We start from the raw sequence: 288,358 nt of genomic DNA, 5'->3' as shown, positions 1-288,358 counted from the left end.
AGTGTGTCTCTCACCTCATATTCTTTCTTATAAATTTTCGTTTTTTATTATTTTATTTTATTTCTTTATAATATACCTATCTACCATCAGAGAGGAAAGCGATAGGATAGATTCATAAAAAACGATCACCACATGTATTCAAATATAAATTTACTGACTACTGTTACATGTTTCGATATCGTGTAAACAAAAAGAGAAGAAAAATAAATTGTTTACATAAATTAAAATGAAATCATTTATGGGTTAAATTTACGCGATCATCTAAACATCTTTTCCGATGTCATCAGTAATATCCAATAAAAATACTATAAAAGTATCTTCTTCTTTTGGTTCTGTCTTATGTAAGGCAACAAGTGCACACATTTTTATTGACATTCGGTTTAAACACGTCGATGGTTATCAGTTTTCATGTTATGGCAAGATTTCCGCTTTTAAGTATTCCTAGAATCGTTCTTATGTCATACTCATACCGCATTTTGTGTAAATACCTTTACAATGTATAGAAATATTGTTCAACTTTTAGTTTCTAATTATAAGTAAGTCGTAATGGCTCGGTGGCAGAATGGCTTAATACTTTTTTACCAAATTATCGGAATACTGATCCAATTATTTCATGGATCTTCGGCAGAAGAAATTTTCCTCTTGACCTTAATTCATATGTAGTGGAAACGCAGCTCACGACTTATGGTCAAAATAAGTCATAATTAGAAATTACACCATTGAAGTCAATCGATTCAATAAACTTTACTTTAGCACTTTTTTCAAAGTTTCTTAAAAGAATGACTGATTAAAATAGGTCAATATTAGCCTTCACGATGTAGTTACGATGCGTCTTATCTATAATACGTCGACGTAGGGGTGCTCTAGTGTACACATTGGTTAGTAGAATTTGGATATTTTCTGCTTAGAATTAAAATTAAACCTCGGAATGCTCTTGATGGTGAAATAATTAAAACACTTTATTGAAATAATCTTTTGTGATGGTTAGGTCAATATTCTGAAATCTTATATTTGAATTGCTAAGTTAAATATCTAATAAAATAATCGCAAAAAGCACAAATCGTTTAATTTATCAAAAATCAACCCAAGGGCTGGATTAGTCTGATTCGTACCCAATTTGATGTCGATCTGGTGTCAGATTTAGGATTGCTTGACCGATTTGACAATGCTTTGAAATTCACATTGATCAAATTTTTCTTTATCTGTATATTTAATCTAGGGCTGAGGGTAGCAATATTCTCTTGGATCCGATGCAAGTTTGTAAGAAAACACAAAAATTACCAAACAAAATACTTGAAATATGCAAACAAGATAGTCGAAATAAAACATCAATATTAAAAAAGATTTCAAATGGTATCACATTGGGTTTTCGGGAATGTGAGAACCAATTTCGACATCGTAAATGGAATTGTACTACACAAAGAAGAAGTATGAAGAAAATATTGTTAAAAGGTGAGTTATCATTATTGAAAAATCAAGATGAATTCTTAAAATTATAATAATTTTTACCGTCCATAATATTCTATTTAGATACCCGAGAAACTGCATTCGTAAATGCCATTACAGCTGCGGGTATTTCGTATACAATTGCGAAATCCTGTTCAATGGGAGAATTAGTTGAATGTTCGTGCGATAAAAATCTCGTACGGCATAATGTTTTATTAAATAATAATCAGATGACAGGCATTGATGATCTGAGCAACATAAATAACAATAATAAAAGCAATAACAACAATAATTATAGAAACCGTAATAAGAAGCCAAAAAAGAATGGCAATAAGCAATCAAGAAATCCTAATAATAAGAGAAGATCTCCATCGCCAACTGATGGATTACCAGGAATGGGAGAAAATTGGGAGTGGAGTGGTTGTGATGATAATGTTAATTTCGGCAACAGAAAATCAAAAGATTTTCTCGATGCACGTTATCGACGTCGTAGTGATATTAAAACGTTAGTCAGAATTCATAATAATGATGCTGGACGAATGGTAAGTTTATCATCCTTTAATCTTCCCCTTTTTGTATAATTTATAATGCAAGCTTATGATTGATTATATTTTCAATGTGAATTGAATATAAGTTTATATTTGCACACACATAGCAACACACGAATTATGAACAGAACCAGAAATTTTAAGTCTAAAATTGTTTATCTCTTCATCTATTTTTGAATACGTGTTCATATGCATTTTAATATTCTTTAATGCGTGATTCACATATCAAAATTTTTAAGACAATTATATTTTTTCTCTGTGCTTACAGGCTGTAAAGAAAAGTATGCGTCTTGATTGTAAAGTAAGTATATATCTAGTCCTGTCATTTCAAAATTCAAGACAATCACACAGAAACAATTTTAATGATTTCATTATTTATTTATTTAAATTAAATTTCATTTCTTCCACATCATTAATTTAATGAATTATTAAACTGTCATGCGCAATATTTGTAACATAATAATTCAATGATGTAAAATTAGTGTCATGGATTGAGTGGAAGTTGTACAATGAAGACGTGTTGGATGAAATTACCATCATTCTCAGAAGTTGCACATCGACTTCGTGACCGTTTCGATGGTGCATCAAAAGTGATTGCACGCAATGATGGCACAAGTTTCATGACAGAAGGCTTATCTATTAAACCACCAACTAAACAAGATCTCGTATATACAGAGGAATCTCCAGATTTTTGTAAACCGAATCCTAAAGTTGGATCTTTAGGTATATAATTGAATTCAATTAATCCTTGACTATTTCTAATTATGCTTACTTCTCAGGAATTCACAATAGAGAATGTAATATAACTTCAAAAGGTGAAGATAGTTGTGAGATTTTATGCTGCGATTTTGGCTTTCAACGAACTACATTATTTGTAAAATACAATTGTCAATGTAAGTTTATTTGGTGTTGTGATGTCGTCTGCAACACATGTATCGAAAAGCGTGAAATTTACACTTGCCGTTAGTGCAAAATCAGTTGTCAAGTTGTAAATATTCTCGTGGGAAAATAAAAAATTTGTGAAAAATTGTTAATGTTTAGTTCAATAAAAATTCATCATTGATTCCCTAACATACAATGAGTATACTTATCTAAATGAGCGTGCTCAAGAGTATACTCAATCTAGAGTTTGCTGTCGACTCGAATTTCATATGGAGTTGAGTCGACTTCGAGCTCTGACTCAATCAATATAACTGAGCATGCACAGTTTTGTGAGCATACTGCTTGTCTGTTTGGGATTTTAATATCTTATAGCACAGATATTAATTTTTCTGCACTTTGTCATTACCTAATGTTTTTTGTTTTAACTGTAAATTTAATCAGCATGTCAAACATGCTTGAAAAGTTTCCAAATTAATTAAAATGCATATTTTGAATTTTTTATATCAAGTTATTATTCCTTGTTTATTCGTGAGTCATGATAAATATAACTATTGTAATTAAATTAATTTTTTTAGTACCTAACACTTAAATAAGACTTAGTAATGATGTTCAACTCTTAATTTACTCTATCCATACGTTTCTTATCATTTATGACAAATTTGTTTAAATTTTATATAAAAAAAATGAAGATGAAAACGTAATTGTGAATAAAACTGTGTTTTTAAATTTTAAGCAACATCAAATAACGTTGTTTTAGTTTTATTAAAAAATTGTTCAAAACCTAAATTAAGTAATTTAAAGTGTAAAACGATTCCCTCCTCTTTCGGACCGCACAATATTGCAATGCATTCTTAAATAAAGGTAAGAAAACAGAGAACTAAATTGCATCTTTTAAAAACCTGATATTGATGATGTTTATGTCGAACTTAAAAGTCAAGAGGAAAAAAAAGAGGGAAAAAAAATCTTCAGGCAATTTTTCCACATTTTTATACAAAAATATATAATGAACGATATTGAGGCGTGAGGAACACACACGTTGGATAATTATAAACGAACAAACACCATCCATCCGTTTTGGGCATCATTTGATAATTCTGTAGTTTGTGTTCTTTGTTTAACAATTCTGGACGTATCCATACATTTGCTTAAGCATGACAAAACATTCTGATGGACCAAAGCTTGCAGAAAAAATAATGATTGGAAATATTTTCTTTTTTGGTTTCTTCTTTGCAATCAATTCGCATGAATAAAAATTCTTTCACTGTTGATGTCTCAAAAGAATTCTATAAAACGTTTGATTGCTCAATCAAATAATATTGATTAATGTGATTATTATTGCTATCACTCGTTGGACGGCTGAGAACCGATATTTTATCAAAAATGATTTCATCCAGCACGTGATTCTTTGAAATAATTTGATGAAATCAGAATTTTCTGACCATAGCAAACATTTTTTTTTTCAAATTTGAATTTTAAAATCTCCAAATTTTTAAGTAGGTACCATGGATCTTCCATTAAAACTAACAAATGCATCACGTAAGCAATTGCCTTTTGTTAAGAAAAATCTTCGGCAGAAGGTTCCATATCTAAGTGTTGATGAAATTAGGCGTTTCAAATTACCATTAGTTGAGGCCATGATAATTGAATTAGAAGAAGGAAGGCACAATAAAGCTTTGTCAATGTTTCAAGAAATCCTCAAAATCGATAAAAATCACAATAAATGTTTCACAGATGACAAGAATTTAAATTTATTAGAGGAAATTTACATGTCATTAAAGGCTTTTGAAGACAAAAGTGGAGAAGATGAGTTAATGATCATCATAGAATTGGTTAAGAAATTATCAAATGAAGACGAATCATTTGACTGGCTTATTGAATTGTTATTAATTAAGGGAAATCAATTAGGCGCCAACAGTCAGTTAGAGAAAACAAAATCATTTACAATTTTGACTTATATTCATGGTTTGTTTTTGAGTCATCGTTTACGTTGGTATCAAGCAGCTTTATTGCAATTTGAATTGGCATACAAAAATATATTAGCTAATGATCATTGGACATTTGACGATAAAAAATTGTGTATGAAGATCACACAAGAACTCTCTGATTGTTTGATTAAAGTATCAAAGATGATCCGCATTGGCCAGAATGATCCTGAAACAGCTTTTATGTATGCAAGTCGTGCAATAACAATATTGAGGAAAAGTCTCGCTGATGAAAATGTTAAATTAGAAATTGATGCAGAAACTGAGTATGGTGATTGCTTGTTAATTCAGGGTTTGTTTGATGAGGCTAAAGTACATTTTGAACATGCTTTGGCATTAAGTGAGAAATATGAATTTAAGGAGAATTTTTGTGAATCGCTCATCAAAATGATAATGTGCTATGAAGGGTAAGATCTTGATTCCTCAAAAAATAATTGTGTAATAACATCTTATAACAGTTTAGGTGATTTTGAAATGAGCGAAGAACTGCTGTACATAGCTTACGACTTTGCAACTGAGAAATCTCTGTCGGAACTTAAAGGAAAGATTTTGATAATGTTGATGGAATTTTATGTAAAACATCGAAATGATGTCAACAAAATTGCAACTATTCTTGATCAAGCTTTTGATTGTTTCGTAATGAAAAGCGATCATCTAAAACTACTTGAAATAGAAACATTATATGCTCATGCTGGAGGTAAGCTCAAATAAAATTAAAATTTAATTCTGTAATAAATTAACCTTAATTTTCTACAAGCTAAACTTCAATTTAACAAAATTGTCGATGAAATTTTGAAAGCTGATAAGGATAGAACTGGAGATAACTTGCACTTGAAAAATTTAATTGATTGGATTGATCGAAAAAAGCCACTTCCTGAAGATGAAGACTCAAATGACTTAAACCTTGACAGTTTCATGAGCAAGTACTACGATCCTGATGAAATATTAGCAATAAAGTCTAGCTAAAAGAATAATTTTCTTGTAGTCCAGGTCTCAATCCACGACTAGGTCTCGATCCCTACCTTGAAAATTAGTCAAATTGAGACTTCTGGAAAACCTACTAGTTATGATGTTTACTATCGAAAAAAATATCCAAAACCATAAATGAACGACCCCCTGATTTTTCCTACATTTCTTCATCTATTGATATTTTGTACTGTAAATAATTATATGATAAAAAAAATATTAAAAGAAGAAAAAAATTGATTCAATCTTATTAAAATGAAATGTATATATCCATCTATCTATTAAACGATTTATGAAAGAATGAAAATAGCTATCGAAGTATAAGAAATGCCAATAGCATTAGACATATATAATTATTTGATTGCTGACCATCTTCATCAGTATAAACTTACAAATAGTATATCTCTCTCAATTAACTAATTTTATTTTTCGTCTTAATATTTGATATGTGTCTACAGCTCATTGTTCGTTAGTAGAGATTTCGTTTCATCTCAATGAAAATTGTTCAATTCTTGATCTTCTTCGTAATATGTTTAATATTATTACTGTTGTATGTTATGAAGAATAAAATTGAATCGCGTGAAGGCCGTCGAATCATTCGTAAAATGTATATGGAATTCTGATTAACTTAATTTTTTTTTTTTCATCTTCATCTTCTTCTATTTCTGTTATTGGCCTGATTCATTTCAATAAAATTCACAATGACAAAGCAAAAAAATGTTTTAATTTTTTTTTACCTTAATGATTTGAATGGATGAGAATCAACAAGAGTGTGTGAAAGGTGCTTTGGCAAACACTCGGTTTTCCTTATGTCCATACAATTATTGTTAATTTATAAGAATCATGCTTCTTATTGCTTTCAGTATAATTTTTTTTAAAAAAGTGATAATTTTCATAAGCTGGTAATGGAAAACTGTTAATTTCTTATTTTGTTTTGAATCCATCCAATCCATCTATCTACCTATCCATTTCACATACGTGATCATCAATATTGAATATCATAAAAAAAAGTAAAGATTGAGATGATATGACGGAGACCTTTCAATATTGTGTCGATCAATTTGTTCAATTTTAATATGAAAAAAAAGCTTTTAAATGTTTAATTAATAATGTTTAATCATACACACAAATACACACGCACCAAGAATTCCATTAATTCTCATCTCTCACGATTCCATAGAATCCATTAGCCTCGTCACTTATTTTAGCACATTTTCCATAAAGATAATCGATTCTTTAGTTCACATTTTGAATGTCAGACTGCCCATTTGTGTATACATCATTAATAATCAGACTGAGCATCATGGAACAAAAGTGCGCTTATGTCTGTTATAAATAGTTCATTAATATAATTTTACCTCCTTTTAGCTTCCCAACAACTCGATATAATACACATATTTTGATGATTTGTAATTTTCATACTTTTTATTAAACTCAGTCAGCTTATGATGACAAGAATGATTCAAATGAAAAATTTGTTCACTTAATACGAGTAGGAATGCGGAACCAAGACAAGGAAAATGATTCATACAAGAAATTATGCTGCATTTATTGATGACGATATCGATTTCTGATGTAGGACATTATGATTCAAGTTTATGTTGAAGAGCTATGAATCTTCGTCATGGTCTGAAAATCTATAGATCAATAATTTCGAAAAGAAAATGACTTCATCAACTGCATAACCTGAACATTCTATACAGTGTGTGTGTGTGTGTGCACAAGAAACATGAAATTTTGCTTATATAAAGAAATAAAAGCATGCCCTTAAGATACCAAACAGACGATGTGTGAGAAAGGTGGCAATGATTATATACTTCAAAAAGCAACACGGTGGTATACCATCGAAAACATCGAATGTGGCAGAATAAACTGCTTTTATTTGCAAACGAAAAAAGAATAAAAAAAAAATTACTCTGGAGGTCTTAAAGAAAATAAAAAAAGAGAAGCAACAAAACACAATACATTAAGATGTTTCGTGACTATTAAATGTATCTAAATAAAGGGTTATTAGGCTCTTCCTTTCGCACCGACACGAAATATTCTTTATTTATGGATGTTTTGATTATTCAATTTGATTTAAGGTCAATTTTAGTTCACTAATGTTTGATGTTTAAGGATCAACTTTGATACCTTGGATAATTCTTCAACGTACAGCTCAAATCGTTTTATTGAAATTTGAACTTATATACCTACTGGAACCGTGCTCCGACTGGGAGCCTACGTTACTACAAAATGCTTTCTATTTGACTCTACACATCAAATGTTGCTTTTAGAGTACCAGGGCTCCTCTTTTCGTGTAGATTCCAACCAAGGGCGGTGATACAAGTTTGTGATTCCATCTCACTTACGACTCTTTCTCAACTGTTTTGCTTCTTAAGCGTGTGACCTATCCAGCCATACTTTTGCTTGAGTACTTCCCGATTAATGTCTTCCTGATCAGTTATTAACATTTTGACGTCACTTGTTAATGATTTGGTAATCAAAAAATTAAAATTCTGTCTTAAATCAACTAGGCATTTCATAATTTTGTCACAACAAAAGGCGCTTTTGCCATATACAAGCTTACTATCCTACTCATTTTTTTCAATCAAAATAATCACAAAAGCAAGCTTTAAAACATATTTGTATGTAATTCATTTTCTTTTGGCATTAATGAAGCTTTAAATTGAGACATTTATATCGCCCTTTATGTGTACATGTTTTGTACAAAATGATGATTGCAATCAGTATATTTTTTTTGTTCATTCGGTCCATCCGCATCTGCCCACCCCGAATTATATAATTGAAGTTCATGTTAAAGGATTTTTTTTTGTATCACACGCAAGCAAGCAAGAAAAAAATCATAAAGGTTTGTATGTTTTTTTTTTTTATCAGGAAAAGGTAACTAATGAAAATGAAATTGTTATGCTTTAAAGATGAAAAACATTGCAATACGTATCGGTATTTAAAATATTCAATGGAAGGTTATCAACATTGGATATAAATTACACTAAATTGTTTTTTATCGAAATGTCTCAACATGTGTGCCTTACTTTAATTTCTTTGCATATTCCTACAATACAATACACCACAAGAGTGAAATTGTTGGAACAAGAACGAGAAGATTAACATATCAGCATTTATTGAGATATAAATTGTTTACTCGTGAAACATTTATTTTATAAAATTTATATTTGATATTTCTTACATTTTTATATTCTTAACTTAACAATTTAACATACATTTGTATATGCATTTCATACCATTATATCATGCGATATAACAGATAGAGAGCGAGAAGAAGGAAGGCAACAAGAAAGAATTATTTATGACAGCAAAATGTTTTTTTAAAAGCATAATTTTTTACATTTAGCAACGGCATTTATGACATTATTATGAATATTCAGAATGGAAATAGTGGTCAATTAGCAACCTACGACTTATCTTTTACATCATCGTGATCCTTTTCTCCTTGTTTTTCTGTCTATATATTTATTTTTTGTTCTGCTTTAACGTGCTACATATATTCTTCAAGCTGGCGGTGATTTAACATATTTTTGTACCCCAAAACTAAGAATCTAGTGTTGAGAATCAATGAAAAGCTATGCTGTTGCAGAATTACTGATATTTGAGTCATTCAAAAATCCCGATAGATGCAAAGGAAAAAGGTTCCGCCACGGAGCTTCTAAGGTTCCGATAAAGCTATTTATTGACATCAAACCCGAGTAGACCAAAATATGTTATAAAGGCGAGTGAATATTTAGTTAATGACTAGATTCATCAACTCCATATAGGCATTAAATAGCAGTCACATGGTGAAGCCATGGATCATTATACCGCTCGGGAGTCAAGTAATTATTACATTCGCTATGAAAAATACTCCAGCATTTCAGCTTAAATCCGAACAATCAACTCACGTACGTAGACTTTCTGCATTATAAAATTTTTGACCATATACGCAGAAACGTTTAAAACTCAATGAACCATATAAAGTTTTTCAAACTATTTTTTTGTCTTTACTATATTTTTTTTTGTGCTAAGATTCTTCCTTGCCTTTATTCCATTCAAAAGATTTAAACAATAAAAAAAAATGTTTTTAGTCATATCACGTACAATAATATGATTGTATCGCTTCAAATGTATGTTTACACGTGTTTTCAGTGAATTTTACAAGTTCTCACTTTTATTGCCTTGCGACCTCTTGATTTTCATCTCTTTTTATACTTTTATTATTATTATTTATGAAAGATTTTCAAGGTCTTTATTTCTTTTTTAGTAAAAAAATTCTCATAATCATACAACATAATAGGTAAGTTGTGAATGAAATTTTACACCTCAGTGGAATTTTTTTCATCACTACCCACTTCATCATTTGGCTAACTTACTCATGCTTTATATCATGGGAATGAAATCAATAAAGTTACTAAAATTTATGAATGGACAAAATTTACCCAAAAAATAATGAAATTGTTTCTTACAAAAAGACTAGAAGTGTGAATTTGATCATTACCTTAGCATGAGCCGCCTCGCCACAAGAGTTATGTAATAAAACTGCTTCAAATATTTATGACAGCTGCCGATTCTGAACAATAATAAGAATAAGTTTTATATTGCTTTAGGTATTCAATATTTTCTTTTATTTGTGCAAGAATGCTAAAGAAAGAAAAATTAAAAATAAAAATCCGAGACTTCCTAATTAAATTATTTCACTGTGGGATGCGAGCTTAATATGTCAAGAAAAAAAAAGAATGAAACACGAATGAGCAGTGATTGTCGACAAATAAAATGCATCTTAACTTTTTATTTATGATTCTCAACTTGCATTTAACTTTGCGCCATATTCATAAAAAATCTTAATTCGACTGCAAAGATTCAAATGTTAATGAACGGAATGTTAATAACTTTTTTTTTGTTGCTGTGCAAAATGTTAGAAAGAGAACAATAAATGTTTAGTGTCGTGAGATGATAACTTCTTGTTTTATAAAACTTGATTTTATAATTGTGTGGCTGGTAAAGATTATTATGTAGCGAAAATTCTCCGAAATTTATTAAACGCATTCTTAATGGCACTAACCTAACTCAATGGAAGTTACCTATAGTTGCAAATTGATTACTTGCTGTTTTTAGTATTCAAAAAATTATAGTTTTACGAATTTAATTCCAGGATATTGTAATTAAGTTGTAATATAACCTAACAGGCGAAGAGCATGCTTTTATGGTACCTAAAAGCAGTCTCTTTGCCTGTTGGGGATATTCTCTTAAACTCAAAAACACCACTTTATTGTCACTAATCAGCAAATTATATTAAAAACCTTATTCTAAATTTCATAACCTCAAATTTATTAAACTTTATTTTTTCATTTCTTGGAAATCATATGAAGTTCCGTTCTTATATCGACAAAGTTAGTAGAAAATTAACTACTTAATAGAACTCAAAACAAATTACTTTTAAATGACTTACTTAAATTAGTGGCAATAAATATGCGCTGAGTTCATTAAATTTGATTTCACCTTATGAGTTTGATTGTTTTAAACACGTTTAATTTCTAACAATTGCGAGGAAGTCAACCAAAGCTAGCAATTCAAGATAATACACAATTGTTGTGATTCTGATAAAATAAAAGAAAAGAAAAATTTGCATTTAAAATTGTTGTATAAAATGCAATGAGTTCTACCTATTAGCAAGTTATTTGAAGTTAAGTTTTCAAACTAAATAGAAGCAAGTGGAAATAAAATGTTGAAAGTATTTTTAATATCTTTACTTTTGGTGCATGTAAAATGTGATTTTATGGGACTACTTGATTCCGAAAATGAAGCTGATAATTCAGGAAATGCAAGAATTGTCGGAGGTTCTGATGCAAAAGAAAGAATTCCATATCAAATATCTCTTCAAATGCAGAAATCGCAAAATGGTGGAAACCCTGGAATTTTTGGTGGATTGTTGCAAATTTTAAGTGGTAGTAACAATGGAAGAAACTTTTCACATTTCTGTGGAGGAAGTGTATTGAATGAAAATCATATTGTCACAGCTGCTCATTGGTAATCTATGATTTGTATTAATTTTTTTAATGATTTCTGATACATATTACTTTAATCAGCATAAAAGGTTTCAATACAAGTCGAATGGCAGTTTTTGCTGGAACAAACGATTTACGTGAGGAAGATAAAGGACAACGAATAATGGTTGACAGTTGTCAAATTCATCCTGATTACGTTGAATTAAATACCAGTGATATTGCTGTTTGTCGTTTAAAGGAATCGTTCAGTTTAGGTGAAAATGTTTCACCTATTGAAATGGGAACAGAATATATTGATGGCGGAGAGGAATGTTTACTGTAATTATAAAGAACATTGAAGATCGTTCTTTAGAATGTAATTCTCATATTTTTCATTAGTACTGGTTGGGGATACACTTCAAGAGTGGTAATAGGAAGGAGAATCCCAGATAAACTTCAGCAATCTAAATTTTATAGCATCACAAATGAAGAATGCGATCAAATTTACAGCACAACTCGTACTGAACTATGTACAAAATCGAGGGGATTAGAAGGTAAGGAATTATAGATTAAACAAATTGATTCTGAACTCTGAAAAATTGATTGAATTTTATTAATCAGGAGCATGTAATGGCGATAGCGGTGGACCATTGGTTTGCAGAAATAAACTTGCTGGTGTGGTTAGTTATGGATTAATGATATGCGGTACTAATCAGCCTGATGTTTACACAAGTAAGTAAATTAATTTTTATTTAATTAGACTTCATTAAATTTTATATTCTTATTTATTTCCAGGAGTGTCGGAACTCACAGATTGGATTCAAGAAATGTCATCAATTTAAAATTTGCAAGCTCTCTATTGTGTTCAACTGAAATATTCTTCCCCCACCTAATTATTACCCCATACCTAACTATTGGCCATGCACATGGATATTTTAAAATTTAGTGAATAAAATGTTTTAAATTCATAAAAATTCAATTAAAAAATCTTCTAAACAAATTTTCTCAAAATTCTTTAATTCTTCGAAATATCGTTTGGAAGAGATGCATCCTATACATTTTGGCAGAAGTTAAAATCGTAAAAATTATTACGATTTTTTTAATTTTAAATTGGCACGAAATTAATTTATTGCATCTTTCAAAAAATAATCATTAGCAACGTTGGAACAACTATAAAATTAGCCGAATGAATGAAGGAATTAATTAGTTGAATAAACATTTTTAATTGATAAATTAATAAAGGCCCTCAATTTAAGAAGTTGAAAGAGATTCAATAAGTGAAAGAGTTTTATAAAAATGATATTAAAGCTTCATTGATTCCGTCTCATGTTATTTGTTTTGACCCTTAGTCTGTCATTACGATTAACGATTCACTCATCACTATTTATTTTACTTAATTTGTCACTTTGTCTTCGCTTAAACATTTCATTCGGCTTTTCATCATTTCTGATCAATAAAAATGCTTTTTGACATCAAATGGACATGTTCAGTCAACAGAAGCTCATTTAATATTCTGGTAGATTAATTATTTGATTTTTATAAAATTATTAATTCAATATATTTTCGAATCTTATATTCATTAGCTTTGAATGAGCTTCGGTTAAAATTAATATTCTTATTATTGATGACCTCAACTGATTTTAATCGTATCTCTCAATGTCAAATTTAAAAATTTGCAATGACATAAACATCTTCGGTGATTGATCAAATCTGATTTTTTGTCGTTTCTCTCTAAAAAATGACATATGATTTTGATCCAATAAGTGAAAGGATTCCATTGCTTAACCATCCATCATCAAAAAATGTGCATTGGCTTCAATCTTTCTTCTGTGTGGCTTTACTTCTTATGTCATTTACAAAAATTATTTTCTTATGGGATAATAAAATGACTCACCTCTTTTACCATAGCCATATCCACTACAGGCACACAATGAGAAATACAGACTTCGTATTGTCTACATGAAACATATAGTTTTATTTTAATTTCTTAATACTAAAGTCAGACTTGATTACATTATTAGCTAATCTCTATGGGAAGCCTCTCTTTCTTTTATTTTGTCTTTTTCATGTAAATAGTTCTCATCGTGTGGTCTTGTAAATGATAACATTTGTTTTCTTCTTCTTATGAAGCATACGAGGTCATTCGCGTATCAAAAACTTAAATTTCGGCAGACCTGCAGACAAAAAGTAACTAAACATCACAAAAACTGTCGGGTATACGTCTAGAAATTAAATTTGTTCTTAGTCAACAGTAAGTCTAGTTGTCTACTCGGGTATCCTAACACACCTAGTTGTCGACTCTGCTCTAAAGCTATTCTCAATCCTCAAGCTTAATTAATTTTTCCCTTCTTATTAATAAACGTTAAAAAATCAACAAATAAATAAATATTAAGTTTTATTTTCTCTCTTTTCAATTCAAATCATGATTAAAACATACTAATGAGTGGATGGAATGTTAAGCAAAAAAAAAAATAAGACGTTAAAATATGTTAATGAGAACTTTATGACGCTTTTATTAACAAATTTGATGAAGCGAAGCCGAGATATTAACTGTGAATTCTCCACATTTAGATTAATTTGTGTTGATTTGGAGGAAGGAGAGCAAAAGAAAATTAAAGAGGAGGAATATCAACACTTAATCAATACCTACATTTAAATTCTTATATTTTTTTCATTTTTATTGCTATGTTAAATATAATTGGTAATTTGATTTATTCGATTTATGTCTCAATCATATTGACTTAATGGACTTTATAGTCACCATGATCGAAAATACACTTGTGTACTTGAAAAAATAATTACAAATTCCCTTATAATTTTAAAATTGTTTGTTACTTAACGCATTAAAGACGATTGCGCATTTCATGCATGCATTTTTAGTTATATGAGTAGAGCGTGCAATGCAAGCACAAATATTGTAAAAGAAAGGTAAAGTTAAGTTAATTCTGTTCACTGTACTGTGAAAATTATTTGCGCATTTCTTTCTTGAACTGCATGCGCTTCTCATCAAAGCAAAAAGACAAGAAAGAAGGAAAGACGATAGGGAAAGAAAGAAAAAAAAAATGATCAAAGGCGACAGCAGTAATAACAATCAGATTTAATCAGTGTTGAAGCGTTATATAGACTTCTTCTCATGCTCGATATGGTGATTTATAAATATTTACACGCTTATTGCCTTTACTCATGCGATGAATGTGCTTACACAATTTTAAATTAAGCGCATTTGACATCGATAAATATCTAGATATGTGTATATGAGAATTGATGAGATGGAATGTCGATGGACATCGATTGAGAGAAAGTGGAATGATAGATGCTGAAATGTCACTACATGTAATGGAATTAATAGACTGTTTTTCATTATATATTTTTTGTTAACTTTTTATTTGCTTTTTTTTTTTTGATTTTTAATTTCACATTGGATTTAGTTTGTTTTTCAATTTTTGTGGCCTTTTTAAAATTTATTTTCTTAAGTACGTTTACACGATTTCATTTGTCATTTGCCACGAATCTTCTTCGATTTCAATTATGATGTTAGCATTTTTTTTTATTTATAAAAAGTATTATCGTTATTATTATTTCAAATAATAAAATATTTTCTATGTACAATATTAATTACAATTGTCATTAAATAAAGCGTTAATAAATTACAACATTTTTTTTATTATTATTATATTCCTCATACACTAATGATTGTCATAAGCTTTTACAAATTCATATAACTTTTAGTGCATTACTGTACTTGATTGTGATTTATGGCTCACTAATTACTTCAATTTTTTTTACAATTTTGATTTTAATATTCCTATTAAATATTATTATTAATTTTAATTTTTTACTGGGAAAATTTGTCACTCCAGCTTTTGAGTCAAAAGCTTCCATAGTTAATTTATATTTTCAAAGTCTACAGAATTTCTTTTTCATTCTTGTTTAAAACTTAAACTTTCAAATGATTTTCATTTTTTTATAAATTTTGTTTAATATTAATTATATAATATCAGTCTTTAGTTGACAATAAAGTTATTTTTTTTCTATCCTTCATATTGATTAAAGGTTGATGAAAAAACTTATTGATTGAGATAGATAGATAATTATATTTAGTGTCAATTAGGAATATTTCTATTGAATTGATGAAATTTTGATCAATTTTAAACTTTTTTCGAGAATTTTTACAAATTAGGAATTTAAAATACAGAGTTGTTCACTTATTACATTACGCAAAACTATGAATTTTTTGGCCCTCTCCCCCCAACCCCCTCGTTACAAAAATGATAAAAATCTTAGACTCCCTCCCGTCATCTTTAAATAACGAATGTAATAAGTGAACGACTCTTAAATTGTTAAAAATAAATTATCAAAGATGAAATTAAAATCCATCAATATTTCATCGTTTGAAAACTGTTCCTAACATCCTTATACGTATAATATTACAAATCGTTTGATATCGTCTGATATGTACAATATTTTTTCATGATATATTATTTCAAGTAAACTGGACCTTAGTTTGTCTGCTTAATACTGTAATTAATTTACTATTTATTACATTATTTTAAGATTAAACATGAGATAGATAAAAGAATTTAAGTAGATGTAAAGTAGTTCTAATATTAAGGCAATAAATTTAGCGACTCGATTTTTTGGCTTCCTTACAATTTAATCTAAACATTTTCTTTCTTTGAATTTTTCATTCTTTCATTCTAAAATTTTAAAATTCTTTCTACAAGCTCAATATATTTACATTATTTTAAAATTTCAACATTTCTGCCAAGAATTTAATTTTTTTCATTTTTGTTGTGTCACAAAAATTAATAAACATACTAGTAATAAAAATTAATTTACAGTAAAAATACAAGCGTTATTTGTTTATATTCTTAAAGATTATAAAAACTCTTTTTTTTTCAATGTTTTACTTTAAAATTGTCTTCTTTAAGAAAGACATTATAAAGTCGCCTAGAGACATGTATGAATGGTTTTCTTTGTTATACATTTCTTACACTTTACCTCGCAACACCAATGGAATGTACACGCGCATCGCTCGATTACTGTAACTTCTTGCGTTCTATAACCTCGACCGCAGCACAAAATGTCACAGCCATCTACGCCTATTGATGTATCATTACATTGTCGTCCGTGCGTTCCTAATATTCCCAATCGAAGATTTTTTTCACAAAATCCGGGAGATTGTTCAAAGTACACAAGATCTTTTGTTGTTGGAGGTTTATGGTCTGTGTTGAATGGCTTTAGTGAGAATCTATATCTAATTAAGGAAAGAGAATAAAAAATCATTTGTAAATATTATGGATATTTTAATAAAATTATATTATTATTTACCTATTTTGTTTTCTTTGATTGTGTCCACGTCCATGCACCGAGTTTGTCTCACGTGCACTATTTGAGTTAATATTTTTGTTACCCCTTCTGTTATTTCTCATAATTTGATTTTCATTGTTATTATTCCTAAGATTATTATTGGCTTGAATTTTTGTCGCTGCATCAAAACGATCCTTCAAGGAATCTCCAATGACACGGAAATTTGGTAAGCGCATCCAACATGTTTTTACCTGAGAGAAAATATTTATGATTAGTATTGAAATATAAATAAATAGAATTTATTTAGAATGAACTAATCAATTTGTCTACTTACAGAACAAGATCCAGACATGCCATGACATTTACATTCTTCACGCATTTCAGACTGCACGTGCTGTAAATCAAATAAAAAATAATAAATTGATTACTATTATTAAGATTTATTGTTAAAGGTGTTTCAAAAAAAAAGAGAAAATTCTTTGTGCTGATTAAAACCTTAAATTAGTAATTTTTTGGCAGTTTCAAAGAACTCAGCCGTTAAGTGCACAAAATTCTCGAGAAGATCTAATGATGTAATAAAAATTACAAATTTTATAATTCCTTAAAAAATTCGATTAAATTATTGCCAATTATCGAGACTTTTATAACAAACTTAATTGCTTTTTCAATACTTGTCGGATTGGCACGATAATAGCGGCATATCAATTCACTTCAGAATTTCTCTGCATTTCTTTAAACGCAGTGAGAACTTCAAAGAAATCGAAGAAGAGAAAAGTAGCAGGAAAAAATGTGGATATGGTAGAATTGAGTGTCAATTCATTTAAAAACTCTTTTTTATGTCAACAAATATTTTTTGAGAAAAAAGTCTCATGCTGTGATATGAAGTTTCCCAATATATTTTCCTTTAAATTTATTATAGTATTAAGCTTGGCATTAATTTAACTTTCAATTGAAAGTTTTTTTTTTTTCATTTACTCTCGTTCCTTTTTTTGCTTTACACCGATCAACAACGAGGCATCTTGTGTGGCACGGCGCACACGAAAACAGTTAACTTCAATTTCATTGCATTGCATTTCAATATTTCCTTTCTTCTTCATTTAAATTAAATACTTGTTTACCAATATATTTATACATCTACAGTGCCATTAATGCTCATCCATGAAACATTATACGAAATACATTTATTTCGCTGATTTTGCAGAAATAGTCTCGTAATTATTAATTTTTCAATCGAAATTGACATAAACTTATTAAAACTGTTTTCATTCTCCTCGCTTAATTACGTCGTGCTTTATTAATGATATCGTTGTGCGCTAATTAAATAATTTAAGGTTTTATTAATTTGCAATATTTATATGCAAATAAACGAGAGAGGAATTTTCAATAAAAAAGAAGGAAAAAATCGCCTTAAGATTAAATATTTTTTTTCTGTTCCTTCTTCTTTACTTTATTCGCGATTTGTTCTTATATTCAGTTTTTTTTTACTTACCGCACGACCAGCTTCATTATTGTGTAAGTTCATTTTCTCACGCAATGAGCGTCCTCGTTCGCCTGTGTCGACAAATTCTCGTGCAAGTTTGTAGCCAAATACAATGTTGTCAGAACATCCACCCCATTCCTGTTAACAAAATATCATAGATTAATAATTTGAAGATTTTTGGACAATTTTATTCAAACTTACCCATTGCCTAACATCAGAAACTGATTCAGATTTACTAGCTTGTGGAGGTTCATTCTGATGTGACCAATCGCAAGTACATGATTCAATAGATCCTTCACTGCATGCTCGTGCGATGGAATGTGTGACTGCAGCACTTGTTATAGCATATATAAATGCAGTCTCTCGACAACCTGTGCATTAAAAAAATAAAATAAACAATACTCATTAGTTTAAAAAGACATAAATTTTGCAACAAATTTCGAATCACGCTCATAAAAGAATTGAAAAAGAAGACTAAGAAAAAAAGATTTAAATTTACATCATCCCTTAATCCCTTTCATATTTTGATGCTCTGTAAAACAGGTACAATGCTTTAAATGCAAAGTAAATGAAGAAGAGAAATCATCACAAAAATAAATAATTGAGATAGAATGCTTTCAGAAAAGGAGGAAAAAATTAATCCGAGAGATTCATTAAATTAATAATGCCTAATACTTCTTATTACATTCTTTTCTTTTTGCTCCACGTATACATATATTTTTTTTTTCTTTTCCTTTTTCGATAATAAGTTTTTTTTGCTGTGAATGCCAATAAGTAAGCAAATGTAAAAAAAAAGAACTGAATCAACAGCAGGAGCAAGAAAAGCCAGTGGAAGTTCATAAATTACCCCAATATTCTTTAAAATTTTTATTTTTTTTGATATTTATTTTCATATAATCTAAAGAGCAAATATACTGATTCTTTTTTTTTTGTGTGTTCGAGCCAATCTCTACTGTCAACTTGAAAATCACTTGAGAGTTTCGTTAACAAGTCTCTGCTGAATGGTATAAATATAATAATAAAAATTGAAATGAAGATGAAGAAAAAGAAAGGAAAGAATATCTTAAAATAACAATGAATGTATATTGATGGGGCTTAAAACAAAATTTAAACCTTGTGTGTGCAGGTTGTTGAAGCACTTGAGAAAAATAGGAGGCATTTAAATAGACAGGTAAAAGTTTCTAATGCATTCATAAAATATACTGATGCAGGAGCGATTAAGAAGATTTTATTCTTACTCAAATAGAGAAGTAAGATTCACAAAGTTCAACTCTGTGCGCCTAAACACTAAGCCTATAAATTTCCATAAATGTTTCTCCCTTTTGTTGAGCTTATTTATCATTTTAGAATGATACTCTTTTATTCACAATATCTCTCATTCACTCCTTTTATCTTTATCCCTTTTCTCATTTCAGTTCCTTCTCAAATTGTCCATTTCATTCAACTTTTTTTGCCTCAATGTCTGCTGCAGCACACTACATGCTGAATACATTTTTTTTTGTAGATGCTTCCTTTTCATTCTTTTTCTCATTGCTCACTTAATTTTTATGTGCAAAACGAAATAAAGAATTTCTTAAAATGCACGTATTAAGATGTCAAGATATATGTAGATATATATTTTTATATTCATAAATTTCTTTTCATTTATTTCTCATGGTAAACTTTAAGCAAAAAGGTCAAGTTAAAATTATTGTAATGAATAAATAAACAGAAAATATGTGAATAAAATTACAACATATTTTTTACGGTATACTTAATTGATTGTCTTATCCCCAAGACACAAATCGGTCATCCAGACATAAAGAGACTCAATTTTTGACGCTAGTATTATGAGATAGGCCTCACAGCGTCATCAATGACTATATCCATTAGTTTATGAAATTTAAAAATGTTTACATCAATTGATGAAATATCTTCAATTAAGTTAAATATTTATTATGCAAATATTTAAATCAAACCTAATAAAGTATCATCTACAAAAGCTATAAAGAGTTAATATAGCTGTTGAATGAAAAGTATTTCATATTAATTAAATATATTTTTTAAATATTATTTGAAAGTATATTTATAAAAAGAATATGCATGCGATAAGATTATAACGATGATGAATTTATTATTCATTTTCTTTTAAATGCCTTAGTCACGAAATTATTTTTTTTGAGTCTTATAAACTTCTTTTTTGTTTCTTTCAATTCTCTACATCTTGATGGCTCTTGTTTTAATAAAACTTATTTTTAAAAAGTCGAAATTGGAGCAACAAATATGGTCATTATTATTGATGAATTGGTTTGAGAATTATTTATTCAATTACTTGTCAACTCACATTATGTAATATCATTATCATTATGATCGGAACTTTAAAAAAATTATCCATATATCTATAATACCTTTCACTGACAGTATCACATATTTATCAACAGTTTTCATCGACATCATCCAGTATAATGCTCACTGATTCGCATTAAATTTCATAAGCTCCATATTTTTTTTTAAAAGTATTAAAGATCGACTAAAGCATATCATATCATATCAAATATGAGTAGTCTCTTTCATTTCTCTTATTTCTGTTTACGGATAATGTTAAATTTATAAATCAAAAAAGATTTAAATCAATTCAAATTAATTTGAGTACAAAACAAATCAATCAAAGAATGAAACCACAAAGATGAGAAATAAAATCTGAAATAAAGACTGGAACTGAGCGCAATTCTTTTCACTAAATTGTGTAATTTGTTTTGTATCTGTCTGAAGGTTTATATTTTTTGTTGGTTGACGATCAATGAAGAATGAGGAATAAAGGTAAGAAAAGGAGAGATGTATTTAAAATGAGTGACAAATGACAGTAATCTGTATGAGAGATCAAGAGAATATTTTAGCATATATGGAAATAAATTATATTTTCGCCTAAGTTGCTTAATGTTATTTTATATGATTTTGAATCTGTTCTAGAGACTACTTTTGACGAAACCTAGTCAAAAATACCATTATGACTAATTACTATTAACATGTTAAGAAATTCTTTTTCAACAACGAATAATCTTGCTGATAAAAATTAAATCAATATTTTAAATGAACATAAAGGTGTGCTGGGAGATAATTTAAAAAAGAATGTTTAACAAAAATGTAAAGAAAAAAAATAATACAATTTGAAGTTCCTTTCATATGACTCACAAAGCCACAGCCAAGTGATTCATCAATTGATATCAATCCAGTTTCTAGAATGTGAATAATAAAAATGTAAATTAATATTCTTCCCCTTTTAAATTTTAGTTCCCTGGCCTGATAAATTCCTTTCAAAGGATTTTTATACGTTCGATGATGAATGAAAATAAATAAAAAAATAGACAAGAAAAAAACATCAAAAACAGCTATAATTACTACTTATAAAACAGAATAAAGAGAAGAAATTTCGTAAAAAAAAAATAAGTCGAATGTCTTCCATCAAATGCCACATTACGTACGAATTCAAATTCAACAGAAAGAATTTATTAGAGGAAATCCGGCCGTATCATAGAAAATAAAAAGTTTAATGTTTATTAGCATTATTATTAATTTTTTTTTCTTTTTCATTCTTTTCATCTGAATTTATTTGGATTAAATTGTATCGCAATGCTATACGCGAGGGAGAGCCAATTTTTTTTTTTGTGTATGCTGAAAAATAAAACCCAAACATTCATTTTTTGAGTTCTTTTCATCAATTTCCTAATTTTTTTTTTTGGAAATGGGCGTAACAAAAATACTCAAACAAATGAAAATAAAGCAAGTGGTATTAATTTACTACAGAACTACATGTGAATAGAATATCCGATGAAAACTGTTAATAGGTCAGAAATGATGAAATTTTTAAGAGATTTTTAATAATCTGATTGGATTTTATTTTGATAATATTTTGATTTTGTTTTATTGAATGGGATGAAAGAATTGATATAAACACTTAAATGCCGGCTCTTAAAAATTACTTCATTAATGTCTTAAAAGCACTTGAATTATGTTAAAAAAATCATCACAAATTTATAAAAACCATAAAATTTCATGTATATAAAATGAAGGCATTATTCATTTAGACACAACAGCTACTACACATAAAAAATCATCATCATCATTATTATCATCACATTTCTAGAGTGGCGAAGCAAAGAAGCATCTTTAAAGCTGTTAAGATAGTTTTCAATTCTTATATCTTTTTTAATATACTAGGTATTTATCTTTCACAATATGTAGAAATGAAGATGATGAAGAAAGGAATGAAAAAGAAATCGCGCCCAAAATAAAATTAAGTGGACTGGACATTAAGAAGAGCACCTGAGAATCGTTATGAGAAATTTTTTCTTCTTCTGTATCCATAAGGGACTCATCCGTCAATGATGTTCAACTTTTAGTTCTAAAGGGTCCGGAAATGAATGAAATTCAATCCAGAATATGAAAATAATTAATTACAGAATGGATCCCATATTATGTGGGACGTAATTGATGAATGAACCATTAAGGCCTTGACCACTTCTATTAAGTCTTCTTCTTAATTGTTTAATTGAAATCTAAAGATATCTTTATATTTTTTATTATTTTTCTCATAAAAGAAGAAACCATATGTTAGTAACTACTTGGTATTATTCTGAAATTAGACATGGAAGTATTATTTTCAATTGAATTCTCAGTCTCCTTCATTATCATTCATTTTATTTTCATTTTCATTTACCTTTCACTTTAATCATTTCTTACTTACAAATACTATTGAAATAATATTCATATTTCTTTCATTCACTTAATTTCTGACACTAAGAGGATGAGAACTAATATAGAGATTCTTAAAAGGTTGCAGAAAATTCATTTTGAGATGAATATGATAGATGCTTTCAAAACTCAATTGTTAAAGATTTGCTAAAAAATGCAAAAATTTTAGGAATCTACAGATAAATACCTAGTAATGTATACTGTATCATTCATTGAGAAAACTTCAAGAAGCAAGCTCACGCCATGCATTACAAAAAAGACGAACTCATCCATCATAAAAAACAAAGTTGCTTCAAATTCCCAAAAGATTCACATGATGAACAAAAATGCCTTAATAATATTCAATCAAATCAATAAGAAATTATAGATATAGAAGATGAAAATGAAGAATGAAAAATTTAAAATTATTACCTTTTGCTGTGTTTTGCATACAAAAAAAAAAATGATATTGATGATTTATATGTTACAAGTTTATGTGGGTGGCGTGTAAGCATGAATGTATTGAATATTATAAGCGTGCATTGCATTTCATTGCATTAATTCAATAATAATTTTTTGATTAATTATGTTGTAATTAAAAAAGAATCGCGTTCATGAATAAATTATGATATCATAAAATAAAAGATGTTAATTTAAGCAACACACAGTGGGATTTACATAAAAAAGTTGTTGCAGCAATGCATGCAATAATGATGATAATTATGACGACCAGAACAGAGTTGAAAACAAAAGGCAATAACCAACCACAAGCTCATAATTTTCGATCAGTTCTGGTTCTGGATTTACATGAAAAAATTAATACTATGAAGGCACGTTCACTTTCCATCATCATTGCAGAAGATACGTTTATCAATTAAAATGTATATCGTAAAATATTTTTAACCATAGCTTTAAACACAAAAAGTGTTTTGTGTTGAAATATTCTTTTGTAAAAGCTATAAAACAGGATGAAAATGCGTCATAAATCCCATCCAAGTTTTTTTATTGATTCACTTTGCTTACTTTAAAACTAAAATTAAGAATTTTGTTTATTTTTAACTGAATTTGTCTTCATTATGATATAAAAACTTTTATGATTTTATGATGTGTTCTCAGACTTCCAAACTGGATATTATCTCTTGAAAATAAATTTGTTTAATTTTCTTAATTAAGGATTTTATTTTTATATTTTAAATTCTAGTGCAAAATGCACTATTTATTTTCTATAGCAGAGAACATGATACTCATATATTGTGAAATAAATTAGGGTCTTCTAATAAAAATTAAATAAATTTGAAAAAACAGAACTCCATAAAAATTTGAAGAACACAGATGTGGTTGGAAGTAAATAATTATTATGCTCGATAATTCTCAGATAATGTAATTAATGAGTGCCGTGTAATTTATTGAATGCCTAATAGACTAGAATTACCCTCAAAAATTCGTTAAATTTATAAGCCAAAAATTCACATTTCTAATAGACTTTCAACTACAATCACGCAGGTATCATATGCTGTATGTGCGTACAAGTCAATCACAGTTATAAACAAATATTTTATTAACACTCATACAATCAGATGATGAATGATTGTTAATTGTTTTCCATTAGTAGCAATTATTGTAACATCATAATTAATTCATGAACGTCAATCATCATCGCCATGCTTCAACAAAAAATAAAAGCATTAAATAATGAAAATAAGAAATAAAAAGAATGAAGTTTTACATGCATAAAATTGATGATTAATACATTTATAATGAGGCATTTAGTGTATCTTATGAGCATTTTACAGACACTTTTCGTTACCTGTTTCGTTAAAAACTCTATAGAGAGTCTGACACATGCATGTACATATATATATATATATATGTGATATATACTATGAGGAGGCATCCTACTGCGTGAAACAACATAAAATCTGTCGACAAGTTCTAGAGTAGATGGATTATTGTGGAGTATCATAGTTAAGTAAGTGAGAAGACACCCCATCAAGCAATACTAAAATGCACATTGTATTTACATTTGTATTTGTTCAAGCAAGTAAATGTGTTAAAAAGTATAATTCATGCGCAAATTTATTTCTTATACTGTTTTTTATGACACATATAGACTTTTTTTCGGGAATGCAATTGCTAACGCTTTCCTTTTTTTGACCTGTACACGCTTTAACATGGTTTTATTATAGTGCAATATACATCATGATGTTTACAACTGTTTTTTCATCAGATGATCATGGGTGATGATGTGCATATATTTTATGCTTAAATTCTATAATTCGTCAATGTTCCTTCCTGGTAGATACCGTATGGCCAAAAAAGTTTTGTTATATTTTTAAAGGAAGAAGAAGTTTTGCTACTCTCAACATTAACACTCTGCATTTTTCATAAAATTTCATTACCCTTGAACAAATGTAAATTGCACACACAACCGCAAAGGAATATGTATTTTTTAAATTGACCATGTAAACTCATTGCTCGGGCAATATAATCATTTTTTATGTTGCTCGCTTGCATGAGATATATCTTCCTCCTCTCTGTGTTTTTTTGTGTATTTGTTGTTTTGTCTGTTATTGTCATTATTGGTGTTATGGGTTATGGGTTTTGTCATAAATTGCAATAATAATCATAAAAACACTTAAAATGTACAATTCTCATTAAATAAACCGAGAAACCGCTTTGAATTTTGTTGGTTTTTGTGAGGAATGAGAAAAAAATGTAATTAATGTCCTTTTATACATTTTGCTGATATTTTTTCATACAAAACTATATCACTTGTGTAGATTAAAAGCAACTTTGTTCACCCAAAATCCTTTTTTTTTTCAGACAGAAAAATTCTGGAAGATACAGTTATAACAGTGCTTTACAAACTGTATGCCGCGATACATTTGTGTCCCACAAGAAGTTTCGAGTATGACATAAGATTTCTCAAATAAAAGATAAACCTTCATGACCGGCTTTTCACACCTGTCATGAAAAACTATCATGAACATGGAGAATCCACTAATTTGTACTTTAAGGTGTGCTCGCGATAAAAGTTTTGCTAATACTGAGTTGGTAGAAACAACTTCAAAATCATATGAAGTAACAAGAATTAAAGAACAACACACAAACTGATCATCATGTTCTAATCGCAACAAGAACAATAACATCGGGAGGAGAGATATAAAGGAAAAAAAGTCGATAATTTGATGAAAGAAAAGAATTTTTTTGTATTTCATTTCATTCTTTTTCAACTTTTTTTTTCTCTCTTTTTCCCATGTTGAGGAATGAAAGAAAGGAGGAAAAAAGAGTCAACTTAGAATTGATACAATTTTTTTTTATATTTCATTTCAATTCGAAGTTATTTCCAGAAGACGTCGAAATATAAATCCAGCACACAAAAAGGGCAGCAGAAAAGATTTTTGTATATTTCTTATTGAACATTTGAATGGACTCATTGTTTCTCATTTCAATCTTCTCTCATATATCCGATGTGTGTGCCTAGCTCTGTTATATTATTATTACATTTTTCTTGTTTCATCTCTTGACTTTTAACTGCTTTTAACAAAGATATGCTACAATTTCAGTCACAAGATTATTCTTTCTATCCTCCTTTCCATCTAGCTATTTAGGTACATGCATCTCTTTCTTCTGCTTGATTCCATCGAGCGGTATAAAATAAATGTAAGCAAAAAGCATATAAATAAATAAATCGACATACAGCAAAAAAGTAAATCGTATAAAGAGTTTAATAAAATATAATAAAAAATTCCCTTGTTTTGTTTTTCATTCGCGCAACAAATGAGACATTCCTTGACGTATAAAAAGATTTTTATTCACTGATTGCAGAACGATGTTGATGATGCCTGCTTGTTTACTGCATACTTTCAATCTTGGCATTTTGTACTTAAAATATAGGCAAAAATTTACTTACGAACATTGCTCATGAGAAAGGGTAGGAATTTATATTTATTATACATCATTTTGCAATAACATCAGTAGCTTAAGATCCCGATTGATATAAGTATGTGCACACAAAGGAATTTCTTATCTTTTGCGTACCATTGAGTGTGAGTGTGTGTGACTGAATGCACATTTTTAATTCCAAAAAGTACAAGAAAAATATGTCTCAAAGTCAAGCAATACAAGACGAAAAGAGAATGAATGCGATTTTGTGAAAAACGTATTGTGACAGCAGCTAGTGATATTTATTTTTGTAAACATCCACATAATTCGATGTGCCTTTTCGTTAAGTCTCTCTCTTTTTCTCCTTATGTCTTTTGCGCTTGCTTTTTGGTTCTCACACACGAAAATTATTTTGCGGTCATATAAGATTGACTTTTTGTGGCTTTTTGCAATCATTTTTATTAACTACTTGAAAGCTGACAAAAAATTAAAATAAATTTAAAATGATACCTTCATATAACTGTTGCACATTTCACTTGACTATGTTAGTGAATAAGAATTGAGAGAAAGTCTTTTGTACATCTTAAAAATGAAATGTTTTTAACATACAACATTCATTAATCTTGGATTGATGTTTGATCGTGTATTTGTAGAATATTATTTTTTTACGATGATATATTACGGTAAATTTGAATAAAATGATTGAAAATGAAAGACAGATTTGTGAAGGCATAAAATAAAATAAATGTCATCATGACTAAATATTGTAAAATGATATTCATTTGAGGGGGTTTGCAACTTTTGATTTTTCCCAGTCACATGTCACTCTTTAAAATTAGTCAAAAATCTATCAGTTTACTTGATGGCATCAAGCATCAAATTCTTTTATATCATTTCCCCTTTTCACAATTCGTTACAAAAAAAGAGAATATTGTAATTAGATATAGGGTAAGAGAGTGAAAGAGGCTTATTAGGTAGATATTGACACAGTTACAAAAAAACATCATTCTATTACATAATGTACATGAATATCGATAATCGCTTGAACCCTCAGTATACAATTGCATAGAGGAAAGATAATCAAAAAGAAGTAATGTTAATCATGAGAAATTTTAAAATGATGCACGCGTATACATTTGTGGACAACAATAACAATAACTGTAACAATTCTTTTCGGCACTGCCAAACATCTGCCAAACTGAGCCACAAAAAACAGATGTCACCAATTTGTTATAAAAAAATGTAATAGGAGATTTAAAATGATGTTCCTGTCTTGTTTTTATGCAAATTATGGCACTCATTGACGTCACAACAAATCACTGAAAGTGAATTTGAAAAATGACACAATGCATTAATACGAATGTCTTAATAATACAACAAGAAGTTAGTTTAATGAAAAAATACAAAGCTTCTTCATTATTATTGTACACATTTCATTAATCAAATAACGTACATCTCTTCATACTTTTGTAATTTATTTCATTCATTCACTGATGATCTCTTAGCGATGATAAATCGTTGAGTGTCATGTTCAACGACAAAAATATTATTTTATTATTATATTGTAAGAGTTGAAAATTGTGTAGGCGTATTACTGAATTTTTTTATATTTAATTTAAAGCTTTTATAATTCGGTGGGCAGGTTGGAGAGAAGTAGCAAGTAAAACACATGCTTTGAATAATTTAATGAATCTCTTTTGTCTTCTTAATCAGTAGCGTGCGGAATCGTAAGCACAATTCATCGTTCAATGATGACAAGTGCATGCTGTTATTTATATTAAATGAGATTAAGTACTCACCACGATCGACAATTTTGCCAAAGAGATTTTTGCCACGCTGTAGGAAATTTCGCGTTGTGCAATTCCATCGACGGTTACGGAATTGATGTTGACATTCTGATATTGCCATATTTGCACCCTTTGCAATTGCCGCCAGTACTCCTGGATTTTCTCGTGCCAATCGTCGCTGTTTTCGTCTTAATGTTGCATGAATTGCAGGATCCATATAAATATGTGTAGGTGTTACTGGAGAAATATTATTTGGTTCACCGGCTTTTGCTATTCCCCTGTTAAAATACACAAGAATTAAAAAAAATTAAAATTAGACTTTTTTATATATTTTTTGGTTGTCGGGAAGAGCATTATGATGAAAAGCTAAACAAAGACTTCCTTTTATAAATTTTGAAATCATTCGTCAATAATAAAAAAAAAAGACCCATCTTACATACATATATGTACAATGCATAAAGGTTTATTAAGGTGAGCAAATAGAAAGAATATTTCTGTTTTCTGAATCTGGACATTCCTACAGATATTCATATAGGTATATCTGATATTTATTTGTTTAAATATTAAGAAATGGAAGAAAACAAAACAAGAAGAAAAGCTGGGAGAAAATTTAAATGCTAATACATTGTGCAAACATAAATGTGTTTCATGTGCTCATACAGAAGAGACGCTTTGATGATGAATGAAAGAAGGTGACTTAAGAGAAAGAATATAAACAAACATGTAAACAATATATTACAGAAAGACACAAAAAGAGCATAAAACTAAATAAAATATGGGCAATGGAATTGAGAATTTATGCATTTTTTATACTCTCAAGTGTGTGTACAGAAAGAAATGCATCTTAAGAGGCACCAAAATTGAAGATAAAATATAAATAACTTCACAAAGTATCAGCATAAATCATTTGATTTTTATTTTCTTCTTCTTATCCACTTCTCATTTTCAGGAAGTTTGAGTGCTGCAAAAAATTTATTATTTTTTAAAGAAAAAAATGCAGTTCTCATCCATCCTGATACCCTAACTTCCAGCCACTTCAACATATTTTATTATTATTTTCCTTCCTTTACTAAAGGAAGTTAAAAGGTGGTCACTATGTCAAAATATTTTCTTTTTAGGCTTTCTAAAATGTTACATCAGGTTTACAATATTTTCTACTAAGGAAGTAATTTATGTTAACGCCATCGTTGAAGTCATGCATTAGAAATATTTTAAACATTCTTAAAATGAGGTCTTTCATAAGTAATATCCCCTAACAGGCAATGAGCATGCTCAAACTCGCTCAATGTAATTGAGTATGCTCAGTTCTGTGGGCATATTCATGAGCATGATTCCTGTCTATACAATATCTAGCTCATAATAGAGTATAATTGAAGTCTAGAACTGCGTGACGATACATTTTTTATGAACGGAATATGAAAAACCTTACACATTTAACAACATTAATTTCACCATAGTAATTTCTTATTTATTTTTAATAACAGCTTTAAAAGTGATAAAAGAAACAAACTAAAAAATATTTTTTAAACTAAAAAGATAAGATTAACAAAAAAGGAATTAAAAATTTCATCCATGAAAATATTTTTTTAATGAAAAAAGGGAAAAGACACAGGAAGAAGGCAAATGCCTAAAGTATACACAGCGAGTTCGTCACTTAACGCATTAACAAGTCTTTTGTTTTTACTTTAAAATATTATATTTTCGGTATTATCTTTATTTTTATAAACACGTTTAATAATTTATTTAAGTCTATTAAAGAGATCCAATAAAAAAGAAACATATCTTGTCCATATTTAAAGATGATATAAAAAGCAAAAGATTCATTCACAAATAAATAGTAATAAAGCAATAAATAATAATTTGCAAATGACATTCGTTGACAGCACTAATATATATGTCGATTTTGTGAATTATCATAAGTTAATTTCAAATTTCCATATTTTTCTGGCGCTTACAAAACTATGTAGCTATAAATACATAGGAAAGCGAAAAATCTGTCATCTTTAACACTGTCATTTATCAATCAAACAATATACATGCCAAGGTTCGATACAAAATTAGCATCTCAATTGACCATATATGAGCACATGTAGCATTTTTCTTATTTGATTTATTGAATGGTATTCCTCTACATCACGCATATGGACAATTTGCCATCATCAACATCATGATGATGATAAACTATTTAACATCTCTATTAAATCATCAAATATTTTCTCTTAAGGGTGGGACACTCATATTGTATGCTCAAGAATATTTTTGAGTATATTTAAAAATTAATAATTTAAATCAATTAATTTCATCAAAAAATGTCAAATCAATTAATGATGAGTTTCCGACCCTCAAAATAAATTTTAGAAATTATTCATCATGGCGCTCGTAATGTAACATAATAATGTTAATTGGTAAATTTAACAAATAGATTTGCTCATTTGGTAGCAAACTTCAAAGCAAAGCAAATTGAAACTAAAAGTTAATTTCCAAAAAAATATATACTCTCGGCTGTTTGGCAAAACGTCAAATATTTATTGACTAAAAATTAAAATCTGTCGCCAAACACAAATATTAGAAGCGCACATATTCATTTGTTGATGAAATAAATTTACAGGTTTTTTTTTGTGTGTTTGTATGACTGAACATGGTTAAATGTTAGTGGCATATTTGATCTTCACAGAATATTCTTTTATTGAGATGATTTCTTTACTGAATCAGTATATCATATTTTAATACTTAAATAAGATTGAAAGTGAGTCTCACAGTCTCCAAGTATGTTAGTTTTAAAATTGATCTCTTAAATAATTATTAAATATGTAAATGTAGATCATTCACATTGGAAGCTAATTCATCAATGTCGCATTTAATCGTATTAGGAATCGCTACGTGTATTTCAAACGGTTCGGTTCTCTTTCTCTTACTCACTCACTGTGTTGCTGTTATTTTATATTTCTCATCATCGTCAAATACAATTTAATGTGAAATTTAAAACAACTATACGATGAATGGAAGATAGTTGTTGTGGAAAGAATGGATGTATCAAGATAGAAAATTTTCACGCACGAACAGATATGGACTCTAGCTTAATAATAATCTCAAGTCCCAACTAGTTTTATTACATGTTCTTTTTTTTGCAGTTCATATATATGTAAATTCCCATAAACTTATTAAAATTTTATAGCGCGTCAATATGATTGTATATTGTCCAATCGCATCTCTTGTTATGGAAAGTCATATCACATAACTCATTATTCATCATTGTATGTTGATTTATCATCTCTCGATGAGCAAAATAAACAGAAGCCAAAATGTTAATTTATAATTAATTAACAGTTAGCTTACTGCTACAGTACATACAAATACATACTTGATTTCAAATGAGACGTGATGCTCAATGAGCTATGCGACAGAAGGATTGTTACGTATTACCCCGAATCATTCTTTCATGGTTTTTTCATTTGTTGTCTTCCATTATTGATGTTACATATGATCAAGAAAAAAAAAATCGCGTAAAGTCACTGTGGACATATATTACGACGCAAAAAGCATTAAAATCAAATTAATAATGCATGAGCAAAGAGTAAATAAGTCTCAGAGCTGAAGCAGCAAAGGTACAAAAAAAAATGAAAGAAATTACAGCTTTGCTAGACTATCGGTCGAGTTGAAACGGACATGGATATGGACGAATAAAAAATTAAATAAATATAATATTAAATTAGCAATCTACCGCATTCGAAAAAGCGCAATGACACAAAGTTGTTATGACCATTTAAAAGCTCAAACCACAGTGCGCCGTCGTCATAACACACAATGTGTCTTGTTCATTTGAACCTACTGCTGATTGTTGATTGTTTTGTGCACAATTGCAATTTTCATTCCATCTCTCTTGTGGTCAAGACTCTTCTTCGTTTGTATTACTTATCTTTGTAATTCTACCTTATATTTTTTTTTGCTTTAACATAAAAAAATAAATCGAGTGTGAATACAAGTTTTATTTTACATTTAGGCTATGTGTGTGTTTGCTGGGGCAAAAGGCTTTTTTTTTATAAAACACGAATATGTAATGCAGAAAAAAAAGTTAATAAATAATGCACAGCAAGTCGTTTTTAACAGCAACAAAAAATGTTTATAAGAAAGAAACTATATTGAATGTAATTTTACTCTGTTTTTATACCAATAAAAATGAAATGATGGCGCTATCCAGAAAAAGTTTGTAGTATGTGAGCATGATATGAGATGAGATGGTTTATGATTATTATGCCAAACATATTTATTTCATTTTTTATGATTCTATTTATGAAATAGATTTTTGCTATTGATTCTGGCTTTTATAAAGGACATACCGATACTTAGGTATCTAAAAAAATTGTTGAGCACAAAAGTTCGAGAATTAAATTCAATGATTTCATCATTATGAAATAAAATTAAGACACGCGAAGCACATAGCGAGGAAAATTCCAATCAACAGCTCACTACTTCATTGTTGCAATAAATAAATAAAATAATATATAAACTGAAGACCAAAAAAAAATATTTTATTCATTCTCGAATTGCATGGCAGCTGAACACAGCAGAAAAAATTCTCCAGAGGCCATCACATCATAAATATTTTGCGCATTGATACATTGATTGTTAATTAAGGACACACACAAGTATGTGAAATTGTTGTTGTTCTGTAGACACTGCTGGCTAATAGAGTTCAATAATCGACAACCCGCTGAGAATATCGATTGAATTTTTTAAAAGAATTTATCAATGAACCTGGCGATGGATGTAACAAATTCTAATCATTTTCTCTCTCCTTGTTGTATTTTTGTTTGCTTATTTACGGAATGAAAAATTCCTTTCATGAGAACAATTAGTGCATTGTGTGCGAATATATTGAAGAAGGAGAAACGTGATTTGATTTTTATAAGCACAATCGGTGATATTGTGCAATTTAATATCTGCGAAGCATACCACATTATGTGCAATATTTCATTGCATTCTTAAAAATCTCAAATGACAAAAAAATTAGAAAATGAAATAAAATCTTTTTAATTGATAAGAAATCAACAAGAGTTTGCAGTTTGACGTGCACAGAATACAAAAGAGGCTTAAATGAAAAATGAAGAAAAAATGAACACATTTGGCACACAAAACAGTAAATTATCATGTTTTTCACGCATTTTAAGGAAATTCTCTTTTTGTCAATTGTGACATAATAATATATTTTTGAGAAGGGAAGGAAGGGAAGACAGATAGATTAAGTCTATTAGCACATAAGAAATGACACATGAAGAAGCTCAGACAATAGCAAAATACAATTGTTATAATACTGTGTGGTCCGTTTAGTGAAAGAGCCCACCGAGAATTTCTTCAGCTCCTTTCTGATTTTTATATTTTCCATTGTACTTCAAATTAGTTTCGCTTCTAAAATCCTCCCTTTTTCCTTTTACTTCTTTATTTGCTCTTTTAATTTGAAATAATCGCAATTTTTCAAAAATTTCCAGAATATTTTTCAATAAGTCATAAATAAAAATAATTTTTCATCGGAACAAAACAGACATGAATTAACCGATGTAGATGCTACATATTCATATGAAATCTTAATTTTCATCGACCTTGGGGTTAAGAAAATACTTAAAGCTTTAATCGAATATTGCATGAAATATACCTTTTTGGGGTAATTCTAGTCTGGCATTTTTAATTTACTGCACATGTAAATTAATGAAATATTTCAGAAGAATATTGAGAATCTAGTCCAACGGTAGCATCAATAATTAAAACATAAAATGTCTGTTAAATTAAAATTGAATTGAATGTAATGCAATAAATGTTTTAAATCCAATTACTGCACACGATCATGAACTATTTTTACAAGAATCTGTTTGATTATTATTTTTCATCAGTCGCGAATCACTTAATTCATTAAAATTCACTTCAATAGCTTCAATTATGGGAACAGCGAAACTTAACAGATAAACATCAAAACCGATCGATATTATTTTTTTATGCGAGCGCAAAAAAAAAATTCAACAGTTAAATGCTATGTATTTAGCATTCAAGTTATCACCGCACATGCTTTTTCAATTACCGAATGAGTAATACTAATTAAAGCTTATTCAATTTTTTAATACTTTTCTTTCATGAAAATTACCTAATATTATTTTTATTGTTATTTTATTTAAAAAGTTCTGTTGTTTTAACCAGCAGCGCCTTTATTTGATCGCAAAAAAATAATAGTATAACAGCATTATGCCATATATTTGTAAATAGCTTTAAATTCACGGTTTATTTGCTAAGCAATAAATGGATTTGACATATTTAATACATCATAAAAATGTTAATGGTTATTAATAATGTTATTAATTCATAGAGACAGAAGTGAATGAAACAAGAAACTGGATGTATTAAGGATTTTTATAAGATCATTAAACAAGAGGTAAATGAATGATCATAGCGAGCATGAATAAGTGCAATTAACAATTTAATTATTGTCTCTTTTTCTCTTTCCTTTTTGCTCAACATACATGTAAACATGATTATTATTTAATAAATAATCATTAACATTCATTAACATGTGAACAAGTCAGTTAAATCCGAAGACTAATTGATTTTCAGTTCGGCGTAACGAAGTAATGATGTGAGGAATATATTAACATATAAGTCAACTAATGAAATTTAATATCTTTCACTTTTTATTATTTGCAATAAAGTCCTAACTTTTAAACTTTATTTCTATGTCGACGGACAAGTCTTAAACCTTTCTGTACTTATTGTATTGATGGCGCAATTTTATATGAATTATTTTTCATCATTTAAATACAAAACTGTGAATGATTTTAATCTAACTTTTCTCAAATTACAAAATTTCAACACATTTTTGATAAATTAATGTGTTTTACTTACCACCATATTGATCCACGTCCACGATTTTGTTTTGACTGCTTTTCGGCATCAGCATGGACATATAGTACCATGATGCAAAGATAAAGTAACTTAAGCATATCCATTTCAATAGAAAATAATTTCACTTTTATGTCAAAAAACAAATATTTGAAGTTCTTTCCTTTTTCCGCAAGATTAAAATCTTACAAAAGCACAAAATCAGTTGCGTGAGTGTAGAAAATTTCAATTTTCACTCTATTTCACTAATCATAAATGATTGTAATTAATTAATTTTTGCATAAGTAATGACACAATTGATTAATTGCATACAAAAACGAACAATTTACATTCAGTCGATCAATCTGACTCATTTTATATTTAATTTCACTGACAAAATGTGTACGATTTCACTCTCATTTCTTTTTCAATTTAATTTAATTTATTATTGAAATTATTTTTATTCACTTTAAGTTCCTCTAGAAAATTATATTGACACTTAATAATTAACTTTTTTTAATTTTCTTTCTTTTACATATTTTTTTCTATTTTTCTTTTTGCATTAATCAACTTTTACTTTTTTGCATATTTTCTAGACAAACCGAATTTAACACACAAACGATATATATAATATATTTTTTAAAATAAAAAATAATCTATTGGCAACTTAAAAAAATCTGTTTGTTATCCGTTTCGATGTTAATGCTTAACTGAGAAATGTTGCTATTAAACAACAAATAAGCTCTTCAGACCCCGAATAGGAAGAAGAAGAAGAATGAAGAAAAAAATAAAATTGAAAAAGAGAGCCCGTCATAAAGAAATATATTACAACTACATTGTCCGATCATTTGTATTACTGTGTGATTCCTTTATGTATACATGAGTATAGTTATTGCTTGCTATTACTTCTGCTTACACAATAACCAACAGAATTTTACTTTTTCTTCCTTTTAAAGAAAGAAAGAAAAATTCTTGAGTTATTGAGCTTCATGAAATAGATCACATTGTTGAATATAATTTTAACCATAAGACATTCTCTCTCTCACTCATACCACTGCAAATTTTAAAATTTTCGCTTCTCTTTATTATGCTCGAGGTGGAGCTTATTGCCGCTAATACATAACACTCATACAACTAACTCATGTCTTCTTTACTTTTTAACTTTTTTTTTACTCTCTTATATTTATTTATTTATTTACTCATTCGCTTATTGATTGACAATAGTGTGGTACTGCAATTGTGTTCAAGAAGGCATTATATTGGTGAACAAGAGGGAGGAGAATATAGTTTTTTTTTTGTATATAAAGCATCAATAAATTAAATTAAAAAAGTTTCTTCATTGTATATCGTGTGTAAATTCAACAACAACAACAACAAGAAATTTTTGTTCATGCATTGCTTAAAGAATGTGAGCCAATTTACCTGTTACGTTCTCAATCTGTTTCCATTCACGCCCCTCATTTGGTGTGTTATTAAAAATCAAACAATTTCATGTATTTTAAGTAAAAATTTTTTTTTGTGCACTGTGCCTTTATTTAATCATTGAATTTAAAAGAAAAAAAAATTTTGTCGTTGTTGTGTCTTTTTAAACAGCGAAACAGCAAAAAACAGCACATTGAAATAAAAAAAAAATGAGATAAGACAGCACAAGAATGAGCGCACAAAAAAATTTGTTCGGAACCGTGAGAATGGGACTGAAATGCTTGCAGCACGGCAAAATGCACACATTTTTTTCTGTATGTTGTTATTTTTCATTTCAAATTCCTTTAAAGCATTTTTCTCCAAATCAATTTATTCCAAAGAATTTTTTTCATCTCCTTGGCTTTTTTTTTCAACTCTTTTTCGTTTTTCGATGGACGTCGACAGTTGAAATTTTTTTTTCTCCTTTACTTTGTGACTGTGGACTTTGAGCAGATAGAGAGATTCTTTATTACAAACAGCAGCAACAATCATGATGATGATGATGATGATAGGGACAAAAAAGTTGAATATTATGAAGAAATAAAATTTATTTGATTTAATTGCCTCGCTAAATTCCACAGAAAAAGGCACAACACATAACAACCGCAACAAATTACCAAAAAAATTTCACGTCTTGCTTATACCGAGATGACGCAATCTCGAACAAATTTTTAAAAGATGTGTATTAATTTGATACCTGCTAAGTATTTTGAAAATTAGTCATTTATGGATATCCATGTCATTAACATAAATTAAAATATGCGAAAACATCACACGAAGAAATTTTTTTCTTCTCTCCTTCCTTTTGAGCTTTTTTTAAGCTTTATATTTTGGAAATTCCTCTTTATAATTCTATATATTTTATTAAGGTTGTTCTTATTTTTTTGCAAATCAACAGTTAAACTAGTTCTTCACTGTCGTGTGGAGAGCTATTAAAAGATACCACACACAATTAATCTGATGAAAAATTTTTATATGTATTAATTTTCTCTCATTTTTTATTTGTTTTAAATTTGGCATTAGTCATCTCAATCTAAATAATTAATTAAGATTAAAGCAGTATTTTTTTAATAATATTTTACCCTCAATTTAAACTTATTTCTTTATATTCTTTGTGGTGCTGTTTTCATCTCATTTCTCTAATTGACAATAGTCATCAATTATTGTACATACCATAAACAGGCACTAGAGATTGAACTGTTGTGACATGTTGATATTCTTCTTGACATTGTACATGAGAGAATAAGGAAATGTAGACATTTGAAATTGTAATGGAAATCAGGAAGAAATTTTTTAAAAGACTTTCCACTTGAATTTTTCCTTCAGAGAAATTTTGTGTACAGTTCCAAGAGTCTGTTATGATAAAGTGGTTGCATGAAAGTTCAATATATAGAGAGAAAATGTCATAAATTGTTTAAATTTGTCAAGATATGTTTTTTCGGCATCTGGCGATAAATTTCACATTGCTGACAGTTACATGTGTCTTAATACGGTACTACTACATAGATTAAAAATGAAAGAAGTCTATAAACACTTAAGACAGAAAATAGAAGGCAATATTTTAAAAGCCTCAATGCATTTAAAATTGTGGAGGTCAGATGTCATGAAACAAACCAACCGATGTAAAAGTGGGAATGTTATGAGTAATTAAAGATAGAAATTTTAATATTAGACATATCAATAATAAGAAAGAGAATGTTAATGGTGGGATAGAAAAACAAAACCGCCCTTGGTTTGAAACCGCAAGAGAAAAGACGTTTTGGAGCTTCACAGGCTACATGGCGCATAACAGTGATGAAAGAATGCGATCCAAATTTCAGTATAATTTTTACATTTTTGCAATTCACAGATGAGTGTCTGAACCTTGGTACGGACAGAAAATTTGTATAAAGTAGATGACAGGGCAAGTAATAAAGTCAGATGGAAAGCATTTTATTCTAACCTAAGTTCCACATAGGAGCATGGTTACAGAAATTATGTAAATATGTCAAAAGTAAAATAACAGTGTAGCAAATTTAAGGAAGTTGTCTAAGAGCTAGATCCATTGCACTGCTAAGAGCAAGGTGATTAAAATATTTTAAAGGAAATTTCAATTTTTGCGAAAATCCAATTTTTGCTATCTTAACATGCTTTCCGAAAAAATGACAAAGAATTGGTTTCATCCTAAATATGATTCAGAATACTATGTCTAGCTTTTTACTCAAAATCTAATAATATCACTTCTTCCAAGAATCACATTATTACGAGACGTAATTTTGGTCACGAAATACTCTACAATTTGTTGAAGTGTCAATAAATATTAAAAGGTAGTTCTGATTATTGGTGTGTTTTTAAAGTACAAACAACTATTCATCAAACAGAGCGTTCATTACTTGTGCAAATTAATTATATCTTAGTCTTTCTATGAGTATGACATAAACGCTTGTATAAACACTTAAAAGTCATTTTATGCCGACAATCAAAGAATCAATATATGACTTAAAAGAGAAGCAACAGCGATTGAGCAAAAGAAGTTAAAGAAATGTGGTTAAGTAGTTTAAAAATGCTGAGAAAAAGTAATCGATGAGTAAACAATTATGAATGAACAAAAACGACTGCATTTCAATGCACCGTATCAAATTGATTGAGCAGTTGAAAACTCAATTGATTGAAAAGAATTAAAATAACAAAAAAATAAGTTAGTTTTTCGAGGAAGTGATTTGCAACAAAACAAAAAGAAAAGATGGTACATGAAAAATTGTGTTGAAAACTTTTTCACGCCGAATTTAAATAAATTAGATTCACTCCAAGTATAGAAATAGGAGGCTAAAAAGAAGTAAAGATGAATATATCTATAGAAAAAAGAACTTACACACAGTATTATGAATGCTCAATGAATTGAGACATAATGAAAATTTATTAGAAATTTCTCTTAATTGAAAATGAAAAGACAAGAAATAAAAGAAGAAAAATTTCTCTATTTTATTTTATTTCAGGCATCTACCTATATTAAGTTGTTCACTGTTCTTTCATTGAAAAAAAAATGTTAATCATAATATCAAACAATCTCAATCTAAAAATGCGTAACTGTAGCAAATCGGAACCAATTTTTTCATCTTTTTTCATTGTCATCGCTTTCGATCCGATCGTAGACAAACGAAAAAAGAAATCTTCTGTTGTTGACAATTTTCATGCATGTGTCTCTTTATAACATCTTTAGGTGCAGTGTGCCAAGAATTTTAACAACTTGAAAGATGCAAAAACATAAATAAAAAATAAATACAAATAGAGGCGGCGTAGAGCCACTTAAATATACAAAAAAATATATATCTTCAAAATTCAATTTACCTTCAAATGGCATTCATCCAATTCAGCTTATTCGACTATGAAATGCATCTGTCTAATTTTCATTCTTTAAAAAAGATTTCTTCATTCTTGGTCTTTAGCATTTCTGTGTAACATTTGTTCATTTATTTACATTAATACTTAACATTAAGAAGATCGGAAGATGAGAATTTGAAGAAAGTGTATATTGAATAGACAGATAAGGATAAAGAATGTAGCACAGAAAAGTATATCAGCTTCAAAAAATAATAAAATAATATAGTACTTGAAAAGTATCCTTAATAACACAATTACAATGAAATTCCCAAAAATGATTCAAAATCTTTAATTTCTACAGAATTAGTAACAAAATAAAAATCAAAAAAATCAATTTCAGAAGAATATGAAGTAAAATCAGGGCTTGATACTATACTCATACTCAACACACATCGCTCGAGCTATTCGATAGTTTTAATATATGTACTTCACTTGATACTCAATTTCACTTAAGTTACCAAAAATGAATTCACATTATGTAATTTACTCATCCTTAGTATCTTAGTCCTTGTAGTATCCTCATTTTTAATACTCGAGTTACCAAAATTATCGAAATTTTACTCAATACTCGATTAATAAGAAAACGATCGAGTATCAATCCCTGAATAAAGCATTTAGTAGACAGGAAGAAAGGAGAGATGTCGGGATTAGGGTTGTCAATTGTATGGGTTTGTAATGTTTGTACAAATTTCAAATTCCGAAAAAGTGGAACCTCCAAATATTGTACAAATGTCAAATATGGCTCCCTAATGAAATTTCTTCAATAATCCTACTGAATGTCATAATATAACTAGCAGAACGTCTTATAGCAGACGAAGACTCGAGACTCCGTGTGACTTCCTAATGTCTCCTAAATGGAAACTTGTGTTGACTGGGTTCAGATGTTAAATGGATGAATAAAGATATTAAATCCAAACTTTATATATGTTTTCAAATTATAAATTAACTCCTCTAAAATGTACGTCTATTACACTGTCTCATCAAAAGCCCTAAAATATTTTATAGTTCGCGATCATATGAAACGTAGACAAAGAAGAATTCAAAGAATTTCCTATGAAGCTTTAGTTATTTGTCATATAAAAATTTAGAATCTGTCATCTGAAGACTGTAGCCTCATACAACTTAAAAATTGGTCTGAAATCTTGTGTAGACTTAATTACTCAACCTTGACATTGTATTTGTTACAAGTCTTGAGTCGTTCATCTTTGTAGAAGTTTAGGATGGATATTGAGGAAATTAGCACATTAAAAACGTTCGTTGTGTCAGACATAACGTTGCATGTGCTAAGACATATAAAAACATAATTATCAGAAGCACCAAAATATCAATTATATTTCCTGAGCTCGAGTTGAAATGAAACATGAAGAGATCAAAGCTGAATTCTACCTGAAGCATTTCCTTTTCTAATGGAATTAAAATAACTCTGCCACTCTTCGCTCTATAACGCGCGTTACTCGCACCATAAAATTTGTTTGTAATTAATTTACCTCCGCACTTCTTCCTTCTTCTTATACTCTTTTTTTCTGTTATTTAACTTTTTTGTTCTTTCTTGACCGAACAATAAAGAAATGAAAGAAACACCGAAGATTCGACAAAAGGTTGAATGCGATGAGTATAAGCGAAGAAGCAAGAAAAATATCCCTAATATAATTTAATAGATTCTCACCAAAAGATTAAGAAATAATAGTCGCTCTTTTCTTCTTCTGAATTTGTTCTGTGTATTCTCCTCTTGCGCTTTATATTCCCATCGATTCATATGATAGAAATGAAATGAAAACGCACACGGTAAAAGATACACACAAGAGACAAAACAATACATTAATAATGCAGAACAGAACAAAAAAAAAGAACAGAAAAGAGATAGAGAGAGAAAGAAACATGTTAATATAGAGAGAAGTAGTTCTGAACAACAAGGCGATATTAGGTTTATACCTCTTGAAAGGTATAAAAAAAGTAAAAAGAACACAAAAAGTAAAGTGAAGAAGATGAAAATATTAAAGGAACCGAATGTGGCACTCTATTTGTCGGTGCCTTTCATCTGCTATTGTAAGTAAGTGAAATAGAGCTATTAATGTGTAAGAGAGAGGCGCGCGATTCAGTTTTGAGGGTGGTCAATTCCCATCTTCGCATGTGAATGATAACAACAAAAAAAATGGAAAATATTTTCTATAACACCATATATCCATAAAATTCGTTTAGTTCTTACAAATTCTTTATGAACCCCCTTATATATTAATATTTTGTTTTTTCATGTCTATGATCATCAATGATGATGATATGCAGCACATTTTTTTATGAATGGAAGTGTTTTCTTTAGTGAAATAAAATAACTCATTAGCACCTTGCATCATCCGAAAACATCTTCTTTTGGTTTAAGAAGATTTTGTTTTTTATTCAATAAACACTGAACATGCTCTTGTGTGAGCATACAACAAAATATTATAAAGTAATTAATTATATTGTTTTGTAAGGTTCTATAAAGAACAAAGAAGCAAAACATAGAAAGAAGATCTTATGATGCCGAATTATTATTAAGACATTAGGAGCCTGCTTGTTCCTTTTTGTTCATTCTCATTGATCGAAAGCGAAGAAAAAGCGCAAAGGCAAAAGTATTTTTTTTTATAGATACAAAAAATATATACAGGTAAAAAAGGAAGGTGTCTTAATAGACGTGTTTTGGGAGCGAAATAAATGCATGGTAGTGGATGTAAGAGAAAACCGAAGACCACCGAAGTGTTGAATATTGCCTAAATGCTATATTAATTAAAGAATGAAGAACTTCTTCCACTGCTTTTGCTATTGCTATCTAACACATATTTTCAACATTTTTATGACTTAATTGAGGCATATCCATTCATAAAAAAAAGATTTAATAATACTTTATACAACAAAAAGTAAAAATAATATATAAATTTTATGATTTACATCCTCCTTCTGTTTCTTGGAAGTCTCTTAAAAAAATCTTTCCTCGCTCTTATCAATGCAATCATCATCGTCATCATCATCATCATAATAAACCCTTTTTTGTGCATCTAAACATTTACACAGGTTATAAATTTCAAGTTTATGTAATTTTTGCTTTTATTAATCTTTGAGCGCATTTTAATTTACTACTTACTAACTTGCTTCGCTGGTGATAGAGATCAATTATGATCTATGACCTCACTTAGACGTCCTCTAAAGTTGACTCTATCGATGGCTTCCGTCTGCCAATTTCCGATACTAAATGTCCTATTTTTTAAATATTCAAAGATTTTTTTTCCTTGACTTGAGTTGTTTTAATTCCAATTCTTATAAAGGATTGAAAAGGGAACAGTGATGTTTGAGATTTTGATACACCTCAAACAATAGATTGAAATCTTGTTATGAAAGAGATAAGAAGAGGGGGAGGGGTCAAAAAGATCGATTTTTTGCGTTACGTAATTGTTGAACTGCTCTTTATGTCTAAGAGGAATATGGTCTAGGTAAGACCCCTTAGGTCTAAGTAAGAAATAAGACAATATTCCAAAATAGCGTCTAAATTTAAGGACGAGGATCAGGAAAGCTCAATGCAAAATTTTAAGAAAACTGGGATAGAGGAGCATGGATCATCTCAAAGCACAACATCTTGATGACTTGATTTAAGAATGGCCTCTAAGGACATTCTGACTTATTAATTGACTCTTGCAGAGCAGTTTTCTCAAAACAAAATCAAAAAAGAAATCAAGAATATTAAAAAAGAAGAGATACAATTTTTATGATTTATTTGTAGACAAATATTAGTTAAATTAATATTATACCAATAATTAACACCGACTAGATTCTAAAATTTCCTAGAAGATTCATTTTATTAGTGCAAAAAAAATAAGTTTCTTGACTTTGCCTCACCCTTTTTTGTTCCTCAGTCAGCAATTTAGTCGAACGAAACAAGAAAAAGATTGTTTTATAATAAAAAAAATAAAAATTCCTTCACAGTTCTGCATGATAATAATTACAAATGATCTCATCCATTAAATCGGCCACCCGCTTTGGTGTCGAAAAGGCTACATAATGTATAACCAATGTATAATTAATTATTGTTCTCTCACACAAATCGTCTTTACATTTTTTGTCTGTTCTTTTTTTTGTTTCCTTTTCTTTCTCACCCAACTTGAAACGCCGATCAATGTATATGTAGGCAAGAAAAGCATATTGAAAGCACAAGAATACTAATAATGATAATAATAATAATAATAATGTTCAGTAAATTCTTAACACTTCTTTATTGTCTCTCCCTCTCCCTTTCAATGGTGCAAATCTAATATGTTTATTGTTTCTCATCTTTTTTTCAGCATATATGTTGAAATGTTGATAATAATAGATGCATTCATTTAGCTTCTGGAAGTACACTTAAGTTAGTGTCTGTACAGAGTAAAGGCATTGTAATGATAATAAATGAATGAAAGATCTTCATGGTTGAATATGAGAAGAAAAGAAGATTACAGTTCCGCAAAAGGTGCAAAAGTAAAATATATGAAGGACCACACAGACATCGTCGTCATCATCTTCATACCACACCCGGTAGATCATCATGAAACACGCAGGAATGCGATTTAATTAAATTATTTTAATATTTTTTTTTTTTCGGCAGTCAAAGAAAAGGCACTCTATACATATATGGTGTGTTGATGAAGTTATTTGTGTATATCATCGTGTCTTAATTTACTGTGGTTTTATTCTTCATTTCGTTATTCAAATTTATGATATTAAATATTGTTGGCAGCATCAACAGCAGCATACATGTGTGATTTTCATCTTTATATAAAAAAAGCAAAGCAAAAGCCAAGCAGAAGAGGAGAAATAATTCTTTCGGTGTGGCACTGCACCACAGGCTATCTTTATAGTGGAAACAGAATTGATGAAAATTAAAGTTGATATGATTATATGTAATAATAAAGATAAAATTTCCTCTTTGCTGTATTTGTGTGAACCTACAAGACCATCCATTGTCCATGTGTTGTTTCTTTGCCGTCTCATTTTCTTTGCATCTAAAAATCAATTTTTTCTGCTTAAATTCAGCCTATTGATTGCCATCATGAATGATGATTCTCAAATGAACATCCATGAAATTTAAGGGGCGCCGTTACCTAATTTATTGAGAAATTTTATTCGAGAAAAAATCGTTGATTTGTTCCTTAAGAAAATTTAGTTTTTTTTTTCTTCTTCTCATTCTTTTGTGCAACTAAAATGTTTCTTTGTCATCCTTCTAATCCTTCTTTGAAGCATGAAAGAATAAGAAGAATTTAATTTTTTGCCAATTGATAATTATCTTGAAAAAATAGATCTTACTTTCGTTTCTCTTATTTATCTCAGTACATTTTTGAAAGGATTGTATCTTGAATGAAACAGGTTGACGATTAAATGCATACATGCCAACCCATGCCTACCTGTATGAAGAGATTTATTTAATATTATACATACTTATCTTTGTTATTGTTTCTTATTATGTCGTTTATTCATTACTTAATTCTATAATCCTTTTTTGAATTGATGTTATTTGTGGTTAACTGTAGCTTGTAAGATTCATCTCAAGCTTAGTTCGGATTTGAAGGCATGTAGTTTTAAGTAAATAGTGAAGCTGTATCATTTATTAATGAAATAGCATTCAAAGTAAGGGTCCTTTACATATCATACAGAAATTTAACTGTATAACTTCAACTGAACATCATGCGACTGTTATTTAACAGACAAAGTGCATGCTCGCATGATACAGAAATGCTATCATGGTACCATGTAAGCATGCTCTTGGTATATTTCAAAATAGCAAAAGTCGATTAATCAATCAAAAAATTTGGTTTAAATCTGACATCATGCTAGAGTCTCGTGGACAAGGTTCCAGATTTTCGATCGATTAATCGGCTTGTGCTATTCGAGGGTGAGTGCTGATCTTTCTTTAAAATCTACACGTGATTTATTAATGATCCTTATATAGTTTGTATATGACTATACGTTTATAAAATTAAATACCTTGCTCAATTATGCGTTGATGCCTAAATCAACAAGACAAAAGTGTTTATGCATTAAATTTCGATTTTCTTTGCGTTGTCCCTCTCGAAAATTTTCATTCCTTTTAAAGATATATGAATACAATATATATAAGATATTATTAATATTTTCATAACGGTATAGACACTCACATATTGATTTAACATGCTGACTGATTGAATTGTCTTGTTTTTGTCTACAAATACAGAAAAAAAGGCTTCCTTTTATCGTACTAAAAATTCCTTCAGACAATAAAAAAGAATTGTCTCAGCAGAAAATTTTTATACTTGTAACAATTCATAAAGTAATCAATAAACATCCGATCCAATAGTAACATCGCAAAACAAAATCGAAAATTTTTGCAATAATCAGCAAATTTGTTACGGAAATTATACAAACAGATTGAAAATATTACAATCAAATGCTAGCAGATTGAAACAGGCATCATAAACGATATCATAAATTATAAATGAAGTTTTAATAGTAAAATACAGAGAAGAGAAAACGAAGGAATGAACACAAAAATGCCAAATAATAACAAACGATACGTGTTTCAGTATCATCAGTTTTATACTTATTTGCGAGACACATAAAAAGTAATTGCGGAGACGAAAAAATTTTCATGCATGAAAATGTAGTATGTGGATGTGTATTGTGGTACTATCGATTTCTGTAGTATGTCATATGACAATTGTTGTCAACATATTCACTTCTAACTGCTGTGCTTTCTACTCAAATCTCATTTTGAAATAACGATATTCCTCTATTGGTGCATATAAAAATTTCGTTTAACTATTATAAAAGTAAGATAAAATCTAATGAATATAGCTGCTCTCCTAATGCATCATGTCATTTGCTACAAAATTGCTATTGCTTTTTTAAATGCCGACATTTAGTTTTTTTTTTAAATTCTTTTATGAAAATATCATGTAATAGAATAATTGAATTATTTGCAATAATCTGCTCTTTTCATTTTCATGAACTCAATTTTCATGCATAATTTGATTCAGTTTAATTTTAATAATACACATTGAATTCTTTTTCAAAACTAATAATCTCTCTAATTTTGGCATTTTGTTGAGAGAAGAGCATCAGATCAGATAAATAACAAACAAATTTGAAGCAAAATAAATGTAAGCCAAATGTATTCCTATTCAAGTGCTTTGAGGAGTAAAAAATATGGAAGATGAAGAAGAGAAGGAAAAGGAAATTTAAATTTAAATTCAAATACAGCTTTGCGAATATTTTGAAAGAGATCATCTCAAAGATTCATTTAAATACTTTTCCTCTTTCTTTTAGAATTTTTCAACTGCACAACTTCAAACAGAAACTGAAACCCGGCTTATTACCGTGTGAAAGTATTGAAAAATTCATGGAAATTCAAAGTACTGATAAGAAAAGAACTCTTCAAAAATTAAATATTTGAAACTATAACATTTGAGAATGAAATTCCTTATTTTTTGTTGGAATTTTCATTATTATGAGTTATATAATAAGTAAATAAATTAAAACTAAAACGTCTTAACTTTTCAATCAATCCATAATGAAGTTATATAGATTAATCCAAACTAAGAATCACGTGGCAGCCACACAAATTTGCATCAATTTTTATGAGCAGAACAGTAATTGTAATTTTTTTCGAATAAAGACCACGTAGTTGCTATCTTCGTTGGCCATACAGATCAATTGGCTCTATCGCTGACTGTCCTTTGCCAGTTATCAATAACAAATGCTACACTGTCTCTATCAACCATCTCTTTCCAAGAGTTCTTCGGCCCACCTCGAGTTCTTTTGCCTTCGAAAAAGTCAGTTCTCTTAGCAATGTGTCCTGCCCATCGGAAGATCACGACATACTAAAATCGCTGCCTGATTATTGATGACCTTTTGTAAGACAACATTCGGTTAAAAATTTTAAATTTTGCGTGTTTAATCAGATTTTTTGCGACACATCTGAGATCATGTCGCGACATGCCACTGTGTCGCGAAGAACAATTTGAAAAGCATTGGACTAAAGAGACCTTAAATAAATTTTCATTTTATACCATAAATTCCATTTTTATATAGCACTTTAAATAATTTGCTAAGATAGAAGCAAAAAGATTTATTTAAAAATTCTAATTTTTATAAATGTTTATTTGAAGAGTTTTTATACAAAGTAGCTTCCAAAAACAGATTAATAAATATTTGCGGATTTAAAAGATTTTTAAATATTTATTTTAACAAAAAAAATTATTCAAATTCACGCACGATACTGTTACTTTTTCATGTGATTCATTCAAATTTCATTCATAAAACCAAGGTACCTTGCACACTTTTTTGTTTGACAAATTGACGTAAGAGAAAAAATAAATATGGAATATCCAATCATAAGAATACATGTAACTTTCTCAGTTTAAAAATGATGAAGATGTGTGAAATATCACAACTCAATTTCTAAGAATCAAAATAAACCTTTTCCTGTACATTTGTTCCAATGCATTTATATTTTTTTATACATTATAATTTTCATGAATCATCAGCTTTATGATGATCACAGAGGTCCATTATGATGAATTGATTCTTAAAAGTCATTAAAAGATAGCAATCAAAAATCAATTGTGGATGAAAATTTTCAATCTATTGTTGCTTCAAACTCAAAACAGAATGCTTTAAACCTTTTGTTTCTCCTTTTCTGTGAACAAAAGTGTCTATTACATTTTTATAATTCTTCTTATCTAGATCAAAGTTGAACAGAAAATGCAGAAAGAGAGAAAATTGTATGCTTTTAGGTGATGAAGGAGTTTTAGAAAGAAATTTCTCTAGAAATATTTTTTTATGGTAATTTTTAAAAAAATTCAAATAATAAATATTGTTTTTTGTAGGTATTTTTTATTGATAAGACTAATTTTTGTCCAAAAAGAATTAAATAAAATTTAAATAAATTTGTTAAGGTTAACCACACATAACACGAGAAAAGAAGAGGAAATTTCTACACGTTCTCGAGACAAAATATTATGATACGGTTAAAAGGCATGAGCTAACCATGAGCAATAAAATAAAATAAAGAATTCAGAAATCTTCTGGTTACTATAAAGCTGCTGTTGCCGTTGTACAATTCTCTTCTTGCATTTTAAATGGGTAGACCTAATGGACTTTAAGCGATAAGCAACCGATAAAAATGAAAAAAGGCAAAAAGGAAATTTCACCTGTCTTACTCTCGATTCCATTTCGTAATTGAAAACTATATGAAGACCAGAAAGGAAAAAGGTAGAAAAAAAAATTTGTTTCAGATTTGTCTCAATATATTTTATCTTAATTATTTAAATTGTTGATAAGCGCGAATTAATTGGTAAACGGAAGGGATCATCATGAGAATGTAATTATATTGCTGTGTGTTTATCAAAATAAGAATAAAACCTCTAACATGGGTGGCATTTCAATGAAGTTTTTTATGGTAACGTTTTGATGCATTTTTCATTTGATAAATAAATAACAACCCACGTTGGTTAATTAGAATTTTACCGAAAGATATGAACTTTTTTTGGAAGGAGCTATTTACAAATGACATCTATATTTTGAGGGGGAAAGAATATTGAGCTAGAAAAGACATCTTCTTTGAAAAAAATTACAGTAGAAGTTTGTTAAGATACAATTTGGCAACTTAAAAAAATTAAGATTCGGGTTTATGAGTGTAATACTCAATTCTTCAAACGCATTCAAAATTCTAAAAACTTTGGGACCTAACTAATCTAGAACAATTGTGGGCCACATGTCTTCCTCGGTACACTATTGTGCAGCCAAACAGTTTTGAAAATGACATGAACTGTATGTCGAAAGTAATTTCGATCGTGGCTTACTACCAAAATGATTCGTAAAAAATAAATGGTTGTCCATCACTGACCTAAAGATACATTGAATTATCACGGGTCAGGAATTGAGATTTGGGGTATTTGTATCGTAAGCTCTTTTGGAAGCTATTTTCTAAGGAAATTTAACACTTGTTTATGAATATGTGCATCGTCCAATTTTTTGGTAGATTAATAAAGTTTAAAATTATTTTTTTCAAATTAGAGTACGCTACATGAATCATGTTTGACACCCTCGCACGAAATGACTCCCAAAAACTACAGACTTTTCATGATAAAATCAAAAGTGAAACTACATTAAAAATTTAAAGTCCTTAAATATCTCAGAATTCACAAACATTCTTTTCTTTTAATCTTCCTTTCATCATCCCATCACGCACACCATCTACATCTCAACTCTATAATTTAGTCTATTGAAAGGAAAAAAAATAGTACTTCTTTTTATTCTTCTGTACCATTAGAATCTTGTAAGAGTGTCAACATTTACATTTAAAAGAATATGAAAATAAAATAAAAAATACAGCCGTGAGTTTTACATTCTCTTTCTGTTGGCTGTCTGTATGAACGCGATGCTGCAATAGAAAAAAAAAACTATTCTATATCCTATATGCCACCAACAGAGACGTGGAAACAAATTTACTCATTCTTTTTTTGATTGTGAAGAGAAGAAAAAAAAAATGAAGAAGCAGAAAATACAATACCAATAAATTTAGATTAAGCAAGCAGCATCTTAAGTCGTAAACATTTTAAAGCTCAATTTGTTGAAAGATGGAAGTGGCTTTATATTATTATAATCTGAAAATTTACAATCGATTCAATATAATTAATACATTTCAATATTTATAGTTTTGGATATTTGTCTAAGTTAATATACCATATGTAGAACATTATAAACATCTCTTTCCTGTTTTATATTATTTATCTGCAGATAACTATAGTTTAATTTTGCTAACAGACCATTTCTATTTGTGCAATGCTCCTAATTTAATGATGACCAAATTAGCTAATGAAATGGATAATGATTTCATCCTTATGCTGTATGTTCATTTAGTATAATGGCTCTTATTCTCATTGACATAATTACAAGGTAAGGAGCAACATTGAAATGAATATGATATAAAAAATATCCAGAGGGTTAAAATGCTATATTGAAAAACTCTGAATGAGCTAATTGTTGATTTTTTGAATGAACGAATTTTCCTATTGATAGAGTAAAATGAAAATGAACCTACAATGAAATTTTCTGCAAACTCAAGCATATATACATTGTGGATTCCCATAAGAAAGCATTTCCAGGTTTTCTCATTCTTTTGTTTAATGAAGGTAATGTTGATGATGATGACGACTATGGAATTATTTCAATACTTATTTTCCACATTGCTCCTTATTTCCTCTTTTTTTTCGAATTGCAATTTTTAATGAAACACAAATGTGAATGAAGTGAATAAGTAAATGGATTGTTTGTTTTTAAGTTGCATTAAACATAATGTTTATAATGGATTTAAAAACGACAACAAAAAATTAACCCAGACGTTCGAAAAATTATAGGGTATGAAATAGCTATTTCAATAATATTTGCAATGCAAATTTTCGACCATGAATGGTTTTGGCTGATTTATGATCTTATCAAATATTCCAAGAAGCTAATATTGAGATGGACTGATCATGTATATAGACGCCCACAGGATGCCCTAGTATTTATGGTTACCGTATCAGACTTTGCGGATAGTAAGAGATCTCGAGGAAGATCAAAAGATTTCTGAAGAAGTTTGATGATTTCAAAATTTAGATTTTTGATTGGATGACTCGTGTCTGTAATAACCCTTCAGACCATGTCTATGATAAATGATAATCTGCTAGTTATTGCATAATATTAATTTTATGTAATGACACTTTGCAGACTAATCAACTTTAATCACATCGCAGAACAATTTCCCTCGTCAGGAATTGTTATATCATATCCTGACTTTATGCAACACAAATTATTATTTGGTCTTGAAACCTCGGCAATTCTTTCACATTCTATTATTTTTATTTTAAACAAATAATTGCGAACATTGAATTGTTTCTTGTTTTTAGAGAAAAGAAGCATAATCCATAGAAAATTCTATTCAACTCGGTTTTCTTTTTTACATTAAAGCTTCATACAATTTAAAACTTGAAAAGGTTTTGTTTCAATTCCACATAAAATGCCTTTTAAATGAAAAATTTACTCAATATCACATTACGCAAGTAAAAAAATTTTAATATAAATAATTTAAGCATCATCATATTATATAACTCAAACATAATCTAACATTCTTGCGAATATTTCTCTCATTTTAATTCTTCATGCAAACATGCCACATAAAATAAATTAATTTTGTAACAATTTTCATATTTGCTTCATCTCATTTTCTCCCAAGCAGGAAGATAAAATGATGATAATGTGACGAAAAACAAGATAATCATAGTCGTAGTATTAATAACAATAATACAAGCATTGACAATGATGATGATAACATCAAGGGTTGAGTAAATATTTGTCATGTCATTAATATCTCTAGGATTAAAATCACGCCACGGTAGTCACAAAGGTTTGTTTCCAACAAAAGTTCAATTTTCACTTTTAATCCCCAGAAGATTATTGTCCGTATTTTTTTGTAATTTCGGTTAATTGACTGAGTGTTGTGAATTTTAAAACCCTCAATACTTTTTTTTTTGCTATTTTTGCGTTTCTTCTTTGCTGTATTATTCGATTCTGTCATATCAGGTGTATAAAAATTTACGGAATTGAAAGATTCACTGCTATAAAATAATAAGTCATTATTAAAACCATTTAAGCAAAATAATTGTTCAACCCATCCTGGTAATAAGGAAATAATGAGCTACATGTTGGGAATTTATATTAAAATCGTTTGAAAAATTATCACAAAAACTCATTTGAATTGAACCTTGAATAGAGACAGTATTGCAATTGGTATTGGGAATTGGCAGAAGAAAGCCAGCGATAGAACCTTAATGCTGATTCTAGCCATCTATCTTAGATCTGATCGATCTGCCACAAAATTAATTAAATTAATAATAACGTCAAAATCCACATTTATTAATGAAACAGAATCCAGCATCATTTATATCCATTATACACAATCTGTACAACAGATTCAGTATATTCCAGACATATAATGCTCAAAACAAAACGATCTATAACTTTTCAAGACCATTATGTCCATTCCCCAGGAACATGCAAAATCAGCATTTCTAATCCAATAGGATACTGCACAGAAAAGGATACTGCAAAGAGTGTTTTTGAAGACACAAAGGTCTTACAGCGTTCAATCAGTTTTATTCAAATTAGTATGTGAGACACCCATGTTGGAAAGCATAAAAATTAAATTTCTTAACAAACCATAATCATTAGTTTATAAAACGATTATACATATTTAATAATTGAATTAATGATAATGCAAATTGTAATATTCTTTATAAAAATTTGCACACCTCACATTAAAGTTTAGCAGCACATTATGTTCTAATATTTTTTTTGTACGTCGTCTGCTGTGCTTCTTTACACCGTAAAGGGAGCAAAAGATATAACATAGCCATTCTAATTAAACTGTCTTTATTGCTTACGAAAAATTCTTCCGCTTATGCTCTGCAAGAGTGTTATTGTCTTTATGTATGTTTTTTCATTTTAATGGACAAACGTACAATAAACAATTTAATTACTATAGTAAAAACGTTATGAGCCCAATGGATATTAAAATACTATAAAAACAGCATTTTCCTTACTTCATCTCGCAAATATTATCATTAGAATTGAATGGTTTTCCAAAAAATGTGAAAAAGACGTAAAGATTTCCGTATACATGAACATAATAGATTAAAAATATGTGCGCATGTCTTGTGTTATTGAAAAAAATATAAAATAAGTGAAATATTGTAAGCCAATAAAATAATGTGCTTATCATGAAGAAAAGAAGTTGAAACAGAATAAATCTCCAAATATAATAGAATATCATGAACTTCGATATTTGATACATTTTAAAATTCATGTATGGTTTGAATATCTTGCTATATGCAATTATAGTTCATTAAAATTTTCAGCAATTATATCGTACATACAGGAGTTTTCCTGGTTCTTCCAATGCTTCGCTAACAAATTCTTGCATGTGCATTGTAAAAATATACGTATAATGAGAAAATGTATTAAATTTCATTATCATAGGAATAGTTGTAGTAACATTGAATACTTAACGAGTTTTAAAAAATATCTAAGAATATTTTTAGATTTTTTTAGTTTTTAAGGATATACATACATTGTTTTCGGACGTGATTTACAGTGTTATATCAAATTTACATAAATTATCATTAGAAAACTATTAAAAGAGACAGTAATTCATATGACAAGTGGTAAACAGCGTTTGAGTAAGTTTGAAGTGCCATTTGAGGGATTTCATGGATCATAATTGATCTGTCCAGCCAGCGAAATAAGTGCGTAGACAGAAATTATTACAACTAGAACGAATCAGCATAAATAATTCATTTGATATGAAATGGACCAACAAAATTCATTTAAAATTTAATCAAAATTTTTTTATAAAAATTCAAATTTTTTTTTAAATACTTGCCCGAGCAGCACAATCCGGCGAACCGTAAAAATAGGTCGAAATTAGCAGTCAGGCAAATGATGACAGGACAACTTCACTTCTTTCCGTTAATATGACGACTTATCAAACACGCTGTGCTGTTCGGATTATATGGTCTAGAAATGTAATCTGCTAATGACGTAGACAGGATTATAACCGGAAAATTATTTTCATGATTTTTCCTGTCATGATTGATAAGGGATCATACTAGTACTCTCAAAATAATAAATTTCAGACTGTTACCGATAAAACTTCCTATATCTAACATGATATGTGTAGGCATTCCTTCTAAATAAAAATTTGAAATGTATTATTTTCACCCTCAATTTGTTATATTTAATGAAATCAACTGTTGCAAGCGTAATTTACTTTTATACCTGTTAACTTTTTATGTGTAGTTTGTTTAAGAAGGAGTAATGCTGAATAAAGTTTATTTTGCTAGGAAAATACCCTCGGAAAATTTACATTTCACTAACTAATCTTTTTCTTCATCATCATTTACAACCGCTTCTCGATGTATAGTAAGTTAAATGAATGAATGCAATGCATGCAGAGTAAAAAAATATTATTTTTTCCTTCCACACAATTTCGAATTAAGATTTTTGTTTTTTACAGGTTTGTGTCATAAATTATTAAATAAGCTTCAAAAAAATGTTTGTGTTTTGCAAGGATAATGCTAAATATTCGTTCCTCCCCTTCAACACTTTTTCATGCATGATAGAGAATATCGTTGGGAGCAGAAAAAGGTGAATCACAACTACAAAAACGTTCCATGATTTGGACAAGTCGACTGGATATTATTCGTCATTATGTATGGATCTAGACTAGTATCTTGATAAACACGAATGATAATACTGAATAGCTTCCTTCAAAATGAATTATTACTATAGCTTCTGTATCGTTCAGACTGTTTAACTAGCTCATAAGACACACGGTGTAGAAATAGCCGAAAATCCGGTTCCAGTGCAGCGTAACTCTGGACCGAGCAAGATTTGATAGATCCGGCATCGGGCCTGAATCACGTCAACCAAAATCAGAATAATGAGCAAATTATTTCAAAATGTCCGTACCTTGAAACACAAAATAATGTAAATAGGGAATAGGACATAAAGTCACCCCAAGTATTAATCGTTTGACCACGTTTCGACATGTGTAATAAACTGATAAACAGCAAAATGCACTGCCTGTATCCCTCTTTAAATTACGGAAAACGTTATTTTCGCTTACTTTACTTTTTTGTCTTCATTTATTTGTTCAACATTTATTTGACTATTAATAACGATTTTTCCTCATTCATTCATCTGTTCTTCTTTTTCCTCTCTCTTCAAAATTTTGGTTACGTTATGTGACGTTGTGTTTACTTTTCCGATTTAGACTGAAGTGTTGAAAAAAAATTAGTTCATTTCCTTCATACACATTACAAAATAAAAAAAATCATCTAAACTAAATTTCAGAGATATTAAAATTATTTTGAACGTAACCAACCAGGTGGAATTACATTTAAAAAAAGATACTTTCTGGCTTCTCGATTTCATCACGATGAATTTTTTATTTGATATTGTTTGTTTTCACAATTGCAATAAAAAATGGGCTTTTAAATTTTTACTCAAGTATGCAAGTCAAAAAAAGGGGTTAGAAAAATAAATAAAATATGCATTGCATATCATTTGATAAAAGAAATTACAAAAGTTCTCGTTCTTATCGAGTCACATCAGCGCATTTTTGTCTCTTACTTACTTAGTTCTTACATTCTTGGCTCAGATGCACTGAGGAAAATCTGGAGACAGCACTATTTTTCGATAACTTCTGCTAGAGGAACTCTAGCGTCCTCTATCAACACATTTAATCCAGGAACTTTTCGGTCTTCCCACATATTTGTCTCAGCGATCAGTAACTGATTTATAAGTGATTAAACCGAAGTTCAGTAAGCTCCAAGTCATTTTCCCGACCAAAAAAACGAGATCCAGTAGGGTCAAAGCTACTTTACGACCAACAAAACAAGATCCAGTAAGATCCAAATCACTTTTTTGACCTAGAAAACAACGATGTCTGGTAGAAGAGATTTCACGTCTAGTTGAACGAACGAACGAACAAAGTGATTTATTAAGCTACCTTTTAGAAACAAGTCTCAAAAATGTGCTAAAAATCGTCAAAAATTCGAACCCGACAAAAATGTTTGATTTTGTGTGCTATAAATTTCTTTTGAGACAAATCTATCTACAGTGCAATCACCTATGACCCTCCTATGTGATAAGTATATAAGAAATTGGGAATTTTTATGAGCTGAATTTTTTTTGAGGGGATCTGAGGTAGTAATAAAGTGTTCCACACGCATTTTCTGCATTGACACAGATAACACATTAAGCGTGATTTTACGAGTATTCGCATAAAGACGTTCATTTTTGTTTTTATGACCATTGCTGCTGCTCTTATTTATGTTTAGATATTGATGAATCATGATGAAATTTTCCAGAAGATTTTCTTATCTTCGAATGGATTTTCAAGTTACTTCCTTAATTGGAATTATTAATTATTGTTAGTTATGTACTTTAAAGATATAAATTTTCAAACTATTTGCACATAATTAAAAAATTATGGATAGTAATAAAGAAAAAGAGGTAAAACGTCATTAACGTAAACGAAGAGATAATAATCTCATATGTTAATGATATGTCGCATGTTTTCAATAAACGCCATTAAATTTTTTAAAAACATTTAAACTTCCTCACTCGATTAGCAAACAAAAAAATACCTCATACCTTTGAAATTAATACATAAATTATTTCTTTTTCTTCTTCCGACAATTGACAAAAGTGTTGAAAGATGTTAATGCGCGTTGCCCTCTCCATATCGTCTCGTATTGTTTTTTTTATATTCTTATATTTAAATTTCATTTCTTGCGTTTCGCTTATGATGCATTTAAATACCTACATCCATCTATCCATTATTGACTTTTAGCACACAAATTTATACCTTAATGCCTTTATGTGTCTTCCCTTCATATAATAATGTATATGTACATTCGGTTATACACATATCGATATGGCATGTGGAAATAAAAACAAAAGAAGAAGTAGAGGAAAAAAATTATTGAGTAAACGCTTTATGATTTCATTTATTTATTTTTTTCCGTCTTTCATGTTTATATCGTTATGGGAATGGGAATGGAAGAGCACCTCTTTACAATGTACACTTTTTTTTTGTGTTTTCGACGACGCACTCAAGTTATCAGTTGTGATTGAGAATTCAGAGTGGAAACATAGTAGCATTACTATATTATTGTGTGTTCATGTGACATAATCCTTTGCGTGACATTAGCTTATTATCATTTTGCGAATACAACAGTAGCAACGACAATAACCAAGTCGTATGTGATTTAAAGCAATACGAAGAAGAAAAAGCAACGAAGAAAATAACGTTGTGCAAGTGTACGAACAGCACAATTTCACATTTAATGTAAACACGATTTTCCCTCAATAAAACATCGCATTACATTTCGTGCAATGCCACATGTAACAGAGCAACAAAGAAGCAACACAGAAACAGAAAATATCACAGATGAGAAAAATACATGAGCAATTTTTCAAAGGAAAGTTATTCTGTGTTTGTAGATAGAAACGAGCAGACAGGATAAATGTTTCGTCTCGTAATCAACTACCTTATACGACGATCACATTAATGGAGTTTAATTCTACATTATGTTTTTTTCATTTCATCTTACAAATTAATCAATCAAAACAAACTAATTGATACTAAAAAGTGTGTTGATACTTTTTCCGTTCACTTCGCGTGGTGGATTAAGTGAAGTTTAAATTATTTACACTCGGTGTGATTTTTGTGAAAAAGAAAAAAAAAAATACTTAATAAAATCAATAATTAAGAAATAATTTATTGTGCTCAAATATATATCTTGAAAAAAATATATAATCATGTGAAGGAAAGAAAAAAATGTGAATACCGAAAAAAATTAGTGATAAATATATTTGAATAAATTTATATGCCATAGAATAGGATTATAAAAGCCAAAAAATCAAACGATTTATAATTTTAAAAAAATATACAAAACGATGAAAATGCAATTAAAAAAGCAATTATTTGGATTAAGTCTCATATTAAGTCTTCTAATATCAAACTGTAGGTGTAATGATATCATAAATGTTGGGTAGGTATCAATTTATAAATGTGTAGTCTTGTAAAAAAAGTCACTCCTTTCAAAAATCTACGTGTATTTCTTTTGTTGAACGATTACTCGTTGTTTGACTCTCAAATAAAAGATAATTAACTAAAACTTCAAAATTGATAATATCGTTAGTCAAAAATATACAGCGATTGTCGATGACTTAATTTTTTAAGTGGGCCTTATGAACGGAAAAATAAAATAAATTAAGCAACTGATATTTTAAAATGAAATAACGAGTTTGATTGGATGTCTGAAAATTAAACCCATGTGGACAAAAACACGTTGGAACTAGTCATCAACTGGTTATTAACTTGACATCCGCTACTTATTTAGTGCACTCGGGAAAAAGAATATAAAATGTAATTTTTGGGAAAATTCTTAATGTGAACCTGTTCTATCTTTGGCGGGATATTTTTCCTTTTTGTGATAAATCCTAGTTTAGTTTTTAAAACTTAAGTAGTGCTAAAATTGTCTAGAAAAATTAATTTGTGAATTTTTAAGAAATGGTTCTCAAAAATTTTGAATTACGACACACTTAACCAACGGATCTAATTCTTTGACACAGTACAAAAGTTCTTGATTCTTCTTTTGTGGCTATTTTGTGTTTCGGTTTGGCTCTTATCCATTTTATCTAGGATTGGGCCAAAATCTGGAAAATCCGGAATAAAGGGAATATTTCATACAAACTTGGAAATACTTGTGCATTTCGAGAATTCTAACATACAAAATGGGAATACTTGTTAGAATATTAGAAATACTTATTTTGGGAATATTTGCAAATATATATATTCCGGAGTTTTCAGGCCTACAGGCCTGCATTTTAGATGCATATGCAGTTTTGCACTTTTTTACTGTAGCTTATAATTCGTCCAAGTCTACTTGTATGGTTTTTGTCTGCAGGCCTGCAGTTTTGGACGAACCCTCATTTTATCTAAGCACTAATAAATTGAACAGCACTGTTTTAAATTAATTGAAAAGTTAATTAAAAGAAACGGGATACAGTTTTTCGTCAATCAAAGTCAGTACAAGTTCCACTTTCAAAAGAAAATTCTACAGTTCATATATAGGATTATCCAATTTAAATTTCATTTTGAAAAAATCAAATAATTTCTACATTTTTATCAATAAAATTCAAAATAAATCTCAATTACACATGTTATATGCACCAACATGAAAAATCCTTAAAAAAATGTTATCAAATAAATTTCAAGATTTTCACCCCCATCACAAAAAAAGTTTCCTTCACCCTGAATAATGCAGCCTAAACAATACTTTCACCTTTCTCTCTGCTTTTGCAATTGTTTCAAAATATGAGATATAACTATAAGAGTTGGCACCAAACAAGTAGCATAAGTCAGAATGCGTACAATTTTAATGCAACACTAAAAATGCGAGAGAATAAAATCTTATGATATATTGTCATAATTCCCCCCCACAAAAAATATTCGAGAGTTGTTTACACACACAAATCCTCTTTTTATGGTAATTTACAGCAAAAAAATAACAGTAGCTGTAGCTGCAGAAAAGGAGGGAACACAATAATTTGAAGGGAGAGGTTTGATGACATTGAACCCTTATTCATTACATTCAACAGGAATGCATGAATATATTAATCAAATCTGGAACATTTATATTCTTCAATCTCAATTTTTTTATCTCAATAAATGCCAATTATCAGGAAATAATTTATTCAATTAGTGTACACTTATTTTAATTCAGAAATGATTTATTGAAGATTCACATCTCTTGGGAAAAATTCACATGCTATTTTCTTACAATTCCTCTTTCTTAATAACTTGACCGAATTTATTTTTTTACTTTTGAGTGGGATCAATAGAATTTATTTAAAAATAATTCGATCAAAATTATTGAAAAGCAGCAAAGAAAAGTATTAATTTTGTAATCAGCTAGAGCTGAGTAGAATTATTATCAAGTTAAAAGCCGCGGCCTGGATGTCACCCTAGTACTTACTACAAGCTGTTTTTCCGCTTTGGTGAAAAATTATTAAGACTTTTAAACATAATTATAGGTATTTGCAAAAAAATTCAATTTTCATTTAGTTGTCATTACACATATTTATATTCGAATCATTACCATACTAATTTGAGGTCAGTGATTTATTCACACATAAGACGAAACTAAATACTGTCAAATTAACAATTTAAGTTATGACTGTGTGACAAATTATCTGTAGTTTTGCATGAAAATTTATGTAATTAGTGATAAATTGAATTTACAAGAACAGAAATTCCAAGTTTGTTCAAAAATTCAAATCTTTTAAGAACAAAATTTTTTATTGTCAAAAATAAGATTTTTTTGTAAAAATTAATTATTCTCTTTTTGTATCACTGAAGTTGATTACTGCATTTTTAAAATCTGATATTTCAATAAATTAAAATAAAATGAATCTCCCGTGAAAGTTCTATCTAGTTTTGATTTTTGCATATCCTCTAAATTCATTAATTATTTAGTGTTTCTGGTAAACTGACTTCAATTATTTTTATAATTGCCTATAATAGAGCCACACAATATTGCTGTAAAAAGTCTTATAGATTTCGAAATATTCTTACAAAACTGAAGTAGATAGTCCGAAAATAAAGATAAGTCACTTTAGTCACCTTAATGAAACAAATAGGATACAGCTAAGAATCGCAGGCCTGTTTTTCGTCTTTTAAATGCACAACTTGCTTATTTGATTTTCACATTATGTAGTTTGGCTTAGGCTGCGGAAATGCAATTTTGAACAACCCTAGGAACAAGCCATTGCAGTGACGTACGAGGTTTTAGGGTGCCTTGACAAAAGATTCCCTTTCTTGCAATATTTTATTTATATAGAAGCTTTAAAAAAATTCATTTATCTCAAGTTGTTTTCTAACTTTACATCTGGAACCCCAAATTGTGGAACTTCTGAAAAATACTCCATTTTTCCACCGTTATTATGCCATTGACCCATTGAAGTTTGACTAAAGTATATATTGTAGCATGCTGAAATGAAACATTTATCTTAAATTGATAATAATACAAAATTCAAAAATCAAATTTGAAATAATTAAAAGTGGACTTAAAATAAGGCACGTAAACAGAAAACAGTACAGAACAAATAATTGTAAGACTTGAATTCTGAAAGAATTGACCAACATTTTCTTCGGTCATAAAAATTAATTATAGCCTCAACCAACAAAAGCGAATAAGAAAGTATAAAATATAAAAGAATAATTTAAATGTTTGTTCTATTTTTACATAATATTAAATTTTATTCACGGTCGCTATCTCTGCATTAATCATAAGACGAAAAAGAATTTTTAAATAGAACTTTGAGTCACAAAATTATAATTTTTTTGCTTTGTGGTCTCATCTTTTCATAATACATAATCGTTGAGATAATTCATCGCCATTGTTTGCGTGTAATATTTCTTCTGTATTTGTGCTTGACTCGCTATAAAGAACATTTTTCAAGTTCATATGTGAATCTGTTTCAATGGTAATGAAAATTCCGTCTGTTTCTCCATCTTTCATATGTGTACATAAATATACATCTTCTTATTTTACAAAAATATTCGTAATTACATTTTAACAAAAAGCACACCTTTGTCCAAGAAGGCAATAAAAAGAAGCAACGAAAAAAAAAGTTAATTGCATTCATAATTGCTTGAAGGTAAAGAAATGAAATTAAATTGCATATAAAAGAGTCGGGCAAAAAAAAGAGTGGAAGATGGTATGAGACTTGTGAGACTCATACCTTATTGTAAGAAGTCAAAATGTGTAAACCAGAAAATTAAATAGTAATATGTTTTCTCTCATTTCGGCAACTCTTTATGTTGGCTTTTTTTTTCAATCGCACAAAACCGTAAAGTCATAAAAGGTATCAAAAAAAATTAATAAATAATGTTTATGTGCTTTGTATCAGATGTGCAACACCAATGTGTGGATGATAGGAGAAGGTAAATGTGTGAATCTTGTTAATGATTATTGAAATAGTTCAGGTATGAACAGAAGGTTTATGTTCTTTGAAGATGTTACCATCATCACGTGTTTGGTGTCGCACACAACGGAAATTTTAAAATGTTGAAATTCTACTACCGACTCTAGATTTTCTTATGAAAATATTTTAACCGTTAAAAAAATTAAGTCTCGTCACATTTTGAAATCTTGTATGAATGAAAAGAAGAATAAATTTTCCACGTAGGATTTATTATTCTAAATATTAGATTTGAGTCATATTTAATTAAAGTCAATTTCCAACTAAAAACCATCTAAGAAAGGATATAATTATTTATGTTAAAATTGGTCTTGTAATCTCTAATTTTAATTCAATTTCAAATTACAGTGAGAAGACAGAAAGTGTACCAACAACGTTACTTTTACCTACAATAGCAACAACAACATCAACGTTATCAACACAAATGGCATTAGAAAAAGATTCAACAGAGCAAATGAATTATAAAAATATTGTAATGTCACTTTATGTACCAATAACAAAATTAGGACCATGTCGTTATATCGATGGTACAAGAAAACAAAATCATCAGTGTAGAAGAGATCCTGGATTAGCGGATGCATTGAGGGATGCAAAGAATATTGCAATGGGCTATTGCAAGGAACAATTTAAATTTGATCGATGGAATTGCTCGATTGAGACAAAAGGAAAGCGAAATATTTTTAAGAAGGTAGGATCGATATTTTTTTCTCAACGATTCTTGCAAGATTCCAATAAATAAATTCCATAATGTAACAGGTTTACAAAGAAACTGCATTTGTTCATGCTCTAACAGCGGCAGCTCTCACTTATCAGATATCTCGAGCATGCGCTGAAGGCAAAATGTCACGATGCCAATGTGCAACTGAACGTCGTCCTGCAGTAAATGACCCAAAAAAATTTCAATGGGGTGGCTGCAGTGACAATGTGAAGCATGGAAAGCGTGTTGCACGTAACTTTTTAGAGTTACAAACAACAGACAATGATAATGATGAACAATCTTATATACTACGGCATGATGGTGAAGTTGGAATTGTAACATTAGCCAATCATATGGAAACTAAATGCAAATGTCATGGTATGAATGGAAATGATTTTTTTCTTTTTTTTCTAATTTGCCAATATTTAATTCTTGTTTTTAAACTTTTACAACTTCTTCAGGTGTTTCGGGGAGTTGCACAATGAAAACATGTTGGCGAAAGTTGAGTGATTTTAACGCAACAGCAGCTGCATTGCGAGTGAAGTATCATCAAGCACTCAGAAAAGTTACATATACTAAAGCGTCACGTCGTGCCGCGAAACGAGAACAACGAGAACGAGTTGTGACGATTGGAACAGGCTTCAATGGGAGAAATTTTGGTATATTGGAGACCACTGATCCTGATTACGAGACATTATTTTATCTTGAACAGTCACCAACATTTTGTGCACTCACTAAAGGGCGCCAATGCAGTAGTCCAGAAAATTGTGCAAATCTTTGCTGTGGACGTGGTTATACTACGCGCGTCATCAAACAAGTGGAAAAATGTAAATGTCGTTTTGCAAACAACCGTTGTTGTACAATCGTTTGTGATTATTGTGAGCGATATGAAGATCGATATTACTGTAAATAAATGTCGTAATAATATTTGATACTTACTACCTACGAAAGATAATTCCATTTTTTCTGTAATAAAAATTTGTCAGATGGAAAATTTGGGAAATCAAGAATGCTTAATTTGTTTCCACTTATGATTTACAAATGTTGTTGTAATTTAATAATTAAATTCACTTAACACATGGATCGATAATAGCAATATTCAATTTGGCTCTGATTTTTGAAAACAAGTCTTTCCCTCTTTTGTTATTCTAATTTCAAAATCAGCACTTATCAACTCAGAAAATGAAGTCGACTTGAATATTATATTGAGTCTAGTTGATTTGAATCGACTTTCCAATACAAAATCCGAGTTGACTTCGAGCTCTGCATCAACTAAAAACTAAATATCCCATACATTTAGTTTATTTGTTATAATTAATAATTGAAACAATTTTCAAATTTTGTGAATATATTCATATCCTTATAATCTTATTTTATACAAATTAATTAATTTAGTTGGGAAATCCTTCATTCAAATTAAAATAAAAAGAGGATTTTGTAAGGATTCCAACGACTACAATAAGAATCATTAAAAATTCTGAAAAAAGCTCAATAGTATGAAATTCAAATCTCGTATTTTTAATATTTAAAATTGAAAATTAAGCACGCCGAGTTTTTTAAAAGATACTGATTAAAAGATGATTAACTGCTAAGAAATTGCATATTGTTAAAAGGAAATAATATTCAAAATAATAAATGGTACTTAAGCTGCGTGTCGTATCAATATGATTTCAGACGTATTTCAATCATAGATTGAGATTTATCTTTTCATCTAAGTGCATCACAATAGCTTTTATGGCAATAAATCGTTCATCATTTTATACTAGCATCGCAAATCAAATGAAAAATCTCAAATTAAAGAAGAAGTTGCAACATTACAAAAATCTTTAAAATCAATCTAAATTTGAACATAAATCAAAGAAAATGTTGCAGAACAAGGATCAATATACACATTTACATATATTAATTACTATCATGATATCAAAATTTCAATCCATTAATTTAATCACAAATCATTTCTCTTGCCCTTATTGCACAATTTGTGTAATAATTTTCAAATGCTCAAACAACTTAATAATATAAAAATATTTAAAATACTATTAGATGTAGATTAATAGATTATAGATGAAACTTTTCATAATTTGTAGCCGTATCTAATCATTAAAAATTTAAAATCTTTTGTATTACATATGCATTAATGCTTCTCATAACTTTATAATAAAATGAATGCTTTTATTAATTTAATAAATAAAGTAAACAAATTCTTAGAATGTGAATGTAAGTAAGGAATGAAAAAAATGAAATAAAAGTTTATTAATAATTGAGACAAACTAATTTTTTTATTTTTCCGGAACAAAACTATTAAAATTCATTTCAGCACATAAATTGTATTGTATTCCCGAGCGACACAAATGAAGAAGAATCCGTTACGTAAATCTAAAGACTCTGTAAAGCTTCTTTTATTAACACCAAATGGAAGCCGCCTTTTTTGCCGTCCTGGCTGCATAGTTTAGACGACTTCCATTTAGTATTAATAAATGAAATTTATGATTAGCCTTTAAAATGTTGTTGCGGAGCCTTCTTTATTTGTGTCGCTTGGGATTGTATTTTGTCTGTATTTATTACATCATTACTGTCTACAAAATAGAAAAACAACACGTGACGGTACTGTTGTTTATGTTTGTTGATCATTTTGCCGGTTTTTGTATTACAATGTTTCAGAATTATACAGAATTGTGGAGAAATATCATTGATTGGGAAGGATGAATATGGGATCTATAAATTTATATCTGAGTTGCTGCAATTAATGATTTTGCATCTTTTTCACAAATCATAAATAAGAAAATTAAAGAAAATTCTGAAAAAAGTAGCCGTATCATTCGTATAAAGTTCAGATACATTTTCAAAAATATGTCGATAACATGTTTATTTAAAGCTTGTTTATAGCTATAATTCTATTTATACCTATTGTTTGTGATATCATTACATTTAAAGTAAGTGAGAAAAATTATAATTTTGATTGTATTCATAACATTAAAAAATCTCTCACTTATGACTGCCGAAATACTAAATAACATTCTATTTTTTTCGATTTTTGAGAGAATTCTCAGACAACGCATTTTAATCCCCACTTTTGAATCTTCTCTCTCGAAACGTGATCAAACGCATATTGTGCGCAAAATCATATAATTCTCCTCACATTCATCCATAAAAACCTTACACTTTTATGAAGTAAACTCTTGTGCCCTTTTCCTGATTTCGGCACTCGTCGTTGCTGTTCCATTCTGCTTTTTCGTTTCGGAGATTTAATCAATTTCTTCTCATTCTGTGCAAGCTTCTTAAAGTGTTTGCATCTGTTTTTTCATCTTTTCATAGGCTAAAGTGAATTAAAAGTTTTTATTTTAAGTTCTTTAAATGCAATTTTTTTGATATTTGTTAAGTTTAAACATAAATTTAGAACAATAACATAAATTTAGCAATTTTATTAGTCAAATTTTTTTAGTAAAATTAATAGCAAATGAAGGAAATAGGAAATTTTCATGTTGTCTATTGTTGGAAAAGTGAAAAGAAATAATCTATTTAAAATTAGCTCATGCATATAGAGTTTGGTGCGCGTATTAACTACAAGTGGAAAAAATGATATTTTAAAAATAGCAAAAGTGAATTTAAATGAAAAGTTGCTTTAAGAGTTGAAAAATAAGCACATCAAAAATTATTTATATAAGCTAGGGGAAGAGAAGAATTGGAGAAAACTTTATTGATTTTTCTTCTTGTTCTGTGAATATTACTGTGAAGAAACGTTTTCGGGTGTTCTAACGCATGAAAGTTTGAACTGTGAATTAATTGATTTAGTGCATTTAACTATGATTATATTTTGTGAAAATAGCTTGTTAAACAATATTAAGGCATAAAAAATTGAAATTTCTGATACAAGAAACAAACCCAAAAAATTGGTAAGTAAATAATTTATCATCTTTGTTTCTTTTTTCATGAGTTTCAATTTATTTTCGTTTCAAAATGTTTACAAACTTTGATTCTGTGGAAGTAAACAACGTTTTAATAACAATCGCTTTAGCTCAACCCGTCATGAAAATTGAACTTATTAACTAAAAGTGATTAAAATGAACCTTTACACACAATGTAAACAGTGAAATGCAAACAAATATTTATAATGAGGGATTAATGCATTTGGGAAATTTTGGAGTGAATAATTTTATTTTTATGACATAAATCATACGCAGTCATTTGGTATTGTGAATGCTGGGGTAGAGGAAGAATGGTAGTTGTGTACAGCAAAAGTTTTAACTACCTAATTAGTCTGCAGTAATTATTAAACTTTAGCTCGACAAAATGTTTTTGACACATTCCATTTGATGAACATAATTAAGTTTATAATTGGTAATTTACTCTCAATAATGTCCACAAATTTCTTTGATGCAACATAATCTCTTACAAAGGTGAACCGATATTCACAGAATTAGGGAGAGATACTTGGGGTCAAGATCCCTCACTCACTTTCACCTCCCTTTATACAACATCAAGAAAATTCCCCAATCACTATGATTTTTGTGGAAAAAATAATGTAAAATCCCACTAAAAAATAGAAAAACCCCAAACTCGATATATTTCTGTTTACGCTCCTACACAGTACTTTCAAGATATAAATAATAAATTTCATGTTTGGGAAGTTCTAGAAAGTTTATGTCAAGTTAAACCATCAAATTTTTATAATTAAATCGAAGGGTCACCCGAATTGTACAAGTCAATCAATCCATAATACGGCACCCGGCCGGCATGACTCATAAGTAGTATAAATCGAATCCGACAGCATCTCAGAGTCATGCCGGTCTGTGGTCGGATTTTAGATTGACAAAAGTACTTGGCTATTCGGGTCATTGATCATGCTTCTCTCACAGGATTCTAATAGACAAAGAGAATGCTTTCAGGTATCGTAGTGGGATTATTGTATCATGAAACAAAGCTCTTTGTCTGTCAGAGACATATCATGCTATATATTACTAGAATCGATTGCAAGACGACACTTTTTCGTTTAAAATATTCGCAATCTCTGTAAGGTTATAAATTGAATATAAATTAGGCTATGTAGACTGAAATCAATATAATTTGGGTATTTTTTATGTCCTTTTGAAACATAGAATTTTATACGCTTCCTTATTTGATGTAATGAGATATATTTTATACACTTGTCTTTATGTGAATCTGAAATTTGCGCATGCTATCACCACCTATACCTATGTTGTTGATTTTAGATTTTAGGTTGATAAATAATTTATGAATAATAATTCAATTATGTAGGTAGACAAAAATAAAATTTTTGTATCAAAAATTCATAGATAATATTCAGTATGCCAGACCTTCTTATCAAATAATCTCCATAAATTAATAAAATCTTTGAAATATTTGTTGAATAAATTTAAATAATTACAAATTTTCTTTTGACAATTTATTTACAACTATAATGTCTCGAAACTTGTCTGAGATGGAGAGCGTTGGAATTATTATTCCTGAAACCCCTTCTGTTTGTGTACATGACACTATTTTTATATCACATTTTCCTCTGAAATTCTGCTTCAAATTGAATTTTTACTTATTGTTAATTTTCAATAAGAAAACTGAAGAAAAGAATAGACATTTTCAATAAATATTGAAAATTCATATGAGACATTTGATAGACATGTTCATATTATTCATAATCGTCATTCAATTTCTATTGAATATTTCGATCAAATTTTTATTTATAAAAATAAGAATTCAATGTTAAACATCAAGATAGACTCAAAAGATTTATATAGGAATGTCCATTAGCTTGAAGTATTGACAAAGTATCATCACATAAACTCAATAAACCCATTAGACCGAGAATTCTTTCCTCAATCACACAGCATTATAAGTACTTGCATTTCCGATTGAATCTTCCAATACAAACGATAATTCGACATTGATTCCGATGAAATGAGATTGAGGTCTAGAGCTCAAAATAGCCTTCAATATCTTAATTGTAATGCTCGCTCATTGTCTTCTTGGTATTGAATTTTAGCACAAATTTATTTACTTACTTACTTATTTCTCAAGATATATATTTGTTTTGATTTTCAATTATTCGCATGAAGACTTCGCAATTTATTTATGGTATTTTTATATTTATAAAGAATTTCTTCTGTCATTTTAAAAATAAATTTGAAATCAAATGAATAGACTTTTAGAAATTAACAATACAGAATCCGTACTTGGTCTCTCTGTCAGCCTGTATTTATATACGCCCATACAATCCTTTCTTATCATTCTTAATAAGGAATCATGCTTGATAAGTATAATGAATAGAAATAAACAACTTCTATGTTGCTTTTATAGAAATTATTTCATGGAAAATCCTACACCTGAGCGACGCAAATGAAGATTGATCCACCATGAAGCTTTTAGGGCTCTTTGAAAGCTCTTCCATTTAATTTCCAAATAAATACGGCTTCGATTTGGGCGGATTCTTAAAAACCCCATGACGAGCCCCAGATTCTGAAAATTTTTAAGTCTTTCTAATGAAATTTATCACATTTTGATCTTGTTGTCTACATCCAGATGTAAAATGTCTGTTCTACATCTGTAAGGCAAAATCGCTCTAGATTCATGATATACACTTTAAAAATAACAGAAACTAGTATCATCCTAACAATTATTGCCCTTAATTTTTGATGAACAATATCCACAAGTATGAATATGAAGAATAAAAGAAAGATAAAAAGAAAAATATTGATGACCTTGAGGAGAGAAAAAAGAATGTTTTCCCCTCTAAAGCCGCACTTCAATTGTTGCCAGGTCATAGCAGATTTTATGTATACAACGTGCCTCGTAAAAGATTCTTAAATGAAAAGAAAATCATCTTCATACACATTCCATTCATAATCATTTCTTTCATTGACGCATCTTGAAAAGATTAATTTAGGTATAAAATTTTATTATATTACTTGTTGTCTGTAAATATCATTACAAAATTTTACCTTCAATTACTCCCAAGTTCAAAATATTCTATTGTACATTTAATATTTTTGACAATCAAAATAAGGCACAATTTATGATAGCTTGTTCCTTCCTAGAAAACTGTTTTGGGTGGATATTGTTATAATCTGAATTAAGGTTTCAAAGTATATCATTTTACATCTGGTTGTCAACAAACCCGGGCACGAAAATGTGGTAAACCGCATTTTCTCCTTAAAAATCAAGGGGTCATCAGGATAGATTTGCGTCTTACCGTTAATACTTCGATGTAACGGTGCCCTAACGAACAAGTTTTGCTGCATGCTTAACTATTTCTAGGTGAATAATAGGATATCAATCAAATGTAATAACTTAATCACCAACTAATCTCATAATGTTTGTATTCAATGAAAATAGAGCAAGTAATTGTGCATTTATTTACTTGTCTAAAGCTATTTAAGATAATTTTCTTCGAACTACTTGAAGTAATGATAATTAGAAGAGATCCTAAGGAAAATAATCAAATTTTCTTCATAGAGATCTGATTTATGCTAATGAATAAAGTTCATAACGATAGGAAAAGTCCTTGAATAAACACACATTCTTCATACACAAAAATAACTAGATAACCTTCAGATATCAAATATTAAGCATTAAATAATACACGAGAATGTTATTTACTTGATTATCAAGTAAAAGTAATGCACATAAATTGAATAAGAAGCAAATTTGTATATTTTATGTTCTCAAAAAATCGTATTTGTAACTTGAACGAATCGTAAATCACAAGCTGATTTTTTTAGGATTTCCCTATGATTTCTAAGTGCCTAAAACAGTTGTGAGCAAGCTGTGCGCCGCGGCACACCAGGATGCCGTCAAAAATGTCGGAAATGGTATATAACGTATGTAATGTGCGACTTCGGTTGAGGTTTCCCACCAAGATGTGCCGAAAAAGTATAAAAGGTTGGCCATCACTGATCTGAAATAAAAAGTAAATTAATTTTGCAGAAGGATTTCCTTTGATCATAAATGGAAATTTAGTTCAACCTTTTTCAATTGCTTACAAGGTACTTGTTACCTTCATAAGTATTCCTATGAACATTTTGTCTATGGTTACCATAAATCTTAAGCATCACACGTGCACCTTCGTCTTTTTTTCAAAATTTCTTTGTTATTTTACGAAAACTCTTTCTTCCGCTTGGAACTGTTCCAATCATTTTCACTATAAGTTGAACAAATGTGTATCTGTTCCTGAATGAAATTTACCAGGAGTACTTTACTGCACATACACAAATGCATGCAATGTCAATGAACGAAGAATTCCTTGTTCAACAATAATGCGAATCATGCTTTGGAATTTTCATACTCACTGTGCATGAATGAATATTTCGTTTGATCGATTTTTAAAATTCATTGAACCAATTCAAAAGAATCGTGTTAGAATCTGTCAACTTTTTAACTTCCGGTATAATTTTAGGTTTCAATTACAGACATCAATCAAAATGTTATCAAAAATTCTAATTAATTAATTAAAATCAATTAGCAAATCATTAACTAATCCGAATGTTTTAAAAACCTTTTTTTACAAATTTGTAAACTTTCCGCGAAATAATCAGCATGTTAATTAATCACATCCACAAACAACATAATTGTCTGAATTGAAAGAAAGAAGTTATAATAAACATCTCTCATCATTAAAAGTGAAGAGAAGTTTCTCACTTATGCAAACTGGAATTTTTTTTAAAGTTTAATAGACCACAGAGTATGAATTGCACACAAATACATCCTAACACCAGACGTTTACCAACACAATCAAATGACTGGAAACTCGACTCCTTTGCTTATTAATTCAACTCTCCAATGAGCAATTTTAGTTAACCACGCGACATAAGCAGCGCTAGACACGTTCTAATCTTTCGCGTATTATCAATAAAATTGTGGATATTAAATTAAATTGAATTAAATTAATAAATAATGTGCTATAGGATATTTAATAGAAAGTGATTAAAGTCTCATAAATAGAGACAAAGATTTCGATTCATTTGACATTTCCTGAAATGAATGCTGATTAGAGTAAAGTCAATGCGTCATCAACATAGATTAAAATAAAGTCTTGCACTCATTTTAAGTAAACAGATTTAATTGCATCCATTCAAATTCCACAAAAAATATTGTTTACAAAAAGAGAGCTACAGTAAAATTCACATTTTTAATTTTTTTTCACTCAAATTCCAAAGTTTAAAAATCAAAGAAAAGTAAAAGTTGATTTTAAATTTTACTCACCACAACTTACTTATTACAGAATAATTCAAACTATCATTTATAAAAGTTTTAAATGATGTTCCACAAATGAATTGAAAATATGATTCACTTTATATCATTCATTCACATCTGTTGCATACATAGTTCGTAAACTTTCATTCACAATTTATTTGTATCTTTTGTGGATATAAAATTAATTTAGCAAATCCTTTAATAAAGTAAGCAATAAAAATTAGTGAAATTAACTATCAAAGGAAATTAGGAAGCATTCTGTCACGCAATATGATTGCTATACGATAGAAATTTGCAATAAATTGGATAAAAGGTTAATGAACTTTACAATCCTTACAAAAGCATAAAGTAATTATTCAATCATATTAAATTTCAAGTGTAGTTGATAGTTTATAACAAACAATATGCAAATTTACAACTAATTAATGATCATTACAGAAATGTTGTTGAATTTAAATGAAACATTTTGGAATGCAATTGAAATGTGTTTTAATCGAGCAAGAATGCTAATAACTTGGGAGTTGATTCGATTAAATTGTCAATATTGTAATAGAAACAAAAGATTCAGGAAGTGTCTAGCAAGTTAGAGGGAAAATTAAAATTTTGAAAAAAAAATTGACTGTAAAATCATTTATTCTAAAATGATCAATGGAATTTCCTTTGTTTAAATCAGAAACCCCTCCTCATCTTCTTCCTGAACGTCATAACGTTACGTATAACAATTGAATTTTCAGAACTTTTCTTAAATAATTCTCTTTTGTTTATTAATCTGTTATAAAATTGTAAAAAACCTAAAAACTGCTAAAAACGAACGTAATAATTAAACAACATCTGAACAGATTCGCTTTGATTTCATAATTTGCTTTGCCGAATTTCATCAGATTTATAAAACATTCAAAAGATCATCAAAAAAATTTTAATAGCTATTTTTTTGTTCGTCACTATGCTCTCAAAAAAAATTGATAAAAAAGTATAAAAATACTTTCTTGTTACTGGTTTTTATAAAATCTACATTTACAATTGAATATTAGTTACATAAAATGTGATAAAATAATTTACACGATCAAAATTTTTTCTGTTGAATACAAGTTTTAGGCATATTATTAGAATCAATGCTAATATAATTTAATAATTGAGAGAAAAAAAGTTCTTTCGATTTTTTGACAAGATATTTATTTAAGGTTTTTATGGTTGTTAATTTATTCAAACAAAAACATTCCAACACAATTTGTGTAAATTGATACAGTAAATTAAATTCTTGTTACCAAATTTTCGCTTAGTTCCAATTCAAATAGAATTTATTAGCTAAATTAAAGATTTTATCAAACTTTCTGGTGAAACAATAATTATAACAAATTTAAAGCATGCATGCATCTACTTAAATGAAAAGAAAAATCCAATTTCCTTGAATGGTTTGATCTTGCCATCTAAACTTTAATGCATTTTATGAAATAAAAGAATCTTAGTCGAAAGATGTAGCAGATTCAGGATAATTTTATTAACAGTCAATTAGCAGTGTAATATGCAAACTTATTTTATTTTATTGCAAATTTTACAAAGCTTCTCGTGCACTATATGCGCTGAAATCTTAAATTAGTTTAAATTTAACATAGTTTCCATTTATTACAATATGCATGTGTCATTCACAGTAAGTCAGATATTTATGATCAACTCGTCTCCATTCTTTGTTTTTCTTTGTTTGAAGTGAAAGCTTTTTAGCTGGCAGCTAGAATGTTTATTGAAATCTTGTTGTAAGCAAACTGCATTGCATTTTTCTGTTAGTTCAAATATTAATTTTCAGTTATTGAACTTGTCTATAAGTGAAAAACCATAATATTACTGCGAAATAGTGCCAAAATCAGGAAGAATTTTAATTTATCAAAAGAAAATTTTCAAATAAATTACACAGAATTTCCATATTAACTTACAAAAAATTGATAGACAAACATTTCATGCACTTCAGTTGTGAAGGTTAAATTCCATTTCTTTTTGCAGGCACATGCATGGTTATGATCAAAGTAAATTAACTGGCGCCACCATATAAATTCATAATTTTACATGATTACAGAAATGCTTATTATTATAGTATACCAAATGATTACTGTAGTTCTATTGAGTTTTATGCGGTTTTTCCTTGATACTTTTTTATTATACTGTCGGCATTTCGATGGGCAAGTTTTAATAAAATTTCCAGACGTGAAAATATATCCATTTTGTAACTTTTAAAATACAAAGTTATCCCTAACGAATAATCAGTAAACTCACTTAAATGAGCATGCTCATGAGTATGCTCAATCATTATAATTGAGCATGTTCCTAGTCTATTCGGGAAACCAGAAAAAACTAGCTAAATTTTCAATTTATCGATAAATTGATGGGAAAGAGGAAGTCCGATTCCCTTTGAGCCCCTGGAAACAATATTTCAATTTTTAAGAGAAAAGCTATCATAACTTCCAAAATATGCTATAAAAATAAAAAATGTTAGTGCTCCAAAAAATATGACATCAATTTGTCATCAAGCAGATGATGAATTACATATTGGAAGTGTTTAAACACTCAAAATAAATGCACACAGAATTGAGAATTCGAGAGAAAGAGAACAACCCAATGTGTATATTGAAACTTTGTCTCTGCATATACTAGTATTTATATTTTCTCTGCTCGCTGCTGATTTCTGTTTCTGTAGGTTTTTGTCTGATTATAAAAACACACGCTTACATATGCTCACTCATTCCATTGCCCTCTACAGTCATATGAAAATTTATTCACAATATATTTTAGTAACGATTTCATAGTCGCCGCGTCAACAGTCATTCTGAAATCAGACGAATCGTAAACGAGAAACACAAAAATAATAAAGTCTTTTATTTTTTGTTGTTATGGCACATTGACTTCCTTGCACCTCATTCCATTCTTTTAGTGCAATTTAAAGTAAGAAAAGTGCAGTAACTCGTTTAGATATTTTAAAGTACCGGAATTGTTTACTGCACAAATCAATAAAATAAAGTTGGAATTAAACAGTTCTCAAAAAATTCAGGCTTAAAAGAATCTGTGTCAATTGATAAAATTTGCACAAAAGAGTTAATTGATTTATCAAATCTTCAATCAGTTTGTTAGATACTTTTTGGACTTAAAAATTGACATTTAATCAGTTCATATAAATTTTGTTACAGTAAAATTCCTTATCAGCATTGACGAAGTTTATGTAGTTCAAATATATGAATAATATGAATACAAACATCTGACAAAAAAATTCATCACTAAGCCATATTTTAACAGATGTAAAGGAAATTATTTGTGTATGAAAAATAAAAAAAATATAAAAAAAATGTGTACATAACTGACCTACGAAATTAACATTAACAAAGACACTAAAAATGACATTCAGTAAGTGATCGAAAAAAAAAATTCAATAACATAAAATTGAAACAAAAAAGGAAAAGTGACGCACGTTTCAGTTTACCAATCGAAATCGTGTGTGATAGTATAAATCTTGTGATAATCAACATCAACAATAAATTGTAAATAAATAGTATAAATAATCATGGATCATCATCACAAACGAAGCAGCAAGTAAGATTAAAAATTGATTTGATCTTGATAATGAAAAATAAAAAATTCAGCACACGACACACTTTGTTATTTGTATAAAATCAAGAAGCACAATTTGCAACTTCTTCTTATTATAAAAATATAAACAATAAGAAAAATATTTTGAAAATCAATCCAATTGTTTTCATTTTTATGCTTATTTTATCAATTGTTGATATCTATCTCACTGTAAATATAAAATTGTATCACTTTTTGATTATCACTGCGGGACACAAAATAATTTTAGTTGCTACTGTGAAATAGTTTGTTGTCAGTATCTGGGGGATATCCTTAGTTGAACTATAGAGATTTTATTCTCAGGACGCATTTATATTAGATTTCGCACTTGATTTTCTGGATAGTAAAATTGTTGCATTTCCGATATTTGAAACCAGCATAATGGACCGTTCACCATTTACTGATTACCAGAGCACGAAGCCGACTTGGAATTTTTATTGAAAAGTCGACTAGACTCCATACAAAATTCAAGTCGACATTCTGCTTTGCTTTATTGAAGCTATCATAAAATCGTAGACTCCCTCTCCCCTAAAAAGCGAACGTAATAAATGAACGATCTTTACAAGGCTTCGCATTTATCTGGAATTTCGAACTAAAGTTCTCCTTAAAGTAGGTCATCTGTTTATTTTTAAGAGGTCTGTCCTATTTTTTTAAATTTTGAAAATCCTTTTATTTTCTTATCTTGCTCAAAAAACTACTTCCTGAGATTGTTCAACATGAAAATATTCTATCCAGATCGGCACAAATTATTCGGGTCAGCCATAAAAATTGCCAATTGGGTACCATGTGGCGATCATCTGGCTACCATGAAAAACTTTTGTCGATATTTCTCTAAAAGATTTCTGGTCAACTTACCTAAAAGGAAGTAAAATCTTTTCTTATGTTATCAAATTTCAGTTCCTTTTATAATTAAATATTCCTTTTCGAAAATCTTTTTAATTAAGATAATGGAAACATATCTCCTGATAATGCAATTTAATACCTTTAATGTCCAGTTGAATTTGTTTTGAAATAATAAAGCAAACAATATAAAAATGCCATTTATCATGAATGCAGTAGTTCACACTTAATATAATCTACATATACAGCGATAAATTATTCAATATTGTACATTCTCATTTGCACCTGTTTGTTATTTTCTTTGTTACACAATTGTTCTTCTGATTATTCTCATTTTTGTTGCAATTCGCATTTGAATAATTGCTGTAAACTTTTAAAACATCACAAAAGCGTGTGAAATCTTATCCGATAAAAATATTTCCATTTTGTACATAAAATAATTTATTCAAGAATCAAGAATACTGTTGGAACTTGTCATCAATATTTAATGCTGACAGATATCAAACAATAAGATAAGAATCTCTTGTTAAAGGAGAATTTACGACAAATTAATTGACTCATTAAGATAAAAATGCACATTTTTTCCATGCTTTTAATTGATCTAAATTTTCTCAATATGCACTTGACATTACATTCCACAGTAAAGTCTTGAAACTAGATATCATCGATCTGCTTCAAGTCACGCCTTTTATGACTATCACAAAGTTATTTTTGGAATGATTTTTCACTTAAAATTAACTGTCATTCGATAAGTGAAGAAGGTCCCACGACGGAGTTCTGAGGTTTCGTCAAAGCTCTTTTATTAACATCGAATGGAAGTAAAACTTCATGACAGGAATGAATTTATGAACCTAAATCTTATTGTCAGAGAATAATTGAACCTTGAACCTTACAAAAATTCAAGAAAGTTTCGTACACAACAAAACTACTTTTACATAAAGTAAACTAAAAGTATATCGGAAATGTAAATTAGCAAACCTGACCTTCGATTAATGAACTTGAGTATTCTCCGGCTTTATCAAGTAAAGTAACTAATAAAATTCTCTTGATGTGCACTTTTATTATTTTTAGCACAAACAGGAAATTTAAAAGAATTTTTTTCTTCCTCTTTATTACAGCGCAATATTATCTTTTTATTGATTCGCATCAAATTGCCATGACATTCGACAGTTAGAAATTTCCTATCGATTGTCGAGCAAAAAAAAAATAATAATAAATTCTTAACGTTTTATCTCATCAATTATCGTGAATGCAAACTGATACGATAGAATCAAACAATTTTTTACGATATGCTGAATCACACATGTACATATAACCACGACTGTATAAATTAGCTTGCAATGGATATGACAATTACAGATTGTCAAAAGACCTATGTATTGTATTTCTTAAAAATAGTCAACTTTGTAAATAATAAAAATGTAAATTTTAAGGAGCTTCCTTATTGCCAGCACTAATTAATTAAAGCAACACCTTAATATTAATGAAGACCTTAATGTAAATATATTATAAGCAATAAAAGATTTGTGGTCAAAGCAATAATGTCTAGCAAGTTCATTGGTAAAATGCGTATCACATTTTCGTAAGTTATAATGTAACTATAGCAACTAAGCACCATGTAAATACATCAATATTTAATGTAAACATTTAATGGGTCAAAATCAATATCGTGTCAATTTAGTTATCACTTTTTTTATTAGCTTAAAATCACCTTTGCGGTAGAAAATTAATTGTTCGTTTAATTTTATTTACAGACATTACGAGAAGCTTCCTTGGACATTAATTCCAATGCATCCTGTAGTCGATGATAATGTCGCTGCTCCAGTCGACCCATGCATTCCTCAACGACCATTCACAGAACTCGATTTTGAAGGTAAATTTAAGAAATATTCACTTAATGAAACTGGATACCAATCTTTAAAGTTGTTAAATGACTAAATCAATTTGCGACTTAGTGCTAATAATACTTGACAGTTCTAAAAGACTCACTTTTCAAAAATTCAATTCACATATAAAGTCAAAGTGTCTATATTGATCCAATTTATTATCAGATGTAATATAATAATCGTGAGAATATTTTGAACCCATTTGGGTGTGTTATCACTAAAGTTCAGTTTTATAGTATATAATATCACTGTATATAATATCTAGAATTCAATATACACTTAGTTATCAAATATCAGGATATGTAAAAAATTAGAACAACATGTTGCAGCAATAACATGATAAGAAAGCTGTTGATTAGTCTATACAAAATACAATTTAAGGTTTAAGAATGAAAAGTCAATGTATTTAATTATTAATTCTTTAACAGGTCATCGTGCACATACGGTCTATGTTGGAGTCCACGTACCAGCACGACGCTCTCATAGGAGACGTAAACATATGCCACCAAAGGAGAATAGTGTTGACAAAGGATTGCAAGATTCTCAAGAAAGACCTGGTAAGTGAAGAACAAAGAATTTAATAAGAGATTCAAGGGCATTGCGCATTGTTGAATTTATATATTTTTCTGCTTTGTTAGTTCTTTTTCATGGAACTGAATTAAATAATTAATCGAGTGAAGTACTTTTAGACTTTGATTAAACCAAAATTAGAATTAAGATAGAGTATACAATAATTAACATCTCTGGTTGATTATAAAAGGTTATCAATTATTTGTAGAATAAGATAAATTAAGGCATCCAAAATGGTTGCATAACTTTTTTAACAAAAAGTATTTTTATACCACATATTGGGTTTTTTCCGTTGTTGATGATAAACAAATGTATGTAGTCATAAGATTAAAATTTGAATAATATTTGAATTAGCATGGACCGGATCAAACTGGATATGCTCATGTTTTCATTACACAAATCTATTGTTGTAACAAAAAAAAATGATTTTTGGACTTCTCCTCTCTTCTCGTTACAAAATGTCCATACAAATGTTTTTATTTTGTTTAAACCAGTTTAGGGGATCATTTTATTTTTTGCGGCATATCTTGGTGGTATGTCCGGCTTGTTATTTATGAATAGCAATACACCAGGCTGCCGATCACTTATTTAAACTGTTACAAAATCTTAGACTCCTTCTCCTTAAAAGTGAAGGTAATAAATGAACGACTCCTTATGGAGTATTTAAAGAATTTTGTATACTAATTAAGAGTTATAATGATATATGACATAGATGATAAAAATAGCTAATTTATTAATTACACTTGCATTCAATATAAATTTCATCGACACCTTATGCAATTACTTTAAGTGTAATATTGAAATTAGTAGTTTTTATTTCTTTACCATATATAACTTATTTAAATTTGTGATTTTAAATTGATCGTGTAAAATTAACAAAATTATAATTATTTAATTATTAGCAATGTGTAATTTCATTTAATTTTATAATTATTATTACCTTGAAATTGCAAATAAAATTATCAATTTATATTTCAAGCATAGTAAATTGATATTTTCTTTTTTTAATCAGTTACTCCTCCAGCGCAGCGTGTCCAATTTATTCTTGGTGAGGATGTGAATGGCGAAGATGGCATTGGAGTACCCCCACCACTTGAATCTCATCCATTATTTTCTGAAATGGAAGAACTTGTGAAAGATGGGGATGAGATTGAATGGAAAGAAACAGCTCGATGGGTGAAATTTGAGGAAGATGTGGAAGAAGGTGGAAATCGTTGGTCAAAACCGCACGTTGCTACACTCTCATTACATTCCCTTTTCGAATTGAGAAATCTTATATTAACTGGCTCAGTAATGCTTGATATGGAAGCAACAAGCTTAGAGCAAGTGGCTGATCTGGTTACAGAAAATATGACAAATAGTGGACTATTACCATTTGATTCAAAAATGAAAGTTAAAGAAGCATTGCTAAGACGACATCGCCATCAACATGAGAAAGAAATGAAGAAAGGAGGTCCATCAACTGTAAATATGAGTCGTCTTCCAATAATACGAAGCTTGGCTGATATCGGAAAAAATCACTCATCAGCAAAAAGTGAGCTAATAACATTTAAATTAATTAACTAGCTAGTATAAGTGAATTCAAGATTGACTAATGTAAATACATAGATTTTTGTGTGCGTGTATGTTTGTACTACGATATATCATTGCAGCTAACAAAAATGTAATATAATATTAAAACAATAATAAGCAGCAAAATTTCACAAAAATGGGTATCGCATGTTGCTTATGAACATTGATAATTTTATTATCCTAACTGAGAACATATGCCAAAGCCTTTTTCATAATTTTCATCATGCATAATTTGTCTGTATTATACGTCATCAATGGTTATTAACAGATAATGATTTTAAATTACGAGAAATGTGTAACTTGCTCCCTCATTCATCATTTTCTTAGATTTATACTTAAATATTCATATTTCGACATAATTTTTATATCTGAAATCATATTTTGGCTTGAAATTTGCAAACATAAAGACGTTTTATTAATGAAAATAAATTACCTAATATCCTGAAAATTTAGTAATGATTTGAAAAGAAAAATACCTCAGAAAAGTCTAAAGTGATGTTTTACGCATCGCAAAAAAATATAAAAATATTTCCCAACCTCAACTCCCACCCGGCAATTTGTTTGAATCATAACAAAAGTCTAATCTCATACCCCATAGCATTACGCAATATCTAAACAATGATACCTCCTACAAGAAAACATTTAATATTTAGGCATCTTATTTGCATCACTAATCGCACAATATAAAAATAGAATGGTTGTTGTTAACAGCTAGTGGACACATCAAAATTTCGTCAACATGCTATAAAAAAATATGTAGATTCATTAAGTGAAAACCGATAATTTCATCCAATTTAATGGTTCATTATCAAATTAATTTGTATTCAAAGTTTCATTAGAGCTTCAAGAGTTAATTGTTATGATGATGTTATTAATGAGAATACTTTTGATGCTTCATTAATTTTACTAAAGTTTATTTTACATCAAGCAATGATTGCATATAAATAAGAAATTATTCATTGACTGTTCCGCATAAATTAATTGAAATAGATCCTAAGTTTGGTAATTAAGGTACTTAACTAAAATTTCTTTTTTCTGAAATTATATTTCTCTTTCTGTCTATTCATCATATTAAATAATTACAATTATGTGATATTTCTTAATTGGTATTAAGTAAAAGATGACCACACACCATTAGGTGTCACAACAACAACATTTGTCCTACATGCTGGAGGAAGTACATCTCAAGAAAATCAACCAGCAAAAGGTTATTTTCAGGAATAATAAAAAGATTTTACTTTCAAATTATTTTATATTTGGTTCCTTTTTTGATGTTTCAAAAGTATATATTAATAACTAAAAAAACTGCCTTTTCATTAACGCTATCTATGACTATTTATTCAATGAGGCATCTCAGAATATTGTTGACATTAAAATGCCAAAATGAATTGCCTAATGCATAATAAATATGCTATAGATAGCAACATCATTGAGTTCTAAGATTTCCGTTGATGTTTTTCTTTTCACTTTCTTGTTTTCCTTTTATTAGATATGTTGAAAATAATATTAATCAAAAGTTTTATTTTCCATTCTCATCATAAACATAGACTTACTCTAAGCTTTCATCTTTACCAAAAAAAATACTTCTTTTAATTTTCCTGTCTATCTCTTCTCTTCTAGAAAATTTTTTTGTAATTAAATGTTCCATCATTTAATCATATGAGTTATGACACATTAAGTTTATTAGCTGAAATGTTCTTTGAATACACGATTTAATTCCTTGTGATATTTTTGACAGACATTGAATTTTTCTTTGAAATAACAAAACATTGAACTCAAGTCAGTAGCAAAGCATGAAAGTAATCTTTAAACCCACATAAAGAACACTCGTCGGTACTGTAGTATGCTTACATGTTCGCTCTGTAAGGAGGAAAATATACATATTAACAAACTTCACAGCACTTTACCGGTACTTAAAACCTTATGAACAACTCCTTATATTGCTTAAGGTTAATTCCAATGTTTTGTTATTGAAAAAGTTTAAATCTCTTTCGTAAATATCAACTCAATTCTCACCCGATCAACACAAATTATTCATGACAGTCAAGTGGTTGCCATATGGCGTCCAAGTGACATAAAAATTGGCACTTTGATTCCATGTGGTCATAATTTAGCTGCCATGAAAATCTTGTGCCGATCGGGCACAAATTTTTATTTTATTGAATATTTTGTTTGCTGAAGAACTCAAGCTTTTTATAAATATTGAAAAGAAAGGACCTGTGCACCTTTCTTTCATCACATCTTCTGTCTGTTCTATTTATGAATGCTATAAAACATACAAGAACCAAAATTACATATATGTTGACCTCATGATATTACATTCATTTTAAATATAAATCTCATCCCATTCCAGTAGTTACTAAATTTTCATTTATTTTGATCATTACATCTCGTCATGAAGATATACATAGATATCAATAATTCACATTGAGTGGCTGACTTACTTACGATAAAATATTAAATTAAGGCATTATTCGGGAATGCATTTCCAAACACCTTGAAGCTAATTTACCTTTTATGAAAATGTGCCATCAATTTTTATATTAATCTCATGCTTTAAAGATTGAAATTGATTCATTCATAGCTTAAGCATACAATTTTCAATGTTATATTTAAACTTATTCCTACACATATATTGCCGTATAGCATTTTTCTGGCAAAAATAAAGACAAAAAATTGATTTGTGCTTACAATTAAAAATAAATTCCATTTTCATAAAGCTTTTAATGCTATAAGTACAAAGCTCATTGCTGCATAATATCATAGGTTTCATTACATTTTATCTTCTATCTCATTCCCATCACATCACCCTAATTTTTTCATTAATTCATTTGTGATGTGAAATATTAAAAATACTTAAATTCCTGCAAAAATGTAGCTGAAAAAGATTCAATAAATTTTCATTATTTGTAATTATTATGTCTATGTAAATAATAGTGGATGAACATCACCAAAATTCTAACAGTCCACCCGGAAGCAATACTACGTGTGGTTTGAAGCATGGAAATAATGGTAGTGGCGCAAATTTTTTAACGGTGCCAGGAAAAAAGTCATTTGGTAAATCTATTTTGTTCAAAATCATTAAAAATTAGGATAATGATATGCAAAAAAAATGATGATAATAGTTTGAAAATAGGCATCATGTTGAGTTTTTATTGTATTTTTGGCATGCACTTTTGGTTTGAGTTTTATAAAATTAAGTAAACGTTTGACAAAGCTTGGAAATGTCTTAATTGAATTAAAACATTTCTAGGATTTAAAATTGCATCAAAATTTTAACATTATACTTTATTATCTTCACATTAAGCTTTTTACAATAACTAAGTTTAAAAAAGTCAGTTTCTAGGTTATAATTTTCTTCATTTATGCAACAATTGAATCATTGGATCAAAATATTATTAAAATCTACGAAATAACTCATGCATTTAATTCTGTTTCGGATTGGTGTAAAGTTATTTATCTGAATTGCGAATCAGTTTCCATTATTCTGAATTAATGAACATCGATCATAAAGTTTATTGAATTTCCTCCTGTAGAATAATCGACAAAAATAAAATTTTAATTTATTTTTCAACTTTTCCCAATTGACTGCAACCTTCATGATATTCTACAATCTCAATTCCATTCGCATATTTATTTTTAAAATATTGGATAACATTAACATACTAGCATATGAAAAAGGACATGCAATAAACAATAATTAGTAAAGTTATACCATACTGTGTTTCATGAAACTGAAAACATGGATGTTAAGCTTAAAGCTTTACTAAGTTGCAATAAATTATCATCTATCATGCAACATGTGATTCATAATAAGGATAAATATGGATATTTTTATATTCTCGAGAATGTGAATAGTCAATATTCAATTATCATTCATTCAAATCATTCATTTGAACATGACACAACACATACATACTTTTATCCTAAAATATATCTTCGAATATAGTTCAAATCATGTTTATTTTGCACGCTAAAAACTTATAATTTTTTGTGAAATTTCAAAAATTTTCGTGAATTTTCATTTTGCATGAGTTAACTTTTGTCGCAGAATTAGAATTGAAATCATCCAATTTTCTTTCAAAATCAAAGAGTTTTTCGAAATTTTAATTTGAAACTCAAATCTTCATTTTCTTTAAAAGTGAAATAATATGAAAAGTTTTGAGTAAATTTTAGCTTTTTAATAGCTAAAAACACAGACTTAACTATTGTTTTCACAAATAAGCAGCATAAAATCGCGAGATTTTTTTTCATAAAGTCCATCCTTTATTTGTTTCCAAGTTCAATAGAACGAAAATTTTAGTTGAATTTGTTCTTATTATTCTTTATTTGTACTTGTCCTTAGATTATTTTCCAATTAAAAAAGTTTTAATGAAATTATGAAGATTTTTCTAATTTAAATTCTTTTTTTTTTCGTCTTTAATTTTAATAAAAAAAATAATTGGTAACAACAGATCAAGTTCCAAATATCATTAGTCCAAGTAGTACTTCACAAATGCTTCGCAACGTTAGCTCAAGTGACTTTCAAGGACTTGATCATCACCGTATTAATTTTAATTTTATGAGAAAAATTCCACCAGGAGCAGAAGCATCGAATATTTTAGTAGGCGAAGTCGACTTTCTCAGTAAGACATTATCGGCATTTATCAGATTAAATCAAGCAACTGTAATGGGAGACTTGACAGAAGTTCCTGTACCCACAAGGTAATTTTGTTATCTAACATTCAATTTTCTTTGGAATTTTTAATAAACTTTTATTTTACTTCCTCTATAGATTTATTTTTGTTTTGCTTGGACCTCCAGGCAGTCAAACAACATTCCACGAAATTGGACGTTCAATGGCAACACTTATGTCAGATGAAGTATTCCACGAGGTTGCTTATCGAGCAAGAAAACGCGATCATTTGATTGCAGGTATTGATGAATTTTTGGATGCTGTAACTGTTCTTCCACCCGGAGAATGGGATCCATCTATTCGAATTGAACCACCAGCTGCCATTCCATCTCAAGAAGTTCGAAAACGTCCACCAGAAAAACAACCAAAGAAAGAAGAACCTGATGAGGAAGAAGAAGAACAAAGAATACGTGAAGAATCTGGTTTATCACGTTCCGGAAGATTATTCGGTGGATTAATTAACGATGTCAAACGTAAAACGCCTTGGTATTGGTCTGATTTTAAGGATGGTTGTAATTTGCAATCGGTGGCCTCATGGATTTTCCTTTATTTTGCTTGTCTCTCTCCTAGTAAGTTGAAAAGTTTTCAGTTCAGACTTTTTAAAAATTCATTTTAATTATTTTTACAGTTGTAACATTCGGCGGTCTATTATCAGAAGCAACAGGACAGCATATGGCTGCTATGGAATCACTCGTTTCCGGATTTGTTTGCGGCATTATTTATGGCTTCTTCTCTGGACAACCATTAACAATATTAGGCTCAACTGGTCCTGTATTAGTATTCGAAACAATTGTATATGAGTTTTGTGCACTTGTCGACTGGGACTATATGACATTCAGATTTTGGATCGGTACTTGGGTTGCAGTCATTTTGCTCATTCTTGTCGCTATAGATGCATCAGCATTTGTTTGCTACATAACTCGATTTACAGAAGAAAATTTCGCCACACTGATTGCATTTATATTTATTTACAAAGTAAGCTCAATTGCTATTTTGGACATAGCTATTGGCAAATAATACTACAACTTTTTATTAATTTCCCAACAGGCAATTGAAAATACATTTGCTATTGCTGGAAAAATTAACAAAGAGGGATGCTTCTGTGAACTTCCACCGGAATATGAAGGAGAGAGATTGCTACTTATAAACGATTCTTCTAAATTTAATATGACATCATGCAATGAGGTAATACAATTGTCATCTCATAAAATATTTATCAAATCAAAATTTTATATTTACAGATGAAAGGAAAAGTAATTGGAGATTGCTTCTCAACACCATATGCTTCGCCTATATTCCTTATGTCTTTTCTCTTATTTGCCTTTACGTTCATCATCTCAACAACATTAAAAGACTTTAAAAATCGTCTTTTCTTCCCCGCTAACGTCCGTCAATTCATCAGTGATTTTTCAGTTATTATTGCAATCTCATTAATGACACTAATAGACTATCTTACTAACATTCCAACGCCAAAACTTCAAGTTCCTCATGAATTTAAGCCAACATTAGCAGGAAGAGGTTGGATCGTCTCACCATATAATGACAAAAATCCATTTTATTCATGCTTTATAGCTATTATTCCTGCATTACTTGGTACAATTTTAATTTTCATGGATCAACAAATTACAGCAGTCATTATAAACCGAAAGGAAAATAAATTGAAGAAAGGATGTGGTTATCATCTTGACTTGTTCATTCTTGCAATTTTGATTCAAATATGTACAATATTAGGATGTCCATGGTTTGTTGCCGCTACAGTATTAAGTATCACCCATGTTAACTCATTGAAATTGGAGTCTGAAACTGCAGCACCCGGAGAAAAACCTCAATTTTTGGGTGTACGTGAACAGCGTGTAACACATATTATGATATTTTTGACTATCGGTTGCTCGGTTAAATTGACACCACTCTTATCTCACATTCCAATGCCTGGTAAATTTCACTCATTTGTTCTAATTTTAGTTGATTAATTATCTGTCATTTCTATAGTTCTCTTTGGTGTTTTCTTATACATGGGAGCGGCATCACTTAAAGGTTTACAGTTCTACGATCGTATGCTTATTGTTTTAATGCCACAAAAATATCAACCAGATTACATGTTTCTCCGTCAAGTAATTTAGTTATTGCTTGTAAAATAAAATAACTTGTTTAACTCTTTATTCTCTTTTCCAATCAGGTACCGATCAGTCGCGTCCATTTATTTACTATTATACAACTTGCATGTTTAGTATGCTTATGGGTCATCAAATCTTTCCAAGCAACTTCAATTCTCTTCCCACTTATGCTAGTCGTTATGATTGGTGTCCGTAAATCACTTGACTGCATCTTTACGAGACGTGAACTGAAAATCTTAGATGATATTATGCCAGAAATGGTGAGACATCCTGGAGACGATGACTTACATCAATTAGAAGATGGAAATGGCGGCAATGCCGAGGTGGGCATTTTCAAAAAATTTGTCGCTTGTTGCATTGGCGAAAAACCTGATAAATTAAAAAAACGCAATTCAAATATGCACAGCTAAGCATATATATTCTTTCATGGCATGCTTCACTTACATTGAACAAAAACAGATGAATTAATTATTATATATATTTACAAACATTCAATACATATACCAATATGATATGTTATTATTTTTAATACCCTATCCAAATTGTAATTATTTTATTTATGTGCATCATCACAAATTCATCAAAACAAATTTTTTCACACACAATTTTCCTATTGGACGTCCTTAAATTTTTTTTATTTCTCTTCTTTATTTACATACTTATATGTTTGTTGTTATGTTATGAGTTCAAATAAACCAATTATTACAAATCACCATAAACTTTTTCCAATTTCCGACTCCCTCTCTTTGTCTTTTTCTTATTACAAAAATAGCAAATATAAAAAAGTTTGTTTACTTTAGTGCCAATGAAATTGAAATGTATTGAAGATGAACTTTGCATGAATACGACAGGGAATTTTTAATTGAAAAGAAAAAGAAAATGTGTATTTCAAAAAGAAAATTTAAGATAATCAAAACATCAATCCAAATATACATCGTCTTTTATCAGATTATAATTTTTACAAATTGTTTCTCCATGAACTATAAGATGACTTAAAGTTTAAAATGAAAATTTGTATCGAAATGTGATACTTACCATCATCCAGAGCAGTGGTGGACAACCTGTGCAACCCAAAAATAAACGACTTTTTAAAAGTTCTCATACCTAAATTGAAAAAGCTCAAAATAATGGCTAACATTATAAACTCCGTGATACTTTTCAGAATTTTTGGGATCAGAAATGATCCCAAAGATGATCTTTTTGCTCAATCTTTATATTTTGAGATGTTTCGTGGCACAAAGAAGGTTTCCTACCATTGAGCTAGATTATAGTATTCAGAGTTATCCAAATACAATATCCAATGCAAAGGTACAAGGGATTCAGGTTCACTCTGTTTATGACAAAAGAGATAAAAATTCAAAAATAATGTGTAGAACTGAAGGACAGGTTTTAAAAATGAAGATGCGAGTATCACATTTAAATGCATCTCTAAAGTTTACATTGGTACTACAATATTTGACTTTTGAAAATTCTTGAATTTGCATGTTGATAGAGAATGATTGAGAAAAAGAGAGAAGTTCACTATGCTGCAGATGACTTTTTACATAAAATTAACTGAATGTTTAAAGTTCTTTTACAACTTACTCTTGTCTTTTTCGACATTTCTGAACTAGCTTTTCTTTTGAATTTAAATAAATTAAGTATTTATGAATTAAGCTCGTCAACTCGTATTTTAAATGGAATAGCATAAATCAATTAATCGATCAAAAATCCATCTCCAATCCGGCCAATGACTCTGACTTGATGCCGAATTTGCTTTAAATTCAGAAACACACTGACCGGGAATTTTGGACAGATTAACCTACTTGTGCTATTCGGGATTAGGATCAGTAATCGGTAGAAATTTCTGGCAATGAAATCTACAAATTCTAATATCATTTCTCGAACTTGTCTAGAACAAAATTATTTCTTTTTCTCAATCGTCTACCTATGTAACTGTTTTATAAAAATTAATGTAATTTTGAATTGGTTCAATGCAAAAAAATACGTGTGAGCAATGATAAAAATGATGAAAAAATTGAAAAAAAATTATTAAACTTGTAAATTATTTTCGCACAATGAATTTTTTCTCAACGTTTTAAGTTTCAATTCGTTTTTGTATGGTTTGATTGTTGACAGTAAAACAACCAGAAATAATAAAAGCAAAAAAAGATCAATAATAAGGACAAAAAAATAAAAACCTTATTTAAAATATAGCAAAATATAATTTTAATGAATTATATATAGAGTCAATTGTCGTTTACTCATTTTAATAATTTTTAATATAATCGTCTATAGTTTCAATCTTAACTAAATATTAGTGGAAATTTTATTAAAAATAGATTCTCTCAATAGGAAGTGTCTAGTTGCCAATACTTTAATGTAGGATGCTTACAATCCTGTGCCATGAATAAAAATTCATTAAAAGAATGAAAACTTAACTTAAAAGCGTTCTTTTTAATTAATGGGTAGCAATCAGTAAACGATAGCTGTAATTATTTATTAGTCAAATAAATTACTGAATGAATGTAGACTTAAATGGCACATGGATTCTTAAATTACAGTAGAATAATAATTTAAATTATGTCAAGAACTTTTTGACATAGAAACGACTCATCTTGACACTTGGCATGAAAAGTTAAAACTGGAAATGATGAAAAATTTATTTTGTAAATTTAGACGAAAAAATAAGAATAAAACAACTTATATAAATTATTTAAAAATATTTAATAGCATTTTTCCATTTTGCATGATGTGTATATATATTGCTTGTGTATGTATAGGGGTCGGAATCATAGATGACGTCCATCTTCAAATGGGATTTAAAAATTTATCCTTTCTCCTGACACAAAATTTTCATATATCCGAGTGGACAACTTGACATAGTGTCTAGTTAATAACTAGACCAACAGTCGACTAATGACATCCGGAGACAAAAACTTCCATGAAATTTGTCATTAGTCGACCGTTGGTCTAATTACTAACTAGGAATTATATCAAGTTGTTCACTTGTTTCTCTTCCTAAAAGTTGAACGTCATTTATGTGCATCCCCATATTTATGATTTTCACACATTTACTGTGCTATGCTGTTAGTTAATGTCAATTAGTTGATTCAGAACTGTATTAAGACAATATATTTTTACAGCAGAAAAATTCAAAGCAGCAAAAACCAACAGTTCAGCTAACGTTTTCAAATGGTTCACTTACAAATGTCAATATATCTGAAGAACTTGGCAAAACAAGCATTTGGCAACAATTGACGAAAAATGGCAAAGGAGAAAACGAATTTAATACTCAGTAAGAATCCACAAAAAGTTTTTCATTATGGACTTAAATTTAAAATTATTTTTTACTCAGATACTCTGATATAACAATTAAAACAGACAGCCCTCCTCATAGTGAAAAACGATTATCAATCATGCGAGAAGAAGATGAAATTATAACAGATGAAAAACGTTCTTCATCATTAAACATTTCACAGGTTTAAATACAACAACATCAATCGAATCGATTTATGCTTCATCCCGCCGATTAAAAAATTTAATTTGATGTAAATACAATAAAAATATTAGTATAAGTTTCTTTGACATTCTTTGTATGTTCTCCGGATGTTAATCGTAATTAGATTAATGTAAGCAATTTCCTGAATTCCTTTTTTTCAACCAATCATACAGTCTACTCATAATATTAGTAAAATATCACAATAGCAAAAAAATTTATTTTCCATTTACATTTTCAAGGAGACACTCATCAAATAATTGTGCAATGTCAATTAAAGTCTATTTAATCACATACCTAATTCAAATTTTTTAAAGATGACACAGTTTATACAACACTAGCTGATGTTTTTAAAAATGTTGTACAATCATATGAATTGACCTAAAAATTAGTTGTGCTTTGAATTTTTATTGTTTGGATATTACTTAACAGAGTTTAACAGATAAAAAGACATGGAATAGAGAGAAATTTGATTCAAAATTATTCACATTCAGCGTTAAGTAATATCCAAAAGCTTTAAAAAGCTTTCTCTCTCGAGCGATACAGATCAAGAACGGTCCACCACAGAGTTTTTAAGGCTCCGCTAAAAATCATTTATTAACACGAAATGTCATGCACCTACATGTAGTATCCATATAACTACCAAATTTAGGCGACTTCAAGTTAGTGTTAAGAAAGACCCTATATGTAGCCTTAAAAGCGCTGCTGCAGAGTATTCTTCATCTGCATCGCCTGGGATCAACATAAAAAAATTAGTTATAGTTTAACATTTCAAAATCAACAATCATGTTTCAATAGTAAAATTTTTAAAAGGAATTTTATGCTTTATGTCATTGCTCCTTAAAGAATTATCATAATAATTATTAATATCATATTGATATATTGTGGTATGCTAAAATATACACTAATTTGATTAAGGCATGGAAACTCTCAAAATGTCCCTTTAGATATCCCAATTGCAGTTAATGATTAGCTTAGGAAAGAGATTTCTACAAAATAGAGTTGACTAGAGTCAACTTTTCCAAAAATTAGGATTGAATTAGGGATTTCAAAAATCATGTAAGGACATGCTGGAATTTTTCAGGATATCTTTAGAGTTTCCACTCCTTGAATTTGATTTTAAAAATGTTACAAATCAATATTGCCTATTTATTATTACAATTATTACGCCAATCAAGTCATAGTCTATTATTAATGTCAAACACCAGTAACTTTTCAAACACACAATCATATTATAAATCAATCACTTCTTCAATAAACGTTATCATGGTAAAACTCATACCTACTCTTCATTACATAGATGCAATTAATGAGAATCAATTATTTGTAAAATCGTTAAATAAGTATTTAAAGAAATTCGATAGTCAAATTTTTAGCTTATGCCTAAGAATTAACCAGGATATTAATATATTTAGAATGGTTGTATTTCGTTGTTATTAATGATTGAAAGATAGTAAAGAATGAGGAACAAAAATTATGAGGCAGTATTTTCCAATCCCGAGCGACACAAATGTAGAAAGAGTCCCAACAAAATTCTAATGGCTCCGCTGAATCTCTTTTGGTACCACAAATTGGAAGCCACCTATTTTTGGCATCCAAATTTAGAATGTTTTCATTTGTTGCTAATAATAGAGGTTTAATTTAGCTTCAGAAGTTTCTATACGGATGCTTCTTCATTTATGTCGCTCTATGATTGAAGCTCGAATTAGCTAAATTATATTTTTATTCTTAGCGTCAATGAAAATTTTTATCATTTAAAATATAAACAGCAAATATTAAATGTTCTTTGTCCATCTCACATTACCCACTGCCCACACTCACACAGATTTAATAGAACTGGTCTTGTAGCATTTTTACTAACTTTATCCTAACTATATCTAAAATAAATTTTACAGACAAATTTTTATAAATGCATGGACTGATAAGAAATGAGAATGTGGTAGCCGTAAAGAAACGATTGTTTAAAATTTAAGGCAAATTAAAGGCTAAAGCAGAAAATAATGAAAAAAAGTTGTACTATTTTTTAGAAAATATTAATTCTTCAAATAAATAAAAAAACGAGTGAGAAAAAATAAAAAATTCCGACTTTTAATTCTTAGGTACTGCTTTATCGACATTTTTTATCATCCTTATGTGAAGTTCTCTTTAGGAAATTACTTTCCCTGTTTTTCATTTTCTTTTCTTCCTTAATAATTTTATAAAACTTGTAACTTGCTCGCAACCCGATTTAAATCAGTTTTAAAAGTTGATGATTTCAATAAATTCATTATGTTCCGGAATTCCTTATTTTTTGCAATAGCAAACATTTCTATGCAAACTTTCACAACTTTAAGAGTGAGTAAGTGAGTGATTTTCAATCACTTCATCGTGATTTGAACGGCACGTGTCAAAAATTAATGTCATACCCTTGAAAAATTCAATAAAAAGTCTATTTAAAGATTATCAATGTTTTATATTTGACTTATCAAAAGTTTACACGAAAGCTTTTGCTGACAAATTTAGAAAAATAATTTTCAAATATGACATAATGAGTGGAGTGCGACACAAATTCTTTTTTGTTTACTTCCTTGTGCTGATAAAGCAATGATGAATTTTTAAAAGAAATTTTTCTTTCAAAATGTGCTTTTTTAATTTATATTAAAAACTTTGCTTATTAATTTCTTTCTGATAAGTGACGCAATGGTAATCTTACGTGAGTACTTTAGTCACAATCTAAAGTATTTGTTACTGATTAAATTAATTATTTTGTTTGTTACCATGTAAATTAATTAAAATCTGTAAAGCTATAGATTCTTTTTATTTTTAGCTCTATAATGTATTCTCAGTAGAAATACCTGTGTCGATCTTTGTTTTTCTGGAACTTTGACTCATTCTTGGTAAGTGATAACTTAAGAATCTTTTTAAAATTTCCATATATGAAAGTACATATACATTTATTTAAAAAAATAAGTGATTAAATTATATTTATACTTGAAGTCTCTCCGATTCTATTTTAATTGTATACCAGAGTTTGTGTGCTACACATCGTCTTGAAAATTCCATTATTGTTTTTTAATTCATTACTTGGATTTTGTGAAGTTCAAAAGAAAATAGAGTTGAAATTATGGTGAGTTAGGTTCTTTAATCTTTCTTCAAGATTCATGAAAGTTCGCAAAGCTACCAAAATTCATATTTGTGCAGCTTTTGAAGTGTATTAGAGTCTACATCCTTGTTCTGTTCATGGTTTCGAATCTAACTGTTACTTACTATCTAAATGAATAATTTTAAATTAAAATGATTATAAATTTGAACTTAAATCTAAATGTTGGTTCTCAAAATTATTGAAAAATAAAGAGATTACCTATTTTGCAAGAGAATTGCAATTCTAGACCATAATCACAGCAAATATAAATTTTCGGTAAATAATCAACATTTTTGCAAAAATAGGAAACAATTAAATTCAATGTAAAACCAAACAGGCGCTAACTAGATGAAAAGTCAATGTGATTCGTGATCAACTTAAATATCTATCAAAGTCCAAGTAAACAAGTTCAATTACTCTTCGATGACTTTCGTTGTTCATCCTATTTTTGGATGATCTCATTTCAGACCTCTATGGTTGACTTAATTTTTCCAATTAATCAATCGAAAAATAAACAAATTTCATCTAAGTTTCGGAAAACTTTGAGTCTTTAATAAGAAACGTGATCAATGTGTGATTTTTCGTGATTAATATTGTTTTTGTTAATTTTTATATTAAACGTATGTGCTTATCAGAATTTTTGATTTTATTTGTTGTCTTTTATAGGAAGCATATTGAAAAATTAAAATTATATTAAAATATATATATTGCTTCACCATGTGGTAATGTTATCAAATGGAAGTAATTAATTTATAATTTTGTGCTATCATGTAGACACACTTCAGACACCCTGGCGTCTTTTTGAATAATTTTATTACTCATAAATATTTAAATCATTTATTAATAATTTTTCATTTCTCTGACAGAACTCAAATATTATGATCATCTTCCTCATTTGCACGGCGATTATTTTTAATCTCGTTTATGGAAAACCAGCTTTTGTTGAAAAAAATAATCAGAAAAGTAATTCAAATATGAAAAGACCAATTGTTCTAAGGAAGTCATCAAAACCATCTATTAATAGTCAAAATGAATTTATGCCAATGATATCAATGCAAATGATCAATAGAAATGCAATAATGCATAATAAATTCGAAAGCAAACAAAGAAGTGAACAAGCACGAACCACAAAAGCTCCACTAAAAACCACAGTCAGTCCACTTTGTGCAACGCAAATTATTCCTGTTGAAACAGTGCCTAAAGGTGTACGACCAAATACAATGTTTACATCATATAATTGGTCACCATCAAGGTGAAAATATTAAAAAATCAATTTTAATTTAATTTTAAACAATCAATAAAGGCTATAGTGATATTTTTAAGATAATAAATTTAAAAAAATAAGGGATGTTTAATTTTAGACTTTCAGATTGCATGCTTCTTAGACCCGTGACGAAACTCGGGCTAATAAAGCAAGGATGTTCCCCCACTTTTAATTAGTCCACTAAGTCAATGTCACCAAAATATAATTACATACGCAGTAGGTCACGCACGCAGCGTAAGTAAAAACACTTCACAATGTGTCCTGCCAAACCCAAAAAAGTAAATTTTAAAAGTTTACATATATTTTCCACACAGTTTAGTTTCGGACGTTAAGGGTAAAAGACACAAGTGGAAAACTGTAAAAGGATTCCGAAAAAATGGCAATTAGAGCTGCAAACTGTTTGAAAATTGAAACAGCTGGATTAGTTATAGGATGGATATACTTAATTGCATTTTCCATCAGTTTTGTTGCTGTTTTAGTTGCATCCATAGTTGGAATGAAAATTTATATTACTGGTGAGAAAATCACGTCTTAATTCAAAATGATGCTGTCGTCGGATATCCTCATAAAAATAACATAAAATAAGTAAAAGCATTAAAAGTTTAATTATTGGTGTATTTTTTTCAAATTTATATCAGGTGGTGATGGAATTCTGCAAGCACTATTAATATTCTTTGCCATGATTGTATCGCTTACTCTATTGGGTCTACTTGCCTTTATGTGTCAGGAATTCATTAAAGCAGTAGAACAAGTGAGCTTTAAAATTTTAATTACTTTTCTTGATAATTTATGAAACTTTTGTTTGTCATACTTTACAGCGCAACATCGCGAAAGTTCGTCACTTCAAATTTTTAATGGCAAGTTTACTTCTTATTTCTTTTATTTTGTTAATAATTTCTCTTATCGGTGCTACGCAAACATTTGAGTTTCAAAAATCTTTTTGGCATCCATCTACTCCACCATTGGGTCTTGAATATGTTCTTCTTGCTGTAATGCTATTTGCTTTACATTTTGGTATACTCGTTGTTGTTGACATTATACAAAAAAAGTTTCATCATTTGGAAATGAGAAGCCAAATTTACAAGGAAAATATGAACCTTAATGTGGTCTCGTCATATCAAACAAGGCCGCACAGTATGAAGATTCCGGATATTGAATTACCTCCACCGCCATCAAAATTTTAACTACCCGCACAAGATTCACTCGACTTGGGTGTGTTTACGTACGATTCATATCTTCTACAATAATCTCCTGCTAAATTAAAAACAAAATTTATATTTCATTTATGAAAAAATCCTTTACCGTAGGTACTCTTTTCTATTTCGCGTTACATTTTGCCATAAAAAATATTGTTCATGTTAGAAATATTTTCATATGCAGCACTATTAAAGCTTTTAATCATTTAAGCATGAAAACAAATAAAAAACGTTTCAAAAGTTAGTTGACCTTAAGGAGTTTTATTATGTTTTTGTCATTCTCACTTCCTCTTTAATCATGTCTATGTAATTTTGAATATGTGTAAACATCGTATAGAAATAAAGATCACATCCACCATCAATTGATCGGGAATTACTGACAATCCCATGAATATGATAAATGTTTTCACCGCCAACTATTTTAGGAACCACGTAACCAGCGCCAGAATCTCCTTTACACACAGCACCACGTCCATCAGTGTATCCTGAAAAAATAACAATCCGAAAATAATCTTGCAAGATTCTAACAGACAAAGAGCATGCTCAAATTGATTATCTAAGTTAATCACTGAGTTCAATGAAATACCACTTTGTATGCTAGGGTTTGTAATGTCGTGAGCATTGTGCGAATCCTTGTCATATCAACAGCACTCTATTATAATACAAAAGATTGATAAAGAAAGGTCTGCTGCCTAACTGCTCAGCGACAGAGGCTTACTCTCGCACTGGCAGATTTGCCTATACACGACTCGCTACCCCAGATTACACTTTGCTCAGACACCACAAGGATAAAAATTATAAATAAAAATAATAGAACCTGCACAAAATTTGTCACTAGTGACAAATGGTTTGTAATTTTCAGGAGCTTCTGATTTGCACGTTCGAATATCAACTATTGGCAAGCTAATCTTTTTTAATCGATCGCTTGGATTTCCATCGGTCTCTGTGTATCCATATCCTGCCACTAAACCCATGGTTCCAGATACTGGAACCTGCTTATCAGCTATTGTTTTAAGGTCAAAATTTAAACATACTGGCCCAATATGTGGTTGATAAATGATTTTCTCATTAAGTGTAACAATAGCAATGTCTGCATCATAATTTCCAGAATATCCAAAGTATGCATCGTGGATTTTAATTTTCTGTATTGTCAATTCCTGAGTTGGAAATTTTTCAACAGCTTTTATATCACGAAAGTACTTTCCAACTACAACAGTGAATGAGTCTGGAGAAACTTGCTCTACTCCTGAAGGCATTTCTCGTGTGAAACAATGGGCTAAAAATAATGTTTTGTATACTTTTTAGATTATTCTGGATTATGCCTTTACCTGCGGAAAGCATAACTCGTTCACTAATAATATTTCCACCACAAATAAGTATGTTGTTGGTATAAATTGCAGCATTCCACGGGAATTCTGTAACATCTGTTTTTTCTCCATGAATGATTAAAGCTTTAGATTTTTTCGTCAATTTTCCGCATACTGGTTGACATTCATAGATCATTCCGCTCCATTTACCATTTCCTTTACATTCAATTTCAGTTGTTACCATAGTGTGGGAAGGATATTCATAACCATTTTTGCAATTTATCTTTACAATGTCTTTTGCAAATAAAGTGTCATTGCATGGTATCTTCTGATTCTCTCTCATACATGTCAATAAAATTGTTTCGCCTATCAATGCATCACGAGAACATGTCACAAGAGAATCTTTATAATATCCAGGTGAATATGCATAGTTCGCATAGGGATATGGTGTCGTTGTTTCTATGTTATTTTGTTTTTGAAATATATATTCAATGGCTGGTTTAATAAACAAACTTCCAAGTTGATAACCAGGAGTTACAGGCTCATCATCAATTGGTTGTTTAATGCCAACAATACTCTGAGAAAATAACAATAATGCGTCATGAAGGTCAATGCTTTTCTTATTATTAATTCAGATTAAGCTTCTCATTTTGAACATAAACAGAGAGTAAATATTGAAAAAAATGAGAAGAAAAAGAAAAGAAGTCATTAGGTCAAAAATTATGACTTTATGTGCGAATATTTAAGAATTCACTGACTTTTAATGAACTGAAACGTAAGATTTATGATACTTTTCTAATTTTAAATTATGTCAGTTATGGTCTTTAAATGTATCTGTGTCTTCTGTCAAAAATACCTCAACCATACCCCAATTTTTCCAAATGTTTTCTTAAAAAAGTCTCCTTCAACTTTATCCACTATGTAAATGATTGATATTATTATGAGCAATAGCTTGAAAACACCTAAAAAGTAAAAAACCGTGATTAATATAGAATATAAAAATGAAATAATTTATTTCGTACCCATGTCTTTAATCTTTGATTTTCAAATTTTAAATGAGCAAAAATCTCTAATTATCAGAATAATCTCTGCATTTGAAACTCTCAAAAAAATCTTATCATTAGGTATTAAATATATTCGGGGAATTAATTCATGGAGAATACTCAAACATTTTTTTCGTACACTAGAGATGTCTCTCGTCAAGCATGATGGAAAATAAATAATAATGAAAAATATTTACAGTTTTAAGGATCTATAGAAAATCAAATGAACGAGACAATTTCCTCAGTGGTTAACTTATTATTTTATCAAACTTAATGCATAATGGTTTTAGATTTTATTATGGAGGGAAGGATAAAAAGTTAATTTTCGCGGTATGTAATAATTAAACTTGTTAAAAACAAATTTAACAAAATAAGTCAAAGTTCCCTGAAAGTTAAGCATTGGGGAGATTTTCTTAAATCTACCTATCATCTAACTTTGAACAGTTTGGATTTATCGACAGAGATTTTTATTGCAGTTTAAAAAATTACATCAATGAATATATAGACAGACACCCAAAATATGAATGGAAAAATGTATTAATCATTTAAGTATGTAAATGAATATTTTTATAACAACAATCATCTCAAAGTAAGTTAAAGAGCCTCAGTAACCAAGTGATTTAATGCTTTTAATATTATTTCGTCGAATTATTAAGTAAGTGAACGGCCTCTTGGTTACAAGAAATGAATCACATACTTCTCAACTGTTGACTGCAGGTAGTATCGAACAGCACAATATATTTCCTAGGAGCAATAAAAATGTGGTTCGAATAAATTTCCATTTCCCTCAAAGGAAAAATTAAGTTTAATTATGGCTATACAGAAGAGATCATTATCTTATTATATTACACACACCCCTCCTCTACGATTCTCCCAAATTCTCTATGGAAAAAATTTACATTTGTAGTTCGAACCAGGCCAGAGGTAGAAGTCAACTTGAGTTTGGTAAATTTGGTTTAAGTACCATCCTTAAGAAATTCAATACAAACTATAATCCATTTTTAACGAACTTGAGCGACATCAATTCGACTTCGAATTCTGATTTGAACTATTACAATATCTCAGACCCAACCCTTTAAACGCCAACACAATAAATGAACGACCCCAAAGAAAAATTCCCTACCAATACATCCACCTGAAATTTTTAAAATTCTTCACTACATCAATCGGCATATAATTTAATATGCAGACCATAGGTTGCCATGACATTTAAAAAAGTTTGTTTATTATTTTCTCGCATTCCAGAAATTGAAAAACTTTTTCTCTATTTCGATTTCAATTTTTTCATGTATTTATTATATTTATTTTCATTCTAAATTATTTGTCCTTCGTGTAAAAGAGAAAAGGCACAGCATATATCGTTAACATCGTCATTATTATTATAAAACTCTCACAGAAAAAACAAAAAAACTTCCGTAAATGACATAAAATTATATATTTAACGCGAACATATAAGAGAAGGAAAAAGGAAGGGATAATCGCTAGAAAATTTGCATAAAATAATTCAGCTAAATTCCATTGCAAAATTATGGAGGAACTACGCGAAAGCTCGATTCACCATACAGCACTGAAATTCTCAGAGGATGTGAAGCAAATGAAAATCTACAATAATCTTTATAAGACTGTTCAGGTATAGTTTTTTGCATTAACACATGACCATGAAGTGCCTCAAGTGTCAATACTTTTCGGTTGCTTTTAAAACATTTGCTGTATATTAAAGAGTGTGTTGTCAGTATGTTTAATTTCGCAATGACGTAAATGGTGAATTTACGGTAGTGTAACTTTAATATACAATGAGCCTACTCACTTAAATGAACGTGCTCTTGAGTATACTCAGTCGATATAATTGAGCATGTTCAGGGAGTAATCAGTTCAAGCTGTTCCTAGCATAAAAGCCTATCTAAACATCAGTGGCACCAAATAACTGCGTCCAAGTGGCAATTTTCATTTTAACTGCCATAAAAATTGTCACTTGGATGCCATGTGATCCCCATTTGACCACCATGAAAAGCTTGTGTTGATCCGGCAATAAGGCTGTGTAATACTCTATTATACAATATTGAGTACGAAAATGCGCTTATAAATTGCAACTGACATTAGCCTAGTTCTATATTTATTATAAAAGCAACAGGAAATTTCACTCACTTTTTACTTTCATTTTTTTAGAAACTGGCATGTTCACCTGAGGTATGCAAAGATGACATGAAAAATACATTGGAACAAGCAATGAAAAAGCATGGTCTTGAAACAGAAATACGAAATATAGTTTTTCATTTGATTCGGACATCCATAAAGAGCGATGTGAAATTCTCAATGCAAGCCGTAAGTACACTTCCATTTTATAAGCATAAAGGCACGAGAAATAATTTTTAATTATCTTGTAGACGGACCCTTTAAATTATCTCAGACGTGCTGGTATTCAGTGGGAAAGAAGAGTCAGAAAGTCATTAAATACGATGAGTGCTGAATTAAAAACGACTTTACAAGGTCAAATAAGGAACCAACAAGAAAAGGAAGAATTGCAAGCGAAATGGGCAGAACTGAGTAATTTTCAAGTTGATTTGTCAAATTATCGACCCGTATATGCTCCAAAGGATCTCCTTGAAGTTCTTATATCACTTAAAGGTCCAGCCAGTCAAAAACATGATAACGACGATGTTATTCCTCGTTGGGAATTCTCCCATATTTCATTGCCTGTTAGGAATCTACAAGAACTTCGAACCGTCTTTTCTGAGCTCTTAAGGAATGAAATGACTGTAAATGATTGGTCAGTAACATGTGAAAGGATTCTAACAACTCGCCATGCTCCACTTTGTCAACAGATTTTGAAGAAGGGATTAACACCAACACAGTTACGAGGGAAAATCTGGTCTATTGTACTTGGAAGTGAATTAGAAGAACATGTAGGCTATTTGAAATTAAATTTTCTTTCAATGATTAATATGATTATTTCCAGCATCGTGAATATTGGGATCAACTAAAGACAACCGTCCTCAATACTGACTCAATTGTTGATAAATTAGTATTTAAAGACGTCCAATTAACCGCAACAAATGATGATCAATATTTCGTTTTTGAGGATGTCATTTATCAAGTTATGCTTTGCTTCTCTCGTGACACAGAAATTGCCGATATGATAAAAACTGATTGGCTGAATACCTCAAAATTAAAGCAATATGAAACCCCACCGAATAACATTGTACCATTTCATGGGATTTGCATGTTTGCTTCCCCATTTTGCTACCTTTTTGACTCACCGATTGCGTTGTTCTATACCTTTAGAGCCTTCTATGTTCGTTACTGCCATAGACTTACAACAATCAACACTCATAACCAGGGTATCGTGAGTCTTTGTTTGCTATTTGAGAAGCTCCTCCAAACACATGAACCAACTTTGTGGTCTCATTTCAGAGAATTGCAGATTCAACCGTAAGATGAATTTATTGCTTTATAAACTGACTTGCTAATATCACTCAATCTTTTCAGGATACGTGTAGTCTTTAAATGGCTTATGCGAGCTTTTAGTGGCCATTTACATCCACAGGAACTGCTAATACTCTGGGATCTCATTCTCGGCTATGATTCATTGGAAATTCTTTCGTTACTAGCCATAATAATTTTAAGTTTTCGCAAAGAAAGTCTCATGCAAGTATCCACAATTGAGAGTATTGAGGCAGTACTTGCAGACTTATCCTCAATTAAAGTACTTCCATTAGTGCAATTAGCATTATCACGTGATTAAATTAATTTTGCCTCTTTTTTGTTTCCTTGTTATTAATATTACTACGGATTACTACAAAATAAAGTCATAGTAACTAATTAATTCAAATATAAAGCATTTAAATTTTTACTGTAACGGATTTTTAAAATTCAAATATTTCATAAAGCGACGCTGCAAGAGAAATTTTCAGAGAAATATTTTGGTGAATAATATTTTATTCAGTTTTGAGATCATAGAGGCACTTTAAACATCTAAAACAATATATTAGCTATCTAGTCAAGTTCGAACAATATTAAAATAGTGAAATGGGAGCTGTTTTAGGTCTAGCTTCTGCTGCACAGGTAAAAAACTTGAATTTACGTCTTGGAATAACAAAGAAAAGTTTTATTGATTCATTTTTATCTGTGTTTTCTGATCTTCTTTGTATATGGATTTAATCTAATTATCACAATGATTTTAATGACTCATACTATTGTTATGACTACTTTTAGCTCGCTTGCTGTTGCACTGCTTCGGCTGCAAGTTGTGTATGCGCTGCTTGTCCATCCTGTAAGAATTCAACATCGTCGAGAATAATGTATGCGATTCTTTTAATGTTTGGTGCTGCAACTGGTGCATTGATGCTATCAAATGGTTTACAAGATCTACTAAAGAAGGTTCCGTTTTGTGCTAATTCTACATCGACAACATCATACGTTATTCCTGATTCCAGTACTTTTGATTGTCAACATGCAGTTGGCTACTTAGCAGTCTACAGAATTGGTTTTGCATTGGCTGCCTTCTTCTTATTAATGTCTATCATAATGATTGGCGTTAAATCTTCAAGAGATGGACGTGCAGCTATTCAAAATGGATTTTGGGGATTGAAATTTTTGATTGTTATTGCTATTGCCATCGGTGCATTCTTTATTCAAGACGCCTCTTTTGGATCATGGATGATGTGGATAGGATTAATTGGTGGTTTTTCATTTATAATTATACAACTCATTCTTCTCATTGACTTTTCTCATAATTGGGCTGACGAGTGGGTTGGAAATTATGAAGAGACACAAAGTCGGGGATGGTTTATTGCTTTGTTATCTGCAACTGCCCTTCAATACATCGCTGCACTTACTGGAATCATTATCTTATACAGCATATATACACAATCTGGTGATTGTGCATTGAACAAGTTCTTTATTTCATTCAATATGATTCTTTGTGTTGCTGTTAGTGTTTTATCGATCACACCACGCGTCCAAGAAGCCCAACCACGTTCAGGATTGTTACAAAGTGCCGTTGTAACTTTATATGTTATTTACTTGACATGGTCAGCTGTTTCAAATAATCCAAATAAGGAATGTAATCCTAACTTATTAGGATCAGATCCAAATAATCAGCAAATGGACAAAACTAGCATTGTTGGATTAGTCATTTGGATGTTCTGTATTTTGTATTCATCATTAAGATCTGCCAGTGCTGTTTCATCACTTTCAGGCAGAGATCCAGAGCGTCAAGGTTTGTATTGAGTTAAAATGAATTTACTAACGAATTGTGTTCGTCATGCTACATAGACCTAACATTTATGCTATATATGTTCTTGGGGCTTTAGATAATATCGCTTCATATTTTTAAGAATAACACAATTTGTTTTCGTTGTTGTAATAAAATTTAGTATTAATAACAGCTACCCTTTCAAATGAAGATGAAAAGCCAAGCAACTCATCAGATGCTAAAGTTTGGGACAACGAAGAAGACAAAGTCGCCTACTCATGGTCAATCTTCCATTTGACATTTGTTGCTGCCACTTTATATGTTATGATGACACTTACCAACTGGTATCAGTAAGTTCAATCTCTTAAAATGTCTTATAAGCATCACATACTAATATTTACTTTACTTTTAATTGCACAGGCCAAATTCATCATCCTTGGAGTCAATGAACGCAAACGCTGCATCAATGTGGATCAAAGTTGTTTCTTCATGGCTCGGCATTGCATTGTATGGTTGGTCATTGGTTGCTCCAATGATTTTAACTGATCGTGACTTCAGTTAAATTAATTACGTAGTAAAAGTGAAGATATAAACTTTATTAATTAACCATTTTGCGAATCTATTGAAAACATGCTTAATGCCATTTTCTCAATGTATGAATCGAGCTGTTTAATATTTCCAAGAAAGTTTCTATTTGATATTAGAATTTGCAGGATATTTAATTATATAGTATGGACACGTACATGCTGGTTACCTAACTCATAATTCCTGCAACTTACTGCATTCAAACGACGTACCAAATAATAATTTAACTTTTGTCCAGCTCGATTATGTGATAAGATACATTTTTCAATAACTTATGTCATTTTTATTTTACATCCTATTAAGCATTCATGTAAGCATGAATGTAACTTAAATTTTATGTAATAGCTGTAATAGTTTATGTAGGAATAAACACATAAATAAGTGGACTACACGTATTTTTATCATTAACAAATAAGACTAATAGTTTTATTACATCCATTGCTGTTTTTTGTGTCTAATTTACTTCCAATTGTTCCTTGAAAGAGGACTCACAAATAATTTGTTATACTACATAATTGAAGGTTCTTAAAATTCCTTTTTTGCAAATGGATTCAGTCGTTTCATCCACGATGTGTCCTTTGTTTCATCAACTTCGCCTGTAACTTCTTTAATTCCTGCTTCTCGAAGTTGCTCAATCAATTTTTGACGGAATATTACTTTATGAGGCACTGTTGGATTTTCAGCATGTATCTCTTCGCGTCTCTTTCTAATAGCCTCTATCCATGTCAATCCGTACCAATCAATTTCTTCTTCTGTATACTGATCAAGATATTTTCTGTATTCCTTCATTAGCTCTTTCTGTTTTTCTGGATTATTTTCATAAGCTGGAATTCCTTTTAAAATATCTTGAAGAATTCTTCTCTTAATTTTCAATGCTAGTACAGAACGCAAATCACATGCTGGTGACATCAAAAGGTAATGATCAAGACCACGGTACTCAAATATCAAACGGATTGTTCGTTCAGTTACTGTAACTGAGAAAAATTCATTTAGGATATCACTACGAACGACCGAACGTTTAAGTGTAGGAACCCAGAATCGAGGAACGCGATGAGACATCAGCTTCTTTTTAGTAAAACCTTGAATAATTGCTTCACCTCCCCACAATCCATAATTTTCTTCATCCACAGATTTCAAAGGAAGTGGAATATTTTGAATTGGATGAACTTCTCCAGTTTCCTCCTTGCGCTCAAACATTCCTTCTTTTGGTACATAATGAACTGCAGCAGGCTGTTGTTCCTTCCATTCTTTCCAGAACTTTCTATAAGCCGGCGGAAGTTCAGCTCCTAAAAATTATCCAGGAAAATTTTTCTATCAAAAATTAAATTCACATGATTTTCCTTAATTTTCTTACCTAATCCAGTATCAAACCGAGTTTTTCTTACAAATCCTCGGAGCATAGCTGCTCCTTGCTTCGTAGCAGATGCCATTTTTAAAAATCAACTTGAACTAACTGGATAATTTAATGAATTTAATATTTTTTTACAGCATGTACCAAATGTTTATTTTTCTTCTAAATGAATGAAGCGCCGCCTAGCGACCGTTGGAAAATTTGAATTTTCAATGACGGTTGTGATTTTTCATTTTTAAATGTAATGAATTAAAATATTTTCTTGTGGAAAATTGAATTGTTAATTTTTAAATTATTTTAGCAACCTTTGAAGTTGAATTAAATTTATTAAAGACTTTTCATTTAGAAATAAGTTTTAAATCTGACGGTCAGTCATTCTTTTGCTTTCATTCTTTGATCTAATTCAAGGTCGCAACCATGAAATTGTAAAATTTAGTAAAACACCGATATTTGTAAAATTGAATTATCAAATATTTTCTCAAAAAGGTAGCTATAAACATTATTTTATAAACATAGTTAGTCAGATTAGTGCATATTAAACCATCTACAAAAGTTCTTACTGAAATAATTAACTAGAAATATAGAAATTGGCAATTCAAAATTTTGACAATTTTCTTTCATTGTGTTAGTGTAAACAATAAATTCAAATTTTTGGCAGTTACAAAACTGCAAAATCTTTGTATCATGAAACAGTAATTACGCAATCTCGATCTGTTGAAAATGATGCATGACAAAAGTCTCGAGCTTAATATGGCATGAGACAAAGCTTTAAAAAAAATTCACGACAAATTACTTAAAAATTTAAAACACACGAAAGGAAATGCAAAAAGTCAAGGAATTTCCAATTATAGAAAATTAATACGAAGAAAAGAATTTCTTAATACAATAAGAATTACACTGTCATGTCCCGCACACAATGAAATTATATCGTGTTATCAGTTATCGACATATAAATATTTTCTCTATATTATTGTTGATGATAAAGAAAATACATCGAGCCGGTAATGAAACTCCCGAATCAGTCCTCTTTGTGTGCTCGCGGAATTAAGTCGTTTGAAAAATGGAAAGCAAATAAATTAAAAAATCCAGTAGTATCAAGTGCCTTTTCAATTGTCTATTTATCTTATCATAAAAAAAAACAGGAATTGCTTCGGATCTTATCGAAAAAATGTTTATTTATGTAAGTATTGTATGGGTCAGGGATACTCCTTGAAAGTCAATGTGGTGAAATTGGTATGAATCAATGTGAACAATTGTGATTAGTGCTATCAAATATGTATAAATTAAATTAGATTAAATAGTCATTCAATTTACCTTTCAATGATAAAGTGTACTCAGTAAGACTAATTAATTTCTGTGTAAAGCTCAAAGCTGGTGTCAGTGTTGTTAATCTAGATGACTAATCTAGACCACATTTGATTCAGACAATGCTTCCTCTTGAGTCAAACAATAACATTTAATCTGGTGCTATAAAATATTTGACACTGTCTCAAAGATTATCTAGACATTCTGGTAATCATTAAGTGGATTACTATGTGTTCAGTGTTCAGTGAACGACAAAACACAAATTTATGTCAGATCAAGATAACATCACTGGATAGTGATATGAATCTTATCAAATCATAATGAATAATCGAGGAGAAGATTTTCTGAATTAATAAAAATCAGAGGCCAAATTTCAATTAAATATTTTCGTAATGACGGTATCGGTGGAATAGCTTCTTATCATTTCTAATGAAAAAATTTCTATGATAAGTGCGTCTCATTCATTTCATTTCCATTATCAATTCAATTTTGCACAGTACAAACGATAAGAAAATGAAAATTGAAAATATTGATTTAATTATATTAAAGGAAATTCTCGAGTGCTAATTTACGTTTTTTCTTTTATCGTCTTTATTGATAAAAAAGGGTGAAGATTGTGTTTGGGTGAAGCCCACTTTAACAAAAAATAATGGAGAGTATGACGTGCCATTTGCAGCAAAAATACAAAGCACGGACAAAGATCGATTGCTTGTTACAGATGATGATGGGAAGGAGTTTTGGATTACGAAGAGTCAAGTAAGTTATTATTTGCAATCTGTGCCTATTTTTCCTTCTGTTTAATTTGATGTTTACATTCAGATCCTTAAAGCTATGCATTCAACATCGAATGATACAGTTGACGATATGATAACTTTGTTCGAACTTGAAGAGCACACAATTTTGAGAAACTTGTGTATGAGATACATGAAGAAGGAAATTTATGTGAGTATGGACATCCACGTTCTAAGTTGTGTTGTGTCAGAGCAAAATATCAGTAGAATTCAGTGAGATATACGTGCATATTTGCGAAATCTGTTCCCGCATTGCACGAAACTTTCATATGCGATGTTGTTACAAGTTCTCTCTTATTTGCCATATTGTCTTTAAAGTAATATTGAGTGATATGATGATTTTCTTTTAAAGTTAGTATCTCTTAAGATATTTCCTCTTGAAGATTTTAAATCCAATTCAAAATTTTTCCTTTTTAAACTTAGATTTTGCGCCAAAATCGAGCCATTAATGACCAATCTGTAATAAATATTCATTTAATTCATGATTAGTCAGTAATCATCCATTAATTAAGCATCAATTTAATTTTCCCAAACTAATTTTTCTCTATCTATAATAAATAGACGTACATTGGATCAATGTTGGTCGCTATCAATCCATACGAAATTTTACCAATCTATACAAATAATGAGATCAATTACTACAAAAACCAAAACGTACACACGCATTCTACTCCTCATATATTCGCAATAGGAAATAATGCTTACAAGGAAATGAGAACAAAAAATAGAAATCAATGTATTGTAATTTCCGGAGAGTCTGGAGCAGGCAAGGTATGACAATTTAATTTCCTTCACTAAATCACAAAGTAATTAACTAAAATCATTCCCACGCAGACTGAGAGTACAAAATTAATACTGCAATATTTAGCTGCTGTGAGCGGAAAACATTCATGGATAGAACAACAAGTGCTTGATTCAAATCCAATTATGGAAGCATTTGGAAATGCTCGTACTATTAGAAATGACAATTCATCGAGATTTGGAAAATATATTGACATCTTTTTCAATGACTTGGGTGCAATTGAAGGAGCCAAAATTGAACATTACTTGCTTGAAAAATCAAGAATTGTATCTGCAAGTAAAGGTGAGAGAAACTATCATATTTTTTATGCAATGTTAGCAGGATTATCAAAGGATGAAAAGAAAAGATTAGAGCTTGAAGATGCAGCTAAATACAACTATCTTACGTGTGGTGGCATCATTAAATGTGAAAATAGAAATGACGCAAACGAGTTTATGGCCATTAAGTCTGCAATGAGTGTTTTATCGTTTAGTGATGAAGAATTTTGGGAAATTATGAAGCTTTTATCAGCAATTTTGCACATGGGAAATTTAAAATATAAAGCGACCACTGTACAAAATCTTGATGCATGTGAAATTGCTGATAGTGTGAACATGACGAGAATAGCAAAACTTCTTGAAGTCCCACAGCAATTACTAAATAATGCACTTCTTCAGAAGACAATATCTGCACATGGTGAACGAGTCATATCAAGTCTAACCAAGGAACAAGCAATTGAGGCACGTGATGCATTTGTGAAAGCCATTTATGGCAAATGTTTTGTTATGATTGTTGAAAAAATTAACAAAACAATTTACAAGACAATAAAAAAGAAGTGCTCAATTGGTGTGCTTGACATATTTGGTTTTGAGAATTTCCAATCAAATAGTTTTGAACAACTTTGCATTAACTATGCAAATGAAAATCTACAACAATTTTTTGTAAAGTACATTTTCAAACTTGAACAAGAAGAGTACACAAATGAAGGTATCAATTGGCAGAATATTGAGTTTATTGATAATCAAGATATACTCGATATGATTGGATTAAAGCCCATGAACATAATGGCATTAATAAACGAAGAGACAATTTTTCCAAAAGGTTCAGAATCAACTCTCGTTGCCAAGCTACATACAACACATGGTACAAAGACGATTTATGTAAAGCCAAAATATGACGATTCAAGTGAATTTGGCATTCAACATTATGCTGGAAATGTATTCTATAATTCGAATGGATTTCTTGAAAAGAACCGAGACTCATTCAATTATGATTTAAAGGAACTGATTATGAAAACTTCGAACAAATTTTTACTGAGCTTATTCTCAGCAGATGATGCTTTAGATACTTCAAAGAAATCAATTACTTTGTCATTGCAATTCCGAAATTCATTAGAAGCTTTAATGAAGACACTGCTTGCTTGTGATCCGTCTTTTGTCAGATGTATTAAACCAAACGAGCTACAGCGACCAAATGTAAGTATCAAAATAAACACTTAGTAATCAATTTAAAATTAAATAATGAACAAATTCTTATCATCTACAGATATTAGATAAGCCTCTTTGTGTTCGGCAATTGCGCTATTCAGGGATGATGGAAACAGCAAAAATACGAAAAGCCGGGTATGCTATACGGCATACATACAAAGATTTTGTTATACGTTATCGTTTCCTTGTAAAAGGCATCACAACAAAATCAGATAGCCGTACAGCTGCCAATAAAATTTGTACACAAGTTCTAAGCACAATGCCTAATTATGCTTTTGGAAAAACTAAAATTTTCCTTAAAAATGAACATGATAAGGAACTTGAAACTCTTAGAAATGATATTTATATGAACGCAATAGCTGTGATTCAACGTGGATTTAGAAGGCTTATCTTCAAAAAATTCATGCAACGATACAGGAATGCTGCAATCGTTATTCAGAAAAACTGGCGAGCAAGTGGACCACGCCGAAGATTTCTCATCATGCAACGTGGATTCAAACGTCTTCAAGCTGCAATTCATTCAAAAGAAGTTGCTAATCGGTATGAGAATTTGAGAAATTCATACATTTGTCTTCAAGCAAGATGCCGAGGATTCTTAACACGTCGCGACTTGTTAAGCAAAATTTCAGAAAAATCACAAAGAATGGCTGAACTTGGGAGATTACGTGTACAAGAAGAGCAAGAGCTCAAAAAAGCAAATCATCCTCGATGGAAGCAAGAAGCAGAATTGCGTTTTCTTACTCGTCTTGCAGCATTAAACAAAGAATTGAAAATAGATACAGAAAGAAAATCAACTCAACAATACCAAATGAGCATCGAAGATGAAGATAAATTAGTCGATGATGTCTTCAGCTTCCTCACAGAACTTCCTACGCCAGTTGCAAAACCTCGAACACGTTATACTCCATCGTATAAAGTAAGCAAAATGATTTCTTATCTCGAAGCAAAAAGTCGGAACCTTAAACACATTCCATCAAAGCTCTTATCTAGGCCCGTTAATTATTATGATTCAACAACTCGTCTTTAATGACACTATAATTTATAACTAAATAGCATAATAATAGACATAAACAATTACATTTTACACGTGTACAGAAACACTTAAAATTACAGGTTTAATCATCACTTTGATTCTGCCACAAATCATTTACTTATTAATTTTTGTTCACTTTAATGTTGGATTTGAAGGATTTGGAATTAATAAATTGTTATTTTTTACAGACATACATGTTTGTGTTTTGGTCGTTTGGTGTAAATTTGTAAATTCACAGTTGAAAGACTCGATAGGCGGAAATCAAGCAGTGTCCACACGACTATCATATAGACAGTTTACTTAAAATCAATTGGAGCTCTCATGGCTATTCTCAACTCTTTTCTACTATAGCCGCAGCTTAATTCTAAGCAAACTGTCCGTGTGGCCGTAGTGTGGATGATGATTAAGTCAATCGAGTTTTATACAGGGAAAATATATAGGAACACAATATGAAATACAGTATATTGTTCATATTTTTGTTTTCATTTAATTTTTATTCATTGGTGCCTTTACTACTCAAAATTAAGACATGAGTAGAACAAATTTTTCATATTTAATGTGTATTGTGGTCTCATCTGGCATAAAAGACATCTAATCGTGTTAACTACTAAATGTCAACTAAAATAACAAAACTTTTATTCTCCTTATTTGGAATGTATCATGACTACTTTAAAGCATTCCTATGTCTAAGTCTCAAACAGATAAGTAGAGTGATAAGAACAAAGAATTCCTTTCATTATGCTCGGCATGTTTGATCGATCCATGGAATTTTTATTCGATTAAATTAATAATTATTTGTTTTGTGTATTGATAAGTAATTATTATCTAAATGTTGTCATGGGGGGAGATTCACAACATGAAGCACTCACTGATACACACAAGGACATAATCAGTAATCGCACTATAGATAAGTTCAATTCTTTTCAAAGTAAATTAAACTATAATCAATGAAGTTATTTATAAATGTCACAAATTAATGCGAAAACTGTTCATTCAGAGCTTTGGAACAAGTACAGATGATTTGAAAGCTAATCAACATAACAATGAAGTCGTATCAATGGAGAAAGGAGATAAAATGCACAAGGAAGACTTGACAGCATATTCATTTCAAAAGTTTGCAGCGACGTATTTCTTGAAGAATGTCTCGCATCAGTTTAGCAAGAGAACTTTAAAGACTTCTCTATTGGATTTGCCAATGATGATGCAAATATCTGCTCAAGCATTATGGATTACAATATTAAGATTTATGGGTGACATTGGCGAAGCAAAATATGAAATTGAAGACGTAGATAAAGAGCAATTTTCACGACAAAATATTATGCAAAAAATAACTTCAACACTGGGTAGAAGATCACAACTGACGAAAGAATTTCAAGGAATTCTTCAAACTCGACATCCAGAGCGTAAGCTTCTTTATGCAACTTTAAAAAATAAAAATAAGTTATCGCGTGAGTTCATGCAACTAGTAAATAGCAGTGAAGATTTACAGCAATATCAAGAATGGATAAATACACGAAGCAGTCATCTTGACAAATTACACTTTATCGTAGGACATGGAATTTTGCGTGAAGAGTTGAGAGATGAAATATATTGTCAAATTTGCAAGCAACTTACAAACAATCCAACATCAATATCATTTAAAAAGGGATGGATACTTTTAGCTTTATGCATTGGGTGCTTTCCACCTTCACCAAATTTTGAGCCTTATTTAAGACAATTTATAAGAACCGGTCCAGAATTATATGCACCATACTGTGAAAATAAATTAGACAGAACTTTCCAAAATGGTGTAAGAAAGCAGCCACCATCATGGCATGAATTGCATTCATCCAAGACTACTGAACCAATTGTCGTAACAGTCAACTTAATGGACGATACATCTGTAAATATTGAAATCGATTCGTCGTCAACTTCAAATGAAGTTTGCATCACTGTCGCAAAAGCCATAAATTTAAAGGACCTCTTGGGATTCTCTCTTTTTGTGACAATTGAAAAGAAAGTAATGTCTTTGGGTTGTGAACATCAATTCGTATTTGATGCGATATCACGATGCGAGCAGTATGCGAAAGAACATGGAATAGCTGAAAAAAATGTCAAGTGGCAATTATATTTACAAAAGGAAATGTTCACGCCTTGGTACAATCCAATGACAGATCCTGTATCGACAAATTTAATTTATCATCAACTTGTCAAAGGTTTTCACTTTGGTGATTATATATGCACAACAGAAAAGGATATAGCAATGATTTTGGCATTGCGCTATTATGCTGAAATTGGTTCAAAGTATGAAAAAGAAAAAATGATGTCGAAAATTGCTGATTTTCTTCCAATATCAATTTATCGTAAAGAAACCGCATCTAAATGGGAAGCAGTGGCTGCAAATGCTTTCCTTAGAAGCAGATGTGTTCGTGATAATTTGCCTACAATTGCGGCTAAAGAAGATGTCGTATTCTTTGCAAAAATTACTTGGGTTTTGAAGTTTTCGAGATTTTTCGAAGTCCTGAAAATTGAAGACGAATCCTCCGATACCGGCGACAATGTATTTATATTAGCAATCAATTGCACTGGAGTTTATTTAATTGATAGTCAGGAACAAGTTTTAGTAAGTCAAGAAAATTATGTGGATTTAAATTTCATAAAATAATTAAAACTTTAATCCAATACTTTAGCTTGAGTTATCATTTCCTGAAATTTCAAACGTGACCTATAAAGAAAATGAAGAAGTTAATGCCAATGCAACATTTACTCTCATCACAATAGCTAGTGAAATTTTGAAATTCAAATCACACGACTCATTTATCATTTTCAAATGGATCAACTTTCTATTAAATCATTTAAAGAAAAAATCACCTTATGCAGTAGCTATTCGCAATTTTGCAAAAGAATCAACAGATGAAAATATTGAAGATTATTTAGAACTGAAAAAGGGTGACTTAATATTACTCGAACAAACAGGTAAAAACTGAGCTTTATTTAAAATTCCTTATTAATAATATTAATATTTCTTGTCAGGTGAAGCAATTTCCAATTCAGCTTCTATGTGGACTACTGGAAAAGTGAAGGATAAAACAGGATATTTCCCAATAGATTGTATCATAATTCTACCGTGCATTGATGCACCAAATAAAGAGGTCATTGCGCTTTATGCTAAAGATGGACATAAACAAGTCGCACAACCTAGAAGCAAATATAATACCTTACAGCGACAGAAAATGCACACTTTGAAATCATTTGCAGAGCAACATTTCAGACCAAACATTGAGTAAGCTTTAAATTGCAAAATCAAAGCTTTTAAATATTATTTATTTTTCATTTCCTTAGAATTACTAATGTCTATGGAACATTGAATACATTCAGAAGACAATACCGAGAACTTTGGTGTAACTCAAGGGAACCAATAAAGTCTCCACTTTTGATGAAGCTTCAAGGTGAAGGTGATCGGTCTAATCTAGCAGTTCAAATGTTTATCAACATTATGAAGTACATGGGGGATTTACCTCAGTCGAAAAATTCAATTTCCCATGCTGAACAAATTTTTGAAATTGTCATGAAAGAAGAAGCTCTTTGTGATGAAATGTACTGTCAACTTATGAAGCAGTTGACTGAGAATAACATTAATTCAAGTGAGGAGCGTGGGTGGGATTTGATGTGGCTTGCAACAGGTCTCTTGTTACCATCACAATTGCTTATGAAAGAGCTTCAAGAATTTCTTAAGACACGACCACATCCTGTGGCAAAGGAATGTCTTCAGAGAATTCAGAAAATTTCAAAGAAAGGCAACCGAAAATATCCACCTTATATTGTGGAAATTGAATCAATTCGGCAACGATCTGTTCATATTTATCACAAAATATATTTCCCAGATGACACAGAGGAACCATTTGAAATTGAATCATCTACAAAAGCTGGAGATTTGATTGAGCAAATAACAAAAAGTTTTGAGTTGAAGTCAAGTGAAGGATTTAGCCTTTTTGTGAAAATAACTGATAAAGTTATTTCTGTGCCTGAAGATTATTATATTTTTGACTTCATTTATGAACTTATTGACTGGGTTAAGAGTCAAATGCCCTCAAGGGTTGATCAACAACATGTTCAATTACATTATCAACTATTTTTCCTGAAAAAGCTATGGATTAACTATACACCTGGAAACGACCCGATTGCTGATGACGTTTTCTATTTTTATCAGGAATTGCCGAAGTATTTAAATGGATACTACAAAGTAACTAAATCTGAAGCAGTGAATAATGGTGCACTGATTTATCGAGCTTATTTTGGAAATGATAAAACGAAATTTCAGCATATTCAAAGCCTCATTAATCAACTTGTTCCAGATGATTTGAATAAGGATCAAAAAATAGATGAATGGAAAAAGCAAATTTCAGCCGTTCACTCCAGACAAATAGGTTTTTGACTAATTAATTAATTGTCACTTTAAAAACTTTACAAATTTCCATTTTTTCACAGAAATGACCGAGAGCGAATCCAAATTGGAATTCCTTAAATATCTCCAAAATCAAGAAATGTTTGGTTCCACATTTTTCGTTGTCAATCAAAAAACTGTCAATCAATTTCCATTAACTTTGCTCATAGCTATAAATAAAAATGGATTTCACATTATGGATGCTAAAAAGGTAAGCTTATTTCTAAATAGAAATTCCGACTTTAATATCTGTATGCATGACATTTTACGTATTCCAAAACTTTACATTTCAACAAATTTTAACATAATTTAAAACTTTAATTTCTTTCCACTATTTAGAACAATTTGAAATCATATTCATACAACGAATTAAGTTTCTGGAGTTCCGGAAATACCTACTTCCAAATAACATTCGGAAACATAATGGGAGGAATGAAGCTATTGTGTGAAACATCGCAAGGATATAAGCTCGATGATTTGTTGTCATCTTACATACAATATTTCAACAAAAAGCAGCTATCTATTAATGTGTCGAACAAGAACTTTAGTAAAAATCAAAATATAAAAGTTGTGTTAAAATAGGATAAAATGTCACGTATTATGCTATATTATTATTTATGCATTTATTTTTTAAAGAGCTCGAAGTCAACTTTTCCATTCAAAATCCGAGTCGACTTCGAGCTGTGCTTTTAGTTAAAATATTTTAATCAAATTTTTGAACAAAAAAGTTTAAAATATGAAGAACTTGCAAAAAATACATACTTACATTGTAATATTATGTCGTGAGCTTCACAGTAAGTTAACGCATGCATCACAAATGAAATGTCGTTAGTGACTAAATAAAGATAAAGAATTTTTAAATACTGTCGCGTGCGTGTAGGAATGAAATTAAAGGAATCATTAAAAATTTACAATAAAATCATTTTAAATTTATCAATCATTAAATTACTGACTTATTTAAGACAGTATTGTAGGTTGCGTCAATTAGATGACATTGAGGTTTTTTAGGCTTCTCTCATAAGAAATTGATTCAAAAAATGAATCCTGAACCTAGACAATTTAGCAGTCTTATTATACTTTGACCTCTGTTGATTTCATTTGCATGACGTTCCGTTAATTATAGATTAAGGCAATGTCATTATCATATCATGTTCGGCGGTAGATTTATTTAAAATAAAAATAAATAAAGCTGTCATTTGTTAGCGAGAAAATAAAATAAAACTATAATACATGGGTTATTTCACTTTTAGTTTGTTTTGTAGTTTTCGTCTGTGAACAAGCAATTAAGGCTTCAAAAAGCCAGTGGCATTTATGGGAAAAATAACAGGTGAAAATGCCACATTGGCTGCAAGCAATGCATTTAATTCCTTTGCAAGAAATAAATCATATGTTATTCCTGGAATTTATGATTTGGAAGTTGAGGATACAAATTGGGTCCTCACATCATCCTTCATCATTTTCACAATGCAAACAGGATTTGGATTACTAGAATCAGGCTGTGTCTCAGTTAAAAATGAAGTTAACATCATGATGAAAAATATCATTGATGTTGTTTTAGGTGGATTTACATACTGGATTTTTGGATATGGATTGTCATTTGGTCGAGGGTCATTGTCAAATCCATTTGTAGCTCTTGGAGATTTTTTACTTGATCCAAGTAAACGTCGTTTCATTTTACGCATTTAAAGAATTTTCATGACTTCGGATTTCACTTTTTACTGCGTAATGTAACCCGATCTACACACGTTTTTCGTGGCATCCAATTGGTTGCCATATGACGTCCAAGTGGCAATTTTCATATTAACTAGGATAAAAATTGCCATGAGGATGCTATATGCCATTTGACTGTCATGAATAACCTGTGCAGATCGGGCAGCAGTCAAGAAAAATATTGAATTTCTTTAAATGCCAAAATAGCATAAATACTTTTTAAAAATACATCATACTTTTTAGGCGTTGATGATCCATTAATGGGCCAAATTTTCGCAGCTTTTCTCTTTCAATTGTCATTCTCAACGACAGCTACAACAATTGTAAGTGGAGCAATGGCTGAAAGATGTAATTTTAAAGCATACTGCTTATTTTCGCTTTTAAATACAATAATTTATTGTGTACCTGCAGGTTGGGTGAGTTTTCAATTAACAATTCAAATTTACATCAATTTTGATTGCAAATTGCAATTTATTCATAGGTATGGGGTGAGCATGGATTTTTACGGAATTTAGGAGTGGTGGATATTGCTGGCAGTGGACCAGTCCATTTAATTGGTGGAGCAAGTGCTTTTGCTAGTGCCGCTATGCTAGGTCCTCGACTTGGCAGATATTCACACGGAAACGATCCTCTACCTCTCGGAAATCCTGTAAATGCGTGCATGGGTATAGTTTGTTTAGTAGAAAGCTGATGAATTAATTAAAATTTTTTAATTATATCTTGTTATAGGTCTGTTTGTTCTTTGGTGGGGATGGTTGGCTTTTAATTCTGGTTCTACGTATGGAGTATCAGGCTCTAAGTAAGTCGATATTTTTTAATGTTTATTTTATTTTTGACTTCATTAATATTGATTAGATGGATGTATTCAGCAAGAGCCGCTGTCATGACGATGCTTGCGTCTTTTGGTGGAGGTTTTTGGTCTGTCATGTATTCAATGGTTCGAAATGATGGTAAAGTAGATATTCTCGACCTGATAAATGGAATTTTAGCATCGCTTGTTTCCGTAACTGCCGGATGTTTTTGTTATGGTGCTTGGGAAGCAATTTTAGTTGGATTTATTGGATCTATTCTTGTCTGTTTCCTTACACCAATTTTTGACAAGATGGGCGTTGATGATCCTGTTGGAGGTATAAATGCTAATAATTTTTTAGGAATGATAATAAAAATTAATATTTCAGCATCTGCTGTTCATGGACTTGGTGGCATATGGGGTGTAATTTCCGTTGGATTATTTGCTGACAATCCAAAGCCATTGGGTACTACAAATGGTCGCATGGGACTATTCAAAGGAGGTGGATGGTACTTGTTTGGCATTCAGTGTCTTTGTGCATTATGTTTATTGAGCTGGGGTGTACTTTCGACATTCATTTTATTATATGTCATTAATAAAATCGTTCCAATAAGAATGGATCCAAATGAAGAACTATTAGGAGCTGATCTAATGGAACATAGAGTCAAACACAATTCGGTATATTTGGAAATATTTTTATATTGTTAAATTATTTAAATTAATGAAATATTTATTGACAGATTGGAATATCTCGAGCGTTATCAGCACTAATTCCTATTGATGTAGAGTTAAGAGAGATGATGAATGTTCCAAAAATAGGACATAATCCAGGACATGAAAAATGCCTTTCCAGTATTCGTGTAAGATTTTGAAATGTTAATTTTTAATTTCCGTTTCATTATTTATAATGTGATATTACAGGAACAAATAGAAGAACATGAAAATTGGATCACATATGAGCAATCTCCTCCACCGAAAAAAACGAGGAGACGAAGTAAGCCTAAATCAACATTAACCATGAAAAGTGCATTCTCATCAAAACGACGAAGTCCACGAGCACTATCATTTGGTACACTTACGTACGACAAAGATAAAAATGAATCACCTAATTTAACATTCAGACGTGGAGCTGCACATATTATTCCAGCAGATCGTGATAGTGTAGCACAAAGAAATGAATTTATGCCAACTATATCGAGTCGAGTGGATAATAAACAGAATGGAACTCATTTTGCGTGGATTGATTGAATTGAATTGAATGAGTGTTTTATTGAATTTAAGATGATAATAAAATTTGTGATGAAAAATGGATGGATGATGTAGCAACAAAACCAAATAATTTTAGCATTTTGACGTAAGCATGAATGAAACTTAATTGAATCTGTAAATGTAAATGTAAATGAACAAGTTTCGTCACCAACGACGTCCGACATGCAAATAATTTATGGATGGCGTTTCAAATAAAAATGGAATGTCAGTAGTGATGTAATGTAGAATAAAAACACAGTTGCATAAATTTTTGTTTATTTAACATTTAATAAACAATCTTTTAAGGTGTAACTAAAAACTATCTATCATTTTTCTTTCTTTATCATCATTATGATTTGATTTTGTTCTTAATAATCGTTCACATCATTTTGACTGTATAATAATATTGTGTTTTTCGTCTGAATTTTATTGATCGTAATTATAATATATATATGCAATAAATAATAATTATTAATAGGTATCTTATTAATTTCTCATAATTTACGTTATCATTATTATTATAATTATTATTATTTTTGTCATTTTTTTTTTTTGCAAAGCTTAAACTCAACATGTTTAATTATTTAATTTTGTTTATTGTAATATACAGTGCATATCGCAAAATATCCATACACACAATCTTCATCTCCATCATACATATTTCTACCAATCAAATTTAATTACGATTTTTCTTCAACGAATTCAAAAAATGGAATAATAGAATGTAATAAATTTTATAGTCACTTTGCTATTAGAATATAGGGATTTTTATCATATCATATTTATTATTACCATCCTCATCATTTTTTGTTAGTATGATCTCTTCATATATTTTACATAATAAATGTTGTCTAATTTTGTTCTCACTTTCATTTATTTTTCTTACTTCTTATATTGTGTGGTCTATTTTTAAATACGTAACAATGTAACTAGTTTGCCAATTTCGTTTAAATTTTTCTTATTATTTTGGGCGCTTTAAGGATCAGTATTCATTTGTCAAAATATGAAAGTATATAATGTAGGAAATAAGATTGTATATATAGAATACTAACAGGTAGGGTAAGATGATGAATTTTTGATGGATTTTTTATGTTTGTTGTGTAAAACTTAAGCAAAAACTTTGTATGAACCACAAATCATTTTGATTCTAAAGTCAGTTTCTCAAGAAACCTTACAGTAACTCGAGAAACTGGACTATGTAGATGATGTAATTTCGAAAATTAATTTATGACAGTTTTAACCATTGATTTATGATATCACATTGGACAACAACTTTTGAGATAGAACTAATCAAAGCATTTCCTCGAAATGCACAAATTACAACTTTTAAATGCGAATCTTCTTTGTCTTTAAATATCACATACTTTTTATGAAATCCTTCTAATTTAGTTTAGTATCTAAATTAATTTATTCCAACGGTTAATAGTTCTGTCTTAGTGTAAACTGTATTAGGAATCCAGGAAACTCTCAATCACATTTAAAATAGATATAAGGTAATAAAACTAAAATGTACCATACCTTTTGCGATTTAATTTCGAAATCCAATCATCTACACTTTAAAATGAATTTCTGATTACCTTAAAAATTTAAAAGAATCTTTTTTTAAAATTCATTTCTTTGCCATTTTTTTATTAATATCCTTTTATTTTTTAATAAGATCAATGCATTTTTTTGTTCGGATTAAATAGAAGGGAAAGCTTTTTAAACCGTGAATATACACTGAATTTAATGGAATTTTTTTTTTCTGAATATAATAATAGACAATATAGATTTTAATTAATAGGGGGAAGGATAGAGATTAGTCGAGGAAGGAGAAAATTTCAAGGCATTAACACTTAAAAAAAGGAAGAAAAAATTGTTTAAGCTCGAACAGCAAATTACTGATGGTAAAGTGGTCGAAAGCTTTATTTTATCAATTCCATAAAATGCTGTCAAAGTGTATAGCACGAATAAATTTTTTCCATCACTCAATAAGTGCACAAGCCTTGAAAATTAGACTAGAAAATTTTCTAAGAAAAGGAATTCAAACTAATGGGGGCGCGACTTTTTCTACTATTTTTTTGTTTGTTTCAAAACACATTCAATCTTAATATTTCTGAGCACATTAAAAAAAAGCCACTCAGCCATTCATCGATATTCTATCATATGTAATTGATTGATTATTGTAAAATGATAACAAATTAAATTTATGCTTGATTTCTTTAATTTTTTTTTAATATTTTCATAATAGTTTATTTGTGTTAATTTTGAGGGTTATAAGAGTAATGTTTGATGATAAATTGTACATGATTTTTTTTCTTTTAAATTATATGTCTCATCAATCATGCATGCTTATGCAATAGTTTATAAATGAATATTCGATTTAAGTGAGGGTTTAATACTTTTCGCTTTCATGTAATAGAATGAAGAACAAAATTGTAAATTAATCAGCGAGTTATGTATGGTCCCAAAGGTGAAAATTTAGGTCATCAAAAACTACCCAAATTCTCAACATTGGATATTGTCTTCGAGCAATTAAAAAAACTTAAAGGAATGGATTTTTCTTGAATATGATTTCATTCAATAATTTTTCATGATATTTCTTTAATTTCATTCGTTTCAAAACTACTTATTTATTAAATAGATTATCGTACGATCACCTACAATTCATTACAGCGAATACTCATCTTTGCTTCATTCTATTTATGTTTGGTTTATAATCATAATAAATACTTCAATAAGAGATGATTTCATTTTTATTCATTTTAATTTACAAATTTCAAACTATTTTTTTTTTCTTAAAAGTTTTTTTTTTTCGTTTCACTGCGCATTGTATTGTTTCATGTAAGTTGGTGTACTATTGGGATTCTTCATATATTTATAAATATATCAACTATCATCAATTAATAACAAAAATGTAACAGAAGAACATAACATTGAGAGGAAATTGAGGAGAGAAAATCATTTACGACGCTTTTTCGATACGCAGTTTTAAAGATATTATTTATTCAGAGGCATTGATTTTTTTCACTAACGCAATACATAGGCGTTGTAGAAGGAAAACAAAGGGTTCTTATTATGTTTGCTTATTTGTTTGTTCTCTAAAGTCCCCTGATCTTTTATTTAAAATTCTTTTCTCTGTATGTATGCTTATTGCATGACTTGGTAAATTGAGATAATTATTAGATCAATTTCAAATACCTTCAAGGTTGTGATTATTTAATTATAGAAAAAAATGAAGGATATTCTGAAGGATTACAGCCTTAGAAAATGAGCCTTAAACTTGGTATCACTTCCAAAATTTGATTTTGAAAGCTTTAATTTTATCAATTTTTAACCAATTTTTGAATTTTGACTTTGGACGTTTTTCTAGAATTTTTGTGACTTTATTGGTATAAATAAGGTTCGGCCAAAAACTGCAGGCCTGCTTTTCATGCATTTTAAATGCGTAGGCCTGCAATTTTTGGTTGTCCAATGCTGGACGAACGCCATTGAAAAATTATTGTCACAGCATATCTTGAACTGTTTATTGCTTTAAGATTACTTGACATATGCACCTAGCTTTAAATACTCTTAAGCATTTGATCATCACTTTAATAAAAAAAGTAAAGCTAATAGAAATTAGACGCTAATTAAATTATTCAATTTACCAATTCACGCAATAGCTTTTTTAATAAAATTAAAATTTCAATATATAATATTTATATTTACTTTTTTTATTATATATTTTAATTTTTTATGTTGCGTGTGTGTGGCAATTTTTTATTCGTAAACCTTTCTTTTCTCATTTTATATGTCACTAGATTAATTTTCTCACTTTATAAATTATTGATATATACTTTTTCATTATTTATATATTTTTTAAAGAGATTTTAAAACTTTTTTTTTCATATAATTTTCTTTAAATATTATCAAGAAGTTAGAATAGGGATATTCATTCTTGTTTTTTTTTTACTTTATTTTTTTGCTTTCATCTATATGAGAAAGAGTAAGAGAAAAATTTGCTTAAAACTTCATCTTCAGATTTTCTTCGAATATGAAAAAGAAAGAAATTAAAGGAAAATTTCTTTCTTATTTCATAATTTATTTTTTTTTTTGTTAAATATTTGAAACAACAAATAAATGAATAATATGTATTCATCAGAGTCAAAAATATTTATATCCCGTTAAGTATGGCATTTTTAGCACTTTATGTTTTTTTCCGTTTATGTCATAACTTCTTGCACATGATATTATGCACAGACATCATAATTTTCATTATAATTAGTATTTACTTATGCATATTATCTTGAAAATATTATCTACGCACATTATCAGGCTGTTTATTTCTTATCTCCAGGCATTTCCTCTTCTGGATCTTTAAGTGTGTGCCATTGAGCAATAGGTCTCCTCGGGGATGCAAGCATGTCTGACCAATGTCTTAATTCTGTGCCACTTGCATTGTATCCCAGAACAACCTTCCCAATAGGCTCCGATGTACCGATCCTATCGTAATCAACAACTGTAACAACCAAATTCACTTTCTGGATGTTTCAAAACGACCATGATGACCATGATGATGATGATGATGATGATGATGAGAGGGTTGTTTCGATGAAAAAGGTGAGCAAAAATAGAAAAGAAAAGGAAGAAAAAGGAAAGGAAATCCATTAATCGCATTCATATCAATATGAAATTCTGGCTTTTAATTATTGTTGATAGACACGCGAATTCTACTTCACGCGCGCTTTCACTACTTAATTATTTAATATATTATAGTTGTTATTATTATTATTATTACAATGTAAAGCTGTAAACATAAAAGACACATAATTATTTACACACTAAATATATAAATATATGTTATATAACTTTTTGTATAAACATATTGGAGGGTTTGATAGAATAGGGGGGTTAAAGGATAGTAAAATAGATATGTTATGCTGTTTATTAATGTAATTTCAAATGTGGAATTAATTCTTGCTTAAAGGAATTAAATATTTTTTGGTGTTTTTTTTTCAATTATTAGAAAGGAGGAAAAAAAATCAAATAATTGGAAAGTGTCTTACCTCAAAACATGTAGTTATGAGAGATTATTTTATACAAACTTTTTTTAAATTGTGGGTTTTGGTGTCGGATGTCGTTTGAGGGAAGTTTGTTTTGTCATTTTTTGTAAGGTTATAAAGAAAAGGAAAATCTTCACAATTACCATATGTTTAAGAACGTCATTAAAATATAATTTTAGCCATTTTCATCTTATTTGTTCTGCTTCATCTTCGTTCAAACGATGATTGACGTTCTAAACATGTGATAATTTTTGTTCTAATTTTTCATAAAATTTTTTTAACAAAAATTCTCAACATAATAATAAATAAACAAAATGCAAAATATTTTGGTATCCAAAAAACAATTTTTTTTTTGTCATATGGCTCATATAAAGGTATAAAATTCATGATGGAATCGAAGTTACATGCATCTGGAGACATATAGGAAATTGGGAATATAGTCATACACATATCAACATCAATATTTATATACAATTTATAAGTTTGAAAAGGAATACGAGAATTTAAAATTATTAACATTGATGATTTCACATTTTTATTGACAGTTGTTAAGCATCAACTTATCATCGAGAGGTAATTTGGACTAATCAATTTAATAAGCGTCGGAATGCTAATTTACATTAATGTCATGGTATTATCTAAGGCACTGAGCAGTCTTGAAGTTGAATTCAATTGAAATTCAGTCTAAAGCATCATACGCAGTGTACTTTAAAGCCTTAAAAGCTTTCACTATTCTATATTGAATTGTTTCAATAAATTGCGCATATAAATCTGTAGATAGAGATTTTTAAGCGCCAAATAGAACTCAATTGAAATATTTGGAAGCAGAGCACTAGAACTAAATTTCCATCAAACCTTTATATGAAAAATAAATTATAATCATTAAAAGATTTTCCACTAAGAGTGTCTTTATGGATGTTTGTGGCATCATTCTAGTATATAAGAATTTTATGTTTAAATGCCACATAATCAGCCAAAAAGCTCTATTCCAGTGAATCAAAATTAAAAATATTTTTGATCTACAAATTATAATTTTAATTTTGGTGTATAATTTATTTTTATAGCCTATTAGGTACATTTTGTTAAATTTTCTGGTTGTTAAAGAATATTCATAAAAAATTGCAAGAATTCAATTGTGTTTTGATTTACAATTGATAAGTGTCAAACGAAATGTACAAGGCCACTTTTGGTTAAAACAGCATAGCGAGACATAAAAGACATCTATGAAATTAAACTATAAGAAAATGGGGGATGGGGGGATTTTTTTTTATGGTGAACTTTACTATAAACTAATATCATCTAAACTTTATTAACATCTAATTATTTAGTGCCAATTATTTAATGCTAAATTAAAGAAAAAATTCTCTGGAATTTTGCAAAATTTTAAAACTTTTTTTTGAAAATGTTCCAAAGAATTTCAACTTCAATGGGATGCTAGATTAGTGTAGAATTGTGTGTATTTTTCCAATTAGCGACAATTTATGATTCATTAAATTTTAATGATTTAATTTGAGTGTTTAATTGTGTGAGTTTAAATGATGGAATTTAAGGATTTACAGAAAATGCATTGCGAAAATTGCATTAAGCATAATTTCTATTTTATAAAGCATAAGCATGTATTTCCTATAAATCCTTTTTTAATTTTCAAATTAATTTTCAATTTTGATAAAATTTCAATTTTATAAATTCAAATTTCAACAAAATTGAATGAAAATTCCATCATTGGTATAGTAATATTGATGAATGATTGATTGAATTTTTTTGGCATAAAATTTAGAAAAAACTTTATTTTTTCATTTATTTGAAATTGATCGGAAAACGTCGCTGCACTGTTTTAGGAAAAAGTGGAAAAATTTGTTATTTTTTTATTTTTTTGGTATTTTTTACTGAATCGACAATGACCAATAATCATAAAATTGTGTAAGAATGTTTCTTAATGGATTTGTAAACCATATAAAATATGTAAGTGAAATTTCTCACAAATTAATGACATTGGTCAATGAAATTCTGTAAAAATTCTGAAGTGAATTTTGTTTGATGAGCTTTTCAATGAACTTTTTTATATTGATTATGTGCCAAATGTAATGATTATTGTTGAAAATGTAACAATTTTTTTTTATATGATTTAAATACTGGTAAACGGAAATGTAATATACTTGAGAGGTTTGCTTTTGTTTTCGAAGATTTTTCTTTACTCATGATTCTCTCTTCTCTTTTTATTTCAGTTATGAATCAGAATCAGAAATTTTTTCAGATATTTTGAAATGATTGACGTCTTAGAAGAGAGAGTGAGAGAGAGAAATAGGTACGTAGGCTTGATTTTTAAGAATATTCTATTTTTTGATTTTATTTTCGTATATTGTCATATTAAAGTATTATTGTCGTGAAGTGTCTCTGTTTTGGTTTGTAAATTTGTAATTTATCTACATTTTTTGTTTAACTTTGGTTTTGTATATTACCATAACGTTAAATACTTTAATGATTTATATATATATATTGTGAAAATATTCAGAGAAAGTTAAAGTAGAAAAGGGGGTAGTAATAGTAAGGTAGGGGAGAATATAGAATATAAAATTTTTGATGTGTATTATATCACAACATTTATATATCTTTGTATATTTTTTGTAATTATCGGTATCATGCATACAGAACATATAATTCTTAAATGTATAGCAATATATAACAATCAACTAAGTAACAAAAAATATTTGAATGCTTCACCGGAGAAAACAGCTTGAATCGTGTATAAAAAATTTGGAAATTCGTATGAAATATTTGAAATTCGACAATCATTTTGCTCGTGCATCACGGCCCGTAAAAATATAATTTTATTATAGAACCAAGGAAAATGTCCGGAAAAACAATTTTCTTCGGTGTATTCATTCAAAATCAAACGTAACTCAAAATCAGAATTAAAATCATATGCTTCATATAACATATCAATAAACAATTATATCAATCTATATGTATCACATTTTATAGGTAGGTTATAGAAATCACACGAGATTGTCATTTATTACTGAAAGATACACGCGATTTGTGATATGTTTTTTTGTGAAAATCGTAGGACATAAAAAATCTTGTTTACATGTAAAATCAATACAAAAGATTGACAAAAATCGAATAAAAATAAAATAAATAAAAAGCAAGCACGTTGTTCGCAATCTCGTGCATACATGTATGTGGTTCTTCCAACAATATTTAGCACTTTGATGAAAGAGGCAAAGAGATTTTATATCTCTTAAAATGGAAAGAGACCACTATAGAGTAGATTTTTCGAAAACAAATAATAAAAGAACCAATAAAACTAAATAAAAACACGCCAACATAAAATTGTATTGAATTATATATAAAATTAATACACACGCAACGAACATGATACATTTTCATTATTTGCACTTCAAGCTAGACATTGACGTTTGCGAATAGGTTTGTTGCGAAAGAAGTGGCTTCTTCTTGAAAACAAAAAAAAAAATTGTGGATGGATAAGAGACTTAAGTCACTTGTATTGAAAAATCTTCTATTTTTGATCATTTCAAAAAACAAAATATGAACAAAAAGTCATTGTGGATTATATAAAGCGCTTCAAATCTTCGCTCATGTCAATATCAACGTAATGTGATTATTATTAGATGCATAATATATATTTTTTTTATATCTCTTTATGATAGTATAGTACATTTTCGCATACTTGTATTTGTTCGAATGGTACTTCAAATGAAAACGACTCATTGTAGTATGGATTCAATGTACATTTCTTGATACTTGTTTTCTTTTTCTTTAAACGCTTTCCATTCTGCATAATTGCTATCTTAACATATGGATCTGAAAATAAAATTGATTTTTTATGTCACTTTTTATAATAAGAATTTGATTCTTTTGCTGTCAAAAATTTCCTAATGAAACATAAGCATTAAAAAAATCCAAAGTAAAAAAATATTTTAATGTTGATTCTTTCTTCACTACGACAAGAAAGAATTTCAATCCCAACACGATATATCTACCTGATAATCCACCAACGTCCATCTTCTTCAGATTCTTTGCCTCCAATATTACGACAGTTAACTTGCCAGCCGTTGGAACGTATCTCAATGAGAAGCAAATGTCACCCAACTTTTCCTATATTATTTCATCATTCAGTTATTGAGTAAAGACGCCAGTATACCAGACATTATCGTTACAACAATTCAATTACAGTTTTATATTTATATTATTTTTTTTTGCACGAAGAGAGGAAGCGACGCAATATCCGAGATGTAAATAAAATCCAATGTTGTTTTTCATCAGGAGGTTGATGTCACGACATTATGTTGTCCACGCGTTGATTTAATTTTATTTTTTATTTTTAAATTTATGGTAATGAATTGCAGAGCATCATAGCAAGTCAAAGGAAGAGAAGAAGAAAAGAAAAAGGCATTAGATTAATGTTACTATATATGCTGTTTCATATTTAACCATTTAACATAAATAAAAGTTTTATTTTAATTCTATAAAGCTTGTTTAAATATTTTTTGTAAATCCTACAAGAACCTCCGTTAATAATTCTTGATATGAAATATAACTTTATATGTAGATTTACTTTTAAAAATTGGTAATGGCAAAATACGAAAATTAAAAAAAAGCTTTACAAACATTTTGTCGTTGAGTATGTGGATAAGCATTAAGATACGTAATGGAAAATTTTCTTGATTACTAACTGTTATATAATTAATTACTTTTTAAATTAAACACAATAGAAGCTTGGTTTTTATCCCGATCGGCACACACCGTCGATGAGACGGCAGGATACTTAAAACCAATTGGCAGCAACTTGACGAAAACAATCATATTGACCATTTGATTCTAAGTATATCACTCAAGAATTGAGTTTTAAGACGCTTTCGTCATCAGGGATGTGTAGAATGTGCACACATATTCCAACAATTTCATGTATGCACAGAGGGAAATGTTTGAATATGTGTGAAAATCAGTACATTTTCCACATGATAATTTTACATGTGACACATTTTAGAATACATCAGATTCTGTTTTCAACAACCCTATTCGTCGCAAAATTAGAAAATTTAAGGAGAATACTTCCCTTCAAAACTATTACTAACTTATGGCGTCAACTTTAAAAGAAGACAAAATTACAAAAATTAAGCTTTCGAAATTCATAAAAATGAAAATTTTCCATTTTCGAATCTTTAAATCTTAAACTTTACAAACGACAAAACTTCACCAAAAACGAAATTATATAGTGAATTGGAGGTGAATGAAATCTAATATCTTATCATTATATTTAGTTATTACATTATTCTTTTGAATTGTTAAACGTAAAATATATATATTTATATTGAGGACATAATATGTAGTGAAGGGGAATGTGGTTATAATACATAACTTTTATATAAAAAAATTCTACAACACAACATAGCACTTAACGTTGAAAGGATGATGACAAAAATATATATTTAATATCTAAACTTATAACAAATGTTCATTCTTAGTCAAAGGATTTGTCAAGAAGGAAAATAAAAAAAAAAATATCTTCAATCCTCCACAACATAAAGTCTGTACAGCATTTCAGACTATGCAATCATTCGTAGTAACTAGTTCGTCGTATGATGATTCAAAAAAACAAATTAATATTTTGAATTGGCATTAAAATTATATTAAGTGAATTTTTTGATTATGAAACAAACAATAATAAATCAAAAGTTCATCTAGTCTGAACGATTTTGTTATATAAAAATCACGTTGGTCTGCTGTATGGACTACTTTTTAGTGTAATTCTATTCACTTCTTCATCTTTGCTTTCAATCTTTAAAGACTAAAATGTATAACGCAATTCAATTTTTTTTACATAAGTAACTTGCTTAGCAAAGACTTTATAATGAATTCTCAGTTGTATCATTCATAAATACTTGGTTACAATGTCATATTGATGTTAATGGAGTCAAATGACACTGAGATGGAAGAGTCAAAAATTTTGTAACATCATTTTTATAAGAAAATAAGTAGAACATTGCCAATTCAAATTAATAAACACCCAGCTCAAGCATAAAAAATAATATTTCATTTTTGGATGTTTGATTGCACATTTTTCTTTAAGTTTATGAGTGTATGAAATATCGCATTGAGAGAAACTAAATAAATGCTGATGATGTATGGACTAAAATATTTTCCAATATTTTTTTGCGTTTTTTGATGTTTATAAAAATAAAATCAAGTTTCTTTAGTGTAGTGTAGGAGGACATTTATGAAGTAAAGTAAGAGATAAAAGTTGTTGATTCAGGAAGAGGAGTTGAAGTGTGTAAGGAAGAGTAAAAGGGAAAAAAAATTTTAAACATTCTATAATTACTTGCTACATTCCGTTGTACCATCCTACAAAAAGCAGACAACTTATATTGTATATACAATTCTACTTAAAAGCTTTTTCTCTACTGCAACTAATGTCATACTAAATAATTTGATTTATAAAGGTCAATCATAAAAAGAAATCTAAATTAAAAGTCAAGCTAATGCATCTCCATTAATGAAGATTGTGTGATAAAAACGCATTAAAAAATAAGATTTACAATTTAAACCTCCAAAAACATATTTTCAACAAATAAAGACTTTTTCTAAGGAATGATACAAAATCTAGGGACGCCATTGCAACAGCAATAATATAGAGTAACTTCGTCATTCGTTTCACACATAACATTCAACCATTATTATAATGATGACTTAAAAATATTGTTTAGAAAATCCCTTTGTTGATGTATTTATTATTTTGTGCTTTTAAGATATTTTTATTTGCCACCCGACATGTAGAATATGAAGAATAACTGAAACTGTATGACTGACAAAAGAAGCTTAAATCTTACATCTTTTACGACTTATGTAAATATTTTTGAACATTCAAGGATTTTTTTCTTTTTAAATTCCCCGAAACACATGACTTATAACATCATACAGCAATAAAGTTACTTTTTTTGGATTACTTGAGATTTCAATTTAATTCAAATTATTGTTAAATATTCATTTTTTGATTGTTCTGTGAAAACTCAAGGCAGCCAAAATAAGAGCAGAAATAAAATCTATGAGGACAATATTACAACATCGACAACGAATTTAGCAACAAAGGTAAAAATTTCAAAGATATAAAGTAGAGAAAAGCTTTTGCACAAAAATAAACATCTTCCGAAATTAAAGAATAAACATTGTGACTTCTTACATTCAACATAGAGTCTCATGTGAGTAAAGAGAAGTTTCTTTTTTGGTTTGTATATAAAAGTTTCCAATTCATGTACACGTATTAGTTAATTTGTTATTTTGCCAATGGATGCTACCAAATTTTTTTTTATTTTTCTTTCTCTTGTTCACAAACATATCACTTGATGTAATCAAATCGGTTTGTATTTGATTAGTATATTTAGCAAATCTTGTGGTTTTTAATTACATTGTGGCTCATAACGGATATAGCAATTGAATTTAATTTTGGAGAAGGAAAATATTTTTATGAGGATAGAGCTTAATTTAAATTGAAAATTTTATTTCATTATTTCTGACTAGACACTAAAAAATGAAGAAGCTCTTAAAATTTCTTTAAATATTTCTTTTGAATGGATAACGAGAGGAACAGGATGTCGACCTTATAAGCTTGACATATCATGGCAAGTTCTTCAAATCATGTCAAGTTCCTCAAATTGTTATTACTAGATATTTAAATATAAGGTCGACAGTTCCCAGACTATTCCACTCGGGATTAATTACTTTATTAATTCAGATTTCAATGTTAATTGTTGTTCCTGATGTGAAGAACAAATATTTAGCTTTCAAAAAAATCATTTATCATCATTGAGTCTTCGTAAAATCACTTAAATTTCAAGGATATGAGTTTTTATGTGACCAAGAGCAAGAAAAGAACTTTATGAATTTTTTATGATTTTCAAAACAAAAAAATCAATTTCTAACACTCAATAAATTTTTTTCTTATCAATCAATTTGATACTTACGCAAAATTCCAGATGAAATAGCCAGATTCAGTCCGATTCAGGAAATAATTTTTTTATTTTATTTTATTTTTTTTAATGATTGAAATTTTTGGAGGCATTTTTGCATGCAATTTAATTAGATGATTTTTCAAAGAGATTTTGATCGAGTTTTATAGATTAAAAGTATTTTTAATTAATTTTTTTTTAGATTTTTAAATGTTTTTTGTTTTGATTTAAGATATTTTATTGGATTGATTGATGAAGATAACCATTCATTCACAGGCGAAGCACAGCAGAGGAAAAATTGTGGAAAGAGAAAAGTAATTTAAACGTCAATACAATTAATTTTCATTAAAAGTAATTTTTTTTTTTGTTTCATTAAATTAAGAGGAAATAAAAAGAAATTAAGAATTCAATTAATGTGGGTTATTTGTTTTTAAAAATAATTAAGTAACAAATTATAAGGAACAGAGATTTTTAAAATTTTAGATTTAAATTTCTTCAGATTTTTAATTTTTTTGAAAGAGTTTTCTTTAAAAATAAAAATTTAAAATCCAAAAGAATTATTAAGCCCAATTAAAAGACTCCTGCAAATAAGCCTTTGAAGATCGAAGTCATTAAAATTTTTACAATCTGAAGATTTTGAAATAAAGTTTTCAAATCCAATTTTTTGAAATATTAAATTAAATATTACTTTAAAATTATTAAAGCCCATTTTCACAGTTATGTTTATCAATTGTAATTGCATAAATCCAGTAATTCTAATTTCAGATATTTGAAAATCAAATAACTCAATTGAGTTTGGATAAAAAAGAATAAGATTTAAAATAATATTTGATATATACTTAAACTAAAAAGCGAATAATTTTCCAATTTCAAGTTCAATTTCTGATTGTATTTGGTTATATCAAAAAATTACTGGAATCAAAATTAATTCCAATAATTTTTTTATAAAAAATTTATTTTTTTCTCAAGCATTTTGAAAATAATAAAATAGAACTTAGATAAAATGAATATACATACAATAAACGAAGGACACAAAGAAGAAAAAAATAGTGAAATTTTTAAAGGATACAAAGGAGACAGGAACGAAAGATATATAAAAGAAAACATATTGATTCGAATTTTCATCTTATTGATTTTCCGTGCAAAAATATAAATTTTATATATTTTCCTTTCTTATGAAAGTAACTGAGCGAAAGCTGATTAGAAACAGAAGAAAAAATGCTCTTTGGAGTGAAAGAAATGTGAGAAAGAAAAATCAATGATGAGAAAATGTTGGTCTCAATATAAGAGCATTAAATTTTCATGATATTCTTTTCTCTCACTGTGATGAGACATAATAAATAAACGAGGACGGTTATAACCGTATTACAGGAAGTTGAAGGCGACAATGATGCATTGAAAAGATGAGATTTTTTTCAAAGAAGGTATAGGACTACTTATGCTTAGATACCCTTTTCAATAGCAAATTAATGAAAACCTTGAATTTTCTGTACCATTGCAGATATTATTAGCCTCCTTTTCTGTTATATCCAATTATTGTATTATTAGACTTTCTAAAAGTAAAATTATTTTATTTTGCATGGTTGATTTTTCGTCAAAAAAAATTAATTAAAAATGTTAAATCTTTAATCATATTAAGTGTCAAAATACAAACTATCTAAAAACTGTTTTTTACTTAAAATTAAGAATGAAAGTTCACAACGAAAAACCAAAACAAGAAGATGCTTAAAATGCAAATTTAGTTTCTTATTGAAAAAAATGAAAAATTAAAAGAATATTTCAATACTTCCTGCAGATACTCTTTTCTTGCATGTACATTACACGCGCTCAAATTAATGAATTAATTAAAACGATAAGGAAAAGTTCCTCATCACTAATAAATTTTACTAAATTTGAAAATTAAAGGAATTTAATTAATAAAAATAAAGTTGATCAAGAGATTTATAGTAAGAGAAAGAGAATCCAAAGTTGAAAATTAAAAGAGTCTTAAATAAATAAAAATAATAATTTCATAAACAGCAAAATGCAAGAATAAGCGAATTATTTCATTTCAAAAAAGTAAATAGATTAGTAAGATAATTAATAAAATAAGTGCTTGAGAAAAATGCATTATCAAGAGAGAGAGATAGGTATATAGATATATGTAATTTACATAAATGTTGAAAAATATTATGTTCAGGATTAAAAAGTATTCGTTTTTGTAGAAGTAAGTATATGAACTTGTTTGAAGGTTGAATGATAAAATTGGAAAATTACAAACGATTTTAAAATTAAATAATGAATAAAAAGAAGATGAGAATTAATGAGAGTGGTATGGAATCTAGGGACAAATGCAAGGAAGAAGACATAACATAATGAAATCAAAAAGAAAATCGCGTGGGTTTTTTTAATAAAAAATGAAATAATTTTTCTGAAATATGACGATGTAAATGACAAAGTACTTATTGCATTTTCAGTCAATTTTGTTTTATGCATTAACAATTTCTTATCTACGTATGTTGGTTGATAATATTGAATGAAATTTAAAAAAATTAAAATTCATATTATTGATGGAATAATGAAAGTTAAATTGAACTGGGTGTTGAGTACATTTCCATCAAACTTGAGCATATATAGATTATCACTTGACCATACAATCTTTGCAAAGGACTTTGATCATTTTCCAAAAGATTTTTAAAAAATTTGGATTGTTAAAATTTTGAATATTTTTTGCATAACTTAAATTAATTGTTGAAAGACTCAAATTTTAAAATTTAATTTATTTGTCACTAATTTTATCATTAAATTGGAAAGCAAAATGGATAAATTAGGGAATAATATCAATTTGACCTTTGTTTAGGAATTGCTTTATTTTTTAGATTTTCAGATAAACATTCCATAAAGTGTGTGAGAAAACTAAAAATTAATATCAAACTAAAATTTAAAAAAAGAAATAAAATTAATGATATAAAAATTATCTCCAAAAGTATTTTAGACTTAAATCGTCTATAAATTGAAATAAAGTAAATAAGTATAAGATGGAAAAGTTTTTAAAGAAAGATTGAAGAAGTGAATTAGTTCTCTTACCTGACCACCTTCGCCTTCAACGCTTTGCAATTCACGCCATTCTTCAATAGTTTGAGCCAAATCAATTTGACATAGTGGAACCTTTACTTCACCAATTTGGTCGTGTTTTGAGAATCGATCGAAGTCAAAGATCGCAAACACCAGAGTTTTATTCATTGCCTCAGCATACGGCAAATTCTAAAATGTCAAAATTAAGCAATCAAAAAAATATTTTTGTTAGTTTTTATGCCTTAATAAGTTTAATTCATATGCTGATATTTTACCTTGAACACAAATGTTTCATTAAATTCTGGATTGAGAGTCTTTCGATGCACTTTAGTTTCAAACTTTTTCTTCTTATCAGGAAGTAAGTAAACCTTAACATAAGGATCTGATGTTCCACCCATATCAAGTGCAGGCAATTCTTCAGCTTTAATAACACTTACAGCCAAACTGTTCGAGTTAAAGTCATATTCCAGCTACAAAAAATAAATGACACCATTAAAGTATTTGAATTGACATCACTCAATATCTTGGGATGTTCAAAAACCACAAACATTTTGAGAATAAAGACAATTGACGTCATGAATTTAATGTCAAATTAAATATTAACTCACTTTATATTGCAATTTTCCAAGTTTTTGTTCACTTTGTTTGCTGCCTTCATCTTCTTGCTCTTCAGCATTATCAGTCAATTCTTCCATATCAGGTTGGACCTGTGTATTTACGTATTATTTGAGGTAGAAAGAAGATTCGAATTAGATTTTTATTTATAATAATTTTATGCACTGTAATAATTTTTATGACATATGAAAAAGCGATTATAATTGTTCAAAAATGATAGTTGGTAAATGATATAAATGACCAAAAATATTCATGTCTCTACACACGATTTACACGTATTTGTAAGAATTGTTTGGCACAATAATAATATTTAACACAATATTAAGTTAAATTTACATCTACACAGAGATAGATTAAGGGAAAGAAAATAACTCATTTAATCTCATATATATATATTTGGTAAGTTATTGCTTTATGTACTTTTTGTTATGTAATGTGTGATTATGGAAAGTAATGAAACATATAAGTATAGCTGAATAAGTGAATGATCAAACTCAAATTTTGGTACTCGTCTTATTTACACTTTACTAGTGCACTACCTCGAAATAATCTCAATTTATTAATTAAGTTGGTCTTTCTCACTCGCTAAATTTTCCGAACCTTATCATTTCAGAACAAAAGCATTAAAAGGTTTTCAGCTTATAAAATAAAAATAATTAATGCATATTTGAAAATTCAGTCAGCATTCAAAGAAAAACATATTACATCAGCAGATCATTTAAGCATTCTTATATGACCATAGATTTTTAGCATAACCGAACCTTTCTTTTCTTTCACGAACTTCACTTTGTTTTCTATTATAAAAATATTCTTGAGTTTTTATTGACACATGTTGATTCTTGATGACGAAATAATCCTGTTTATCAATCGAATATAAAGAAATATGCTAAAGCTTTCACTTTCTCATCTTACATTTCCTTCCGATTTTCTATTTTCCCGAACAACACAAATGAAAAAGGCTTCGCCACGGAGTCCTCACAATCTTTTTATTGGCTCCAAATGGAAGCTGCCTTTGTTTGGCAAACATAGGGCTACATCAAGAGCCTTCTTCATTTGTGTCGCTCGGGATTGACTATAAAAATCTTTTCCGCTGTTTAGGCTCGTAATACTAAATATGTAGCTAAAAATAACAATTTACTTAATGAATTTATCCTCTTGTAGTCCGGAATATTACTATATTTCGTATTTGATATCCTTAGCTAGCGTACTGGTGCACGGTATCTTTACAAAATTTTCTTAGTGCACACTATATTCTGACTAATTGTCTTGTGTGGAAATCAGAGTCATCTTGAAAGGCACTAATGCAATTTAAATTTTATGATCTAAATCTCGAAATTTTATGTTTTTCAACATTGTTTGTATGTAAAAAGATTTGGCTTGAAATAGTCACATTTTAGCATAAATTTTGAAATTTTTAACCTAAAACTGATTTCACTAGAAGCATAAAAGTGACATAAGCAAGAATAAGCACTGCTTTTGCCTATCTACTCACGTTTTCGAACAAACAAGGAGCATGTTCACAAGTATGTTCACAAAATTGAGCATTCTCAATTATATTGATTGAGTATACTCAAGAGCATGCTCGTTTGGGTGAGAATTCTCAATTTCTGTTAGGGAATTTATGTTTTAATTTGAACCATGTTGACAGTTAGGATTTCAAAATGTGTCTCAAAATGTGGCTATTTTCAAGTCAAATTTTTTGGCATATAAAGATTGTTGAAAAATTAAATTATTGTAGATTTTGAGCTTAAAATGTAAAATGGTTTGTGGACATATCAAGACAACTCTGGTGGAAATTCGGGGCTAAATCTTTTGTTCTAAATGTAAAATTTTTAAATATTTTTTGATGTTTGTGTATGTATTTACATAAGAATTTACTAAAAACTCAAGAAAATTGCACTAAAATATAAAAATCTAATGAAGACAAAAATCTATGGAAAATTTCTGTATACAAATTTGTAATAATAAAAATGATAAAATTTATGCAATAAAATAAAATAAATTAATTTTGTTTTTGCTAAAAATGACGACTGATCTTAAGGGTAAATTAAAGTTCTATACTGCCTTGATCTCATTTTATATAAATTTAATTAGAATTGACAGTGGTGGGCAATCTGTGTGCCGCGGCTCACTAGTGTATCGCAATTTTTTTTGAAAATGCCTTGAACCGTGTGATGATCGAGGCTTATCACGAAAAATAAAAGATTGTCCACCACTGGTCTAAAACATTGCAGAACTAGTTACTTTCTTAAATGATGTGATAAAAAATAGCTATAGATGATAAAACTATCGAGAGGAACATGATTAATTAAAGGAGAAAATGCAATATGCAACATGATTATTAATGTCATCGAGTTGAAATGGAAATGCGCATCACCTGCATACAATATGTTCATTAATAAATACTTTGTAGTGTGGAGTAATTTCAAGAAAAAAAGAGCCGAAAACGTCCTCAGTTTTAGCATAAACTTGTAGCATCAAATTGAATATACACAATATACACAGTCAATCAATCAATAAAGAATGATAGAAATTGTATTTCAGGCTCAATAGATAAAATAATATAGAAAAATGTCATGTACATAAGAATTAGAAATTAAGTAAGTCAATAAGATTACATTATACGTGAAATACTCAAAAATAGAATTTAGAACATAAAAGTTTGTAGACAGAAAGGATAAAGATAACAGAAAAAAAAAGAAATTACACACACAACATTCAATTAAGTACATAATCAGTATACGATTAACTTTATATATAGATCATTATTTTCATATATATCGAACAGCCAAACATTCATGGACATGATTATATTAACCTTTTCTTTATAAGCAGATCCAAGTAACTGTACCGATTTCAAATCAACGCCTTTCATTCCTTTCTTTCCATCTTTAGAGCGTCGTTTACGGAAGCAACGTCGAATGCAAAATCCACAAATGCCGAGGATAATAAGTGCGATGAGAATAAAGATTGCCACGACTCCCCATGGTGGTATGCCAGTCATATCGCTCATTTCTTTTGTTTTTGAGATCCCTTTCTCAATACTTGTGTCTAAAAGCGATTTCTCGGTCGATGCTTCAGTTGATTCCTCCTCTTTATTGATAAAAAACAGATAAAAATTATTTTAAAAATTTAATTTTTTTTCTTAACTTTTTTAATTGCCGTACCTTCTAACTCTGTAGTAGTAGTTGGTGTTGTGATTCTAACTTTGTGCAGATGTTTTCCAAAAATGTGTGTAGCGAGCGTCGTTGGCTTTTGCTCTTCCTCAACATAATCTTCTTCAGCTTGCGTGCCAGCTTGACGCTTCACTAATACTCTTTCTAAACCTGGAGCCATTTCTTCACACTACACAATGGTACACAGAAAGAAACAAAAAAAAACAATAAAACTAAAATTAATCACAATCATTAAACAAGCCACACAATCGCTGATATTATGTATGTGACATAGATCGATAATATATTTAATTTTCATTGTTTTGCACTTTTATAATATATTTTTAGGTTTATCTCATTTCACTATTTTGTCAACATTTATAATATTGTAAGTAGGTATTATGGATAAATGAAAATCCGGCCGATTTATTTTCCCATATTAATATTTGTGAAAAGCTATATGAATGCGGAGTTATGGCAAAATTTGGCAACGATATTAGGTTATTCTTTAGAATTATGGATTAACATGAATATAAAGGAATACAAACATAGATCTTTAAGATCCTACGTGTCTTGCATACATGAAGGAACCTTTTCTTAGAATCTTACTCATTATACGACCATGAGTTCATATCCATCCCGAGTAGACAAAAGAACCGTTAAAAGTTGTCAGAAACTAGGCATTAACTAGTTATAACGTATTTTTGTCCACTCGACCGAGAATTGAAATGAGATCTGTAATCCTATGATTAACTGCTAATGTAGGGACATCCTTTTAATCCCATCGAATTCCTTAATATTTTTAAAAAATGAGCAGCTTTTTACATAAGTCATAAACTTTTTTAGATGTTCCCGAGTAAATTACGGCAAGTCTGATTTGGAAAGTTGCCAAGCTTCTTTGTAATTCCGTGATTGCTTAGTGATAAGAATGCATAACGTGAGTTCGATGCCCACTCGTGATAAAAATTACATTCTTTGTGCATGTATGTCTAAAAATGGGTATCACATGCACAAACTAGTATGAACATCCGCAATAATCCTTTACAATAGTTTTAAATCATTTCCATTAAGAAGTTTTTGCCAATTCCGAATTTTTCTTCGTGAGCATCGTTGATTGTGAGCATTTATATGATGGTATGTGTTCCATTTTTTCTAAATCTTGGCTACAATTTGAGTTTCACTTTACATAAATGAACACTTAAAGATCTGATATGATTCACCAATCTTGCCAATAATCACTATGAGAATCGTAGGAAGTGCTTCATTCACAGAGTTTCACCATTTTTTCACTTCCATTTTTGAAGCAATTTTATATATCAATGCGTAAAATAGTAAATGACTCTAATCCATAGATTCATAGGAAATTGCCACTTTTTTCTCAATGAAAAGCTCAGTTCCTTCATTCTTCTTCGATTTTTTTCACATATAAAAAAAACGGAACGAAAAAAAAAATTATTGATCCAAAAAAAAATTTCTGTTCTGCTTTCAAGAACACTTTATAGTTCATATACACAATATTATCCATTTCCATAATTGATTGTTTTGACAAATCTTTCACTAAGAAAATTTTATGTAATTCACTTATCATTTGGATATGCTCACCTATAAATTTCACTTTAAGTAATTTCCCACGTATATCTAATAAAATATGTTTAACTAAGCTTTTAATTCTTGAGGAAAAATTACTGAAAGAAAAAAAATTTTCTCTATTTTCGCTGTGCTAAGGAAAAAGGAAAAATGGATTCCTTTTAGATTTTTTCTTGCACTGTTTGAAGTTGGAAATTTTGAATTTTTTTATTGTACTTGAACTATTTTCACAATATATTCGTGCACATTATGGATACTCTTTATATTGTACACCAATTAACACATTAATTAAACTCCAAATTTTGTTTATTAATCCAATAAACTAAATTAAAAATCCTTTCTCGTCCTTTTCACTCTGACGATCGTCGCGAATTTCCGAATTTTTCACTACTGGACGGAGGAAAAATTTTCTTGAATGGAAGTGAAAAAAGAAAGAACGGCAGACACGAGAAACATATAGAGGAAGGAAAAAAAGTTTCGTATGTAGGGAAAATCGATAGCAATGACGATGAACGAAGAGAAAAAAAGTTCATGCGCTTTTTAAAAGCTTCATGATGCGCAAGGCATTGGATATGGATGGAATGAATGCGAACAGAAAACTATACGCAGTGTTGATAAATGTGCGTTCATCTACATCAGCTTTTTGTACTACAAGTTTGTATAATGGAAAGTAAATAAAAAGAGCATAAGAATGCTTACCACGTTACTGACTTTTCAGGGTTCTACTTCCATTAATGTCACGTGAATTTTCTTGTAAATATTTTCGTCGTTAGAGCATAATTGCTTAATTTTTAGATTATTTTAGACATGATTTATAGCATACCTTAATGACATCACTCAAATATCACTTGATTCCTGAAAATAGTTAAAGGCTGTAAAAGGTAATGAATGATTTTTAGTGATGACGTACGGTACCGACCGAAAAGAGTGAAATTAAAGCAGCTTGTGGACTATATGACCAACAGAGCTCACACTAAATTTCCCTCATCAGTACGTTCGTAACAAACTGCTCACTTAAAAGCTTGTCTTGAGACCCATCTTCACATACGGCTGTCCAAGAAAAAAAAATACCTCAGAGCTGTAATTTAAAAAAGTCCAAAAATTGAAGTGGATGTCCTCTTTTTTTCATTTTAGAATTTATTTATCACAGATTTAAATTATTTTTGAGAGCCGACATTTCGGTCTTGTTGAGAGGCTTTAAGTCAAATCCACTAGGCATAATGTCCATTTCGAGATCTTTGTGTTTCTTCACCATCTGCAGTTGCTCATCTCTCAATTTGTCAATCTCCTTATCAATCTTTCTTTGTTCTGTTAAAAGCAAAAATTAGTTTTTGGAATTAAATTTACATTTGTAGATTAACATACCTTCCATTAATGCATCAATTGCCTTAGGTCGTTCCATTTCAATTAATATAGAGCCAACAGTCATCCACACATTCTTTTCTTCGGATTTTCTTAATTCCCTTAATGCTTCTCGATTGCCCTGCCGTTTCTTATCATACTCAACAATCAGATGTTTATTTTGGAGTATTTGGTCTGCTACTCTTTCATTTTCCAGAATAATTTCATATACTTTGGTATTGACTGACATCTGGAAGAATAAATAGCGGAAAGGATTATGAAAGTTCACGTCTTAGCATTTGTTCGTGTCTCTTTTCTTTTAAGCTTTGTTTTATAATTTCTTTTCGTGTCAAAGCAGGAGGCTGTGATTTAAAATGGACAGCACTGACATCGTTTGCTTTAAAATGAGTAATTTTTGGATCATCTTGTTTTACTCCAAGACCAGTTCGACCTTTTCTCATTACTGTTTTTACTGGATACATTTTTCCATTCTTTCTTGCACCCAACGCAGAATTTCCATCCCATCCAATGGTTTTCATTAATTTAAAACCTTTATTTGAATGAGCAATACCAAATGACTTTATAGTCACATCTGTATTATATTTGCAGCTAAATAAATGGACTGTAGAAGATTGATGGGATTTTGATGATGACTTTTTAATTTTTATCTTACAATCAGGACAATAAAGAGTTCCTTCATTCTGTTCTTCAACTTCTTCGTCGGATGATTCACTGTAGCTATTTTTACTATTGTACTCTTCTATAATATTCAATATATCACTATGATTATTCTTTGTAGCTAATGACAATGCTGTATTTCCTGTCCGATCTTTAAAATCCAAGCTCGCATTATGATTAATTAACAGAGAACGAAAGCTATCAATTGAGCCTTCACAAGCTGATATCATTAGAGCTGTCCATCCAAAATTGTCAACTGCATTAATATCTACATTACTTGATGTTTTAATTAAATTGTCAATTCCTTCTGGATCATTATTTAAAGCCAGACGAAAGAGCTTTTGCTTGCAAAACGGAACTTTCTGTATTTTTTCCTTTTTTATGCTATGAGCAGTACGTGTCTTTTCAATTTTAATTGGATTTGTATTTGAAGTTGAAGGCATATTCAAAACTTCCTGATAAAATTCACTAGACTGAACATTCTCGATTGGATATTTTACTTCTTCCGATTTCACAATTTGTTGATTTTCAGTTCCACTAGATTTAATAAATATTTTAGGCTTAAAATGCACAGATGCCAATGCTCTCCAATTTGCATGCAAGTGATGTACATCATTATCACTTAATTCATCATTTTCTTCCATTTTAAATCACATAGATTACTTAATTTTATTAAAAATTTATTTCCACTTACATTTATTTGTAAACAAAGTCGACAGCTGAAAACGTTCTGAAGAAATGTGCGGCAAAGTAAATTTAAATATTTTTTAACCGTTTGACTTTTACATGCCCCGCTCAAAATTGAGAAACTTGAAAGGGGTCTGAAATTTGAGTAGAGTTGGGATTTCATTAACATTAAATATTTTAACTTACCATTCCATATTGGTATTGTAGATCATTTGTATTGATAAAAAGAACATAAATTATTAGATAGATACGACGCAACAATAATTTTTATATTTCAAGAGAGTAAAGGACGTACATTTTAAAATACCAATTGCTATGTTGAAGTTTTTTGTTTTACTAGTGATTTGTTTTTGGTCAATTAATTCACTTCCAGTAAAAGAGACATCGACTGAAAAGAAACCAGCTGAACATAATGAAGAGGAGAATCCATCACAGAACTTAGAGAATATAATAGGTAATTATTAATTTTATGACACATCTCACTTTTTTCATCATCACAAAATATGTTTTGTTATCTTTACAGAATATGAAAGATACTTAAAGGAAGTAGTTTCTTTACTGGAATCAGATACTGAATTCAGAAAAAAATTAGACTCTGCAAATGAAGCTGACATTAGAAGCGGTAAAATTGCACAAGAACTAGAATTAGTTGATCATAATGTGAGAACTAAACTTGATGAATTAAAGCGTAGTGAATTGGAGCGATTACGTGGCCTTGCAATCCAAATGTATGAGAGAACTAACGAAATAGACAGAAGGCATTTGAAAATTGCCGAGCATCTTGATCATGACAATCAACATACATTTGAAATTGAAGATTTACGGAAACTGATCGTTAAGACAGGCGAAGATTTGGCAGAAGCTGACAGAAGACGTCGCGAAGAGTTCAAGGAATATGAATTGCAAAAAGAATTTGAAAAGCAAGAAAAATTGAGGGAAATGGATGAAGAACATCGTAAAAAATTCGAGGAAGAAGTTAAGCAAATGACTGAAAAGCACAATAAGCATCAAAAAGTTCACCATCCAGGTTCAAAAGATCAACTTGAAGAAGTATGGGAGAAGCAAGATCATATGAGTCCCGAAGATTTTGATCCCAAAAAGTTCTTTATGATGCACGATGTTGATGGAAATGGCTTTTGGGATGAACAAGAAGTCAAAGCTCTTTTCAAGACAGAATTGGATAAGGTTTACCAACAAGGATTACCAGAAGACGATATGCGCGAAAGGGCTGAAGAAATGGAAAGAATGCGAGAGCATGTATTTAAAGAAGCCGACACTGATCGTGACCATCTAATTAGTTTTAATGAATTTATTGACCAAACAAGGAGGCGTGAGTTCCAACAAGACCAAGGTAAATTTTATTACATTTTTTAACGACATCATTATTTGTTTGTACAATTTCGTGCAATATGGCTTTGACAGTGTGCATTTACGTTCAAAAAAATTTTTTTTTGTTTCTGTGCAACAAGCATGTAGTTGTCCATGAATGAAAAAAAAATACACAGATAATTATTGCTGATTTTAAATCACACTGTGATTTAGTGACTAATGTATGCTATTTGTTTACTCGAAATATGTAAAAACCCAGCGTAATATTGTAAAAAATTAATGACGTATTATTTGTTATAGGATGGGATACTGTAGATCAACAGCCTCAATTTTCGCACGATGAATATTTGGAATTCGAAAGAAGAAGACAAGAAGAGATTCAAAGATTAATCGCTGAAGGAAGATTACCACCTCATCCTCAAATGCCTTACGCATATGATCCAAACATGGCTGGTGTAAGTTCTCGTACTTTCTTATTTGATTCATTTAATTTATAATAATAATTATTTTGCTTTAGGGTCAATATCAAGTTCCTCATCCTAATGCAGTTCCTCAATATCATCAGAATGTAGTTCCTGCAAATCAATATCATCCTAATGCAGTCCCACAAAATCATCCAAACGCAGTCCCACAAAATCATCCTAATGCGGTCCCACAAAATCACCAACAACAACAACAACAGCAACCAATTAATCATGGCCAAAATATTCAACAGCAAATGCATCAGCAATATGCTGCACAACAAGCCCAACAAGCTCAACATAATCAACAAATGGGACAAAACGCACAACAGCAACCACCTGTTCAAACTCAACCAAACACAGTACAGCAACCCGTACAAGGCCAACCTAAAGCTTCAATCGAGAAACAACCATCAAATGCTCATCCTCAAACTAATGAAATTCCACATAAACAATAATTTTTACAGTCTGACTCAAATCTTCCTATTTGAACTTTTAGAGAAATTACACTATACATTTTGTACTTCAAACATTTCAAGCATTTCTGCTATCAACTATGGAAATATTCTTTATTTTTCATGCATGCATTTTTTTAAAAAATGAACCGAATGTGTTGAAAACTGACTAAAGTGATTGTGAAAGTTATAAATTCGAGTATAATAATAAATTATAAATTTGTTGAAGGACGAAGAATCTCTTTTGTTGGATATATCTGCAATTCTGTTCATGTAGATAATTACAGCAAGTGTACAAATGACACTAGCTTGTTACCCGAAATATTTATTTTCGTTATTGTTTTCAAACCACTCACTCACTACGAATCTTACGTCTATTTTCATTCATTCATTTACATCTATATTCTTTAATTTCTTTTTGTCATATCAGCAGGTAATTTATTCCTTTGTGAAGAAAAGTCACGTAGCGAAAAATTTTTAATAATGAAAGACTTTTTTTTTTCTTTGAGGAAATTTTCATCTCACCATGTGAATACCACCGTCACTATCATCATCATTTTCATTTTCTTCTTCATACTCATCTACTTGATTTACATAGCTACAGCTGTTCATCGTGTCTCTTTCTAATATTTCATTTATTTCTCGCAAAAGTTCCTCGTGTCTTTTAGCAGAACATAAAGCCGTATCAATTTGTATGGTCTCATCTAATTTATCAATATTCATAACATATTGTAAATGCTTTCTATCATAATGAATTATATTTGTAAATCGATATCCCCACAGTATTTCCGTTGAGAGGTAGCTTGTACGTGCTTGGCACATTTGACCTGTATGTCTCGATATACCCGTCATTGAAGCAACTAATTCAAATCTAAATGATAGGAAGGAATTATGAAAATTATTCAGCAATAGAAGTAATATTAAGCAGTACCTTCTTGCCAGTAAATCCTTTGCACTCATATCATAAAATGGTGATTGCTCGTCAATAAAGTGACAAATTGTCTGCGGCCAAATCAGGAATACTCGTCCATTATTTTCTAATTCGATTCTCTTTTGACCCTTCCCAATTCTTTCACCTTCCGGAGTTATCTGTTCCTCAAATAAGTATGCTCTTATTTTTGTATCAATGGAATGTGATTGATTGAAGTCAGCAACACGAAACAGTAAGCAAAGTCTTCCATCTCGTTGACATATTACTGCTTTCTTACTGAATTTAAAATCTGCGTATTTCGGTGGTCTTACAATTTTTACATAGAATATGCCTACAACTGCTGCATCAATGACTAATCCTAAGATTAATTGTACGATTAACACAAATATAGCTTCAGGACATTGCTCAGTCGGATACCTTGTCGACATAAATATAAAATATTATTGTTTTAAAGAATATTTCATTAATTATGAGATTATAAGTATCTAGCACTAACCAAGTTCCATAGCCTGTAGACACCTGACTTTCAACACTAAATAAGAAAAATCCAGCAAATGATTTGGCTTCAACTATGCATGGAATATGGTCACTTGATACTCGTTCACCATTATCGTCAAATTCAAGGTCACCATTTGCCCATGCTATAACCCAATAAATTAAAGCAAAGAATATCCATGAACCGAAAAAGGCAAAAGCAAAAAATAATAATACATAACGCCACTGTGTCTCTACAAGCGTATGGACGAGATCTTTAATAAATCTATAAGATTTTTCGGGTAGATTCTTTGCATGTACATTACGGTCGCCAGCTTTATTGACTACTCGTGCAGGTTTAATTGATCTAATACCATGATATTGTGGATCTCTTCTATTTCTCAAACTCATCATACTTGGCTCCTTTTTCATTACAATCGGTAGCTGAAAATCTATAGATGAGATTTCACTTTTACTTCGTTATCAGTCCTACACATTTAGATTAAACTTGATTACCCTTAAGCTTATGATTCACATTTTCCCTAAACTTATCGATTTCATCGTATGATGAAGATTGCATTAAAATTGGTGACCATTTGTCTCTTGTCTCATCTTCTTCAGGCATTTTAATTTCAGTTGTGACTAAATTCTTATATGGACTTGTTGATAGCGGTTCCAAAAGTATATTGTCGATTCCAACTGATCTTTGCGGAAGTTCATCACAACGATTAACTTTTATTACAGGCAGTGATACAATTTGTGGAAATGATTTTTTTGGCATGTCTAGGATTACTTTAAATCTTGATTAATGTAATTATTTCTGACACTAACAAATAAGTATTCTCTTATTATATGAGTTTATTCAACCGATATTTATTATTTTTAGTTTGCAAAACAGATGACCAGTCATCAAATGCCACAATATGACCGATATTTCATATAAAAAATTTCTTTCTCTCCGAGAACACAGACAAAACAGACTTCCAGTAAATTATTGACGACAAAAAATAATGCTTTATAATTTAAACGTACGACATCTAAGCTATGCCTAAATGTGACTGATTACTTGAAATATTTCTCTCGCATTTTTTTATTATCACAAAATGAGAATACCAAAACAAAGCTTAAATCGTGGTGATGATAAGGGATTCTATATGAGTGATGTCTATCTTTTGTGGGATAAGGAAAGCTAGATCTGATTCATCGATTTATTAACTCAGGGTTAAGTTGTATGATAAGAGTTATGGATCCATGAAATTTATGATTAAAAACCTACGATCGACTTGTAACAAATTTTGCGGATCATACTGGGAAACATGTCATTAGTCGTTGTAGTTCTAGTAATTAACTAGAAATTATGTCAAGTTGTTCACTCAGGATTAAGGCTAATGACACTTTAACAAGTGAAGGTTCGCCAAGTCTCCCACTTAAATCTAGAGTAACAGTTTATAGTTGGATCAGTAGACAATGTCCAGTTAGTAACTAGACCTAAGGTAGACTAATGACAAATTATACCGAATGTTACTAGATGACTAGGAAATGTGACTAATTGACCGAAGGTCTAGTTCATAACTAGACTCATAATAATTCATAACTTAATTGACATTTCTGCCAAAAGTCCACAAACGGGAGTAATCATCATTTCCAGTACATATCTAGTTCCATCCAGTTGATGTCTAGTTGTAGCATATTTCCGTCCACTCATGTATGATTCGAAATGAGGAAATGAAGTCTGATTTTCGAAAGACATCATTGATCAACGACGTCTGATACTATGAAAAGGCTCATGTTATAGTAAATATTATGAAAAAATTTATTATCAATATTAATTATGTGTGAATAAAATTGCATTTATTCTCTTTCTGGTCTTCAAGTGTAAGTCAATTTTATACATACATACATAAATGTCATAATGAGAGGGAAATGTGGAACGAGATGAATCATGTTACAATATTGTTTACTAGCAGAAGTAGTCGATTAAAGATTATTTCTTACGTTACGCTGTCGAAAAAGAAATATTTATTTCTATAACAAAACATCGAGGATCTTTAAAAAATGTCAAATGTAATAAATGGCTTAAAATTTCTTAGGTATATTCAAATGAGGTAAATGTACGAGTGTATGAAATGAGACAAAATTTAAATAGGCCAAAAATATATAAATTAATGATGAAGAAAAATAAGTTTAGGTTGCAATTAGATACACTCAATCAGGTGATTCCTCATTTTCATGCCAAAAGATTTCATCGGTGCCCCAGTATGAATATTTGACAAAATAAGTCTTCATCATAAGCATACAAATGAAAAAAGTATATATATTTTTTTGTTTTTACAAGACACACTTCATACTTCCGGACATCTCAAAATAAAAGCGTGTAAAAATTGAGAGCACTTCTCATTGTTTTCAATTGAAGGCAATCAAGATGTTTATAATAAATTATCTTTGGGTTTCAAAATATATACTATATTACTAAGAAAATAAGATACTTTGTTTTACTTTCCTGTCAATTCCTTATTCGTTCGGTGGGATATTTTATGAATCATCCTTACCAGATATATTTTATGAAGAAAATGATGATATTGTTTTTGAAACAATTCTTGGTAGCCACATTGGGGTCAAAATTGAAAAGTATGTCAAAAACTCATCTGATTATACTGAGCAGATAAGCAGCATGCTCTTCTAAATGAGCGTACTCATGAGTAAACTCGATCAATGTAATTGAGAATGTTCAATTTGATGAGTATACTCATTAGCATACTTTTTGTATGTTCGGGTATAATTTAATGTTGACATTGACTGTGACTTATAATATTTTCGACAGGCAACACAAATTAAAAAATCATTTACGACACCAAAAGTCTCGACCTTAGTAAGGATGACCTTTTTATGGTTAAAAGTTTGGATACACAGTTCCGAAATTACCATTTTTAGATAATTTGTGTAACAAATGTCTAGCTACAATGACTTCTATTGACATTCGGATGCGATTAGTCTTCCCTGTAACTAGACATCGACTAGACAAATCAGCTAGACTCGGGATACCCTTCACAATATACTTGAGATCGCGATGATATTTTGAGTATCACTACACTAGTAAGTAGTTTAAAAATAATTTTTACTTGAAAAATAAAAGATTACCCACCACTGGCTCAGTACAATACAGACAAACGAAATGAATATTTGGCATCATTTTCCATTTTTACCCCAATGTGGTTCCAATACGCAGTAAATTCGAATAAAAATAATCTTTGCTTTCAATTGATTGTAAAATTTTCACATGAGCATTTTGTGGAAATTATAAATCTAAAGTCATGAGTGCAAAACTGAAAATTTGCTTTCCTGCTGTGAGCGAGAGAAATTAAATATGAAATTAAGCCATGATGATGAGAAGAATTGCGTTTTTTTTCACGTTCAAAAATATTGATTTCATCATATACCAACTTTATTTTAACAAAAATCAAGCTATTCAAAGGATTTATCTGAATTTCAAATTATTATCCATAAAAATCATGGTTGGGAGATCCTGGAAAGAATTTATGCTTATTGTAGCATCTGGATACAAAGGTCATTAAATAATTAGCACTTCATGGTTTATAGCTAGATCTTTTAATTACCAACTTTTTGGAATGAGAATTATAATTTTCAGTTTGTATTCCTTAATGCTTAAAATAAATAAAGTCTATGTAACTGAAAGTGAGAAACTGATTTAATCCAGTGCTGTTTAAATTGATTCAGCTTCATTTTCACTAATAGTGTTCCAAGTTGTTCATTCTCATCAAGAAAACTGTACTAAAACTGACCATTTCCATTATATCCACAAAAAATTCACTTTTTCATCAAGCAATCACATCAGCCAGTCAAAACAATTTACTTACCCGACCTGTTTCTTTGGCTCACAAGATAAAAGAATCTGAAAAAATAAAATTTTCTTAAAACTCAAATTAATTCATTTCCTGCTACAAAAATTTAAGTCAAATTTCAAAAGAATCATTTTCATGATGTTATGATTTACTTAAATCCTGGAATTATCGGTTTGTAAATATTCTCATGAAATGTTACTTATAAACATTTCACAGATATTCAATAGATTTCTTTTGGTAAAGTCTTTTTGCATATAAATGCGAGAACTAAATTATCTCTGAAATCTTGTTTTGCAATTTTGATTTAGGTACCTGAAATGAAAAAAATAAAATGGTTTATAATAAATTTGATTAATATTCAAATGAGGAAAATAAAATTAATTTGATCAGGAACCGTTCAATACATTTGCTTAGGTGTCTCTTTGTTTGTATCCCTAACAGTCATACTCACTTAAATAAGCTTGCTCATGAGTATAATCAATCAATATCAACATAATCATGCTCCTTGTCTGATCTGGGATGTAATGTATCTCAAATATCACAGAAGTAAAGGTTATGCACAATGTTTTAGCTATAAAAAATTCGAGTGCTCGAAGTCAAGTCAAGTTAAGTCAACTTTTCCCAACATGATTTGACTCGAATTTGAATTCTGAAAATTCACAGACTCGAAATTTATCTAAATAGTCTGTGAATATGTCTAATCTACGCTTTGTTTTTGTCAAGAAGCTGCTCCATCATGTCTGATAAACAAGCATATGATAGACATTAATAAAAAAGTAACACGATTAGTTACACATTTATATTATTCGTATATAGCACCGAATGTCGTCAGAATCAGACTTGCTCTTGTTTTTACTCACTTTTATGAGATAGATAGAAATAAATAAGTGGAAAGTGTTAAAAAAATTGCATCTATATTCATATTTACGACTACGTAGAGAGAAGATCTGTATAACATGTGAAGGAGAATACACATGTGATGATGAAAAAGAAGAAACAAATTTTCTTTTAAAAATAGCCTACCTTTATTTAAATTATAATTCTCCTTTATGTATGTAAATCGTCACTGGTCAGTGAATTGTAAATTTCCTTCTCCGAAATGTAATTGTGAAAACAATTAAATTGCACATCAAATTATACTCAAAATGTAGGAGTGGAAGCAGATGAAAATGACCGGCTAGCTAATCAACAAAATTGCAAATGCAAGGAAAAATACAATTTTTCCATTCGTTATTTCCAAACAAATGATTCCACACATTGCGGAATCATCTGCTGACTCATGTGTTTACATTTAAAATCCACTTCCCTGCTCGTTATATGCTTTGACTTTACTAGCTTTTTAACGATACAGTAAGCTTACAATTTCCTCTTGATATTCTTTCATGTTTGAAATTTTGGATGATACCTAACAAATTTCATGTTGAGATTTTTTTATCAGATAATCTCACGATCTCAAATTCTCATAATAATGGAGTTGCTACACAAGACACCCGATAACAACAAATTAAATAAAAACGTTTCTATTTTCTTTCTTTTTTTTTGAGTGAAGAAAAGAAGAAAGAAGTAAAAATATAATTCTAAAATTAGAACTGACTGTCCATTTTCAATTCAAAACCGTGTGTACCGATTCTCAATATTTTCTTTTCTTCCTTTAAACATCAAATGAAGAGAAAGAAAAATAATATCATCAGTTTTCAGCTTTAAGTATATAAGCGGGTAAATAATATGTTTATATACGTAAAGAATAAGACTTTTGGGTCTATTTTTTTTTTTGGCAAGCATTTCCCTTACGTTTGAAAACCCCAATAATTGAATTGTGATGACAAAAAAAAAACTATTTTTTCCTCTTAAGCATCACAGTTGTGAAAAAAAGTTTGTTTGCTTCTTTGTATATGCATCACAGTTACGAAATAGAATTTTATATCCTCTTGATGTTCTTAATTATTCATTTATTATTATTTTAATGGAAATCACCTGCGAGGTTGAGATGCAATATTTGATGAAAAATTAACATGATGATAACATTTCTTATTTTACTCATTTTCACGTAGGATGTTTACTTTCCTCTTTTATTTTTCAGTTTACAATTTAGGTTAATGTTTTCTTAATATATACATTAACTTTTGAAAGATATTCATGCATTTTTTATCATATTTTTTCATGCCAATCTATATGAGATGTCTATGAACTGTCTTCACTCACTACTTCGCTTTCAGAAATGTCTTTTGACATCATACAGTTGACGCAACTTCGACAAATTAAGTAACTGACGTTTGAATGGTCTTATCCAATTCAATTGATTTCCTTTTCAAAATGAATAGTTTTATATTGGTGATAAGAGACTTAATTTAAGTCAAACTTTGTTAATGGTTAAAGAAGTCCCAAGAAATCATGGAAAGAAGCTGTCGGAAGGGATAGCATTTCATTTGGTATCGGTAATTTATCCTTTAGGAGACGTCTAAAGGAGGTCCAGGATCGCAATTGATCTGAAGCGAAGTAAGAATTACGTTATAAGATACAAAACTAATACCTAGACAAAATTGGAACTCTTGGTAACGTCAGAAATGGGACAGAAACATGTTAATGGAATATTGATAGAATGACCTGAAAATTTCACACCATGCTAATTGATGAGCAGGCACTGCAATTGATAAGTCAATGTGAAATTATCATGTCCGATTTACTAATGATCTATGTACAAAATGAATTATTCCGAACGGTAAAATCGACAAACTATTTTTTACAAAATACTAACTTTTTTTATGAGGAGCATAAAACAAATCCAATGAAATTTTTTTACAACAGAGGTATTAACAATCCCATTTAATAGTGGATATAATTTGTGAACAATCCAAAAGTGATTTTAATAATGAAAATCTGATCAAAACTATAAGTCGCAATTCGTTAAAAATAGGATAAAATAAAGCTTTTAAAATTAAGTAGTTCCACTTGACAACACTTAAATTGCCTAATTTCTTAATTAAATTGTTATGACTTTCATCATATTAAGGAGCGTCAAAATGTATATATGATAGCTTTTTCATGTATAAGACCGCACGTGTATTAACTTTTTCTATCATATTTTGTGTGCGATATTTAATTAGAACATTTAATATTAAATTAGTGATTCTAATTTGCACTTTTTTTCTCTTTATTTTAATATTTTTTTCAAATTTTTTTCCTCAGTGCACACATGTGAATCTACGAAACGTCTCCTGAAAAAAATAAATTGCTATTTGTATTCGCACATTTGACCTGTGTATGTAGTTTGTTTTAAGAAATATAAAAATACAGACGAAATATTCTGTTCATAATCACTACTCAAAACAGTGTCGGAGGTAGCAAAAATAATGGATATTTATTTGAGTTTTCTCATTCCCATGTCCACACCATACGTCTCACGAATACTTATGAAATGAAAAGAAATGAAGAAAAAAAAAAGTTTTTACCCGAAGATTTTCATCTGAAAAGCAGTTGGAAAACTCATTTTCATTTTAACCGAGATTATTAAACGATCACGAGCTATTTTTTCGCGTAAAAAGTGTAAGAATTTTTTTAAAACTAATAGCTACACACAGTGCACGAAATTAATAGTGAAAAACTAGTTTTTCCATTGAAAAATGTAATTTAAATCATTAAAAAAAGACAAAAAAAAGTTAAATATTTTCTTAACGAAGATATAATATGTTGGCAATTAGTGTACTGATTGATAGCCGTTTTTTTATGCAAATTAAATGAAAATTAATAGAGTGCAAAAGAAGAAAAGAGAAAATAAAAAAAATGTTCGTTTTTCTTCCTCAACTTGTTAAAGAAAAGAAAAAAAAAAGTGTGAAGGAGTAAAAATTTCTGTCTTTTGAAATATAAAAGAAATTTATTTGAAGTGAAAAAAAAGTCTTTATAATTCTTGGAAAATTAAAAAAAATATGTGTAAAATCAGACCTACGAATATGAATTATTTCGTAAAAATAGTGACATAAATGTGAACGAACACAGAAGAAAATAAAATTTATGAGCAATTTTGCCGGATGATTTTTTAAGTATTTTCGTAGCATTTAGTTGCATGTTGTAAAAAAGTGTGTTTAAAAGATGAGCAGACCGAGGAATTTTCTCATTAACAGACAATGCAAAAAAGTTCATCAAGACTAACCGCATATTTGCAAAAGGAATTTACTATAACAATATATGATCATTTTATATAGTGCTAAGTATCATCAAATGGACTGTTGACAATATATATTATTCAAGTGTCTTGTAAATATTATGAACTAAAAGTGAACCTCAAGACGAAATTTTATTTAAATTAAAAGTGAAGTCAAAGGAACATTTGTCTGATATTTATTAAACATCATCGTCATCAGGCTGAATGATCATCGCGCACACAAAAGGAAAATTGAATGCAACTAAAAATAATCTTTAAGATAAACTTTTTATCGGGATTTCGAATGAAAATTGAATATTTAATTTAGTGAATGAACATTTTTCCAACTGAATGGCGAAAACAACTGTAAAACTGAAATTTTGAAGTTTTTTATTATTATTATATAAATAATATATATTTCTTATCAGAAGGAAAAAAAGACAAGAAAATTTACGACGAAGAAATTTTCTTTAGTGTAAAATCGCTTATGTGAAAGTGGTTGAGATCTTAAAAAAATGCCACCATACTAAATAAGAATCACATACATAATAGTAATAGCTTTTTTTAAACACAACGCGCAAAAAGATTTTTAAATATTATTATTATTATTAATTTGTGAGATTTCTTTCTTGGCTCTCAAAAAGAAAGATCTTTTTTATATATTTTCGAACGTGATTGCGCCGCTTGTATTCTTCATTTTCTTTTTCCTTGAAATTTGACAAGGAAGTGGAGCTTTCATCAACGTCATCAATTAAGCGGTGACACAAATAAACAAATTTTTGACAATAAATAAGGAGACATTAAATTGAGTTTCAAGGTATAAGGTACATAATTAAACAGCATTATTTGAGGGGACAAATCCATTGTACTTTACAAGTATATAAATGCAAAATGTGTATTTTGAAAAAGTTAAAGCGAAAATTAATGATTTTCTGACTACAAACAGACTATTCAGAGTGGAGGTGGGAAACAGGGTGATTAAAAGCAGTTTAAATATATCCTACGTAAAAGAAATTTTACCAAAATGATGCAAAAAAGTATTTTCTACTCAATGATTAAATCTTCTATTCACACGACTTGTTTATAAGAATTAATGTTAATCAGACTCATCACGAGGAAATTCCCAAAAAGTTTCTCTTTAAACTCTCCTCACATCATAATATGATAAAGATTTTCTTATTCTTCGTACTCGTGCTTTTCTAGTAATACGATCCGTGACCTCACATGTAAACATCTCCCTTCATCATAAGCCGAAAATTTATTTTCTTTCTTTTTCTTTCTTATGCAAAAACGATCAGATTCTTCAATATAATAAGACGATCGTGAGAAATAAAACCGTTGGTGCAAAACAGTATCGTAAATCATTCCTGTAATCTTCATTTATTTCTTTTTACTTTTTTTTAACGATAAAAGATTTTCTTTACCGTGAATTTTGAGTGTGAAGGCAAAGATTTTGATGAAAAGAAAATTAATAGCTATCAATAATTCGCTGTGACGCAGACATATTTAGACTTTAAATGATAAAATTTACATTTTACATCAGTTTTCGTTGCTACACGGTGCTACACGGTATATCACTGAAGGAACACTACGTAGAAAAGGCTTAAAAACCGACCCTAGATTAGCGTTTCTCTGGTAATACCAGACTGGTATCAAGCAAATTTGATAAAATTTGTCCTCAAGCTAGAGTCGGACTAAGATCAGATTTACAATACCTGTACAGCACAATTCGGTTAATCAATCAAAATTCCGGCCTCTGGATGTCGTGATTCTTACTCAATGCCGGATTTAAACCAAATCCATGCCGGCTTGTGCAAAAATTGGTTTGTTTTGAAGAATTTTGGAATGAAAATTTACTTGTGAACTGAATTGTTATCACATTCTCGATGGACACGTAACTAGTTAAATACTAGCATTTTACTAGCCAATCAATTAGCCGCTTAGCCCACCAATGCCATATGGCATCGTCTTGTGCCAAGGGACGACTTTAATGACATAAATGGAATAAAATTCTGTTCTCAATAAATAGACATATGCAGATCAAAACAAAAACTTGTACTGTCCTAATGTCTAGTTAATGTCTAATCAATATAATGGATGCGTGCGCTAGTAAATGTAAGAGAACTTTATTGCAAAAACGAATTTTTGAAGATAATACAAACAACTTTATTGCGTTAATTTCGTATAATTTTTTACCTGTAAATCAAATTTGAATATCAAAAAGGGACGTTATTTAGTGTTATTGACATTGTCGAATTACATTTTGGATTTATTTTATTTAGTACATTTAATAAATGCCACTTATTTGTATTTATGTTAATAATGCTGACGTTTCCTCATTAAAAGATAAACTTCCTTCGTATAAAAGATATTTTAATGAAAGTCCAGATTACTGTTTTTGAGACAAGAAAAATGAAATAAGTTAAAAAGCTTAGGCTCCGAACTAATTTAGGTCGATTTCCCCCATACGGAGCACAAGTCATTTTTCTATTTTCATGAAAAAAATAGTAAATAGGTGATTTTAAGTTACTATCAATTATAAATTATAATACAGAATAAATGCAAGCCATTTAAGTGAGCGAAAAATTTCAGAAACATTCGCCGTTTTATGCAACGACTTGACTTTCTGTAACTACAACATTTTTACAAGAATGACTCCATAAAGTAGTTCGAAACTTGATTAAAAGCTTGAAAATTGAAGAATAAATACTTAAATTGGAAGTAGCGTAACTGAAAAATTACAAACAAAAAACTTCCACTTAGGCAATTTTGTGTTTTTAGGTCAAAATATGATTTTTGAATCTCAAAAACAAAAAATCTCATTTCAAAAACTTTCTAACTTAGGGGCCAATAATATCACTGTTATTACCTTTTTTTGATTGTTTTACACCTTATTTATCACCTAAACGTTCTTTTACAGGATCTTAGGTAGGCCTACAAAGGCAAGTAGCCACTATGCATCAAATAATTTTTTTTATATTTAGTATCACTAAAAACAGAAAACAGAATTTGGTTAATATTTACCTTCATCCATTATTTGTCCAAAAACTGTTATTAATGTAATTTTGTTGTTCTCTTTCTGAATAATCATTATGTTATTACATTAAATTAATTTTTTGCAAAATTTTAATTTTTATTTTTTTTGTTGAACTTTTTGGCTTACTGTTTTTCTCCTCGACACTATAAATCAAATGACAATAACTTTTTTTAAACCATATTTTGACCGTTAAAAGTTACTACTATCCTTTATATGTCTAGAAAAGTCTAGAACTTAATCAAGTTACTTTGTCAACCTAAGTGTTTGAACAAAATGGAAAGTAGATGTTCGACCCACTATTCGACATTAACTAGCTTGTCCACTAAATGTAAATTGGCCTATCAATCAAAATATCACATTCTCGATCGGCACAAGATTTTCATGGCGCCAGGTGAAAATGGATTTTATGGCAGTTAACATGCAAATAGTCGCTTAGCAACCACCAACGCCATATGGCATCGTCTTATTTGTGCCAATCAAGATTATCACTAACTCAGTATGGGTCCTTCACACATTTTAGTCATTTTTCCAAAATTTAAAAAATATTAAAAGACCAAGAATATTTCAGTGCATGTGATTTGATAAAATTCTGTCTGTGTTTTCTCAATTCGAAATTAATCAATATGCAGATCAAAACAAAAACTTGATAAAAGAGAATCGGACTTGATTTTTTTCTTAATTTCACGAAATATAATTTACTTTTGCGTAAATGAAAATAAACATAACACGAGTATAATGGCAAACGTGAGAGAAAAATAAGAAGATTTATTAAGAATGATGAAAAATGAAGAGATGAACATGTGATATGTCGCAAGAAATAAAAAATTTCAATCTGTAAGAGAACTGACAAACAAACAACAAATAATATTTGAAGAAAATTTAACAAACAACTTTATTGCTATCACGTCAAGTGTTAAAAAATTGTTTATTCGTAATTAATATTTTTAAAGTCATTGTTTTTGTCCCTTCCTTTAAATCAAAGCTTGAAGCCGACTTTTTGATACAAAATCCGAGTGGACTTCGAGCTCTGCTTTAAATAATAGAAGAAAAATATTTGAAGACATTCAGGAAATCTCATGAAAATTTTCCTTCTTTTATAGCTTTTAAAGCCACAAATTTTTTGTCTACACACTGCCCGACTTTTCTGTGTATTTTATACTTTTTAACTACCAACTACATAGAAGCACACGATTTTTTTTCGTCTCATGAAAGCAGTTGATACTCGGAAATACTAGTAAATTTTGTTCTTCTTACGATATATCTTTTTGATAATAAACAGTGTATTTTTCACATTTTCGTGTTGTCTAGAGAGTAAACTAGTATAAATAGTAACCAGAAATCCTTCATCGTTCAATATTTAAGACAAGACAGGAAAATAAATAAACATCATCATGAAGTGGTAAGTCAAGGAGAAAAACCTTTTTTTTATTATTTTTCTTGTTATTCCTTGTTGTTTTCATTGATTTATTGATAGCCGTTGTGTTTAAATTATTCAAAAATTTACGGACCTAACAATGAAATCAAAATAAGATAATGTGTTCATGCGGACCAAAAAGAACTCATGCATATCAAATTTTTACTTGTCAAAAAAAGACTCATTTACCGACACAAGAAAAAAAGTTGCAAGAATGTATTTTCTTTTGGCAAGAGTATTCAATTGAGAAATGGAAAAGTATACTTAAAATATGTGTCGAATTGAGGTCGATTGAGTTCAGATTCATATTTTACGTAGGAGTGTTGAAACACAAAAAAATGAAAAGTGAAATATTTAGCAATAAGTTTGTTTATTTTTTTGACAAAAAAATCCATAATGATCTTTGTTCCTCGTCAGTATCTAAACTTATCAGATAAAAATCTAAAGAATACTACGTGACATCGAAAGGCGTGTGAGCTGTCAAATACAATAAAAAGAAGAAGGATACATTATTTATCACACGACAATGTGGATCATTAAGATGTATTTATGAGGTAGACACTGTGTATTTACAGAGATCCCTTCGGATCAAATATCACGCACGCGAAAAGATTTTCCTTTTTTTATGTTTATTTTATTCTAATTTATGATAGGTGGTCATTTGTAAAGTCATGAAGAATTTAACTACAACCCACTATAATCACAATTGATAATTAATCGGATTTTTGTTTAAACCATTTAAATATTTTAGATATCTTTATTTTTGGCAACCACATGGTTTCAATAAATTTTTATTGAATTTTTTTATAAAATCTAAAGATAAAAAAATTCAATTTTTGTGCTGTTTCTCATCCTGTACTTGCAAAATAATCAATTTCATGCAATTTCTTTTTCTTGCAATGTGCTAAAATTTTTAAATAAAATAATAGATCGTTGCTCTATAAACATGGATTTTCATGTGTTCTTTTATTTTCACAATTTTCCTACTATTTTTAACTCATCACAAAAAAAAAATAGCAAAAACGTTTCTACCTCAAAATAAACGAAATATTCATTCATTAATTTTCCGATGAACTGACACCATTGGTTTTTTTATGATTCGTAATTATTGAGAGGAAAACAATGACAAAGAACTCTGAGAGAACAAATGAAAATTTTCATAATTCATCATGCTTTATTACCAATGACTCGATGTGGGTCGGTTGCGGAATAGCGCTTCGGCACTTATTTATTACAACACCGACCCTACAAGTATGAGTTTTTGAGACAGGAGAAATTCTCTTAATATTTTCTGTTTTAAATCTTATATAGAGGAGAACTTCCTGGCTGACAGCCTTCCTTTACAGACTACAGTCAGTAATGTCATCAAAAGAAGTGGTTTTGATCCCATTGTGACTGAATGCATGGACCTGAAGCATCATCATTAGTTAAACAATTATTAGCCGTAAATCGCCCTAGTGCAACTCTGTATCTCATTGATCTGAACAATTAATGATTTTTTAGTAGAGACCGTTCACTTATTACGTTATAAAATAATGAACTTTTTTTAAAAACTGAACAATAAAATTCTCAGTATTTTAATTGTCTAAATAAAATTTATCCCACTTTTTCCCCTTCCCCTGAACGTAATAAGTAAACGACCCTTAACTACCATCAGTCTATTTGAATATTAAATAAGAAGGGTCATTGTGAGCCTTTTCCTTCAATTTTAAAATCTCACAATAAATTTTATTTTAAATTCCTCAAAACAACTATTGGGCAATTAAACATTACTTTTCAACTTGTCAACACTTGCACTTAGATTGTGCATTATAGTGCACTAATGAATTACAGAAACTTGAGTTGAAAAACATTTTGTGTAATTTACTTCCGACGTAAAAAATTAAAAGTTTGTTTCTTTTAAAATGTCAAGAATTTTATATAAAAAAATTAAATTATTCGACCATAAATTCTAAGAATAATGCTGTCGAGCAATCAAGACAGTAATAAAATTTATTTAAGTATCTTCTCATCATGAAAATTATTTTTTTGTAGAATTTATTCGAATTTTCACTTGACATAACGTTTGTAGACATTTTAAATTAACAAGTGTGATAACCAACACATGCAAACGGAATCAATTTTTCCTTATGTTGTCATATAAAATACACAAGCAACATAACATTTTACTTCTTTTTTTTCTATGTTGCGCATGCAGTCTAACAAACCCTGCACCATTCGTAGACTTTCCCTACAATTGATTTACTTGAATACATTTTTCAGTTAGTTACGTGCCCTCTATTCTCGCATAAAACCAATTTTTTTCTTCTGATTTTTTTCTCTCAATTAAATAATAAGTCTAAATGGTAACAATTTAAGATAATTCAAAAGAAAAGTAAAACTATTTGTCAAAATAAAAGTGTTTTAATAATTTGCTGATTGAGTATTCATCATGGTAATATATTTATTGTTAATAAAACATTAAATGAAAAAATTTAAATTGTAAATCAAAATCGAAGAGGTGAAAATTTTTTTGCTATACGATGAGAAAAACTGGAAAAGATTTTTTTTTTCACACAAATTATTTTTCGCCATATGATAGTTCTATGCTTAATGTCGATTTGATAATAAAAATAATACTTTTGTGAGGTTTAATTTCATGAATATTTCATAAATACGATAGTCATTTAGTTCTAAAGAAAAAAAAAAGTGGGTATATTGAATATAATATTGTGTGTCCTATGTACAGTGAGAATGTTCCGTGCGAGAAAAAAAAATCGATGAAAATAAGGCAGGAGATATTCAATGTTAAAATAAATGAAAGAAAAATTGTTACATTAACAACGACGCTAACAAAATAAAAAGTCAAGTTAATACAATTAAATAAGTAGAAGAATGAGATAAAAGTTATTCAAGTGAAAGAGAATCTCGTGATATTTTTAAATCAAAGTGTCTATCTTGCCATCAACAGAGCAACCAAAAAAAAGAGAGGAAATTAAAGTATGAAAAATAAATTTAATATAGCTAAGAGGTACTCAGACATGGAGGCTTCTATAAGCACCAGTGATTCGTTAATATACAGCATGTGGCTATAGCTTGATTAGAAAGAGAGGAAAAAAATTAGAAAAATTGAAATGAAAGATTAAGAAGGAAAAAACATAAGAGACTCTGCAAGTCATAAATTTTCTTTTCGTCCCGACGTGTTATGTAAAAAACGTGTGTTTTGAGTCACATACATACAATATTTGAACAAAAATGATTTTTTTTTTTTCGTTTTTCATTCAATTTTTTGTCGATATTGTAACTTTTAATATTATGAAAGCTGTCATCAATTTCAAATCAAAAGTTTCCATAAATAGCCGAAAAAAAAAGAAATTGCATAAAAAATCATTATTGTACTAGAAAGGAGTGTGCTTCATTGCATGTTCAGTGGATTTTTCAATGAAGCATAAGGAGCAATAAGATATGATATAGGAAAAACTAATGTGAAAAAATAGAGAGAAAATTATTATGACACAAAAGATTATCTCTCTTCGTGCTTGCTTCTACTTCTCTCTTGTGTGTGGTTAAATCACACATTTTAATGTGAAATGAAAGTTTAAGGATATTAATCCTTGGAAAGGATTTTCATTTGAATTTTTTAAAACAGAATTTCTTATGAAAATATTATAAAGTTTTGTATAAATCAATTATAAATTGCTTATAAATGTGTCAAAATAGCAAATAATAATTTGTAACTATTAATAAATATTTAGCCATTTTTTCAATTATTTAATCAGAATTCAAGGTCTGATAATTATTTTTATATTAGTTCCGTCAATTTGCATAAAATTTGATCAACAAAGTAATTATTGATTCAATTTTTACGCAACAAAATACCCCAAATTTTTAAGCTTATTAGAAGGTTCTACATAGTTTTTTTTTGGCTGCTTTGCAATAAATAGAGACCATGACATTCGATTTTTTTTTTGCTATACATTCACAATATCATATGTTTATTTTATTGACTGAACATAAAAATCTTTCTTTAGATGACAACTTGATAGCCTGAAAGAATTTTATGGATTGTTGTTTGATTACTGAAAAATTATTTTTATATTGACATGTTTAGCTATGAAACAATTTATAAGCATTATTCACAGAATTTTACATGTTCATCGCGTGGATTATGAAGCAATAAAAAATAAAACTTTAATTTTCATTTGACAAAATTTTGTACAAAATGTTAATAAATCATTTAAAAAAGAAGATTATCTTCTAGACCTTAATTTGAAAAAATCACGAGCTTCATAATCTCGATAATAAAAATCGATATAGAAATTTTCATTTAATCGATGAACTTTTAAGGCTGATGAAATTTTAAGCTAACTCTAAATTGACTCAAAATTTAAAATTAAGTCGATTTGAGTCGAATTTTTCATACAAAATTCAAATCGACTTCGAGTTCTGATTTTAAGTTTTGTAAGAGTTTTTCTTAATTACGTTAAAACTTTTTAAGGTTCAATAAACTAGCTTCTACTTAAATCTAATAAAATTTGAAGATTAAGGAACAAACGTGAATGCTGTTGCAAAAATGCACAAAATCTGCAGCATTATTAAATACAATAAACTTTAATAAAAGCATATTGCATTGGTGTAATCAGAGTTCAATAAACTTTGCAACTTTGTTGATAAAATGAGTTCTTTAATTATAAAATATGGTCACTGTAACATTAAAGCTTATTATACTTATAAATATATTAAAAATGAACAAATTTGGAATTTCCCACAAATTTCTTTTTTCGCCAACATGAAGTCGTATAAAATACAATATTTCATAACTTTTAATCTTGTCTTAGAAATTCTAAATTCAACTTTTTTAATAAAAAGTTTAAAAATTCTTTTTTTTCATATTTTAAGAGAAAAATTTATTTTGATTCCATTCTAAAAACAAACTTTAAATCTTCTTTTTTCATAGGAATGATATCGAAAGCAAAAGCCCTTTAGTTCCACCGCGCGGTGGTACTACATTACAAAGAAGTGCAACACTTCCAGCCAATCCAAAACTAGCTAAAAGAACTGTTCCTATTCGTGTTAGATCGCCATCTACAGACCAGGTTAGTGTTTAAACACGTTATACTTTTATATTGGCAATGAAAAAATATCCATATAGGGAAAAGTGTCTAGTTGAAGGATATCTACGTGCTTTAATTAGAATTATTAAATTTAGCTTTATATTATTTTTCATTCGTTCAATTTTTATACCCTTTAGAATAATCACCAAAATATAACAATGACGTCAGAAGACTTGCTACAACCGGGTCACGTTGTAAAAGAACGTTGGAAGGTTGTGAGGAAAATTGGTGGTGGTGGCTTCGGTGAAATTTATGAGGGACAAGATCTGATAACTCGAGAGCAAGTAGCACTTAAAGTTGAATCCGCTCGAATGCCTAAGCAGGTTCTTAAAATGGAAGTTGCTGTTTTAAAGAAGCTGCAGGGCAAAGAGCATGTATGCCGTTTTATTGGCTGTGGCAGAAATGATCGATTCAATTATGTTGTGATGCAACTGCAAGGAAAAAATTTAGCTGAATTGAGGCGTAGTCAACCGCGTGGTGCTTTCTCTTTGAGTACAACGCTTAGATTAGGCATTCAAATATTAAAAGCTATTGAATCGATTCATTCTGTTGGATTCTTACATCGAGATATTAAACCGGTATGTATATTTGCAGAAAATATAAGCATTTTATGTTTTATGTCTCATCGATCGATTTCATTTAAATGTCTTTTTCTTTTTACTCATTACATCTATTAATATGCAGAGCAATTTTTCTATGGGTCGCTTACCGTTTAATAATCGTCGTGTATATATGTTGGACTTTGGCTTAGCACGTCAATATACAACAACAAGTGGTGAAGTAAGATGTCCAAGAGCAGCAGCCGGTTTTCGTGGTACTGTTCGATATGCATCAATAAATGCACATAGAAATCGGGAAATGGGTCGTCATGATGATCTCTGGTCATTATTTTATATGCTAGTCGAATTTGTAAATGGACAATTGCCTTGGAGGAAAATCAAGGATAAGGAACAAGTTGGTCTCATGAAAGAGAAATATGATCATAGACTTCTATTAAAGCATTTACCATCAGATTTCAAGCAATTTTTAGAGCACATTCAGTCACTTAGCTATGCAGATAAACCTGATTATGGCATGTTGGCATCATTATTTGAACGGTGTATGAAACGTCGAGCAATTAAAGAAACTGATCCATATGATTGGGAAAAGACAGAACAGCTGTCTCAAATCAATAGCCAAGTTAATTGTTCATCAATATTGAACAGTAATGCGCAAGCGAAAAATGACGTTACAAATACTAATCATGCCTTGCCACAAGTTACAGTTCAAGCATCAAATATTAGCAGCGTTGATCAAAAACAGCGTAATAAAATTGATAGTGATATGATGAATAATATTGCAGCTACAACAGAGCCCGTTCGAGCTACTGAGAAGGTCAAAAGTGATAAAAATCAAAATGTTAATATAGGACAAGTTGTTTACAAGACATCACCAAAACAGAACAATTCAGAAAAACAAGAAAATCCAATTGCGATGGATAAGACACCTCCAATACCAATAAAACAATTTATTATTCAGCAAGAGCAGGCACAAACTCCCGAAACAGATGGTGATTTAGAATATCCAATGATGCATAAACTACAAAAAACAGCATCAGAGGCCATGATACGAGAACATCGTCATCATCCACCAGCAAATAAGCCAACCGATAACGTCATTATGAATGAAATGAAGAAAACAGTTAGTCCTGTTAAACGTCGATCAACATCGCAAGTTGAGGTAACCTAATTATTGAACTATTGCACTGTTACTTAATGCATTGAATGGTTGAGGTTGTTTACCATTTCCTTTATCATTAAATGATTGTTCATACTTAGCAACTTGAATATTAATGTCAACAATTTCTTTCCTTAATGTTTATTTTAGAACGATGCTGAAAAGTCAAATAATAATAATAATAACAATAATAATGAGAATGTCAATCCAATTCAAATGAAACAGGAGAAGACAACATATGGACGATTGAGAGTACTTACAGCACCACCAACAAGTGTGGCAAATGTTCATGAGCTAGCACAGGAGAGTACAGGATCTCCACGTGACAGTGAAAATGTTCCATTCCAATATGATGTAAAAATTGTCGGTGGTAACGAAAGTAGAAAAGGTCAACGACGTCATCGCCCAAACTCTGGCTCAAGTGTTAATTTACAACGACTAAATAGTGCTTCGGCTACGACACGCGATCATTCAATTACGCAATTTGCATTGATTGATGACGAAAATCTTTCAGCACTCCAAAACATGACCAAGGGTGGCGGAGGTGGATTGACACTTGCCTCACAGTGGAAATCACAGTTTGATGATTCCGAAGAGACAACAGACAATGAATGGAAACAAGAGCCACAGAGTCCAGAGCATCAAAAAATTCAATATATTCAACAGCACCATAAAGAACAACATCCACATTATCACACATTGCCTAGCAAGCACCATCAAAGCAATAATAATCATGATCATGTGGTTCATATCAAATCGTCGGCTACACAGCCACAATCTTTGCAAAATACCCCATCACAGCCAATTGCACCAATTTCATCTCAACAGCTACATCATCAACTACAAAAAGACACAAATCAAACAAGAGAATTTTATATTCAGCATAGATCTAGATCTCGAGAAGATCCATCATTAAAATTAAAATTGAAGAAGAAGAAAAAGTAAGTAACAGCTGATAGCCTCAAGATATTTTGCTTTATTTATAGATCATATGTATTTCGCCACCCAAATTTAGATCGCTGTGAAATGATTTGAGATATATAAATGATTTAATTATTGTTTCAGATGCCATCTTAATATTGCTGGTATTGAGAGCTTTCCAAACATTCAGGATCATTTGCCGCGATGCTGGTCAGAACCGGCTTTAGGAAATATTTTACGTCATAATCTCGAGCCTCCATTATTGCAACAGGCTGCATTTGATGATACGGTTAGTAAATGAACTTGAATCCAATAATGACCATCATTTACAGACTTTATTTTTTATTAAATCAATAGATCTTTAAAATGGATATTAATCGTAATGTGGGAGTACGTGATATTTGCAATGATGATAATGGTCCATCGCTATGCCAGCCATTTGCAAAACTCTTCCAATATAAAAGTCTCCCAAATATTGCATTTGCTGAATATGAACTCAAAATGAGTCCAAAGATTCGTGAAACTGAAACTACATTCTATTATCGTGCATCGAGTGAACCAAATAATAACTACATTTCAAATCCATGCATTTTAACTGATAAAGTGAATGATGTGGCGACAAATGACCAACATGATGAAGAGGAGCAGCATGCTATAAGTGGACGTTTAGAAATACGTGTTTTAAGTAAAGATAAAATTTCAAAAGAACCTAGTCCAAATCCAGAAGAATCAATTTATTTTGATGCCGTTGTTACAAATGGACCACAAACTAATCCAACATCCATTGGTGATGTTGCAGACGAATCAAAATTAAAAGGCGACAAAGAAAAAAAGGAAAATGTTCAATATGAGGAGGAATTTATATGGGTTGATAAGAAGGAGCCTCAAGAGAAGAAATATGACATAAAAGTATATGAAGATAGCTTAAAAATTCAAAAATATAAAATCGTGACTGTAGATAAATCTGATGATGCACTTGATGGACCGGATGAGGATGAAAAAGAGGATGATGGCAAGGAGAAAGAAGTTGGTGATATTGAAGTCAAAGAAGCAGAAAGTGATAATAAAAATGATGAATGTGCCCAAGCAGCAGGAACATCTTCAATAGCAGCTATTAATCTTCAAAATGAGCGTGAAGATATAGAAAGCACAACTGACAATCGTATAGATAATGAGCGATTGAGAGATTGCAGTAATAGTAGTAATAGCAAAATTCCAGTATTCAACCCTTCCGGGTCTTCACGTATGCTTTCACAGAGATCGTCATGGGCTGGAGTTGAGGAAGGTCCTGATATATCGGATTTGACACCAGGTGATAAATGATGAAAATCTGTAAAGCTCAATTTGATCTAATTACTATTTTATTTATGTGTCGTCCTTCATTATGTCCACCTACGTCTTCCTTTTTCCTTCTTCAAAATGTTTTATCATAACAATTCAATGTCTACAGGATTACGTCGTCGTAGACAAAATGCTGAGAAATATGTCACAGATCCATCACAACTAAATCTTAGATTTACAAGGCCAAAATCACGTCCTGTCATTAGGTGAGTTGGAGTACATTCATGATCGTTATTATTGTCATTACTATTCTTCTTGTTCTCATTCACATAAAAAAATGAAAATGATTTTATTTACTTTTTTTTTTGTTTTCATCATCATATTTACCCAAAATCACACTGCCGTAAATGACATTATAACACGTCAAGTAGAGTGAATTGAAAAGGCAAGAGAGAAAAACTAACGTTTCTCTTTCCTTTTCCTCTTCACTTACTGACAAATTTGAAACACCTTCTATTTTTAACCACAACATAGAATCCCATTTAACTTTGAAAATGTTGTCGTCATATTTTTGTATTTTATTATTATTACTATTATGTTTATATATTTTTTTATATTTTATTTTACTTTATTTGTTTTTTTTTTCTTTTCTTTTATTATAGTGCTGGCATTGAATAATGAAAATTATACGTTATACGTTTTTATACTTATTATACAAAAATTATTTCCAAAAAAAAAATCATGCATAAGAATAGATAGAATCACGTTTATAAAAATCTTTTTCGTACGTATCTCCTCTGTTTATTTATGTTTATTTATTTAGTTTATTTAAGTGTATTTTATTTTTTGCATCATATTCAGAACATTAGAGTTGCTTTTAGTTCTATATATTTAGATTTCAAACAAAGAATGAAAGGGCATCTATCTGATTGTATATCAAGCGCTAATCTTGTTGAAACAAATTTCAGTGTCTGAATAAACATTTGCGGATGTACGCCAAGAATATGTTTGGTGTTTCATAAAAAGCTTCAACATAAATTTCAGACACTGACTTATAAATTTGAATTAAAAAGCAACTCTTTTGCAAATAATCTGAACCAGTGCTGTTCAAACTTTTTTGTGCCACGGCACACCTTGATGGTAGGTCACGACCGAAACCGCACACGAAATGAGTTCAGGGGGGTATTTTGGCGTATGTTTTGGAATCATAACTCCAATCCTTTTTGGAAAAGAAATTTCTCAATTTATTAGAGATTTATATTGAAAAATCCAAAAACTCCCCTAAAATTCCCGATCTAAAAAATTTCAAAACTCCCTCCCTTCTGGCTACGCCCTTGCATGCGGTTCATGACATTACCAAAAATTTCGGTGCCTTGACCCACAGTTTGAACAACACTGATCTAAACTTTAAGATTTAATTCTGAATATTTGCCTTAACCTTACATATTTATCCTTCCCGTGGCTTCCATGCTGTTTCCTTAATTTGTCGTGAAAATATCAATTTGATATTCTTCAAAATTAAAACTTATTTCTGACAATCCCTGTTGTTTTACTTATTAAATGCTACACAGCGCTAAGATTCCCACTAATCAAAAAGTTGTATGCAATTTTTCAAGCAAATATGAAGATTAATCGATTATTCCTTCAAAGTTTCTGTCAAGCTAAGAACAATAGAATTCTAGTAGCGTGAAAAATGAACATAAATCGATTGTTCCTTAAAAGCATTCAAGCATACAAAGTGGTTTTTGTGTTATTTGAGGGTCTATATGTGTAGAATGAAATTGAAATTAAACTAATAAGCATGAAATGAGTCCTAACAACGTTGTTGTCATAATTTCTTTAATAACTATGTGTGAATGGATGAATGAAATAAGCAAATTTAGCAAGAATAATTTAGTCAAATGGTGGTTTTATTAAAAATTTTGTTTTTTTCTTCTCTTTTCTCTCAAATTTTTTTTTTCTATAAAAAAATATCAAAGAACTCGCGGCATTCCATCACATCTATTGGGCGCACAGCCAAACGGCCGACAAGAGCTGCCGCTTAATGATACTGAATACAATTCATCAGACACAAGTGTCGAGGACAGTAAAATACAATTTCAAAATAATTTACGTAAATTTAAAGCAAAATGTGATAATGAATTGGAAAAGTTATTGGAGAAGTGTGAGAGTCGTAGAAAAACACATGACAGAAAATTTTTCGGGAGCGGCGGCACTGATATAGGTACATCATCATCATCACGCTTGTTGATGGGTGATTTGACAACACGTAATATTCGTCGCTTTGATAGTGCTAACAACAATAGTAATAATCTAAATAATATTAGCAATTTAGTGGCAAAGGATGATGATGAAAATGGAGGTAGTGGGGGAGGGGGAACATGAATAAAAGTATCAGTGACTTACGATAATGACAATGGACTATTAATATGAGAAACTGAGATACATACACATAATTATGGTCTGAAGATTAAGACACATGCTATATTATGCGTAAATGAAATATTATTCCTTAATAAAAAATATTCATAATATATTTTGTGCTTGTTGATTCGCCAAAGCCTACTCCGCAAATTGTAAATTTTATGAGCTTTGACAAATCAGACACTGTGACGCTTTTATTCGTGCGACGATCGCTCTCTTTCAATTTCTGTATCTCTACCATTTCCGTACTAAACGTTTCCTCACTACATTCATTCATGCATCAGCATCTTCTTTATAATTCTTCTTTTCTTCGACATATTAAATATATTAAACCACGAGAAAAAGGATGGAATCAAATGATATTCAAGGATATTTTACATAAATACACGTATACACATATACACACACATATGTTTGAAATACATAAAATGAAACTTTTATGGTTAGTCAAGTGAAAAGAAAGAAGAGGAAAATCAAATCGTTTTGGTCTGTCATTCTCTAGTCAACTAGTCAGTAAATCATTATATAAAAACAAGAAGTATATCCATAATGTTTCTCTTTCTTTCTCTTCATTTATTCTAAAAGAAATATCGAAGAAAAAAAGAAGAAGAAAAAAAAAATTCATAAACACACAAAAAAACAACATGACATGCATAACATTATATAAATACATTACATTGAGATCAGCAAAAAATGAAAAAATATTGTTCTATTTATATGATAATATCAAGAAAAATCTAAAAGAAAGTAAAAACAATGAAAATGAAAAGCAGTAAAAATGAGGGAAAAAAATGAGAATTAAATTAAATCATTGATATTGCAAGGATATATAAATAAATTAAATATAAAACATTTTTGAAATAATAAATTATTAATTAATTTATAATTATAAAAAAAAAGTTTATTCACACGCTTAATACTATTTGACAAAATTAAAAAAAAATAATTCTGTAAATTATTGAAAAAAAAAATTAAAATAATAATGATGAAAAGTTTATTATATAAAAATGAATGAAATGAAGTGAATAATTTTAAGTAGCATATATTAGAATTTAAAAAATTGGATGCAACTACTGCTAATGAAGTAATAATGATACTAAAGAAGAAAATTGTGACAAAATATTTTTTGAACTGGATTAAAAAAAAAAGTTGAAATTTTTTCTAGAAATTCACGAAAATTTTCTCGTAGAGATTAAATTCCCTGAAATAAATTGATACTTTATATAAATATCTCTCTAAATCAAAATAATAAAATAAATGCATTCTCGAGAAGATGTTAAAAGATTTGTCATTGACATAAACATATGAAGCAGCTTAACTGAAAATATATTTACTAAATAAAGAAATTAAATTTAAAAAAAGAAAAGCACTTAAACTTCTCGAGAGTTTGCAAAAAATAAAGAATCATACAGGAGCAGTCAAGAATGAATCGTCCATGAAACGGAAAAAACTATATTTTGATATTTTTGAAGATACTCAAAAAATTACCTTTTTTGTATTTTTATTCCCAAAGAAAAACTTGATTTTTAAGGACTTGTTTCCATCCAAAATTTATACATGTTATTATTTTTAACCAAAGATTATCGTACTGTTTGGGCTGTTTAAAATATAATTTAACTAAAACTTCTTTATTATTTATTTAATCCTTTGTTTCTCGAAATAACAATTTGGAAATATTAACACCAAAAAACAATATTGACATTAAAATGTAATCAGTATCAAAGCGTTCGCATTTAGATATTATTTCTTGAATTCAATTCAAATCTGTTAAATTTTAAATTAGCACTTTTAGTAAAGCTTTATAGAGTTTATAATTCATCAATTCAATTATTTTCTCAAATAAAGATGAAGATAAGTTTTTTTTTTTTTGTTATTTTAATTTTAAAAGAATCTCATAGCTGTCGGTTGCTTAAAGGTATAGATAACTCTATGGCAGTGGTGGGCAACCTGTGTGCTGTATTTCACTGGTGTGTCGTAATATATTTCGAGTTTACAGAGAAAAAATTTCGAATTTAGAAAATTTTCGATTTTTGTTTCAAAATTCTTAGAATTGTTTAGGAAAATTTAAAAAAAAAATCTGTAATTTTAAATCAAAAACTCCTTTTTTTGAGATTTTAAAATTAAGGGTTCTCGAGATCGAGACCAAGATTTCCGAGTCTTCGACTAGAGATTTGTCAAAATTGAGACGTATAGAAATCCTTTTTGGAAATAGAGGAAATCTTTAAGCTTAGTCAAAATAATTTTTCAAAGAATTACTACATGGTACATCGAGTAGATCTAGAGTCGAGGTGTGCCGTACCACAAAATAGGTTGCCACCACTGCTTTAGGGGTACTAATAAAGGTAACTCTAAACTTTAACGTTGGAGTTACTAAGGATCAATTGAATAGAATTTAAGGTAAATAAACTGTAGAGTATAGCGAGAAACCGACCCAAGAGTTTTAAAAGAAAGAAAAAAACTTTGTAGAAAATTCACACAAATTAAAAATTATATTTTTATCTTCAAAATAAATTATGGAAAGATTAAAATGAAGTCAAGAAAGCATCTTTGCATTTTTTTCGTTAAATTACTTCCTTTTCTACTCTTAAAATACCTGCAAGAAAGAATAAATTTTATAAATTACAGAAAAATTGTTTGCACTAATCCATAAACAACAAATGAAGACGAAAATAATCAAAAACAAACTGTCTACTTATTATATTTATTGAAGAAAAAAAATTAATTAAATATAAAAAATGTAAACTTTTCAAACCAAAAAAATAAAAATAAAAATCAATAGAAAATGATGAAAAACTCGGCAAAGAATTTTTTGGATGACAAAAAAAGAATGGATCGTAATTTTTATAAAATGAACTCTATCCTTTATAATGTAATATTGATGAAAGTATTTAAATGAAAAGCAAAAGAAAAAGAAACAAAAAAAAGTGAATGTTGTCAAATAAAACATAAGCAAGATGAAAACAATTCTTAAAAAAAGATGAAAAGAATGCTTTAAATGTAGTTAAATGTAATTTTTTTTCGTTCCTTTCTCCAAAATTTTAAAACCAAATTTTTGATTAATATAATAACATTTCTATTTCCATTTATTAGAAATGAAAATTACTTTTGACTCCTGATGAAAATACAGGAAGCATCAACAAAAAAATATTTAAGATGGATAACCGCTAGAAATTTCTTTATTCTGCATGATTTTTTTTCCTTCAAACCAACAAACATCTGTAAAGTTCTGTTCTTAAATAAAAGTTTTAAAAACTAAATGCAGATGAATAAACAAAATATATATTTCGCAGTAGATAAGAGTTTTGCATTAGTTCTGACGATAGTCAACGTCATAACAGCAAAATCCTTCTTTTTAATTTGCATTGAAAACTAAAATCAAGATATTAAGTAAATATTAAAATGAAAACAAACCATTTAAACTCGTGCAATGAAATCATGAATGTGGTGCGATAAACGCTATGTACTCGTAGATTAAATTCAAAAAAGTTATAATAATGATGAAAAAAAAAATTTAAATAAAAAAAAAAAACATGAAAAGGTTCGGAAAAAATTTTATTTTTTAGAATTCATTAATGAATGAGAAAATAAAATAAATAAAAAAGGTTTTGTGAAAGCATTGAAAGTTCATTAAATTTGAACGAACAAATTAATACAAATAAAAATGATGAAAAACTTAAAATTTCTGTTTTTAATCATTATAATTTTTTTATGGTAATTGATTTTAATTCAAAATTTTTCAATTATTGGGGATCTAAAGACAATTCTTTTACAGCAACCCAGGATCAGGAAATACCGGAAGAATTTTGATTTATACAATTTATTTCAAACCAGATGTCGTGATTTTTAAGATTTTTGAGTTGAAAAAAATTTACAAAAATCTTGCAAAAATTCTTACAAAATCTCAATTTTTTAAACTTCATGAATGTCGTAGCAACTTTCAACAACAAACAAGATTTGAAATTTTCAAAAAAGCTTAGTCTTGCTGAAATGTGGATTTCAAAGTATTTTATTTGTTTGAGGAATTGAAATTTGTTCAATTTTATTTCCTAGTTTTTTATTCAACGAATTTCTTTTTAACTTTTCAGACAATAGTGTACAATTTAATTGTCTTGCCTGAGCGACAAAATAAGGCTCCGTTAAACCTCTTTCACTAATACCAAATGGATGTTGTTAATACGTTGTGAAGCTGTTTTCATTTGTGTTGCTCGGGATTTTCGGGTTGGTGGTAATAAATATCATAAACTTAGTATCTAGATGATTTATTCACTCTTTTTCTTCTTACTTTTATTGTTAGTTTCTTTTACTTCAGTCTTATCAGTTGATAGTTTGTTAAACAATTGTCTTATTAAATCGTAAATTATGTAGAGAGCTCCAAAAATGACAAAAGCTATATCAAGTGATAAATACCGGAACCATGGAAGATTTCTTGCTGGCGATTGAAGATGTGATGCACCATTAAATTGAAGTACATGTTCTATCCACCATATTGCTGTATCTAATGGGCTATTTTGATTAGCTTTGAAAATTTCCGATTTCATTTTTATGTTTTGGTAAAATGTTTCATTGCTGATGACTTGATTTATAGCTTTTAGTAATGATTCCGTAGACAGTTCATCCATGGATTGCAATAATCCAATTCCATTTTGTTCAATTTTAAATCCATTCAAATGTTGGTCGCCATAAAATGGATATATTATCATCGGTTTTCCATAGTATATTGCTTCTTGTGTTCCAAATATACCTCCATGACCTATCATCAATTTAACATTTTTATGTGCTAGAATATCGGCTTGTGGAAGCCATTTACTTGTGTAAATATTTGACGGAAATTTTTTATCATCTTCCCATTTCCAAATGATTTTTTGTTTTAGTGAACCAAAAGCATCAATCATTGCTTGATATTTTTCTGGTGGCATTTTGGAGCTTTGTAAAAATGTCCCAAAACTAACAAGAATCGCTCCATCATGAGCATCATCAAGAAATTTTTGAATGTCATTTGGTAATGGCTTTAAAGCTTTGATATGAACACCAGCAATGTCAACCATTCCAGGCATTTTAGGACGTGGGTAACTTAAGGCAGGATGAGAATTTATCAAATGAACTGATATTTTCTTTTCCAATTGTTCGACTGACGGCAATCTACCTCCTTGTTGATTTTCTAATTTTTCAAAAGCTTTTCTTGCTAATTCAGTCATTTTTGGTAAATAGTAAAATTTCCTTCCAATAGCATCATACAATGATACGAAAATATTTTCAAGACGCTCCATAAAATTCATGTTATCAGTACTGTAGCTTACAAAATGTGGGACATGCGACCATGGAGTTATTTGACCCTGTGCATTGTGCATGTAATCAGCATAATCTAATGTTCCAATTGTTATAAGAGGACAGTTATACTTATGAGCAAACATATTCATAGATTCTTGTTGAAATTGCTCGCTTATCACAAGATCAAATTTCGAGTTATCCTCATCAATAAACTGTTTAACAGGCGGAGATTCAAGTGCGAATTGTGTTGTTGCTATTCCGAAATGCCAAAGTGAAGTTATTTTGAAAATGACACTTTCTTTTCGGACTGCTCGTGTAAAATATGATGACATATTCACTCTTTCATCCCATACCCAAGGAGGGTTTATTAATATTTCCTTATAATTTCCTGAATCGGTTTTCAATGGATAATGAGTGATGGCTGTTACTTCGTGACCTCTGTTTAATAGCTAAATTTGACCAAAAATAATATTCACATTAAAGTTGTTAAAAAGCAATATAAAGCTAGTGCCTACCTCATTAATAACCGGCTGAAACATTAACCAATGACTTTTACCAGGAAAAGCCACAAGAAATAAAATTCTTGATGACGTAGATGCGTGAAGAATTAGGAAGAAAACGAGAGTCGAAAGCAACGGAATCAGGTTCTGTTAAGAATGAAGTAATAAGATTGAGAATGAGATATAAAATATTTTGAGATTTGGCACCCGATTGAACAAGTAGCTAGTTTAAGGCTGGATATTTGCTTATCCATTAATTACAAGTTACTTGCCAATCAATGAGCCTATGGAATTTGACTTATAAACGATTAATGACATATTTAGAACTAGACATATGCTCACCATTTTGCTGATTTTTCTTTATAGCTATGTCCGCTGATTCAAACAAATACAAGTCAATGAACTTTGATTCTAATTTTCTCTCATCAATTACAGATTAAATTCTAAAGTACTAAATTTGCACTTTATAGTTATAACTTAAGGTAGTCCTATCATTGGAATGAAATCGTGATTTATATTGAATATGTTGTAATAAAAAATTAAAAATGAAATTACAGCACACGTTTAAATCACGTTTAATAAATAATATAGCAAGGAACAACAAACTCGTCTGTTTGAAACGACAAACGAGAACTAACTGTTTGAGTGATCACCTAGAAAGAGAACATGTGAATGAAAACAGAGAGTATGAGAGAAAGACAGATCAGCTGATGAGTTCATGTGAATTTTTGAAAAAGTAAGTTATGATCTTTAAAGTTCTTCATGCAGAGATTTTACCTGACATGAATTCTATTTATTAAAATCATTTAAATTTAAGAACATTTAAGTAATTTTTAAACTTATGAATTAAATTCAAATTATAACAAGAAGCTTTTTGAATTTACTTTTTTACTTCAAAACAGATGTCAATTGCTTGATGTTGTACAATTTCCAAATACTTAATATATATTCCCGAGCGACACAAATGAAGAATGGAAGCCGACTCCACCTGGCGTTCATAAGACTTCCGTAAAATAAACATCTTCCATTTGGTGTTAATAAAATTTGTTTAGCGGAGTCTCAAAAGCTCCATGGCGGAGCCTTTTTCATTTGTGTCGCTCGGGATTTTAAAGTAAATGTATATCACATATTCTTTAATTTTCAGACTTGATCGATAAAAGTTCAGTCAGTCATTCAGTGTATTTTGGGGAATTAAGTTCAAGTAAAGTAAAATAATTTTCATCAGTCCTTGCAGCATCAATTTTGATTTATTTGGACTGTCTATATTTGATCAGTATCAGCATATCAGTGAATACAAAAATATTTGATTTTTTCTAGCATTAATCGGCTTATTGTGAATAAAAATGGTATTCAAAATAATTGCCATATCACTTATGGTGATGTCATCAATGACAACGGCTTACGATATATTAGTTGTAGCACCTATTCCCTATCAATCGCATTGGATATTATTCGAGAGAATCATTAGACAGTTAATTGATCGTGGACATTCGATAACAACAATTTCTCCATTTAAATACAGAAATGAGGATTATAAAAATGAAAATTTGCGAGAATATTTGATTCCAAAATATAAAGTTGAGGATTTATGTAAGTTTCTTACTGTTTCACATATCTTAAATAGGCTTTTACAATTTCCGGATTCCTCATGATTTACGGATTCCGTTGTAGTAAAAGCCTAATCTTAAATCATATTAAGTAGACCAGTGGTGGGCAACTTTTTTTTCGCGGCACATCTTGGTGATGAGGCTCGACCGTAACCGCAAACGGTATACGGTTCGTTCCATTTCAAACAATTTTGGCACTAGTGTGCCGCATCACACAGGTTGCCCACCACTGAAGCAAACAAACCCTAAAATAACTGTGTAATTTTCTAGTTTCTTCAAAGGACATTTTCACTGGAAAGTACGAGAGTGACATTAGCTATATTCAAGCACAATACAAAATTGGCCTAGCTGTATCAGAACATGCATTAAATCAACCTGATGTTAAAAAGCTTATTAGAAGAAAGGATTACAAATTTGATGTTATTTTAGCCGATAACAATCATCTGGAATCTCTATACATGCTAGCGTATAAATATGATTGTCCATTAATCACATTAGGTAAGTTGTAAATAGAAATTAATGCCTAATTCCTTGTATCTATAAATTATTTATTCTTAATAGATGTTAATGGAATCAGTTATTCTGTAGACGAAGCAATGGGTGTTATGACTCCATATTCCTTCATTCCACATCCAGTTTCCAAATATGAACATAACATGACATACATGCAGCGATGTTATAATACATTACTACATTTGTTTGAAGCATCAGTTCGCAAATTTTCTTACATTCCTGCACAAAATAGATTGGCACAAAAGCATTTTCGTGATGGTATTAAAGGAGAAATGCCGCATATACAAGACGTCATTAAAAATATATCAGTAGTGTTGTCTAATAGCTTCCGAGTGACACAAAAGCGTCCGAAAATGACATCCCAAATCGATATTGGTTCGGCACACATTAGAGATATTTACTCTTTGCCATCTGATCTGAAAGTAAGTTTGTGGGTATCCAAAAAATAATTATTATTGATACATGTTTTTATTTGTAGGAAATCCTTTCCAATTCCCATGGCAGTGTGATTTATTTCTCTCTTGGATCATATTTAAAGCCTTCTGAAATGCCAAAAGAGAAACTCGATGAAATCATTAAAGCCTTTGGTAAAATTAAGAAGACTATTTTATGGCAATATGATGGAGATATTCCTGCGGGATTACCAGATAATGTTATAATGCAAAAGTGGTTCCCGCAAAATGATTTATTAGGAAATAAAAAGGTTGTTCTTTTCATCACACAAGGTAATGTAATTAAACTTAAATTTAAGGCAGTGGTGGACAACCTGTGGACCGCGGCACACCAGTATTGAAATGCCATGAACCGTACGCTGTATGCTGTTTCGGTCGAGGCTTATCATTAAGATGTGTTGCGAAAATTAAAGGTTGCACACCACTGGAAGCTCCAGACATGGAAATATTAAAACATTCTCATTTTAGGTGGAACCTTGAGTTTTCAAGAAGCTTTATCAAATTCTGTTCCAATGTTAATAATACCATTTACTGGTGAACAGTACAGAAATGCTCTACAAGCTGAACGTGGTCATTATGGTGAAATGCTTCTGTTCGATGATCTCAATGAAGAAACTTTGATTGAAAAGATTAATCAGATTGCAAACGACAATACATATTTCTCGAATATTGGAAAAGCTAGTTCAAAACTTTTAGATTATCCCGTAGAGCCTTTAAAAGAGGCTGTATTTTGGATACAACATGTTTGCAAACATAAAGGCATTGAAAAATCACCAGCAGTTAACATTTGTTGGATTTCATACGTTGGATTAGATGTTGCAGCATTATACGTTGGAATCTTACTGACTTTCATCTTATTCTGGGTACTTACAATCAAACTCATAGTTCGTCGTTATCGTAAGAGAGAGCAAAGAGGAAAATTCAAATATTACTAAGTGGAAAGTCAATAACACTTGTATACAAGCTTGATAAGACTAAATAATGTTCATAATAAATTTTTTTCTTAAATAATTAAGCAGTCATTCATTAGTTTTTAGTCAATACTTACATTAGAAAGCAATAGCAGACTTAGAAACAGAGCTTTTAGTGACCAAAAGTAAAATGATTTTTTCACAGAAATTCTTCAAAGTTCTCTCGTTTTGCTTCATTATTGGCATTGTTGAAAGCTCGAGAATCTTGGTTTTGATGCCATTTCCAGGCGGCAGTCACTTTATGATGTTCAAAGTTATTATTAAGGAGTTGATTCAGCGTGGTCATGAAATTACTTTAATTTCGCCATTTTCGTTCGACGAAAAGCTTGAAAATTACACAGAAATTTTAATACAGCCTGCATGGAGTCCAGGAAGTCATTGTAAAATTAATTTTATTATGCACTATTAATATGCTTATATTTTTGTATTATTCAGTTACTCAGGAACAAATATTTGATCTGAAATTTATGGATCAAATAGAAATGCTCAGTATTTATTGGTGGCTGGGAATTGAAAGCACTCAACACTGTCTAGAGAATCCTTTGGTCCGAAATTTTACACTTTATGATGACTCACATTTTGATCTTATACTGACAGAACAATTTTTTCAAGAGGCACTTTTGATGTTTGCACATAAATATAAAGCACCAATCGTTTCATTAAGTATGCATCTCAATTAAAATGATAGAGCAGTGGTGGACAACCTTTTGTTTTTCGCGCCACACTTTGGTGATAAGATTTGACCAAAACCGTCCATGGCATACGATTTATGACATTTTACACTAGTGTGCCGCGACACAAAGGTTGCCCGCCACTGTGATAGAGTCTTGAATAAATATGTTCGTTCTAAATTTTAGGTACATATGGCTATTCGGATTTTTTTGATGGTATAATGGGATCAATAACACCTTATTCTCTAGTGCCACACATGATTTTATCAGATTATGATGACAAAATGACATTTATTCAACGTCTACATAATTTTATATTTTCAATGGCAGATGTTGTCATAAGGAGATTTTACTATCTACCAGCTATGAATAAAATGGCACAAAAATATTTTTCTCACTTATCAAATCTGCCCACAATACAAGATTTAGAGAAATCAATATCAGTTATTCTGGTGAATAATCATGTAGTAATGTCCAAGCCACGACCTTTGATGCATGGGATTATTGATATTGCTGGAGCACACATAAAACCATTGAAGCCACTTCCGACAAAATTGAAAATGTTTCTAGATGATGCTAAAAATGGTGTTATCTATATGTCATTGGGATCATATGTCCAAAGTTCAAACATGCCCAGAGAGAAATTGAAGTTATTGATTAATGTTTTCGGATCACTAAAGCAAAAAGTTTTATGGAAATATGAAAAGGAATTGGAAAATTTGCCATCTAATTTAATGATTTCAAAATGGACACCACAAGCGGAAATCCTGAATCATCCTAATGTAGTTCTGTTCATATCACATGGTGGACTTTTTGGAACAATTGAAAGTTTGTATTTTGGTGTTCCTACTCTTTTTATGCCATTTTTTGGTGATCAATATAGAAATGCTAAAATAGCTGAAAAGCTTGGATATGGTCATTATATTCTATTTCCTCAGATGACCGAAAGTTCATTGAAATCAAAAATTGATCAAATGATTGGAAACAAAAAATATTTTGAAAAGGCAAAGGAACTGTCGTCCATAATAAGAGATAATCAAGTAAATCCCTTAAATACGTCTATGTATTGGATTGAATATGTTATTAAGCACAATGGAGCAAAACATTTAAAATCTCATGCTATTAAACTTTCATGGTATCAATATTTGATGCTCGATGTAGTTTGTATTATAGCATTAAGCTTATGGATTATTTTTAAAATAATGCAATTCCTTTATCGATATGTATCCAGTAAAGTTTATAAGAAATCAAAGGTTGAATAAATAAAAGAATGGAACAAAATAAAATTATCTTGATAATCCTAATTTTACCGGTTCTTAAATAAATTAACGGTCACAATAAATTTAAAATTCTGTTCAGTAATCATAAAAAAAATATTTCATTTCATTTCGGTACAAAAAAATCAAAACAAACTTTTCAAAATAATAAAAAGTATTAAATTTACAGAATACACGGCATACCATGGCTGAATTTCCATCAGAATTGCTGGCAACTGCCCAACCTTTAATAGGATTTTATGGATTAGACTTGAATAATTCGTCGCATAAGGCGATAAATGATTCTTTTAACAGAATTGAAAGGTATGAAATTTTTTCACACATCACCAGAAATCAATTGACAAATATCTACAATTTTACAGACCTCCCATTCAATACAAGATAATTCCTAATAATTATGAGTTTCCAACGAAAAAACCGAAACGACAGAGCTTCGAATGGTACAATCCAAAGCATATACTGAAAAAGAACTGGATGTTAAAATATCAACATGTAGTTCCGTCTTTGGTAAATTTTTTGGAGTAAATTTATCATATTCAAATCTTCATTAATGTCAACTCTTTCAGATTGTTGTTTTTATGGAATTAGAATGGAAGGAGCCTCAATGGTCAGAGAAACAAGTGCAATGTTCTACAATGATCCAGCAATTAAAATCAAGACTTCAAGATCGTGCAACTAAAATCGCTTTAGTTCTTTTGCATAAATCAACGCCGGTTTTAGCAAGTGATGACTTGATAGCTACAGAAAGAGCATCTGCTTTAGCAAATGCTTGCGAAATAAACACAAAACATCTTTACGTCCTTCCAGTAAATGATCATAGACTTATTGAATATACCGTAAGACTTGAGTCAGCATTTTTGGAACTAGCGCAATCTTTCTACATTGGAATTTTGAAAAATTATCGTTCACATCAAACGACTTCTCATCATCAAACGCTTAAAGTTAGACACCAATTTAAAATGGGATTTATTTCTGAACTTCGCTTAGATTTTCCAACTGCTTTAAAGTAAGTGATTAGAATTTAATTCTTGATTCAATTTAATTAATGATAAAAAAATGATTAGGCACTACACGCAAGCATATGCAAATTTGGAGAATATTCGAGTCGTTGATACGAATTGCTTAGAGATCAAAACCGTTGCTGGATTTATAAGTTATAAGATCTGCAGATTGATGTTTAAATTAAACTTACCAAGAGATTCTATCACTCAGTTCAAGGCACATATTGAAAAGTATAAATCCAGAACTGGATTTAAGGAATTGTTATTTGAACATCATGGCTGGTTATCTTCGCAATTTAATTATTTTGGTGAAATATTCAATGAAGCGGTTAAGAACGGATTGGCTGCAATACAGACACAAAATCCTGCAATTTATTATCTAAAAGCCGCCGAACATCTGTACAAGAGGCGTGAAATATTTCTACAAAGCAATCGTAAGTATATTTATTTAATTATGTCCATTTATGCTTAATAAGCTTTACTATAGCATTTTTAGCAGCATCAAATGAAGAAAATTTATCTCCAACAACACAATTTTCACTTCTGTACAGTGACTTCTTTGGTGTTCGTAGTGGTAATGATCGAGATCAAGGCATTGATCAACAAATAATCACATTGGTTCGTGAAATGGAGATGAAGTATAACTATTCCGTAAGTATAACATGATTATCTTCTGTTAATGCTCAAAAAGTAACATTTTTTACGTTTTTAATTAGGCTGTCATTATAAATCTATTAAGTCAAGCTATGTCTCAATTTAAAATTTATCGATGCGGACGATCACGCAAAAAATGTGCAGTAATGATGGCTGATGAATATTTCAAGAGCGGAGAATACACAAAGGCTTTAACGTTATATTCGTTAATGCTACAAGATTTCCGGGCTGAGAAATGGTATTCGATATTTACTGCAATTCTTACTAAAACTGTCCAGTCTGCAACCTTATCGGCATCTGTTAATGATTTTGTATCCAGCAGTATTGAAGCACTTTCTCCGAATATGAAAATATCAGTTGCTGAACGGCAACATATTTTGGAAAATTTGTGGAAAGTTTTTAATGTAAGTTACTTCTTATTTCCTTAACATGTAAAGCTTTTCAATTTCTATCATATTTCAGAACTCTGCTCCAACATTTCAAAATCAAATAGCACCAGAAGTGGTTCAATTATGGAAAGATGCTCTAGCTAACAATCGATCACCAATTACAGTGAATTTAGATGACATTCCAAAGTTGATTGACTGTAAATTTTCATTCGAAAGCAATCAAGTGAAATTTACAGATCCTATCAACCTGTCCGTATATTTACGATCGAATTCACTCGTGCCCATAAAAATTGCGAAAATTTCGGTGATTCTGCTGTCAAATAGTGGATCAAAGCAAAAGATTGAAGCAACTGTTGGATATGAATATGAAGTTGATTCATCTACAAAAGCTGCAAAATTAGGTGATAGCTTTGAAGCTAAACATTTCACATTGGAACGTGGAAAATGCTACAAATTCAGCAATTTAATAAAACCTGGACAGTTTGTCGAAAACTCTGAAGTTACAGTCAATGCTGTAGAATTGTTGATGGGAACTGAAAAAGTATCAGCAATTTTGACGTTTCAAAAGTCATTAAATGCAACAAAGTATTTCCAATCTTACAACATACACTCCGACTTCTTGGAATTTATTAAAATATTCAGAACATGCTACATCATCCCAACGTAAGAACATTTTTGTGCCAATCTGGTCAAGTAATGAAAATTAAATATTTTTTGCAATTGCAGCTTTCATTTGAATTCAAATGTTGTTCATAATCAGCCAATGCTGTTGAATGAATACTATAAAATTCAGCTGAATCTTACAAACAGTCATGATGAGGTGCTTCAAAATGTTACTGTTAAAGTATCATTGCCAGCTAGCTACAAGAATAAAGGTATATTGATGCACATCTTTTAAAAAGTTAATTTTAATACATTTTTCAAAATATTCCAGTTTTCTTAACTAAAAACTCAAGCGACCCAACAACAAAGCTGAGTTCATGCATCAATTTTACTATTGGAAACTTGGAAAGACATTCAAATGCATCAATTGAATACTTCTTGACAAGCTTAATCGAAGGAAATATTGAATTAAAGCAGTCGTTATATTACGAAATTATTGATACAACAGAATCAAATATGCTTTCGCCAACTGAGAAAGAATCATCTCCATCTCTGGAAGTAGCACCAACAACATTCACTGGAAGTGAAGAACATCTTGACATAAACGTTGAACGTTTAGAAAATAATTTAGTGAGAAAAAGACATGATAATATGCTGATTGTTCCATGTGTTGAAGAGTTTAGCTTCGATAGCCGCTTATACAGTTTGGATAGAAAGCCTCTTACTAGCTGCTACGAGAATGAAGAGTTTTTGATGAGATTATCGCTTAAACCTAGATCACCATTCAATATTGATATTTTAGATGCATTTTTCATTGCTGATGTCAACATAACTGAGAAATCAAATCATAATCAATCTTTTATTGGAAACGACATAAGTCGTGGATGTGATATGGAAAATATTTTGACTTTGATTCCAACAAGGACCACAAATAGCTGGTTAACGAAAGAAAAGTTAGGTGCAAATAATATGGCTGATGCTTCTATGCTGTTTTCAAAAATGAAATTATCTGAAAATGAGTTTAAATCAAAAGCTGTTTTAGAGGTAGTCAGCACAAAAGATGAAGATGATCCATTTAGTATTAAAAAGAAAGATCAAAAGTCAATGGAATTTTCAAATTCTGATGACGAAAAATTCAATATAAATAGTGCTTTAGATGTTGTTGAATTAGTAAACGACTCTCATCATACGAAAGGATTTGTTAATGCAAAGATTAATGTTTTGCAAGAGAAGAAAGTCATTGATCAGGATAAGAAGTTTGGGCTGTACTGCATTAAATGGAGAAAGTCCAATACAAATATTATCAATGAGTCCAAATTCCTCATTGAAGGTGTTGGTAAGCATTTCTTAAATATTTGTCATCATAGTAAACATAATAATCAAATATGTAATTTTCAGATGTTGTCGTTCCTTTATTGAATATTTACTGTACGTCGCCAACGGAACGAGTCTTTGTGAGAGAGATTTTCACTTATAAGATCCTATTGAAAAATCCAGGAGATGAAATTTTGCATTTTCAAGCATCTATTGGAAATTCCGATGGATTTATGCTGTCTGGACATAAACAGCTAACATTTACATTATTCTCCCATTCAACCTTTGAGCTGACATTTAATTTATATTCGTTAAAATCTAATTATCAAAAATTACCGGAACTTAAATTAGATATTAAAAGTTATACGGAAGAAATTGTTGCAATTGTTGAAAAGGATGGAAATGTCGTTGATTCAGGCACTGAAATCACACGCAAGCAACAAGAAGTAAACAGTTTACTTGAAAGATGGTTGCCAAAATCAATTTTTGTACATCCAGCTAACAGAAAGTCGGCATAATAGAATAATATATACTTGGTACTGACTATATGCATAATAAATATCCCCTATAATAATAAAACAGCTAGTTTCACTTGGAATAAGTATCCTTTATGGCTCAAAAATTTATTTCATCAAAATAGCAAGCAATGCAATAACCAAACCGATGAAAATGTTAATTTTAAAGATTGAGGCACTAGCAGGAACGTTTAGAACAGTTTCCTTCATTTCACAAGAACCAAAGATGTTACTGTCTGGTTTCATGATTAATTTTTCTGTTCTCCTGAATGTAATCAATGTACCAGCTTTTGCTTCGAACTCCTTGTTTGATGGACTCAATGTAATTTTGAGTGGATGATCTTTACTAACTTCTGTAAACATCAGAATGGCTAAATCATCTTTAATATTTAAATTAAAACGACTATTTAGGTACGTTATGCCTCTTAAAGTTAATCCTTTCGTGCCAGGTGGAGTAAAGAAGTTAGTGATTGAAAGATGATCAAAATGTAATCTTATTCCACCATAACCGTTCATGACTGACTGTAAGAATCCTCCAACACCTGTTATGAAATTGCCACTTCCTTCTACGCCTGGCTGATTTTCACTCCATGTTTTGAATGGTTCATGATTGTAGACGCTATAACTTTTTTGGAATGTTCTTGCTGCATTTACTTCATCTTGAAGGTCTAAGAAACCAATTGTGTGCATTGACCAGGTCATAGCAGGTCCCGTGTCTCGGGTTACGTTATCATAAACATGAAGATTATTGTACTTAGTTGTACTATAAAAAATTGGGATTTAGTTTGGTAATTTCTCTTAAAAAATTGTAATTCACCTGTTCATGGGCAACTGTAATGGATATCCGAGCAGCACAACATCAGCTTGTTTAATTGATTGTCCTTCATATTCTTCAAATTGTGGATGATAATCGTTTTCTTCATCATATACCATTTTTAATGATTTGGCAATTTTAGCGAAATTGTCAGCATCTAATTCCTTCAACTCATCTTTGCATGTACAGGCAGCAAAATCACCAAAATACAAGTTGATAGCAGCAATGACATTAGTGTAGACATTATTCGTCACATTAAAGTGATCTTCATCTGGTCCCATGATATCTATGAAAAAGATCTAAGATATAGTCTGTGCATTTATTGACAAATTACTACTTACTATTGATGTCATAGAACTTGGTAGACTCATTGAATTGTACTCTTGATTCCCAAAACTTTGCTGTATTATAAGCAATTTCACATCCGTATTTTTTCCACCAGTCAAGATCATGAGTTGCTGCCAAATGTGATCTATAAGCGAAGGCAATATCTGCTGTAATGTGATGTTGATATTCTATAACTTCCCATGCAAATAAAGGAGTGACTTCACGTCCAGTATATCCAGATTCCCATGGATATCTATATCCTTCATAAGTTGTATTCCTTATAAGAGTTGAATTACTTGTAAACTTTGCATGATCTTCAGCTGCTTTTCTGGTACTATATCTGTAGCTTAAAATGTCTTCACTCCATTTTGGATTCAATAAAAGTAGTGGAGGATGCATCCATATTTCCGTATCCCAGAATGAATGTCCTTGATAATCCTTGCCTTCTGCACCTTTTGCTAGACCACCAGGACTTAAACCATAAAATTGTCCATTTGGTTGATTAGATTCTTCAGATGGTAAATTACTGATTAAGTAGAATAAACTTGAATGGATGATTTGATTTAATTCCTTGTTATCCTCAACAGTCATCTCATAATTATTCATGTGATTTTCCCATATTAATGTATGCTTATCAAAGACTTGTGAATATGTATGATTCAAAACATCAGCTAATTCCTTCTTTACCTCAGCTTCTGTTGATCCGATTGCAGTGTAATGGACATATTCTGAAGTTCTTTGTCCTGAACTTACTGTCAATTGAGCAGGCACAGTAGTATAAGCAACATAAACCCTTGAAAGATCTTTTTGATATCTATTATCTTCAATTACACGAGTCGTATAGGCCTTAACTGTTATTTGTGTACCATTTTCAGAATAACCAAACTCATCAACTAAAACAACGTCGACGCTCGTCTCATTTCCAGGACTTAACCGTAACTGTACAGAATACGCAAGTGTTCCATCAAGTTGTTCTAAGACAAATCTGTTGACAATGACACGATTGAAATAACGATGTGCATACATTTGTTGAGAAACCTTAAAGCTTCTGCCTTGATAGGCAATTCTTTCGAAATAGCCATGCTTCAAGTTTAGCTGATAAGCACAATTATTTCCGGTGCATTGCAAATCAGTTTCAATATTTCCAAAATTGGGGATTCTTGCACGATGGGAATTTCCATTTTGTCCATTGTACAATCCATTCATGAAAATTGAGTCACTGTAAATAACGAAACCTACGTGTCCATTGCTTAATGTTGGAAGTTCGTAGAAATCTGGCAAACTAATTAAATTATTGTTAATAAGGATGTCTGCATCTTAAACACAGTACTTACTAATTTGCACCTAAAGTCCATTCATCATCTTCATATTCCACAGGCTCCTCACTAACCTTCTTACCAATGACAGTTTCCCTCATTTCACATCCTTGGGATTCGCCGAACTTTTTAAGAGGCTTTAGAGTTATTTCTGAATCAGCAGGAATTCGGAGAGGAATATCTCTATAGCTTGCTAATTTTCCTTGTTCAAGTCCATCGACAAGCACTTGAATATCTTCTGCTCCATTTGTAATCACAGTAAGAATTTTAAATCCAGGAATAACCTCCAAACGGAAGACATTTCCTAAATACACAATTCCATTTAATGTAAGCTTGGAGCCAGCAGGAGGTAAGTAAGACTTTGTAATAATTAAATTATCAAAATTCAATCGAATTCCTGCATATCCATTGATGACTGATTGCAAAAATCCTCCAGCACCTGTTATGAAATTTCCTGCAGCAGGTTGGCCAGGAATTGCTTCACTCCATGCGTTAAATGGTGCTCTTGTATAGAGAGTATAACTTCTTTCAAAATAAGCTGCAGCTGTTTCTTGGTCTTCAAGATCTAGAAAGCCAATTGTGTGCATTGCCCATGTCATTGCTGGTCCATTTACTCGAGTCTTCGTGTCATAGTATTCCAAGTCATTTCGTTTTGTGGATCTAAAATATTTGTGTCAAATGACATGATATATATGCTACATAGGATAATATTCAATACTTACGCATTCATTGGCAATTGTAATGGATAACCCAACATAACAGTATCAGCTTGTTTTATGTTTTCACCAGCATATCCTTCGTATTGAGGATGACGATCATTTTGTTCATCATATAAAAGTGTCAAACTTTTGGCAATTTTAGCAAATCGATTATAATCGGAATCGGAAATATTTAAGACATTTCTGCAATAACATCCAGCAAAGTCTCCGAAATAAAGATTAAATCCAGCAATTACATTTGTGTATCCATTATTATCAATATCATGATGATCTTCATCAGGTCCCATAACATCTGCAAAGTAAAATTGGCATGGATTAATATTTGTTTTAAAATTTAACTTTCTAACTCACTTCTGATGTCATAGTTCTCTGTGGTATCATTGTACTTTACTCTCGATTCCCAAAACTTGGCAGTATTGTAAGCAATATCACATCCGAAATTATTCCACCATTCTTCATCATGTGTTGCTGCTAAATGGGATCTAAATGCAAAGGCAATATCTGCAATTATATGATGTTGATACTCGACGACTTCTGGGCAGCAATCAGGTGTAACTTCACATCCTGTGAAACCTGACTCCCATGGATATCTGTAGCCTTTGTAATTCGTGTTCAATGCATTATCAGCTGCTGCTTTTCTCACATTATATCTGTAGCTTAAAATGTCTTCACTCCATTTTGGATTAAATAGCAAGATTGGAGGATGCATCCAAATTTCTGTATCCCAAAATGAATGTCCTTGATATTCCATGTAAACTTGTCCACCTTTTGGTAAACCACCAGGACTTAATCCATAATATGGATATTTCGGTTGATTTGTTGCTTCGGATGGTAAGTTGCTGATCAAATAGAACATACTGGAATGAATGATTTCGTTAACCTTGGCGTTTCCTTCAAGGTAAATTCCAAATCGATTCCAATGTTCTTCCCAAACAGTTGAATGTTTCTCAAAAACATCTGATGCTTGCATGATATCCTCAACTTCCTTAATGACTTCTTCTTCAGTTTTTGCTACTGCAGTAATGTGAAGGAACGTTGTGGAATTTTCATTCTCGTTTAAAGCCAAACTTTCTTGTGGAATTGTATATCCAATGCAAACTTTGGATGGGGATGTTTGATAACGAGGATCTTCAATCAATTTGGTGACATAGCAGTTGATTCTTAAATTTAGTTCTTGAATAACTTTAGAGTTTGTCAATTCTAAATCTATGCTTGTTTCATTTCCATGGTCAATGTTAAAATCAATAGAAATGTTTCCTTGCTGTGCAGTTCGTTCAAGAGTAAAGGAATTAACAATAGCCCGATTATAATATCTATGAGCATACAACTGCTGAACAATTTTATAATTGCTTCTTCTGATGGTATTTTGGAAATATCCCTTTCCCATGTTGAGCTGATACAGGCATCCTTCACTACAATCAACATTTGGCATGAGATTTGCATAGTTAGGTATCCTTGCACGATGTGACTCTCCACGAACTCCATTGTACAATCCATTCATCAAAATTGAATCCCCATATATAACAAATCCAATGTGTCCATTTGCTAGTGTTGGCATATCAGCAGCAACAGGTAATCTAAAAGTGAGTGTATTTTTAAAAAGACTTATCATCTATGAATTTTCAAGTGTCGACATATTGCATGCCAAGAACTTTTGATAATCTCAAAATTGATAAATTTAGAAATAAGAAAAACATGCTGATAAGGCAGCTATTTAAGACAATTTGTCAAAATAAATGTATTTTCTGGGAATTATTGGTTTCAAGTTGTAGATTTAAAAATGAGAGTGAAAATGCATCTCGCACGTGATGATTACTTTTATCACAAATTATGTCATATGGTGTGATAAAGTATATATAACAATGATTCATTGAAGGGATCCTTCACTTATTACGATCGATTTTTATGAGGAGGAAGGGTGGGAGTCTACGATTTTGCAACAGCTTATAGAAGGGATGGGGGAGGGGGATGTTAGTCTACGCGTTACATCATAACTGAACGTCCCCTAAACTGTTCTGTTCTTCTACGAGAGCAGAAATAAACACTTAAATCATAGCATTAAGATCCAATTTTTCATACACAATTCATTAATGATTCATAAATAAGCTTTTGAGCCAGAATTTCACTTTTTTGACAAAAATTCAAACTAATGGATTGTTACGTAACATGAAAATTTCGAGTAAAACAAGTATTAACATACACTGTGCTTTCAATAATCAAGTTGTCATCATCACTTTTCACTTCATAACAAAATAGGATCACAAAGATCCATAAGAAGTATTTAAATTTATTTTTCATTGATTTTTTCTGACACCAATCACTTATCACTTATTCCAGTATATGAGTTTCCAATTTGAAGTATTTGTCGACACTAAATGACAATTAATGGAATTAAAAGCAATTTACGCGCTTTTTATAAGTAAAAATTAGGCACTTGAAATTTAAGTAATCAATTTTTATCATTTTGTGCTGAAATGATTAGATTAAAAGGACTTAATCTGAAGTAGGTGATTGTGATCAGTATTAATCGATATGGCTTATCATATCTGAAATTTTCAAGTGACATACCCGAAGTGATTCTTTGCAATAAAGTAATTAGTGAAAGAGATGGAGATTCAAGTGCTCTTATATAGAGGCTTGACATTTTTTGGAGTAATATACTTGATACCTTAATTGATACTCATGATATGAGAGGATTCTAATAGCATAAAAGGATGGAATTAGAATAAATCTCAAGCAAGCATGGTGAGAAGATTTTAATTAACGGTTCCTCGGGATTTTATGGGATATGAATTAACAGCATTTGAGAATATTAGAACTTTATTATAAGCATATGAAAATTTCAAGATGACATGAGATCTCAAGGTAGATCAAAGATCTCATTGGATTACTGTGTGAGCAATGATGCAAAACTGCTGAGAATTAGAAACTGGCAGAAGTTATCTTATGACAGATTCAGATTTCGACGAACTCTAAATGCGGCAATGGGCTCGTGCGCCTTTATTAAGGAAGTAAGTAAGTAATTGAAAATAAATCTCAAAGAGTTTCGCATTATAGGAGCCGATTTAAACACTCTAGATTAATTATTTTGCCAATACGATATTGGTACGGTACGATGTATGGTACGGTAGATATTGGTACGGTACAGACTACATACCTGGAAGGAAGCTATCGATAGAGACAGATTGCATTTGGTATTGCTACAATTGGCATTAAGGAAGGAAGCCGGCAAAATAGAACCAGTTACCAGGGACATTTCCGACCATGGATCACAGTACATATGATTTTAAAAATAAGAAAAAAATATCCATTCAAAATAATCATGATCGATCAAAAATCATTCAAAGTTGTTGAACTAATGACATAGTAATTTTCCTAAAAATATTTTTCATGTACATAATAACAAAAAATAAGTAAAGCCTCAATAAAAACAAAAACAAGATTGCAAATTATTTACTTTCTTAAGCTTATCTGTGATCTCTTATCTCTTGTATGATCTTATGAACAATATTTACTTAGATGTCATCAACAATCAGTTTTATGTTGATGGATGTTGACAAATATTAATTTAAAATAGATCAAATAATGATATTAAGATATAAAAACTGAATTATTGTCTAACTGAACTCACAGTCTATCAGTGGATCTTCAGTACAGTTTATTGAGAATAATACAGTAAGAAAAAAAGATGTCAACAGTTGACGATAGTAAATACATTCTTGAAGATCACAATTATGGAAAGAATGGAGTGAAAATTTTACATCTCGTTAGAAATGGTAATTAAAGGCACAAAACCGTATATTGAATAGAAAGTTACTTTTTTGTTCATGCACTTCAATAGGTCTCGTTCATATTGTAAAGGAGCTTGAAGTGTCAACACGTCTTACACTATCTACACAAAAAGATTATATGCAAGGTGACAATTCTGACATTATTGCTACTGACTCACAGAAAAATACAGTGTACTTGCTGGCAAAGAAGTATGGCATAAAGTCACCAGAGGATTTTGGAATCTTGCTGTGCAATCATTTTATGTCCAAATACGATCATGTGCTAAAAGTTTCTATACGCGTTGAAGAACTCATGTGGAATCGAGTGAATTATGGTGATCATGCAAATGTCAAGTTGCATAACCATGCATTCATTCATACTCCTATTTGTACACGATCTGCAAGTGTCGTTCTTAAAAAATATGGTATGAATCAAGCAAAATGTAAATAAGCTTAAAACTTTAATATCATTCTGTTTAACTGCTTATAGAAAAATATCCAGTCGTAATTAGTGGCATTAAGAATTTGCGTGTCTTGAAGACAACAAAAAGTTCATTTGTAAATTTTATTAATGACGAATACCGCACACTTCCCGATGCTGATGATAGAATTTTCAGGTAAATATAAATTAGCCTAGGATATGTCTTGTTAAGTTCAATGACAAAACAATAATAATTCTTATTTAATTCTTAGCACAATTGTTGATTGCTCGTGGATATTTTGTGCAAATCCACAGATAGATTATGATAAAGCATGGGAACTCGTCAAGTATTGTATTCTACAGAATTTTGCTGGTGATTTAGATCAAGGCATTCCATCTCCAAGTGTACAAAATACACTTTACATTACTGAAAAGGATATTATGGAAAAGATCCAGGAAATCAATTCCATTGAAATGACTTTACCAAATAAGCATTATATCAGCGTCGACTTTTCAAAATTCAAGTCTCTTGTTCGTGATGATGAACAGAATGTTTATTTACCATTGGATATGCCATCAGGTGTCATTTATGCAAAACTTGATAGAAAAAATATTACAAATAAATTGTAAGTGATTTGTTTGCAGCTTAATTGGTGGCATTTATCATACCTATGTGTATGCTTGGTGATTTTTTATGGAATAAAGTAGTAATAAACACTAGTTCTTTTAATAAAAATTTCCAATGCATGTCTATTTATTGATTCTTCAATTGAATTTTAACAGATCCATTTTTAGGGATTTTATCTGAAATATGGAAAATTATTAAAAATTTATTTGGTAAGGCTAATCGATCCTAAATCCAGGCCAAGGCCGGAGTCATTATGTCAGATTCTCGTGGCCCTGGTGCTGGATCTTGGATACCTGAATAGTACAAGTCGGTTAATTGATCGAAAATCTGATCTCAGGCCGAAGTCACCATGCTAAAATCTCGCTTTGGTACTGGATCTTAGATCGATTAACCGAAATGTGCTATTCAGGATAGTTAAAAAACAATAGACAACATACATGATTTTAATTCATAAATGTCCAACTTCACATTGTCATCTGATGTATAAACTAGAACATCTCGCAGTTTACTAAACCTAAATGAAGATGCTGTTCCGTCCACATCAATATCAAAAACTGAATTAAGATACAAAATTCCTTTTAAATTAATTCGATTGCATCCAGCAGGCAGTTGAGGATTTTTCAATTCCAAATATTTCAAGTGAATTCTTATGCCCAAAAATCCATTAAAAATTGCTTGTAAAAATCCACCAGCACCTGTTATAAAATTAACAGCACCATCTTCTCCTTCTTGAACTTCACTCCATACGTTAAATGGCTTTCTGATATAAGGCTTATAACTTCTGTCCAACATCTCATTAGCATCTGTCACATCACCTATATCAAGATAATTAATCGCAAACATCGAGTATGTCATAGCAGGTCCGCTCTTTCTCGTTGCATGTACATAAAAATTTAAATCATTTCTTCTAGTTGATTCGTTCATGGGAAATTGAAGTGGATAGCCAATTAAAATTGTATCAGCCTGCTTAACTTCCATGCCTTTATTATATCCCTCGTATTCTGGATGATAGTTTAGCACTTCATCATAAATTATTTTCATATTCTTGGCAATTTTAAGCCATTTATCTTCAGTTTCATGATTCATTTCAGTACATAAAGTTCGCATCATACTAAATGGAGAATATAGATATAATAATAATAAAAAAAGTATAGAGGACACGTTGAGTGTAACAAATCAATTTGAGCTACAAAGAACTTCATGTAAAATGTGAAGTTTGTATCACGAAATATATTCCATGAGAAAAAAAACTATTTTGATGATCATTTTCAATTGCCAGACACCGCGATAGTAATTATTTTGTGTATTTGTCCCCTTCACTTCACAGTCGATTTCTTCTTCCACCAACTTATAACTCGTTTTACATTACTACATACTTCTCAAAACTTCTATGTTAAATTATAGCAATTACTTCGATATTATTTTACAATTTTTTGAAATAAATATCACAGAACATGTCTTTTGTTTAACAAATACATGCTTAAATGTTCAAAGATGCCGTGTGACATCATGACATCACGACCTCAAACAAACGACACAAATTACCAAGTGTCAACATTTTTTTTCCTCGTCTTCATTTTCTTCACTTTTTCTCACATGGAAATTATTTTCATCAATTGTTACTTCCATTTGAATAGACAAAAAAATGAAGACCTCTTCGACAACAAAAAGACCTTTTATTCGGATATCGCGTTTTTATTGTTAGAAAACTTCTTGCCGATGACGATCATAAACGCAATAGCAATTTAGAATGAGAAAATTATGATGCTTGATATTTTAATTGGAAATTGGAATTTTTAAAAGAAATAAAAAATGAAAGCTAAAGAAAACAAAATTTAGATGAATGATGAAGTTATCGAGTGTAGCTTCGAGCATAAATTAGAGGAATAAGATTTTTTTTAGGATTTATGTCTAGAATTAAGATTTTTACCGATTTTTATAATTAAACTGACCTGAGTGGACGAAAATACGTTATAACTAGACATCAACAGGACAATGACTTGCCATTGGCTAGCTCTAACGTCCACTCTGATGTAGTTAAAATAACCAATCATATTTCAGCATATTACTCATCAAACTATACTTCGCGACCTTCTGATGTGTCATGACGTGATCCCTAGTGTGTCGTGACGCGATCCCTAATTTGTCGCGATGCGATCTCAAGTGTGTCTGCTGTAAAATTTACTAAAATCTGCTTTAGGACCTATAATTGATCGCTTTACTCATGGAATCATTTTTCTCAATTTCAAGATCCTCTAATTTTTAAACAATATATAAAACAACTTACGATCCGAATCTCAACGCATTAATTGCGATGACATTTGTATAGACATTATTTTTTGTGTCACAATGATCTTCATCGGGTCCCATTATATGATCAATTTCATAGAGACCATTTGTATTGTTAAAAGTCACACGACTTTCCCAAAACTTTGCTATTTCTTGAGCCATTTCGCAACCTTCCTCTCTTGCCCACTGAATATCATGAGTTAGTGCAAAATATTGTTGCATGGCAAAGCTAATGTCACCGGTAATGTGATGTTGATATTCGGCAATGTAGTCATAATCTGGTTGAATTGTTTCATAACCAGTTGCTGCACTTTCCCAAGGAAATCTTGATCCCTTATATCCAGATAATTTGGCATAATCACGTGCAGAATTGAGCATGATGTAACGATAATGCAATAAACTTCTTGCCCAATAATGATTGATTAATGCAATTGTTGGAAACATAAAAATTTCTGTATCCCAAAAATTATGACCTTCGTAATCATCAATATCACCTCGTCCAAGACCCGTTGGACTCAGACCATAAAAAGGATGTTGTTGTGGTAAGTTTACTCGTTCTGATGGCAAATTACATGCAATATTAAATGTACTTGATATAATTGCCCGCAGCTAAATAGAAATTTTATTGTTATTTTACAGGAAAACCACAACTGAATTTAAGCCATCATATCTTACCAATTCGTCGTTGCCATTAATTTCAATATGAAAATTATTCCAAAATCTTTTCCACTCATTAATGTGACTTATCATCAGATCGTCATTAGTTATGCTAAAAACTGGAAAGTTTGAAAGTAAGAGAATCAATTAAGGATTCATGTTATAATATAATCATAAAAAACTTTTTCTTTACGCAATGCTGAACAAGTAGTAAAAATGTCCATTCATTATATCAGCATATTTTCATTGCATAATTAATGTAATGAACTAAAAGTTTCATGAACTGTAACATAACAGAAGGCACTTCGCATAAAGATCATCTTCATTTCATATTTTCATATTCTTATAGCATAGAGTAAATCATGTAAACATCACATTACCATCAATCATTTCCTGTCTGACATCAGCTTCATGTATATCAACAGCCATAACAAATTTATAAGAAATTGAGGATGCCATTTTGCTGAGTGTTAGCTGTTCTGGAACATGATTCCATAGAACACAAGCATTTTCTTCTTGATGAATTGGTTCCTCTTGAGTTAATCTCTCCATTTCCATTATGTGACCGCAAAGAAGTTGAAAATCATTTTCATTAAAATGAATTGTTTCATTTTTTGTAAATTCTAGATCATCTTTCGCTTGCGCTGCTTGTGTTTCATTGTTTATATTACTTCCGGAGATATTTTGGTAAATCTTTACTTCTATATCGTCTAGAAATGAAGAATACAATTAGATAATTTCTCATTTTTTTCTTCCTTCCCCAAACAATAGTTATTTTTTAATGAATGGAATTTCTCGTTTTCTTTTATTCTCAATCTAATGGACTTACTATTTATTGATGGAAATTTCAAAGCATACTTCTTTTTTTGCTTGGGCTAAAAGAGCCAACAGTTAAATATCTCTCGATTCACAAATTGAAATAGACACAGTTTCATGTCCTCAAACAGCACAATACGGCGAACCGCATTTTTCACTGTTCGGAGTCTTATGTGAATTTGGGATTTGGTCTTAGATTTAAATGTTTATCTTGTCGTCCATGATTGTCTTTATCGTCCACAGATTAAGTAAGTTCAAAGATAGATCTACACAACTCGGATAACATGTCCAATAATTTTTCTGATCATTGATATCCAGACAGTTTTAACAGTGGGATCAGGAGCAGCTCTCAATGACATTACTACCTGTATTCAACAAAGCAGTGTTTTTACTTAATATGGTTCAACGAGTATCGAATCCACGATCGAAGGATCAGTGTAGCAATAATTAGGTACCAAAGTACCATTGAAGAGTTTGATTTAAATTTAGGGTTTTTGACCTGGATACGCTCCTAGAGTTTAGGAACTCCAAGAAGATGACCTGAATAGAGATAGAGATAAGAGATTGAATTATACTCAGAATCTTATTTGCTGCTACAATAACTAAGAATTGACTTTGACTTTTTATCCAATTATTTCATCTTCCTTCATTAAAAATAAAATTATATGAAATACTTAAGGAGGAATGCTGTTGAGCAACAAGTAATACCATTATTGGGGTGAATTTTTATTATTATTAAATTTTAATTATTGCACTTGTTCTCACATTCTACATCCTACAAAACTCACATTGTGGTATTTCATTTTCATTGAAAACGTATTTTTTATGCAAACAGGATTCGTCATGCACTGATGAATATGAGACTATAATATTCATTCATTTGGTTCTCCGACAGTGAAAGTGCAGTAATAATTTGGTCACACAACAAAAAATAATGAAATAAATTCATTTGTCATTGGAATGTAAAGATGAAAATTTATTTTCCCATGACTGTTTTTGAGTTCTAATCCCTTAACATTATAACATGAATACAGGAAAGAACAATCAGAATAAAAGAAGAGTTGAATAAATTGAATTAGAGTAGAAATGAATTATGGAAGAAATGATTTGTTTTAGTAAATAAACTGGACTGATTGCTAAGAATATTAAGAACATAGTAAGTCGAGTAGCAGAATATAATAACAATAATTAAGCTACCACGCAAAAAATCTTACCTTTTGACCTTAAACGTTGAATGAAGAATTGATTGACTACTGCACGATTATAATATCGATGCGCATAAATCAAATGAGTTACATAGAATTCATTCCCTACATTCATTTCGACCATAAAATATCCATATTTTGCATTTAATGTATATTTGCAGTCTTCTACGGCTCCACAGTTGGTTAATTGAATATTTGAAAAGTTGGGTATACGTGCACGATGAGAAAGTCCACCATGTCCATTATAAAGTGCATTCATATAGACGGAATCAGAGAACAATGTAAATCCAATATGGCCATTACTTAGAGTCGGTAAGAGCTTTGATTCATTGGGTATGCTGTAAAAGGTCGTATTGAGGATATCATAAAATGTTTACGAATTGCTCTACAATTAATTAGCACCTTTTTGTTGTGAATATAAAATGATCATCATCAGTATTATGATTGTAGTCGTTACCGCTTCCATTTCCGATGATATCATTCGGTTGAATCATAAAAAATGGTTTATTGTTTCTAGACAAATACTGTATCAAATTGCCTTTGCTACCACAAACTAAAACACAGCCAATTACGAATAATAATTCAACACAATTTAATTGAACCATTGCTTGAATTTTATGTTCACTTTGTTATAAACTTTTTGTTTGTTATTTGCCTCTGCTTCGAATTACTTAAATATTGAAGATAAATGAGCTTTGAATCATCGAATCTGTAATTTTATTTGATTATCTTTCTTAGCAAATTTTCAATCAAAACTATCTTGGGGGCCATTCATTTATTACAATGTCAGCTCCACGTGCGGACAGAGAATTTGTTCAAACTAGGTGACAGAGCCAGCAATAGAATGTAACATAATAAGTGAACTGCCCTTTATATTGTTTTATAGAATTTATCGATCTTAGCAATTTAAAATTAAGCAATGCCTTAACTGAAATTCGACATGTTCTAATTATTCATGTATTTCAATTCTGTTGAATCACCCGAGTAATATAAATTAGGAAGACTCCGCCACGGAGCTTTTAAGGATTCGGGGGCCAGAGCTAGAGGTCGATTCGCATTTTATATGGATAAGTCGACTCCTTTAATCAACTCCGTGTGGCTTATTTTTGAATGTCAAACAGAAGCGGCTTTCATTTGATGTTAATAAAAGAGGTTCTTCAATTGTATCGCTCGGGTCTAACTGAAATTTGATGCAATTGATCTATTTTCTGTCAAGTACATTACTTAGGTATTTTGTGCAGTTCATCATAATTTGTTTCAAAAGATCATAAAATTGCAATCAAATTGTTATAGTTTCAACAGTTATGACATGAATTAAAGCATATACATTCATCAAAATACCGAGAAAGTTTGTTTGAAAATAACTGGAAAAAACTGATAATTGTTATCGCAAAACGCAGATTTTTACATACTTTTTTCAGATTTAGAGATCAGAGCATATATTATTACATATATCACAAGCAAACAGCTGAGAACGTTACGTATTTACTATTTTTGGTATCATAAAACAAAAAGATTACATTTTCAGACATATGTAACTGGATGCCCGAGCAACACAAATAAAGAAGGCTCCAATAAACCTCTTTTATTGACACCAAAACAGCCTTCTCCATTTGTGTCGCTCGGAGAGAGAATAACATAGGTCAATGTCCAGATTAGCATTTTAACAGACATAACGCAATCAAAATATGAAATTATAGTCAATCATAAGAAATTATGATTGTTATGTTTGCGTTGCTTGCTCATTTAACGAGGATACGGTTCGAAAAATTTCCTAAATTCATTTTTTATATCTTCAATTAGAAATTCAAATGTAAGAATTAGAAAAATTTCATCAATTTACTTTTAAGGTACTTTTTTTCATGTGGAACCACCGAAAATTATTATTATTTTTTTTTCCTTTTAGAAACACCATCTAGAAAAATGAAATAGATTTATAAAAATAAAATGATAATAATTATTTCCATTGTGGAATAAACAAGAAATATTTTTTGATGATCACTAAGAAACAAAGTCTAGCAAGCAAAGCGGCAGGTTCACTTAAAATTTTTTCAACTTTTTACATCTTTTTTGTTATTCTGAAAACCACTCACAGGAAAATCACTGAACTGAAACATTTCAAGAATGAAAAAAAAGTTATAATAAGAACGAGAGAGAGAGGAAGAGCTGCGAGTTCTTATATAAAATTGTTTATTCTCTCATTTTTTGTTCCGAGGAGCGTCAAACATACAATTTGTAAGCTGAATTATCAATTTTTATTTTTTCATTATTCCAAAATTTATTCTCCATGCTTTATAATAATTTGAATGAAATTATTTCATTTATTATGAAAAGAATAACATTTCATAATTCTTTTAAACTGACCTTAGTAGTTAAACTTAGAATGTGAAGAATTTTTGGAAAAAATGCTTTTGTGATGAATTAATAGAATCCATATGATTCCATCACGATATTAAATGTAAATATTTTAAAGTTTTCGATATCATTGGGGATCATTTATATATGATGTCTATCAAAAATGACGATGGTGCCAAAAGAACTCATGGAAGTATGTTGTTGATAGAGATAATAAAACACTTGGCATAGGTAATTGGCAAGAAGTAGCCAGCGATAGAACCAACCTAAGACAAACGCAAACTATGGACCTTTTCTGAGACACATACGAAAATGTGCATGCTCAAATATATTTTTTCAAGAGAATTTGAGTTTTGCTTGACCCCAGATCTCTGATTGACACTCTGAATCCATTGTCTGTTAATTCATTTGAATCCATTTCAATTTTTGCCATCCTGGAAAGCCTTTATTCAATGAAATAAATCCAATAAAATTAGACAAAAAGTTCTTTATAAATGGTAATTAAGCTGTTGCTACGCTACTAGTACTTCATTGAAATTAAATTAAAAGACAAAGCAAATAAAAAAATTCACCAAAGCAATTGAACTAACTTTCTAAATAATTTTTCAGTCATTAATTACAGTTGAATGACTAGACATTGTTCTGATTCTTAATAGTTGCATTAAGTCTTTTGTGAGAATAGTCTATGCAAAAAATGAGACGTTAATTCAAAAAATTAATCCATGGCGACACCATTCACAACTTGGATTTTCTCAAAAGTGATATAAATTTCAAAAGAATATATAACAGTGATGGGCAACCTGTGAGTCGCGGCAAACAAGTGTGTTATCAAAATGCCATGAAGCGTAAGCCTGGTTCGATCGAGGTTTACCACCAAGGTGTGTCCCCAAAAATTAAATGTTGCTCATCACTGGAATATACAGTAAGAAAAATTGTAGTTGATTAAATGATAAAGAGTAAATAATAAGAAGTAAGGAATAAAGAGCAATAAAAAATAAAATCTGCGCTAGAAAGGTAAAGCAAAACGATGTGAAAGTGTTGAATTAAAGAGAATAAATTTTATTTCATATTCTATTGTCCTAAGGAATTAATATACTAAATGCATTCATGAGACTGTCAATAGAATTTTTCTCAGCAATAAATCTGATTATTAATGCTCATTGCTTGTGCACCATTTTATGGTTGATAATGAACATAATGAAGTGGTAGAACAGAAATTAAAATTAATACGATTTAATACAAGAATAATAATTTTAACTGCCTATGTGTAGCTATGTGGCTATGATAAAATAACCAGAACACACGCATGGCTATAAAACACAACTTTCCATTCATTTGAGCTTAAACTATTTAATTATTTTATCGTGAATAAATACTTCGACCACCGATTATTATAAAGTTATTAATTTTCAATTGTATTGAACCTTCCCTTCTTCAATGCTGCTTTTAACTGCAATATTATCCAAATAAACACAATGTACTAAGTATACTCTTGCTCATTGTATAAAACGATCTTCAGAAAGAATTATTACGCCAGGTTTATCTGGCTTTAATGCGTATAATACGATGTAAAAGAATTCGAACAGCATTGCATCCGGTCTTTGAGGTTTTCTATTTCTTTATCTTCATCAGTGATGATGGACGACGGAAGAAGAAGTTCAAATGTTTATTTGTCCACATTTATATTGAGACTGAATATCATCAAGTGAAGTAGATTAGACTAGAGCAGTGTTGTCCAAACTGTGTCACGGGCTGCTACTAAGTTCTAATTAGATGTGACATGCCTCAAAATAGTTTGGACAGTGAGTAACCTTCTCTTTGATATCCAACTTTGTGAACAAGGACTCAATATGACATATAAAAATGCGCTTAATACACACTGAGGACCGATCGAGAAAGTTCAATTCGTACAAGAGAAATAAAATATTTACCAGCATTGCGTGGTCAAGAGTTGTTGTAGTAGTCAACCTTATGTATTCATATGTACAAGAGTCAATATATAGAGGCAAGTCATGTATGTTACAAGAAGAAGGAAGAAGATGAGAAAAAATAAGAAACAATCGGAAGCAAGGGGCATTAAAAAGAAATTCTACACGTGAAAGGAAGAGAAGTAAACACTAATTAATCTGCAACGGATTCTTAAATGTAAATAATGGTAAGAAAGTACCTTCCACAGTCGGTTAATATGTTAATTCTTAGAAAGAATGGAAGCAAACGAGTATAATAATTAATAAAAGAAGGAAAGAAATTATATCATAAGCATTGAAATATAAACAAGTTTTTAATAAGTATTAAAAATATAACTCGTTCAGACATAATTCCACTATTAAATCATGATGACATGATGCCTTTTCAATCAATTTTTTTCTCATTTTCAACTTACTTAATGATGACAAGATATGTAAGACAAAGTTATTAAATATCATATGTATATACTTAATTATAACACCAGAAAAGTTGCTCACTTACGCTTCCTTCCGATTCAGGCAGCAGATCATAAACAGGTTGTTGACCATTGAGGAATTTTTGTTCCTTCAAATTTTAGATTTTGTACACATTTTGTCTTCATATTTTAAACCCGGGCGATGCAAACACAAAATGGAAGCCTCCTTTATTTGTAGCATCCATATGCCTGCTTCCAATAAAGGAGTCTTAATTTGGAAGGTACCAATAATCAAGCTAATTAATGAACTTTGCCGGAACCTTGGAGGTTCTGTTGCGGAACCTTCCTCATTTGTGTCACCCGGGATGTTTTGTTTTACTTAAAAATCTTATTCATTTTGTAAATTTAATTTATGAATTAAAATGCACTTTATAGTAAATTTATTAGTCACGCATATTATGCAAAACAGAGAAACTTGTATTATATTTTAATACATTTATGACTTTATTGTCTCATTGTTAGGTGCATATGTTAAATGTATTCTTTATGTATGTTATTTATTTGCAAGAAAGTTAAGAAGAAGAAGATTCTCTCATATTATTAATTTATTATATTTATACGATAAAAGCTCCATATTGTTTCCAACTGAATGCACTATTGCATAATCTGAATTTCTTCATAAGTTAGTAGATTTAATATTAGAATTTATTTAAGAACTCTCTCTGTAAGAGTGTGTTGTTAATAAAATTAAATGCTAAAATACGGATATAGGAGAGCAGTTCTTAAATTGAGAATGGAATAGAGTCATGTATAGATAAATCTGATCCGTATATTTAGAAACGTAAAGAACGTAATATCGATTCTTAACAATGCTTTGGAAGAAGTATAAGGTACAACTGAAAGCTACAAACCTCCTAGTTCTTGGCCAAATCCTTAAAAACCATTGCAACTAGTAATTAATTAGACATTAAATTGCCTTTAACTTGCTATATCGCATTTTGTATATTTCACTTCATGCTTAGTATGCTAGTGACATTCTACCTATTTATATTAAATCTGTTCGGAAGAATTAAGTTCATAACCTCTTCTTTAATTAAATAATGAGATTAAATGGTGAAATTGTATGACACACATTTCAAAAAAATTGTTTGTGTTTACTTTTTGAATTTATATTTATACTGATAAGCATTCGTTGCACCCTATTGTTTTATTAAATCTGCAATATTAAGTCAAGAATGTCATTATAAAGTGTGTATATTTGTTAAATAAAATTCATAAGATATTTTCTTTATGTTTCATATTTAATTATTAAACAGAGAATTCTCACAAGAACTAGTTTAATTCCAACGTATGCTCAAGCGAATAAAACTTCTTTTTATAAAATGTCATAAAAAATTGACCACCAAGAACGTTTATTCAAAACAGATTATTTGTGTCACTGTAGTGCAATATTAAAATTTTTCAAATATATTCATACAACCATCACGTATTCGCTCAACATGGCTTGTCATTCTTTTAATTTAGTAACATAAATGAAGTGAACCGTTAAACTTTAGGAAAGTCAAGTTTTTAGAATTTTAAATGTTTTCAGATTCTATAAAAAAATTTTAAATTTCTTAAAACAAAAAATTAAAATTCTTTAAAAAGTTTTAAAATTTAAAAATATTGATTGATAAGACAAATTTAATTCCCATTAATGAGCACATGAAAGTCAATTTTAATCTCTTGTGATTATTTTATACTACAAGTAATCTTTCTCTTTTGCTAAATATGAACTCATTTTAATTAAATATTTCATTAAAAATAATTACGTGTTGTGAAATCTCTCATGATAATTAATCGAAATAAGATTATTATCGTGTTGATTTACAGATTAACAGTACAACATCTTCATTAATTTTCTATATAAAAAATAAATCAGAAAAGAAAATACATAATCATTCCACCTTGCTCTCGTGGTACAAAAGTGAATAAGATGAGAAAAAAATTTATTGCCGTAATTATGGCTTAAAAGGGCAATAAAATGTCGAAAAACATTTGCACATTTAGCGATGCATAAGTATCAAAGGCATAGGCGTCAGGGAGTGATGAAAAATTATTAAATTTTTTAAATCTTCATCAAAAATTTTCATGTTTTTCAAAACAAGCCCGATCGGCACAAGTAATTCGTGACAGCCACGTGGCAATCAACATTCCATGAATATTATGCGCAGATCGGGAAATTCAAACTTTTTAAATAATAAAATTGTAGAGAAATGCCAATCTGATAACTAACGAGTAATAAGGTCAAAATGACTGTATATCTTACACAGCATATTACAAAACATGCTTGCTGAAATGGAAAAGTAACCTTTTTATTTATACTTATTAATTACAAATGGGCTGAGATTTAAGTAAAATAATTAAAGATTTCTTAATTTTTATGATTATCATTTATTTTATTTTTAATTTCACCATACGTATGGTGCTCTTGCAGTGCTACAATTTAAGGTGTATACATTTTTATTTTTTCGCTTCTGTACATACATATGTGGTATGAATATTTATCAGCAATGAAGAGCGAAAAGAAATCTGTAATCAGAGGCATAAAAATTATAAATTGACATAAATTTTTCTTACGCCTTTTAAGAGCTTTAATTAGCAACGTGATACGAATATTCAACATGCATTTGTTAGCCATATACATAATATTATGTTTTTGCTGTTAATTTAAAACTTCTTTTTAAATATTTTAAATAAATGATAAATTAAATATTTTAACTATGTCTTTATAGATCAGTGATAATCAACATATTTGCTTGAAAAGCTGTTCAGGTTTGTTGAGACGTAAAGTTTTCTGGAACTCAAATGGCTAAGCTATGTTAAGCATCCGAAACGACATCTATGCTTTTAGTAGAAGTAAATTTATTTTTGGTTGGCATGTCCTTACTTACTTTCTTCGCGGGCCGTTCAGATCCATAGCCTCTCTCAGTTGACGTCTTAAATTTCCTCTATCGCTGGCTGCCCTTTGTCACTTACTAATAATAAATGATTCACTTTCCTAAATGATTCACTGTCCCAATGCTGCCATAGATTGTTCAATTAAGTAGATCACAATTGCTTAACTATGAACTAGAATATAATAAAATCAGATCTTGCAAAAAAAATTAAGATTCTTAGTACCACTGCAAAATTTAATAACTACAAAGATGCATATTCATCATTTGAAGCTTATAATTGTAGGTCGATCCATCTCTATAATTTATAAAATAATGGTTTTTCCTTATAGCTTTATTTATATTAGCTGTTATTGTTACAAATATTGCTTATAAGAAACTTCCTAAGATACTGCATCGTCGCACATAAATTTATAATCTTTATTTTGCAGCGCGAATATTAATTTCGTTCCAGATCATATCGAACAGAATTTATTCATTACACTATTTTACACTTCAACTTCTGAAAATATGATTGTAAAAATGGAAAGAACTAGGAAGCTTTTTCAAGTTTATGAAGGCATGGACTTGTTAAGACGCTTTTCCTTTGATCGTCATTTTTCATTTGGTCTTGATTTATTTTGATGTTGTTGGAAAGTTTTTAATACTTGCTAAAATATGATATCCTAACAACTTCTTCTTAAGCATTACTGCATGTAATTTGCGTCGTTGTCAGTACCGACTGCGAGTCCACCGAGCAACTCCAGATTAAAGTTGATTTTTAAATATTAAAAAAATATTGCTTTAATCAGCTTTTAAGATCCGAAGTTGAGCGATTCATATTTGCTTCATAACTAGTGATAGATCAACGAATACAAGCTTGCCGCACTAATTTTTAATGAAATCTGAACTGATACGGTTCTTGCAATATAGTGCAGTGATGGACAACCTGTGTGCCGCCAAAATTTTATGAAAATGCCATGAATCGTTTGTCGTTTTGATCAAGGCTTACCATCAAGATGTGCTGTAAAGAATAAAAGATTGTCCACTACTGGTATAAAATAAAGTAATCAAAAAGGAAATATTTCATATTTAATACAGACAAACTTTATGTCCACACTTTTCACTCATGAGAGAATTATCATGTGATCTTTGTAGGCAAAGTATTGCATTGTTAATATAGATATAAATCATTGTTGTTGATGATATGAGAATAAAAATCATAAATTTAATTTCTTTCGAGAAAAACATGATAATAAATTGAAAATAATTAATGAATGTAAATTGATACCATTGAATGAGCAAAATAAAGCAAAACAACATGAGTAAATGTACATATGATAGAAAAGCAAGCAAATAAACCAACCATAATAAGCCATTTCTCGGTTTACCGATGATTTCTTAAGAAATCCAAATGAAATTTTAATTGCTTTTCCTTTGAAATTTAAAACAACAAAACGGCATTCGAGCAATTAAATAAGCTTGATGCTTATGTGTAGTAAGTAAGTGAATTAAATTATAAGAAATATAGAAGATTGTTTAAAATGTAGATCTCTGTTGGAAAAGTGAAATTTTAATTAATTGTTCTCATATCATTTCACTTAGCACATTTCTTTTTATCTAATGACCTCCTACTGCCTAACGATTATAGAGAGACATGATCTAGTTACTTATTATTATCCAAATTAATGTTACAGTTAGCCATTTTCATGTTGATTTTTATTGTTTTGTTAATTTGCAAGTGATATTGATACTGCTCATATGTGGTGTATGTACAACTCTACAGTCATACTCTCAGACTGAGTCTTAGACAATTTATGATTTTTTCCTATGCAGAGATAGGACCCAAGCAGGTAAAAAGCATGATCTAAAGAACAAAGTAAATGGAGAGCACTTGTATATTTAACAGAATCGAAATCGACTAGAATTTAATATGAAGTCGAGTTGACTTTTTCATACATAATCCGAATCGACTTCCAGCTCTGATATGTAAGTAGAGCAATCTCATGTCAACATGCTCTTTTCCTTCCTGGGTCATAAACTTTGAACAGATTCGTCGACCTTTGTAGATTTTATGCAACCCTGTCTATTGTCTGTGATGTCAGGCTAGGATAGTAACTTGTATCTTGGTTACTGAAGTCAAGCATAATCTGGGAAGTTTCCATCAAATATCTAAGTGCTAATGTGATAAACCCTCAATATTCCAAATCAACGTCAAATCATCAGCAATGTATGGACAAAGCCAAATTAAATTATTGAGCAAAAAATCAGGAAAAATCATCAAAAACATGTGATGTATCCAATTAATGATGATTAAAGCATGAAATGATTGAAAGTGAGCAATTAGTTTTGAACAATTTTGAATAACATATCATGCTTAATTTAATTTGCTTCTGTAACTAATTTTTCAATTCTTGATGATACTTTTAGACATACATACATTCCGTTGAACATTTTTTCTTGTAGAAAAATCCAAATCTAGTAGCAAATCATTAATCGTTTCTCAAAATTATAATAACATTGTAAGCAAATTGTAGTTTCGCAGTTTGATTGAGTAATTGAGTTTGATTCGATTGATTGCTAGCAAAATAAAAAAAAAATAAATTTTTATGCCTTCATCATTTGATTTTTTTTTTCAATCTTATTCTGTCTATCGTATCTACTTGAACATACGTATGCATACATCAATTATTGAGTGTTATTTATGATATAATTTAAAATGTAGACTTTTAAGTACAATGAAATATTTTTTTAAGTGCGAGAAACTAATTAGTTGATGAGTTAATAACTTAAGATTGAAGTTTAATTATATTTAAGTAACAATTAATGCTGAATCAAAAATGTTTTTTAAAAAAATTCAAAGTTAAAAAAAGTAACAAGAATTTCTATAATCTCATTCACTAGCTATTTTGTCGTGTTGGTATTGGTGCTGGTGGTGTTTTTTCATGCATGACGAAGAGCAACGTTTCCGCTTCAAAAACACACGGGTTCAAGGTTTCATTTTTTTCACTTCTACTCTCCTCATTTCCACTTGCTTGCCAGTAATTTTATTTTTTGAACATAACAAAAAATAATAAATTCGCATTTTGATGTCGATTTTAAAGTTTCATTTTGCACATACCAGTATAAATTAATTAAAAGAACACAAAAAAAGTAGAGGACATCAAGTTTGAGTTGTGCAAGTATGTGAGTGATAGATTCAATGAAGTCATATAAATTAATCATTAAATGTCACGCCAAATATACCTTCATAAATGTCAAGTTTGATGATGAAATTCCAGCATTACGTACAGTACATTTCCTTATTAAAAAAGCAGCAGTTTACAATCGCAGTAGCAAAAGAGTGCCCCCCATAGGCACTACATCTCTCACATATGAAATTACTTATCTCTACCATGAAAATTTCTTAAAACGGAAAATGAATCTTCATTCCATCTGTATATTTATGGTAAAATCCAATTATGACAATAACAGCACATAGAAAAGCAATGCATGCCATGTAATGGCTTTTTTTAAAAATCATTTTCATTTCTTCAATATTCTAAATTTATTTCATGCGTCATAATTACATAATGCATGGTAAATAGTAGCAACTGTTGCTCCAGCAACATGATTTGTGATATTACGTTCAACACACGTACGCTTGCTACTGGCTACCAATAGATTGAAATAATCTGATCGAATTTAGAGCTGAATTATTGCTTTCAGGTAACCATTGGAATTGCCTATAGAAGAAAAATAATGAGATCGAAGCTAAAAGACAATTTAAATCCATATTCAACACCATTTACTTACTTTTGTGTGTAGCACAGAAGAATATGCATATATCCATTTTGCAGAATTATCATAAAATTATTTTCATCATCAAAAGTAGCAGTAGCAGTACAATGATGCCTATTCTAATTTCAGATATGAAGCAATATGAAGCAGAAAAAGTCGTATTGTGAGATCACAATTATAGCTTTTTTACTGCATCTTTATGCTTTTGCAGTCGTTTTACAAAAATCAATGGCATTCTTCAAAGGGCTGTCAACTGTCTAATAAGTTTGTGGCTGAAATTCATATTTTTGTAAACTTATTCTGTTTTGACCATTAAAAGGCCAAAAATCAGATGATCTGCTGTACACAGGAATAAAGTGCTCTAAAATTTTGGTAACAAAGTTATCAGTCCTGTGCTGTTAACTTGAAAACATGCACTTTGTGATACATTTTACCACTCTTGTTTTTACACTCTTAAAGCTTTGGTGTAATTCCACATAAATGCACACATAATAAAGTAGAACGATGTAAAAAACAAGGCGATGTGATGGCACTTTACTGAAAAAAGAACATAGCAAGGCACAACATTGAACGTACTTATATCGATTACAATTTTTATATAATTTACCATACTTGACGAATATTAATTGACTGAGCTGGAGCTGTTGACACAATGACCATATATGCCACATACTTACCAATATGATTGGATGGGAATGGTAAAAGAAGAGGAAAAAAATATTGTCAAAGCAGAACGAGCTTGAGATTGTTATCATAACATAAAATTTATTGTTGTTAAAAAGAGTTAATTGATTACTTTTCGATACAGTGATTTATTATATTGAATCACATTTTTATCTGATCGCAGTTGGCATTAATTTGGCTTTTATTCAATTATTTCTTTTTACAACTTGGATTGGAAACATTAAAATCGTGTAAAAATGGAAAATAGTGAAAATGAAATGGAAGATTTAATGCAAAGGATGGAATCACATGAAGGAACATCACAAGGAAGGATGCTTGTTAAAGGCACATTATATACTTTAGGAAGTGAAATCATCAGAACATCATTTGATGATATAACAAGCTCAAGGTTTGCAAAAGATTTGGATACTTTAAAAGATGCTTGTAATAATTTTGTCCGTGAACGGAATTCGTCAGATAATTTAGACTTTATTCGTATTGATTACAAGAAACGTCAAATGAGAGACTCTCGATTTCAAATTATGATGGCTGTTGAAGATGATTTCAAGGCGGTTGTCCTACAAGAATATAAAGTTCGCGATCTTCGCAAAAGATCATCTCGGGACGAAAGAGATACAAATGATGCAGCATATAAATACACACACAAGAATTATTTCTTTCCATCACTCGACAAATGATCATAAAATTGACTACAATTACACTTATGTGTATATGGATGCGCAGAGGTGCAAAAATAATTTATTATCATTTTCATTTCATTTCATGTTCAATTTGTAAAATAATAATATAAAAAAATGAGATGAGAGATGAAGAAAGAATTCAAAATTGGCAACGTGTAACTCTCAACAAAAGGAACAAAATAAAATAAAATTGCATTCATTGAGCATAATTTTCATTACTTTTACTGCAATAATATGCTCATGCAAAAAGAGGAGAGTTTTTGATTTATGGTCGCATCACAAAGAAATAAATTCACCGCAACACATTTCTTTCTTTGACTTTTTTCACTTCCATTTTCTCAAGTAAATTTTTGTTACTTGTAGATGGCTTCTGTACTTCTGGTCAGGGTTGTAAACATAATTTTATTGTTCATATGGTTCACATAGTTCTAAACCAGTGGTGGACAACCTTTTATTTTTCGCGACACACATTGGTGGTAAGCATGAAACAAAACTGAACACGACTAACTGTTCTTGATATACCCAAAAACCACAACTGATTTAAACTGTCCACTGAAACAAAATCTACGCACCTGACCATTAATGTTGCTAGAAAAGTTTTGAATAACTTATTAATCACCCCTGTAATAATTTTTACAGCTAATGACAGAATTTTAATGTTGAAAAAAAAATATTAAGGTATGATGTTAATGTAATTAAGAATTGTAATTAATTTAAATCATAAACGTGCAATGCACTAAGAATAAAAGAATTAGAATCGTGGGAATTTCATATGAAACAATGTGAATTTCATATAGGGTCGTTCATTTATTACGACCGCTTTTTAAAAGGTTCTGAGACTTTTTAACAGTTTTTACCAGTGTTCGGCAATCTTTTATATTGTTACATGGCATACGATCATGAAATTTCACACTAGTGTGGTTGCTCTCCACTAGTTTAAACCAATATTTTCATTTTTTGGGGAACTAACTAAGTGGATAACCCCACAACTGATGATGTCGGATTTTTGAAATTCATGAAAAATGAAAAACTGGAAAGAACCAAAATCGAGTTTATTCTTGCTCGGAGTATATCCTGATCTATAGTCTAATTTAAGTGTTAAGTTTTAATTTAAATTGAGAAAACATCCCTGGCAGTAATTGTAGAGAAATTTCAAATTTGTGCCGAAAATCACCCTAGTTTAGTTTCAAGTTGCCGGAAGGGAATTACTATGTGACTTTAATCATGTATGTATATGACTGATAATACCGTAAATCACTAGACTTTATTATTAATTAGTTAAACTGTTTATTCTGCTTAATGATGTTTTGAACACATGTAAATTTCATTCTCTCTTGGCGTTTGCATATTTTAGATGCATGCATGAAGAGAAGTTGCTAATAGAGACAGTATAGCACTTGGTATTGGGGAGTATTAATAATTGACAGGCGGTAGCAAGCGACAGAGTCAGCTTCAGGCGCCATCTTAGGGAGGTCACAGATTACAATTAATCTGTACTGCTAGTGAAGTATGTAAGTAAGCAAACTACATGCATGTTGAAGCACAACTTTTTTACGGCTGATATTGAATGAAAAAAAAGTTAGCAAAGGCTCTTTAATTTGATTGCTACTGAGTTTAAATTGATTTTTTATGCATAAAAACAAACATAAATTTACAAAAGCATTTACGACTGTTTACAGTAATATATTTTAATAACTTTTTTTTAAATAAAAATTTGAAACTGCATATGGGGTAGAATGAAAATGAGATGAAGAAGAGGTAACAAAGTAATTTCAATATTGTAGATCGATCTTGCTATATATCCCATCGAGAATATATGAAAGTAATATTATTACTTATAAAGATAGCAATTGCTACAAATTCATTCAGAGACAGTAAGAAACACATGTTCTGTAACGCTTTTAGAAATTGCTTTAAGCTTCATTCGTGAGCAGTAATTTTACATCAAATAAAAATACTCGTCAAACCACTTTTTCTTCTTTAAAATTTATATTGAAAAAAAAAATACTTATTTTGCTGAGTTACTCGACCAACAGTTCAAACCATCAAAGTCCAACATTATGCTTGTACAAATTTCTGCTACTCTCCACTGTTACTCGACTATGTATAATGTTGACCTCAAAGCATACTCGATCTCTGATGTTTTTTTTTCTTCACCATATTACAATATTCACAAAAAAAAAGTAAATTTGAAAAGAAAGTACATCCAGCAATAAATTAGACTTCATTCAATCATCAACTTTGAATTTTATATTTTCAGTCTTCGAGCATAATCTCCTTGTATAATGTAAATACGTAGATGTATATAAATATAAAAAAAAACCATAAGTCAGGCACAAATCACGCAATATTGAAAATGGCATGAAATAGATTTCAACAACAAAAATACTTTTTTCAACTATTTCTAAGGCTATTTCACCGCAAATGGTTTACGTTCAATTTGAAAGCCTAAAGAGAATTGGTAATTGACTAATAAAAAAAAACTAACTTTCGAATGCCTTTCGATAATAATAAAAAAAATACTTTTTTAATTCATTTTATCGCATAGTCAGTTGTGACTGTAATCTATTCAAATTAAACTATTGCATTGAACTGATGGGTGAAGGACAATTGATCCAAAATGACTTTCATTCATAAACATTTCGGCATTTTGTGATTCATAAACCTGCCAAATCTTAAATCACGTTTATTAATTGATGTTGATCATTGATAATCATTTCTATACTTAATTTATTGATAGAGAAAGGAAATTATTATCAATTAAATGAAATACATCTATACAGGCATAGCCTGAAATTATCGACGAAAAATATTTTGCAATTTTTATCTCACAGAATGTTTTTAACAACTGTGCAAAGCTGTATTGTATGAAAACAAAGCAGTATATGTATCGTAAATCTTATAAGTCTTCGCTTCCCATCTGTTGATCGCTTCAAAATGATGATGCTCAATGGAGCCACAGAATTATAATGATTTTGAATTATTTTCTCTCTTTAATAGAAATGTATTTAATTTTTTTTACAACTTCACATGTATTTCTATCCATTTATTGAAGATCTAAGCTAAAGCTATGGATTATTGCGTATATAACATTTATTGAAGATAGCAATCTGCAAATAGCACCTGAAGATCTTAAATAACACTTATTGTATGATATCAATAATGAAGAAAATAAATTCATTCCTTATGGTGCTAACATGATTAATCAAAAATAAAATGAACATAGCTTCATTATGCCTTAACTTTGCATTTGATTAATATTATTATTGCAAGGTCTGACCAAATATGACTTTGATGATAAGTGAATTTAGCTTCAACAAAATGAAAATAAAAGAAAAATTTGTAAGATTCGGCCAAGAGCCGTATGTCAACATTTCCTGTATTTTAGGTGAATAAGCCTGTAGATTTCGGCTGTATCTTATAGTTTGTTCAAGGCTGCAGGCCTTAGCAAAGAGCATCAAGACTACCAAATAATTTTTATAGAGCTTATGATAGAGGCAGTGTAGCACTTGGTATTGCAGCCATCGATAAAGCCACTTTTAGACGCCATGGATCCCAGATGATCTGTTTGAAATAAGTAAGGATGCAGGCGTGAATTTCCTGCTTGGACGAACCCTAAACATTTGCAACAAGAATGCAGCAAGAAAGTCATTTCCGTTCATTTACTTTGTTAATGACACAAGCTTTCTCTATGTAGTTTTAAACTCTATCCGAATAGAACAAATTGGTTAATCGATCAAAATTCGACTCTAAGACGGCATGACTATGATTTGATGCAGCATTCGGATTTTGGATTGATTAATCGACTTCTGCTATTTGGGTTAAGTTGATTCTAGTAAATATTGATAAATTTAGTTTCTCTTATATTATTAAATCATTATTTCATATCTATGTTGGATGTATTTTGAAGTGCCAATAAAAAAGCAATTTAGTGCAAAACAATCATATTGTAATACCTATAAAAAAGTTATTTTGAAAAACTTATTTTCACACCATTCAAGCGCTACTGCTGTTAACTGTTTCTCATTTTTCTCTACATAATGCAATTATGGAAAAATAAAGTCGATAACGAGCCCATAAATTAACTCGCTATACTTAAAGGCAAAGAACAAAAAAAATAGACCATTTCAGCTCTATTTCTCCAGACTTTTTTACTTTTTACAAATTATGGACAAGATGCAAGCAAAAATAGTGAGAAACTCCTACCCATGAACTCGATTTTAAATATTTCCATATTTGAGGAAGCTGCAAGAGTACTTAACAGCATTTATATACATAATAAAGCAGAGTAGAACGTATAAAGGAAAAAAAGAGCAGTAACAATGCAAATTGATCAGCTCAACCACAATGTGATACAATTTCCTGAGATAAAGGTAGAACAAAAACTTGATGTAATTTTAAAAGCCGTAAGCATAAACAGCATGAAGTATGCGACATGGAAAAAATATTGCCACTTCCTTCCAATCAATTGCAAAATTCTACTTCTTCACAGTTCAGTTTTTATGCATTTTAACCTAATTTTTTTCCTTCGCTATGCTGCTTCTTTTTAAAGTAATAATAAGCTCCGAGGACTACAAATTGTCCTGAGTTCAATTTCTTTTACTCTTATTGGAAATATCATCTCCGGTATGATATACAAATGAACAAGTTCTCTTTTTTATTTTGCGGTAAATATGTCTTTAATGAGATATAAATCTCGTGCCATCATTAGCAGAAGCATTTCTTCTTACACTGCTTTCTGCTCTAAACACTTGCGGGCAATTAAATGTTTTATTTTACCTGTTACTATTGACTGCTATTAACCCATCCTGTTTCCATAAGACGTGTTCTAATTCTAATTGAACGACTGTAAGTGGGGATTTAAAGATAAAGTCCAAAGCTTTAGATTTTACGTGTATAAATTGTCAACCATTTTCTTTCATGTTTATGCGATATTTAAAAGTAGTTAGAGTAACGAAGAAATAAAAATGCTAGTTATATTTAAAGAATGACAACCAATAATCATATAATAATAATAATATTCAATTATATTCATACCTACCAGGGTTTAGGTATGTACTCCAACTCTTTGGTAATCGACCATAAAGAAGTAATGTCAGAGCAAAGTGAATTCTGGAGTTTTGGGATAATCTATCATACTGCTGGTGTCTATCCCGAGCGACACAAATGGACAAAGCTCCGCCACAGAGACTTCTGCCTTTAAGTAGTTCAGGTGTGTCCACTTGATCATCGCCAAATGGATGACATCAATATGGACGCCAAACCTAGAATGCGGAATTGAAATAACAAATTTAAAAAAAAGATATTTAGCCTTAAAAGCACCTTGACTGAGTCTTCTTCATTTTTTATTTGTGGCTCAGGTGCGTCCATTTGAGCGTCGACTGTAACCCTACTTCTTGCGAAATGATGGGTTTGATTTCAATTTGAGAGAGATCTCTCAATAATATCCATAAAGTATGTAGCTCGCACAGTGTCCGCAGTAATACAGTAAGAAATGTTTACTATTCCATCTCTCTGCTCCCAAAACAGTACAAAGAATTTTAATTCAACAATTTCTTTCTAATTGTACAGAAAATATGCTTCTCTTATTCACCTTTATTTATTTCATTGCTTTTCAATTGTGCACATAAACTTGTTTCTCCTTTCCTTTCTTTTTTTCCATAGCATTCTATGTAATTACGCTTGAATGCCCTTTTTACAATTTGTAACGGTCCATTTAGAGCGTCAATTAGATCCCTTCGTTTATTATGAATTATATTTGCACTTATTAATAATTATTTCTTTGACTCTTTTATTTTCAGGTGCTAAGAATTAATGCAATTCCGCATTCTCTCAAAAAATATAAGAACAATAATTTCTATACATTTTGAAATATAAAGTTCAAAAGTACTGAAATTTAAAGACAAAATTTTAAATCTTGTAAGCCACAAGCAAAACAAGTTTGTCCACAACTGGTTTGAATTAAAGAGGAATTTGTTTGAAGTAAAAGAAGTAAATATAAAAGATACATTTTGAAGTAAGAAACAATTGGTAAAGAAATGGTCTTTATGGTGAAAAAGTAACAAGTAACACAAAATTCTTTAAACACTAAGAATAAAAAGGTACAATTTAATTTTAGGTAAATTCAAGTAACATGTTCATGTTTGTGAGATTATTCAATGAATTCCTTGTTTCTTTCTCATAAAAATGAGCATAAGGAAGGAGAATTAGTAGAGGTCGTTGAACAATTACAGGTATAGGAACTTTTATTGATTAAACAATAAAACTCCATGAGTTTTAGCATCCAGAACATCAGTAGCAACAATGTCCATCAACAAGCATTATTTATTGTACATGTTTATACTTACATAAATGTTCCCTGTCCTGTCTGCTTTATATTTTAATTCATTGCTCATTTGTTATCTTCATTTATAATAAATCGAACGTTTAAACGTGAAAATAAAAAACAGCCGTGGTCGATTGGAAGTCGAAAATGCATTGGAGCTAATAAAAATGTGACAAGATACATGCTAATTTACATTTTTATAACGTTCAATTTATCATTTGTGTATGGTTGGACTGAAAAGAAACAGTGTAGTGTAAAATACACCTGCAAAGAAGAGAAACAGGGAAAATTGGATACAAAACGGATGCGAGAGATTATTTGCTACCTTATTCCATTCACTTAAATACTATGCTATTTATATTTGGTTCAATATTTTTGCTGTTACTGAATTGATTTTTTTTTTATTTTTTAATTCAGGCATGACGGATTGTATTTCAATACTCAAATAATTGTATTAAACCGCGTACACATATATAAAATGAAATATACGAAAATGACAAATTTACCAATTAGATACGTGTTGATGGTAGTATAATACTTTTATAAATAACCTCCTTTATATGAGCTGTGAGCTCTTGAGAGATAGGGCAACATATAATAGGATTGGAATAAAGAATTAAGCGAATCCAAAATGGTCATGAACACGAATGGAACGTCAATTGAACGTCATTCTTGTCCATTCAATCGTTTAGTGTGGGAATCAATTTCTCATTCTCTCTTCCTCATTCTAAACTGGGGCTCAAGAAATAAGACATTTCATCACGAATTGTGGTCATCGGCAATTTTTTTTTATATTTTTTAAATTCAGTTTTATTTTTATTTAATTTTTTCAAATTGAAGAAGGAAAAGAAATATTGAATGGAAAAAAAAAGTTCTGAAGGCAATTTGATTGAATTCTCTTCTGACTAAAGATCCTCATCAATGCATAACACCGCAAATTACCGTGACTTGAACATTGTACGACCAGAGCTATGATTCTTGAAAATTAACTGGAACTATACTTTTTCTTCTTCTTTTTCCAAGAGTAAATTGAAGCATGGATGAATTTGATACGTGATCTGCTTTATGCTGTCTCTAATCCAATTTCTTTTCTTTACCATACTAATTTGATGACTCTCCAACGTATAAGTGATGGTACTAAGAGAACACGGGACTTTTATAAAAAATCCAACCCGTGAATTCTTCCAGTGCCATTGCCAAATACGAAGGAACTAATATTTTGAATGATGATGGTAAGTAAAGATTCTGTGGGGGGTTCCAAGCTTCTCTGTGCTGTTCATATCTGTAAAGAAACTCAAAATAGAATAAATTAAACTAGCCATCGACTCTTGTATATGGTGCGAATATTCGGTATCATCTATCATCCCGATTAATATAAGATGATCAATAAATATAAAAATTTGTGAATTTTAGCATTCAATAAATTCTATCCAATAGTTTTAAAGCTATTCTATTCTTTTTCTTAAAAATATATGAACAAAATCAACAATATAATTAATTAATATTGATTAACGCTTTTAGTGCTCTATTCAAACGATTTTTCATCTCCTCCATATATCTCTTTCTTTCTTTTCTTTCCTTTCAATTTGAAACGATTCATTCAACAAAAGAAATTTAAATTAAATTTTTTCTTAAAAATGGTTCTATGTATTTAAGATGAAATATATATAAAAAATGAGAAAATAGAATCGATGCGATTAGAATCACAAGCCATCCTTTTGCTTTTATCTTTGTAAAGAGATATATATGAGAATGAATCGATGGCAAGTCAATTCTATAGAATTGAATAGAGAAGAATAAAAAGAGTTATTTTTAACACATTTACATTGTAATAGATGTCGGTGAACTTTTTATCCATCCGTGCTGGAAATAATAGTGAGAAAAGCTTAGGAATCCTTGCAACAATAGTTCAAATATTATAGAGAGCTCCAGCATCTCATGGTTATGAACAACAAATTAATCAATAAAAAAATAGTCGCTGGATCATAGAAAAAAGGCATTAGAAGCATTTACGTTTGTGTGCACGATTTAAATGAGAGAATAATTATTTTAAATGTGCCTTTGAAGTTTTGAAGTTAAAAAAATTTCTTTTAACATCATCTTATGTATTGACAAATGATAAATTGAATTGGAATCGACAGACGTAACAACAATAAAAGAAGAACAGATAGAATTATTCGACAATTTATAAAAATTAATACGCGATTTTGAACTAACAAGATTTCTTCGATGTTTTCCTTACTGTTGCTCATTTTACGTTTATTACAAATTGGTGTGAACAATTTTAACATCGTCAGCAAAATAAATTCAGACCTTAAGTAAGAAAAAATAAAAATAAAAATAAAATTAGGCAGACAAGTGAGTTGCATGAGAAGGTTGAAATATAAAAGAATGAAGATGTTGAAAGTAGACGTTTACACACACGAAAGAGACAGTAAAAAGAAATTCAATAAAATCGTGTGCTCGAAAAAGGCAAAAAAAGATATTCAAGGCATTATAAAGATTTTTATATTCTCATGTATTTATACACAACAAACAGTCATCATTTTATTGATTTTTAATTGATTATAAAAGCGAAATTCAATGGGAATTTTAATTGATGATGGAATCTTTTGGTATTCATCGTCGGACGGTTTTTTTTGGGATTAACAGAATATAATGTAGACATTAAACGCATTAAGGCAATGAATTTAAATGTAAACATAATATTATACACACCCTAATATGATCATCATTGATAATGTACTTACGTAAATCACAAGGATGAAAATTTCTTTTTTATTACAAAAAGGTCATAAAGAATGGATGCGATATTTTTGGCCATTGAAAGTCAATCAAATGTTTCTGTACCTATTTCTGTTTTGATATTTTTATGGATGTGCAAGACAACAATATTTCGATTGTAAAGGAAGGTCTTTATCGATTTATATCAATTTCTTATTTTTTGCAAGTGGATATGAAGAAACAATAAATTATGCCAACAAATAATTCATTAAATTATTACACAGTCAAGACACATTGATTGACATTTAAATATAGAGCAATATTATGTATGTGCATGCAGTTAATAATGTCACAATATCAATGGACGTCATTATTTCCTCTATTATTTGAATGAACTAATTTTTAATGCAAAAATACGAAAGAATGTATGCATGCATGGAAGAGCATAAATGACAAATATTTTATTACATGACTTTTAGAAACATGAATAGAGTCGCAGACAGAATAAGGAAGAGAAATCAAATCGATTCTTTGGATGATCTTTAAACATTTGCAAATCATATGATGGATGTAAACTAATAAAATGTTTTAACTTAACATTCAGCATGAAATGGTTTTTTAAAATTACATTCAGCATAGGCTCAGCATGTTGAATTATAAAATATTCCCAATGATCATGTCGTTTGTCGCTTTTACAAGTCAACTTGTATGTAGCTTGTGACTAAAAAAAGAACCGACTTGTCATGGAATAAAATGATAATTAATTGTGCAATAGCGTGGAACCTGTAATTGTGAATACATCGAGTGGTGAATATAAATTGTCTTGTGCTTGTACTTGCTCCTAGATTATTATTTGCCTTTTCTCTTCACTCTTTATAAATAAAAATTGATCGTATAGTTGCACTACGGAGAATGAATCGGAAACTGGAGATGGGAATAAGAAATAAAATTCATTGCATTTAATAAACAACTGTCATGCAGTTAATTATATATGTCGACTCAAGTCAACTCAACTCCATGTCTAGTAAATCACCATTCTTATGTGGTATAAAAAATAGGCAAAATCATTGGCATAAATTAAATTGGAAGTAAAAGAATGAGAAATATATTCAATCTTATAACAAATCGGATAACGATAAGTAGTTTAAATTACACTTGCATACCATATGCCATTCGATAATAAAGTATATTTTATATTCTATTAAGTTAATCATTAGCCTTTAACACTTAATCTTTTGGAACAATTGAGATTGAAATCAGTCATTTGTCAGTTTCAAACATTAATGGGATTCAATTGATTTATGTTTAAGTTACTTTTAGACTGAAAGCATGTGGGCTTTTACAGATAAAGAACAAACTTCCACCTGACTGTGTGTGTGTATGTAAAAATGTAAAAACAATTCACCGGCAACGTACAATAAATTTTAATTCTTTCATTCCCTCACGAGGGTGATAATTGTCATTCAATATAAACAACGAACGCACCACAAGTAACTTATTCAACATGCCACACAACTATTTGTAAGGCACTGCGGGATAGGAAAAAAAAGAAATGAAATGGAAATGAAGAAATAAGAGATAATATTTTTGCTGCATTTTTAAGATGATAGCGATAGGCAATTAATTTAAAATTATGTGACGCTACGGGAATCAAATGCTTCTGGCTATTGCCGCTGCCATTTCATCACTCATCTTGTAAGATTGATACAAGAAATAAAATTATTCTTGTCATATTTATAATTGTAATTCATCAATTCGATGGGCAATCATCTTTGACGATTTAAAGATACTATCCGGGAATCAAACTTAATAATAGTAATAAATATATCTAAAACGTGAAGTGCTAATACAAAATTGAAGCGATTTGTGATTTCATTTCCTGTATTTTCGTTAGGAGAATGTTCTCGCCTATTAACGAAACTTGTATTTTTTCATCTATTGTTATCATCGCAATAATAGCTACTAAACCATGTTTGTTTATTGCTAACATTAAAAAAATATCTATAAGCTACTGACTATACTTAATATTGTACAAACAGGTAGTAATAGACAGATACTTCATGTACTGATGTTCATTGATGGATAGAAAATTACTCTTGATGATAATTTCATGTATTTTTTATATAGATTCATGATGGCACTAAAATTGCTTTCAACTAAACTTAATAAGTCTTTGGCAATTTTCCATAATGGATCATGACTGTGACGTCAATAAACTAATTTTTTGCAGTCGAACGATTCAATCTTGAATATTAGAATAAGACTCATTCTATGCGACGTGAAATGTATCAAATATTCGAATATATAGACTATTTGTAGGACTCAAACAAAAGTCATACCTCATCATAAAAGTATTTGAAAATAATTTATCATCTTTTTCTTTGAAATATTTCATTTAGTTATGCTTACAGTTCAATAATTCATCGTGATGATAGTAATGTGTGGTTCCTATATAACATGTCTTCTTCATATGCGTACATTTCAATGGAACGTAAAGAAATCGTGACTTGATCATTACATCATACTAGAACGAAGGAGATGCTTACATATGTCTAGAAAGAAATAATAAACAGAAGAAATTTATTAATTTTTCGGAGGTATTTGGATGCTCACGTAGAATTCTAAAAATAAGCCGGTTTTTAATTTGGAATGTAAATAGATAATATTTACTTAATTGTTTAACACAACCGGCAAGAACTCTAATGAAATAAAATCAATCAAGTGTTGTTTTGAAATGTCTAGTCCATATTGGTTATAAATCACATTCCCTCACCTAAATGAGTAAGCTTATGAGTTTACTCAATCAATATAATTGAGCATAGTCATGAGCATGCGGCTTGTCGGTTCGGAATTTTGAATTAAATTTGTTGTCATGTGTTCTGAATTACTGTGGCCATTACAATAATCATCAAATTATAAAGTAAGAATTTTTTAAATAAACTGAAGACATCAGACAAAAAGAGAAGTTCACTGTTGAAATCGAATAGTAAACTTCATTGTTTTGAAATTGTCACGACACTTGTCAGCAAATGAAAAATGTAAAATTGGCAACGTCGAGTTTTATTTTAAAATACAAAAATTTCCACGTTAAACTTTTGATCGTATAATTTCCATGATTACCATCATTTTTTTTTTTTGTTGCTGCCTTGTAAATAAAGCCGCAATTTAATGAGACTTCAATGTATACTGCGGCAAGTATAAAATTTTTTAGTACATTGAATGAGTTTTTTTAGCCGGATGTCAAGCGACAAAAATCACATCGATTTTGATGTATCCAACTACTTTATTTTATATATTTTACTGTACAGTAAACTTTGAATCAGTCTCGACTTTGACTTGCTGACAAAAAGGTCATTTCCTTTATGAAATCATACAGCAGTTAAATTAAATGGAATAAAATAAATGAAGTCAAAAAGTGTGACAGAAATGTACTCAGTAAATGGCAGTTGATTGAAATTTACTGTGAAAATCATTGAGCACGACTTTAGCACTTCAAGAAGAAAAGTAAATGCAATTTCATTTCTCCTTTTTTTCACAATTGACACAATGATTAGTTTTCTTTACTACTTGCCTGTTGCTCTATATTCAAATTTCATAGTTGAACTTTAACGAATTACATGCTCGGGGGCGATAGAAAACATGGCAATCTTACATTAAACTTTACTTCTTTTTTATAAGCCTCTAGAGCACATCAAAATGCCACATTTGTAATTTAATATAGCTACAAATAGTTGTTATGAGATTTTTTTCATTCACTAACAATTGAAGCACATGAAAAAGTCAACAAGCAATGCATGAATCACTTTTACTGACTTTAAAAAAGTCTCTCAATTGTACATCATCGTTATTGTTGTCGTCCCATGTGAAGGTGCCAACTTTGTTAATGAATATTCTCCATTTATGGACAGATCACGGTTTTTTGAAACAACCTATTTGAATATTCACACCTAATGGATGAGCATTCAGCATTCATGTATTATATTTGAAAAGATAGAGATCTGAAAACAACTACGAAAGAACGACTATGATGAATACAAAGATTTCTGCTTCTTATTATAATGAAAATCTTTTGCAGATCAATGAACGCTTAATAATTTCATTTAATATATTTATGAGAACTCTTCATGTATATTGAATGATTTTATTGATAGATTAGAGTATAGAGCTCTCCTTTTATTGTTTTTTTCGGCTATTATACTTTGAGCAAATATGTTTAAGCTTCATTTAAAAAATGTTAAGAATATCGCCTCAAGTCTTGACAATTTAAAGGAATAATAAGCATAACTGATAAGAAGCAAAATTGAGTTATTTAAAATGTAAGTATAAAAAGTTCAACTGAGTATAGCTTCAAGGATATTAATTTCCTCTTTACGTCCACCAATCGACAGTAAATTATAAGAATCAAGTTACTATTAATAGTCGTTAAAAGCGATTTGACTTAATGAACTTGTCAACACAACAATCAAAGAGTGTCCGACCGATTAATTCAGCCCACATGCGTCAACCGCGGTAACACGAACAAAAAAGATCATTTAAGATTACAATAAAACAAATAGAAGAGAAGAAGAAAAGATTAAATAAATTGAGAATGAAACTTTTCGGACTTGAGTCAACAAAAAATAATAATATAAACCATACAGAAAGTTAGAGATAATTTTAATCGACTTAAACTGTTATTTGATCACTCATTTAATGTTAGATTTATGCAAATGGTGTGTTGTGAGTTTTTTTTTTGTTCTTTTGAGTCTTTATTGATGTTAAAATATATTGAAAAATTCAATTTCTAGTGTTTGATTTTGTATTTTGTGAATATATTTCATTTTCTATGAATATTAATATAGAAATCTATATTTGCATTTGTTTTTCAGTCTTCTGGTTTTATTAATGAAATTCATTTTATGTGCCATTACTAGGGAGTTCGGAAGACTGTCGATTCAAATCGGTGACTGACCTAACTCCAAGCGTTTCTCTTTCTGGCCAACGAAGCTGTGTCGGGACAAGAACTTTAATGAAGGCTAGTCATAGTAGAATTCATCATTACTAAAAACTTTATCTTCATCTACTTAACTTAATTTCTCCGGTTATTCATCATTCTCGAATAAGGAACTACGTGAATTGCAAGAATTTTCAATTTTTCATACCCAATCAAAGCTGTTCATTTATTTATACATTGTCGCTTAAGGCATATCCATTTATTTTAACATTATAAAATGAAATCACTATAACCTTATGCATTACTAGTATGTATAACAGTACAGATCTGATTTAAATTTAATTTATTCCACACATCTATTGAATTATTTTAGTTTGCACAGGTATTCACAAAAAGAGATCATGTGTCATTTGCATTTATTTGATACTTTAATTTTATGCTAACTAAGGTTATTTGAATCAATAAACTTCACATTTTTTGTGTGTGCTTGAACAAGTTTGTTGAACCAGCAAATACCTACTATAAAAATATTTCAATGACCTATATCATCAAATTGAGGATTTTAAATGTTTTATCGAACGATTTTACAATTAAATTTAAGTTAAAATATGCATAACAGAGCTTAGTTACGTCTGAAAAACACAAATGAGCTTATCACACAATATCCATCGTGCATTGTGTTTTGGTTGATACTGTATGCATGTAATTGATTCATCGATAAGAATTTATATGCATATCAGGTAAACGTAAACTGTAATTTACTTTAAGAAACAAGCCACATTGTGATGATTGTATGAGATTTTGAAGATTGATTTAGCTTTAATACCAAAATCACTGTTAAGTTAAATATACAATAGAAAACAAGATAGAATATTCAAAATAGAATTAAATATAGAATGTAGAAGAAAAAGATATTAACACAATTGTGTTAAAATCAACACATTTCTATCAAAAGACTTTACTCTAATAGAAATATCGTGTATATGAGTCAGCATATGTATGTATCTTGTGGGATATTTACTAGATTTCAATTCAAAAATCTTGCTTCAAAATGTAATTTGATTTTTATTTGAACAAAATTACATAAATTTCTTCAATTTGACTTTAACGCTTTCTTGCAATTCTACCAAATATCCAAAAAGCCAGCACAAGAGAGAAAAATCTAGATAATTTGTAAAGATAACACGGCTGGAAATGAAGTGAAGAAGATTTCCGGATTGGTGATTGTAATTAGTATATTCTCTTTTCATTAGTGCCGCGAAATCTCTTTTGATGATTTTAATCGCAGCTATATATATTTTTTAATATGTTATTCTCTTTCATTTTATCTTAAATTAAAGAATGGGGAAAGAACAAAGCTAATTAACAATTATAATAATTATATTCAAATACCGAATATGAATGCTATAATAAAAACTGAGATAATTTTTAATATAACTTCTTTCTCTGCCAATGTTTTGATCCATAATTGAAGTTTAATGAGTTCGCTTTTTATGAAAAGAGAAAAAAAAAAAACACGAGCAAAGATTTGGATTTGCGATCATAAATTTCCATTTTAAGAGTCATCTGATTGAATCTTGAAAGATTATGTGCCTCAATTAACCCTCCCAGAAATGCTAATGGACCTTTCATATTTATAAATTGGAACGTGGAAACTGCAGACAGTAATAAGAGATGATAAGCAGAGTTGCCCACCCGAGCGCAACTGCATTCGTTCCTTTTTGTAGAATAATAAAGGAAAATTATAAGAATCGTGAAATGCTCATTGCAATCAGTAATGAAAATATGAGAATACAAGAAATAAAACGTTGTTAAAGCTAATGATTGTCCAATCTTGATACACACTACTCTTTTTCTGTTCATAATATGGACTACATGCTGAGCATTATGATATTATGATTCACAACATGTTTTAATGCTATTAAAAAATTCGACAATCAATGAGTTATGAGAACAAATTTTTGAATTGTAATGAACAGTGATAAAAGACTTGTAAATCCATTTGCTGTTAACATAGCACTGTGTAAATGACAATAATGCTGTACCAATTTGTTCTATTCGTACGTTTCTTCAACAAATCGTCAAATCTCTTATTGAGTTTCTGCTCGATCATTGTCCATCTCTTCGTGATCTAATTTAACGTCTCAGACAGCAAAAAGGAAAATAATAAGAGGGAGAGATTTAAAGCGAAATGAATTATTCTATTAGAAAATCCATAACCGAAGACAATTGGATACATGGGATTGAATTAATAAAAGAATTCTCATCATTATGACCTTCGAATAGAATTACGTTCAGTTTATACAGTACCTCTTCGATCAATGAAACTCATTTGTTATTAATTTGTATATGCATGATGAGAAAAAAAGCTGGTAAAATTGATTTTATACAGCAATTTTAGTTCACGATTAATTTCAAATTTTGAATTTTTAATAAATTTTCAGAATTATTAAGCATGTTTCATAAAAATGATAAATACAAATGAGCTGATTATCATGTTTCCAATTATCCTATGTCATGTCTATTTTGCGTGTTTTCTATTCTCAAAAATAAGACTCGAATTTCGTCAATTATTGAGAGATTTCAAGAAAAAGAAGCCTTCCGCGTTTATTCAAAGTTAGACCGAAAGCAAAATTGCGGATGATGCTCATAAAAAGGTTAGTTAGTGACATAACCGCTTTTATTCCTCATCCGGTCAATTGTATTAAGTTTCATTTCATATACATTAAAGTTCTTCAGATTGCTACTTTGCTAATATATATCGAAATTGGATTATGTAAGGTTTCGCTTCTATCCATTCATGTTAAGTTAAAATCTTTTTGAAGATTATGAATATCATTGCTGATTACGATAATTAGCTACTCTGTAACTTTCCACAGAGTGTCATTTACTAGTAAATTTTAATCGTGAGAACTTTCACGTCAATTCAATGCTTGAACACAATAGAATAGAATATAAAGCGACAGAACTGAATAAAATAGCAATAATATTGAGAAGGTAGAAGAAAAAATTCCCATCCGCATTTTAATCTCATTCTTTCTTCAATCTTCGAGCCCTTTTTGTTTATTTTTTTATGCCTCTTGAATGAAAGAAAGAGTTAATGACTTAACTTCATATGCTCACATATAAAACAACAAAAAAACAAAGTCTTCTTATCTCATCCTCATTCAATTTCTTCTTCATATATCTTCATGTCTCCTTTTGTTTCTTTAACATACATACATACTTAACGAGTTAAAATCACCCTGAAAATTTCGTGATCATCATTGCGAAAATGAGAATGTAATTAAGAAATGTGAACATAATTAAAAATTAGCATTTTATACCATCAGCATTCAATAGCTCTCATGAAGTATATAACTTGCCCCCCATTGAGATTGTTGATTGCAAGCAAACACCTCCGTTCCCATTATTCCTTACAATCTTTTTATTTTGTTTTGTTTACCTTGTCTTAATTTATTTATACACTTTATCGTGGTTCTAATTAAATATTCTCACACATATACACATTTGAATTTGAATGGCTTCTCCTTTTTTACTGGCTTTAGATCTTGCAAATTGCAGATTTTTTTGCATGAGATGAATGGACATTAAAAATCGATTTAATGCCATGCTTAATTAATTTTTTGTTTGCTCTTGATTATTTTTATAACTGATGAATTTGTCTGATAAAACAGAAGTTAGGCCATAAAACTTTTTAAAGAAATCTGACACGTTTTTTAAAAAGTTTCTAAATCCAAGAAACACATGGACATGAGATACTTATTCTGAGAAGTTTTAGAAACAACAGAATGTTCAAGGTTTATAATTTTACGTAAGATGATTTTGCGGTGCTAAAACTACAAGGTTTTTAATTTAATTTGGACTCATTTTCATGTCTTACATAAACACAAAGAAGGAATTAATCCTTTGAAAGTTGAAAACCACGTGAATTTTTATTTCTTGAAATTCAAATAATTTATTTCCGTTACACGTTTTCTGACGAAAGAAATTGAATTGAAAATGATTAAATTTAATTGTTCGTGGTTTTATTTCTTACTCATGAAGATTTTCTTTATCCAATTTCACCTCATCCCGATCATCATCATCATCATGCTCACAGCGGTTAAAATTAAATTATTTCAAGAACGTGAAAGAAAGAAGAAACGAGTTGAAAAGGAAATGGACACAAAACGGTGTAAGTGAGGGAGAGAAGGAGAGCAAGATGTAAGAAAATTGACGAAATTTTAATCATTTTCGTGAAGGCACCGAGAACTGTCCGTAAATGGACATCGACAAGCAGCAGTAATAGCAAACAACAGCGCGGGAATGGAAACATCAATAAGAGTTCAACCGGTCAGAGATAAAATTATCGTTAATTTCTCTTCTCGATGATCGACTTCTTCTTTATTTTATATGTATGTGTATATTAAAGTTTGTTCAAATTGTCGATGAAATATTTTTCAGTAATTGTCAGTGTTGTTGTTGTCTGCTGCTACCTTTTGCTTTTTACACATTTCTTAATTTCATTCTTTTTGAAATCAATTTCGATTTCATCGTCGATTTTGAGAAATGAGTGAAAATTAATAAAATTATGATCTTCTGATGTGTTCATCAACCTTTAAATCTTTCTGAAACTCTTGCTGTATACAATGTACGTAATGTCTTTTTTTCGTACAAAACAATGTCCGTCTACAATTTATCTTTACTAAAGTGGACCTTTATTGTTTAGATCTTTCGATTTCCCACATTTATGACATCATCCCACACACGGCTACATAGTTAAAGACGAGACGAATGACGAATGAAATGAGCATTCATTTACTGACTAAAGATAATGATATTTAGTAATAAAATTTCCGAAAAAGAATGAAAATGAATGGAGGGCTTTTGTAAGTGCAAGATGGAATGTGTTTGTTTAGTTGTTGAATCATTATTTATACCTATATGTCAGTATTGTGTGTGAATAATTTCCATCTTTCTTCATCTCTTTTGAGGCTACGTTTATTGAAAAAAAAATTATTTTCTTCAAATTTAAATTTTTCGACTCATCCATGTCGCGACATGCACGATTTAAATCGAAATTGAAATTTTTTCGACTATTTTACTTCATTTCCTATTCATCGTAATGGAATTTTCAATTCCTTTAAAAAGTTTATGTGTTGTCGTGACCTTAACCACCGATATGTGGCTTCACGAAAAGAAGGAAGAAGTATGATAATTAATTTATAACTTCTACGACTACACTAAGAAACATTAACCGATGGAGCCGGCTGCATTTCAACATGAATGCATGAAATAAAGGAAATAAAACTGTTTCATGCCGCGTGCATTGATCAACACAAATTGATAGTAAGCAAGATGATAATTTTAGAGGTCCCATCTTTCTCAATTGATGCACTTCTCATCGACAGATGACGCAACATAATGCATATTCATTCTTCCTCATTTTTTTTATCATTTTACATCAATAAAAAATAAGGTGCATTGCATTAAAGAAACATTTTCGTCACGAATAGGGTGACGGCGCGAGAGCAACAAACCAAACAGGTGGTTGTCGAATGAGAAAAGGTAGTCAATTACACAAAAACGTTTGCATTCTCAATATATAACAAACAGCCATTGAATTCTCTTATACAGTTATTAGAGAAAGATGTTAGTACTTGAAATATAAATCAATTAACTTACCTTTTAAAATAATACGATCTGATGAGCCTGTGTCATTTTATTTTAATTAAACAACATCTTTTTCCTTTGTTTTACTTTGGTATTTCACAAATAACGATGATTTCTTTGCACTTTAAGTAATTTATACAATGGAAGGTAATGGCACTTTCCACTGACTTGTGTTTATTTTTTCATCTTATATTATTTATCGTCATTTTATAAAAAATAATCAAAATAATGATGATGAAGTGCATAGACTCGTCTCCCTTTCTTAAGTGTTCAGTAATTATAATGATTAAGGTTATATATGTACGTTCAATATTAAAAATGTGTACAAGTGTTTACACAGTTTGAGATCTTTTATTCATGTCTTCTCTAAAAAAAAATATTTTTCACTTTATTTCATTTCCCTAACAATTTTTAAAAACGTCTCATTATTTGCTATTTTACTGACGAGAACTAAAACTAAATTTCACAACTCCGTACTTATATAATACAACTTTTTTTTATAATTTTTTTTTTCCAACAAAGTCCCAAAAGAATACCGAGAAGTAAAAAAGAACTGTTAAAGTTTTCTTTTTCCCCGGTGGAGCTCAGTTGGTAACGCGTCTGATTCTTGTGAGCACCAAAACACAACTGATTCAACATTCGCGATCGTTTTTAGAATGCTTTCCAACTCTTCGGCTCAGCGCACAGAGTAAATTGAAAATAATATAAAATACAAAGGCAAAAAGTTAAAAAATAAATGGAATAAAAAATTATAAAATAATTCTTTACATCTCAACACTTTGCTAAGCTGTGTGAAGTGAATAACAGGTAAGAGAGGAAACTCTTTGAGGGGAAATAAGAGTGCGGTGAGGGGAAATGTTAAGCAAGACAAAAGTAACTAAGTACATGCATATGAATATCATTCCGGTTGAGAATTTAATATTAAGAATGAATATACTTAATGTTTTTTCAACCTTATCATATATGATATTATAGCGTGCAAATGACATATTTTTGGATGTTCTAGTAGTTTTCAGTATTTTATGACTAATCTTTATGTGAATTCTTACAATCCACATTATAAATGCTCGGATATCTGATTTTTAACCAAAAATTTTGATGGTCCTATTGAAATTTATAGAAAATGAGGATCACATCATATAAATCCAACAGTATTATCATTATCATCATTCCCAGTATCCCTGATAACCAAAAGGATGCAAATTTTATTCAATATCAGTTAATGACTTCTGCTTTGCTCAATAAGTCACTACACTCATAGTTTAGTAAATGACGTACAGCTTACACATTCAAACAACGTAAATGGAAAGGGAAACTATAAAATAAAAATAAAAAGAGAGACAAAACAGGTGAATTAGGAATAACTAAATTAAATTTTAAAAATCAATCAGCCATAAGGATTTTTGAGTGCCTTTTGCCGACAGATGATATACTTTACTAAAATTTGATTACATTTTGTTAATTAAAATAGGAAGAAGCATGCACCGTTTGAATTTCATCTTAGATGAAGAAAATTATTTCCTTATATCAATGATGGACAACCTGTGTGTCGCGGCACACTAGTGTAACCTCCATATTTTTTTGGAAATATCTGAAACGACTGTAGTGCGAGGTTTCGTTCGTGGCTCACCATTAATGTGTGTCATGACAGTAAAAAGGTTACCAACCTCTGCCCTAAATAATGTTCAGCAGTTCCATTAATTGATAAATTTTAATGAGATATTTTTTTAATCTCCTAAATTTCCAACATTTCAATCCTTTTAATGTGTTCCAAAAAAAGAAATAATGAATGAACATCAAAAAGAAGGAATTTATGGGCAGGTAATGTTTGTGTTTAGTTCATTAAATAAATCACTAAGCTAAATGCTACATCATCCACCGTTTAATAATTTTGATGGACATGTTTATTTTCCTTTCCTCATATTATATTTTATTATTGTTCATCCCATGTTACACATTTCATAAGAAGTTAAACATTACAATTCAATGCGAATAACAAAAAAAAAAGTGGTAAGCTGAGTATGTATACAGACATAGAGAAAAGGAAGAAGATGAAAGTATTCATAAATCTTAAGAAAATTGAAAAGAAATCAAAAGATTCACATGATTGTATAGGAAAGGAAGATGTGCGTATTTTCTTTTTTCTTTCCTTGTTTTCGAGACGAGACACGTCATTGAGAAGAAAATGTGAGATAGTTCTCGTATTCATTCGCAGGTAATGCTCGCATTAGAACATTAATTCCCTTCAATATTAAAAATGCTTTCAATTAATCCACCCGAAAAAAATTATAATAGTAACAATAACGAAGGCGAGAATTATCGAGAAGCGTGTGAACCATCTGGTTCATCGAACTATATATCGTAGAATAAGAGTGTATGGCACACAGTGTTGCTCATATGAAAAAAGATAATATAGATCCATAAAAATGTATCGCATACTGATTGAATCAGATTACAAAGTTCCCATTCTTCTCTAATGAAAGTTGTTAAGAAGTTTATTCCATGTGCAAGCATTAAGAATCATGCCACGTTGGTAGCTCTTAATATTTTGCTACTTTTAAAATGTATACAAATTATTTGAGGCACTCTGGCATAAGCCTTTTAAGAAATTATATTCAAGATAAAGAGAATTATAAAAAAAATGTGTGTAATATTAAATCATCGAACCATAAGCCTTAATTTATGTTTTCTTTTCGAATTCTTGACTTTTTACGTGTTTTTTGCCAGGTAGATATTTGAGTTAATTCATAATTACATCATGCTATGGCATAAGAAATTGTTTTATTCTACTCACAAATTTTTTATTGTTTATTTAACCATTTGAAATGTAGATGGATGTGGAAAATTCTTGTTATTTACTTGCTCATGATGATTAACATATTTTTTATTTTGGATTTTATTGAAATCAGTACTGTTCTCATTAGCTGTAAAATTATGAAACCCTAAAAAATTGATTTAGATATTTTAATACACTCAAGTAGAAAATGAAAAGCTTAGTAGATTTAAAATCAGGCTTTCAAATCAGCTTAATTTTGTGTTTACAAAAATTGTCTGAAAGTGATCTGAAATATGAGTTTCTTCCAAGTTTTTTCAGTTTCGTTATTAAAATATCGATGGCAAAAACTTCTCAAAATTTTTCAATGAAGATGTGTCAAAAAAACATTATTTTTTAAAAATTCTATTTCATGAGAATCAATTGAAAATTATTATTCAGAGTACATATAGGTATGTAGTTTTATATTCAATTTTAAAAAACATTTACGGATCTTTTGCAAAAATTGGTCACTCTAAGTTTAGACAGGGCTGTCAAATACCAAATACCGTTGATTTTTACCAAGACGCTGTTGTAAAATCATTTTTTCTCCTGTATATTACTGTAGTAAAAACAAAACCTCCAAATGTTCCGATATTTTGCAAAAAATCAAATGGTCACTCTACACTAAGGGAGGTACATAGGGGGTTATGACTTTATTATGGAGTACAAATTATGGATAATGATTTTGCTATAAAACATTATGGTAGTAGAAAGGGTCTAAAAGCAGATCATTTTGAATTTTTTGAACCCAAATAATGAACTGTAATTGCCTGAAATGAAATAAGATAAAATAACTATAAAACTTATGCAGAAATCTGCTACAACGTAATTTAACATTCCCCACAATTGTTTTTGATTGTATTGAATGAATAAGATAAACTGTCTCGCTTCACAAAAGAGTTTTGACAACACTGTCTTAGATTATTGTGCTCTTCTGGTCATCAACTAAAAACATCCGTCCAAAGAACTTATGAAAGGACGCTTTAGATCGAGACTGCATTACTCTTGGAATCAGGAATTGTTAAGTGGTAGCCACCGATATAGCTGGTTTTAGACGACATCTTCAACGGCCATGAATCACAATTAATCTGTACGGTCAACGAAGTAAAATCAACGAAATTTTGAAATTTGATGTTCTCAATTTTAAATACAGAGCAATTTTAAGATTGAACATTTTTTGAATCCAGAACTAATATGATTTTCTAAATTTAAACAACATGTGGTTCTGACTGATTAATAAAACAGGCAGGACTATTTCAAGTTCTTGCAAATCATAAAAGTTTTACAGATAAAAATCCCTAATTACAATACTGGAGCAAACTGTAAAATTAAAACTGAAAAGCAAGAAAATAAACTCATCAATGTGGAACGAGATAATAATTATTATTTGAATGATATGCTTTTCTTGTCTATCTGAAACATAAAATCAACTCATTGAAATTTAAAATGTTCACTAAGCATTAAAAATTAAAACCAAGAAAAATTTACGAGATGGAAAAGCATCGCTGAAAAGTGTGAAAATAATAATAATAGCAATAATAATAATAATTTTCTTTTTCTGCATGGTAGGTGACTTAAAGACATGCCGCTCTATGATTTTGATAGAAACAATATTAATGTTACTGATGATCTTAATTATCTGCTCTTCTTGTATTGTTTGTTTATTACTAGTTGCTCGATACGCCATATAAAGATGAAAATCACAAACCTGAACAGAGAAATTTATAAGTGAAACGTACGCATCTTACAGAAATGGACATACTTTATGGAAAATGGGGTGAATTTTTAAAAAGAAAAATTCTACAAATGCTTAAGAATTGTTCTTAAGCTGGAATAAATACAATAAAAATATACATTAAGAATTAAAGTTTTATCTTTGCATATATAAGTACATTAAAAAAGATGAGTATAACCATATGAACACATTGGAATCATTAAGATCCACGAAACCGTGAAGTAAGTAGCAGTCAGGTGAATGTTGAATATGGTATAAAACTCATCATGATTTATAAGCCAAGATTGTAAAACTGAAATAATGAAGAAAACAATTCTAGAATTATTTCAGTTCCACTCTTGTGGATATATTCCATGGAAATTAGAAAATTATGTTAAAAAAATCATCTTCGCTAGTAGAACTTTATGGGTATTTATTTCTTTCAATCTTTTCATCCATCCATCCATCTATCCGTCTATCTTGCCATTTTCTAGATTCACTTTATGCTTCGATTAACATGGGAAGCACTTGCTAGATGAGTGGGATTTTCTTCTTCAAGCATTTCATAAATCACCTGCACGTCAGCAGCATGTGGCGTTCAATCAACACTAAATCGATTCATTTCAGCAACAAAATTACTAGTTTTCTTTCTTTTTTCATTTGTAGAAATAGGTAAATAACTCTTCTTTATTTCTTCCAAAAATGAGGAATTCTAGTGCGTACGCATATAACTCAAAAATGAATGAAATGCGAATGGAAAACATGAGAAAAGAATAAAATCAATTTTCATGAATGAAAAGAAACATTTCCAAAATTTGAGATGATCAGTCGATCGAATGGAATGCCAACAAAATTTTTCTTATTCTCTTTAAAATGATTTTTTATAGCCTCAAACAAACGAAAATCATCATGGAATTGTAATAATAAAAAAAAAGTAAGATCCGGTATAAGTTAAAAGAATCAATCTTCAAATATTCTCATTTCAGTTCTTTCCTATTTTATTGAAAAATCTATAAATTTTTTGTTTTTGTCTTCTTTACTTCTCCTCTTCAGAAGTTTAATGTTCAATTAAAGAAAGAGAAAAAAAAAGTTAGCCGCAAACAATGCTGGATCATGTGAAACAATAAAAAAAATGTTTAATTCTAGATCTTAAATTCACCAAGATGATGAAAGAAGGGAAAGAAATAAATCGATAATGTACCATGTGAGATTTTTCTCTATAGTCTTACCAAATAGTCGATGTATATATGAGTATTATGCTTTAATTAACATGATTTAGAATTGCTTTTTAATTGAAACAATACGGGAATTCTTTACCATGAAAACCTTTTGTTATGGAAGAATTTTTTGTTTTTCTATCCAAAAAAAAAGTTAATTGAAAAACCCGAGAATTTTTATTATTATTCATTTTGATTTTTAGAGCTCTCTACCTAGTTGTTTTGTTTTAAGCGTAATAAAGATCAGCTAGAAACTGCTGTGAAAGAAATTACAGCTCAACTGAGTTATTATTAAAATTGCTAAACATTTTTAAGGTAGAGAACTTCAATTCACAAAACTATGTATAGTCAGCTATTAAGAAAGAAGAAACAAAAATGCCACCTCAACCATTTTTTAAGCCATTTGTGATCATTTTGATTGCCATCATTTTAAATCTGCGACACTTGAAACAATAGAAATAAAAAAGAATTATACACAAAGAAAAATAAGAAGAAGCTAATAAACATTAAAGACACATAAATGTATAAAATAATGATAATAATTAAGCTATGACAATACTATCAACATGGGATTTAAGACGCATAAAGAGAACTTTAGCTATTTTCATATCAATGATATTCAGAACAACACTAGGACAATTCAAAGCTAACAGTTGGTAAACCTCGGCACTAAGTAGACCTACAGTTTATAGTGGGATCAGAACAACTCATTTTATGACAATCACTACCTACTCTGAGCAACGTTAACACTACTCTTTAGTGTCTTACTAAGAGTACCTAAAAACATTTTAATTAATGCTGAATAATTTTGATCCCTTTTAATCTAATCCCAGACTCAAAAACACCATAATATGCCCTAATACATGTCTACATTCTCTATACTTAAGCATAACATGTAACTTGTGCATTATGTATAACCTGTGCGTAAAAGGAGCATCTTTTGTATTTTTAAATAGAAGAAGCTAAATTTGTGGTTTGATTTGAATCAAGTTATAATTTGCAACTATTATCTGCCAAGAATCAATTTTGAAAGAACATGTACAGTGGAGACGTCTTTTTGGATTAGTGACATCTTCACTCCTTGGATTCGTAATAACTTGTTCAAAGTGTCATCTTTATGTTAACGAGTGTACAAAAATACGTTAGAACTAATCATCAACTGGACATTAACTTGCCATCAACTAGTTATAACGTATTTCTGTCCAATCAAGGTTTACTTTATTTTGATCTACATAAGTTCGAACCAAAAGACAAAAAAATGCTCGAACCTTATCATTCTGACTATGCACTTGTTTTAAACAGTTTTGCATATTGTTAATCAGAAGTTTCTAAAATTTTTACATCCAAATGTTCTTAATTTTGACAAAATAAGGTTGCATTTAAAGCATATTAGCGGTATCTTCAAAACTTTCACCAGTCTCAAAATCTCAATCAATTCTTATTTTTTATCGGTATAAATGTTCACATACATAATATACATCTCTTAGTATCTTCGCGTATAATTTGCTTGAAAATAAAAATGTATAAGAAATGTATAAAGAGGTACAACGGATTCGAGCGGATTCATGCTTGGTTGATTTTTCCAAGCAACACAGAATTTTTGCTGTTTTCTTTTTCTTTTAAGAATATTTTTTTTATTCTTAGTGTTTACGTGACTCTTGATTTCTTAAAATACCGAATTTTTACTTATCATGTGAAGCTCTTTTGACATCCAGTAGCAATGTTTCATCCATTACTTGATTAATTTTCAATATTTTTACTAAACAGATATTCAAAATTATTAAAGAATTAGCGCTAAGTCATAATGATCCTTAACAAAGCTTTTACAGATACAAAGCATGTAGATTCAAAAAAGCCGTTGTCTCAAACAATTTTAAGCTTTTCTACAAGCATAAGCGCCATCTATGAGTCAAAGTAGTAATTAATCATGTTTACAGTTACAAGCCACGTGATAATGATTTAATTAAATTAGGCATGTATGAGAAAATTTTCAAGACATGAAAATGAAAACAGTAAATTTTTGATATGAAATAAGAGTGTATAGATGTGAGATAATAATAAATCATTACACGTGGAGGTGATACTCGAAAAAAATTGATGTTAGATAAATATCTTGAATTCCCCTTTGTACGTAACAAATTCAGGGGAAAGCACGTGGAAGGAAATTTATGACCTAATAAATCAAATGTTTTTCAATTGCTGATAACAATTGGCAAATATTGATAAGAATTCTATTAACTGAAGTCGATACTTGTTGACTTTATTCTAAAATCATGTCCAGTATATTCAATAGATTCAAATATGATCACCAAAAGCTATTAAATGCATCATGCTGGAAATTAATTTCAATATTTTTTGACTTTTTAGCAATAAGATAAGAAGGATTGTAGGAAGTAGTGAATATTTCTAATCTAAATCCAGAATTTTATCCAAAAAAGTTAAATAACGGAATAAAGAAATGCATGACTAACATGATCATGCTAAAGTGACATGTTCATTCCTGACGGTCGCCCCCTATACGTAGATGTATTAAATGTTCATAACAACCGGAGCCGTAAAACGTTAACGTATTTCAAAGTATTACGTGAACATTTTCAGCTTAGATAAGACAGAAAAAATTAAAAATTTAGAAAAATAAGTGAAAAACTCAACAAAATCTCATTTTAATCATCAAAGTACACTGAAAAACACAAAATCTTAATTGTTCCAATTAAATTCCACTAAAAAATAAAGCAATGTCGTTTGTAAGAAACACAAATGATTTTCGAGTAACTCAAATCAATAAACCAGTCAGAATAATAAGAAGTGATGGAGATTTCGATCCCATCACCATACCCGATCTCTTTAGTCGTGTAGTTGAGAATTATAGTGAAAATCCAGCATTAGCCTATCTTGAGCAAGGAACAAAGAAATGGAAGTTCATCAGTTACAAAGAATACAAAGAAAAAGTTGATAAAATTGCTAAAGTTTTTATTAAACTCGGACTAAAACGTTTTGGATCAGTCGCTGTCCTGGCTTTTAATTCACCTGAATGGTTCATAACTGAATTAGCAACAATTCATGCAGGGTAAGTTTTTCTTTAAATGGAGCCGCCTACGTTAAAAAGACGAAAACTTTCTTTTCAAAAGGAACCAAGAGTGTTTATTTTTAGAGCTAGTAATAAAAAGCTATAAGAATGATTGTATAAAAAAGGAAGAGAAGAAACTCGTCAGATTGGTTCGCATAATGAATCATTATTAACATAGAAACACACATAGACAATAATAATAATAATGATTGTTAATAATCGTGTTCTTATTCAATTATATTTTTTTCAATCTTAATTGGTTCTATTTTTTCCATTTTCAGTGGAGTCATTACGGGAATTTACACAACAAATTCTGTTGATTCAACACAATATGTTATTGAAAATAGCGGTGCGACAATTGTAATTGTCGATGATCCCAAACAAACGGAGAAGGTGAGAGAGATTAAGAAGCGTATGCCACATTTGAAGGTTGTCATACAGACACGTGAGCCATATGCTGACCCAAAAGATGGCTATTATACATGGGATGAGTTGTTTGCAATGGATACTGATGATGTTGAGGAAGAATATCGTAATCGTAGAGCAGACATAGCAGTAAACGAATGCTGTTGTTTGATCTTTACAAGTGGTACAACAGGTCATCCGAAAGGTGTCATGCTATCTCATGATAATTTACTATTTGTCGCAAAGTCCGGATGTACATTTGAAAGAATGGAAACGACAAAAGAAGCAATTGTCAGTTATTTGCCCTTATCACATATTGCTGCGCAAATCGTCGACATTTACGCGATGCTATTTACAGCAGGTTGTACATATTTTGCTGAACGCGATGCTTTAAAAGGTAGTCTCGCAAGGACATTAAAGCAAGTTCGTCCAACACGATTTCTTGGGGTGCCTCGTGTCTATGAAAAGATGCAAGAAAAAATGATTGAAATTGGAAGTCAACAGAATTGCTTAATGCGCTGCATTGGAAGTTGGGCTAAGCGAGTAACACTTCAACATCACATGGATATTATGGCTGGAAAACCATCAAGTTCGTTCCAGTATAAAATCGCAAAAAAATTTATTCTTTCCAAAGTTAAACTTGCTTTAGGGTTTGATCGATGCCTTACATTTGCAACAGGTGCAGCTCCAATGAGCGCTGAAACAAAGCAATACTTTTTAAGTCTTGATATTCCAATAATTGAAATCTTCGGCATGAGTGAATGTGGTGGAGGACATAGCTTTTCAGTACAGGACACTGTTTCACTGGATACAATTGGAAAAGGCTTGCCTGGATGTCAATCACGTATTCGTAATCCAGATGTAAATAATCATGGTGAATTAATGATGAGAGGACGTCATGTCTGTATGGGATACTTGGATGATGTTGATAAGACTTATGAGACTATTTTGGAAGATGGATGGCTAGCAACTGGTGATGTTGCTTATATCGATCATGAAGGATACATCTTTATAACTGGACGATTGAAGGAAATTATTATTACTGCTGGAGGAGAAAATATTCCACCAAATTATATTGAACAGCTAGTTAAATCTGAGCTTCCTGCTGTTTCAAATGCATTTTTAGTTGGAGATAAAAAGAAATATTTAACAATATTGTTAACATTTAAGACTTTAATGGCATCAGATACAGGAATGCCTCTTGATGAATTGGCTGATGAAACGATCAGATGGCTTGAAAAATTAGAATTAAGCTATACAAAATTAAGCCAGATTCTTAATAATGGTCCAGATCCATTTGTCTTGAAAGCTATTCAAGAAGGAATCGATCGTGCCAACAAAAGAGCAATCTCAAATGCTCAGAAAATTCAAAAGTTTAGAATCTTGCCTCACGATTTTAGTATTGCAACATCAGAAATTGGACCAACAATGAAGGTCAAGAGAAATGTGGTCTTAGAAAAATATAGAGATGTAATTGATAGCATGTATCAATGATTCGATTCTTGCGATTCATTTACCATGCTCGTAGAATGAATTATTATCACTAGTATATTCTTAATACTTCTTTTTTTATAACTAATAACCTTTTCCTTTTTGCATTTTTATGTGCATTTCAACAGAAATCTTCATTTTACGCATACAGCGTAATCATTTTAGTCATATAACAAAATTCGTTGTCGACCAAAAGAAGAATATCGCTTAGTATCTCAATTTATTATTATCTACACATTACATTAATATTAATTATATTGTTTGTTTCATTATTGTTCTTAGTCAATTTGTAGATAAAAATTACCTGTAAATTATATCTAAATTTACCAAGAATCAATATGAAAAAATTAAACAAAAAAAAAGGTGTAAGAAATTTCTAAACGGTGTGGTGGCTTATTGCCTTCCATAATTTACTATTTACTAGAATTAGTAACAAGAAACATTACATTATTACAATAATTAATATCTCAACATGATAAGATGAACGTTTTCTGTAAAAATGAAGAACTTATGGATAATACCCCCAAATTAAGACTGATTTTGATCAGATACATAGGAACACATAATTATGCTTCTCATTTGTACATACATAGCTTATTGAAAAAGTAACTCGAAATTGTTTAGTATTGAATTTGTATTGAATGTTTTTGAATGAAACGTCAAAAAACAGAAATAAAGACATGTATTGTTTTGCCAAGGCTTGAAAACAAGGTCGTTTTTTTTCTATATCCTTTGAAATTCTAGGAAAAATTTATTATTTTAGATAATTTAAAAAAATCTTTTAGTGATGCATTTATAAAATGTAAGAGATTATTTCATAAATCTATTTACAGTCATTCACTCACATCATCATCATTCTCTGAATTAAGTAATTGTTATTTCCGGTAATTCCAACGATTATATCCACTATTACGATCATCTCGTCGCCGATCTCTCTCTTTTTCACGATGCATATGATGATTGTTCGGTGATCGTGAACGGTCTCTCGTTTTTCTGATTTGTGGTGATCTTGAACGTGATCTTCGATATGGCTTACTTCGGTTATTTCTCTCTTCATCCCTATGATATCGATTTCGGTCTACGAAATCTCGATGTGATCCTACATTATCAGATCTTGTGGAAGGAAACATATCAGAATTATTAGCTCCATATAATTGCATTGCTTGAGCTGTAGCCATTGCCATAAGTTGTTGTTGTAAATATTGCGAACTTAAATCTGCAAACGGTTGTTGCATTTGAGCCATTAAAGCATTTTGAGGTAGCATGTCATCTCCACAGTTTATTGCATTTAATAATGGATTTGAGTAGTTCTTCGTTAGTGACATCGGTGATTGTTGGTTTGAAAATGAATTTCTATTGGAATTAGCATTGCGATTCTTTAAAGTTAATTCCCGCCCAAAAAGTTTTGTACCCGAAAATATGCTTAAAGCATAAGGAATGGCAATCAGGTGCTTATATGTAACAAATCCAAATGATTTGTTCTTTCCGTCCTTTTCTTTAGGTATTGATACTCGCTCCAAAGGACCTTAAAAACAAAGAAAATTAATCTTTAACTTTATGCCTTTTACAACAACAATAAATTTGATATTTTCTTACCTGCCTGTGTACCATTATTAAAAATATGCAAATGAGATTGATACATAGAAAGAAAAAGGAGCATAAGATGTAAATTGTCATTTAATAATTTTAAAATAGTGACTTACTTGGAAAAATAATTCATACAGCAATTTCTCTGTAACCTTCTCACTTAATCCGGCTACATACAGTGTCCTTTCGTCAGAATCAGACTCCTCAACAGACATTGTGTGATTAAATCAGTAGAATCAGTATGTACTTATTTATATTTCAATAATTTATAAACTTTTATAAACAATCAAAATATGATTTGCGTCTTTTTATAATAAATGAGCAGTTAGCATGCTATTTGTCCGAATGACAATAATTAAAAATAAAGCAACGCTTTAAAATTTAAAATTAAGAAAATCAGTTTAATTTATGCTGCAATCAAAATATTAATTAAATAATTAATTAAAGCTGTATGCGCTTTATGTACATTTAAAATCATATGATGTTAGAAAAGAGCATAAATAATGTTAACGGTTTTCAATTTTTTGAATGACAAGGTAAATACAGCAGATACCCGATAAATGGAATGTTTTTGGCAGGAATTTTTGTATGCTACGATAAATACAGACTTTACTGTATAACATAAGTTGTTTAGTAATTTTGAAATAATAATTTTTTAATATTTTGGACATAAAATAGATACAGTTTACATAAATTAAGGCAGAAATCGTTAAAATATCATCTCTATAAAGGAATTAATATTAAATGGTGCAGTTGGATGAAGTTAAAGCGATAAAATTTCACTTCGTAGAATGAAATGAAATGAATGGTAATTTATTAAGCAAAATTATAGCTTTTTCCTTGAATATTCTCTACATGAAGTGACAGAAAAGGTCAGAAATGTATGCAATTCATGTAATACAATAATTTGTTGATGTTTTGATCATGTTTTTACAATGATTACTCCAATATTTTAATTAATTGAGTCACATAAGAGCAATTTACAGCGACATATTTATTTTTTTCCCCCGATATATCAGCATAAGTGGTTATTTAAAATTTTTACAATTATTATAAGACTTCTAATGATTTTTAATTTTTTAACATTTTAGTGTTTAATATTAATAATCAGCAAGATTTAAATAATATGGTGTGGATGAATAATACGAACTCGGGACAGTTCCCAACAATTTCGTCTGTCACAAGTGGCGGTCAAAATCCGATGATAATTGATGAAAACAGTATAACTTATTTCAATACTCAGCAAGCTGGACACAATAATCTTGCACAACAGCAAGCGTTAATGGTAAATTTGCATAAAAATAATTACGAACACGCCAATTATGCAATTTTCGATGACCATTTTCAGGAAGTAAATCAGCAGCTTCAAGGAGCAAATTTTATAAGTGAATTTCCATCGACAACATCCACCATCTCTAATGCGCAACTTATTCAACAGCAGCAAATTCAATTGCAACAGCAACAGCTTCAATTACAACAGCAATTAAATCTAGCAGCTTATGGAAATATTGTTAATATGGGAAGTTTATTAGCCAATAGTAGTGATATTGGTGGTGAAGATGAGGAGGAGGAGGAAGAGGACGAAACGGGGGAACTGGGAGACTATGAGGAAGAAAATTCTAATAGTGATTATTCATTGCAACAGCAACAGCTTTTTTTACTTCAACAACAAGCACATCTTCAGCAACAGCAATTAATAGAACAAAATAATATCCAATTGAATGATGGAAATTACTTCCTTATCAATAATCCACATTTATTTAATAGTAGCGCAACATCAGATGATGGAAGTCCCGTGATAATTCAACAGAATCCAATGCCACAACAAATCATAATGACTAATAAGCAAGTAACAATTGCACCAAATACTGGAAACCTCACAATAGCTCAGAAAGGAAATAGCAAGAAGCTTAAAGAGTCGCATAAGATAATGCCCGTTGTGAGGCCAGGACTGAAACTTAAAACTCCAATAGCATATTTTGGGAATTCTGATCCTTCTTCAATTCCTATTCAAAAAGATGGAATGGGTGTTTGTGAAAAATGTGGAGCTATTGGAGTTAAGCATGCTTTTTATACTAAAGAGAGAAGATTTTGTAGTTTGAGTTGTGCTCGCGGTTTCGAGGAAATTGCTGGCGATCAATCTTTAGCAACAGCTGTTTCTACAGTAAAACCTGTAAGAACTAAACAGCAGCAGCAGCAGTCTCAACAACAGCATCAGACCAATTACAAATTTAAAGCGGACCAAATAAAAGCGGAATCGAATGAAAGTGACAGTATAGTAAAAATTCATTCTCAGCAGCAGCAGCAGCCTGTACTTTATCAAACCGTTATGCCTCAAGAACCTTTACCGCAAATCATAAAACCTACAAATAATAGTATCATTGAAGATAGACATATGAGTATAACGCGAAGAAAACCGCCTAGTGAATTTGCAAATTCTTACGATTGGAACGAAGTAATCAATAAGGATGACTTTTTTGCAGCGCCTGTAATGAATTTCACTCATGCACCAGGTTACGATCTATGGTCAGATATAATAGTAGGACTTAAGGTAGAAGTTGAGAATAGTGATTATAGAGACGGCGACATTCAATCAAATCAACAGCCTATTCCTTTTTGGATTGCATCAATAATTAAAGTTCATGGCTATAAAGCAAAATTACGTTACGAAGGATATGAGAATGATGAAGCGCACGACTTTTGGGTCAATCTATGTACAACGGAAGTTCATTCTGTTGGATGGAGTGCGATGCAAGGACGCCAATTAATTCCGCCAATGAAAATTGAGGCAAGAATAAAGAATATGAAAAAATATTTGCTCAAGTCTCTCCATCATGCAAAGACGCTTCCTGGAAATTTCTACAATAAACTTTCCGACAGCTTCCGATCAAGATTTGAAGTAGGCCTAATTCTTGAAGTTGTTGATAAAAACTGTATTTCACAAGTCAAATTGGCAAGAATAATGAAAATCGTTGGAAAAAGATTATACGTGCAGTATTTCGATTTCTCAGATCCAGATTCTGGATTTTGGTGCCATGAAGATTCCCCATTAATTCATCCTGTAGGTTGGGCAACGACCGTTGGACATAAACTCAGTGCACCACAAGATTACATCGACCGAATGAACCGTAAGTATATTTTTTATTTCCTTTTATCTAGTCATGCTTGTAAAAATTGTCAGTAATGTATTTCATTTGAAATTTTTCCATTTCAGTTGCACGTGAGAGAATTTTAGATCCGAACGACGACGATGCTACGATGGATCTCTTTAAATTGAACTTCCTTTATGAAGAATATTTCGACTCGACACGTGATGATAAAGTAACAGCTTTCTGTGAAGGCATGAAATTGGAAGCAATTGATCCACTTAACTTGTCATCAATATGTGTAGCGACTGTCATGGAAGTTCTTAAGTTTGGTTACATGATGATAAGAATTGATTCATATGCGCCTGATGTGACGGGTTCAGATTGGTTCTGTTATCATGAAAAATCACCTTGCATATTTCCTGTTGGTTTTTGTAAAGCAAATGGAATTCAATTGACACCTCCTCATGGTTATAATACAAGCAATTTTAATTGGAATACATATCTTGCCGAGACTAAATCTATCCCAGCGATGGATCAAGTTTTTCATCGGTTTTCATCTAATCATGGTTTCAAGGTAAATGCTTTTTTATAATCTTTTTAAAAAACAAGTAATAATGCTCAAAATGTATTAGGTTGGCATGAAAGTAGAATGTGCGGATTTGATGGATCCGAGATTAGTATGTGTAGCAACAGTATCAAGAGTTGTTGGACGATTATTGAAAATTCATTTTGATGGATGGGACGATGAGTACGATCAATGGCTGGATTGTGAATCACCTGATATTTATCCTGTAGGATGGTGTGTAACAGTAGGACATAAATTAGAGGGACCACCGAATGCAAATGCTGGAAAGACTCAATTGATGCCAATCAAAATTGTACCTAAAGTGAATGTTAAAAAACAAACTAAAAAAGGCCCTAAAAGAAAATCCCTTTTAAAAGAGCAACAGCATCAACAGCAGTCACATTTTGTTGTTAGTAATGGTAAGTTATTTTCAGTTATTCTATAAATATCCTGTCATCACATTTCCTTTTATTTTATAATCTAGCTCAAAAACAGTATACTGGACCTGTTGCATCTACAAGTATGCCGAGCCTTCCGATTACCTTCATCAAAACAGATTCTGACAATACTTATACAATCAAACAAGTCCCACATCCGCAACAACAACAACAACAACAGCAGCAGCAACAGCAAAATCTCTACGGTGGTTCTATCCTCAAACAGGAACCATCTGAGAATAGTATTATAAATAATTTCAAAAATCTTCAAAAAAATCTTGAGCTTATAGAGCAACAGCATGTAGGATATCGAACTCAAACCGTGCAAGGATATGTAGAAGAGAGTGACGAGGATCAAAGTGGAATTGCAATGTTTGATGGAGATGATGATGACGATATAACGTTATCTCCTTTGGAATGGGACTGTAATGATGTTATTGAATTTTTAAAGCGGAGCAACTGTAGTCAACATTGTGAATTATTTATGAAGAATAAGATTGATGGCAAGAAACTTTTGCAATTGACACAGACTGAAATAATACAATTGCTTGGAATGAAAGTTGGTCCTGCAATAAAAGTTTATGATTTAATACAACAAATTAAAATGAAAGTTGCGCCATTCATGCATGCGCCAATGAAATGAAAAGTGATAAGTTTTAAATCCACAAAAACTTATTGGTGATGAAAAATTTTTATTTAATTAAATTGAAAATTTTTTCAATTTCAAATGCGATGACTTGAATAAATAAGCGATATAAAAAAATATATCTGTTTGGTGATCAAACAACCGGATGAAAAAAAAAGTTTTAAGGAATAATTAATAATAGTGACTCCAATTTCAAATTTGTTTTCTTTCTGAATTTCCAAGGATTTTTTTCTTTAAGTATAATTTTTCGCATTAGTATAAGTAATTAAGTTGGAAATAATTTTTTAACATAAGAATATTTTAGTATGTTTTGATCGTTTTTGTATCGCTGTATAAGCTTAATATTATAATACAAAGAATAATAATATGAAGGATTGATTTTCTTTGCGCTTAACTCAAATGTATTATTTCATATTGATTCATTTGGGAAAAATTAGAATTTAAACATGTTTTTTCATTTAAGTTTCAATTTTAGAAAGGAACCGCCATAAATCAATTATTATTAAAGATTTAATGTGAAATGAAAGAAATTTTTCATTTTTCGATCATGTCTTATTACTTGAATGATTGACGCATTTTCTTTTTTGATATGAAAATATAAATATATTGTATTAAATTGTGTTTTACGTCCTTCCTATATTTGATTTTATTTAGTAAATATAGACTTTAACAATAATTATCTTTTTTGAGTTTTTTTTTGTGTTCATTTCCAAATCTACAGCCCTAATTGACTAGAATATTATTTAAAGTAAATTGATGAAAATGCGTTAAAAAGAGACAAGATAACATCACGTCACGTCATTATTTCAGAATTCCTTAGAATTCATGTAATGGCTTGAAACTAACAACAATTCTCATATATGTATGAGACAAAGACAAAATACCTAAAATGAATTTTTGATGTGGAAAAAGATGAAAATATTTCGATAGAATGACAAAGATAAATTCTTTCATTTCATTAATGAATGCAAGTACCAAAAAGAAGAAGATAATAAAATATGAGAAAAGTTTGTACATACAAACTATAATGATGATAATAATAATAATGACTAGTGTTTTCATATGAAAAATGTATTGGCAAAAGTGAAAACACACAAAGCAAAAAAGCATAAGAAAACAATACAATTAAAATTAATTGAATTAATCAGGGAAAATATATATTAATGCCGAGTCACAATCCAAAAATTAAGAGAGAAAAAAAAATGTAATTTGAGATAAGAATGAAGAAAATCTTTATAAACATACAGATTATAGATATTCACCAAGTTCATATACGAAATTAACTAGAAATTATTTTTTGCCATTTAATAAGAATAAAAACAAAAAAAAAAGAATCAGAAGAGGATATGGCCAAGACATAAAGAAATAGGAAAAACAATTACAGTGGATGAAAATCTTATTGGCATTTACTGACGGTTTAAGTGGGATTTCGTTACTAATTCTCCTCCTTCCATCTCTTCTCCAACACACAAAAAATACACATAGACGAAAAGAAATCCATAAACATAAAGGAATTATGGAAATTGCAGAGTAATTTTTATATAGTTAAAAAAAGTATCTAAATATATATATATACAATTTATTTAAGAAATGCTGATCAGACAATTGCAGATTAATTCAAACACACACGCAAAAAAAAAACTACAGACAGATATTTTTTCTCCTTCTCCTTCATCAACTGTATGTACCATAACATGAAAAGATTAATTTAGTGATTAGTTGGCAAATTTATTCGTTTTCATATATTAATAATAATGGAGTGAAAATAAATAAGATCCGACAAAAGTGGAAGTGAGGAATAGGAAGTGGAGGATACCGAGTGACACGTTTGAATTCTGTGGACTTAATCAAGATTCTGTTGCTAAAGGTTCTCGGGATTGTCTCGATCTAGATTCAAAGAATCTGTCAAAGTTGAGACATCGCGAACGCTTACCCCGAACAGACAAGGATCATGCTCATGACCATCCACAAAAAAATAAAGCTTGCTTAATTATATTTCTTGACTTTTACTAATAAGCACACTCATTTAGATGATCATGCTAATTTTATGTTAGAGGACATAGCAATAACTGTTGCACTATTGTCATAAACAAATATCATGTACAGCAACGTATGGGATACGATTTTCAAACTTTATCATGGATAAAGTATAGTTCATTAAATTCCACTTGGTCTAAAGATTGATACTGATTGTGATAATGATATTATTGCACTGCTTAGCTGTGCTGCTAACAACTCGATCCCCCCTCCGTCTCACTTTTTCGACAATATTATTCAATTTATTATAGTTTTCAAGACTAAAATCTCAATCTTCCCTTGCTGAGGCTACGCCCCAGATTAAAATACAAGGCCTCAATTAGATGACCCTCAGGCTGATTCAATTACTGGTTTCCGTTTGTCCAATATCAAACGAAACAGTAATTGCAGATGCCAAAAGTATCAATAAAGTCAGTAATTGAATAAAGTCCTTTTATATCAAGTCAATAACAGATCAAAAATGTGTCGCTCGGTACAAGTTGTGAGGAATAAAAAGCAGAACGGAAAGAGTTAATGAAACAAAGAGAAAGAAGAGATATACAATAGAAATTATATCATGATAAGACATTTATTATGAAGAAGAATATCTATTTTTTTACACAAAAGAAAAGAGAGAATAAAAGATGTGAAAATGGAGATGATGAAAGGATGAGCTAAGAGTGAAGAAATAAGAAATAATAAAAAGTAAGATCTAATTGTGGAAAGGTGAAAATGATAGCGAAATGGAAGTGATTTGATTAAGCAAGGATTTCTTTTATCAAATGACTTTTAATGTAAAAAGATTTGCAGTTTTTAGATATTTTACATTTCCACAAGAATGAAAAAAAAAAACAAGAAAATTTAATTGTAAGGAAAATTATGTAAGTACAGCATGTAAGCAAGCAAAAACTCTGATGGATGAGAGAAAGAAAATTTTTTGAAGAATAAATTTTTTTAATGAAAAAATATGAAAAATATTTTTCTTCGTCAACTTGTCATTCTTCTTAGTTCCAGTATCAAGATTTTGGGATCTTACGGCGACAGCGAGAAAAAGTCATTGAATGACATCTAAGATTGTTAATTTGTTGGCTTATAACTATGGATTATAAGGGCGCCTAAGATTCTATCTCCGTGAATTGAAAATCCCTCAGTTAATCTTTTTCAAGTTTCCTTCCTTTATGCCTCTATTATATGAAGCAGACGAAGTGTCGCATGATGAGCTCACCACAAGTAATCTTCATATTTGCTATAGGGAAAAGAATGAAAATTTTCAAGGTAACCTGTCAAATGCTCCTCATTCAAATTCAAAATGAAAAATCCATCATTATGTCAGAAATGATTATATCCACGAGAATTACAAGCATATTACCTCATGAGGATTTCTTCGTACAAATAAATATTATGGAACATTTTCGCAACTCTACAAATATAACTGAAAAGTTCTCATGAATAATAAGCATTACCGATGATATATTTACTTAACCATAAACCTGAATAAATTTAAATGAGATTCGGTATTTTTGGAATTATTGGCAGGAGCAAGAGGTGCAGACAGAAATTTTTTTATGCCCAAATTTTAGCAAGATTTTCGGATTCAACCTAACAAATTGGAGATCATTTCAATAAACGGTGTGTTATCCCTTGAAACCCATTCCTCTCCTGAATACGCCCCAGAAAGGAGCATTGGTTATCCTGACATGATTGATTAAAAATGAAGTTACTGTAATACCTTATTAATTGATAATTAACTGATGTATTAATCACACGTACAACCTCAAATTGACGATAAATTGACAATAAGCTTTGTCAAGTTCAGTCAATATCCGAACAGAGATCTTTTTCTATATAAATTATAAAGAAGTTCATGCGACACTTCAAGTCTTTTTAATTTGAGCATTTACGTAAGTCCTATTTTGAAATCATCATCACGATGTATTGACGTACTAGTTGCGCTGTACATGGAAATAAGTTAAAACTGTACAAAATATTCCCATAACGAAAAAAAAAAATCAGTTTTGTTTGTCATGACTAAATATTTGCTCATGAACTGAGAAATTAGGCACGAACATTGTTTGGTTAAGGAAAATTTCCGTTGTAAGCTTGACTTTTATTTTTAGCTATAACTGATAGGTCGATTGTTTTTGATGTCCATTAAAATTTAAGACTTTTTGATCATAGCATTCTTAGCTTTTTAATTTCATTGTCATCAATTTAATTCTCCAAAATATTAAACATCATCTGGGATTAATCCTTGATCGATTTTTAGTATTTGAACATTAAGGATTGAGTAAATATTTCAAAAACTCTTGAGAATTGAGTATTGATTATGGGTAAAATATCAATCAGTGGTCATTAAGAGGATGTTCACTTATCACGTTGCTTACTACTTACTTCCTTGATTGAGAGCACGTGGGTCCATTGCCGCGCGGAGAGAACGTCTATAGTTGGCTCTATCCTTCGAGAATATCTGCCAGTTCGGAATGTTAAGAACTTTAGCGTCCTTTTCTTCACATCCAAATAAGGAATTCAGGAGGTTACAAATTCGGAAACATTCCTTCCTCCTAAAAAGCAAACGACTCCTAAGCTGATTAAAGATCAACATGAAGAACTTACAGACATGGTAACAAATTGTGTGCTCTGAATTGAAATCATCAGTAATTTGTGTAATTAGTTTGTAGAGCCTCGTATTCTATACAGCTGTGATGACAAATACTCAAAATACATTCGAGAATAATAGTAATGTTGGATTATGATTAATTCATGACGTTTATTTCGAAAAGAAAAAAAAAAGCTCATTATGCCATTTCCATTTTACCTTTTATTCATTCAGTATGCCTTTATTGCCGCCTTCTCTATTTTCAACTTTATTCATAAGTATGAATGATTTAAAGCCACAAATTTTGTAACTTTAATGTACTTTTCCTTTTTATTTCAGACACGTTAACAAATGATGGATTTACAGTCACAGGCAAAAACAGAAAAGAATCGTTAAAAAAGAAAATGCACTGCTTTTTTTAATATAACATCCAAGTACGTAAACATTTTGTTCACTCATCCAATGGTGAGTGGCAGGAAAAAGAAGGAAAAAAATGTATAATAAAAAGGAATTTTCTTTTTCTGTAGGTATTTCCTTCACACTTTTTCTTTTTAATCATCACGCATCTTTAGGCAAAAAGAATGGCATTATGAGAGAAGAAATGAAAATTGATGCTTGAATTCTCAGTTTATTTCCTATTCATCTACATGTATGCTCATTATTACTATTATTAATAATGGTACTAATTTGTCACAAGCATTACCTTTTTGCAGGCAACTCACAGATTGCAACTTTGGTCTATAGACATTCAGTAATTCCGTCTTTTAAAGACATTCAGTCTTCATTTCATAGCAATAATTTTAAAACATAAGAATTCCAATTTTAGATTTGGTCTACATGCCTACACAATAAATTTTTAATCTTTCAGTCCAGCACCTATTTTTGGATCGATGGATGAAGAAGGGAAAAATGATTGAGTGAGACATAGTAATTCATCAGACCTTATTATTGTGATATTTGTTCGATGTAAAGCTGAAGAATAATCTTTACTTGATCATCAGTAATACGAATATTACATTATTAATATACTTTGTGCTAACGAACATTACACATGCTGATTATTACACATCAAAATGTGACATTCTAAATGAAAAAGGACAAAATGTCATGAGAATGTTTCTGGTGACATTTTCTTTATATGAACAGAAAATGGAAAGGAATTTGTGTATAATATATGTCAGAGGAATTTAAAAGTAATGAAAGTCGTTCACAAAAATGTCCAAAACATGAAATAAATAAAAAATTGTTTCTTAGAACATGATTTCATGTTTTTATGCTAATTACATGATATTTTATTCATTCATAATTACAATCAGAAACTTTTTCACATTTCTAAGTTTTTTATGTCAAATTTTACAAATTTTTCACGTCAAATTAGCCTTTTTAAAACGTATAATTTGAATACGTTAAAAGTTTATTGCCGTATCCAAATGTATTCTTGTATGAAGAATTATTAAGAAACCGAGGCATCTCTCAAGCTGTTCAAGCGCAAAAACCATATTCATTATAAAACTTTTTAAATCACTGAATTGAATTTTGTTGCGGTTTAATAACTCACACTTCATGTTTTCCTTCTTTTCTCTTCCTTTTAACTCATTCCTGAACATTTGTTTTATTAAATTATGTTCATTTACGCTCCCTTCTTCGTATCGTCCTTTTGGAGCTTTTTACATTTTGCACGCGTGCCTAATTTTTATTTTCCAAGAGAATGTTAACGATGTAAAATTCTTCTTCTTAATTATTAAATTTTTTATGTTACCTACTTTTTAATATCCAAGGAGTTGGTAATTTTAACGACGTCTACCAATTCTTTTAAGTAGCGATTGAAATGAGCATTTTGCGAATCCTAGTCATATTCTACAACATTTTATATAGCGAAAAATTGGTATCTGCTGGCAATCCAATCAACAGACTCACAACAGAGGGATACATATATCCAGTCTGTTGCCCAACCACTCGACCACAGATCTTTCTCTCGTACTGGCAGATTCGCTTTTATATGACTCGATATCCAGATTTCACTCAACTCAGAGACCTTATTGACATTCAAATCATAAGATTTCAGATGAAGGAAAATGTCATACAATGTGAAAATCACCAGCTCATTTCCATATCCTCCTTCTCTTCTAAACATTGATTCCAATTCATTACAGCAATTTAATACGATTTACTTAAATTTCAAATTCATTCAAATAATATAAAATTATTTTAAGATAGTTAATTAACTGTTTCAATGACTTCAGATCTTCCTACAATATCCATTTTAAGAACAAAATTCGTGCTATTTGTTACTTATTTCTCTCCTTCATAGCTAATTTCCATATCGTATTTTATTCATTCCCTCCCTTCTTTGCCGGTCTGTGATTTTAATTAATATTAAACAAGATTATGTAATTAAGAGAGTGAGAATAATAGATAAAGTTAAATATACCTTTTCATGTTGATACAGAAGCTACTTACTTGTTACTAATTAAGCAAATTTATTGCCATTTTATTATTAACTCGATTTAATAGAATCAAATAGATTTATTTAGAAGTCAGTGACATTACTAATTCTTGTTAGAAAAATGACATTCCATAAAATTGGTTCCTACACGTGCATTTCATTTTATGGTCATGCATATTTATATGCCTCAAAATGAAGCAAAAGAAAAACTCTTTAATCATAAAAAAAAGTATTCGTTCAGACCGGCATGCTTTATGCTTAAAAAAATATTCATCAAATATTTACCTATGGGTTTTATAATATTCAAAAAAGTTTTATTGCTTTTACATTCATGAGTGATGATGTAGGGGTATATTGATAAAACACGAAGCCAGGTTGGTGGAATCCTCTCTTCTTTTTCATTAAATATTAGGCGAGCTTTTGCCGATGAAAATTTTATTTTTGATGAGAAAGATAACATTTTTAGTCCTTGAAGCTTCTTTCTTGATTTTCTATGTAGCTTCAATGTTTTTATTGGCTTGAAATTCATTTAAAATAGTTTAAAATCCACTTCGAGTCAACTTTTCACAGAAATTCCCGAGCAACACAAATGAAAAAGGCTTTCCGCACTGAACTTATGGATGCCAAACAGAGGAAGCTTCTTTATCTTATCGCTCGGGATTATAATTAGGTGAATTTCAAGTCGTGTTAGATCTCTGGATTATGTTACTTATTCCAACAAATCCTTTGTATAACTTCATACCAAGCATTTCAAATCGAATAAGTTGAAGTCGAGGACCCCTAGTCCTATCTGGTATTCATGAAAAAAGTAAAGAAATATTTTTTTAAACTTTTCATTTCTTGTGCTGTGTCTTCTTATAACTCAAATTTCTTTCATCACCTCATTCCTTTTATAATCTTATCTCTTGTTGCTTTTTCTCATAAGCTGAACTGTATACACATCTTCATTTTTTGACTGTGGTAAAAATATAATTTTGAATTCATTAAGATTTTATCAAAGTTTGTACTTCATTTATAAAAAGAAATGAGATTTTTTGTGCAAGCATATTGAAATGCTAACAAATTTATGTCATTTATGATATGAAAATTTAGATGAAAGCACATTTATAGTGTAGCTTTGATTATCCTTAAAGAAAGTTTTTACTACAGATTGTCATTTCATCCAAAATTAATTTCACAAATATAAGCAATATTTCAATAACACCTAAAGATAAGCCGTAAGGAAAACCTAAATTGGCTTTTATTATAAGTTTATGTTTACTTTATAATAATAGAAAATTCAGAAAACATACCACAAACTGCCATGCACTGTTGGGAATGTTAATTAATAATTTAAATAATATATACTTGAAATTAATTAAGTAAAATGAGATATATGTGGAGGCTGGCTAGATATTGGAAGAGAACATAGCTATAGTCAGAACTCGAGTCTTATATTGAGTCAGCTCTTCTATTCCACATAATATCTATCAAAGAAGACAATTCATATATTACATCAGGCAATCAAGATGCATGTAGAATCTAAACAGATAGCCAACATCATACTTCATAAGGGTTATGAAAATTCTTGCTAATTAAGTGATAAAATCTCCCTTGAGTGTTGTCTCTTAAAGAGCTTCTTATTATGGTACGATTTCCTTGAGAAAAGGTTTACTGATTCTTCTTGTTCATTTGTTTTAGATTGAAAGCATTCAACGTTCTATTTCTGTTATTATCTAAACATCTTTTGATTTAGGAATGTTGACGCATAAATTCCTGAAGCCTTCAAAATGCATACAGTTAATGCTAACATAAAAGTAAAAAAATATAAATGCATGAGGACGTTTCATATAATGTAATATTTCCATAAGTATTTAAACTTTTTTATGGATTTTCATTCTCAATTTCCTGAACAGTGAATTCTGGCAATAAAAACGTGTATGTATGGGACAAAAATTTTTTTTTGAATATCCGTTACATTCAAAAAAGTCAATTATAAAAACAATAAAAATTTTTTTAGCTGGCGACATGTCATGAATATGTCTATACGCTATATAAATCGATTTCATATAATTTTTCGTATCATTTTAGCCAAATAAAGAATATATTCGCCGGTTTCTGTGAAAATTGGATCATATCAATATCCCGTATTGCATTTAAATAATAAATTTCATCAACATTTTTTCATCATCATAAAACAGATTTTTTTTTTCATTTCCTATATTTGGGATATGTTTTAATTAAATGAATTCTTTATATCCAGTTTTCATTTCTACAACCTGCCTACCTATTGATGACAATCTCCAATGAATTGGCTATGTTTGTAGAATAACATTTTTAATGAAAACCAACAAGGGAAAAAATCATGAATGTTTAGGTCTTGAAATTGGACGTTAGATATAGGTCACCCGTGCACCCATTCGCATTTCACAGCAAAAATTTATCGAAATCAACTGCATCGGTATCGTCAGGTCATTTTAAGCAGCGTTTTGTGTCAGAAGAATATCATACGCCTATGTTCACATTGTCATAATGGGTGACAATGACATTTTATTTTAAGTCGGCCATAATTAACGAGTTAAACATTTCATTAATTTCTGACACAAGAAACTGCTTAAAATATGACCTTTCAAACGAAAAAAAGTGAAACCTTGACACAGTCAAGTCATCAAAAAACTAAACATTTCATGAGTCATCATAACACATATTTGAATCAAAAAGCTGATCCGAACAACACACCATGTTCGCCAGGGAGCTGGTACGTCGTCGTATTAACGGTAAAACCTAAAAATGACATGCGACACTGTGACGGCTGATTTTGATAAATTTTTTCTGCAAAATGAAATTCGTTATATTGTGCTGTTCGGGTGAGCTTATATGAAAGCTTTAAAATATATCCATATGACATGAAACAGTCAGTATAATGATGGAGCAATGAATATGAATAAAAGTTAAAACTTGAAAATCATCGTCATACGAAAAAAAAAAGTTAATGTGAAATTTTTATCGCCTTTGCAAAAAAGAAAAATCTCTTTTATAGAGAAAAGTAAGGAACAAACGCGAAATAAAATGAGAAAGTTGACTTCATTTCAAGTAAAATCATAATAAAAGCAAAGAAAGAAATCATTATAAATGAGAAAGTTTACATTGAGCTTTATGTTCGCATCTTTCCTTTTCTTCCATTTTTCCCCATGTCATGATCTTGTATTACTCTGTTGCTGTTTAGTAAGTATAAAAGACACAAGAAGACATGTTTACCTTCTAATGACTTTGCAATGTTGGAAATTATTATTTATAATGAATGTGAATGATTTCTCATGCAAGATTAGACGTAGAAAGAAAATGAGCTCGCAACAAATTGAAAGCAAGATTCTTCTCAGTACTGCACATATATTTTTCTATTTTGTCTCAAGTGATCTATATACATAAATAGCATTTCTCATTAAATTTAATAAATTGAAATCTTATTGCTATCATTGAACCAATTTGAAGTATCTTTAATTTAAAATGAAATGTACTGAAATGGTTCTCAAATTTCTGTGCAGGCGACTCAGTAAAAAAATATAAAAATTTTCGTCAAACTTATATCTCTGCCTAAATAATGATGAACTTCTCGATTTGTACAAGTTTGTCATGACAGCCAAGTGTGGCCAGATGACATCAAAAATATTTTTTTTGGCAATTAACATAAGGAATTTTGAGGAAATGTATGATTATGAAATAAAATATGATTTAAATACTGTAAAGTTCCGAATCCTGCAAAATTTAAGAAATCCAGATATCAGCACTAAGTAGATAAAGCAAATACTTTTATGGAAGTGTTTCTGATAAATTTTTATTGCACTGAATAGAATGAATACACAGCTTGCAATGCGCTTAAAGTACATCCATGATAAGTTGATAAGATTTTGTATTGGACATGATACACATTCTTTTTATATCTTTCAAACTGCAATCTAAGATGGGAAAAGTAGATAGTTTTCAAATTGATATCACTTTAGACTTCACCCATTTTTTTTGTCATGTTTTCAGGAAATAAAATAAAATGAGATAAGAAAAAAGTCCGTTTGAGAGTTTCAAAAGGTTAGAAGGGATACTATTTTGAGTGCCTCTATTACATGATATTCTAAGTTTGTATGATATCTCTTCAGAGAATCACAAATATTAAAATCTAATTTTGTCTCTAATAAAAAAAAACTCAAATAAGAAATCAAGCCAAATATAAAAGGGTGAAAATTAAGATATTTCCGTCCAATTTTCTCCATAACAATACTTCCTTTCCTTTTATTATTTTTTTCTCTCCTCCTTTTAATTTCTAATCTGACGAAAAAAGATGACCTTTTAGTGATGGCAGAAAGATAAGTGTTAAAACATTTAAAGTTTAAGAAATGATTCCTTAAGGCTGAAAAAAATGAAATGAAAGGCTAAGAGAAATGAGTAAAAACAGAATGAGAATATAAAAATATCTGACAACATAGGCGTTCAAGAATGAAGAGCTCTCTTTTTTTGGTGGCCAGTAAAAAGAGAAAAATCCTTTTCTACCCACTTAACAAAGGCAATGCTGTCTAGAAAATTGAAACTTTTTATTTACTTTTCATTTTTCGAAAGTTTCATTATGCCATGAAAAGGATCAAATAAAAGTTTTTCTTATACGCATTTCATGTGTCGAGAATTTCAAACATAAACATACATAGTGTGCACAACAAGACATGCAATAAATCTTTAAGGTTAACCATAGGAGCAGAAAATTAAACTGATAATCACGTTTACTTTGATATGGTTGAAAAAGCTCAGCAGGCACAAAAGCTTTTCAAATCGATTTATCTGAAATCAGTTCCTCCAAAATAAGAGGAAACATTTCCCATTAGTTGATTGAACTTTTAGGTATCCATTTAAGAACAAATCCATAAAATCCATTATTATTAAGAACCCAAACTGAGCAAATCCTAATACACTCCTTATCAAAAAAGTGTGCATGACTCCGTATACAATGTTAAAGTTTGTGTTTATATATCATGCACTTACTTCAGTGAAAAAACATGCGATGACATAATTTTAAATGGCTTTTAACCAACCATACTTTTTGTTTTTGAAGTGAGACTAAAATAATTCAAATCCCATATTCTCTTAACGTCAAATAACTCTTGCCGTAAATGTTGCTGCTCTGAAACTTTACTTTTTGCTTCATTATTTAAATTTTCAACTTTTAACCTTTCTCATTGAATTTATTTTGTGTGCACAAAGGATCTGTTAAACGAGATTTATAATGCATCTTAATTTTTCATAAAAGCTTATTGAATAAATTCTAGTTCATAAACTTCTATATTTTATCTTAATTTCTAAAAAGTTAAAGTTCAGTTCTGCACCGCTGCGTCCCCGTATTAAAGGGAAGACTCGAAGTTGCCCTGTCGACATCATAACAATGGATTTTGATCCATTTTTAAGGTAAAATATGTTGTTCGTCGCCACTAATCTATACTAACCACCTCTTTTGGGTACATCCTGGAATTTAAATGATATTTTGATGATTGTGAAGTTTGTCTTTTGATTATTATTGCTGTTTCTATTAGTTCATCTGTTTCTAATGATAAAAAATAATTTTGTTTAAATCTAAAGTCTTTGAAGCTTTGGAATTGACAGATTTTTCAGTTCAAAATACCAAAGAAGTTTAAAATGTTCTTGACATCAGGAAATTTTAGTTTAAAATAATTGGAAATGAATCAATTTTACAGTTTCTACAATATGGAAAAATTCATTAAAATCATTACTTGAAGCATTTATTTCTTGTCCAATTTGAACTGTAACATGTGTTCCTCTCACATCATCCTTTCATCTTTTACTTTTCATATTTTTGAAAAATTATAGCAAATGTGTTGAAAATGAGAAATGCAGTAAAACTAAGTGAAGTAAGTATTCAGTTATTAATTTTTATAAATCTTAAATGTGACACATTAAAATGTAATTCGCTCTACAAATTAAGATGGAAAATGAGCAATTTGCATATTAAATATGTTGAGAATATTTAGCTACAAAACAGTGCACTGCCTACATAAAATTGCAAGTGAGTGAGAAAGAGTGCAATGAAATTAATCTAAATTTATAAACAAGACAGGATGCATTTTCTACGCATCGTGCACTTAATTTATCGTGACGTTATAAGCGTGCAGTTTATCGCAAATTAAACTTCTCTGTTATTTTTCATTAAATGTGTTATGTTTGCTGTCGTTGCATTGCCATGTTTTATCAGCATTAAAATTTATCATTCTAACCTAGAAATTTTCAAAATTTGCTCATGTAGGTTTTCATGAAGCACAATCATACTAAAACATAAGGTGTAATTCAATTTAGTTTTAGTCGAATTGGAAAATTAATTATTTGTCAGCTATTTAATTACCATGCAGCACGCCAACTTCATTATAAGAATGCTTAAAACTAGTTTTTTTTTAACGTACGTGTAGTTGCATTGCTTATACACATGTTTTCATGTTTTCTCATCATAAATATGTACAGCAAATTAAGAGATTGAAATTCTCACTTTTAGACAATTATAATCAACAGAATAGAAGCAGACTCATGAGGATGCTCGCAAAATTGAACATGCTCATTGTCTGTAAGGGGTTAAATAATCAAGTCATTTATTCTTTAGAATACAGCACAAAAAATTTACATCCTGTAAAATTTACTTATTACTTTACATGTCATTGAAGAAATGTTCTCCGTCCACTATTTCACATTACAAAGATTAATTGTTTCCATTTTCTAGCCTACATTTTTTTTAAACTTTGTCCTTTTTAGGAAACTACCCATTTTAATAAAAAGCACAGGTTGACATGTTTGATTGAGTTAACAGAGTATTCCTCTAGATTCTCGAAAGCAAAATCCCTTTTTTTTTGTCAAATACGCCCCTATGTCCGAACTATCTATTGAACTTACCTTTTCATTATTATTCTCAACAAAGACATCAAGCTATATAGTTATGTATCGGGTATATTTTACATAAATATAGAACAAGTTTATCTAGATTGTACAATTTAAACAAGATTTTATTTTAAGAAAGTTCAGAATTAAACAAAAGTTGGTGCTTTACAATACTTATAAAAGCAAAATGTTCACAGGTGTTTTGTCTGGATTTACCAAAAATAGAAAGTATTCATACTTTTTATGTCCATTCATGTAACTTAACCCTCAATGACATATGCTGGTTTTTAAAATAGTCTAATACAGTGTAGTCCAAACTGTGAGCTGTGGAACAATAATGTGCAGCCACAATTTTTTGGAAATACCATGAGCTGCATACCGTGTGCGGTGTCGTCGTGATTTACCATCTAGCTGTGCAGGGACACAAAAAAGTTTGGACAACACTGGTCTAAAAGGTAATCAATTTACCATCTACCACAAAAGCAGCATTTTAAATCTCAATCTTATTATTTGAGGCTATAATAACAAACTCACATTTATTCAGCCTTTCAATTTAACTTCCCAATGGAAAGCAGATGAGTAAGATGAATGAATTGATGGATGTAGATTTTTTTCTTCTGTGAATGTTCAAGAAAAGGAAATTAAGAAGAAGCAATTCAGGAATTTTTCCTTTCCTACATTCATGAGATGATGATAATGATGATGTATCAAAGTAACATACGCTCACATGCACGGATCAGTATAAAAAGAATCCTTAACATGATTGATGTAACTAATTACCATTTTTATTTCAGCATAGCACTGATGTACATGAAATTAATGGAAATTTTGTGTAGAAGAGATGTCCACACACTTTTCTTTATTGCATGAAAATTTGGGGATGTAATGCTCTAAAAAAATTAAATTTCATCTCGAGTTTTTGTACAGTTGGATAACTTTATATATGTCAGGGGTATAGACAACATTATAAATTAATGGCCTCAGGAGTCTCCAACACGTTCGTGCAATTTTCATACGTGAAAGGATAGTATCATACTTAGTATAGACAGGGTTGTTACAAATGGAATGTTAGTCAGTGCTCCGTACATTATTGATTAGGAACTCCTACTAATGCAAATTGATCAATGGTCAAAATAGATTTTTGAATGTCAGTTCCAAAAAAAACAGGAAGATTATTTATCAACAACTCTGTCCTCGGCTTGTTGTCTTCCATTTCTCTCATGACCACCATTCATTTTTCACGTCTCTGTTTCCATGCTCTATTTACAAACTGACACACCAGCTGTTTCCTGAACTTTTTTCATATTTTTTTTACTTTTCCTCACATTCCTTCCTCATTTGTTTCATTTTGATAATATATGTAGTATAAAAACAGTAAGTCGATTTTTCTTTACAAGTAAGACTTTTTTTCAATGAACGACAACGGGCAAATGTAGTAAATATGTATGAAATTTTTGTTATTTCCTTCACAAAGCTTCCTATCTCCACTTAATGTGCATATTTTTTTTGTATCCTCTGTGTTCTCATTTCCTATACCATTCAATATTTGATCAAAAATACCTTATACAATATACATTTATACACTCAGACGGCACTTAGGAGATAGAGTATCCTCTTGTCACAAACTAATGCGATTTTTTCTCTCCGCTTCACAGCTTTTTTCCTGATGACAATAGCAAAAAAAATGGAATATTATATTATGGAAAGACTATGAGTGTAACAAAAATGTTCAAAATAAATATACCGTAAACCTATGTAAGTGGAGAGAAAATGAAGGAAAACATGAACGTTCCTACATCAATTAAAATATGATTGTCCAAAAAATAACAAAACAGATTAAAAAATTTAAATTTTATTCATTAATAATGCATATAAGCATCAAAGAAGGCTTAATAATATACATATTAATTTATTTTTAGAGTATGAGTCATCTATTTGACAAATTATTATGCCTCAGTGGTATTGTTCTGAAAAGTCATAAAGGATCAAAGCATATATATTGTCATGCAAAACAAAATATATTTTTTGCTCAAAATTGTAAACCTAACATCAATATTGGCTACTCTAAAATTAAAAAAGAAAAAAAAAAGGTCCAGAGAGAAATAAAATCTGAATGAATCTTAAGATCCTTATCACATTTAAAGGTAAAAAAAGTAAAAAAAACCTTTTTTGTTGCAATTTTTTTGTAAAATAATTTTTTTCCATTTTGCCCCCTTAATTAACGCATTTACCTGACCATAACAGAGCTGTGGGATTAAGTTTGAAGATCAGGAAAGTTTGAAAGTTAATAGAGGTATACAGGTATATTAAAAAAAGGAAAAAATGTATAATAAGGAAGGAAATTTTTTCGTTTTCATCGCTGATTCTTTTTGTGTTTTCATTTCAGCTTCTTTTTTTTGTGATGAAATTTTTTTCCCTCCTTTTGTTTGGGTCGCTTTCAATAGAAGCACATAAATTACGGAATGTTGAGGAACATTCCATAAATAGTTAAGCATTCGACTCTCAGATATTCCAAAGTGAAAGCAGGAGTTATTATTGCACACTGACAATGACAAATATTCTATATCATTTCTTTCTAGGTTCATATATTTTGTGTTTAGAATAGGAGGTAAAAAGCAGCAACAATTTTTTTGTTCCTCAAGATTTTTACTTCTTTTCAAATACCTCACACCTAATGAATGTTTGTTTTCAGTTATGTCATGCACAGAACAGAGAAGCCTCTAAAAAAAGAAGTTTAGCGAAATTCTGAATACAGTTTCGTCGGTACACACATGTGTGATAATGAAATTAATTAGGTTTTCTTCCTATCCCTCTAACACCGTGTTTATACTCTGTAATATGTGTACAATATTAGACATAAAATATTTTTTATGCTTTTGAAAGGAACAAAAGGACGGACGTACATGTAATATTTTTCATACACTAAGCTACCGTCATGAAATGTGTACCGATGAACAATCATGAATAATTTCTATTTGATTTTTTAGTGCTATTCTTACGACACATTTGAGTCGTAATTATTCAAAACAAAAATACACAGGAACAGGAACAAGCACAAAGTTTTAATTGAGATATTTAACTGTACTTTCACTGCCAAAAGTTTCGCTTCTTTTATCGATCTAGCTTCATAGTGTGAATGTCATAAATCATATTCTTAGCATAAAATGGATGTTTTGCGTAAATAAAGTGGACATTTACATAGAGATCGAAAATTGAGTAATCATCACTTGAGACGGAAGCGGAAAAATTTTGGGTACAAAACATGTTTACTCGCATGATATTAAGTTACACGAGAACAGTATGGATTAATATTAATATGTGATTTCCTTCTCTCCAAATTTAGTGCCAAAATACCTTAACATTAACATACCTAATCTAATTTCATGAATATTTTTCCTTTTCGCATTCCTTCACTACGGTTTATGAAATGTACAGAAATATATTTTGAGAAGTAACGTACAAACGGAGATAAAAAGCAAATGATTAGATGGATATGAAATAAAACTAGGAAAGTGAATAAATTCATGACGTACTCTGAACGAAAGGAATCAGAAATCAAATGCGTACATGTTTGTACAGAAAGTATTATGCGATATAATGTAAAGAATGAATAACAATTTTTCTTACTGTTTTGATATTGATTGAATAACTAAAGCATAAATTCACTCATTCTTCACGATTTCTTTTCTCCTTTTTTAGTGCAAATCGAAGCCAAAATTCATGATTCAGTTCAAATACATTCAATAAGAACTTTTCATGTCAATCGAAAAAAATGAGGAAAATATTTTGTTGCAAATAAATTTATTGCTGACTGACAGCGACTTCCATTGAGTTGAAATAGTTCTCATTTAATGCTTAATATTGTAAATGATCAGCCGAACAGCATGATAATAATCTATAGATTTTCGTAGCACGAACTTGTTCACAATATGATATCAATTAAACACGAAAATGCAATTCTTGTTCGTTTGATTTTTAATTTCCTGAATCTAAGCATTGAACGGAAAGATTTTAATTGAAGAATATTGCTTTAGAATCTTATATTTATGTTTATTTAAATCCTTACCGTGGTGATAGCCTTTATCTTGAATTATACATTTAACATTATTTGTCTTTGTAACTTTTATGAAGTTTGCTCACACATCTTCTATTCTGTGAACCTTAAATTTATTGCTTTGATGACATTTAATTCTAGAAAAAAAAATAAAGCATAAAGGATAAAATTTAAGACTAGAATTTACATAACATTATATTTGATGAAATAACAAAAGGTCGGCATTTAATAGCGTTTCGCTTTTTATGTATTTATTATCCTCAGATGAAAACCCTTACATTTTCCCATGGTCACTGTTTCTTTAAACTGTCAAACTTCGACTTGTTGAAATTAAATTCCCATAACAATTCCATGTACCATATCAGTTTAACTTACCTAAACATGTCGATAATGTTTGTTTATATCAAGGTGTTGAAATTATTGTTCGAGAGCAAGATGAAATTGATCAGCAACAGCCTTCAAATTGTTCCATTCAAGTGCATTCAAAGTTATTCCTTTATTTCCAGGTTTCATTTTCCCACTTTTCTTATCTTCATAATATTCACGAATATTAATATAACGTTTTCCTTTAAAGAATGACGAATAAATACGGCGACCTCTTCCAAGTGAAAAATATTCATTTCCTTCATCATCAATTTCCTTTTCCGGAATATTATCGGACTTAATTTTCGTTTGTTCTGGTAATTTTTCACTTTTTAACTTTTTAGGCTAAAAATTTCAATTTTTTCATCAAATCTTATGAATTACGGCAATTTTATCAATACTTACTTTTATATCCTCTTCATCTGAGCTTGAAAAGTCACTGTTATACTTCTTAACACGTTTATTTGACATGATTGCTTTAGATTAATCAATAATTAATTTTTCAGAGAATTTTATCGATGTTGTCTTTGATTTTTGTGTCACAAGAAAATGGATAAAAATTTCAAATTACAAATAACCGTTATAAAAAATCATCGAAGATAAAAAATTTAATTTGATTTTATTACATTTCTAATTCAAAACATTATGCCGGAAGCAATAAAAGAAAGTTGTTATTCGCACCCTATTTTATGATATCATCGATTTATCTAAATTGCATTATGAAATGTGTAAAATTTGAAAATCCCAAGTGTCTCATAATTTATTCCCTGCATTTCCCATTTTCATCTCGTTTTCCTCCTTATACACTTGTTTTCTTGACATCCTATTAAGTATGACTGGTGGTTAAATGTAAAAATAAGAGAGGGATAACTGAATGAATGGTGGCATTTGAATTGCGCATATGCTTCCTTATAATTTGATAAAATTCCTTTATATCCATGCCATCTATTTCCAACTTCATTCTTTTACAATATTATTGTGGATAAAGAGGGAACTTATATCTGAAGGCATTCAAAACTACTTTAGGGAACAATTCCAGAATTCATTCAATGAAGTTAGTTAAGAAAATAATGCAAACCGTGCTGATGTTGAGCAGATAAACATACAATCACACGCAGAATGCCAACGGTTTTCTGTGGGGTTGAAAATATTTTAATTGAGTAGAAAGGTTTAATGTCTTGAATTGTGCAAATAGTTCACTTCATTAAATCTGATCCAACACATGTGCTCGAGATTCATTTACACAATTTTCTAGTCCGATGGACTTTTATTTATGTACGAATAATTAGCTTAGAATTATAATTTCTAGATCCTTGAAATAGATAAAAACAAATCAAATGTCAATATGTCAACTTCAATTAACTTAAGTATCTGGTCTATCAAACTATTGTAATTTTAGAGCAATCAATTTTATAGGAAGTCCATTTATCAAAAGAATATGAACGTGTCAGGTCAATCTTTAAAATCATCTCAAGTTTCCTTTGTAAAACTGAGAAAAGCGAAGAGAAAAATCGATCTCATAATGAATTACCTTGAGGGATTTACTACAAAAATTTTGGCCTTTTTATGCAAATAAAAAAAGTAAAGAAATTTGTAATTTCCTTTTAGCACGTAAGTGTAAGCAAGCATGATAATTTGGATATAAACAGCAGAATGAGTAATCGAAAGGCAATATGAAATCGTGAGACAGAAAAGGAAGGAATTGAAAAGAAAACTGAAAATAAAGCATGCCAAAAATTTTGAGTACAACGAGTGGGTGTGTACGATGGCTCTTAAACATGAATTCCAATTTTATGTAATCTAATTACTTCCATTCATTTTCCCATTTTAATAAAATGCTTTTGATATTTATGACATTTTATTTGCTTGTTTAACAACATTCCGGAATAATTTGAAGATATTTCAATCAAACTTTAATGCACGATAAACAATAACAACAATAATAACAAGTATAACCATTCAAGAACAAAAGTCATTAACCGTAAAAGAGTAGAACAACACTAAGTGTGGACTGTTTAATCGATAATATTCCTGTACTATTTTTAAATTTAGTCAATTTTATGTTTAATGTTTTTCTCACAGGCATGCACGTTGCATACAATCTCATTAGTTTACTCTTATTTTGTGTGTCGAGGGCATTTTACGTTTCTTCTAACAAGACTAGTGTTACAGTAGCACAAAGTATCAATTTGTTTTAAGTTTAATATTAAGAAGAGAAAATGAAAATTACCCCGAAATTTTCTCTTAATTTGATAAACAAATCGTAAACAGATGCTTAGCATTCAAAAGAAAATCAATCAACACACAACTTTTCTTTATTTTAGTAAGTATTACAATTTCTAAGGCAGTAGAAACATGCTGTTGTGAAGAATTATCTTGTTGTAATGAGCATGAGAATTGTAGCATTATGATGATTATTTTTAATTTTGAATAGCAAATAAACATGAATATGGAAAGATCTTGGGACATGTGACAACAATTTTGGAAAATAAAATCAATTCAATTTTGGTTGTGAAAGAGTTGAACATCTGGTAACATGCATATTTTGGATGAGAAAATGTCTTACTTGATTTTACTCTCGGCGACAATTTTTCATTCTTTGCTTCTTATTTGTCAAGCATTTCACTCATTCTGAAATGGAATCCTCAGCAAATTTACTCATGATTGATTCCTTTCTCTTCCACATTTTCATCTGATCCTTTATACCACCATATGGTTCACGTTGGATAATTAATCTTGTCGGCATATCCTTTCGTCTATTACAAGAAAATAAAATGTAAGGAAATTTGAAAAAAAAGCAACAATCTAAAATCATTTCAGGAAATTCATCATGAACACTACGATTAAATACTTCTTACTTAATGACCCATCTACATCATTACTCATCAAATATGAGAAAATTGTACCTTTTTGTATTAAGAAAATCATCTGATGTATTTAAGTTGATAAAAGTTCGACGAATAAATCCATATGGATCATAGTCATTAGAATAGTTCATCTTCATCACAGCAAAATCATTCACATTTAATGTCGTATAATAAAAACTCTTCGGATGTCCTAAAATGCCACGACGTTTTCCAATTAAGTGCAAATGACACTCGGGTGTTGTGAAACTTTGCTCTAGGTGATACAAGTACTTGTTAGTTCTAAATAAAGGACAGATACAGACAAAGAAGAGCAATCAAAATTTATGAGAGATATGACAATCAATAATTCAATTACCCAGAATATTTTTCTTCTCCAATTTTAAGAACTTCATGATTTTCGACTGTTGGTGACATATTCAATATTTCTGCCATTAGTGGAGAATACTGGCGGCGATGATTTTTCAAAGAATCTTTCAACCAATTTTGTCCGAATAGAATCTGTTAAATTGAAGAAATATTGATAACAGTTGACAGATTTGTTATAACGTGTATTTGAGATTTGAATAATATTTATTGTATATAGTTGAAAACCCCTTTTCATACAAATGTTCAGTCTGTATTTGAACTCGGATAAATAAACATCTCATTTATATTTTAATTATCAGTAAGATATAATATAACTACATCTGTCATAATTACAATAAAGTTTTCAAAGAATCGATTTAAAAAATTATCTTACTAACTTGCTTTTCCCGAAAACTCAGAATAAATTGACAAAAATCTAAATGTTTCACAATATTGAAAAATTCAGTTCGGAACAAACGATTGAGTTCACATGCTGGAAGAGAGAAAATTGAATAATAGAATAATCAAATCGGTTTTGCATCTACAGATATGAAATATTATAGATACTAACAAATTGTCTTGAAACATCGTCGATGCATCGCAATAAAAGTGCATTGAATTGTAAAATCAATCATTGATTCGAAGAAAATCTGTTCCTTTTCCACAGATGGTTTCATTTTTATCTTTGTCACAGTTTTAATCTGTTTTTTTCTTCCAACTTCATTCTCTTCACAATTGTTCAATAAAATCTAATAAAAGGAGATAAGTATAATGTATCACACATACCGCATATTCAATAGAAATAAATAATTGAAATGGAAATTTTATTTACTTTCGAGTATTCACGTGCTATCAATAATCGTCGATCACTCAATTGCTTTGATAAAAATTGCTCAATTTTCATTGAATATGTGTCACGAATCTTTATTTCTTGACTTAGTTCATCACGTCGGATTAATAGATATTCAAGAGTTAGAAGGAACTGATCGATATAAAAGATAACGGCATTAAGAAATTTATCGAAAGTCTTTGTATGGAAGAATTCAATAATATCATTCGTAATCTTTGATTTGAGTGTAAAGAATGCTAAATTTTTGATATCCTGAATCGTAATTGATCTGCTGTCACAAAACTTTTTTGGTCTTTGGAAATATTCAAGAAAAATTTGCTCCTCAGTTTCGTCAATATCGTTGACAAATCTCAAACCCACTTCATCCAAGTTGGAAGCATTTTCATTTTTCTCTTTCTTATCAGCAGCTTTTATTTTGACTTTTAGTGCCTCTGGCATTTTCCACAGATTATGTCTTTCTTCCATACCATCATGCGGTTTGATACCATGTGAATGGAATTTTAATTTCGAGTCGGTTTCGTTCCACGTCCAATAGCCATTTTTGAATTTATGCTTCTTATCTCGGTAAAGTGGCACAAATGACATTCTTCTTAGTTTTACTTTTTAGATGGGTCGAGTGTTATATCCTGAACAATTTTTGTTAGCTTCAGAATAATGAAAAGTTTACCAAAAATTTCTCCACGAGCTGTTTTATCAGCTAAAATAAGGAACAAAATTTTATAATAATAAAATACCTGAATTCAATTGACTGAAAATTTCAATGCTTACTTTAAATTCTTTTCAATAAATTGTTTGTCTTTTTTATTTGTTGAGAAAAAATGAAAAGGTATTTTTAACAATGTTTTCTTCGTATGGATATCCTTGACATAGCATCAGTAAAATATGAGAAAAAGGAAAATCCTTTGAGGTTAACCATTAAAAATCCGAGAAAATTCATTAAAAAATTAAAGTTGTTTTTTTAACGTTTTCAAAGTTGGTAACTCAAAGTTTATCATTTCCGATCAGCACAACATGTACACTCACTAGGGAAGTGGTGGGTCTCCAGAGTGCCGCGTGATGTTTTTTTCGAGGCTCACCATCAAGGTGTATCGCGAAAAATAAAAGTTTGCCCACCACTGTACAAGGGCTCTGTATTAACGGTAAGACACGAAGTTACCGTGACGGTTGATTTCAACTCATTTTTACGGCAAAAATTGCGGTTCGCCGAATTGTGTCATTTAGGCTTTATTTAAAGCAATATTAATAGATGTTCAATTTTGTGTTTAAAATACGTACTCCACTTGTTAAACAATGGCAAAAAAATTGTGGAAACAGTGAGCACCACTGCAAGTTTAAAAGTATGATCAAAAGTTATATGTTTATGACACAGAACCTAGGGATTATCATCAAAAAATAAAACAAAAAAATGTGGCTTGTAAAAACGAATAGAATCATTGTATTGTGGCAAATTATTGTGTACATAAGAGAAGAATACAAGAATTAGGAGAATATAGAAGCTGACAGATTTGATAAAAAAAAAGCGCAAATGTTCTATTTTCACTTTTGTACGTATACAGCAAGTCAAGAGCGTATTTTGACAATTTGGCAACTTCTGTTTACTTTTTGCGACAGCGTTACAAATGTCGAACCTTTTTCAGCTTTCTTTTTTTTGCTTTTACTTTCCTTTAATTCCATTTTATTAAAGGACTAGAAAGGAAGAAAAGCATAAGCGAGAAAACAAATTTATTATATTTGCACATGAGAAACAGAACATAACAATACAATACATAATATCATCGTCAGAGCAAATTTTTTTTTTCTTTTTAAATATTTTTTATCCTAAAATAAAATACATGCCTAATTGAATTAAAGATAGCCAACCAAGCGTTCGATTGTGAAAAAAAAATTATATTTAAAAGCAAGCACAAAAGGAATTTTTTTGTTCTTTGACCTCCAGCTGATGCGTAAAAGTTATATCGATTGAATAGCTTTAACCTTTGCGTCAGAATTTTTCATATTATTGGCAGTACCTACCGATAAAAAGCAGAGAAAAAAAAACTTTTCTATGTCTGACTTGGGAGTATAGCAAAATGCATTTGGCCGATATTAAATGGGCTAGTGAAGAACTAATGAGTCTTTCGTGGACGCTAAGGTCATTAAAAATGGCTTCATCTAATTCTTTACATTTTTCCTTTACAAGCTATTTTCAGATTTTCGATGGAACATAAAAAATAACAATTTCATCGAGAAATTTCCCAATGGTACAATTTGTACAAAAATAAGCGTTAAATTTGTAATGCTGAACAAACAATTGATAATAAGAATTGACATTCTTTAGATTTTTTATCGAAAGATTGAACAATTTTTCCAGTTTTTCTCAAGTTCTCTATTCTGCTTTCAATTTATTGCCTTTATATCCGAGTGACACAAATGAAGGAGAATTCGTAACTGAGCTTACAAGGCTCTTAGCCTCTTCTACTAACATCAAATTTAAGTCGTCTTAATTTGGCAGCCATATGGATGCTAGAAATAGGTGGTTTCCATTTGATGATAATAAAAGAGGTTTTGCTGAGCCTTCCAGATTGTTGTCGCTCGGGATAGAATATCGTTTCAAACGATTTCTTTTAATTTTATTTTCTCTCTCGATTCAATTGATTTTTGGAGCAAACAAAGTTGAATAAATCCTAAACATCAGTATTCGCGATTCGTTTCATTAATATTGGGTATTGTTGGGTATGAGGAATTTATTGAAAATTGCTGAAAAATGTTCTATATTGAAGAATTATACAAATTATTTTGAATATTGCTGAAAATCACAACTAATTGATTTTATTGCTTTAAATGAAATTTCTGGGTTTGATTTTAATAAATTAAAGTTTTTCTGATTTAATGAAAACCTTGACATAAAATCTATCTGAATGTTTGTTTTTCCCCAATATGTACGTATGCGTCTAACTCATGACAGCAAAGTCGATGGAATATTAAATAAAACGAAAAAAAACTTTATATGTGGTTTGATTTCATTCTTCATATTTCATTGTGAATGACATGATTGTGTAATGGTTTGATATAATCAAATATGCAATTTTCTCGAAGAAAAAGTATGTTAAGGAACATTACCCGATCGACACAAACGAAGAAGACTCCGAACCCAGAACTCTATAGGCTCCGTTTAATTTTTTTAAATTACACCTAAAATGGAGTCCGGCTTCCGTACCCATAAGAAGTTTAGCGTAACCTTTAAAGTTCCTTGTCGGGGTCTACTTCATTTGTAATGCTCGGGTTATTTGTTAAAGAAAATATTTGATTCTGAAAAAAAATACAAGAATAAGAGGAGGAAAATGTTTTCCGCGTGACAAATGCTCTCGTTTCTTTTGATTTTTTTGGAATGTATTCACAAACAAATATATTGGAAGACACATGCGACATATCGAGATATGATAATAACAGAGAGTTGTGAGAAGAATATGATAAAAATAAATTATGTATGACAACTCTCTTATCAAGTTTTTTCCATTGATATTTGACGTTCTTTAGTGTTATATTCTGTTCTTCTTTGTATGAAATCCATACATTTTTTAAAAAAAATAAATATATCCAATTTTGTTGTTTTGGTTTCTTTTTGTCATTATGGATGTCAATTATGTAAAAATGTATGTCGTGGCATGTCGCAATGCTGAATATATAAACAATAATAAATCAAATAAATATTTTATTTTAAAATAGTTGTCAATATGTGTCAAAAATAGAATGATTGGCTATTCAACTGGCAAGTAAATTGGATTTTGTCTTTTAGACAATCCTTTTCTAAACGGAAATGTTCATTAGATTAGCATCATTATCCGCTTTGTTCTGTGGGTATGACAATCAGAAAATATTCGTATCATTTCCTTTATTTCTTTCTATAAAGTGGTTCGCACCAATTTTGAAGCTTTATAAATTATAATATCTTACGCGTCAGCACTTTCTTAATTTCCTACCAAATCGTATTTTTCTTGATTTATTATTATTTTTATGAAGTTCACTCACTTTTTGGGTATGCCAACAAAATTGATTTGATGAATGTAGAGGTGATCAAAGGAAATCGTTTTGTTCGAAAGAACATTTTACGACAACTGAAACTTAATTTTTATGAGGTTTTATGTTTTCATTCCCAACATAGAACAATTTCTTACAAACGGTTCATTTGTTCGTGAGTAATATTTATTGATAAATGTGGCTATTTTTTTACGATGGTACATGCTTCTGACACTGTCCAATTTTTCATCTATGATTGCAAAATGAATCGAACATAAATCTTGAAAGACAAAATGTAATCGAAATTTAATGTCGCATGAATGATGCAATCATTTCCTAATATTTGTAGTTCTTGTCCATTCCAGTCTAGTGTATTAATGATTTTATAAAAGTGTGTGAACTTGTTGATTAGAAGGATTGATTAATTAAGTCAACAGCATTAAATATGAATAAGAGGCCGTTCACGTATTACGATCTGAAGGGTAAATCTGATTTAAACAATGAAAATTCTAAGAAATTTATTGTTCATTTTTGAAAACAATTTGTAATTCTGTAATGCAATAAGTTAATGGTCACTTGCTGAAAATGGAAAATTAGGTAGCACTGATAAAAAAATCAATATTTTTTATGTAGATAAATATTTTATTTATTATATTGCCTTATTACCGGTATTTACACAATAATTTTTTCATAATTATTTTATTTTATACTTTAAAAGTTTAAAGTTTTTCCTGCTATTTAGTCCTTATTAATATTCATTACGTATGCTCATTAAATTAATTAATTACCAGCACTTAGCAAACTTTGGATTTTTTTTTTCTTTTTAAAAATTAATGAAAATGAGGATGAGCTGTGATTTATAAAATATCTAAAGATCCTGGAAACACTTTGGTACTGGAATATAATTGATCAAAATATGAACAGCGAAATTTAAATTTTTTAAAATTAAATGCAAGTTTCTTATTATGTTTTATGAACTGAATTCAATTCCGAGCGACACAAGTGCAGAAGGTTCCATCAAATTAAAGCCCAAATGATTGCCTTTCAAATTTGGCGTCCATATGGCTGTTATTGCGATTGCTGGTTGTGGAGTTTTTAAAGTTCCATGACGGATTCTTCTTCATTTGTGTCGCTCGGGAATTGAATAAAATATCTTTTGTATTATTTATCAAAATAGAATTAAATATCAGTTGGGTAATATTTTTGGTTTGCTCGAATAAATACATTTCAAGGACATCTTTCTAACTTTTAAGTTCTTTAAAATTTTAGTACTCTTTTAAAACTTTCGCATGCATTATATATTTTTGTCTAGTTTAAACATTTTTACATTAAAATTTAATTATACTTGTACACCCAAATACCAAACAGTATTTTCAATATGTGAGTTTACGATCCATAATGTTATCCATTTACCTACCAGCAGCCCTTCTGTTTAAATATACAATGGATATCAACCATAAGCTACTGTACAATAAAAATAAATTATGCATTAATGAATGAGCAGACGACTTTGTATCGACTATTGTACTCTGGTTTGAATGCTTCATTGCTGCTGGCTTATCACCTGGATGCGAATGAGAATAAAATATAAAATAAAATTGTGTAATATTCAATTTGGTCATTAAACAAAACGAAAAATAAAATAAAAGAAATTTTCATGTTAGTCACTGTCATAAAAAAAGCCAATTTTGGGGAATTTTTTGTGAATTGTGCGGTAAGGTGTGTATTGAAACACGACGAAATCGCTGAATGAAGAAGAAAAATGGAGAGAAAATGTAATAATTTATGGTACATTAAATGTTTTAAAAAGATATTCTCCGGTGATAAAAATATTTTAATATCATTCATATTTTTCCTTTAATTTAAATTTTGTAAAGCTTAATATAAAGCCTGAATTATTTAAGTGTCATACATACTGTGGATTACAAAATTGTATTAAAGATCCATTAAGAACAATATTTGTGTCCAAACTGGAAAATCACAATTTTGTTTTACTTTAAGGCAGCTGTTAATATTCACTAGTTTATTATGATTAATGATTATTGAATCATACTTCAATTATTCACAATTTTTGAATATTATGTAAATTAAATATAATTTTTTTCCAATCGTATGACGGTTGTTAATGAAGTTTACAGAAAATCACACAAATTAAATTAAATTAAAATATTGAATTTTATTATGATTTACGATTGAATTAGAAATTATCTGAATTGTAGGCATGCTATGGCATATTGATGATTACGTTTTAAAATTTGAATATTTATATTCTTTTAAATTATTCCAATATATATATATCCCGAATAGCACAAGGCGGCAAAAAAAGACGCAAGTCGGTCGTGCAACCGGTTTACGTCGACGTGGCGGCGACGCAAAATTCACCTTGACACAGCGGCAACGCAAAATTTTCACCTTGGCGTCGACGCAGCGGTTATAAATGAAGAAAATTGTGATTCGACGTACAATTTTATTTCGCGTCAATTTAGCGGCGTTTTGTACGGCGAAACTCATTAGTATAAAAATCTTTGAAGAAAATAAGTGAAAAAATAAAATATTATGAATTAGTGAAGAATTGAGTGGTAAAGTGATCAAATTTAAGAAATTAGAAGCCAACTTATAATATTTAGTAAAAGTAAGTGTAATTAAGGAGTTAATTATTAAAAAAATGATAAAAAACGTAAGTATGAAAAAAACATTCCAAAAAAAATAGGTTTAATTAAATTTAAGCCATTTTGCTTTGAAATAATATGAAAATGTCTTATATGATTATAACAATTTTTTCACTGATTATTTTTCTTCATTGTAGGTAACAAACGTAATAGCAAAACTGATGGTTCAACTTCTGCAGAATTTTAAAAATATTTAGTTTTAAGTTTAATTTGTAATAAAAAATTAATAAATTTATCCTTTAATAAATAAAATTTTGTAAAACTGAGTATTGTTGTTTATGCATTTATTGTTCATTTTTTTCAGTGTCGTTAATTAATAAATTTTTGCTATAATAATTTCAAAATTCAAACCGACGTAATTGTAGGGCGCCGCCGTTTTTTTTCGGCATGCCAAGGCGGCGACGCCAGGACCGCCTTGCGTGGTTTTCTGCGTCGATGGCATATTGATGATTAGTTTTTAAAATTTGAATATTTATATTCTTTTAAATTATTCAAACTACTGATGTGACTGAATATTATCAAATGGGGATTATAATTGAAACCAGCATAAATTTAGCTATCACTAGAGGTGTTAGTCATCATTTATAAGCTGATAATATAAAAACTTTTTTATTACACTCAAAACACCTTTAAATTGAATTAATTCTGTCCACACATGTATGGGTATATTGAAAATAATTGCGTTAATATTTATGACATTTTTCATACCCAAACAATTGCAGAAGAAAAAGTAAAATTTGCATGAAATGAAGAGTTATGAAATGACTAACATGTCAATTTATTATGGACAATTATCCATTATTATGTACTTTCTCGTATTCTGTAGATAAAACCGACAGACAGAACTTGAATAATTACCTTTAAGCACATGGACAATGATGCTTGTGGGACGAGTGTTTGAAGGAGTGCAACTATAATTTCCTGCATGTTTAAATTGTACTTCATGCACCAATAAGATACTGCTAGCTGATGAAAGAACTCCGTCATTATTTCTGCTGATACTTCCACTTAATCCTTGAGCTTCACTTAAATTATTACTATCTACATTCGTTGGAAAGGGTAAAATTTTATCTCCGTTCACATCGTCGTCGTATATGTAATGAAACATTGAACCTTTTGGAAATGTTAGCACAGAATATCCATCTTGAAAGTTAAAATTAACCATCTTGTCCTCATGATACCTGCCGAAGAATAAACACAATATATTAATTATAATTTAATGTCCAATAAATCAGACTTACCAAAATACATAAGATGGATTTTCAGTCACTTGCATAATCTTACATTCTAACCTTAATGTTGATCCCTCATCAATATGTACATCGGGTGCTCCCGTAATCTCAGCTATAGCTTCTGCAAGCATAGTAAAATATAATGCCAAAAGATTATAATGGAATCATATAATTGACCTCCGATAACATCAAAATTCTCATCCTATTATCCAAAAAACAAGAATACTAAAGCAAATTATAGGCGTGGGAAATATTGATCAAATAATGATAATAAATTACCAAAATATTTTCTACTCCTCCTACGTAACATCAGAAAATAACAACGGAAAATACCTCTCAGACAAAGCAAGTAAAATTATCGATAAATTAAGCAAAACTTTTGCCAAAAACAGGGCAGTTTTTCATAGTAAACTGATAGTTTCATAATATATAAGTTTATACCCCAGTGATACAAAGGATATGTATTATAATGAAATTAAGAATCAATTCATAGACATAAAAATCATAAAACTATTCTTAATACATGACTATGGGGGCAGACATAGTTAAATTCACCCTCGAGTAATTCATACACTTATTCAAATTTGTTATGTTTATAAATAATTTGGAATTATTAAAATATCTAAATATAACCTATAAATTTCTATAAACAATATTCCATAAATTTTGCAAAATCAGAACCCATAAACCTTAATTTAAGAATCATTACTTACCCACAACTGAAACGGATACAAATATCGATTCAGGCGGATGAAGTGATAAATTGCATTCATAGACGCCTTCATCATCCTTCTTTACTGACTTTATTCTTAAATCCCATACACCTCGATGTCTCGTATGTTCAACATGAAATCGTTCATCGCTACTGTATGTTGTTAATCCGACTGTAAACGTTAGAAAGGGATGAAGAATGAGAGATAGAGATTTCTCATGTTAATAATCGTATATTATCGTTCATTTTAACCAGAACAACCTGTTAGGAGTTGATAATCACTTCTTCTTATCCAGGTAACTGTTGCAGGTGAGGAGGAATCAACAATGCATGGAAGAATCGCTGTTCCACCAATTTGAGCCGTAACATGTGTATTATTCATAGTTTCGAAATTATTACTTGAAAATAATAAAACAGCACCGCCAGTTGCGTCATTATTATAAGATTCAGGAGAGGTAAGTAAGTTATGAGATTTATGATGATTATTGTTATTATTATGCTGGTGTTTTATGCCATCTTTGAGGTTAGAAAAAGAAATAAATTAAAAATATCAGATCACGAAATGGCTAAATATATAATGAATAGATATAAGGATAAGGAGAATATAATCACCTCGATGAGGCTCTACTCCCGCAAAGCTCATAGTGAAGAACATAATCACCAACAAAGCTTGTTGATGCTTGGTTATAAAGCACTTAAATGTCATTTTGCATCACACACTTTTAATCTTGTCACTCATTATTTCAATTATTTTTCATCCTATTCTTCTATCATACTTTTTGTAGCATCAACATTTTCACCATTATCGTAGTCGTGACTGTGATGGATCTTTACAAGTTGTGGTCTTTCTGCTACTTGATGATTTCTTTTATAGACTTTTTTCCACTTTACTCAAATGTCTGATGGATGGATGAGTTATGTCTGCTTCTACTTTATTTGTGCACGTAAAGGAATTGACTAAAGTAATGGAGAGAACAAAAAAAATATGTTAAGTTTTTGCTTCTCTTCGTAAAAGTTTTTTCTTGCTCAAATTTCTAGAGTATTCTGCATAATTTTTATTTTGGGGAACATTTTATGTCTTAATTTTCTCCTTTCACAAGATAACTCCATTCGACCATAATTCATTTTTCCTTCCCCTGCACTACATACTAATAGGTAGTAACACGATTTTTATTAAATTATGAAAAGTTTATTTATGCGTGATTGTTCTTTTCTCTTTCTTACTTTCAAAACAAAATTTAGAACACGAGGAAAATTATTTTTCATTCCTTCATGCTTTTCTATACGTTCTATATACTCAAAGTAATATTCTTGGTGGTATTGTCATTACCATACTGACAATATTCTACAAAGTATCATTTTTCGAATCACATGATTAAAGATCTGGTAGGTTTGATTAATTGAGACTAGCTGCATGCTTATAATCAGGAGTGGAAATTCCATGTGACGCGGCACACTAGTGTGCAGGCGTATGTCGTGTGCGATTTCGGTAGAGAAATAAAAGGTTGCCCATCACTGCTTTAAATCAACTTCTGACGCCATGATTTCTAAAATTGGATACTGAATTCGAAGAACAGTCTTGAATTTTGATTGTTATGGATTTCCGTAAAATATTTTCAAGAAATTAATAAGCATGGAAATTTATTAGATGCTCAGATCTTAACCTAGACAGCAGCAAGAGCATCTTTTTTCAATGGGAATTTAATGACAGCAGGTGTAGATAGATTCTATCTCGAGGAAAAAATAAAATTCATTTAATATGAAAAATGGGAACAGAATTGTAAATTTCATGCTCACATATACAGGAACGCAATAATATTTATAAAATTATGAAGAGAGAAAAATATGAAATTCTGTAATTAATTTTGCTTTAATAGAATAAGAAGAGGAATAAAAAAAATTTTTTATGAGTTTTTGACATTCTAGACTTGTATGATTTACTGTCGACACTGTAACAAGTAACTTGAGCTCTTTCTCAATCTATTAAAAATTCATATGTATGGCAAAAGTTTTAAATTTTTTAGTCTTTTTTATAGCAGATACAATAAATATTCAAGAACAAAAATTTGGTGGAAGTTTATTCCATTTTTTTCATGTTGCTTGTTGCTGCAGCCGTGATAATTTGTTATCTTCTGGAATTTATTTTTCACACAAGTGCTCTGTGTAACTTTTTTCATTTGGGTAAAGGAAAAGAGATTTCAGAAAACGTGCTGAGTAAAATTTATGTGTGATTAGAATATTTGAAAAATAAGATACTCACAGGTATTTAATCAAATTTTCTTATTTCTTGAAATAAAATTCATGAATTTATTTTATTGAAATCTAATAAATATTTTTATGTGTGTCTACAAAACCAAACATGCATACTAATTTGAAAAGTACCTATTTCTAATTTAAATCGTTATTAGATTTTAATTTGAGCATAAAGAGGTTTTGTGAATGAATAAATTGTCATTTGACAAGAACATGCACAGTCTTCCGTCAAGCATGATGAAAATATTAATTAGATATTCTTTAAGATTTTTATATGGATATAAAACTTAAAACAAATTTACATCATCTCATAAAATTTAATTATAATTTCATGATGGGCCTTATATATCTGGGGCCAGTTTCCAAACCTTCCCTAGCCTTAACACAATCCAACCAGGTAACCCGAAAGCGTCAACAAAGTTTTGTTTTTAAGCAGGGATTAGATCGGTTAGACCGATTTTTGGATTTTTCACGAAAAACCTATTTTTTAGTGCTTTATAAGTTTAAGATTCTCTAGTAAAGAGATTAGCATCTAAAAAATAAAATTTAAATTTAAGTCCTATTTCAGCAAAAACACATCGTAAAGGAAAAACAAGCAAACAGACAGATTAATGACGGCTATTATTATTATAAACTGTTTTATGCTGAAGTGTGAATTTAAAAGATATTAAAAAAAATGGTAAAAATTTGTCGTTCCTCTTCAATATTTAAATTATGCCACACATCGCGGTTGAGGGAACGTGATTTATTTAATTAACATATGAAGTGATAAATTTGGTTGCTAACGAATGAGAGGAAATGTACATTTTTAATTCAATTTAAAAATTTTTTTCTTCAAATTTGTTCGTTTATTAGACCAATGAATGAATGGAGCATATAAAGAAGATTCAAGGCGAGAATGTTGACAACATGTGTAATAAAAAAGCAACAATTTTCAAAAGAAATCTTGTTAAATCCTCATAAATTTTTTGTTGCTTGTTCTTTAAACATCAGACATATGCTTCTGTTCATAAAGTGCGAAGAAATATTTTTGACATTTATGAATGAAACATCAAAAGATATTTGAGATAGGCATCTAATTGTTGTGCCATTAAAACACGAAATAAAACAAATTCTTTCTTCATTTTTCTTAAAAAAATTTAATTTATAATTAATTTGCGCCTTTAAAATATTTTTATATATGTGGAACATCCGCGGTTCCCATGTTTATTTAATAATTTAGTCTTAAAAAATGATAACAAGTCGAGTGAGGGATTTAATTTACAAAAGAGAAAAACAAAATCTTCTTGAACATATTTCGTTTTTTTTTCAGGAAAAACTCTCAAGTATATCCTCATAAAAATTCAATTTCATCTGAAAATCACGTTATATTTTATGGAAAAACTTTTCGTTCATTAAATAACAAAATTTTCTTCTTCTTCTTTGCCAACTTTTAATAATTGATTGCTATATTATGTAAAATGCAGAAGCATGCTCTATATTGTAAAACCCTAAACAAATTAACAGGAAGACACAGAAAAACTTATAAAGTACAAGACAAAATATAAAAAAAATTTTAAGTGTAATTATAAGAAAGGAAAAAAGATTAAGCAAACTTTAAATATGGACTTGCCAAAATGTAAAAGTTTAAGCATAACTTGAAGCAGTTTTTGAACATTTTCATAAGAAATTATTTAACCACTAAGTTGAACCCATTTGAAAGTTTTTTTCTATTCTGTCGAATGTTGTCCGTTTTTTTGGATCGAAAAATCCATTATTGTTACAGTTATTGAATATTTGGGACTGTTCCTTATAAGAGATAAAAAGTAAAATTCGGCTTTAGGCATAAATATGGGTATTTATGAATGAGAAATCTTTTATCATAACCATGAAAATCCCTTATGATGTATATTTAATTTATAAAAATGCTCTACGGATAAAAACTTTTTCTTCATGAAAAAATAAAAAATAGACATATTGAAACTAATGTCACGTACTATCAACAATTTTATCATCAAAAAAATTTAATCATGTTAGGATACACGAAATAACATTAGCGCAATAAAAAAAATTTTTGACCTATTTTACTTTTGCAATTATTTTACTCTTCATCAGTGATATTATGTTTGTTCTGTAGATTATGATTTTAATTATATTCACACGAATTTTTTAATTATTTGACAAAAACGTGTTAGATATGTAGAATTGGTATGGGTATTATGATACACAAAAAATTATCCTTCCTCATTACAAATTTTCAATACAAATACTATTCTTTTGAGCCTTTACAAAATCGAAGACCCCTATAAAAAGCGAACGTAATAATTGAACGACCCACGATCGCTAGATTGGCAAGGAAATCGTAAAAAGTAAGCAAGTTAGTGAAGACGACATCATCAAAACGAGATATCGTGGCATATCATAGAAACCATATTTTCTTTCAAAAAAACAAAAAAATTTAAAGTTTTAAAGTTTTATGTTCAAATTAGGCATAACTTTTTATGTAACAAAAAGCTATGAAAAATGAATAATTAATACTTATAAGCTTCAGAATTATTAAATCGAGCGAATTAAATCTACGAAAGGTTCTGAAACTTTATTTCAAGTTTAGTTCGAACTAAAAAATATGCTTTCTATGGTGCGGTATGAACGTGTCCACTTCGGATGTCTAGCTGATATTCTAATTTTTGAGCCAAATGACATGTCATTATTTTGACACAAAATGTTAAGAATAGAAATATTCCAAAGAGAGCGAATGAATAATTATAAATTAGAGGCCATTTGTGGTGTAAAAACGTTACACTATGATTTATACCTAAACTGCTAATAATATTAATTATATCCTTGTTACTCCTCAAGAATGTATAATAAGTGATGATATGCAAAAAAATTGTTAAATTACAAAGTCTGCTCGACAGCTATAAAAATATTTCTATACTAGCTTTCACGTTATTGAATTTAAATGCTATAAATTAAGGCAAAGAAAATTGAATTTTTCATCTAAAGCATGAAAGTTTAATAAAAATTACCACTTTGATGGACTAAAAGAATTTTTGTCATGTTTCTATTATTATGGTCATTACTTTTTACCATCCTAGTTGACTTCGTGTTCTGGTTTTTTTAATGATTTTTATTCTCTTAAAAGCTTTTTCATAATACAAAGGATTTAAACCTATTAAAACTATATCCTTAGACACCTATTAGAAGCTTTTTGATGCTATGATATGGTAAACAGAGAACATTTTATTTAATTTTTATTAAGTATGTAGGTACCTACATATCTAGCAATAATATTTAAATATCTATAACAGTGTTGGACAACCTTTTACTTTCACGGCACAAATTTGTGATAAACCTCCACCAAAACGACACATGACATTTCCAAAAAATAAAAATGGGAAGCACACTTTTGTGTGGCGGCACACACTGATTCATGGTAAGAACATTTTTTTCTTCCATTACTGTATACTCCGGTATCTGTCACTAAATTTTCATTTTTTCAAATTATTCTCGACAACATCGTTTTAAAATAGGCTGACCATGCAACGAGACAGAAAACCGGAATCCCTTATTTTGCCAAAAAAAAGTAATTAATCGACATGGAGGTCAATTAAGTCGTTACATGAGTATACTAGATCTTTTGATTAATGTAAATTAATAAGTTTTGTTCAATTTATGCATCCAAATAATTTATTTAAAAAATCAATCAAAATCTTAACATGATCCCTTAAACATTATAAAGGACTTACTTTTTATTAAAGTTTTTATTATGAATTAATCCTTTTAGGAATTTATTAGGTGTATGTCTAGGAAGGTATTTGAAATGTTATGTTTGGCACTTGGAGCACTCAATCAAAATATCTCTCGAGATGCTTATATAGAGTGATGAAATTCTAATCCTTTAATAGAAAATCCGAAATTGAAATGGATCCTTTTTCAAAAAAATGTAATCCTTTTTACATTAGCACACAAAGTATGTTGAGAAAGTTTTCTTCTTTCTTCCTTTCGGATTCTATTCACGTCAATTGAAATTAACTTTTTGCGTATTTTATTATTATGGAAATTTATTTGCATATTAATCGTACACAATAGTAAGGTTCTTCATGCAATTAACTAGAGTTGCATAAAAATTCAATATTATATGTTTACATTGAGCATATAAATCATTATTATTACTTTCTGTATTCACTATCATTTAATTGCATCATATTCAAGCACCACAGCACTATATGTATGGCAATTTATATTTTTATTTCACTTTGCATGTATATTCACAGTTCTTAATTTTCTTGTTTTATTGAGTATTTTTAAAAGCCGAAATTATTTTGATTCTTATTCTTAATGCATCACTATCACTTCCGTTTTCTTTATGAACAATAATTTTTTATTCACTTTCTATTTGTATTTGCTCAGAAATTATTTTCATGCTGCACGTTCAAATGCCGGAGGAGTACTGAGAAAAAAATCAAAAACATTTTTATGTATTCAGTACATTGCGGATAGAAAGGAAGCACATGTTTCGTTAAAAAAGAAAATTTATTTACCACAATAAGAGAGCGAGAGAATTTTTTTTAGATTTTAAGAGAATTTTTAACGAAAGAGAAAATTTTTCTTATTTGTTCCGGTATATGCTCTTCATGGTTTTGAAAGGATATCCTTTTAAAATCTACCATGAGCTGTCCAATGTCAACAATATCGGTAAGTTATGATAA

The 288,358-nt window shown here is 29.8% G+C and overlaps 29 protein-coding genes and 1 long non-coding RNA gene across 43 annotated transcripts in view; 16 read left to right on the top strand and 14 right to left on the bottom strand.

The window, feature by feature from the left end:
- Wnt6 (Wnt oncogene analog 6) overlaps positions 1–3,485 on the top strand; it is a 9,634-nt gene extending 6,149 nt beyond the window's left edge. The window contains exons 2-6 of the mRNA XM_070640437.1: positions 1,220–1,452; positions 1,531–1,988; positions 2,263–2,295; positions 2,477–2,717; positions 2,774–3,485. Coding sequence (XP_070496538.1) covers positions 1,220–1,452; positions 1,531–1,988; positions 2,263–2,295; positions 2,477–2,717; positions 2,774–2,961 — 1,153 coding nt within the window. The 3' untranslated portion in view covers positions 2,962–3,485. The remainder of the gene's footprint in view (positions 1–1,219; positions 1,453–1,530; positions 1,989–2,262; positions 2,296–2,476; positions 2,718–2,773) is intronic.
- An 8,028-nt stretch (positions 3,486–11,513) lies between these two features.
- LOC139090829 (chymotrypsin-1-like) lies at positions 11,514–12,742 on the top strand. The gene is made up of 5 exons (XM_070640663.1): positions 11,514–11,845; positions 11,905–12,141; positions 12,202–12,356; positions 12,424–12,534; positions 12,598–12,742. Exons 1-5 carry the CDS (start codon positions 11,541–11,543, stop codon positions 12,642–12,644), a joined length of 855 nt encoding a protein of 284 aa, XP_070496764.1. The 5' UTR covers positions 11,514–11,540; the 3' UTR covers positions 12,645–12,742.
- Positions 12,743–15,204: 2,462 nt separating this feature from the next.
- wg (Wnt family member 1 wingless) lies at positions 15,205–36,319 on the bottom strand. The gene is made up of 7 exons (XM_070640692.1): positions 35,860–36,319; positions 28,987–29,252; positions 18,794–18,963; positions 18,602–18,730; positions 17,447–17,506; positions 17,134–17,363; positions 15,205–17,059 (listed from the first exon to the last, which is right to left on the bottom strand). The coding sequence occupies exons 1-7, from the start codon at positions 35,961–35,963 to the stop codon at positions 16,753–16,755; spliced, it is 1,266 nt and encodes a 421-aa protein (XP_070496793.1). The 5' UTR covers positions 35,964–36,319; the 3' UTR covers positions 15,205–16,752.
- Positions 36,320–58,649: 22,330 nt separating this feature from the next.
- Positions 58,650–65,170, top strand: Wnt4 (Wnt oncogene analog 4). 2 transcript variants are annotated; one of them, XM_070640539.1, is made up of 4 exons: positions 58,650–59,294; positions 63,640–63,979; positions 64,048–64,366; positions 64,450–65,170. In XM_070640539.1, the coding sequence occupies exons 1-4, from the start codon at positions 59,200–59,202 to the stop codon at positions 64,899–64,901; spliced, it is 1,206 nt and encodes a 401-aa protein (XP_070496640.1). In that variant the 5' UTR covers positions 58,650–59,199; the 3' UTR covers positions 64,902–65,170. The 2 variants fall into 2 exon arrangements, with proteins under 2 accessions (XP_070496640.1, XP_070496641.1); XM_070640540.1 differs by lacking the exon at positions 58,650–59,294 and adding an exon at positions 62,918–62,967.
- A 10,284-nt stretch (positions 65,171–75,454) lies between these two features.
- Positions 75,455–93,989, top strand: Ndae1 (Na[+]-driven anion exchanger 1). Its single transcript, XM_070640701.1, has 16 exons — positions 75,455–76,123; positions 76,366–76,765; positions 79,396–79,514; positions 79,956–80,084; positions 81,110–81,631; positions 82,784–82,876; positions 84,607–84,726; positions 86,124–86,373; positions 86,444–86,913; positions 86,973–87,319; positions 87,392–87,529; positions 87,586–88,276; positions 88,334–88,455; positions 88,521–88,781; positions 91,584–91,735; positions 91,796–93,989. The coding sequence occupies exons 2-16, from the start codon at positions 76,737–76,739 to the stop codon at positions 91,923–91,925; spliced, it is 3,573 nt and encodes a 1,190-aa protein (XP_070496802.1). The 5' UTR covers positions 75,455–76,123; positions 76,366–76,736; the 3' UTR covers positions 91,926–93,989.
- A 2,439-nt stretch (positions 93,990–96,428) lies between these two features.
- Positions 96,429–97,761, top strand: LOC139090808 (uncharacterized). The gene is made up of 4 exons (XR_011544457.1): positions 96,429–96,555; positions 96,636–96,836; positions 96,960–97,072; positions 97,140–97,761. It is a non-coding gene; the product is annotated as an uncharacterized lncRNA (long non-coding RNA).
- On the bottom strand, positions 97,759–99,878 carry LOC139090807 (clotting factor C-like). 2 transcript variants are annotated; one of them, XM_070640635.1, is made up of 5 exons: positions 99,847–99,878; positions 99,692–99,786; positions 98,846–99,401; positions 98,335–98,793; positions 97,759–98,002 (listed from the first exon to the last, which is right to left on the bottom strand). In XM_070640635.1, the coding sequence occupies exons 1-5, from the start codon at positions 99,848–99,850 to the stop codon at positions 97,782–97,784; spliced, it is 1,335 nt and encodes a 444-aa protein (XP_070496736.1). In that variant the 5' UTR covers positions 99,851–99,878; the 3' UTR covers positions 97,759–97,781. The 2 variants fall into 2 exon arrangements, with proteins under 2 accessions (XP_070496736.1, XP_070496737.1); XM_070640636.1 differs by lacking the exon at positions 99,847–99,878 and having other exon boundaries at positions 99,681–99,786.
- Positions 99,879–101,395: 1,517 nt separating this feature from the next.
- Positions 101,396–103,609, top strand: LOC139090824 (TBC1 domain family member 19). The gene is made up of 5 exons (XM_070640656.1): positions 101,396–101,497; positions 102,034–102,189; positions 102,252–102,770; positions 102,824–103,296; positions 103,354–103,609. The coding sequence occupies exons 1-5, from the start codon at positions 101,396–101,398 to the stop codon at positions 103,607–103,609; spliced, it is 1,506 nt and encodes a 501-aa protein (XP_070496757.1).
- Positions 103,610–103,750: 141 nt separating this feature from the next.
- Positions 103,751–106,061, top strand: Serinc (serine incorporator TMS1). 3 transcript variants are annotated; one of them, XM_070640322.1, is made up of 4 exons: positions 103,751–103,929; positions 104,080–105,085; positions 105,273–105,411; positions 105,482–106,061. In XM_070640322.1, exons 1-4 carry the CDS (start codon positions 103,894–103,896, stop codon positions 105,621–105,623), a joined length of 1,323 nt encoding a protein of 440 aa, XP_070496423.1. In that variant the 5' UTR covers positions 103,751–103,893; the 3' UTR covers positions 105,624–106,061. The 3 variants fall into 3 exon arrangements, with proteins under 3 accessions (XP_070496423.1, XP_070496422.1, XP_070496421.1); XM_070640321.1 differs by having other exon boundaries at positions 105,255–105,411; XM_070640320.1 differs by having other exon boundaries at positions 105,243–105,411.
- On the bottom strand, positions 106,042–107,149 carry mRpL28 (mitochondrial ribosomal protein L28). The gene is made up of 2 exons (XM_070640323.1): positions 107,001–107,149; positions 106,042–106,932 (listed from the first exon to the last, which is right to left on the bottom strand). The coding sequence occupies exons 1-2, from the start codon at positions 107,074–107,076 to the stop codon at positions 106,172–106,174; spliced, it is 837 nt and encodes a 278-aa protein (XP_070496424.1). The 5' UTR covers positions 107,077–107,149; the 3' UTR covers positions 106,042–106,171.
- An 866-nt stretch (positions 107,150–108,015) lies between these two features.
- Positions 108,016–117,762, top strand: LOC139090567 (myosin-VIIa-like). The gene is made up of 12 exons (XM_070640316.1): positions 108,016–108,177; positions 108,909–109,058; positions 109,122–109,244; positions 109,655–109,864; positions 109,928–111,349; positions 111,420–112,277; positions 113,392–114,996; positions 115,064–115,349; positions 115,407–115,656; positions 115,716–116,800; positions 116,862–117,028; positions 117,157–117,762. Exons 1-12 carry the CDS (start codon positions 108,166–108,168, stop codon positions 117,397–117,399), a joined length of 6,411 nt encoding a protein of 2,136 aa, XP_070496417.1. The 5' UTR covers positions 108,016–108,165; the 3' UTR covers positions 117,400–117,762.
- A 292-nt stretch (positions 117,763–118,054) lies between these two features.
- Positions 118,055–120,812, top strand: LOC139090568 (putative ammonium transporter 2). 2 transcript variants are annotated; one of them, XM_070640319.1, is made up of 8 exons: positions 118,055–118,474; positions 118,771–118,943; positions 119,009–119,192; positions 119,257–119,326; positions 119,383–119,654; positions 119,706–119,995; positions 120,058–120,177; positions 120,239–120,812. In XM_070640319.1, exons 1-8 carry the CDS (start codon positions 118,129–118,131, stop codon positions 120,563–120,565), a joined length of 1,782 nt encoding a protein of 593 aa, XP_070496420.1. In that variant the 5' UTR covers positions 118,055–118,128; the 3' UTR covers positions 120,566–120,812. The 2 variants fall into 2 exon arrangements, with proteins under 2 accessions (XP_070496420.1, XP_070496418.1); XM_070640317.1 differs by having other exon boundaries at positions 119,383–119,995.
- Positions 120,813–120,859: 47 nt separating this feature from the next.
- On the bottom strand, positions 120,860–142,381 carry Syt1 (Synaptotagmin 1). Of its 3 annotated transcripts, none has more exons than XM_070640315.1 (9): positions 141,983–142,381; positions 140,393–140,570; positions 140,077–140,318; positions 137,219–137,317; positions 136,886–137,080; positions 136,623–136,799; positions 129,594–129,708; positions 129,281–129,414; positions 120,860–125,067 (listed from the first exon to the last, which is right to left on the bottom strand). In XM_070640315.1, exons 2-9 carry the CDS (start codon positions 140,559–140,561, stop codon positions 124,867–124,869), a joined length of 1,332 nt encoding a protein of 443 aa, XP_070496416.1. In that variant the 5' UTR covers positions 140,562–140,570; positions 141,983–142,381; the 3' UTR covers positions 120,860–124,866. The 3 variants fall into 3 exon arrangements, with proteins under 3 accessions (XP_070496416.1, XP_070496414.1, XP_070496415.1); XM_070640313.1 differs by having other exon boundaries at positions 120,861–125,067; positions 140,044–140,318; positions 141,983–142,379; XM_070640314.1 differs by having other exon boundaries at positions 120,861–125,067; positions 129,594–129,702; positions 140,044–140,318; positions 141,983–142,367.
- Positions 142,382–143,086: 705 nt separating this feature from the next.
- Positions 143,087–144,767, bottom strand: Pdrg1 (Pdrg1 prefoldin-like subunit). The gene is made up of 3 exons (XM_070640278.1): positions 144,681–144,767; positions 143,333–143,558; positions 143,087–143,275 (listed from the first exon to the last, which is right to left on the bottom strand). Exons 2-3 carry the CDS (start codon positions 143,556–143,558, stop codon positions 143,112–143,114), a joined length of 390 nt encoding a protein of 129 aa, XP_070496379.1. The 5' UTR covers positions 144,681–144,767; the 3' UTR covers positions 143,087–143,111.
- LOC139090540 (G patch domain and ankyrin repeat-containing protein 1 homolog) lies at positions 143,446–144,674 on the bottom strand. Its single transcript, XM_070640277.1, has one exon. It carries the CDS (start codon positions 144,628–144,630, stop codon positions 143,584–143,586), a length of 1,047 nt encoding a protein of 348 aa, XP_070496378.1. The 5' UTR covers positions 144,631–144,674; the 3' UTR covers positions 143,446–143,583.
- Positions 144,768–144,782: 15 nt separating the features above from the next.
- NUCB1 (Nucleobindin 1) lies at positions 144,783–147,156 on the top strand. Its single transcript, XM_070640275.1, has 4 exons — positions 144,783–145,127; positions 145,197–146,024; positions 146,303–146,457; positions 146,520–147,156. Exons 1-4 carry the CDS (start codon positions 144,989–144,991, stop codon positions 146,919–146,921), a joined length of 1,524 nt encoding a protein of 507 aa, XP_070496376.1. The 5' UTR covers positions 144,783–144,988; the 3' UTR covers positions 146,922–147,156.
- Positions 146,005–149,389, bottom strand: LOC139090539 (G protein-activated inward rectifier potassium channel 4-like). Its single transcript, XM_070640276.1, has 4 exons — positions 148,840–149,389; positions 148,346–148,775; positions 147,850–148,266; positions 146,005–147,789 (listed from the first exon to the last, which is right to left on the bottom strand). The coding sequence occupies exons 1-4, from the start codon at positions 149,102–149,104 to the stop codon at positions 147,435–147,437; spliced, it is 1,467 nt and encodes a 488-aa protein (XP_070496377.1). The 5' UTR covers positions 149,105–149,389; the 3' UTR covers positions 146,005–147,434.
- Positions 149,390–155,683: 6,294 nt separating this feature from the next.
- On the top strand, positions 155,684–174,751 carry Asator (tau-tubulin kinase asator). Of its 4 annotated transcripts, XR_011544463.1 has the most exons (12): positions 155,685–157,138; positions 160,459–160,592; positions 160,667–160,757; positions 165,709–165,847; positions 166,003–166,443; positions 166,550–167,584; positions 167,732–168,522; positions 168,647–168,791; positions 168,860–169,814; positions 169,953–170,049; positions 170,446–170,567; positions 171,763–171,903. XR_011544463.1 is itself a non-coding variant. In XM_070640682.1 (11 exons), exons 3-11 carry the CDS (start codon positions 160,750–160,752, stop codon positions 172,166–172,168), a joined length of 4,017 nt encoding a protein of 1,338 aa, XP_070496783.1. In that variant the 5' UTR covers positions 155,684–157,138; positions 160,459–160,592; positions 160,667–160,749; the 3' UTR covers positions 172,169–174,751. The 4 variants fall into 4 exon arrangements, 3 of the variants coding, with proteins under 3 accessions (XP_070496783.1, XP_070496784.1, XP_070496785.1); XM_070640682.1 differs by lacking the exon at positions 170,446–170,567 and having other exon boundaries at positions 155,684–157,138; positions 171,763–174,751; XM_070640683.1 differs by lacking the exon at positions 170,446–170,567 and having other exon boundaries at positions 155,684–157,145; positions 171,763–174,751.
- A 1,677-nt stretch (positions 174,752–176,428) lies between these two features.
- LOC139090841 (UDP-glycosyltransferase UGT4-like) lies at positions 176,429–178,458 on the bottom strand. The gene is made up of 3 exons (XM_070640685.1): positions 178,318–178,458; positions 177,991–178,122; positions 176,429–177,924 (listed from the first exon to the last, which is right to left on the bottom strand). Exons 1-3 carry the CDS (start codon positions 178,318–178,320, stop codon positions 176,467–176,469), a joined length of 1,593 nt encoding a protein of 530 aa, XP_070496786.1. The 5' UTR covers positions 178,321–178,458; the 3' UTR covers positions 176,429–176,466.
- Positions 178,459–179,135: 677 nt separating this feature from the next.
- LOC139090708 (uncharacterized) lies at positions 179,136–183,451 on the top strand. The gene is made up of 8 exons (XM_070640507.1): positions 179,136–179,565; positions 179,853–180,080; positions 180,144–180,517; positions 180,574–180,820; positions 181,016–181,479; positions 181,664–181,898; positions 181,954–182,181; positions 182,376–183,451. Exons 1-8 carry the CDS (start codon positions 179,319–179,321, stop codon positions 183,449–183,451), a joined length of 3,099 nt encoding a protein of 1,032 aa, XP_070496608.1. The 5' UTR covers positions 179,136–179,318.
- A 139-nt stretch (positions 183,452–183,590) lies between these two features.
- Positions 183,591–188,006, top strand: gry (trafficking protein particle complex subunit 11 gry). Of its 2 annotated transcripts, none has more exons than XM_070640704.1 (10): positions 183,591–183,769; positions 183,829–183,973; positions 184,033–184,472; positions 184,531–184,901; positions 184,964–185,118; positions 185,184–185,525; positions 185,584–186,173; positions 186,237–186,385; positions 186,445–187,449; positions 187,512–188,006. In XM_070640704.1, exons 1-10 carry the CDS (start codon positions 183,651–183,653, stop codon positions 187,943–187,945), a joined length of 3,750 nt encoding a protein of 1,249 aa, XP_070496805.1. In that variant the 5' UTR covers positions 183,591–183,650; the 3' UTR covers positions 187,946–188,006. The 2 variants fall into 2 exon arrangements, with proteins under 2 accessions (XP_070496805.1, XP_070496804.1); XM_070640703.1 differs by having other exon boundaries at positions 184,955–185,118.
- A 7-nt stretch (positions 188,007–188,013) lies between these two features.
- On the bottom strand, positions 188,014–193,488 carry LOC139090855 (uncharacterized). Its single transcript, XM_070640702.1, has 7 exons — positions 193,319–193,488; positions 191,470–192,695; positions 191,122–191,410; positions 190,418–191,059; positions 189,098–190,365; positions 188,760–189,042; positions 188,014–188,705 (listed from the first exon to the last, which is right to left on the bottom strand). The coding sequence occupies exons 1-7, from the start codon at positions 193,414–193,416 to the stop codon at positions 188,051–188,053; spliced, it is 4,461 nt and encodes a 1,486-aa protein (XP_070496803.1). The 5' UTR covers positions 193,417–193,488; the 3' UTR covers positions 188,014–188,050.
- A 1,262-nt stretch (positions 193,489–194,750) lies between these two features.
- On the top strand, positions 194,751–196,045 carry Uro (Urate oxidase). Its single transcript, XM_070640562.1, has 4 exons — positions 194,751–194,894; positions 194,960–195,313; positions 195,379–195,505; positions 195,582–196,045. The coding sequence occupies exons 1-4, from the start codon at positions 194,807–194,809 to the stop codon at positions 195,937–195,939; spliced, it is 927 nt and encodes a 308-aa protein (XP_070496663.1). The 5' UTR covers positions 194,751–194,806; the 3' UTR covers positions 195,940–196,045.
- Positions 196,046–196,048: 3 nt separating this feature from the next.
- Positions 196,049–202,972, bottom strand: LOC139090756 (protein-glucosylgalactosylhydroxylysine glucosidase-like). Its single transcript, XM_070640561.1, has 8 exons — positions 202,748–202,972; positions 201,307–201,613; positions 200,914–201,242; positions 199,264–199,593; positions 198,902–199,002; positions 198,225–198,835; positions 196,375–197,048; positions 196,049–196,113 (listed from the first exon to the last, which is right to left on the bottom strand). The coding sequence occupies exons 2-8, from the start codon at positions 201,507–201,509 to the stop codon at positions 196,064–196,066; spliced, it is 2,298 nt and encodes a 765-aa protein (XP_070496662.1). The 5' UTR covers positions 201,510–201,613; positions 202,748–202,972; the 3' UTR covers positions 196,049–196,063.
- Positions 202,973–241,682: 38,710 nt separating this feature from the next.
- LOC139090788 (very long-chain-fatty-acid--CoA ligase bubblegum-like) lies at positions 241,683–244,751 on the top strand. The gene is made up of 2 exons (XM_070640610.1): positions 241,683–242,151; positions 242,433–244,751. The coding sequence occupies exons 1-2, from the start codon at positions 241,820–241,822 to the stop codon at positions 244,048–244,050; spliced, it is 1,950 nt and encodes a 649-aa protein (XP_070496711.1). The 5' UTR covers positions 241,683–241,819; the 3' UTR covers positions 244,051–244,751.
- Positions 244,387–245,936, bottom strand: LOC139090789 (RNA-binding protein 7). Its single transcript, XM_070640611.1, has 2 exons — positions 245,747–245,936; positions 244,387–245,572 (listed from the first exon to the last, which is right to left on the bottom strand). Exons 1-2 carry the CDS (start codon positions 245,847–245,849, stop codon positions 244,923–244,925), a joined length of 753 nt encoding a protein of 250 aa, XP_070496712.1. The 5' UTR covers positions 245,850–245,936; the 3' UTR covers positions 244,387–244,922.
- A 318-nt stretch (positions 245,937–246,254) lies between these two features.
- Positions 246,255–250,654, top strand: Sfmbt (Scm-related gene containing four mbt domains). Its single transcript, XM_070640604.1, has 6 exons — positions 246,255–246,442; positions 246,726–246,919; positions 246,983–248,762; positions 248,849–249,297; positions 249,356–249,707; positions 249,773–250,654. The coding sequence occupies exons 1-6, from the start codon at positions 246,436–246,438 to the stop codon at positions 250,366–250,368; spliced, it is 3,378 nt and encodes a 1,125-aa protein (XP_070496705.1). The 5' UTR covers positions 246,255–246,435; the 3' UTR covers positions 250,369–250,654.
- A 17,470-nt stretch (positions 250,655–268,124) lies between these two features.
- LOC139090799 (putative RNA polymerase II transcriptional coactivator) lies at positions 268,125–269,282 on the bottom strand. Of its 2 annotated transcripts, XR_011544456.1 has the most exons (4): positions 269,149–269,282; positions 268,756–269,088; positions 268,393–268,517; positions 268,125–268,315 (listed from the first exon to the last, which is right to left on the bottom strand). XR_011544456.1 is itself a non-coding variant. In XM_070640617.1 (2 exons), exons 1-2 carry the CDS (start codon positions 269,212–269,214, stop codon positions 268,798–268,800), a joined length of 357 nt encoding a protein of 118 aa, XP_070496718.1. In that variant the 5' UTR covers positions 269,215–269,282; the 3' UTR covers positions 268,605–268,797. The 2 variants fall into 2 exon arrangements, 1 of the variants encoding a protein (XP_070496718.1); XM_070640617.1 differs by lacking the exons at positions 268,125–268,315; positions 268,393–268,517 and having other exon boundaries at positions 268,605–269,088.
- A 2,087-nt stretch (positions 269,283–271,369) lies between these two features.
- Positions 271,370–273,390, bottom strand: LOC139090707 (protein phosphatase 1 regulatory subunit 36-like). The gene is made up of 6 exons (XM_070640505.1): positions 272,788–273,390; positions 272,527–272,704; positions 272,354–272,448; positions 271,966–272,108; positions 271,650–271,889; positions 271,370–271,499 (listed from the first exon to the last, which is right to left on the bottom strand). Exons 1-6 carry the CDS (start codon positions 273,388–273,390, stop codon positions 271,370–271,372), a joined length of 1,389 nt encoding a protein of 462 aa, XP_070496606.1.
- A 4,075-nt stretch (positions 273,391–277,465) lies between these two features.
- On the bottom strand, positions 277,466–288,082 carry LOC139090628 (uncharacterized). 2 transcript variants are annotated; one of them, XM_070640415.1, is made up of 8 exons: positions 287,607–288,082; positions 287,396–287,545; positions 282,027–282,371; positions 281,676–281,930; positions 281,416–281,586; positions 280,712–280,823; positions 280,329–280,651; positions 277,466–278,365 (listed from the first exon to the last, which is right to left on the bottom strand). In XM_070640415.1, exons 3-8 carry the CDS (start codon positions 282,118–282,120, stop codon positions 278,211–278,213), a joined length of 1,110 nt encoding a protein of 369 aa, XP_070496516.1. In that variant the 5' UTR covers positions 282,121–282,371; positions 287,396–287,545; positions 287,607–288,082; the 3' UTR covers positions 277,466–278,210. The 2 variants fall into 2 exon arrangements, with proteins under 2 accessions (XP_070496516.1, XP_070496514.1); XM_070640413.1 differs by having other exon boundaries at positions 287,396–288,082.
- Positions 288,083–288,358: the final 276 nt, after the last annotated feature.

Source organism: Chironomus tepperi, unplaced genomic scaffold, assembly GCF_022539635.2.
Source record: "Chironomus tepperi strain 1889 unplaced genomic scaffold, CSIRO-AGI_Ctep_v1 contig_219, whole genome shotgun sequence".
In the NCBI taxonomy this organism is placed as follows: Eukaryota; Metazoa; Arthropoda; class Insecta; order Diptera; family Chironomidae; genus Chironomus; species Chironomus tepperi.
This window is presented reverse-complemented; position numbering and strand designations above follow the sequence as displayed.

Excerpts from the sequence above, each read along its gene's own strand:
- LOC139090829 (XM_070640663.1), top strand. The coding sequence starts at position 11,541 with ATGTTGAAAGTATTTTTAATATCTTTACTTTTGGTGCATGTAAAATGT. Across the intron at positions 12,357-12,423 it reads AAAATCGAGGGGATTAGAAG|GAGCATGTAATGGCGATAGC; the intron begins GTAAGGAATTAT and ends TTTATTAATCAG. Across the intron at positions 12,535-12,597 it reads TCAGCCTGATGTTTACACAA|GAGTGTCGGAACTCACAGAT; the intron begins GTAAGTAAATTA and ends ATTTATTTCCAG.
- wg (XM_070640692.1), bottom strand. The coding sequence starts at position 35,963 with ATGGATATGCTTAAGTTACTTTATCTTTGCATCATGGTACTATATGTC. Across the intron at positions 18,964-28,986 it reads TGGCAAAATTGTCGATCGTG|GTTGTCGAGAGACTGCATTT; the intron begins GTGAGTACTTAA and ends TTTAATGCACAG. Across the intron at positions 18,731-18,793 it reads TTTCTGATGTTAGGCAATGG|GAATGGGGTGGATGTTCTGA; the intron begins GTAAGTTTGAAT and ends TTTTGTTAACAG.
- Wnt4 (XM_070640539.1), top strand. The coding sequence starts at position 59,200 with ATGAAAATGCAATTAAAAAAGCAATTATTTGGATTAAGTCTCATATTA. Across the intron at positions 63,980-64,047 it reads AGCGAAATATTTTTAAGAAG|GTTTACAAAGAAACTGCATT; the intron begins GTAGGATCGATA and ends ATAATGTAACAG. Across the intron at positions 64,367-64,449 it reads AACTAAATGCAAATGTCATG|GTGTTTCGGGGAGTTGCACA; the intron begins GTATGAATGGAA and ends CAACTTCTTCAG.
- Ndae1 (XM_070640701.1), top strand. The coding sequence starts at position 76,737 with ATGGATCATCATCACAAACGAAGCAGCAA. Across the intron at positions 80,085-81,109 it reads AGATTCTCAAGAAAGACCTG|TTACTCCTCCAGCGCAGCGT; the intron begins GTAAGTGAAGAA and ends TTTTTTAATCAG. Across the intron at positions 88,782-91,583 it reads GAAATGGCGGCAATGCCGAG|CAGAAAAATTCAAAGCAGCA; the intron begins GTGGGCATTTTC and ends ATATTTTTACAG.
- LOC139090807 (XM_070640635.1), bottom strand. Across the intron at positions 98,794-98,845 it reads ACGAGTTATGCTTTCCGCAG|CCCATTGTTTCACACGAGAA; the intron begins GTAAAGGCATAA and ends CATTATTTTTAG. Across the intron at positions 98,003-98,334 it reads TAGTGACAAATTTTGTGCAG|GATACACTGATGGACGTGGT; the intron begins GTTCTATTATTT and ends TTATTTTTTCAG.
- LOC139090824 (XM_070640656.1), top strand. The coding sequence starts at position 101,396 with ATGGAGGAACTACGCGAAAGCTCGATTCACCATACAGCACTGAAATTC. Across the intron at positions 102,190-102,251 it reads TGAAATTCTCAATGCAAGCC|ACGGACCCTTTAAATTATCT; the intron begins GTAAGTACACTT and ends ATTATCTTGTAG. Across the intron at positions 103,297-103,353 it reads AGAGAATTGCAGATTCAACC|GATACGTGTAGTCTTTAAAT; the intron begins GTAAGATGAATT and ends CAATCTTTTCAG.
- Serinc (XM_070640320.1), top strand. The coding sequence starts at position 103,894 with ATGGGAGCTGTTTTAGGTCTAGCTTCTGCTGCACAG. Across the intron at positions 103,930-104,079 it reads GTCTAGCTTCTGCTGCACAG|CTCGCTTGCTGTTGCACTGC; the intron begins GTAAAAAACTTG and ends GACTACTTTTAG. Across the intron at positions 105,412-105,481 it reads ACACTTACCAACTGGTATCA|GCCAAATTCATCATCCTTGG; the intron begins GTAAGTTCAATC and ends TTAATTGCACAG.
- mRpL28 (XM_070640323.1), bottom strand. The coding sequence starts at position 107,076 with ATGGCATCTGCTACGAAGCAAGGAGCAGCTATGCTCCGAGGATTTGTA. Across the intron at positions 106,933-107,000 it reads TCGGTTTGATACTGGATTAG|GAGCTGAACTTCCGCCGGCT; the intron begins GTAAGAAAATTA and ends GATAATTTTTAG.
- LOC139090567 (XM_070640316.1), top strand. Across the intron at positions 109,245-109,654 it reads ACATGAAGAAGGAAATTTAT|ACGTACATTGGATCAATGTT; the intron begins GTGAGTATGGAC and ends TATAATAAATAG. Across the intron at positions 114,997-115,063 it reads ATAGTCAGGAACAAGTTTTA|CTTGAGTTATCATTTCCTGA; the intron begins GTAAGTCAAGAA and ends CCAATACTTTAG.
- LOC139090568 (XM_070640317.1), top strand. The coding sequence starts at position 118,129 with ATGGGAAAAATAACAGGTGAAAATGCCACATTGGCTGCAAGCAATGCA. Across the intron at positions 119,193-119,256 it reads TCCTGTAAATGCGTGCATGG|GTCTGTTTGTTCTTTGGTGG; the intron begins GTATAGTTTGTT and ends ATCTTGTTATAG. Across the intron at positions 119,327-119,382 it reads TATGGAGTATCAGGCTCTAA|ATGGATGTATTCAGCAAGAG; the intron begins GTAAGTCGATAT and ends AATATTGATTAG.
- Syt1 (XM_070640313.1), bottom strand. The coding sequence starts at position 140,561 with ATGGCTCCAGGTTTAGAAAGAGTATTAGTGAAGCGTCAAGCTGGCACG. Across the intron at positions 129,709-136,622 it reads TTGAAGGCGAAGGTGGTCAG|GAAAAGTTGGGTGACATTTG; the intron begins GTAAGAGAACTA and ends GAAATAATATAG. Across the intron at positions 129,415-129,593 it reads GGACGTTGGTGGATTATCAG|ATCCATATGTTAAGATAGCA; the intron begins GTAGATATATCG and ends TTTTATTTTCAG.
- Pdrg1 (XM_070640278.1), bottom strand. The coding sequence starts at position 143,558 with ATGTCAGTCAATACCAAAGTATATGAAATTATTCTGGAAAATGAAAGA. Across the intron at positions 143,276-143,332 it reads AATTGATGCATTAATGGAAG|AACAAAGAAAGATTGATAAG; the intron begins GTATGTTAATCT and ends TGCTTTTAACAG.
- LOC139090540 (XM_070640277.1), bottom strand. The coding sequence starts at position 144,630 with ATGGAAGAAAATGATGAATTAAGTGATAATGATGTACATCACTTGCAT.
- NUCB1 (XM_070640275.1), top strand. The coding sequence starts at position 144,989 with ATGTTGAAGTTTTTTGTTTTACTAGTGATTTGTTTTTGGTCAATTAAT. Across the intron at positions 146,025-146,302 it reads TGAGTTCCAACAAGACCAAG|GATGGGATACTGTAGATCAA; the intron begins GTAAATTTTATT and ends TATTTGTTATAG. Across the intron at positions 146,458-146,519 it reads ATGATCCAAACATGGCTGGT|GGTCAATATCAAGTTCCTCA; the intron begins GTAAGTTCTCGT and ends ATTTTGCTTTAG.
- LOC139090539 (XM_070640276.1), bottom strand. The coding sequence starts at position 149,104 with ATGCCAAAAAAATCATTTCCACAAATTGTATCACTGCCTGTAATAAAA. Across the intron at positions 148,776-148,839 it reads TGTGAATCATAAGCTTAAGG|ATTTTCAGCTACCGATTGTA; the intron begins GTAATCAAGTTT and ends TCTCATCTATAG. Across the intron at positions 148,267-148,345 it reads TCTACAGGCTATGGAACTTG|GTATCCGACTGAGCAATGTC; the intron begins GTTAGTGCTAGA and ends TATGTCGACAAG.
- Asator (XM_070640682.1), top strand. Across the intron at positions 166,444-166,549 it reads TACATCGAGATATTAAACCG|AGCAATTTTTCTATGGGTCG; the intron begins GTATGTATATTT and ends ATTAATATGCAG. Across the intron at positions 168,792-168,859 it reads AGGCTGCATTTGATGATACG|ATCTTTAAAATGGATATTAA; the intron begins GTTAGTAAATGA and ends TTAAATCAATAG.
- LOC139090841 (XM_070640685.1), bottom strand. Across the intron at positions 177,925-177,990 it reads TTCAGCCGGTTATTAATGAG|CTATTAAACAGAGGTCACGA; the intron begins GTAGGCACTAGC and ends GGTCAAATTTAG.
- LOC139090708 (XM_070640507.1), top strand. The coding sequence starts at position 179,319 with ATGGTATTCAAAATAATTGCCATATCACTTATGGTGATGTCATCAATG. Across the intron at positions 179,566-179,852 it reads ATATAAAGTTGAGGATTTAT|TTTCTTCAAAGGACATTTTC; the intron begins GTAAGTTTCTTA and ends GTAATTTTCTAG. Across the intron at positions 180,821-181,015 it reads TGTTCTTTTCATCACACAAG|GTGGAACCTTGAGTTTTCAA; the intron begins GTAATGTAATTA and ends TTCTCATTTTAG.
- gry (XM_070640703.1), top strand. The coding sequence starts at position 183,651 with ATGGCTGAATTTCCATCAGAATTGCTGGCAACTGCCCAACCTTTAATA. Across the intron at positions 183,770-183,828 it reads TCTTTTAACAGAATTGAAAG|ACCTCCCATTCAATACAAGA; the intron begins GTATGAAATTTT and ends ACAATTTTACAG. Across the intron at positions 185,119-185,183 it reads AGATGAAGTATAACTATTCC|GCTGTCATTATAAATCTATT; the intron begins GTAAGTATAACA and ends GTTTTTAATTAG.
- LOC139090855 (XM_070640702.1), bottom strand. The coding sequence starts at position 193,416 with ATGAAAAATAAATTTAAATACTTCTTATGGATCTTTGTGATCCTATTT. Across the intron at positions 191,411-191,469 it reads AGAGAACTATGACATCAGAA|ATGTTATGGGACCTGATGAA; the intron begins GTGAGTTAGAAA and ends TTTACTTTGCAG. Across the intron at positions 190,366-190,417 it reads TGGACTTTAGGTGCAAATTA|TTTGCCAGATTTCTACGAAC; the intron begins GTAAGTACTGTG and ends TAATTTAATTAG.
- Uro (XM_070640562.1), top strand. The coding sequence starts at position 194,807 with ATGTCAACAGTTGACGATAGTAAATACATTCTTGAAGATCACAATTAT. Across the intron at positions 194,895-194,959 it reads TTTACATCTCGTTAGAAATG|GTCTCGTTCATATTGTAAAG; the intron begins GTAATTAAAGGC and ends GCACTTCAATAG. Across the intron at positions 195,506-195,581 it reads GCTGATGATAGAATTTTCAG|CACAATTGTTGATTGCTCGT; the intron begins GTAAATATAAAT and ends TTTAATTCTTAG.
- LOC139090756 (XM_070640561.1), bottom strand. The coding sequence starts at position 201,509 with ATGGTTCAATTAAATTGTGTTGAATTATTATTCGTAATTGGCTGTGTT. Across the intron at positions 199,594-200,913 it reads TCAACGTTTAAGGTCAAAAG|ACGATATAGAAGTAAAGATT; the intron begins GTAAGATTTTTT and ends CTTCATTTCTAG. Across the intron at positions 198,836-198,901 it reads TTAATGGCAACGACGAATTG|CTGCGGGCAATTATATCAAG; the intron begins GTAAGATATGAT and ends ATTTCTATTTAG.
- LOC139090788 (XM_070640610.1), top strand. The coding sequence starts at position 241,820 with ATGTCGTTTGTAAGAAACACAAATGATTTTCGAGTAACTCAAATCAAT. Across the intron at positions 242,152-242,432 it reads TTAGCAACAATTCATGCAGG|TGGAGTCATTACGGGAATTT; the intron begins GTAAGTTTTTCT and ends TTCCATTTTCAG.
- LOC139090789 (XM_070640611.1), bottom strand. The coding sequence starts at position 245,849 with ATGTCTGTTGAGGAGTCTGATTCTGACGAAAGGACACTGTATGTAGCC. Across the intron at positions 245,573-245,746 it reads TGAATTATTTTTCCAAGTAA|GTCCTTTGGAGCGAGTATCA; the intron begins GTCACTATTTTA and ends TTTGTTTTTAAG.
- Sfmbt (XM_070640604.1), top strand. Across the intron at positions 246,920-246,982 it reads CACAACAGCAAGCGTTAATG|GAAGTAAATCAGCAGCTTCA; the intron begins GTAAATTTGCAT and ends GACCATTTTCAG. Across the intron at positions 249,298-249,355 it reads CATCTAATCATGGTTTCAAG|GTTGGCATGAAAGTAGAATG; the intron begins GTAAATGCTTTT and ends AAAATGTATTAG.
- LOC139090799 (XM_070640617.1), bottom strand. The coding sequence starts at position 269,214 with ATGTCAAATAAACGTGTTAAGAAGTATAACAGTGACTTTTCAAGCTCA. Across the intron at positions 269,089-269,148 it reads CAGATGAAGAGGATATAAAA|CCTAAAAAGTTAAAAAGTGA; the intron begins GTAAGTATTGAT and ends TGAAATTTTTAG.
- LOC139090707 (XM_070640505.1), bottom strand. The coding sequence starts at position 273,390 with ATGTCATTTGTGCCACTTTACCGAGATAAGAAGCATAAATTCAAAAAT. Across the intron at positions 272,109-272,353 it reads TGAGTTTTCGGGAAAAGCAA|ATTCTATTCGGACAAAATTG; the intron begins GTTAGTAAGATA and ends TCAATTTAACAG. Across the intron at positions 271,890-271,965 it reads GGAGAAGAAAAATATTCTGG|AACTAACAAGTACTTGTATC; the intron begins GTAATTGAATTA and ends TCCTTTATTTAG.
- LOC139090628 (XM_070640413.1), bottom strand. The coding sequence starts at position 282,120 with ATGACATTTAAGTGCTTTATAACCAAGCATCAACAAGCTTTGTTGGTG. Across the intron at positions 280,824-281,415 it reads TGTATCCGTTTCAGTTGTGG|AAGCTATAGCTGAGATTACG; the intron begins GTAAGTAATGAT and ends CTATGCTTGCAG. Across the intron at positions 280,652-280,711 it reads AATCCATCTTATGTATTTTG|GTATCATGAGGACAAGATGG; the intron begins GTAAGTCTGATT and ends ATTCTTCGGCAG.